We start from the raw sequence: 288358 nt of genomic DNA on the forward strand, positions 1-288358 counted from the left end.
AGAGTTTTTTCGAAAAAAAGTTGACTTTTTTCTAAAAAACTTCACCTGCATCTAGACTGCCACCGCGTTCTTTCGAAATTAAATTGAAAGAACGCAGTGATTTTTTTCAAGAACGATAAACCTTTTTTTATGAGGAATAACGCCTTTTTCAAAAGAAATCTTTCAAAAAAAAGTTGTGTGTGCATGCAGGGGAGCCTTTTTTTTTTTCAAAAGATCTCATACTTCTAAAGTACTTGCACCTCTGTTGTTCCTGTGTGAAGCCATGTTTTCAAGGCACAGGCAGCCAGGAGAAGCATTGTGGCAGGAAGCCATATTCCAGCAGGACCCTGACCACAAGGCTCTCCCTGATAGGCCAACAGAGAGCCATGTCATAGGCACAAGCCCTCAGACATCCCCCCTGGCCCTTCCAGGGACACATCCCATGAGCAAGCAAGGGGCACCAAATGCTAGGCACTATCTTGGTCTGGCCCAGAGATAAAGATCCTCTTGGAGCTGTGGACTGAGGAGGAGTCTCTTCAGGCCCTGCAGTGCAGGGGGAGGAATGCGGACATTTATGGCCAAATGGCCGATGGTGCAGGGTGCGGGGGTGATGGCCTTTCTTTGCAAGGCCACATCAGAGCCAAGGTCAAGGAACTGCAGCAGGAGTAAGTGAGGACCCGTAAGCGCAGCTCTCGCTCTGGGGAAGCACCACAGTACTATGCACACTATCAGGAGCTGGACAGAATCCTGTGGGGTGGGGAACCCCTGTCTCAGGAGAAAGTTGTGGAGTCTGGGATGGAGAGATCTGTTCAGAAGCGCTCGCAGCTCCAGGATGACAACCCTGATGACCAGCAGCTCCTGGACGAGGAGGCGGATGCCAGGAGCATGGTGACCCTCACCCAGGAGCCGGTCCCCCAGACGCAGGAGGCCTCCCAGACATCTTCAGACACTGGGGAGGAAACATCAGTTGAGTGCTGTGAGGTCGCAACACACACAGGTCAAGGGAGGCAGGAGCACAGGGGATAGGGTGCTACCGTGATGCGTCATGCTGATCACAGCCTGGGAGGCCCCACATATGTCTGACCCCAGGGAAGGCCATCTTACCCTCGCATGGGTGCAAGGCATCACCTACTCCTGCAGACAGTGCTACCAGGTGCAGGCATATGGGTTGGGGGCCCTGGGAAGGCCAGGGTGCTCCAGGCCTCTCTGCAACCCGTAGGAACCAACAGTGGCCAGACACATTTCTGTGCTGCTTGACCATGGTGTGTGGGGAGGGGAGGGGCAGGATGGGGCCTGTACACCTCTGGGCTCCAGTGAGACTGTGGCTGCTGGCCAGGCTACACTAGGGCTTCCTGTGAGAACATCAGCATCCTGTCCCTAGAACAGGTACTCACTGCTCTCAAGAAGGGCATGCCCTCAAGGGCAGTGTGAGCATGCATGACTGACTACTTCTCCCTCTTGTCCTCCACAGCCAGACCAGCTGTCCAGGAGGGGCGAGCCACACCTGTCCCACCACCCATCCGTCGGCATAGAAAAAGCCGGCAGTGTCACACATATCATGACCTTATGCACCAGCACATCTGGGTCCTCCAAAGAATGCAGGACACATTGGCAGAGAGGATGCAAACAGAGGCAGGGTGGTACAACCGTTTGCTGAACGAGTTTGTCCAGCAGTGCACCACTGCTTATGCTGCTGTCCCAGGCCCTGTCTCTGTTGCCACTCCTCCTACTCAGCCTGCCCTTCCACTCCCTGCCCCCCTCACTCTCTGCCCCCCCCCCCCCCACTCCCTGCCATCACAGACACTGGAGCAGCCCCACCTCCTGCCCAGCCCCTTACTGTCCCAGGCCACGTGCAAGGCCATCTCCGACTAGGCCCCATACCTGAGGTGACAGGAGCTATTCATCCAGGCAGCACCCTCAGCCCTGTGCCTCCCTCCTCCTCTCTTCCAGGTTTAAAGCCTCCTCCTCCCTTCCAGGTTTATAGCCCCCTTCCCACCAGCGAGTGAAGCACTTTATTTTGTAATACAAAGTTTATTTTTCATTTAAAAAGAGTGTTAATGATTAGTACACGCAACTTTGCATTACACTGTAAGCATTTTGTAAACCACACCTGGTGTCTCTCTGTGAATGTCCACAAAGTGGGGCAGGGATGGGTTTGGGAGGGAAGGTATTGGGGCCCAGGAGCAAGTCCCCATTGGGAAGGCCCTGGGGAGAGTTATTGGCATCCTTGGGAGAATCTAGCAGATGGCAGCTGTCTGAGGCTACTCAAACTGCCTCCCCTCCACATCAGTCTGTGTCCCCCACCCTGGGAGGAAGGCTCCCCTTTCCTCTCCAGCAGGTTGTGGAGCACACAACAGGTGGCAACCACCTCGGGAATGTTGTGTTCCCCCATGTCGAGGTTAGTGAGCAGGCACCTAAACCTCCCCTGCAGATGCCCGAAGGCGCATTCCACCTGCAAGCAAGCCTGGTTCAGGTGCAAGTTAAATTGTTCTCTGCTCAAATCCAGATGGCCAGTGTAGGGCTTCATGAGCCAGGGTATAAGGGGGTAGGTCGCATTGGCCACAATGCACATAGGCATCTGCACATCCCCGACCGCAAAGTTGCGCTGCAGAAAGAATGTCCCAGCCAGGGCCAGCGCGAGGCATTCTGGCGCCCCGGGCACGGGCGTGCGTCACCGCCCCCGGGCACATGGCGCATGCGTAGGCCTGCCTGTGGGGAGCAGGCTCGTCCCCCTAGGGTGCGCAGGCCCGCCCCTGGGGCGCACGGCGCAATCGCGGCCCAGTCTGGCCCGGCCGTCGCTGCTGGCGCATGCGCTGGGCCATTTAGGGCACCGTGGCCGTGGGGGGAAGGGCGCTGCTGGACGGCACCGCAGGGATGCGGGCAGGCCAGTGCTGTGGGAGCCGGGTGTGCGGTGCCAGATGGCAGCTGTAAGGGACGCTGCGTGCCCCTTACTGCTGCCGTCAGGTGCCCCCCATCAGTTGGCGCCCTGGTCCCAGCCCTGGTCCCAGCCTGCAGCCTGTGGTACAGGTAGGAGTTCTGGAAGACGGGGGCATCATGTGCCTGGCCTGACCACCCAACACAATGTCCGTAAACTGTCCCTGGTGGTCGACCAGGGCCTGCAGCACCATGGAAAAGTAGTCCTTTCTGTTTATGTACTGGGCTGCTCGAAGTGGTGGCACGTGGATTGGGATGTGAGTCCCATCAAGCACCCCACCATATTTCGAGAATCCCAGCCCCACAAATCCAGCCACGATGGTAACCAGGTCTCCGAGGCAGACAGTCCTGTGCAGCAGCTCTGAATTGATGGCACTCACCACTGCAGAAAGGGACAATTAGAAATACATAAAACAGGAAATTAGAGGGGGTGCCTGAGCCCTTGAGAGGTGCTGCCCCACCCCTCCCCTCCAAGACTCCAAGAGCCCCCCCTCATGCGGCCTCCCCAGCAGCAGGACAGGGTGAGGCCAGGAGGGCTCCTGCTACTCCCACCCCATCCCCCATTCCCTCTGCCCTTTCCTGATGGTCCCCCTTTTCTGTCCCCCCTGAACTGTCCCCCAAGAGTGACTTACCTCCATCAAGATGGCCCCAACAAGAGACCTCCCCATGTCAAACTGATGTGTAGATGCTCACATTGTTTTATTTTGGAATAACAGCCATTATTCAAAAAAACCCAAACGCTGCTATATAGACACATCCTACCAGATTTATTGGGCATAAGCTTTCATGGGTAAAAAGCACTTCATACATGCATCTGACAAAATGGTTTTTACCCATGAAAGCTTATACGCATAGGACTCCTCATTGTTTCTGCAGATACAGACTGACCTGGCTACTCCTCTATGATTAAACTCAAAAAAACAACAAATAATCTAGGGCACAACAAAAGCTCATGATACCATCTACATGTTTTGTTAGTCTTGAAAGTGCTGCTAGACTATTCATTGTTCTTTAAGTTTTTCCTGTTACAGACTAACTCAGCTACCCCTCTGAAATCTCTATGATTATTTAGTTATCAGGATTTTGCTTTGTTTTCTATGCATGTTTTGAAGCCCTTAGTCTCAGTACATTTATGAAGCAGATTTTAAGAAATATGCCTAAATCTTCAATGATAAGTAAAAAGTTATCTCATTATCTAGATATTTTTTGTGGGATTTCATCTATCAAAAGTGCTAATGGAGAAAAAATTCTTACTTTTTTTTCCTGAGAGCAAACTTAATCTTGGACATGTAGCTCTTCTGAGTACATCAACACCTGCAATACAATAAAAAGAGGGTTTCTGCATTCAGCGCTGCCTTCCAATAATTTGTAATAATTTGTGATTTTGAGCAATGTTTTAAATTATGAAAAGGTCAATGAAGTATATTGTAGCAAAGCTGAGTGAAATGTTTCTATAACGCACACATAGATTTCACATATTTATCGTATGATTATGATTTCTTGTTATTCATGAGCCCTGTGATTCATTTTCAACAAATACCTGATTGACGCCAACTGATTTGTAAAAACTGTTCACAAAACTCTGATCTCATTCCCATCAAAATTTGTAGGAAAATTCCATTAATGTTACTAGTACTGGATCAAGCCCTAAAAGCAAACATTTCATAAACTCAGCTTGTGAAAATGAATTTTCATTCCAATAGTCACTCTGGAAATGGTCCCATGCACATTTCGAAAATTCTTTCCTGATGCGATGAGTAAAAGAGGAAGGAATTTTGGATGGAGGTGAGAGAGGAAGTGTCAGGAAAATAAAAGGAATTCATTGAACTAATAAGGGCTTGTAAAATGCACCCATTTGGAAATGGCATTGGTGAACCACTACCAAACTACTGCTGACTTCAGCTGACTATAGTAAAGAAACAATAAGGCAGTAGAAAATGTAGAAAACATGTAGTAAAACATGGTAAAGCAACAGATGCAAGAAATGTAAAGGTTAAAATGGTAAAATATATGTCTAGTGAAATGCCTTGTGCCACTGAGGAATGTTCCTGAGGCCCTTGGTCAGAGAATTGCCACGTACAGTTAAAGCCAGATTTGCGAAGGTGTATTTAAGTGACTAAAGATGTATATGGAAAGATAATGGATCAAATAATTAAGTAATCAAGTTGCAGACACATCAGTATGGATTTGTCAAGAACAAATTCTGTCAAATCAACCTCACAGCTTTCTTTAACAGGGAAACAAATGTGGATAGAGGAAAGTGTCAGTTCTGGTATATTTTGCCGTTTGATACGTTCTCTCATGCCTTTCTTGTAAATGAGCTAGGGAACTACAAGCTAGCTAGAGTTACTATAAAATGGGTTTATAATTGGTAGGAAAACCATTCAGAGAGAGAAGTTATCAATGATTCACAGTCGAATTGGAAGGGCATATCAAGTGGGGTCCCAAAAGGATCAATTCTGGATCTGGTTCTTTTCAATATCATTATCAATGATTTAGATAATGGCATAGAGCAGGGCTTCCCAATATGTGGCCCGTGGGCCACATGCCCAAACCCATTTGTTTGAGGCCCGCAGTGCAGTTTGGGTTTACGAGGGCTCAACACGTGGCCCGCGGGTGGGATGCTTTGAACATGGTCTCCACTGGGAACACGCTCCACAATGGCGAGGTGTCTCCCTGGTGGGGTGAGCATTGAAAGATGCAAGTGGCTGGGTGGCTGGAACAGACGGGTACATGGTGTTGGGATTTCTAGCCTCCAGTGAGGAGGTGCCGGAAGCACCAGGGCATTGTTGAAAGTGCTTTGTATTCACACCTGTCAGTTGGAAAGAAGCTATTTATTTGCATATCTATTAGCATGTATATGCAACCACACTTAAATTGAGGCCCTCGGCATGTGGTGATGTAATCTTGGAAGGGCTAGACTTCACTGCCTTTCTCCAGTGTCTAAAGAAACCCCTACTTCCACTGCAGTACTGGAGACCCAGAGTTTAGTCTGTTAGGAATTTCAGCAAGGATTGTCCAGTGTCAGCCTCCCTACATTCAAAATAAACTAAAATAATAAATTTAATTAAATAACTTTATAACATTTTATGAAGAAACAAATTGTCTAATTCTTACAACAGAACACAATTATTTCATAACCCACAAATAATGTCTATAATTACACTAAACATGAGTAAAGAGAAAACTAAAAGTGAAATGTGAACAGTTCAGTCCACACAAACATAGTAAGAAAAGACTGAGAGGTCCCAAGAGCTTAGATTTAGTTCACCAAAGTCTCAGTTTGTGCCTCTGATATCAACTCTGCACCCTGTGCTGAGTCTGAAATCTCTCTCTCCACTTGCTTGTAGGGAATCCTCAGCTGGAGTCCAGGCAGATTCTTCCTCTGTTATGGTCACTGCTCGGCAGCCAGCTCACTGATTAACTAGTCAGTTAGCTCACAAGTGAACAGACTTAAAGAAAACCTATTATGAGAAAATACAAAAAAAATGAGAACAACAAAATAGAAATGACTCTTTTCCCCATTGCTACATTTACAGAGGAGCTGAAGAATCACACGGACTGAGAAAGTGAACTAGAACAGTGTGATTAAAATCAAAACAGCATTTAAAGCAAACAATTAACACAGAAGTTATTTCCTCTCCCAGGTTCCCCTAGTTCTAAGTAGCATTGCTCGTGATCCCGGTTGAGGGTTAACAACATCACTTCCTGCTGCAAAGTGCTGCAGAGTGATAACAGCAGCCAGTTCTCTGGTCCTGGCTTAGCTTCCTCCAGCTCACACAGGCCTTAAAAAATCATCTGCCCTGCCTGTTTACTCATGAAGTCTGAGCCCAAACTACTAAATCCAACTCCAGAAGCTTGTGGGTGGAGTGCTGAATCTGCCCAGCAACAGTAACACTTAACTCACTCCTACTTCCCCATGAGAAGTCTTTTAAAGAGATAGCTCCCTATTAAGTGCATGGGTTACACTTAAGTGCATAGTGTAACCCTATTAAGTGCATGGGTTACACTAAGAGTATCATTGTGGCCCCTACTTGAAAGTAGGAATAAGGGATCCTCCGGAAAAGGGTTTATTTTCCGGAAAATCGCATCTAGACTGGCGCTTTTCTCCGGCAAAAACCCCGAGCCGGAAAAAAGCGGCAGCCATGTAAATGCAAGTGCCGCGGGGGATATTTAAATCCCCCGCGGATTTGCAATTCCGACTTGTCTCATTAGCATCCCTTTTCCAGAAAGGGATGCCAATGTAGGCACAGCCATACAGAATGGGAAATGACTGCCTAAGCTGCACTGTGGAAAGGGATGTGGGGCTCTTAGTGGATCACAATCTAAGTACATACCTCTTTCGAAAGAGGGATGTAAATTAGACATATCGAAATTGCAAATGAAGCCGGGATTTGAATTTCCCATGATTCATTTGCATAATCTCGTCACGGTGTTTTTTTGAAAAATGCTATTTTGAAAGTGAAACCGTGGTCTAGGCATGGTTCTTTCGAAAAGAAAAGCCTTTTTCGAAAGATCCTGTACTCCTCAAAAAATGAGGTTTATTTATAATATTTTTATTTCCCTCAATGCTTAAGATTATCTGGCAAAGAAAGCTGCTTGCTGGTGCTTTTTTCCAAGGAATTAATGTATATATTAATAACTCCACTCACTGTTGAAAGACTGTTGCAAGACTCTTAGGAAAACCAGTCAAGAAATAATAATGGGAAAATTATATGGAAATGTTCAGAGGAAAAAAATTATTCACATATTTATTTCTTACAACTTTTCATTTTGTTTAATAGCATGGATGGCAACAGTTACTGCTTAAGTAAAATGACTGCTAATCTTGCAAAGATTTCTGCATGTGCTTAATGTTACATATTGTGGGCCTGATTCATACTAAGGACTTTTTCAATCTTTCTGGTGTGAAAAGAGGTCTTAAAAAGAGTGCAAATGTACTACCTACTTTAATACCAATTTATGTTGGCAGAGCACAATAATATTGCCATAGAGTAAATGAGAAATAGCCCTTATGAGTAGAGCCATTGATTTCGAAGGGGACAGGCACAGTGTATAAAGTTAAACATGCATGTAAATCTTTACAGAGCTCAATGGAAACAATCGAGTCTCTAACATACAACTTTTCCTGGCAAAGACTGGAAGAGAACTCTTGGTAAATATATCCTCTCAGTCTTCCTGGCCAATATCACATACTGAGTTATTGCTCCCCTTCTTTAACTATTAGGGATTGTATTGACCCTGGATCATTGCCTGTTAAAGAGGTTACTTTTGATTTTAAAGTGTGTTACATATGGGCTAAAGTTATTATCTTTAATATGAAAAGCTTTGTCAGTTTGCTATCGAGTATGGATTACCTCTATCATTGCCTAGCTAGCTGCACATGTTGGAGGTAATTCTCCCCATCTGTGACCCTTTACGATACATTAAACACACCTTTTTCATCTGCATTTCCATTACAGTTAATCACATTGTGGAACAGATTACACTGAATGTATATCAAGACCCAAACATTAACCAAATGTCACTCAGATTTATCAGTGGACAATGGGCTGAATCCAATGACACATGTTTTTAAAAGACTTTGAGCTTTCCCGTCAATAGTAGTTCTGCCTGCTTCACCCAGCAACACAGGCAAGTGCTGTCGATCTAAACACAGCTTAGATGGAGCAGCTCAATATTTTTATGTGATCAGTATTGTAATTATCTGAATTTGAATATTAATTTTTAAGGTAGCCTTTCTGGGTTTGTGCTCCATCTGGCAGTGTTTCATGTAGCATAGCTTTATTTTATCTATGGTCTAATGATGACTAAAGGGTGTGTTTACATATATTGAAAAAATAACTTAATAGATTGTGATGTTATATTTCAGAATTATTGACGCAGACTGCCAGATATGTAACTGTTAATCTATTAATTTCATTATTTAATTCAGTAATTCCTACTTTTTGAAATACAGTTTAAAAAGATATAGGTCAGGAAAGCTACCTAAATGTATGTCACATGCAGCTCTTTGAAAGGTGGCATAGATCAGATGCATATTTTTAAATTACAATTTCCTCCTGTGTAGTTTAAATAAAATATTGCATATGTGATTTTTAATTAGATGAAATTCAGTGTGTAGGTAATGGACTTTGGGAGTAACAGTCTGAACTAATCATAAATTGATGAGTTCTCAATTAACTGGAACCACTCGGAAAAAAAATCTAAATGTCACTGAGGACAGTTCGTGTTGGGAACAGCTGCTCAAGCACAGCAGTAGTAAAAAAGCAAACAGACAAGACACTCCAGGTCAGCACTCCCCTCCCAGTATCTCCTTAAAGTTGTGAGGTAGCAATCTGACTGCTTTCAGTGAGACATTAGCCCAGCTAATTACTGCACAATTTTTCTATAGTCACTTCAAGCATTTTTGGACAGAGATATTTTGGCTGGCAGGATCCCAAGTAGCTGCAACAGCTTAAATGTGTGTCCTCTACTTTTACAAGACGGAAACTGTGTTTCTGAGGCTCTTCCTCTTTTTCTCTTGGAAAAGGGTAGCTCTTTTTGTAAACAAGAAGGAGCAAGAATAATCTTCCATGATCAATTTTATTCATCTGAATCCTTCCAGTGTGTGAAGCTCCCTTCTACTTAAGCGTCGACCACCACTTTCCCTCTTCCCTCATCCTCTCAAAAACCCCTCCTATGCACAGAGGAAATGTGGTTCACTACTATTTACACAAGTTTCACACAGCTCACAATGGATCTCATTGCCATGGGATGTTGTGATGGCCAAAAGTATAACCGGTTTCAAAAATAAATAGATAAGTTCATGTAGGCAAGGTACCTCAATGGCTTTTAGCTAAGATGGTCAGGGATGCAATCCAATGCTCAGAGGAATGCTAACCCACTAACCACTAGAAGCTGGGAGCAGACCACAGGGTGGCTCATTCCAACAGCCTTGTTCCGTACTTTCCTCTGAAGCTGCAGTAGTGGCAAAGACAGGATACTGGGCTAGATGGATGGTTGGTCTGACCCAGGATGACCGTGCTTATGTTTATTTCTGAGAGCGATGAGAATATTCCTATTTTATGATCTGATTCTGCGAGTCCCCTGTCATTATTTACAAATGCTTCATATAATATAAAAAACTGTAAATAGAAAGGCATCAATTGGCATTAACAGTGGATGAGTGGGAGTAGTGCCTATAACACAGGGCCACTGATGGGGTGGGAAAAGCTGACAGTTACCCTTGGGCCTGATGATTTAAAAGGGCCCAGAGCTCTCAGATGCAACCACCACTACTACAGCATCAGTGCCAGCTGGAACCCAGGACCCTGGTGCAATTTAAGCGGTTCTGAGGGATAGCTGCCCCTAGCTCCCCCCCCCCCCCTTCCACCTGAGGCCCGGTCCCTTCTGGAGCCAAGCCCACCCTCCCTTCCCCTTCCCCTCCCCCACATTACTCAGGACCTGGTAAAGTCTGTAGCAAGCCCTGCTCTCACAAATTCACAGGCATTCTCATGAGCTATAATCCCAACTATGCATACAATATGATGTGAACTAAATTATCTGTTACCACTCAAGAGAGAGATCTTGGAGTCATTGTGGATAGTTCTCTGAAAACATCCACTCAGTGTGCAGCAGCAGTCAAAAAACTAAACAGAATGTTAAGAATCATTAAGAAAGGGATAGAGAATAAGACAGAGAATACCTTAATGCCTATATAAATCCATCCTTATATCCTGCATACAGATGTTAAGTACATAAGAACCACCATACTAGGTCAGACCAAAGGTTCATCTAGCCAATAGCTGACAGTAGCCAATACCAAATGCCCCAGATGGAGATAACGCAACAGGCAATCCTCACGTGATCCCTCACTTGCCACCCATTTCCAGACAAATGGAAATGGGTGGTTGCCTCATCTCAGAAAATATATCTTGGCGTTAGAAAAAGTTCAGAACGGGGCAACAAAAATGTGTTGGGGTATGGAATGGCTGACATCTGAGGATTTATAAGACTGGGACTTTTCAGGATGGAAAAGAGACTTCTAAGGGGAGATGTGATAGAGATCTATAAAATCATGACTGGTGTGGAAAAAGTGAATAAAAAACATTATTTATTCCATCCCATAACAGAAGAGGGGTCACCAAATGAAATTAATAAGCCACAGGTTTAGCAAAACACAAAATGAAGTATTTCTGTGGAACAACTTGCCAGAGGATGTTGTGAAGTCCAAGACTATAATAGGGTTCAAAAAGAGCTAGATAAATTCATGGTCCATAAATGGCTATTACCCAGAATGGGCAGGAATGCTGTCCCTACCCTCTGTTTGTCAGAAGCTGGGAACGGGCAACATAAGATGGATCACTTGAGGATTACCTGTTCTGTGACTCCATCTGGGGTACCTGGCAGACAGGATACTGAACTAGCTGGGTCTTTGGTCTGACCCAGTATTGCTGTTCTTATGCCCTTATATTCTTATGAATTATTAGCTCCCCTTATGAAATTATTTTCTTCAGTAAAGATCTGATGCAAGGCCAGTGAAGTCAGGGGAAATCTTTCCACCTATCTCAACGGTCTCTAGATTAGGCTCTATGAGACAATCTGCAGTTTATTCATCCCCAAGTGCAAACTTAATTGCCCATTATCTGGAAGGGCCTGCACAATCCCTTAAGGTAATTTCCTTAAATAATTGGAAATGTAAAAAATGGACATACCTCATATTTTGTACAAGAAATAAACACAAATAAGATTTACATGCTGCCTTTCCAATGCCTCATTGGCAAAGTGAACTTTTGTTCTGCAGCTTATACAGTCCTAGGCTGTGTCTAGACTGCAGGTTTTTTTTAAAAAAAAAGTAGCCTTTCGAAAAAACTTCACCTGCGCCTAGACTCCAGCCGTGTTCTTTCAAAATTAAATCGAAAGAACGCGGCTTTTCTTTTGACGGCGGAACTCCTCATTTCACGAGGAAGAACGCCTTTTTTCGAAAGTGCACTTTTGAAAAAAGGCGTTCTTGAATGCAAACAGGGCTTTTTCGAAAGAGAGCATCCAGATTGCTTGGGTGCTCTCTTTCGAAAAAGCGGCTCACTTTTTTGAAAGAAGAGGTTGCAGTCTAGATGCTCTTTTTCGAAAGAAGCTTTGTCAAAAGTATCTTTCGAAAAAGCCTCTTTCGAAAGAGGCTTGCAGTCTAGACGTAGCCTTAGTGAAAAGGAAAAGGGCTAATGGGCAAAGATAGCAAGATTATTTTTTAAAAGTAAACATTGACTATCTTCAGCACAGAACAAACATAATTTGAAGCAAAACTTTTCTTTATTTTAGTTCAAAGATATAATACACAAATAGAACAATAGGTACATTGTGTTTATCTTTAAGCCTTACACAAATAAAGCCAGTGTTCTGCCAATATTGATAGAGCCAGAATTTCCATACAAAAGAATCAGCCCATTTGTTCTAGTTAAGCTGTAAAAATAACTATTACATAGTACAGAGGTTACCATTGTTCTTCCACCTAGTAACAGCTAGCTTGTTGTTTAAAGCATCACATTGGCCTATTTACAGGACTGATAAATATATAACTTGACAAATTCTGAGCAGGTGTTTTCAAACATCAGGGGATGGATGCAAATAAAAATGCGAATTTCAAGAAGTCATAACTTCTACCATCCCCTAACAAAGCAGTAGCAGATTGTACATTTGCATATATTTTCATATATTTGCACAAACCATTAAAAGCACCTGCCTTGAACACTTACAGTTATCATGTAACAAAAACAACATCTCAAAGAAGGAAGACAAGTGAATGCTTTTATGGGCCACCTAATGCGTTTATGATACATGACATAAAATTAGGTAAAGATACGGGGGAGGGATTTCAATGCCATGTTTCCAGTATAGTTCTGATCATCTTTTGCATATTGACAGTCCCTAAGCATGCAGAGTGAGGAGAACCTGCCAGTACTAATTTAATGCCAAAAGAATACAGAAAAATCTAACTATATCATATGAGGGCCCAAGAAAGACAGTCCCACGTTTTTCTTGAAAGGAATTTACTCTTTGCTCCAAGAAAAAAAAACCTAATCATATCTGAATGAGTGCCAGAAGGTTCTCTTGGCAAATTTAAAATCAAAGCAAGATTAAATGGAAAATCTAAGACTTCACTTAGAATTATGTCTCATGAGAGATCATGAAGCAATCTGGATTAAGATAACCTTGAAGTAAAGGAAACAGAGGATTACTTCTAAATAATTCCAGTGTCTGGCTATTTCTCAAATTATTCTGTCAGTGAAGCAGAATAAACACCCTCACCCCCATCCTCTACAGAAGAAGCTGGGGATTCAGACCCAGCAACCTAGTGCAGTGTTAAAATTAAGCTCTTTTTAAAAAGCCAATATTGGAATATATCGTGGATTTAAATATTTAATATTGTAGATAGCTTTTTATTTCCTTCCAAATTTTCTTATATTTTCCACAGCAGTGCTCTTAACATCATCATCCTTTTACCATTAGCACAACCAAGAAGTACTTGAAAGATCTAAGTCCAGGTCTACACTAGACCCAGAAGCTCAGCTTAAGGTATTCGACTCCAGCTATGTAGAATATGTAGCCAACACTGGATGTGGAGGAGCGAGGTACATTCTTCTTTCAGGGCATGTCTGTAATTGTGTGTGCATTAAGACGGTAGCATACTCCAGTCTGTGTCATCCACACCTCAGGAATGTCACACTTGAATTTGTGCTTATTTTCTAACCAGAAGACATTGATTGTTGGATTGAGGAAGTTAATAATGCTAACCTTGGCTTTGTATGTGACCACAATTTTAATATTATGTCTCATATATTACTTTTCATGCTCAAACAACAAAAACTTTTGGTCTCCTAATACAAAGCAGAACTGGTCACAAAACGGTATACGTGCAAGTTGATGTTATTTTGGAGAAAGAGTGCTGTTAGAGAAAAGAAACTGCCCCCCAGTAAAAAAGTTTCGCCAGGCCGCTCTTGACTCCTTGAGAGAAACCGGCCGCACCCTTCCTGCATACCATTGCCTTTAGAAAAGGGGAAGGTGTGAAAAGGGGAAAATAGCCTGTCTCTCCCACCCGTCACCTTGGCGTGAGAACTGCGGGGCTTACCTGGTCGCATGAAACCTGCACGGTTTTGGCCCAACCCCTGGGACACACCCTACTTGGTGACCATTGGGCCATATATGGTAATATGCAAGCGCAGGAAAGCGATGTGCAGATTTGGGGATAAATACCCATGGCACAGTTCGCTCTAGGAGGTCTTCGCAACACACGTACCACCATGTGTGTGCCTTCCCGTATGCTTCAAAGCGCTGCCGGCCTGATCAATGGACCACACCTCCCCCGACTCTCGGGCGTAACCAAGGCCTTCGCAACCGAACCGATATCTGTGAAATGTTCCATGTGCTGTATAAGTTGGTATGTATGATTTGATTTTTTCCTGTTGTATAAGCTTAGTGTTGTAGTTGTTTGTGAGTAGTACATAAGAGTTTGTAGTTATCACTATTATTTTATTACTGTAGCTGGATATTTTAAGATTAGAGACTATTCCCCTTGCCATTCCCATCCCTATATCTCTGACACGTTTTACTAGAAACCATAGAATAAATATAATAAATACTGTAAATTCATTATTAACACGGTCTATTAAAAATCTTAAAATAAATACTATAAATTCACCACTGTCATAAATAAATAATTTTTATTTGCTAAAACTGTCCACCTGGTTCTGTCCTTCCCCCCTTGGGTATTCATCATCGGACCTGTGATTCTCGCGACAAGTGCTTTATCCAATCATTCATTTGAGAAGTGTAGTATCCATTATTCATTACTTGTCATTTGCATTCTTTCAGTTAAACAGCTTTAGATATCCAGTCAGGAACCAAAACAATACCACATGGGTGAGATGACAAATTCCACATCATGAATAACCACAGGAAAATGTCTACAATATGAACAAATTGAGTAGTTCACAAACATCGCATAGGTTGAAATTCCCACACAAACTATTTGGCAAATAATTATTTACGGTTGTATTTATTGAGATCAACTTGCTAATCATTTGCAAACTGAAGAAAAGAGATGATTTATGTTGGATAATTGATTTGCATTGAAGAATTTCATTAGCTCTATACATCAGAGATATGGGTTAATGTATCATTTTAAATTATGGAAATATTTTGCATCTACTGACACAAAATATTTTGCAAGTTTAAAAGTAAAAATGATGTAAAATCACTGTTTTCACTTAGTGAAGTACCAAGAGTTGAAAAGCAAAGCAAATTCACCTAAGAAGAGCATAACATATTTTTCTAAACTATTTCTATGATATTTATTTAAATAATGCTCCGTTCATTATCACTCCTCTTCTAAGTTCTTACAGAACCCTCACTGCTCATGGAAAAGAGAAATCAGGTAGTGTGCCAAAGAAAAGCGCCAGTCTAGATGGAATAAGGAATCAGGAATAAGGAATAAGGGATCTTCCGGAAAAGGCTTTATTTTCTGAAAGATCCCGTCTAGACTGGCGCTTTTCTCCGGCAAAGCCCCGAGCCGAAAAAAGCGGCAGCCATGTTCATACAAATGCCGCGGTGGATATTTAAATCTCCTGCAGCATTTGCAATTCCGACTTGTCTCATTAGCATCCCTTTTCCGGAAAAGGGTGCCAATGTAGACACAGCCCCATAGTCTGGCATGATTTTAGTTAGCTGGATGTCCACTTTTCATGGGTGTGGCCAAGTTTCCTGCAGTCGCACATAGTTTGTTTACAGCCGCCCAGTCCTTGCTCTCAGTGTTCTGTGCTGTTATTTAGCTCTAATTTACCCCTAAATGTCCTCTAATAGCCCAGTAAGCAGTGGAAGTGTTGATAATGTTGCTAGACAGCATTGACATCCCATGATCTGGAAAATTCTCTTGTTCGGAACCAGTCAAGTCCAGAGAGTGATAGATTAGAGCAGTTCAACCTGTCCAAAAAAAAGAGCAGCAATTTAATTGTACATAGTAACATTTCAAAACTGTAGTAAACCACTGTTCAGTTGAAAAACTTTTGAAAGAACCACAATATGAATTTGTTCAGAGTTACAAACATTTCAGAATTATGAACAAATTCCATTCCTAAGCTATCTGTAACTCTGAAGTTCTACTGTACTGCAATTAAAGGCTAGTCTCAGCATTTCACAACCTGGAAGTACTAAAATCTTCATAGGAAAGTGTGCCTTCTAGACTTCTCTAGTCCCAGATTTAGGAGATAGAAATACATTTATAAAAATTAATTGACTTTGGATGTTTATCCAAACTGAATCTGAAAATTCCTTATGGTTATGGAAACCATGTTATGTTACCTTCTGAAAACTCCTTTGATACTCTCTGAGAATTGGTGGACTTTATTTTTTAATGGTCTGAATTCCATCCACGCTGAAGTGATACTAGATGTACTAGCTGTATTAAAATGATAAAATAGCACTTTACATTCTCAGTGGTGATCTTGGTCCTGCTTACTGGGTAAGTGTTTCTGTAGGAGAAGTATGTGACTAGAGTCTAGCAGAAGCAGTCAGTCAGAATTCAAAGAGTCAGACTAAAGCAAGATGGGATAAGTTGTGTCTCTCTGCCTTACAGATCAGCCTGCTTCTCTCTCTCTTTCTCACTCTCTCTCTCTTTGGTTTTGGTTCTTATGTATTAAGCAGTGGCGTAGTGAGGGAGACTGGGAGGGGGCAATTGCCCCGAGGTGCTACGCTATGGGGGCACCAATTTAGTCCCCCTTTGCTCCCCTTGTCATTCCTCGGCTCACCTGCTCCTCCTCTGCTTGCCGCCAGTGGCTGGAGCCTCTTTCCTGCCTCTCTGCCCCCAGCCTGGCCCTCCTCCATCTCTGCCGGTGGGTTAGTGAATGTGGGGACCCAACCCCAAACGGGAGGAGTTGGGGAAAGATGCAGTACAAGCTCCCCCTCAGAGTTGGGCTCAGCCGGGCACCAGGTTCGGGGCCTCGCCACATGGCGGTGGTGGCGGGGGGCTCAAATTTTGCCTCTGCCCCTGGGCATATCACACCCTCGCTACGCATCTGCAATAAAAGTCCAGATTTTTAAAAAATAAAGTTGTGTCTCACTGAACTTTCCCACAAAAGGGCTTTATGTTTTTTATCTAATTGCACTGTGTGTATGCCATGAAACTAACTGTCCCTACAACCTCTGTCTTCCATCTCCCCCTCATACCTGAGTGCCTGCATGCTGGCGCTTTAAGAAAGTAATATGATTAACGTACCTGCATGGGTCTGAAAGTGATATCTAACAATAGAAAATGGTAGTGTGTCAGAGACCAGATAGACAAATGCACCATACGGTTACAAAGGATCTAATTGTATTTCTGGCACAGCCCTGCAATAGCAGATATTGCGGTGAGGAGTTCTACCATTGGTGGTGGTAACACTGGGAGGCACTTCAGCTCTGTGCTTCCTGGAGCATCTCAGCATGCAGGTGGAATGCATCTGCTGCCTGCTACTATAATTCTCCTCCATACCCTGCCTCCTTTTTTGGGATAGCTTGTGTCTCATGGGAATCTAGTTCCCTGCACTCAGAAGAGTGCCAGAAGTAACTAAATTATACCTGAAGCAAAATGCAGGACAATGTAGCACTTTAAAGACTAACAAGATGGTTTATTAGATGATGAGCTTTCGTGGGCCAGACCCACTTCCTCAGATCAAATAGTGGAAGAAAGTAGTCACAACCATATATACCAAAGGATACAATTTAAAAAAATGAACAAATATGAAAAGGACAAATCACATTGCAGAACAGAAGGGGGATGCGGGGGGGTGGGAAGGGGGAGGAAGGAAGGTAAGTGTCTGTGAATTGCTGATATTAAAGGTAGGGAGAGTGGGATGTTTGTGAGTTAATGGTATTACAGGTGATAATTGGGGAAACTGTCTTGGTAATGGGTGAGAAAGTTCAAAGACTTGTTAAGTCCTCGTTGGTAAGTGTCGAATTTTAACATGAATGACAGTTCAGAGGATTCCCTTTCAAGTGCAGATGTAAAAGGTCTTTGTAGCAGAATGCAGGTGGCTAAGTCATTTAGAGAGTGTCCTTTCTGGTTAAAGTGGCAAGAAACTGTTTTCTCTTTGTGATCTTGTCTGATATCTGTTTTGTGGGCATTAATCCTTTGGCGAAGTGTCTGAGATGTTTGTCCAATGTACATAGCAGACGGACACTTTCGGCACATGATAGCGTAGATTATATTTCTGGATGCGCAGGAATATGTGTTCTTGATCTTATAACTCACTTGGTTAGGTCCAATAATGGTATCAGCAGAATGAATATGTGGACAAAGCTGGCAACGGGGTTTGTTGCAAGGGAAGGTACCAGGGTTGGTATTAGTGTGGTATGTCCTGTGGTGGTTGGTAAGAATCATCTTGAGGTTAGGTGGTTGTCTATAGGAGACTATGGGTCTGTCTCCCAGAGCCTCTTTGAGTATGGTATCCTGTTCCAATATAGGCTGTAGTTTATTGATAATGTGTTGGACAGGTTTAAGTTGGGGGTTGTAGGTGATGACAAGTGGTGTTCTATTGTTGGTTTTCTTGGGTCTGTCTTGAAGTAGATGGTTTCTAGGTATTCGTCTGGCTCTTTCAATTTGCTTTTTTGTTTCTCTGGGTGGGTAGTTGAGATTTATAAATGCTTGGTAGAGATCCTGAAGCTTCTGGTCTCTGTCAGTGGGGTTAGAGCAGATGCGGTTGTATCGAAGGGCTTGGCTATAGACGATGGATCGTGTGGTGTGTTCTGGATGGGAGCTGGATGCATGTAGGTAACTGTATGAGTCAGTGGGTTTTCTGTAGAGAGTGGTGTCTAATTTTCCATTGTTGATTTGTACGGTGGTGTCCAGGAAGTGGATCTCTCGTGTAGAATGGTCCAGGCTGAGGTTGATGGTGGGGTGTAGGTTGTTGAAATCTCTGTGGAATATCTCCAGTGTTTCTTGGCCATGTGTCCAGATCATGAAGATGTCATCGATGTACCGTAGGTAGAGGAGAGGTGAAAGGGGACGGGAGTTGAGGAAACGTTGTTCTAGGTCAGCCATAAAGATGTTAGCATACTGTGGGGCCATGCGTGTACCCATGGCTGTGCCGCTGATCTGGAGGTATAAGTTGTTCTCAAACCGGAAATAATTGTGGGTGAGAACAAAGTTACATAGGTCTGCTATCAGGTTGGCAGTAGTGTCCTCTGGGATAGTGTTTCTAATTGCTTGTAATCCGTCTTCATGTGGGATGTTGGTATATAGAGCTTCTACATCCATGGTGGCAAGGATGGTATTATTGGGGAGGTTATCGATGTTTTGTAGTTTCCTTAGGAAGTCAGTAGTGTCTCGGAGATAGCTGGGGGTATTGGTTACGAAGGGTTTGAGAAGAGTGTCTACATAGCTGGATAGACCAGTAGTGAGCGTGCCAATACCAGAGATGATGGGACGTCCGGGGTGCCCAGGTTTATGGATCTTGGGAAGTAGATAGAACAATCCTGGTCGGGGGTCAGAAGGTGATTCTGTGAGGATTTGTTCCCGAGTAGCTGTGGGGAGGCTTTTAAGGAGACAGTGTAGTTTCTTTTGGTAGTCCAAGGTGGGATCAGAGGGGAGAGGTTTGTAAAATGTGGTGTTCGAGAGTTGTCTGGTTGCCTCCTGGTTATAGTCGGCCTTATTCATAATGACCACAGCACCCCCTTTGTCAGCTGGTTTGATTACAATGTCCAGGTTGTTTTTGAGACTCTGGATGGCATGGTGTTCAGCGCGGCTAAGATTGTGTGTCGCTTGTTGTCGTTTGCGAATAATGTCAGTCTGTGCGTTGTTGCGGAAGCTGTGTATATAGAAATCCAGATTGTAATTCCGACCGTCAGGGGGAGTCCATATAGAATTATTTTTCCTTTGGTGTTGGTAGGGGGGATCTGGTAGGTCAGATTGATGTTCAGTGGTGGTTTGGAAATATTCTCGGAGACGGAGGCGGCGAAAAAAAGCCTCAAGGTCACCACAAAATTGTATCCAGTTTGTGGGGGACGTGGGGCAGAAAGAGAGACCCCGGGACAAGACAGACTCTTCTGCTGGATTGAGTTTGTAGCTGGAGAGGTTAACAATATTATCCGGTGGGTTGAGGCAGTTGCTGTTGTAGCCAGTGGTATGGAGCAGGTTAGAAAATTTATTGTCTTTTCTCTGTTGCAGGGAACAGAAGTGTGTATAGTAGATTTCTTGTCTGGTGGAACAAAAGTCTTGCAAGGTGTCAGTCGGTGTGGATGTTTGTCTTGAGATGAGACGATCTAAGTTAGAAATGTCATTCTTGATGGTTTTCTGTTTCTTGTATAAAATACTTATCAGGTGGTTTCTTAATTTCTTGGATAGTGTGAGGCAGAGTCTTTCACTGTAGTCAGTGAAGTATGTTGATCTTAGTGGATTGTTCACTTTCAGTCCTTTGGGTACGATGTCCATTTTCTTGCACTTGGATAGAAAGATGATGTCTGTCTGTATCTGTGCGAGTTTCTTCATATGGTTGATGGATTTCCATTCCAAACGGCTAAATGTAGTGCCTTGCATGTAGAATAGTGATAGAAATGTAGCCGTGTTAGTCTGGGGTAGTTGAAGCAAAATGCAGGACAATGTAGCACTTTAAAGACTAACAAGATGGTTTATTAGATGATGAGCTTTCGTGGGCCAGACCCACTTCCTCAGATCAAATAGTGGAAGAAAGTAGTCACAACCATATATACCAAAGGATACAATTTAAAAAAATGAACAAATATGAAAAGGACAAATCACATTGCAGAACAGAAGGGGGATGCGGGGGGGTGGGAAGGGGGAGGAAGGAAGGTAAGTGTCTGTGAATTGCTGATATTAAAGGTAGGGAGAGTGGGATGTTTGTGAGTTAATGGTATTACAGGTGATAATTGGGGAAACTGTCTTGGTAATGGGTGAGAAAGTTCAAAGACTTGTTAAGTCCTCGTTGGTAAGTGTCGAATTTTAACATGAATGACATGAAGACGGATTACAAGCAATTAGAAACACTATCCCAGAGGACACTACTGCCAACCTGATAGCAGACCTATGTAACTTTGTTCTCACCCACAATTATTTCCGGTTTGAGAACAACTTATACCTCCAGATCAGCGGCACAGCCATGGGTACACGCATGGCCCCACAGTATGCTAACATCTTTATGGCTGACCTAGAACAACGTTTCCTCAACTCCCGTCCCCTTTCACCTCTCCTCTACCTACGGTACATCGATGACATCTTCATGATCTGGACACATGGCCAAGAAACACTGGAGATATTCCACAGAGATTTCAACAACCTACACCCCACCATCAACCTCAGCCTGGACCATTCTACACGAGAGATCCACTTCCTGGACACCACCGTACAAATCAACAATGGAAAATTAGACACCACTCTCTACAGAAAACCCACTGACTCATACAGTTACCTACATGCATCCAGCTCCCATCCAGAACACACCACACGATCCATCGTCTATAGCCAAGCCCTTCGATACAACCGCATCTGCTCTAACCCCACTGACAGAGACCAGAAGCTTCAGGATCTCTACCAAGCATTTATAAATCTCAACTACCCACCCAGAGAAACAAAAAAGCAAATTGAAAGAGCCAGACGAATACCTAGAAACCATCTACTTCAAGACAGACCCAAGAAAACCAACAATAGAACACCACTTGTCATCACCTACAACCCCCAACTTAAACCTGTCCAACACATTATCAATAAACTACAGCCTATATTGGAACAGGATACCATACTCAAAGAGGCTCTGGGAGACAGACCCATAGTCTCCTATAGACAACCACCTAACCTCAAGATGATTCTTACCAACCACCACAGGACATACCACACTAATACCAACCCTGGTACCTTCCCTTGCAACAAACCCCGTTGCCAGCTTTGTCCACATATTCATTCTGCTGATACCATTATTGGACCTAACCAAGTGAGTTATAAGATCAAGAACACATATTCCTGCGCATCCAGAAATATAATCTACGCTATCATGTGCCGAAAGTGTCCGTCTGCTATGTACATTGGACAAACATCTCAGACACTTCGCCAAAGGATTAATGCCCACAAAACAGATATCAGACAAGATCACAAAGAGAAAACAGTTTCTTGCCACTTTAACCAGAAAGGACACTCTCTAAATGACTTAGCCACCTGCATTCTGCTACAAAGACCTTTTACATCTGCACTTGAAAGGGAATCCTCTGAACTGTCATTCATGTTAAAATTCGACACTTACCAACGAGGACTTAACAAGTCTTTGAACTTTCTCACCCATTACCAAGACAGTTTCCCCAATTATCACCTGTAATACCATTAACTCACAAACATCCCACTCTCCCTACCTTTAATATCAGCAATTCACAGACACTTACCTTCCTTCCTCCCCCTTCCCACCCCCCCGCATCCCCCTTCTGTTCTGCAATGTGATTTGTCCTTTTCATATTTGTTCATTTTTTTAAATTGTATCCTTTGGTATATATGGTTGTGACTACTTTCTTCCACTATTTGATCTGAGGAAGTGGGTCTGGCCCACGAAAGCTCATCATCTAATAAACCATCTTGTTAGTCTTTAAAGTGCTACATTGTCCTGCATTTTGCTTCAACTACCCCAGACTAACACGGCTACATTTCTATCACTAAATTATACCTGTCCTTCACACAGAAGAGGGAACACACCTTCTGCCCACTTCAGCCCACTTGCATATCCACACTAGGCTATCCACAGTGTGGCCAAGAGCTTACCAACAACTAAGACAGATTTGTGCACACATTTAACTTATTTGCACCGCACAATGCTTTTGTGGAATTAAAATGCAGTGTTATACCTGCATAAATTTGGCTGTCATTTCAACTTAAGAATACAGAAGTAAAAAAAAAACAATAAGGAATAGTTTTTTAAATAATTACCGATTAGATCTGAAAACATTCCATATATTTTTCAAAAAATTTCCAGGTCGATTTCAGATCCATTAGTCTCATAGAAATACAAGAGACTTACATGAATGTGTCTGTCTCTGTAACGTCTACCTTATCTTCCCCATTTTACTGTTCAGATTAATTAGTTGTAGAAATGATAATCTAATATGGTAGAGATCAGCAGGATTCTTAATGATTCAGAAGGCTTTTGATCAGCACTCATATACTAAAATCTTTACTATATACACCAAGGGCCAACATTTTTAAATGTACTACAATTATTGTACCTATTCAAAATGAAAGCTATTTGTTTCCCAAAACCAAAGGGAGATTTTTGAGTCCTAAATGGTGGCTATATCAAGTCTATTTTTAATTGTGTTTTGAATTCAACAATTGTTTATGGGAAAAATGAAGTTAGGCCTCATTAAAATGCACTTTTCTTTTTTTAATATGTTCAAACTACCCACTTGCAAATTTGCCAAGCACAAATACACAATTCTAGGGGGTAGCATATACCTCCTATCCAGCTAATGATAATTTTGACATATTTTCCTGGCACAAGTAACATAAAACCTAGGGAAGACTCAATTTTTTATATACAAAATAAGAACAATAATATTTGTCTCTGTATGTATTGATTCATGACATGAAATAGTAGCTATAAAAGGTAACAGAAATATTCAACTAAGAATTCTTTTCTGTTACTAAGCAATAACCAAAACTTCAGGATAGCAAACCTTATGTCTTGAAACACAATTAAGTTAATATCACAGTCAGAGAGGAATATGTTCCAACTTCCTATTGTATTCCATTAAAATAATTATGCCAGTTTGACAAGCCCATAAGAATTGTAGATTTCCATTTTTGCAAGAAATCTTTTTTTTATCCAAATTCAAAGTGCTCTTAACTTTATGCTTTTCTAATGTTTAAAAGCATCTGTTATAGTATCCTTATGAAAAGCACAAATACTAATGCTTCTCAAGAGAAATCAGTACTATTATGTAAATGCTATCTGTCATCCCTGAATGTAAAATATATTAAAAATATTATAAAGGTTGCAAAGTCAAACATTCAAGATTTAAGAAATGCCAGAATTAAGGTTGCCTGTTCAAATTTAATTTCCCACTTCACCATACATATGTACATATTATGAGACAGACACCCACAAAGCACCTAATTCCCACCACACTCTTTAGTCATCTAAACTCATTTGGCACCAAAGGGTTTTCAGTAAAATGTTTCCTAAGTGCCTGTGTTTCTGCCTCTGTATATGCACAGTGCTACTTCCCTCTGGGTGTCCGACCACCTAATCCTCAGGTAAGCCCCAAGAGATATACAAACTAGGGAAAGATAGGCATTCATTTGCCTAACTTTTGTGCAAGGATCCATCTGATAGGCATACTCAGAGGCTACCTATTGGATAAAGCCACTATGGGGAAATATATATAAAGTGGCCAGGGGCCAGGGTGCGGGAGATAGGGTTCTCACTTATAACTTCTAGCCCAGTGTTAGGGTATTTGCCTGGGAGACCCCTAATTCAAGACCTCCCTTCACATGATAAGGAGAAATCTAAATATGGATCTACCACTTATCAGGTGAGGGCTCTAACCCATGGAATATTTTGATGTGGAACTCCATCAATCTATCCTACTGAAGCTGTTCAAGAATCATTGGGGGTATAGAAAGAGAGCATGAATGACTCCATAGTGCAGTAATTAGAGCATTGTCATTCTTGCTGTCTCTCTCTGGCCCCATGACTCTTTAATTATTTAATCCAAAGGAGAATATCTCCAACAAAATAGACTTAGGGTGTGTCTTCAGAGCACTCTAAACTCAAAATAAGATATAAGTATCCTGAAATTGCCCTGCTGTGTAAACATACCCTAAGGGTATATTTTTTGTTGAGCTTTTGCTGTGTAGATGCTCTCTTCTAAAAAAGTTTTTCCAGAAGATCTCTTCCTGAAAAGCTTCTTCTGAAAGAAGCTTTCAGTCTAGACGTAGCCTTAGAGAGCCCCACATCAAAGTATCCCATTGCCTGTTAGTGAGCACTCACTTGTGAAGTGGCAGAAGTTCAAATCCATTTCTTAGCAGGCAGAGACTATGTCTAGACTGCAAGCTTCTTTCGAAAGAGAGCGTCTACACAGCAAAAGCGCAATGAAAAAGCGATCTGCTTTTTTGAAAGATAGTGTCCACATTTATTGGGTGCTATCTCGCATTTCAGTTGTGATTACTGTGGAGGGAGGGGCCACCAGAGCAACTATGCTTTTTCCTGGAGGCCTCTTCTTTGGAAAAAAACACTCTCTTCCATGTCCACACACGCCTTTTTCCAAAAGAGCTCTTTCGGAAAAGGCATTCTTCCTCACAGAAAGAGGGTTTACTGCTGATGGAAAGTCCCCTCCGTTCTTTCGACTTTTTGTCACTGGCACTCTTGGAACATAGGAAGGACAAGGGGGGCTTTGAACATAGGAAGGTTGGGGGGCTCCTCCAGTGGCACAGTGGAGCAGGTATGTGCTTCCAAGCCAGAGGTTGAATACTCAAGCCCACCCACCCTGGGTGCAACCACCCCAAGAGATGGAGCTAGCACCCCCAGAAGCTGGCAGTGGTGGCTGGGGAAGCTAGTGGTGACTTTTTGTCTCAACACAATTGCAGTGTGGACATAAGTGAAGTTTTTCCAGAAAAAACATTTTCTAGAAAAACATTTTTCCAAATGTAAAGACATATCCAGATATAGAAAGTCTAAAATATCTGAGGGAGGTCATCTGCCTCCACCCAGGCAAAAATACCTTTGACTTGTAATTCCTGTTTTGCTAGCAAAGATAAGCACCTCTCTGCCACCTGGACTTTGGTGCCTATGTCTGTGAGAGGCAAAGCTTAGCATACCCCTGTCATCAGCCTCCCCTATTGCATAGATGCCTTTTGTAGCTCACATTCATGGGCAACTCTCTCCTTATTTATATGATAGGGAGTCTAAGCACCTTACTCAGGCTTTGTGCATTTCATCTAGTTCCTCAGACTTTCTAGGCACCTATGTACCTTTGTGAATCTAGGCTAGTCTTTCATTACATGATAACACACTATGGGTATGTCTACACTACAGCGCTAATTCGAACTAACTTAGTTCGAATTAGTTAATTCGAACTAAGCTAATTCGAGCTAACGGATTCAGAAGAAAAAACTAGTTCGAATTAGCGTTTTGCTAATTCGAACTAGCATGTCCACATTAAGTGGACCTTGAACCAGGGTTAAGGATGGCCGGAAACAGTGCTGGCAGGGCATCAGATGAGGACTTAGAGCGTGGAGCTGCTGCCTCAGGCTAGCCAAGGGCTGTGCTTAAAGGGACCCGACCCCCATCCCGGACAGACAGTTCTCAGGGGTGCCCCACTTGCAAAGCAGTCCTGGCCTGGAGTGCCCTGAGTGCCCACACTGGGCACATCACAGCACTCGGCCATCAGACCGGCTACACTTGCTGCAGGCTGCCATCTGGGGAGAGGGGGCAATTGGGGGGCTGCAGGACAGCTTCCACCCCCAGAAGCCCGCAGAGCCAGCCCAGTCCTCCCCATTGGGGGCTCGTACCCCATTACTCCCTCACCTCCTTCCACTTACCCTTCCCTAGCCCCTCTTCGTGATGTACAAAATAAAGAAAACGTGTGGTCAAAAATAGAATCTCTCTTTATTGAACAAAACTCGGGGAGACTGGGAAAAGGAGGTGGGAGAGGGGAAGAGAGAGGGTGGGAGAGGGAAGGGCAACTAAAATGATCAGAGGTTTGGAACAGGTCCCATATGAAGAGAGGCTAAAGAGACTGGGACTTTTCAGTTTAGAAAAGAGGAGACTGAGGGGGGATAGGATAGAGTTCTATAAAAGCATGAGTGGGGTGGAGAGGGTGCATCAAGAAAAGTTCTTCATTAGCTCCCATAATATAAGGACTAGAGGACACCAAAGGAAAGGAATGGGTAGCAGGCTTCAAACTAGTAACAGAAAGTTGTTCTTCACAAAGCAAAGAGTCAAACTGTGGAACTCCTTGCTGCAGGAGGCTGTGAAGGCTGGAACTAGAACAGAGTTTAAAGAGAAGTGAGATCAAGTCATGGAGGTTGGGTCCATGGAGTGGTATTAGCCAGGGGGAAGGAGTGGTGTCCCTGCCCAAAGTTTGTGGAAGGCTGGAGAGGGATGGCACGAGACAAATGGCTTGGTCACTGTCTTCGGTCCATCCCCTCCAGGGTCCCTAGGGTTGGCCACTGTCGGCAGACAGGCTACTGGGCTAGATGGACCTTTGGTCTGACCCAGGACGGCCATTGTAAGCTCAGGGCTCAGGGTCGGGGGTCTCAGTGGACCACCTTGATTTTCATGCACACTTGCTCCTGAGTGGCCAGGCTGGCAGCTCTCCTGCCTTAGACGGCCACTTTCCTGTGCCTAGTGTGGAGATCGTGGACAAGGTCCACGATGTCCGCACTAGACCAGGCGGGTGCCCGCCTATTGCGGTCCTGGGCAAGCTCCCGGGAGCTGCCAGCCTGGTCCCGGGAAGAGGGAGAGGGCTGGGAGGCATCGGGTGGCTGGCTCGAGCCGTGCTAGGTGCAGGGTCTGCTAGCTGGGTGCTGGCAGGCTTGCACCTGGCACAGGCACCGTAGCCAGCCCGTGCCCCTTTAAGGGGTCTGGGGCCGGGAGGAGGGCAATAGAGTTTCCCTGGTGTTGGCCAGAGTGGCCACCAGGGAAACCTGGGGAGGGCTAGCCTCCCACTAGTTCAAACTAAGGGGCTGCACACCCCTTAATTCGAACTAGTAAGTTCGAACTAGGCTTAGTCCTCGTACAATGAGGTTTACCTAGTTTGAACTAAGCACTCCACTAGTTCGAATTAAGTTCGAACTAGCGGAGCGCTAGTGTAGCGCCTATCAAAGTTAATTCGAACTAACATCCGTTAGTTCGAATTAACTTTGTAGTGTAGACATACCCTAAGACTCCTGTCTCATTGAGTGCAAACATTAGACTGAACGCATTTAATGAGGTGCTAGTCAATGTTTGTTTGTTTTTTCTTCTTGTTCAAGTTGTGGCTTTGGGCCTGCTTTACTGTACTATTCAAACCCTGCTCTGAAGACGGTATTGGTAATTTCTTCATGGGTTTTTATATAGTGCTCATCTGTGATCACTGTACTTTCTGTGCCTCATAGGATGCTTCACAAATGTTACTCAATTAATTTTCACAATTCCCCTGGGAGATGAGAGGTTAATATCATCCCCCAGTTTCAGATGAAGCATAGAGATTAAGGTCAGAAGTGCCCAGTAATTCAGGGTGCCCAATTTGAATAATCTAGGATCTGATTTTTTAGACTACTTAGGTATGTTAGATATTGATTAATTCAGTAATCATGTAACAGCACAAAATCTTAACAGTTACATGAAGTTGGTTTAGTAAAAGATATTATCTCACACAGCTTTGCTCAAATATCATTTATGCGTAATATCATCCTTATAGAAGTCTTGTTTGCCTAATCCACCTATGACGATGTTGGATACCTGTATGTGTCCATTGAGCTATATTATGTACACTGCATTTTTTTTATCCTCTTTATGTAAAGTGAAAGAAAACTCGTTCAGCTTGTTTTTGTTCACTTTCCATAAAGAGGATAAAGAAAATGCAGTGTACACAATATAGCTCAACGAAGTCATACAGGTACCATTACTGTGAGCAGTGTGCTCCTGGCCCCACTCCCAGGGAGCCCCCTGCCACCCTAAGATGCTATCTCTCTATGGGTATGTCTACACTACCCCCCTAGTCCCCACCCTGCTGTCTTCCCTCTCATGGCAGCCCGGCCTCAAAGGCTGCAGCTTCTAGGATCAGTGGGAGGGGCTGATGCAGCACAACAGCCATGGTTGGCACCCTCGGCACTCCTTGGGACATCTATTTCCAGCCTGTTTGTCAAGGGCTGGAAATGGATGACAGGAGAGGGATCATGTGATGATTATCTGTTCTGTTCACTTCCTCTGGGGCATCTGGCATTGGCCACTGTCGGAAGACAGGCTACTAGTCTAGATGGCCTTTTAGTCTAACCCACTATGGCCATTCCTGCCAGCAAGGGAGACTGTAGGGAAGCCTGATCACTGCTTCTGTGCTGCACGAGGCCACGTGCTCAGGGAATGAGGCTTGGGGAACAGTAGTAAACAGCCCCCTACCTCAGCCTGCCAGAACTGCCAGGCTGGATTGCACAATTGCTATCCCCAGGAATGCCCCAGGAGCTGGGAATCTGAGACCCTTGCTTTATGTGGACTAACAGCAGCCAGGAGTGAGAGATGCAATTTGTCAGTAGATTTCACAGACATTTTCTAACAGGAGAGGAATGGGGAGGCTTAGAAATCATGGATTCCATTCAGGCTATGGAGCAGAGTACACATTACTAGTTACAGATCCTTCTCCCTGTTTTCAATTTCTCCTTTTCCATCTCTTTCATCTAGTCCCAGACTGACCCTGTTCCCTGTCTCTAGTCCTTCAGCCCAGCCAGTTCTCTTTCTTCTGGATCCTGGCCTGATCCAAGTCCCTGATCCCCAACTTCTTTCCCCCTGCTCCAGGGTTGCCCATTGTCAGTCTTCTTCTCAGTCAATTCAAGTCATGCATGTCAGTTTTCCATGTGATTTCAGCCTCTCCCCTCCACTAGCTCCAAACCTGCCATTTCCCTCACCAGATCCCAGTCTCCTTGCCTAGACCTTTCCTTCCTCCTCTGAGATCAAACTAGATGATACATTGGTCCCTTCTGGCATTAAAAAGAAATCTATGTGTCCTTCCTCCATCCAGTTTCCAGTCCCTGTGTCCTAGCCCAGCCAGCCCTAATTTCCCCTCTCTACTCACAGTCCTAGTTGCCTTGTCCAGCCAGCCCTCATCTACTCCTTGTCCCATCTTTTCACTGTTCCTCCTTCCCCACTGGTCAATGTTCAGGGTTAGTTGTATCACTCCATTTCTCACCGGGTTCCTTATTCTAGTCGATTCCCCTGACCAAAGGGTGGCTTTTGTCCCCTCTGCCTTTGAATCAGATGGCTTCCTCCTCCATGGTGCTTGGGCGGCATCAGAGGGATCACTGAGAGAGACAGGCCGATTGCTTTCTGCTCTAGTGCCCAGCCCCAGCATCTTCCACAAAAGCCCAGAGCTGCAATTGCAGGGAATGTCTTGCATCATCTCAGACAGAAGCATTCCCAGCACAGATAGAATGTTTGGCTGTAAATGTCTCGCAAGACTCTACTAAGCATGTGGATAATGCAATTTTTCAACCAGTGTTCCCTGTAAGCTGGGCACTTGTGCAGCTGCTAAGGAGAAATTCAAATGTCACCCAGCTGATGAGCAGAGCACCCACAGCTAGGCTTTTGTTTCTCCTAGTGGTGTACATTTCCACACATGAATGGAAAAGATTAGAGGAAACATTTGTGATAGCATGGCCTGATTTGGGAGGATTTTCATGGGTATAGTAAAAGGCACGTCCTCGTCACAAAGCTTCTCTTTCCCCTGCCACATTTCAAGTTCCTTCTCCTGAACCTGGAAGTGCTAAAGCTTCTCAAATAAAAGCTCCCCAATATTTTCTAACATGGGGAAACCACATATTTTTTACTGGCCTCATTTTCAGAAATGACTGCACTTCTGAAAAATTCAGAGTGAGGCAGACACCAGGCATGGAAATTTCAGTTCCGACAGTTCAAGTTTGGCAAAATTATAAGTACTTGAAAATGGGGTCCTATAATGAGAAGTAATCAGGCAACCTTAATAATAGGTGGTGCTACCTGCCTTGCTTATAATATAGATAGCAAAGCGTGCAGACACAATGGCAATGGGGCCATATAAGCAGATGGCATGTTAATACACATAGTGTCAAACTATGTACACTGCTATGGTCCCCGTGTTCCATACCCATGCCAGCTGTGTACAGGAGCTGTACAGGGGACATAACAAAAGGGCAGCATAAACACAGTTCCACTCACTGTTCCCAAAGTAGAGGCTCTCCGGAAGGTAAGCCCAGCAGCAGAAGAGGGGAGGCTTCTCCATGTTCACTATTCTGCAGAGCACCTTCTCTATGGGTATGTCTACACAGCAGGGCTAAAGTCTATGTAACTTCAGTGATTAAGCTATGTAACTTCAATTACGTAGCTGAAAAAATAGTTTAACTCAGCTTTTGGCGCTGTCTACACTGCAGGAAGTCAAAGGAAGAGCATTCTTCCGTCGACTTCCCTTACGCCTCCTGAAATGAGGGTTACAGGAGTAAGAAGTCCTTCAGCTCAACATTATGTCTAATAGACTAGGGCAAGGAACCTGGTGAAAAACGGAGGGACACAATTGAGCTGTGTAGATGCACAGTATGTTATTTCGGAATAACGCCAGTAGACGTACTCTATGTGCTGCTATGACTTCAAACCTCCTTTGTCCCTCCTCCCTTTCCTCAACCTGGGCCACAATGCACTTTCCATCACTCTGAGCACAGCGACAGGCCACTGTGTATTCTGCAGACTCTAAGCCCTGTCTGTCACATATTCAAATTGAACTTTAATGCATGCCATTGACAAGGAAACAGCCATCCAGAAATTCCCATTTGGCGCCTGAATAGTCTAATGTAGAAAAATTCAGAAACATAAAAGGATGATTCTGATGTATGAGGCAGCAGGAAAATAGCACAGTAGCTTCTGAGCAACCCTCTGCTCACTTAAGGATTTTATTTTATGTATATATAGTAAAACTGCAATACTGAATCAGGGCCTGAGGATAATTTCTAAGTTCTAGCCTCAGCACATTGGGTTAATATTACAAAGCCAATATTTTATTTTGTAAAAAAAAAGTTCTTGTGGAGACTTGAAATATATTCAAGCAAATGTTATTTATCTGCACTTAAATTATGTTCACCTTCATCTGTGCAGTGAAAAGCAGTACTTCAGGCACATGTCTGCACTTTCTGTTTTTCAAAAGGATGGGATTGTGTTATGGTATAGCAGATGTTTCACAGGGTTGAGTAGTGAAGCTTCTGCCTCTGCTTCAAAAAAAACAAAACCCAATAACAACAACAAAATCTCTTAGGACCACTCTGTGTTTGTTTCAGTAGTTGGGGAGCTGCCAAGTACAAAGAAGCCCTTGGTAATTAAGATCAAGTAGATCTCTTGCTGCTACTTTAAATTACAGTATCTTGGTTGGGTATTTATTTCCTTTGATCAGTTACATGTTGTTGTCTTCTAATATTCTCCTTGATGAGCTTTCTTCATTGCTTCCTCAGAATTTGGCACACTGGTTCCTTTTAAAATTTCAGTATCTAGGACATTCCAAGAATTCAATGGCAACATCTGTATTTACACCTTCCAAAAATCCAATCAAAAGGAATTTTCCATGGTGCTAGCTTAAAGCTGAACAAGATGTTTTCTTTTATAAGAATGTTATGGCTTTATATACATATTGTCTCCTTTCTACTTCTTTGGGATGAGTCCTCTGAGTCAAGCTGGATTTATCATTCCCTGTTGAAAGAACTGGGAATGTGACCCAAAAAATGCTGATTTGTCAACACTGAAATATTTGCAGGCACGTACTAGGTTTGATAAAAACTTTTGTTGGGAAGGTTTTTACAGGCTAGGCTGCAGGGGGAAGAAAGAAGGTGGATGCGCATGTGCAATAGCTTGCTGATTACAGCATTCATAATAGATGTGGCAACTCTAGGTTCAAGTTTCCCTTGCTCTGTTTTCCCCCCCAGGGCAAATATTCAAAAGATCTTCTTTCCACGGGATGAAATGGGAACAGTTTTCAAAACTGTGAAAATGTCCATGGGATGGGAAAACAATTTCCTTCTCAACTCTATTCCCAGATATACAATTTGCATTGTTAAGCTTTCCATCTTCTTCGGGCTAGGAAATGGTTTTACACCAAATCCGAGAAAATGAATGATTAAGCAGCAAATCCAGTGTGGCCAACTCTACCAATTTTACCATAAGTGTCATGATATTTGATGGCTTTCTTAAAGGCCAAGCTCTGGAAGTCTTTGTGGAGGGTAGCCCCACCACCCCCAGAAACCGCCGCGGTCCTGTGGCAACCCGGGGGCAGAGCCGGAGCTGTACCAGGGCAGGAGGCCCCGGCCGAGCCAGGACGGGCGATAGCGGCATCCGGACGCGAGGACGCCGGGGGGAGTGGGCGCCCACTCGGGACTGCGCCGGGGGTGACGTCACCAGCGCGCCCCGGGTGGAGGATGCAGGCCGATGACGCGAGGTGGCCTGTCATCTCCCCGCGCCCAGCAGGGGATTTAAAAATGGACTCCGGGTCAAGAGAAGGGGAAGGCCTGAGGAGGGGAGGAGCGGCACCGGCGGAGACGGACAGGACCCGGTACTGGCGGCCCTGGGTGCAGTTTAACCCGGGGGGTCAGGACTAGAGGTAGACTCTGGCTGGGGGGGAAGAAGCGGCCCAGGGCGGGGCCGCGGAACCCGTGAGCGGGGGAGTTTAGGGTTCCCAGACCCCCTCCCCCGTTTTGAGTGAGGACAGTCGTCCTGACTCTAGGGCCCTGGGTCGGGGTCCGGAGCGAGCGCGGGCCCGGACCCCCTTCCCCCCCAACCAGCCGGATAGGCTGTTGCGTGGCCTGGGCCTTGAGAGGCGCAACGATACCAGGCATAATCGACGTTGTAGTGGGACGAGAGGGGCAACCAGGGAGGAGGGTTATCAAGGGGAGGGGGTCCTACCCCCCCTCCGCTGGGACGCCTTACAGTCTTGCAAATATAAGACACATCGGGATCATAAAGTCATCAAGTTGGAAGTCAAAGAACAAGAATACCAAATGTGTCCCTTATTTTTATTTTAATATCATGATTTTTAAAGACAATCTCATTATTATTTGGGGGATGATTCATGCTTCTGGAAGGCTTGGATTCAGCAATACTGGGAATCCTGACTATGAACCTCTCCCTTTGTTCTCAAGGCCACAATGTTTCCCTGTTCTTTTGGTCATTTATGCTAAGCAGTTCTCCCATTTCCAAATTTAAATCGGTACCAATTGTACAGTAATTATGTCCATATTATACAGACTCATCAGTTTTATTAATCATCAGTGAGCAAGACATGAGAAGTCATTCTTCCACTCTACTCTCTGCTCATTAGGCCTCAGTTGGAGTATTGTGTCCAGTTCTGGGCACCACGTTTCAAGAAAGATGTGGAGAAATTGGAGAAGGTCCAGATTAGAGCAACAAAAATGATTAAAGGTCTAGAAAAAATGAGCTATGAAGGACGACTGAAAAAATTGGACTTGTTTAGTTTAGAAAAGACTAAAGACTAAGAGGAGCCATGATAGTAGTTTTAAAGTAACTAAAAGGATGCTACAAGGAGGAAGAAGAAAATGTGTTCTCTTTGGCCACTGATGATAAGACAAGAAGCAATGGACTTAAATTCCAACAAGGGAAGTTTAGGTTGGCCATTAAGAAAAACTTCCTACGTATCAGGGTGGTTAAACACTGGAATAAATTGTCTAGGGAGGTTGTGGAATCTCTATCACTGGAGATATTTAAGAGCAGGTTAGACAGACATCTATCAGGGATGAACTAGACAGCGCTTGGTTCTGCCCTTCCAGTTCTAGTATTCTATGATTCTATGGTTAGTTTTGTTTCTTCTTGGCTTTTGTGGCTATAATTTCCTGGTTACTTTTATTTGTTGATTGTACAGTTAATGAAAGTTTATGAAGCCATGAAACTATTCAGTACGAGCACTTTAATATTATACACCAATCATAACAATACCTAACATAATTAAAATATGCAAGAGTAGTAGAAATTGCAAAGTAAACAAACATCTGCCACTAAATACAATACATTTATTTTTGAATGAGTGTAGGTTTTAAGTATTTCTGCTTTAAATACCATATATTTGTGCTTTGTGATCATGAGATTCATTTGGGGGCCTCCTCTTTGCTAAGTAAATATCAATAGAAAGGATAATTTCAGCATAATTAGTGTTTTTGTCAACTATAAATAACATATTGCTATTACGGCATGCTTATTTAATTGACAGAGGACTATAGGCAAGCATGGACAAATGGTGAAGATCAGCAATTAAATGACACTGATTTCTCAGTATTAACTAGAACATGCACCCAGCATTGCTTGAGCCCTTAACGCAAATAAGTTTTGTTTTTCTTTATTTAAATCATTGTTCTGAGGAGAGGATGGGGATGAGGGGTTCAGTATGCAGGCTGCCCCAGGGAGAGAAGGCAACCCCAGGCCTCTCTCACCGCAGCAGCTTGAGTACAAGTGGGAAGCATCTGTCCAAGGCCTTTGCAGCTACAATGGACAAAGCCAGGGGACACTACTGGGGGCTAGATGGGCATATAAACAAACAGACACACAAACAGACACAGTCTCTGAACTATATAGTAGATAGCTGTCCCTTTCTTTGCCTCTGCCCCCTGCTGGCCCAATGAGGTTATAACTGTCCCAGTCCCCATCTCTGGCCTCCTGTTGCCTCCTATGGTTATTCTGCAGTATAACTGTTCCTTCTGCCAGACTCCTCCCTTTCCATTTTATGAGAAACAATCACATTTCAGGAACATCCCATTGTCCTGGCACAACCACACCTTGACCTTGCTTTTTAAAGATATAAGAGGAAGCTGCATACCAAATTCGGTGTGCCTAGCTCTTACCATTTAGAAGGAGTTCCTGAACAAATGGACTCACCAACAGATGGACAGACAAGCAGATATATGTACATTTCTAAAATTTATAGTAAAACTAAATTGGCCCTACTGTGTGATTTTTATTTTTTCTCTTTAAATGTGCCTATCCTCCTTCTATCTTCCATGCATAGTTATAGCATCTATTCCTTCTTTTTGGAGTACAAGTTGAATAGCTATAAAGAAAGGTTTGGTTTGGGCTTGGCTTTCTCAAACATTATATTTCCCCACCTTGGGCTCAAACCAACATGCTATTGGTAGCATGTAAATAATGTATATACCTCTGAAGTTCTGGACCTTTCCATCTTTCATCTTAGGACTTCTGATGAGCATGAATATCCCAATGTGTAACTTTATTTTGCTTACATATGCCATTTAAAAGTACAACCTCATCTGGTGTGAATTGTCCTAGCTTCATTGAACCCAGTGGAGCTGCAGCAATTTGTATTGACTGAGAAACATTTACCTGGCCTCTGGTAGGTAGCTCTATCCTCACACTTGTTTCTGTGGTAGTTGTAACATCACCTAGGGTATGTCTACCCTAGTTCCATTTCATGAGGAGTAACGGTAGTTCGAACTGGGAAGCCTAGTTCGAACTACCTAGTTCGTGCCCCGTGTAGCCGCGCTGCACGGGGTTCGAACCAGCGGGGTTTTAAAAATGGCGGCTCCCCGCTTATGCAAATGAAGCCCGGGAAATTCAAATCCCGGGCTTCATTTGCAAGTGCGGTATGCCTACATTACCCCGCTAGTTCGAACTAGCGGGGTAGTGTAGACATACCCATAGATAGTTCACATCAGGGTGCTTTATGAAGCACAAAGAAGGGAAACCCACTCAGAGAAATCCAATATTATTTAAAGAAATGAAAAGTTTTGGGAATCTAGAAAATCACCATGTAACTGATTCATTTAAGTAATACAATACTGCCCTTTCAATACTTAGCTTTGAAATTACTCTTCCTTGGATTGGATTCTGCACAATTGTATTTTGTCAGTTATAATTTTGAATAAGTGTGATAAATCCAGTTATTGAAATAGGCTTTAAACTAGACAATACTGTAATCTAAATTATTTTATTTATGAATAATAGGGGTATATAATCCGTTTCCATTAAAAATAATATTAATAAACCCAGAGGCTTAACTGACTGAAAACCTAGAATATAAATCTTATTTAAAATCATGCATTTTGAGTGTTGCTGGCCTATTTGCTGATCCAAAGAGTTATTCTCAAGAGAATACTTTATTTTTCATATAAGGACTGAGCAATTACAGAAAATAATATTTAGAACAACCTCTTGCACAGTATGGCAAGAAGCTGACTTTAACTCAGAAATACTTTAAGTCAGCCCTGCTGCTTCTGTTGCTTGCATATAAAGGAGGAGGGTCACACTGAAGTCACTAGTCCTCCTCTGAACTTTTGTGTTCAGAAGGCCCTTAGAACCTTCTAGGTTTCTTTGGGAACTATTTTTGGATTCCTAATTTAGTTTATTTATTAGCACCAAAACCATAAGGGTTACAGTGTGGCTCTGCTGAGACCACTGCCTATCATGCTGATCTCATTGTTGCTTTGTGCACCTATCTGTATACACTTGCTGTCCCTTTTCTTAAGATATGTGTACCTGACAAGCACTGCAGCCGCACACTGACAGAACTGCAGCTACACTGCTTGTAGCACCGTAGTTTTTCAGGGGCTATTCCATTGCTGTAGTAAATCCATCCCACCTACAGATGGAAGAATTTTTCCATCAACCTAGCTACATCTATCATGGAAGGTGAGGTCACCCTAACTATTTCACACATGCCGTGAAATGTTTTGTGGCCTTGACTGATGTTGCTAGGTCATCTGAAGTTTAAGGTGTATCCCAGGCCTTGTCCATGGACTGTATGCTTCTTGGTGCAATGACCGCCATTTTGTTCTGTATTTGTACAGCTCCTAGTTGGTGACCAGGGCGCCTAGGCCTGGCAATAATACAAATCATCATGTGTCATAATTCATAGGCACGGCTGGGCAGTAGAACTCTACTGAAAGAAGGCTGAGAATTGAAATAGCAAATTCTAATGATATGTTTCTGGTTTTTATATAACGTCTCATGGTCTCCTGCTATCTGGCAGCATCAAAAACTTTTGTGTCTACTTAAAATGGTCACCATGTCTCCCTGTTCTCCAGAAGACTGAAGCCAAACTTCCCTCAGTTATGATACTTGCCATTTACATGTAGCCTGTGCCAATGAAAATCAGGTCTCTATTTACATAGTTACTGTGGGACGAAAACCACTGTGTTCTCAAGAAAGACAGTCACTCTCATGTTTCTCTGGCTTTAAAGCTGGACAGGAAACTGTAAGAAGATAAGGAACCCCTGGACTGTGAGAGTAAAGCATGAAGGTTGAAGAGAATCAACAGAATGTGGGAAAGTAGGGCAGGAATGAGCTCAGCTAATCCAGGGAGAAGAAGAATACAGGATGGATGGAACTGAGGACTTGTTTAGTGCAAGCTGGGTGTAAATTTATCCTGCATTAGCCTGCTGCACTCTAAGGCAGGGGTGGGCAAAAAAACCAAGTCGGCACAAAGGGTTAGTCCCTGACGGGCTGCTATGTTTACCTGCACCTCTGCAAGTATTGGAGGATCGCAGCTCTGGTAGGCTGTGAATCGCCATTCATGGACAATGCGAGCAGTGGGAAGCTTTGCAGACCAGGATGCGATTCGCCGTCAACGAGAGCTGTGATCCTCTGATACCTGTGAGGTGCAGGTAAACATGGAGGTGGGAGCTTGCCAGGGACTAACCCAGCAGACCAGATCTGGCCCATGTGCTGGAATTTGCCCACCACTGTTCTAAATTACATAGCTGGAGTCGACATATCTTACATTGTGTTTCCATGTTGTCCACACAGCAAGAGACCAAAGGAAGCAAACTCTCCCATCAGCTTCCCTTATTCCTCGTGAGGAGCAGGAGTACTGGTGCCAACAGGGGTGCCCTGGGTTTCTATCAAAGGGGTCTATACCAGTTAAATTGAACACCGGAAGATTGACCATGGCAGTGGCTGTATGGACCCTACAAACATTCACTGAAAGTTCCTAGTGCACTTTGATCTCCTGCTGTTGGAAATGGGAGTACATGAAAGCATACTAGAGTGCTGTTAGTGTATGATAGGAGGGTCCACATGGCTCCTTACTGTGCAGTGGGTTAGACCAAGGTAGATTTACATCCCAGCTTGCCACAAACTACATGTTCATGCAGACAAGCCCTGAAACACATTCATAAACAAAGCCATGTCAGGAAAACCAATGGCATTGTCAAACTAAATTTGATGGAGAAAATTGAGTGATGCCCCGACAAATGACAATCAATGTAAATTATTCATTTTCTGGGTTTTGTACAATTCTAAAATCACAGGCAATTTCTCACCTACAAGTAAATAGGTTCTTGCTTTAGGAAAATGTTATCCTATTTACAAAAAAAACAAAAACAACCCAACAACCGCTTTTCACGTGTTTACTGAAGATGCAAGCATAGTAAATTGTCCGATTCACATGTAATTCATTATGCATGAAGATGTTGGTATGAACTGATTATAAAGTCTAGTGGACAGAGGAGCTAAATCAGGATAGGAAGTACACATCTAGATAAGGCTGTGCTTTGTTCCCATTTATTTCTTCCCTATCAATTTACTCTTTACACTGTTCTCAGATACAGGAAAATTCTAAAAAGCTGATGACGAGCATTTCCTAAGCAAAAAAAGCCAGAGTACAAAAAAGAATGGCTCAGCCAAACAAAGATGTGATATCAAGTTTATTAACAATATTCATTTGGAAAAAAAATCCCATAGAATCACTGCATAGAATGTATAATACCATTGCTTAGGAGCTACATTTTTCTCTGTGCTTATGGGATTCTCAGAACCATGAGTAGCTGAGCACTTCATTGCATTTTGTCCTCAGAGCATACCTGTGCAGCCAGGAAGTATGATCTCCATTTTACAGATGAAAGCTGAGGCACACGGTAGGTAGGTTAGGTGATTTGCCCAAATTCACATGGAAAATCTGTAACTGAGCCAAAGATCAAAGCTAGATCTCTACAGTGAGACATTCAGGAAAATTAATCCAAATTAACTAAAGTGTGTATTTAAAATGGCTTAGTTAAACCACATTCACTTCTAAAGTGAAATAAACTTCATTGAATCAATTTTGAACAGTAGCATCCAAGCCAACATGTGTAATTAATTTGGGTTAATTTTCTTGAGTGTGCCTGTGTAGGGGATCCCCATCCATAACTTGAGCATGTAAGCAGCAATGTTTTCTAATGCAACTGGCTTTGTATTTATCATGTCTTTCTATCACGAAATTTCATTTTTTTTCTAATTTTATTTTAAATGCTCCTCTTGCTCCCCCAAAGAAACACCCACAAGGGATCTGAAAAGAATATACTTAAAATATACATTGTCCATTTTTGTAAATCTCACATACACATCTATTCATTGAGTAGAATCAGTGTCATGTATTTTTTACTTGTGCCACATGCACTAGAGATATTTTAAATACTTCTACTATCAATTCTATTGATATTTTAAAAAACCCTCACACAGCAATATTAGAGAACTTAAGACTCATTCAGCTGTGTTTGCTGTAGCTGAATAATGACTGAACTTTTGCACCATTGCACCAGTGTTTGCCTTCAGTATTGAAATGCTGTTTTCAAGTGATTGTTTTTCTGTACAGAGTGAATAAAAAAAATAAAACAACATTCAGTGCATTGTACCTCCCTAATTTAACCACATATGTTAGCAACCATGCCACAATTTAATGAGAAAATGAACACTTGGACTTAGCCATGGATCATCTCAAGCAAATATGCTTTTATTTATTTCTTGTCTAACTGAAACAGATTCGCTGACAGCTACCACAGCAGGGTCCCTTCTCTTTGTTCAGCTTTCCCATATAACACAAAATAGATGTCACTCCAAATAGGCTGGTGTATCATGCCAACAGCACCTACATACTCTGTGAGTTTTAAAATATATTCTTGTTCATTACACTTCCAAGAAAGTAGAGCATTTTCCTGCTACATATTTATTTGTTTAAATCCACCACATACCCTTCTCCCTTTTCTCCTCAGTTAGTTTTACCGGACAACTGAAAAGTATAGTTCTAGATTCCCATTTTGTTGTTTTTAAACAAAATCCATTTTAAACTGTTCTACAAGTTTTTAAAATTAATAGGGATTAAAAAAAATAATGAATCATATCTTGCTTTTTAAGTATCACTGCTCAAAAGCATTAGGCAACTCTTTTGGTTTCATGTCATAATGAATGATTCCCCAGAGACCAAACATAAGCTATCAATCCAGTTTCTAGCTTTCCCAGTCTGATTCTGTAGAAATGGCGCTGTTGATTTTAACTGTAAGCAAACATGGTGGGGATAATAATGTTTTGGAAATTCTCAGCTGTCCTGCACAAACCCTGCATTTGTGGCTCAAAGTAAATATGTGGGTTCTCTGATTTTAAAACTATTACAGGGCCAGTGCATCCTTTGGTAACGCCACTGAAATAAATGTCCCACTAGGACCATCGTGTTGATTTCATTGAAGTCAGTGGGAGAAAGCACTAAGTCTCTTTGTATATTGATTTTGACCATTTTCCTAAAATACACATGACTTTGAAAAACAACATCTTGTTTTTTTAATAAGGTAGATCTTTTTTTTAAAACTAATGCAATGCTCTTTACCATAAATTAGTCGAAAATCTTATTTGCAGCTAGTTACCACTGACACATGTCGCTTGTAGCTACCTTTTCTGTTGTTCAACAGATATGTGCTAAGCCATAACCCATATTATTCTTAGCCTGAAAAAGGAAACAAAACAAAAGCTTGAAAACCACTAGGCAGATGATTACCCTCACTTCTTAAGAAAAGCCATCTAGTTCACAGCAGCCACAGGGCGCAGTCTGTATAAAAAGGGACAATCAAGTGTATTTTTGCCAATTCTATTTAAAATAGTCATTAAAAAACCCCTACTATTTCCTAACTTTGTTTCTCTGCTATTTATTTTAGTCCTGGTGACATTCATATATTAAACTGTTGTTATAACCCAGGTTAGTATTTCTTTTCTGAATTGTTCAGACTGGGTATCTATAGTTGGCTTACAAGGTCCCTATAATGTGGAGCTTGTTTTGTTTCAATCTCTTTATTTATCTCTTACCACTTTATCTCTCTGCAGAATGAAAGATGTTCGATACGTACAAAGCTAACTGTTTCACAGCAAATAAATACTGTATTAATGCTAGACACCATTGAAAACTAACAAATTCCAGAGCTACCTACAATTTCAATTTAAAAAGAATCAGTAGCCCGTAGCATTATAGCTCAGCATAAGAAGTGTTTTTGTATGACTGGTGAAGATTGTTAGTAGGAAATGCCCTATGACATTGAGGATAGTACTGAAAAAATAAAACAATTGATATAGATTTTTCAGATTAAAATCAACTGTGTTGTAGGACAGTAAGGGTGTGTCTAGACTACTGAGTTTTGTCGACAAAAGTGGACTTTTGTCGACAAAACTATACCTGCGTCTACACTACCGCTGAGTTCTGTCGACATAACGTTGACAGAACTCAGCAGTTTTGTCGACGCTGGTAAACCTCATTTTACGAGGCATAACACCTTCTGTCGACAGAGTTCTGTCGACAGAAGGTGTTATTGCCTGTAGGGTTGCGTCTAGACTACAGGGTTTTGTCGACAAAGCAGCTTGCTTTGTCGACAGAACTGAATGTGTCTAGACGCTCTATGTCAACAGAAGTTTTGTCGACAGTATCTGTCGACAAAACTTCCGTCGACAAAACCCTGTAGTCTAGACATACCCTAAGTGAGAAGAAATGGAACTAGCAAGAGATAGGTGAATCTCCACCTGTATTTGCTCCTATTTCTCCCATTCTTGTGTGTGTATCTTTTTGTACTGCAAACATTCAGGGACAGGGGTTGTATTTTCCTATAATTTTGTATGATTACAGGTATAATGCTAATAGAGTCTTTGGTCTTAATTATAATATAAATGAACAGTATTTGACGGATACAATGGCTACACATAGGACTTCAAATCCACTTTCCCTCTTAGGCTGTGTCTAGACTACATCCCTCTTTCGATGGAGGGATGTAAATTAGACACTGTGAAAGTGCATATGAAGCAGGGATTTAAATATCCCGTGCTTCATTTGCATAATCACATCATGGTGCTCTTTCGAACAAGCACCATTTTGAAAGTAAAACCACAGTCTAGACACGGTTCTTTTGAAAATGGCAGGCTTTTTCGAAAGATCTTGTACTCCTCACTTGTTCGAAAGAGAGCATGATACTATTATGCAAATGAAGCATGGGATATTTAAATCCCCGCTTCATTTGCACTTTTGAAGTGCCTCATTTATATCACTCTGCCTACAGAGGTTTGTAGTCTAGATGTTAGTATAGTAACTCAATATCACCTTAAGGGTAAAGTATATATTTCCCACAGCTATGCATCAACTTCGCTGCATCAATATATTTTGAAACTCAAACTGAGCAAGAAAAGTCACTGAAGTATTTCTAAAAGTATAATTCACATGAAGTGGCACGGTGGCAGCATATTAACTCATATTTAACTAATATTCCCATGGATTCTTTTTCATGGCCTACACCCACCTTTTCGGAAAAGGGATGTAAATTAGACGTATCGCAATTGCTAATGAAGTGGGGATTTAAATCTCCCGCGCTTCATTAGCATAAAAATGGCTGCCGCTTTTTTCCTACACGGAGCTTTGTCGGAGAAAAGTGCCAGTCTAGACGCTGATCTTTCGAAAAATAAAGCCTTTTCTGAAAGATCCCTTATCCCTTATTTCATGAGGGATAAGGGATCTTTCAGAAAAGGCTTTATTTTTTGAAAGATCAGCATCTAGACTGGCACTTTTCTCCGACAAAGCTCCGTGCCGAAAAAAAGCGGATAAGGGATCTTTCTGAAAAGGCTTTATTTTTCAAAAGATCAGTGTCTAGACTGGCGCTTTTCTCCGACAAAGCTCCATGCTGGAAAAAAGCGGCAGCCATTTTTATGCTAATGAAGAGCGGGAGATTTAAATCCCTGCTTCATTAGCAATTGCGATACTTCTAATTTACATCCCTTTTCCGAAAAAGGGATGTAGTCTAGACGTAGCCCTGGAGTAGCAAGTGTTTAATCAAGAAATGACAATGACAAAAAAAAAGGCTCTGACACGATCAAAGTGAACAGAGTCAACTATAAAATGTCTGGCACCACAAATAATATTAGATTATGCAGTTGAGACAAGCAAGAGAGGGTTTAATCAGGGATTTTTTTCATAAAGTGTTAAGAACATCACTTCAAAGAAAAGAATGCCACTAAAAAGCCTGACCTTGTCTCATTGTATGAGCACTGCAGGCAGAGGGCTTATTAATAACATTGGTATACAAGTTTGGTAAGCAGGAGGCAAGAAATTTGCCCCACTAGTGCTAAATACTTAGACAATTTTTACTTGGGCTGGTTGAAAAATTTGACAGAACAGTTTTCTGTTGAAAAAGTGCTATTTATATCAAAATCAAAATGTTTTACAGAAACATGTCAATTTTGACAAATTTTGAAAATTCTGCTGGAAAATTTTCAAATTGAAATAGCACGATTATTAATAAAAATGAAATGGCAAGCTAAACTGAAACATGATATTTCACATCAATTCTGGCACTGTTTTTTAGTTAAACATGAGGGGGAAATTGCTTCAATACTGTACTGCATATGTCTGATTGGTCAGGTTTGTCACATGTTCTGGGGGGGTTGTTAGATAAGTGCATCCATTAACGTTGCGAGGAAGTGGGATTCATTCAGTTTACCTACTTGTGATGTCATGGCTATGAAGCTAGAGCTTGATTTAAAGTACAGTTGATACTCAATAGCAGTTCGCACATTAAATTTAGGAGAAGCCACATACAATTCTACAGTGAAAAAATTAACTCCTTGCACTCACATGTATGCCCAACTATTTTAGTTAATTACCAGATCTCTGACACAACTAACACTTGGAAGTTGGCTGTGAACTCTCTTTATTGCTCTGCATGCATGAATAACTGTTCCAACTGATAGCAATTTCACAAGTAATGTGTACATGTATGGATGTATAACTCTTTTTTCTGCACATTGTGCAAGCTAAAATATGCAGAGATGGACCCAAACCAAACCCCTGATCCAGAATTCATACACCCTGACAGAACAATATTTTCATATCTCTGTACTCGCAACCTGGAAAATTTTAAATAAAAATCTAAACTATCTCAATGTGTGAGATGTTTGGATTTAGGAAATTATAGTGGGAAGGTAGAGCTGAGCAACTAATTGATTTTTCAATTTAGTGGCCAGATCAAAGGATAAATCTGTTTAGAAGCTGATTTCTATTTCTTGCTAACAAAGAAAATTGGGAAAAAAGATCTCTTTGAGCGAATGAAACACTTCCAATGTCATTTTGATTTAACAATTTCTAAACAGAATATTGATTCAAACAGAATGTCAAAATTGTTAATTCTGAAAATGTCAAAACAAAGTAGTTCGATATTTCTGGAAATAAATGCCAAATTTGCAAATTGTTTTGGTGCCCCTGAAAAATACATATTTTAGCCAATTTACTGTTTACAAAAAATGGCTCAACTCTAGGAAAAGCTTTAAACAAGGAAAAAAGCACCAGATATGTCATTTTCATTGAGTCCCATCTTTATTAGTAACATCACAGAAGCTTTTTTCCCTACACAAACACTTTTAAAAGCCAGGTCACTTTAGCATGTATTGGTTTGTTCATTTCTTTTGAGATAAATTATTGTGCCTGCCCACTATTTATTTTTCAACACATTTTACCAAGACTTTGAACAATGCTGATGTAATAATGGTAAAATCACAATACCATGGAAATGAGCAAGTCTCACTGCTTAATAGTACTGTTACTTGCCCTATGCAAAGGCTGAAATTTAAACTGACAGGAATAAGAAAATCCAGTTTTGAAAGTGACAGTTGGGCCAAGTATACCTTTCATTAGTAAGTGGAGTAGTTCCACTACAATTTGTTTGTATTTAACTCAAATAATTGTACACAGCAAGTATATAATAGTCTGCAAATAAAAGCAACTAATAAAGCGTTTAAACTATTTGCTCACCGACTTACAGTAGACCAAAGGAAGAATGATGGTCTAACCTAAATTTTTGTCTAATGTGTAAACTACACATTCCACTTAAACTTTTTTCACTTTGAAGAATTTAAGCAATATATAAAAACAATGGTTCCTCAGGAACCACAACAGTTTTTTCTCTCAATGGATTGTGATGGTGATTATGTATTATAGATAATGTCAAAATTAGCACACCTACAAGTATGCAAAATTGTTGCAAAAATACATTGTTGCAAAAATACAATACTAATGATAAATATTAGTTAACTGAAAGACCACACATTTGGTTTTTCACTTAACTAATATTCTTCAAAATACTGTTAGAATTCAAAACAACCACTAGATATGTTTTGCAACTATTTAATAAATATGGTGTGTGCATTATAAAAATGAGTGGGTTTACTTTAATATAAATATAATACCATCTTTTTAACTCCTACGAAATCTCCATAATACTTCAGTACAAACAAAAACCATGGGTATCCTGTTATAATTAGAGTTAAATAACATTGTGGCATAAATCAACAAAAGCCAGAAAAATTAGTTGAAAGGGGACATGGCTTTTAACTACAGAATTTCCTGACTTGTTTGTTTCCATCTCATCCTTAATGTTATCTGAATGTTGTTTCAGTCTGGGAATTGAATTTTCTTTTAATTTCAGCAGATCATATATTCATTTGTGGGCTCTCTATCTTCATCAGTTAATGTATTATATCAGGCAGCTTCCTCTCCGTGCAAAAGATAGCCCTGGATTATGTCATGGTTCAATTCCCCATTGCCCCACCAAGATAATGAGTTTGCTCATCAGAAGGATCGTTTACAAAAATGAGTGGAGTGCTATTATATCACTTCCATCTGTCCTAGGATGATTCCATTTGCAGAATTCAATCCCCTGCAAGAGGATTTCACAGCTACTGTGTGTGCTGGAGAGGTATTTCCGAGGGGGGGAGGGAGGATGTATTTTCTGACAGGATTAAATAAAGGGGGGGGGGGGAGGATGCTGCCTCTGAAAAGCCAAGATTTTTTTTCTTATTCCTATTTTTGACCCCTAAACTGGAAAGATGAACTAGAGCTGAACAAAAGGTCTTCACTCCACACACTGGGCTGAAGGAAACCTCAGGCCTAATAGCTGTGGAAGAGCAAAAGCACCCATGTAGTTATGCCACTGCTAGCTACCGATGGGTCTGTGTAGTATGTCATAGTGGAGTGGTATCCTGTTCCCCTTCTCCAGTACATGGAGTGTAGGACCTACTGATTTGTGCTGTGCATTAACCCACTGGCATGCCTTGAGCTGCGAGCACCATACAGATGCACATTGCTCTATCTACATCTCATGCAGTGTATGACCTTGTATGACTGTGGGGGATGATTGCACAATCCTTGCATAGTCCCCATCCAGGCAAACAGTGCCATTTACATCAGTGGGACTACATGCTGAGAGGGGCTTGGCTTAGTATGAACATGTCCAGCAGAGACGCAAGAGTTATATAGGTGGGTTAGCCCTAGTCATGATCTTTGCTAGAAAAAGACTAAAGAGGAGCCAAAGACTTGACACAGGGACCAATATGCATGATAGTCATGTGTACACGCATGGGTTTTGGAAAAAAACGAGTATAAAAGTCACCAGTCTCAGGTAGGGAAGTGGTGCAGAAGGAGAAAGAGGAGGAAAATGACTACTCATGTGCATGAGGACTACTCACCAGTGTGTAAGGTATTGCAGGATCACACCGCTGTTGTTGAAATCAGAGGAGGGTGCATTGGGGCTGCAGATTTCCCAAGTATGGGTTGCTGACCACTTTGGTTCCATTGCTGTAGACAACAATGGCCAGATTTTCAGATGTGCTCAGCATCCAAAGCTGAGAACAGATTTTTCAAAAGAGCACAGATCCCTATCTCAAGCTTGATAATGTAGCCACATTTTTGGAAGTGATTGACACTTAGCAGCTCTCATGGTGGAAAATCTGCTCACTTATTTAGATGCCTAAATGGGATGTTATTATGTATAGGAATTGGGTAATATCTCTTTAAATAGTTTGGGAGCCTGCTAGTGTGCCTCCGTCTTCTGTTTCTGTAGCCACCAGAATACTGACACAGCAGCAGTGTACATATGCACTTAAGTGTGAGTATAGTTGGCAAACAAGGTTACTTGGAACCCAACCATGTCCGTGTTGTTTCCACATAGTCTTGATGTAATGTAGATAGGAAAGACTTGCTGAGCTCATTTGACCATCTGGCTCTTATTAATTATGGAGTTAGAGCTTTATATACCCACAAACATTACCTCAGGACACAAACATTACCTCAGGATATAACCTACTGTTACATCATCATATTTTCTGCCTTGCTTCCGTGTGGACTCTGTATTCAGGGCAGTGACAATTGTTTTGCCTACAGAAATGTATTAAACTAATCTTCAAAGAATAATAAATGTCTGTTTAATGCAAATCAGTAATTACTGTCAACATTTTGGCTTGGATATTTTGACAATCAATTATGGGAAAATACTTTGCTTTTGTTTTTTCAACATCTATTTTAACTGTCACATTTCATTACTCTACTTGGTATACATAGTATCACACTGTGATCTCATCGAAAGTCATGAAATGCGACAAAATGTGACCTGATGCAGCTTGACAAGAAGCGTGAAAAAACAATCATGTTGATTACTAGCCAATACACATTGGCCCTAGTGGCTCTGGCACTACCATCATTAAATTGATTACTATCTCATGATAGCCATACACTGATCACAAAGATATCTCAAATCACAAAGCAGGGACTAATATGGATATTAGTAGAAAATATTTTCCTGAAGTGTTCAGATAAAAAATTGCTCAAAAATATCCTATAAACATGCTCTTAATCCTCTTCCATTCTGTGTTGCACTTTTTATTTTATTTTCTGACTGTTTTAGCAAATTACAAATTACAGCAAAATGCAAATTCAGTCAAATAAGCTTTTTTAAAAAAAGTTTAGGATTCAATCAAAATAAAATGCTAACATTGAATTATAGCAAACATCTTTGCTCATAAATCTTAAGATAAAGTTATCATTTCTTTTTTTCTCTTTAATCAATGTTTTTACTAGTTAAATTTGCACCTGAGACCACTATATTTTATATCAAGTGAAAATGGACAACAAATTAAAGTGATGGACCCTCATTAAACATACAATTACTCAACAAGAACCCTAAATCAATTAATCATAATTTAATATGACTTAAGTTTTCTGATATCCCAACATCAAGTCAGCTTCTGCATCATTTTTCATTTTAGTAAACATGACTAGTATTGTTTAGAATTCATTAAATAAATAATTGTAGTCACATTAATTACTTGCTTCTCTGTGAGCATTCAATTACAAAACTACAGCTGTTAAAATGGAATATCACATAAAGCCCATTTATTCGTCAATCTTTTTTCCCTTTTAAGAAAATATGAAACAAAGGAGATAGATACAGATTTACACTGCATACTGCTAGTAGTAAAGTAACACAATAATATTTCTATTATAATCACCATACACTGCAGGAGATGTTGATAGGGTGAATATGTCTCTCTTAAAGGGCCCAATGGAAAACTCATTTTAACCAATGTGTGTCTATACAGAAGGGCTTAACTCAAAATATGCTACACAAATTAAGCTGTCAATTGTGTAGCTTATTTCAAAATACCGTATATTCCGGCGTACAAGACGACCTCTGAAGTTAAAAAACATCCCCCAAAAATCGGGGGTTGTCTTGTACGCCGGATGCCCCGCCGCCGGAGCCCCTCCGCGGCTTTGAAAGCCTCGGGGGAAGCCGGCGGCGGGGCATCCCAGGCGCGCATGGGCTGCCCGCCCGCCGGAGCCCCTCCGCGGCTTTGAAAGCCTCGGGGGAAGCCGGCGGGGGGGGCATCCCAGGCGCGCATGGGCTGCCCCCCCGCCGGAGCCCCTCCGCGGCTTTGAAAGCCTCGGGGGAAGCCGGCGGCGGGGCATCCCAGGCGCGCATGGGCTGCCCCCCCCTCCGGAGCCCCTCCGCGCCGCCACGGAGGGGCTCCGGAGGGGGGGCAGCCCATGCGCGTCTGGGATGCCCCGCCGCCAGCTTCCCCCGAGGCTTTCAAAGCCGCGGAGGGGCTCCGGTGGGGGGGGCAGCCCATGCGCACCTGGGATGCCCCCCCCCCGCCGGCTTCCCCTGAGGCTTTCAAAGCCGCGGAGGGGCTCCGGCGGGGGAGGAGGAGTGAAGCCCAGGCGCTCCTGGCGGCTTTGCTCCCGGTGCCTCTGGTCTGCTGGGGACCATCTCCAGCAGACCAGGGACACCGGGAGCAAAGGAGGCGGAGGGGCGCTGGGGTATAAGATGAAACCCTATCTTTTAATTAAAAAGATAGGGGGTCGTCTTATACGCCCAGTCGCCCTATACGCCGGAAAATACGGTAGCTTATTTCACAATTGGGAGTGTCTACACAGCACTCATTTCGAAATAGAGCACTCTTCCTCCAGCTTCCCTTACTCCTCATACAATGAGGGTTACAGGAGTCGGAGTGAGAAGTCCTCCGGCTTGAGAGTATTTCAACATTATTTTGAAATAACTGCCTGCTGTGAAGATGTGTACTAAGTTATTTCGAAGTAATGGTCTGGTTTATCATTCAAACAAACAGGTGGGATTTCTCCTTTTATACATTCATCTAGCCAAGGAACTAATCACATCACTTGGGTTGCTCAAAGTGTGTATGCCAAAGAAAGTATTTTTGAAGAAACTCCCTGGTTTGGCACCCTCACAACCTGACCCGTCCCAGACAAGGTAGTAGTTGGCTGGACCAGGGAAGGTTTGGGGTGGGGGGAAGCTAGCCTCTCTTCTCCCCACCTTTGGCACCTCTCTGGCTGTGGCAGCCCTATAGGCTCCACAGCCCTACGAGCTTCCATGGCCTCACCAGATTTGCCAGCCCCAGCAGCCCTGCCAGCCTTGTGGCCCTGGGAGCTCCAGCAGCCCTGCCAGCCTCACAGGACTCTGCTGTCCCACCTGCTCCAGCAGCCCCAAAAGCTTCCCTGCCCCAAAGGCTGCAAGCTCTGGTGCCAGACAGACTCCGTTCCCCACTGACCCCCTTCCCGGACGTCTCTACTCCCAGCCATCAGCAACCTCTAATACTGGGGCTCTCTAATCCAGCTACATCCGTGGTCTGACTGGACCATGAATGCTGCCAGTCCAGAGAGTCCTGAACCATGGGGGTTCAACTTGTAATATGAAGTTTTCAATAAAAATATAGTTTTATTTATTATTAAATTTGAAACCTAAAAAGTGAAGAAAGGGAAGGTGAACTCCCCCCCCCCTCCCACACACACATACACCACCACCACTAAAAAAATTTAAAATCCATCTTGTGGAAAATATTTTCTGTTTTTTCAACAGCACTAGTTATGACATTTGTTCTAAGAAGCTGAATGCATAGATGAGTCCCAATCTCCACATTATCATATTTGAAATACACTTTGCTAAGGCAGAAAACTTAGGACTCAGGTCTGACTTGTCTGACTCAAGCTTCACTCTATAATAGACAAAAGGTGCCACCCCTGTAGCTCCATTGCCTGGGAACTGCAATCAATGGGACCTGCAGAAGCAGTGCCTGAAGACAGCACATGAAGCATCCCTGGCCACCCACCATGTTCCTCGAGGCCGCAGGAACTTGGCAACCGCTTCTCATATATATATAGAACACTAGAACTGGAAGAGATTGCAAGAGGTCATCAAATCCAGTCCTCTGCCCCCATGGCAGGACCAAGCATCATCTAGATCATACCTGATAGATGTCTATCTAATCTGCTCTTAAATATCTCCAGTGATGCAGATTCAACAATCTCCCTAGGCAATTTATTCCAGTGTTTAACCACCCTGACAGAAAGTTTTTCCTAATGTCCAGTCTAAACCCCCCTTGCTGCAATTTAAGCCCACTGCTCAAGGAGAATAATTTTTCTCTCTCCTCACCCTTTTACATACCTGAAAGTTGCTATTACGTCCCCTCTCTGTTTTATCTTTTCAAGCCTAAACAAACCCAATTATTTCAATCTGTCCTCAAATGTCAAGTTTTCTAGACCTTTAATCATTTTTGTTGCTCTTCTCTGGATCTTCTCCAGTTTCTCCACATCTTCCTTGAAAGGTGATGTCCAGAACTGGACACAATACTCCAGTAGAGGCCTAATCAATGCCGAAGAGCAGAAGAATTATATCTTTTGTCTTGCTCACAACACTCCTGTTAATGCATCCCAAAATTATGTATGTTTGGAGGCATTTTTTTGCAACATTGTCACTCTATTAACTCACTCTATTTGTCCACTATGACCCTTAGACTGCTTTCTGCAGTACTCCTGCCTAGACAGTCACTTCTCATTCTGTATGTGTGAAATGGATTGTTCCTTCCTAAGTGGAGCACTTTGCATTTGTCCTTATTAACCTTCATCTTATTTACCTGAGGCCATTTCTCCAGTTTGTCCAGATCATTTTGAATTATGACCCTATCCTCCAAAGCTGTTGCAATCCCTCCCAGCTTGGTATCACCTGAAAGTTTTATAAGTCTATGACATCTAAATTGTTGATGAAGATATTGAACAGAACCATTTTCAAAACTTATTCCTGTGGAACCCCAATTGTTAAGACATAACAGCATGACTGTGAACCATTGATAACTACTCTCTGAGAATTTTATATAACCAGTTATGCATGCGCCTTATAATAGCCTCTTCTAGGTTGTATCTCTCTAGTCTATTTATAAGAAGGTCATGCAAGACTATCAAAAATGTTACTAACGTCTATATATAACACGTCTACCACGAGGCTTGTTCTCCTATCAAAGAAAGCTAGCATGTTGGTTTTACATGATTTGTTCTTTACAAATCTATGCTGACTGTTATTTCCAGATGTTTGCAAATGGATTCCTTAATTACATGCTCCATTATCTTTCTTGGGAACTACAGATAAATGCTGCTTGGTCTCTGGATCCCCAACCCACTGTCCCAGTCTGGATTTCCCTATCACACCCAAACTCCCTCCTGGAGCACACACACACACACAGAGAGACTCCCCTAACCCATTCCTGAGCCCCCCGGAGTACCCTGAGTTTTTCATCCCTGGCCCAATCCCAGAGTCTGCTCCTCCTACCAGAGTCTGCACCCTCTTCTACACTCTGAACCCCTTTTGCCCAGCCAGAAGCGCCCACCTGCATCCCAAAGCCTCATCTCCAGCCACACCCCAGCACTCATACCCCAGTACAGAATCCTTACCCCCTGCACTGCAACCCTCTGTTCCAGCCTAAAGCTCTCTTCTGCACCCCCAACCCCAGACACTGCATCCTCAGCCAGAGCCCTCACTTACTCAACCCCTTGCCCCAGCCAGATGAAAGCAAGCAAGGATGGAGGAAAGCAAGCACCAGAGGGAGGAAGGATGGAACAAGTGAGGGAAGGGGGGGGGAGGGACAGTGGTGTTTGGATTTATGCAATTAGGAAGTTGGCAACCCTAACTAGACGGCATCTTGTTTTTAGATTCACTCCCTCCTCTGCCTGAAAACACACTCACTATTTGTTAGACAAATTATAAAATTACTTAAATTTAGAGAAACACTGAATTTTATGCTTCACTCTTTGAAACTACTACTATGGAAAAGTATTTTCACACTATGGGTGTGTCTAGACTATATGGCAGCCATGTAGATGAGTGTACTCGGCAAAGGGAAATGAAGCAGTGATTTAAATAATAGCCGCTTCATTACATCAAAATGGTTGCCTCGTTGTGCTGATCAGCTGATTGTTGGCCCAGTGGGGTAGTCTAGACGGGGATCAGGTGACCTCAGATCCCTTTGCCGTCAGATCCTGTAAGCCTCATTTCACAAGGCATAAAGGATCTGACGACAAAGGGATCTGAGGTTGGCTGATCCCTGTCTAGACTACTGTGCTGTGCTGACAATCAGCTGATCGGCACAGTGCAGTGGCCATTTTGATGTAAATGAAGTGGCGATTATTTAAATTGCCACTTCATTTCCCTTTGCTGAGTACACTCATCTACATGGCTCCATCAACAGAGCCATGTAGTCTAGACACACCCTATGGCTACGTCTACATTGGCATCCCTTTCCGGAAAAGGGATGCTAATGAGACGAGTTGGAATTGCAAATCCGCGGGGGATTTAAATATCCCCCGCGGTATTTGCATTTACATGGCTGCCACTTTTTTCTGGCTTGGGGATAAGCCGGAGAAAAGCGCCAGTCTAGACGCGATTCTCCAGAAAATAAGCCCTTTTCCGGAGGATTTCTTATTCCTACTTGAATATAGGCAAATAAAATATTTACAACAGATGTCTCTCCTTGTCAAATATGAAATAATCACATACATGGTTTTATGTATTTATCTACATAGTAAATCTCAATCTAGGCAAATATGGGCATTATCTTTCTCTTAGTAGAGATGCCATCAAGAAATTGAAATTGTCGTAGGTACCATTTTCTGTGTAATTGTTCAAAATATGGGACTACTCTTAAAAATCAGAATTAATCCAGATCCACAGTTGTCCATTCTGAGGTTTTACTGCAGGAAACTGAATTCTACAGAGTCATTTGCATGTAAATTCATACATTACTTACTGGCCCACGGACACTCCCACAGGAAGATGGGGAATTACATCTGAGCCAAAACATATGAAACAGAACACAAGAGGATGCACAATATGTAGTAGATTAATGAGCAACTCATTCACAATGAGAGGTATTTAAATAACAAGCCAAACTCCTATGAACAAACAAAAGGAAAAACTATGTAGCACTTTAAAGATTAACTAGATGGTTTATTAGATGATGAGCTTTTGTGGGCCAGACCCACTTCCTCAGATCATATTCTGAAAGAGAATTGATCTGAGGAAGTGGGTCTGGCCCACAAAAGCTCATCACCTATTAAACCATCTTGTTAGTCTTTAATGTGCTACATATTTTTTCCTTTTGTTTTAGCAAGAGCAGACTAACACGGCTACCTCTCTACTCCAATGAACAAAGAATTCTTCGAGTACTTGCTCATGTCCATTCAACGTAGGTGTGTGTGCTTGTCACATGCACTGGTTCCAGATCTTCCTCAGCTGTATCCATAGGAGACCTGCTCCAGCACCCCTTGGAATGGTGTGCACAGGCTGCCTTTTATAGGGTGCTGCTGGGCCCCCTCCTCCTTCCATTCCTTCTTGATGCTGGTGGGTGCTTGGAATTGTGTGCTCCAGCTTCACCTGTAGTTTCTAGTTTTAGAGCTCCCTTTGTTTCCCTTTAGTTGTTAACTGCAGATTAGGGACTTAGCCCTGGGACAGGGTATGCCCCAGTCCCCTGGCTTTAAAGCCTGTGCTACCTGTCACAGGACTATGCTGGTCAAGGTACATCTACACTGCAACACTATTTTGGGATACCAGAGTGTCTATCCCACATCTTCACAGCAAGCCCATTATCTCAAGCTTGCTATTCCGACATCCCTATAAACCTCATTCTTCGAGGAGTAAGGGACGTTTTGGAATATTGCTTTATTTATTTATGATGAAATAAGCTATTTCAAAATAGATATGAAATAAGATACATAATTTGCCTAGCTCAAATTGTGAATCGTAGTTTGAATTACAGTGCAGTGTAGATGTACCCAGTGACCTACATGGTGATTGCCTTCGCTGCATTAGTGAAGCCCACACTTCTGACAAGTGGACAAGAAAAGGTAAGGTCATCCAGCTAAAGGCCCTACTCATGGAGTCTGTCCTTGCTCCCCAGGACCAGCATTTGGACTCAGCACTGAACACCAGTGCCTCAGTGCAGAGTGCTCCCCCAGTGCCGTCAAGCTGGCTCGTAGCATCTTTGGTAGGTCCAGCCAAGAAGGCCAAGAGATCTGCCAAAGATAAGTCTCCCACTCCATGCAAAGAGAAGGCAAAGAAAGGGGACGTCTCAGGGGACAAGGCATCAGACAAGACATCAGCATAGACCAAGCAGGGGCAGCCCTTCTCATTCCCTATTGCCTACCCTGACCTGCTCTGGTAGAGCAGGTTTCCATGGAGCACAGCCAGAGACTGCCTCTGCATTCTAGGCCACATGGCAGTATACGCCTACATAGTGCACCTGGTCAGGCTCAAAATGCACCCTTTGCAGCTGTAGCTGGCCTTGGTGTACTCACCAGCCAGACACTGACTGGCCCAGGTGGTTACCATTCTGCCACAGGTCCTCCAAGCCCTGGCATGGGGGACTGCAAGAGAGCATCATGTTGGGTGTTGCCTTTCAGCAGGTTCTGCATTCCAGAGAACTGGTATCTGATGCCTCAGACAGGGGATAGGTGCTCACTTGGGCACACTCTGAACACAGGGAGATGAACCTGCATATAAATATATAAGAGCTCAGGCTTGTTCAGAAGGCATGTGAGGTGTTCTAACCCAACTTGGTCTGGATCCAAATATAGCCACTATGTTCTACATAAACAGGCAAGGAGGAGCCCACTCTTCACCCCTCTGTCAAGAGGCAATTTGACTCTGGAACTTCTGTGTTCCTGAAGGCATCTCATTGGAGGCTCGGCACCACCTGGGAGCCATGAAGGCCATTACTGACCACCCAAGCATGCAGATATTGCTACACAAGACACCTCTCTCTTTCAAATGCTGACATTGTCAGATGTTTAAACTATGTCCATTCTCAGCTCCCTGTGCCTCATTTCCAATCTATTTTTGTCATCCCTTTCTAGATCAGACTTTTTGCTTTGGGTGTTTGCGATGCAATGTGGCCTAATGGGGAAAGCACCAGAGTGGGATTCAAAGACCTTGGTTTCATTCCTGCCTCTTTCCCTGTTTTGCTGGGTGACCTCCTCCATAAAGCACTTTGAGTTCTATTGATGGAAAGCGCCATATAAAAGCTAGGTGTTATTTTGTTTTGAAGTAGCACATAGAATTGCCATGTAATAGTGCCCTCACACAGTACAAGATACCAAGTCATCTGGGACAGTTACTCCAGACACAAAGGTAAAATTCATTTCTTGAATTATGCAGTTATAAGAACCTCCATCATTTTGAATGCCTCTGACTCCTTTCATCTTCCCTTTCTAGTGCTTTTCACCTGGGACAAGAAAGTGCATATAATTCTTCCATGGATTACCTTTTCAACTGAAAAGAATATACCACCATTATAAAACCTTGCTTCTGAGTCAAGATCATAACATTATGCATCTACATTTTAAGAGATAGTGGCCAGGACAATTGATCTGTGGGGAGTTACAGAGTATTTTATGCCTGTAAGATTCAGGAACTGATATGTTACAATTTCCCAAATAACCACAGATTCAGTAAGGCTCTTTCTTATGTTCCTACTTGTTCAAAACCATCTGAAGGACACTTGTGGGGACAAATTGTTCATAATTTTCATGCTAAAGACAACACATGCAGAGCAACTGCTATTGTTGTTATGTAAAGATGTGGGGGAGGCCACAGAGGCCAAAGATCACGATCAGTTTAGGGAGGCAGGAATATGAACTGAGGAGTAAGGATGTTAGGTATCGGGTAATTGACTAATTGAATAGCTGAAGCGTTTTGCATCCACTATTCGATTAGTCAATAGGGCGCCTCCCCTACGGCTGTTGTTACACTTCAAAGGCAAAAGCGCCTTGTGGAGCCCGGGTCAGTAGGGGAGTCCCCAGCTGATCCCAGGCTCCACTCGGTGCTGCTGCTTTGAAATGCCATTTACTGCCTTGGAACACCCCAGCTGGCCCCAGGCTGCACATAGCTTTTCAAAGTGACAGCACCACATGGAGCCTGGGGCCTGGCCCCAGGCTTAAAGTGGCACTGCCACTTTGAAGGATCCCCTCTTCTTCCCCCCTCCCCACCCACCCACCTTGCTGCCTCTATCTGATAGAGGTAGCAAAGGGGGTGGGAGAAGCGACTAGTCAACTATCCTGTCGACTATCTCAGGGGTTCCCAAACTTTTGACACGGGGACCAGTAAATCCATTCATGAGCTTTTGGAGGACCGGTAACATTCATTTGCATATTTGCATATTCATTAAGCAAATGATGTATATGCAAATAAGTTGTTTCTGGTGCTCCCAAAGACCCCAGTGCCAGCTTTAGCAAAGCTTTTGATACGGTCACCCACAATTTAAGGAAAGTTAAGTTACGGGAATATGAATTGGATAAATGGACTATAAGATGGATAGAAAGCTGGCTAGACCAGGGTTTCCCAAACTTTTTACTTTAGTTGGAACCCTTTTTTTTCAGCACTGTTTTTTGCAGCCCCAAAATATAAATGCATATTTAAAAAAAAAGAATGAAAAATGAATAAATGTTCACTGTTTCACCCGGTTGCATCCTCCACCCAGCCTGGGCCAGGGCTTGCGGGACACAGAGCCACACAGGCACTCTGGGAGGGGGGAGCAGCAGCAGATTGGGGGTAGGGTATCTGGGTAGGCGGGAGGGTGAAAGGAGGGGATTTGGGTAGGAGTTGGACCTCCCTGGTCTGGCACCCTCTGGACCTGACTGGTCCCAGAAGAGGGAATTTTTTTGGACCAGAGGAGGTCATTTTAGGGCTCCTGGTTTCCCCCTCCCCACTAGGCTTCTTTGTACCTCCCTCCCCTGCAACCCAGCTGACCTGCCCACCCCCACTGGTTCCCTACACCTCCCCCAAAACCATCTCCCACAATCCAAGGGAGTGCAGCACAGTTTTTTGCAGCCCCTCATAGCCCAGCTGCGTTGCCCTTCTGTTCCCTATGCCTTCCCTCATTTACCTCAGCCCAGCTGAGCCCTGCACTGGTTCCCTGCATGCATCCCCCACAGCACAGCTGAGCCCCATTTCCCTGCCCCTCCTGCCAAGCCCTGCAGAACTGCTGAGCCAAGCTCTGATTTCCTGCCCCTCCCTCCCCTTGAGACTAGCCCCACAGCCCATCCCAGCTTAGCCCAGCACCCCTCACCTCCCCACTCCTGCAGCTCAGCCTAGCACCCCGCACCTCTTCACTCTTGCAGCTCAGCTCAGCCCAGCACCCCGCACCTCTTCACTCTTGCAGCTCAGCTCAGCCCAGCACCCTGCACCTCTTCTCTCTCGCAGCCCAGCTGAGCTCCATTTCTCTGCACCTCCACCCAAACCGCGCAGGCATGTTGAGCCCAGTGCTGATTCCCTGCCCCTTCCTCCCTCCCCTTGAGTCCAGCGCTGGGTTCCCAGCACCTCTCTCCTCCTGCAGCCCAGGTGAGCCCAGCACCCTGCACCTCCCCCCCACCTCAGCCCATCCCAGCCCAGCACCCCCGCCCTCCCACTGCTCCCCCCTCACTATGCCTCTGCCGGGAGCCTGGAACACCTGGATGCATCCTCCACCCAGCCCGGCCCAGGGCTTGGGGGATCCGGCGCCATTCGGGCACTCCGGGAGCCCGGAACACCCCAGCAGCCATGCTGACGCCCGGCGCTTTTTTCCCACGGACTGGTACCGGGCCACGGCACATAGTTTGGGAAACGCTGGACTATCTGATAAGCAGGGCTCGACAAATAATGAAATCTACTCGCCAATGGCAAGTAGATTGCAACACGGAAGAGCTGGGTATGGGCGATCTGTGCATACACAGAACGATCTGCGCATGCAGCTTGCTGAACAGTGCGGCTGGTGAGCAGGGCTCGCCACGGTTCAGCGAGCCCTGCTGATAAGCATTTGCTTATCAGATAGTCCACTAGTTGACTAGTCCTTCACATCCCTACTACTGAGGGAAGACCAGAAAGAAGTAGGCTGTAGCTTACTGCAGGCTTTCATTGTTGTGTTATTAAATGTTTAAATCAAAATAAGATAATTAAAAACTAATAACCCTGGCTCCAGTGAAATCTTTATTGCTATTTTAACCAGAGTTAAGACCACACCTTTTTTACCAATGTAGATATACCCCTGTAAGGACTCAGAGTGCTATTTGGGGCTGAAAAAGACACCATATCCGTGAGACGATCTATTTATCTTGAAGTCAACAGGAGTTTTGTCATTGACTTCAACAAGGACAGGATTTCACCTGTGCTATTTGTAGGTTGTGAAGTATATGCTTACACTACAAAAAAAGGTTTGGCCTTCACTCCCACAGTGGTAGCATAAATTCAGCCCCAGGTTTCCCTATAAGCTTTACTCATGCTGCTATCTCAGTTCTAAACTTGGGTAAGCAACTTGAGTAAAGCCTGTAGGGGAGTCTGGGTAGAACTCAAGCTAAAGGTTAGACCTCCCTGGTCCAACTCCACTGGGACCTGATGGTCCTGAATGAAAGACTTTGCTGGACTAGGGAAGGACGCATGCCACCAGCCCCCAAGCCCATTGCCTACTGCCAGCAGGCTGCCCCCGCAGGCACCCTGCCTATTCCCCCATGCTGCAACCTGGCCTGGATGCTCACCCAGCTGCTGCCGGCTCCCTGGTAGGCACAGGCTCTGACTCCTGATGTGGGGCTCTGGCCCTGGCCCCACACTCCTAGAGGCTGCTGCAGGCCTCAGCCCTGCACTCCAGGAGCCTCTTGGGGGACTCCAGTTCTCCTGCCCCAGTCCCGCGCTGCTCCCAGCCGAGCTGCCAGCCCTGTTGCCCCTGGCCATGTCTGGCCCTCCTGTCCTTAGGCTCCTGGGCTCTCTGGGCCAGGGGCATCCATAGTCCTGCCAGACCACAGATGTTGCTGGACCAGAGAGTGCCGGGGTTTGGATATACAGCCTGTAGCCTGAGTTAGGAACACACCTTTTGTGTACTGAAGACACACATGCAGTGAGGCAGGAAGAGCTTGTGTAACAAAACATGACTTGGTTGAAATATGAACACCAAGTGGACACTAGAATGCATATGTGTTAGTAATCATCACTGAAAAATATCGCGGTCCATGAAACTTGGATTTCAAACAACAAATAAAGCAAAGCTGTGCAGCTCACATGACCTTTAAGCTGCCCTTTAATTTTTGATGTCCATAAACGATTATGATGCTTTTTTATTCCAGGAATGGTCTGCTGTTATTTTGTGTCCTTCCATGGTGTCTATTTATGTGTTGTGAAATCATCATGATGACTGGGTTGTCTTCCCATAAAGCCACTGGCCCAGGGACAAGTTTGAGCTGGTAAACACTAACACATGTGAATGATTTTATTCATGGGACTAGTCCCATTGATTTAAGATCACTCACATGTGTAAGTGGTTGCAGGATCAGGCCCTGAATGTTTTGACCTTAAAGTGATTTGCAGATTGAAGCTCACATTCATATTGCAATAGAATGTTCAGAGCAGTAAACATCAGCATAAAATAGAAATATTCCCCAAATCATTAAAGTTTAAATATGGGATTTGTATTTATTTGTTTTCCTTGTTCAGAGGAAATAGATTAGAGATTCACTCGCCAGTAAGAACAATGCTGAAACTGGACTAGAATCAGAGGTTTGTAAGAGTGTGTGTGAGTGAGGTTTTTGTTTTCTATTTTGGCCTATTATTGACAATAAGTGTATAGAACCTTATGTACTCTACTGCTTTCCTCACATGGCAAAGAACTATGAAATTATTTACTATTAAAGTTATTATAGACTACAATACAACATACTGTATAGCACTGTGTAATTTATATTGAGTAGTGATCATTACCATCCGGAAATAAACATAGAAAACAAGACATTCCTGTCATCACAATGACTATTAAAACTGAAGCTTTCCATGACAGATACTGTTCTACTTTTAAGTGGCTACTTCTCTGGAAATGCCTCCACAGTTCCTGAGTGAAGGAAAAGGAATCACAATGCTCTGTATAAAGAGAAGAATACATTAACCCCCCAAATACAGGACTATGTGGCACTTTAAAGACTAACAAGATGGTTTATTAGATGATGAGCTTTCGTGGACCAGACCCACTTCCTCAGATCAAATAGTGGAAGAAAATAGTCACAACCATATATACCAATATATTGACTATTTTCTTCCACTATTTGATCTGAGGAAGTGGGTCTGGCCCACATAAGCTCATCATCTAATAAACCTTCTTGTTAGTCTTTAAAGTGCTACATAGTCCTGTATTTTGTTTCAGCTACACCAGACTAACACGGCTACATTTCTATCACTATTAACCCCCCAAACACTCAGGAATAAGCAACTTGCTTAAAAAGGGAACAAGCTAGTTGTCTAGTGATGTTGCTTGAATTATTTTTAAAGGGCTTTATGAATATAGTAATTCAAATAATCCATCTTTTCATGTTACCTGCACAGATTCAAGATATGTAAGGATGCAAGTCTAGTTAAAATATGTTTTTAAAAAACCCATTGGCAACATATTTCAGGTGACAGGCTTCATGTTTCTATCAGAGTATATTCAAGAACTTGCTATAAAGTTCCATTCTCTTGGTGTATGTATGTTACCCCTAAAATTGGGGTGATGATTTCTACAATTATAAGTGTGTCAGAAGACTTTGGAACCTGATAGAAAGCTGATCAACATCAGTGGGAGTCTTTTCCCATTCATTACAATGGGCTGTGGATCAGACTCTTGATTTCTGTAGAACAAATATGGGTTTTTCTTTATTTTATCTTTCTAAATTGTCCTTCTTCAAACAAATTACTGAATTAATATAATAAAACTATAGAAGAGCCACAGTTTAGATGTCATAACTATCTTGAATGTAAAAAAGCCCCACTTCTTTCATTAAAACAAAGTAACGTGTGTCCGTCCAGTGATGTATAATGTCATTTAAGGCATTTCATCATTCCCTGCTTGAGCACTTCTCTCTAATCTGATGAGGTGCCCAGGGAAGAGACAATGATATCACAGGCATTAAAATGTAATCAAGATATGCAAATTCATATCTAAATGTGATTTGCTTGGAAAAATAAATTAATCTAGTGATGGCCAAATAAACACTGTGTAATATAGATAATTAATCACCAAATTAGCAGCTATAGTCCCATGAGAAAATTATGTAAATGAAAAGCCCCCCCCCCCTCACCTACAGGCACAATTAAACCACTTAATACCAAACTCTAAACAAAACACAACTTCTGGGAACATCATAAAACAAGCAATCCCATCAACCCTAGTGGGTTATACTCCAAATTCTGCAGTAACATGTTTGTACAGTACTTCGCTAACTTAAGTGGATGGAGACTGATCTATTTGCTAACAAAGATCTATGGTTTGTTGTTCAGGGTGAAGACCATGAAATGCCACCAATCTTGCTTCAGCATCAGATCACACAATTCATTCATATAATATGGAGACTTGAATACAAAGAGTGAAACAGAGACAGGGATTAACAAATAAATCTTCAAACCTCAATGCCTAGTCTGAGTAGCAGGCCCCAAATCATATCTCCTCTACCCATGTACAAGTAGAATGTCCCAGCTGCAGTTGTTGCTTTGAGCCAACATGCCAGTAGAGAGGGTTAGGAATTTTCTGTTGACTTTTCTGGGAGTAGGGAGGTCACAGAAGATGGAATTTTTTACAAAACTGACATTTTCTATGGGAAAATGTTGATTTCTGCTGAAAATGTTCAGTCTTCCATCCAGAAGAGATTCTAATGGAAACATGTAGTTTTGCATTAATCTGTATCTGCCTGAATCCCTGAAGTTACTCACTGGAGTTGTAGTTCAGATGCCTCCGCTTCCTATATTTTTCAATGGGCTGGGGTCTCAAGCTGGCTTACATGTCTCAGGATATACTATTTTCTCCCCTCTGGCTGCGTTTTGGGAGTCTGGCCAGAGAGCTCAGTCCATGCAGAAAAACAGGCACAAAACTACAGCTATAACTCCCATCAAGCACTACAACGGCTCAGGAAGACATGGATGAATGTTGATCTGATCCAGAATGAAATGTTTTGACTGTTTTTGTTTCATTACAAGTTGACATTTCAACTTTTTGTCCTAATTTGACATGAAAACCAATGCTGAAATATTGGAATTTCCCATGGGACCAAATAAGTCTAGCATAATCCCCATTTGTAACTGAGAGCAGATTTTAGTCCATAGATGAATTAGTACTGAAAAGAACATCAGTAAACCTAACTGGAATTATTATCTTTATATAACTGATTGTTATGGTTCAGCAAAATGTAATTCTAAATGAAATAAAAAACCTGTGATAAAATCACCAGGGAAACGGTTTTCTGTAGTGATGACAATAAATTACCTGGTAAGACAACTGTATTGACATTATTTTGTTTAATTATTATTATGAAGATGATAACATATGAACAGCATGTTGAAGGAAAATTAATCCCTCCAGGGAAATATTTTAATTAAGATAAAATTGTTAGATTTCTCTATGATTCTCCGATTGGCATCTTTTGCAACATTATTTTTTTCCTGACAATACAATAAAGTGCAATGATTAACCCTTCACTGAAGGACCAAAACTATTTTGCCAAGAGTGCACGAGTACTCATTGCCTATTTATGTATCATAAATGTCACCCGGGATGGAAACATGTCACGATCAGTGCTTTTTCCAAATTGTTTTTTTTTCTAAACAGAGCCCTTATCTGATTACTAATACACACTGAGCATTTTATTCTTCCAATGCTCCCATTTTGTAATCACAAAACATCAGTGCTGTTTGGAAAAGATTAGGCCTGATGTCCTATCTGGAAACTAATTTAGTGGGAAATTGCACAGTGACCAAATAATGATCATTTTAAAGGCAGACGCCTCATTAGTTATGATTTATTGAGATGACCTTCCCAGACTGATGATATTCTCCCTCATCCCCAAATACTCAAGAGAGAACAGAAGTAAATGTTGCCCATTTATGGCTTCATCCTCTAAATCTCTATGACATAAGATGACCCATTGACTTCAGCAGTAGAAGTCATGTGAGTAAAGGATAGCAGTTACATGTGATGCTTATTTGCAGGTATCTTGAAGAGAATGAAGGGCAAAAAATCTGGTCTTTTCATTTTCTCATCACTATACATGTTGATGAAAAAATCCAAAAAGAATCATCCACACCACAACCACCAACAGAAAGAACAGCTTCTAATCCAAACAGTGTCAATCTTTAAAATGCACTTTGTTCTATATCCTTGAACACATTTCCCATATAATCCTTTATTCAATTGGGTGTATGAATCATATTATACATGCAAACTGTTATGGGACAAACAAAAGCAACTTTAATAGTGAGACTCTTTTAGATTCATAATACTGCTTCACTTAAGGGCCTGATTCCACTTGTTCCACCCGTAGAGTTACTATTGATTTAAAAGAAATATTCATAAGCATGACACTTATCAGTCATAGGATTTGTTCAGATTTTTTTTTACATGCTTAGCAACCCAAAGTATTTTTACAGCCTCCCTTGGGCAACACCGTATTTGACCGAATTCCTTGAAACCAAAGTGATAGGAAATGTAGCTCCTTCTCTATTGGTTGCAGAATTAGGCAGTGCTAATAATTTGCAAATGACAGAATACATAGTAGTTGTTATTCTTAGGTGACCTCCTATGTAAGGAGACAACTCTAAGGTAGCTTCAATTCTGTTCTATTTTTATTAGGCCATCTCCTTTACACACTTTACACACCTGATTTTTGCCAGTTTCTTGGAGCATCACTTGAGACAGGCTAAAACAAAAACAACCATCACCTTTTTCGAGATTCGAAAACATTAAGGCCAAAGCCACTGCCTCCTCTGAAGTGATGGCCCCTCAAACAATACAACTAGTGTGGCTCCTCTCCATTAGGAGGGGGTTGGATGTGAAGCAACACACAAGGAATACCCTTGCCCCAGGATAGAACCCAGCTCCACTGTCTCCCCTTGCATTCCTGCACAGAGTCAGCAGGAGGAGGTGGGGCTTGTCTACAGAAGGGACACTCATGGAGCTTGAGAATTTGCAATGGCAATGTTCTACTCCATTGTCTGCCCTATTTGGGGACTTAGTCTCTGAGTCATCCTTTGACTGGTCTAATTTAACTTGGGAGTCAGTTTGGTCTTAAAACAGAGGGTGTGTCTAGACTACGCCTTTCTGTTGACAGATAGATGTAGATTAGGCACATCAAAATTGCTAATGAATCAGGGATTTAAATATCCCACACTTCATTAGCATAAACATAGCCACCTCTTTTTTTTAAAGGAATATTTTCAAAAAAATCCGGCAGTCTAGACACAGATCTGTCAAAAATAAACCCTTATTTGACAGATCCTGTAAACCTCATTTTTTGAGGACTACAGTATCTGTTGAAAAAGGCTTTATTTTCGACAGATCTGAGTCTAGACTGCCAGGAGGGAGGGGGTCAAAAAAACTCAGTTTAAAAAAAAACGGCAGCCATGTTTATCTGTATGCTAATGAAGTGTGGGATATTTAAATCCCTGCTTCATTAGCAATTTCGATGTGCTTGATTTGCATCCCTCTGTCAACAGAGGGATGAAGTCTAGACATAGTCTAAGAGAAATGGAAAGGTAGTTTATAGCCACTGGTAGAGCTCCTTGAGAAGAGGAGTGTCCCCTCCCCAAAGTTCAACAGGAACTTGCAACTTTGTAAAAAAAAAATTAAAAGGCTGAAAACCCTTTTCTGCTGAAAATTGTTGGTGTTTGGATATTCGGTTTTCTAATAGAAAAATAGTTTCAAGGAAGCAGACACTGCCAAGTAGAAAAACATCCAATAATTGTAAAAACAGTCATGCCTATGGTTACATGCCAAGACCTGAGGTCCATATTCCAGTTTTCCCTGAAACCATTAATGATAGCATCACTTCATTCTATAAGAGCGCAGGGAACTTTCTCAGGGTGCGTCTGTATGTTAAATAGTTTAATTAAGAAAGTATTTTCCTTTGGGGATTGCCTAAAGCACAGGTTTTAGGTGGTTCCAGCTCCATTAGGAATAACTCCTCTTCTTGCCTTTGCCAGTCTACTCTGCTGGCAGCACAGTTAGTATGGTTCAGTGAAAAGAAAGGAGCTGGGTTTGAGGTGGGTTTTACTTTCTGAGCAGCACAGAAACCCATTTTGCAGGGCTTCCTTACCCAGCAATACATGGAAAATAAAGCCAGAGGATCTGTGACAAGCCTTTCTCCCATGGAAATGTGTACTAAAGCCACTGAGTTCTCTTCCAGCCATTGGAATTCCATAGGCCCTATACAGCAGCACAACTTCAGAGCAAGGTTTCCTGCTCTGGGTGAAGATGTCTAGCCCAGTTACTCAGGATAAGCATTTCAGAGAAGATTTAGGCCACATTATTTAAAAAAAAAAGCTGTTCTTTAATAAATCCCATTGTGGGAATATGGCCCTCTGTAAGCAGAAATCAGTGTACCCAGTCCATGCAGTAGCAATGATTCTAGTGATATTTCACTAAAATGCATTATTTAGAACCCACATCATAGGACAAATAGATTATCATATAAGGAATTTTTTTCCTCAAAGTACTCAAGTTGAGAACAGCTTACTAGCTGGAGCAAATGTGAGTCTGCTTCTGAATGACAATTCATCACACTAGTCGATCAAGTTCTGAGGGTATTGTCTGGAGGTGAAGAAGTCAAAAGTTAATTATATTCTCCCATTCTCTGTCATTCTAGATAATAAGAATAATGTAAAAGTAAAGACCAAAAAATGAAAAAGATTCCTGATTATAGCAGCACTAGTTAATGAAACCTTCTTAAAAATCAGTATAATGAGAAACCAATCATGCAATACTTGAAAACAAAATTGGTCTGCAGAGTTTGTTGAATACTGGAATATTAAATACAGCTTTTGGGGGTGACAGGTGGAACAACTTGTTAAATAAACAACTTTTTAAAATAAATCACAAAAGCATTAGAAAACTGCCAAATGTACTCTCCATTTAGCTCCTTCTCTATTAGTTACTGAATTAACAACAAATAGTCTAGCATGGGGGAGGGCAATAATTTTTTGCCAGGCCACACCAGAAGGGGCAGAGCCTCAAACGGATGGGGTGGAGCCAGAATACTTCTGGGCTTCCCCACCCACAGAACATGATTGGTCAGGGGGAGCCCCTTTGTCTCCCCACAGGTTCTCCCTAAGCACCCATGGCCCTGGCGGTGAGAGGAGACTTTCTGTGCTCTCCCATCCCCAGGCCAATTAGAGCCTGGAGGGAGGGGGGGGAGCACGTGAAGTCTCCTCCAACCCTGTCCGGAGCATAGACTCATAGAATACTAGGACTGGAAGGGACTGCAAGAGGTCATCAAGTCCAGTCCCCTGCCCTTCTGGCAGGACCAAATACTGTCTAGACCATCCCTGATAGACATTTATCTAACCTACTCTTAAATATCTCCAGAGGTGGGGATTCCACAACCTCCCTGGGCAATTTATTCCAGTGTTTAACCACCCTGACATTTAGGAACTTTTTCCTAATGTCCAACCTAAACCTCCCTTGCTGCAGTTTAAGCCCATTGCTTCTTGTTCTATCCTCAGAGGCCAAGATGAACAAGTTTTGTCCCTCCTCCTTATGACACCCTTTTAGATATCTGAAAACTGCTATCATGTCCCCCCTCAATCTTCTCTTTTCTAAACTAAACAAACCCAATTCGTTCAGCCTTCCCTCAGAGGTCATGTTCTCTAGACCTTTAATCATTCTCGTTGCTCTTCTCTGGACCCTCTCCAATTTCTCCACATATTTCTTGAAATGCAGTACCCAGAACTGGACACAATACTCCAAGGCTGTGTCTAGACTGCATCCCTTTTCCTTAAAAGGGATGCAAATTAGACACATCGCAATTGCAAATGAAGCGGGGATTTAAATCCCCCCCGTTTCATTTGCATAAAAATTGCTGCCGCTTTTTTCCGACTCGGAGCTTTGCCGGAAAAAAGCACCAGTCTAGACGCGGATCTTTCGGAAAATAAAGCCTTTTCCGAAAGATCTCTTATCCCTTCTTTTAAGAGGGTTAAGGGATCTTTCGGAAAAGGCTTTATTTTCTGAAAGATCCGCGTCTAGACTGGTGCTTTTTTCCGGCAAAGCTCCGAGTCGGAAAAAAGCAGCAGCAATTTTTATGCAAATTAAGCTGGGGGGATTTAAATCCCCGCTTCATTTGCAATTGTGATGTGTCTAATTTGCATCCCTTTTATGGAAAAGGGATGCAGTCTAGACACAGCCCAATTGAGGCCTAACCAGTGCAGAGTAGAGCGGAAGAAGGACTTCTCGTGTCTTGCTCACAATGCACCTGTTAATACATCCCAGAATCATGTTTGCTTTCTTTGCAACAGCATCACATGCTGACTCATATTTAACTGACAGGGTGGAGGAAACTTCATGTGCTTCCCCCCATCCCCAGGTCCTAATTGGCCTGAGGGTAGAGGAGTGGCAGGGCCTCCGCAGGCCATATCAACCCACTTAGCAGGCTGGATCCAGCCCAAGGAGGCCCTTTAGCCCACCTCTAGTCTAGCAGAACCTTAAAGCCTAACAAAACATGTAGATGGGATCATAGAATCGTAGAATACTAGGACTGGAAGGGACCTCGAGAGGTCATCGAGTCCAGTCCCCTGCCCTCAATATTGCCCATGAAAGCTCATGATACCATCTACATATTTTGTTAGTCTTTAAGGTGCTGCTAGCCTATTCATTGTTTTTTAAGTTTTTCCAGTTACAGACTAACTTGGCTACCCCTCTGAAATTACTGAATTAGGCAGTGCTAATAATTTGCTAAAGACAGAATACCTAGTAGACTTTAGATATGACAGAATTTTGGAAATCCCTGGAATATTGGGGAAACAGGAATTGGAGGCACTAATGTTGGTTTCATCTCTGAAAACTCTATGGCTGTGTCTAGACTGGCAAGTTTTTCCGCTTTGCGCAAAAACTTGCCAGCTGTCTACACTGGCCGCTTGATTTTGCACAAAAGCACTGATGTTCTACTGTCTGAAATCAGTGCTTCTTGTGCAAATGCTTTGACATTCCCATTCGGGCAAAAGCCCTTTTCCGGAAATGTTTTTGCGCAAGAGGGCCAGTGTAGACAGCTAAAAACTGTTTTGCGCAAAAAAGCCTCGATGGCGAAAAGTGCTATTGCAGAAAAGCGTCCGTGCCAATCTAGACGCTCTTTTCCGCAAATGCTTTTAATGGAAAACCTTTTCCGTTAAAAGCATTTGTGGAAAATCATGCCAGTCTAGACATAGCCTATGGCTTTGTGTAACTTGAATAATTGCAAGAGTTGACAAGTTTCACCTACACAAATCTTTTGCATGATCTGCTGCATCTGTGATCAATTAAAGCCTTGAAAGCACAATACTGAACATCAACTTTTCTTCCATTCTCACTCTATATAATTTTTTTACATGAATGGATCTACATGCAGTGTAATATAATTTCAAGGAATGTGAAGGTGACACAATATAGTCAGAAATAGCCCAAAACCCACACTACAGTTTCTTCTTATATAGTCAACCCATTCCAAATCTCTTTCCATTTTGGAAACTAACGCATTTGTGCAAAATGCTCTGCCTTGACATTGCTTATTATATTTATGTATTTTGAAAGTCTCTTCTGTATCTTATTCATCTCTCTCTCTCCCCTCCTCCCTTCTGAAGGCCTGGCTGTGTTATTACATTTGCTTATCATACATTTATCAGCCAATTCTTCTTACCCAGTCATCTGGTAGGATTTTTAAAGCTCAATTTTCTAAATTAAAAACAACAATTACCCCCTCTCCTCCCTCAAAACTACCATCCTTGAACAGAACATATTTCTCTACAGCCAGAAACCAACATTCAAAATGAGTCTTAGATGGTGCGGAATAATGAAAGCCAGGCCTCCGACTTTCTGATGCTAAAATTCATTCTTCTGGTTATTTAACAGTCATATAACAGTAGCGCCCAGAAGCCACAATCAGGATTAGGTTCCTGTTGTGCTGTGTGATGCACAAACAGATTCAGAGACAGTCCTGAGGAGCTTCTACTCTTTATTCTTTGTTCTTTTATACAGAAACTCATTCACTCTAATATTACAGAGCTAAAATTTTTAACAGATGGTCCATTAGCAAAGAAACATATAGCCAAATTACTGGAGAAAGTTGCTGTTTGGATATACATTTTCAGAAGCAGCGACACACAGGAAATTCAGTCTAGTTTGCATGAGACTGAATGTGAGCAAAAGCCCTCATCAGTAGAAAGACTCCTATGACTTCAGTGGGCTTTGGATCATGTTTATTGTGCTTGAGCATCAAGACTATATTAAGAAAAGATCTTTAGGGCTGCATCCCAGGGTCCCAGAAAGCCACTGTGTTCCAGCTCAGCCCTTTCTGGAAGGGGGCAGGTGGATCCATGTACTTCAATTCATCCCCAGGCTGTAGCGGTGTTGCCACGAGGTAAGGAAGTTATGACCCCATGCTACCCTCACCTGGAAATTCCAACCCGCAGCTCCCATTGGGTGGGAATAGCCCTCTCCTTCACTCTGAACCTTTCTTTTGGCCTTATCCCAGAGCCTGGGGGCTCCACAAAATCTAATAACCCCAGGTCCTGAGAAGAGTTAATCTGGCTCTGTTGAGCATATGGAATTAGTGTGAACCAAAAAGCGTTGTTTTCACTCTCTAGCTCATATAAATTGTTGCTGTACCTGCCAGTGACTTCTTCATTCCTTTTATGGAATGAAACAGCCAGCAACCCCCTCAAACACCAAATATCAGAAGAAAGAAAAAGAAGATTGAGGTACTCTGACTCAGTTTGGGTTAGAGGATGTACAGCAGACCAGGAGAGGGGCAGCAGCAATGTACAGGCTTCAGAATGATCATTCGAGTAGAAAACATGGTTTTGATGTGGATTTCTGAATGAGAGGAAGGTGACCAACCAAATATCAATAACTGAAGCTTCAAATCCCAATACTGGCAGCTTACTGGTGCATTGGGATGATTAATAAGCTTCTCTTTGCTAATATTGTGGATTCATTAGAAGAATGGCCAACTAACAGAGTTTTGTGGGGAAAAATATTTGCAAGGTTCTCTGGGTCAGGAAGCAGGGTTTTGCCCTGTGAAGAGACTGTGGGGACAGCGTGTAGATTCCATGCAAATCTCAGGGATCTGGAGGATCAGCAGGAGGCCAGAAGCAGAAGTCCGAGAAACCTCCTACCTTCATTTCCATATTAATACAGTTCCACTTTAGGAGTACCCTCAAGGCTGCTGCAGCTGGCAGCTTCCCTGAGGATTCCCATTGCAGTGGAGAGCCTGCCTGGAAGATAATGCATCTGTAAGGCCCTACTTACTTCACGATACTGCAGAAATTGCAGAGCCCACAATATTAGACTTCTACTGCAATTTTGATGCTAAATTCAGGTGTATGTAAGTTACATTTTAATAATCAGCCCCATGCACAGCAGGGCTCCCTCTGTCAGCCGTGGGCAGCTAGCTTTTCCAAATTAGCAGAACTAATAAAGGTCTACTGTTACTTTTCTGCAATTTTCCATGTCTCGTCTGCAATTCCACAGCAATTATTTGACAATCACCATATATTTTGTATAGGGCCTTATACTTGTGGTTGTTTTTCTGGCCTGACCTGCACAGTGTTGGTGCGGGGATAATGTACATGAAAGACTCTCATTAACATCAGCGGAATTAGGACCAAGTACTTGGACACGTTCTTTTAAATTAAATTGCTTAGCTACTGTATCATTCAGATCCTCCTGTCAGATACTGAAGTTTTTGGGCATTTGGCACTGTTTCTATATCTTTTTCTGTAAATAAGTGAAATCTGTGTTCTAGCTGAGATGTTTCTATGATTTCATCTTCTTGTGACTGAGGAAGAATCATGCTGTGTGTCTGGAAGAAGAAAGAATATTTTGTTTAATATTATGCTTATTCCTATTTGACCAAATGGACAAATAGGCCAGGTCCTATGATGCTAGACACATATGGGCTTCCTTTCCACCACATTTTTGTAACGCTTTGCTTCCAGATGACAAATCAAGGCTAGTTTGTAATGCCACTACCTTCCTGAGCAAGGGTCAGTACACTTATATACGACCTCAGGAACATATCAGAGAGGGAACTGTGGCTCTTGATCATTGTGATGGGGTATGGTCACAGAAGTCCTCTGGGGATTGTTCCCTAATATGCAAATCATGCCACTGCCACCTGCCTTCTTGCTTTCTGGGGTTCATGTAACTAACAGAAAAGTGCTGAATATGTATTTCTCTGAATCAATGTGAATTTAAGGTGAGAGTAGCTTACTGCCATTAGTCTTAAACATTCATCCCCCTACAATATAATTTTTAAAAATGCAAAAGTATCAGCACAGTCAGATTCAAGTGATATAAGTGAAAAAGACAATAATAATACTTAGCACTTATTCAGTGTTTCTCAACTTCAAAATAAGTGTCAAAGATACAGTTTTAATTCAGAGCAACAGACATGCTGGAAAAGAGTTGTTTCACTTGAGTTGTAGTGGGACATTAAGGGTACGTCTAAACTACATGGCTCCGTCGATGGAGCCATGTAGATTTGTTTTTTTGACAAAGGCAAATGAAGCCACGATTTAAATGATCACGGCTTCATTTAAATGTACATGGCTGCCGCGCTGAGCCGACAAACAGCTGATCAGCTGTTTGTCGGCTCAGCGCGCTAGTCTGGACGCTCCCCTGCCGACATCAAAGCCCTTTGTCGGCAGCCCCGGTAAACCTCATCCCACAAGGCATAATGGGGCTGCCGACAAAGGGTTTTGATGTCGGCGCGGGAGCGTCCAGACTAGCATGCTGAGCCGGCAAACAGCTGATCAGCTGTTTGTCGGCTCAGCGCGGTAGCCATGTAAATTTAAATGAAGCCGCAATCATTTAAATACCTCAGAAATAGTAGGGGTCATTTTTTAAAATGTTTATCTTTAACCTGTCAGTCCTTCAGCCACTCCACCTGTCAAATGATAATAACAATACAGACGCAGCCTTGCATAGCATTTTGTCAACAATAGATGAAAAGTGCTGTGGAAAGGCTAACAAAGGCCCCATTCTTACAGCTGACAACTTATGGGGACACAGAAGGCACTCCATTGATTTCTGTGGGAATTTGCATGAGTACAGCAGTCCTTTATCGTTCTGTCAATCATGGCACTGGACCATAACTATGATTATCCTTTAAAATGACCTTGTTAGTAGTTAACTAGGTGTTCCAATTGCTTAGCATGTTTTTCACTGGGTAACCCTCCATTACTATCTGAATATAATTCTAATGAAACTCCCATTGAACTAATTGGAAGAATGTGAATGAAAACATTTTCATAATCTTCAATATGAGTGAAATCTAATGATTAAAACAGTGATCAAAGCACATAAAGACCATATAAAATTCTAGGAGAAACTCTAAAGAGCCTGTAAATGACAGATCAGTTATGCAAGGCTTCCTTTCCTATAGTGTACCCAAGTAAAGCAGCAACATACCACAAGTGCTTACCACATGAGGGCATTAATGAAGTATAATTCTTTCAGGAAATAAGGTAGCTGGATCAGCATTTATTATATAGTTCATCCATCATCTGTTATTTATTTAGGTATTTTTGTACTAGTTGCATTAGAGATGTCTAAAGTAATATTGTCAAGGTATAAATATATATTTGCTGAACATTTTACTCGGTATAAGAAAATTGACTAAGGGAGTAGCAAAGACTGATAAAGAGGTACAAAGGAATACACTGTTCTACAGAGAAACTTTAAATTAAAAAACAACATACAAATACAGAACCAACTTTTACTGGCTTCCCAGAAATTGTGTTTGTGTACGTAACTAAGGAAAATATTTGGCAATAAAAATCTAACTTACTTCTCCTCATTTATGTTCTTTGTATTTCCACTTCAGTCACCCAAAATAGTGAAATTAGAATGCACTTGCCAAGAGCAAAAGCAGGAAGAGATGGACTTCAAAAAGGGTTACGCGAAAATGTGCAGGCACTTTTCTGCTTATACAAGGTTAGAGTATGCAAACTATACTGCATGCCTGCAACACTTTGTATGTATATTCAAACGCTCATACACTTGCCTGTGTGAACAAGTGCAACACAGGTGCGCACAAGGAAGTATACATGCATTACTACAAATCTAGTGCACATCCACATGCTCATACATTATAAAGCACCTTCCTTGTTCTAGGCAGTCTACAGAAAGTTAAAATACTTGGCATAATATTCCTTTAAACAAAATGGGATATTTTTGTAACTGCAAATATTACATGCACAGGAGAAGAACAAACACACATTTCCAACAGCAGGTTGCAAGGTACCGATTCTTAATTGTGTCCCTATTCCAAGACTGAATATTCTCTATCTAGCACCTCAGACAATATATTTTAAAATGATGATCATTTGAAATTGCTTCACTATTCAATGTATTCCCTGCAGAAATAGATTAGTGGGAAAAGCGCAGGTGAGGTGATCAAAGGTACATGATAATTTCTCCATGGATTTTAACCATCACATACTGTATGCGGTATAAAATATACATGGATAGAAACTGTATGTCACATGTACACAACCACCATTTTATGATGAAACCATCTAATTTAATTAAGTAGCATAGGTCGCCTATCATTATTTCAGTACAAACAATAAGATCACTCATTATTTTGCAAGCATCCAAAATACTGGTACAATGTAATTACTAAAAATAAAGAAATCAAGCATTAGAAATTCACAGTTCAATTCAAAAGACACTAGCAAGTATGAAAATTCAGTTTAGGCACCCCATTCAACCAATGCTAGGTCTGTTCCTGTAATGACATTCTAAGAAAGGAAGAAACCCAAATCAACATGACAGACTATCCAAACACTTTTATCTCATTTGTAATTACAAATGCTGAAGTTTTTTACTCTGAATCATACAGAGGTTCAACAAACTCTGACTTTTGTACAGCCATGCCCAGTTTATAGAAAAAGACTTATTTTATAAAGCCCTAATTAAGGAGTGGATTCCCCAATCCATACTTGTGCTGACTAATAGCTTCTTGCCACAAGTAATGTGATTTAAATCAGTGAAGAAGCTATTGGCAAAGTAAGGTGCCAATAATCATTGTGGGTAAAGGATGATAGAATTTGGTTCTGACCAAGTAGCCACAGGAAATCAATCATCCCACACCCTTCTATTTGACATTAACTAAGCAGCATTGCTGCCAGTTCCCTTAGGTGCAGAGAGATGTCAGCTATTCCTTTCCTTGAATGTCTATAGTTCCAGCCCAATCCTGTTTCGTTTGTGAGCTGTGAAAGGATCACAGCACAAAATGATAGACATGTAGTATAATTCCTATTGCTGTTTTTGAAGAACATGAAAGTAACGTTTGTCATCAGTAACGCTGCCTAGAAAATTTGGAAAGCTTTTGTTCTGTTCTTGGCAGCATGTTATCTGTTAAAGTATTTTTGGAGGCAAACATGGGAAATTATGCCACTCACAAAAGAATGACAAATGCGTGAGCACACGAACGACCCTGATATTGGTACTGCAAGCATTTTATTTTGTAGACTGTATATTTCAATCACAACAAATGAAGCAAAAAGAGAGGTGCGCCCGTATTTGTAAAAATATATATGTAAATATATTCGATACAGTCTGCAATATTTAGTAACAAAGAGTGGAAAAAGCATCTGCTGAACACATTAAGAGGAATTACTTTTGATCTGAAAGATAAATGGCCAGACTGTGACCCAGATTCTTACATAGACTTCTGGAAATATTTACATGGGGTATATTGTAACCCCTTCCTTATTAGTAATTTTAAGATGTGGCAGCCAACTCATTCAGCTTTGAGTAAAATCACTGTGGAACAGGTTCTCAGCTAATGTAAACGGATGTATTTTCAATGGAACTACATAGATTTACATCATATTAGAATCTGACCCACTGTTAATATCTATTTTTGTGGCCCATAAATGCACTTTACAAACTTCACATACATTACAAATCACAGAATAAGACCTAAAGCCAAGATCGGTTCTTATTTATAATGTGTAAATGTGTAATGTGTAACAGAGTTACAGCAATGAAATAAGAACAGAATTTGGCCCTAATATTTGCTTCCCTAGTACATATGCCAGTGTAGATAAGATAAAACACAGGACAATAGTTCATGCATGGGAGGATGTGAAGACATCACTGCTTAACAAGGTAGGAAAACTTCTCTGGAGAAATTAAATTTAAGGGGGATTTGAATAAGACAGTGACCATTTAGAGGACAAGACTTGTGAGGACATTTCAGAGCAGAGAACATTTTGTAAACAGAGATGAGAAATGACCTCTTGATCTCATTTTTTTCAATAATACACAAGGGATCTTAGCTTTGCAAATGTCTTTTAAAAAACAGCTTAGAAGCCTCCATTATCTCTTCCTTCCTTTCTTCTGCCAGCTGGAAGATGAATTTCAGTGATGAATTTTAGAGACTAGTTTGCGCCTTAGACATTATGGTCTCTTGAAATAAAATATACAAGCATACAGATTTGCTTCCTCCATTTATGCTCTGGTAATCATTCTGTGACTATGAAACTAAGCCAAAGTCAACTTCATCTACAAAGAGCAGCTAAAAGCTGAAAACGTTTACTATGCTTCGTTGCTTAGGTTATAAAAAGGGACAAGTTTGTAGCTCAATGGATTTGTTTTTCTTCTTCCCACAAGTGCTTCCCTGATCAGCTTAGGAAGCATCTTCTGTTCTGTGCCAGCTCCCTGAGTTCTATTGCTGAATTACTCACATATAAAGTTAAATATGGTTTTGACCTGATGTCCCAGTTGCTTCTTAGAAGAGGAAAGTCAGCGGCCCACACTTCCCAGGAAATACACTTTTTTTTTCAAAGCTGTTGAATTTCCTAATATTCCTATATTTTATAAAGAACAGAAGAATTTCCTTCAGACTATCTTACAAAATGGAGTACTATGGCCATGGTGTTAGCAGGTGCTTTGAAGCCTTTCACAGAGACTAGGAAAAGTACCTGTAGTTTCTTTTTGCCCACTTGTTCTTATTGGGGTGTGCATTTGTTGTTGAGAAAAAAAGTCAGACTGACACTCCTAAAGATCTTCGTTTACCCACAAAGGGACACAACAAGGACAAGATTGTTTCAATTTCCTCCATTTTCTCTTACCAATGTACTCCTACTCAATTCAAGAGAAATTGCCTCTACTAACTTTCTGAAGACAATAAGACTTTTCCTTCCATTCCAAGATTAGATCTGACTGCAGCTCTTATTTTAGAAGGAGTTGTATACTACTGCACATATATCTGAAAGACTCAATTATTCCATGACACTTTTTGAACCACCTGAGAGGATGGATGGCTGTGGAGTGAGACTTAGCATGAAATGACCAAAACAACTTTCCTGTCTTAGCATCTATCTATTTACTTTGATCTGCTTAGGTTTACGTACCCATTCTCCAGATATTTAATGATGCTCTGTCTCACACTCCCTTCCTTTTTTTCTTTTTTTCTTTTTCTCCCCCTCTCCTTCCCCTCTTCTATTTATTTTGACTTTTCATATCCCCTATTCATAACTCCGGTCATCTGAAGAAGTGGGCTGTGCCCACGAAAGCTCATGATACCATCTACATGTTTTGTTATTCTATGAAGTGCTACTAAACCATTTGTTGGGTTTTTTACTGATGAAAGAGCACATGAAATAACATCACATGGCTCTTTAAAGGTATTGGACCTGATCCTCAGCTGTTGTAAATAGTTTCAGTGGCGTAAATAAAGTTCTCCAGTTTGTGCCAGCTGAAGTATTAGCACTGTATTTGTAAAAGAACAAAAGTTAGCTTTCCAAAAGATCAAGATGTATAACAAGAAAAGCATCTCTGTGACATTAAGCCATGTCTGCACTGCAGATAAGATTGAAGCAGTCACAGTCGATCTTCTGGAGGTTTGAATTAGAGGGTCTAGTGAAGACACACTAATTTGAACTGAGTGAGTGCTCCCATCAATGGCCATAGTCCTGCTTCAAGAGGAAAAAGGGAAGTCAAAGGGAGAGTGGGCTCCCTTCAACTTCCCACAGTGTGGAAGACACCAAAATTCGAATTAAGCTATTTCGACTTAAGCTAAGCAATTAATGTAGCTGAAGTTGCGTATCTTAATGTGAACGTAGACCAGAGGTTAGAAACACTGAAACTAGTTTCTAATCTGGATGGATGGGTGTTTGGTTTGAAAGAGTGGTCAGGCATAAAATTCAGATTTGTATTCAGACTTTATTAGGCTTTGGAGGGCATTCATATCTCAGATATGCAAGCCCCGCACCCCCATCCATTCTCTCTCATTCTTTATATAACACATATGTTAGCCTGTGTACAGGACATACTTATTGTTGCATTTCTATCTTTCTCTTGATTGGATTTATAGCAACTCACTATTTATGTGGGAGGAAGTAAAAATGTAAGTACGTCATACAATGAAATTAAATTACTCGTTTAACACATTTTCCTCTTAAAAACAGTGGTGTAAATTCTCTGGGAGGAAAAAATGTAAATTCTTAACTGTTCTATTTCTAGATTGAGTTCATATTGATTTACTCTCAGGAAGGTGTACAGTTCATCAGCATTCAGAATTGATTTGGTTTGTTTGGTCATGGGTTTACCATTATTTTATGTTGGAGAGAGGTTGTGGGCTACAATCAGCTCTAATCAGCTTTCTAAAACATAAGATTGCTTTTTTAAAGAAAAAAGAAACAGTGCTAAGAATAAATACTGATCATATGGATTTTCAAACCTCCCACATCTCAGTCTTTTCTGGATTAAAGGAAGTAACAGAAAGCTCAGTGTATTAGATTCACAAAGGAATTTAGGCGTGGTGATGCTCATGCACCCAGAAAATCACTGTCATTCTGAATGCCTTCAGTGCTCAGGTGCCCTATACAATTTGTGGGGAGAGAGAGATTTGCCCCACACTCCACAGTAAGATTACAGTTATTTTAGTATCCAGTCCCAGCACGATCCTCCTCTGCTGTTGTTTTGTGTTCCAATAAAATATACAGGCTCAAACCACTGAGACACAGTTTCCATCTGTGTTTTTTCTGCACTGTAACATTAAAAAAGGGCCTTGAATGCCTAACTAAATCCCAGAATCTGCTGCTGCCAAACTTTAACTCATGCAATGGCATTTTTCCTCTTCATAAAAATTCTCTGGGAAACCTGTATTTCTGCATCTGAGCGTATGCACCCGAGAAACGCCCCAGTAGCCGCATAACAATTTGTGAACTGGAGGAAGGTAGGCATTTCTCCATGTAACTCACTTATAGTGTCTAACCCGATAAGCATGCTCTAAGCTTGCTTATTGGAACAGGACCCAGGAGGGGCTTTACGCAAATCAGCAGCAATCTCTCTTTCAGGAGTTGCTCTACTCCGGTTAAGTAATTTTTCATCATTGGCCAGAGAGACACCACAAGCATGTCCTGTAGCCTGGTGGTTAGAGCACTCATTGTAGAAGAGTGTCAGATCCAGAGCCCTACCCTAATGACATGCAAATGTATTGAGCCGCAATGTTGAACAGCTTCAGTGGGAGAGATGGAAGGAACTTGACAGCAGAATCTCCCATAGCCCAGCTATTAGAGCACTTTCACTGAGATACCAGAGCCTTGTCAAATCCCTTCTCCCTCAGACACAGGATCTGAAGCAAGGATCTCCCATATCCTAGGTGAGCAGCCCACCCCTGGCCTTTAAGTTGTGGAGGAGGGTCTGCCCCATTTTGGCACTGTTTTCTGCCATTTCAGATGCAGAATCCAATCCAGTAGGTGAGTTCTGAGCATACTAACAAGATTGGCCCCTCCCAGTTAGGCACAGGAATGCTTATCTTCTCTAATTTGCTTTTCACTGTACTGCATAGGCATTTGCATGCCTAGAGTGGGGCTGTACTGAGCATGCTCAGAAGTAGAAACACAGATGCATAGAAAATGTTTTACTGTAAAAAGTTAGGTGCCAAGCAAACTTAGGTACCTACCTGCATTGGTAGCAGCTGAGCGGGGGTTTTATGAATCTAGTGGAGCTTGATTCTGGGATTAAGGTACCTAAAATTGAAGTTAGGTGCCTAAGTCCCTTTGTGATTCCAGACCTGTGTTTCTTACTTTGCACAAATTGCAAAACTTTGATTGACTTAAATGGGGTCAGAACTACACTTGTAAATGTTAGGAAACCAAAGGCCAGCCCTGAAATTACTTGATATTATACACATACTTTTTGTTATGAAAATAAATACTTTAATATCTGCATAGTGGGTGAGTTAAAAATTATAAAGGGGATTGTTGCATGAACAGGAATTTTCACTATTTGATAATCCAGTTTAGAACAAGCCAAAAGGCTGATTTAAGTGAGTTTATTATATAGAGTGTATGATCAGATTCCACATTCCCAAAGTGAACAATTTGTTCTCTTAAAATGGTCCTTGAGTAATAGCAAACAATAGGTCAATAGTAAAAAAACCAAGTCTGTTCATGAATAGCCAAAAGAGGAATGGAAAAAAGAACCAGATAAGTGTTCAAGGAATCATTTAAACCTGTTTTCCAAGGATTTGAGTTGGGCTGTTGCTCAAATTATTTATAGTTGTATCACACCTGAAAAAAACCAGTGGGGATATTTTCTATGTTGCTGGTTTTCAGTAAAAGTATGGTTTTATATTTGTATAGATGGACTCAAGGCTTAGGCATTTTAATAAATAAATGAAAGGAATACAAAAGGAAAGAGCTCACATCACAGTTTGTGGTTGGCTCTCTCAGACGGTTTTGTTTTCCCTTTTTTTTCCTTTGTGTGTGTGTCTGTGTTCTCTCTGAACATTATGTGGGTTACTAAAATAACCTTAAAGTAAGCTGGCTAATAGTAGTTTTCATCTGTTGCTATAAATATACCATTCTGGGAACTATATCAATTTGATTTACCACCACTGTGAAATATGTGATCTTATGAAATCTCTGTCCACTTCTCCTTGTATGGTTAAAATAGCCCTTCTACGGATTCTTTGCAGTGTCCATATAATCTGGGAACAAAACTGGTTTTACAATCACACCCCAGACTACATTTCCCAGCACATGGTCTACCAATATTTTCTTTGTTGATCTGCAGTAAAACTTGAAGCCCCTCTGATATATAACATTTTCTTTTGTATTTTATACAACTGATTTTGTATTTGTAATGGAATGCACAAAAGGTATTTTTCATCACAAATATGAAACGGTGTAGATTTATTTTTTGGTGTGGGGAGCAGGGATGGTTTCTGGCTGGCAGCTCAGCAGTAGATTAAGATTCTGAATCATTACAGCCCTGACACTTCTCTAAGTACTGACTTGAATTCATGCCATCAAGTTTAAGGTGCAGTAGGGAGCAGAGTTTTAAAATGCTTCATCCACTTCCTGTCTTACCTTGACTATATCTGTGTTTGGGGGTCAGAGAAATGCAGTTCTTCAACTAATGCAAAATCATCTCCGTGTCACCAAGTTGTTAATAAAATAAAGGTAGACAAGATGGACAGAGATAAAATGATCCACTTTGAAATTCAGATAATGATTTATAAAAATGTTTCAGGAAATAATCTGTACTTCCACAAATTTCTGAACACCTATGAAAGCCCTCAAAACTCTAGTTTAATAAACAAAGTAGCTGCCATTAAAAACACAAATGACATCATTATAAAGCACAAAGGCAGAGATGTGATCATTAGGAGATGTAACATTAACTCTTGACATTTCATTGATTTTTGTGGCAAATTTAGCGCATATTATTTTTATTCCCAGGTTCATTATTTTAGAGCTTTGCCATTTTATTATTAACCAGAATAAAAAAAGTCTTGGTTTCAACTAATTGTACTAATAGTTTCCAAACTCTGGGATACCGTGATAAGAAAATGTGGGTTTTGGCAAGAAATTAAATGATAATAAACATGGCTGGGACTCAGTAGGGAGTGATATTATTAATGTCGGTGGTGAGTGAAACTGCCTTCCAAATAACTGAGGCTTTATAGGTCTGTTCTCCTGAAATTAATTTTTCTTTCTCAAAGACCATTATCTTAAATTGCATGTTATATAACCAGTGCCGCCTCCTTCCAGCCCACATCCCCATTTCTAAAGCAACCTGATGCTGCATATTGTGGAAAGCATTCTTTCCTGGGCTCAGCATCAAGGAGATTACAATCTCCAGCCATAATGGGAATGGATTCGATTTTATACTGTTTCCCATTCTCTCTCAAATCATTCTCATGTGGATGGATTCCTTCTGATGGGCCAATTTCTGTTCATTTCTCCCCCTCTCCTTTCTCACAACGGTGACACCTTAAGAGTTTTAATGTTGCAAGTGGTAAAAGAGAACACTGGCCTAGTTTAACTGTGATATTCTGTATTTTGACCAGGTAATGTCTGTGTAGGAGAACACTGAAGCTATAAGAAGGGACACTCTGGCTAACCAAACAAATTAGAGAATATTAAAATTCAGCCCTCTCTATTTGTGTGGTACAGATTGTAAGTGAGTGAGGGGGGAGAAAAGAAAAGTCACAGCATGAATCCATTGTCCATCTTTGAGACACTAAGTCTAACAAGAAAAGCAAATGGTCCAAAGGTCACCTGATCTCAATATAGTGGACAATCTTAAGATTCTACACTCATAGCCTCTTAAGCAATGCTGTTCCAGCAGCGGGAGATTACAAAGCTTCCATACCTGCTTTACATTCTCTGTTGTTGGCAGGTTTACTTAAGAAGTCAAGATCATAGAACAGGAAATCATGCATGCCAGTAAATACAACACCTACTGCATTACAGTCACCAAATATCTACACAGCAATGTTATTATTTAGAATAACTGACATTATTCCTCAATAACATAGTCCGCATCTACACTACAAGCAGTTATTCAACATAATGTCGAAATAATGTTGAGCTGGAGGACTTACTACTCTGACTCCTGTAACCCTCATTTTACAAGGAGTAAGGGAAGTCAAAGGAAGAATGTTCTTCCTCGGACTTCCTGCTCTATAGACAGAGCCAAACGCTGAAATAAGCTATTCCGATTTAAGGTACTCAGTTGACGTATCTGAAGTTGCATAGCTTATTTCAGCTTTAGCTCTGCTGTGTAGATGTGTCCCAAGAGAAAAGGGAGAAAGGGAAAACATGTCTTAATTAAAACTAAGAAACATTATCTTCTGAATTTGTAATTGTTATTCCATGTCTTTGGCACTGTCCGGTAGTGATTCCAGATCGAATCCCACCCTTACTTGAAGTCAATAGCAAAATTCCCATTGACTTTAATTTGGTCGGGATTTCATTCTCAGTACTGGACACCACCATTGGTACTAGAATTGTAAATAGCGTGTTTTCCTTTTATTCGCATGTTTACAAAACTGCAAACATTTCCTCTGAAAGATAATCAATAAACAAATTAGTTTAAAAACATCTATAACAAAAATGGATTCACAGCTTTATGGACTCAGACCTCAAAGAGCACCTTAGCATTAGATTTCAAGCTGTAATTTGCTGTCAGTATCATTAAGCTTCTGTTGGAATGAAACACATATCCCTCAAGTAGTCCAGTTTACTGGGCTAGACTCCCATCAGCATCAGTCTGACAAGTACACTTTGTACCATGTGAATGAACTTAAACTGTCCAGAGGTTTGTGCTGCAGATGGTCTAGAAGAGAATCTCTGCCAGACTACACCTCCTACACAGCTGCCTCCTATCCCAGTACCTTCACGCCCCACACACCCCTATTGCTGGAAGGGGGAGGATGAGAGTATGCTGGGAGTGAGCGAGAGGGGAACATGGGGCAGAAGTGTATGCGTTGGGGAGCTGAATTCCTTTAAACTTAATCTCTTGCTGGCATTAGCAGCAGAAGTTAGAACAGGTCCCCTGCTGCTCTAATTTCCTTTGGGATGGAGCAACTGGTTTCCTGAAGTTGCCACTCTCCACTAGTTCTGAAAACTGGGGCTCAGTAGCTCAATTCAACAAATATTTTACCTTGTAAATAATAACCGATATAGTGCTTGTATTGCTTATGGAGAAAATAGCTGAAAGTACTTTGAAAACAACAGAGCAATATGTATAAGTCACTTAGATCTAAAATAACTCTTCTGAATTTGATTCACAACTGAGTCTGGAATTTTTGGTTCACAGGCTACTGAGTTGCCAGAGCTTTGCATTTAATCTGGGGTCAATTTTTATTGTGAACCCATTGGCAAAGTTCAGATTTAATAAGTTATTGCCTGTTCACATAAGTTCACATCAGCGTCTGATGTACTGACCCATAACTGAGTAGGAGCCTTTGCTCTGTGCCAACTAAACTCTGGTCTCAGAGAAACAAGGTTCCACCTCTGAAACTGGGCTGTAATAAGGTCAGCCAAATCATGAGAGTTCCCGGCAGTTGGGTGAACTGTATAAGTTAATAATGCACTAGATCACTGCCAGCCAGAGTCCAACTGACACAGGAGAAAGGAGAAAATCAAATTCTGACTTTTCCATCTTGCGCAGAAAGAGTTCAGCTAAATCGTAGCCTGTATTTCTCTCTGGGAGGAGAAGAAAAGTGCAAAAATACTGCTTAGCCCCAAGGGAGGGTGGAGCATTGAGTAAAATTTCCATGAAGCCAGCGGAGTATGGAAAAAATTGGTGGTTAAAATTAAACTGGATTGCAGCTTAAAAAAGGATTTGGTCTTTGAAATCAATGTGTTGAAGTTTGTGGATAACTATTTTTTTAGTAAAAACTTTAAAAAACAACAAATAGTCTGGTAGCACTTTATAGACTAATAAAATATGTAGATGGTATCATGAGCTTTCATGGGCAGAGCCCACTTCTTCAGATGACTGGAGTTTAGTGTGGAACAGTAGCATTTTCTTGTGGTTTCAACTTATATCTGTATTAGCTAAAAATGTAAGAAAATATAATTGTTGATGGGGGAGGGGACACATAAATTCTGTATGTCTATATCTATATGTTCCTCCTCCACTCCCATTGAAGTAGAGGGGGACTTTGAAACACCCAGTGCCATTTTACACCATAAAAAAATTGTCTGCTTCTTTCTTGACTATGGATCACGTGACAACTCAAATTTATTAATCCATCTAAATCAAATTTCTGCTTATTGCTGTACTATTTGACATGTAGTATATTTTTCAAGAAAAAGTCACAGTCTCTTCATCAAACACACTTATGATAAGCCTAAGGAAGAAGATAATGGCAGCAGTTACAAGAAAAACTTTCTATTTTAACGGGCAAGCAAAAGCATAGATACTGCTGAATAAGGGGACCATACATCCCACTTTGGCCCAGGACAGTCCCATTTTTATGGCTTGACTGAGCTGCCCTGACTTTTTTGGCAAAGCTGTGCATTTCTCCTATTTGCTCTTGCTGATTGAGCATCAGTCAGCAAGAGCAGAGCAAATGAGAAAATGCCCAGTTTTGCCAACAAAGGGGAGTGCAACCCTTTGCAGGGCATGGAGAGGTGGGGGGACAAATAGCAATATCAGCCTTCCACAGGAGGAAGGGCTCAGGAGAGCAGCTGGAGACAGGCAGGAATCAGCGGCAGTGCATCTTGGGCCAGCCCTGCACAGGCTGACAGCAGAGGGGAGGGGAGGGGCTTGGGCTGGCCCCATGAAGAGAGTGTCCTGTTTTCCTTTAGGGAAAATATTGTCACCCTGCCCTGCCACTCAACCCTCCTGTCTATGGGTATGTCTACACTAGCCCACTAGTTTGAACTAGGGAGGCTAATGTAGGCATTTGAAGTTGCAAATGAAGCCCGGGATTTAAATATCCCAGGCTTCATTTGCATCTTCCCAGGCGCCGCCATTTTTAAATCCCTCTTAGTCCGCACTCCGTGCCTGCGGAGTTCCATGAGGAGTAACGGTAGTTCAAATTAGAGATCCTAATTCTAACTACCTACTCCGTGCCGCGTGTAGCCGCGGGCATGGAGTTTGGACTAAGGGGGATTTTAAAATGTCGGCGCCCGGGAAGATGCAAATGAAGTCTGGGATATTTAAATCCCGGGCTTCATTTGCAACTTCGAATGCCTACATTAGCCTCCCTAGTTCAAACTAGGGGGCTAGTGCAGACATACCCTATGAGGTTAAACAATGGAATAAGTTGTCTAGAGAGGTTGTGGAATCTCTATCACTGGAGATAATTAAGAGCAGGTTGGATAAACATCTATCAGGGATGATCTAAATAGTGCTTGGTCCTGCCATGAGGACAGGGGACCGGACTTGATGACCTCTTGAGGTCCCTTCCAGTTCTAGTATTCAATGATTCTGTGAGCTCATGTACATGGGGTTTATCACAGACTAAGGGCCAACATTTTTGAATGAGTTATTAAAATATTGGCAGCACATCTATAATGGACAGGAGGAGTGCTGACCAGCACTCGGTGACTAAGGGGTTAAACTCAGGTAGCTACAAAGATATTGCCCAGGGGGGCCAGGAGAACCAATCAAGATAGAGGGATGAAATGTGAATCATATAAGATCCCTTGCCTGCTTTCTTTGTGTGGGAGAGAAAAACCAGGAGTTGAAAGACACAGAATGATTTAAACCCAGACAGAACTACTATGTCTCCAAGGAATTTGGGGCCTGGGAGTGGACTGAACAAAGAGAAAATTGGAAGTAAGTAAAGGGAAAAATGAATCCAGTCATGTTCAGGGTAATTTTTCTTTATTTTGCGATTTGGTTTGAACTTCTCTATATGATTCTATGTCTCCCCTCCCCATTTACCATCTAGCACTGTGCCCAGAGACTTTTCTCTGTGTTTTAATTTGTTTTCCTTAGTTGCTCTGTAACATCTAGCAACCAAGTATGCTTTATCAAGTTTATCTTTTGTTTTGTAATTAAAAAATTACTTTTTTAAGGCGATGATTTGATTCTTGTGTCTTGGAAGGTCTGTCTGTCGTCTGTATCTGCATGCCTCTGACTGAAGGGTCAGCTGCCAGAGACAGCAGTTTGTTTTTCTCTTTTCTTTTTTCAAGCTTTTTTGCAGCAAAAAAGCTTGGTGTACCTCTGGGGGTGGGTTCAAGTGTTCACCCCTGATTTTTTAGGGACAATCATTTGATAGAGATCCTCCAAAATCAGTGTATTGTGATTCTTGGGGGAAGTTTTTGTTACTAGTGTCTGGCGAGGCAAAGGTTGTTTTTTGGTTTTTGGTTTTTCTTTTTGAACTTTGCAGGACCTCACCTCCTGCACTCGTTGTGCCAGATTAGGGAACAGCCCTGACAACATCACTGTTGCTCTCTAGTGCAAGAAACAAATCCTTGAGCACTGGTAAATGATCAGTACTGAGCTGTGTATATTTTCCATCAATCTCCACTGACCTGTCCTTTTTTTTCAGATATTTTCCCGATGAGATTTTTTTAATTATGAATTTCTCATCATTTTAATTTTAAGACAAGCTGTACTTCTATATCAATTAGCATCTTCTTTTCTTAGAGGACCAGGCTCCCCAGGATCCAATCACATTTTCACATCAGTTAGATTATGCCAATTAGTTTTAGTTCATATCTGAATTCTGGTTGCACAGTTAGTTTTAAATTGAAGACTTTTTCAGCAGCCTTGATATCACTATTTTACCTTTAACCATCTAAATATGTCTACAAACAATATGCACTATTCAGTGTGGGTTACATTTCTATAACAAAGAAAGGATTGGTGATTGTCTGTATCATATCTATTAACTTGATGAGAAAACAGACAGATGTAATATACTCATTCAAAGATGGTTCAGGGCCCTGTTTATTACAAAAATTTTATCTTAAATATAAATTGACTAGAAGATTTGTAGACTATCCCAAGGGGTGGTTAATCATAAAGTTTGAGATGAATTCTCTTAAGAGTTCGGTAAAACAAACATGATACTTTTTTTATTTGAAGAAGACCTAAGTCACACAGAGGGTCCCTCAACCTGCAATAGGGGACAGAAAATAAGGCAACAATAGTTGCAAACTGAAGTTCATAGGCCTTCATTGGACTGGGAGAGAATTACAGATGAGTGGTAAAATAGACGCTACAGAGAAGAGACCTTTACTAGGGAATTGGGAGACTCTGAAGCAGAGAAAAGATTTATACACTATTTCAATCATGAACTCTTTGGGGCAAGGATTCTCTATTTTGTCTGTGTTTGTACAGGGCCTAGCACAATGGGGTCCTGATCCATAATTAAGTTGCTTAGACATTACGGAAATGCAAGGTATATAATTTCAGGAAACAGATAGTCTGTGGTGTCAGCTGAGGGTGGAGCACCAAGTGTTGATCACAGAGTTGGGCTCTATTACCAAAGATATTGGCTGTCCCTCAAGGACATCATTTACAAAGATTGGGAAATAATAATACTATATCGTACCATATTTGTCATCTATTCCCAGCAGTATTGCTGCCTAAAACTAGAGATGGGTTATGTGTTTCGTTAAGATTTCCCCTGAAGGAAGGTATTTGTCCTGTTTTATTTATCATTTAGTATTACAATTAAATTTGGGATCAACACTCTTAGGGTACATCTACACTACATGGAAAATTGATGCTGCTGTGCTCGATCTTCTGGGTTTCGATTTAAAGGGTCTAGTATGGACCTGCTAAATTGAACTCAGAGGGTGCTCCTGTAAGTGTTGGTATGCTCCTCACACGGAGAAAGAGAATCTGATGGAAGTGTTTGTTCCAGCTGGCCTCCTACAATGTTGACAGTGCGGAAATAGGATTTAAGATACATCAAATCCAGCTACGTAATTTATGTAGCTGGAGTTGCATGTCTTACTTCAACCTTCTACTGTTGTGTAGACCAGGCCTTAGAGTCTTAAAGTCTTACAGAAATTCAAATAGATGAAACCAGTAATATTCTCTAGAAATTTAATATCTTTAGACTGATAATCTTTCCCTAGTTCTAAATTAACCTGTAGAATATTATAGTAACATAGAATTTTAATTGCATTCAATGAAAAAAGTGCCAAAACTTATAGAAAAGTTATTTTTTCTATTAAGTTCTATAATGCTTTTCTACAAGAAAGGGATTATTTTACTCATTTTCCAAATTGCAGACCCCACACTAATTTGTCTTTTCAAAAATACACCATAGTGTGACTGACTATTCTAAAAGCACAGATACTAAGAATGAGCATTTAGAATCTCATATTTTTGCACAACTATTTTTGTATGAAAGCAACTTTCACAATAACTTGACCTTTTGGATAGACATCCAACGCTTTGTGGGCCAGTTGGAACTGATAATCAAATATCAAAGAACCTTACTCCTTTGGTAAGTGAATCATCAGAAAACAAGACAAAAACATCAAATAATGAAATTCAGTAAGTCTTCTTAATAAATTATATCACCAACATAATTACCAAAATCTCAACAAATACACACATTTACATTCCCTTTCCTTAAATAAATGTTAGTGCTTGGCTGTACTCTACGATTTTATCTTTAAAGATTTTTTTTAATCAATGCTGTTTTAAATAAAAGTGCTATTTGTAACAGGCAATGCATGACAATAATTAATATTCAAAGGGGGGGAAATCCTGTTAGTAGCTATATTTTTGAACTGGAGAAAATAGGGAGAAGCTTTTATTTCTGCCTTAGAGTATTTGTTTCACAAACAGACATGCATGTACAGAACAACACTCAGACCTCCTCTAGGTAGTAGCAAGCATCAGTTAAATCCTTTCATCAGTTAACCTTAATGGATATAATCCTAGACTTGCTGACGTTATTGGTGAAATTCCCATTGATTTCAGCTCCAAAATCTGACTTCCTAAAAATTTAAGGTACAGTTTTAAGAGTCCAAGACACACTGGTTTTGCTTCTTTGTACCTTTCCCACAAAAGTGTACCTCATGTATACAGGAACAAAGACTCTTTCCCCCTCTTTTTAAAAGAATGCATCCTCATTCTATGTGTCATCAAAAGCCCACTAAGTAATGAAGAACCTTTCCACTAATGTTAATGAGTTTGGTTTTAAGCTGATGGTGAGATACCGCTAATACAATCTGAAGGGTTTTTCCAGATGTAACTCAGAGGCACTGAGACCACTGAGAAAAGAAAGTTAAGTTTTCTCTACAGTCTTAGCTGTGAGCCAGTTGGCAATATAGCTCATGCACTACAGACACATGGCTTTAGCCTCTAAGATCCCAGGTTTAATCCCACTGGCTGACAGCACAGGGTCCATCGGCTTTACACTGGCATGAACTAATGAAGTGAGACAATGAATTTGAAGTGGGTGCAAAAAGTACTCGTAAAAGGTTAGATTATACCACAGTTACTCACACTAATCTGAAATCTACTCCATGAGTAGATTTACTCATTTTAATGGGATCACCTAAGATGTGTACTATTCAGTGTCAATAAAGGCAGTAGAATTAGCCATAACTTTTATCTTGCAAACAAAAGATGCATTTTTGCTTTAATGTCATTAACATTCCATAACATGCATTAAAAAAATGTAAAAAACAACATATAGACTAGTAGGACCTTAAAGACTAACAAAATATGTAGACGGTATCATGAGCTTTCATGGGCGCAACCCACTTGTTCAGATGACAGGAGTATTAGACATCCAGATCCAAGAATAATGTGAGTGACAGTTTGTTTTCCAGGATGTCTGCAGAAAGTCTCTCAACTACAGGAAACCCTCACCATTTGCGGTGATGCATTCCCGCATCCACTCGGAATGGCAAAATTCATGAATACTGGGAGCCATGGCTCCAAATTCCCACAGTGAGTTTCTCATGCCTTCCAGCAGCTACGGTGAGTTCCCCACAGCTCTGTGCAATGGTGGAGAACTCACTGTGGGGGACAGGCGCTGTGGTGAGTTCTCACTCCTTTCCCTCCCAACCAGGACATGAGACCCGCACATATGCAGAACCATGAGGAGTGATTCTGCGAATAACGAGGGTCTCCTGTACCCAGGTGACTGCATTATCATATGTTTTGCAATGGAAGAAGCCACACAGCTATCTTGAAAGCTCTTTGGCTGCATTTAGATTGGCATGATTTTCCGGAAATGCTTTTAACGGAAAAGTTTTCCATTAAAAGCATTTTCGGAAAAGAGCGTCTAGATTGGCACGGACGCTTTTCCACAAAAGCACTTTTTGCGGAAAAGCGTCCATGACAATCTAGATGTGCTTTTCTGCAAAAAAGCCCCGATTTCCATTTTCGTGATCGGGGCTTTTTTGCGGAAAACAAATCTGAGCTGTCTACACTGGCCCTTTTGTGCAAAAGCTTTGCACAAAAGGGACTTTTGCCTGAATGGGAGCAGAATAGTATTTCTGCAAGAAGCACTGATTTCTTACAGTAGGAAGTCAGTGCTTTTGCGGAAATTCAAGCAGCCAGTGTAGACAGCTGGCAAGTTTTTCCGGAAAAGCGGCTGATTTTCCAGAAAAACTGGCCAGGCTAGACACAGCCTTTGAGTTTAGTATTCAGAAAGGGGAAGGAAAGAAGCAGTTGGTTCTATAAAATCTGGAATTTCTATATGGGAAAATAACTTCTATTAAAAGAGAATATGTGCATTTTTATCTTGAAATTTGATAACCTTTTTCAGACTATGCTAAGGAAGTCCTGTGACAGAGAGAGAAGCCAACCTCACTTGCCCCATATTGGCCAATTTACAATTCATTTTCCCAATCGCAAAGTATTTTCTCTTATATATAACATTGACAATTATAGGACTTTTCTTTGAACCAGGATGATTATGGCAAACTAGAAAGGAAGCACAGCTTATTTATTTATTTTCACTTCAAGTAAAGACTGCTACTATATAGAGACAAAATGTTTTACCTAAACTGCTATTGGTGGGTCATTTCTTGGCCTATGATTCACCATCTAGTCTTGTGGTGGCTCTTTGGTTAGTTGTTTATTATTCTTTAAAGCTGTCATGTTTGGGTTTTTTTCTAATACATATGATTAAATCTCTGTGGTCTCTATTTGTAAAAATCTATTTCCTCATTTTATGCATGTTTCTTGTTTTTTCCTTATCGCAACCTAAAAAAATATTATATCAAACAGAAAAAGGGGTTTATCTTCCTTTACTGAGTTTTGTACAAATGAAACCAGTAGTTAGATATACTGTACTCCCAAGGTCCCAAGTTATAATATGGGCTAAGGGTTGATAACATCTGATCTCAGAATATTAAATCACACTGAAATTTGTTTAAAGCACTAACATTTGTGATATGTCTGTGAAATATGAGCCTGCATGGTAGGCAAGAAGGATTAGAATAGTTGTTGAAACAAATAAATGTGTACACTGTATTTTAGGGTTGGGAAACTCATTTTGCCAAATTTAGAAGCCACTTAAAAGTCTCAGTTTGCGGTTTTAGAATAGAAACCAAACCTTCTAAGTTTTGTGTTCCATTTGTCTTGGCAAAACGACATCCTGGTCTGCATCTTATTTCTTTAACTTTATATCCTGTCTTAATCCTAGAAGCAAAGACAAGAATTATGCTGAGGAGTATCTGTATTGTTCTCATATCCATTTACATAAAATACGTAATTTTGTTAAATGTCATATATAAAGTATATTGTCTATATGGGCACAATAATATTATATTTAATCTGAAAAGTTTTGCAAATCCTAAAGTTCTAGAGAATATGTAAAAGCTCAGGACATCAATGATTTTCCTTGTATATTGATACACACAGAGAGTAAGTTATGTGTACGTACACACACACACACAGAAGAAAGTAATATGTGAACTTTTATTTAAGCAGTTGGACTTACTTAGTAAGAAATAGTATGCAAACATCACTGGGCTGTCTTTAAAATACATTAACTAAATTGTCCATGTCACCCCATACTAGGGTCTATATGCAAACAACCAACTGTTTGTTTTGTGACTAGAAAACCTTATTTGCGGATGAATAAGATAGCTACTAAGCAAATCTCATTATTTGTCTGACACCTTCTGCCATGCCAATAGCACTTAGCAAACAACATATTCTGATGTGAAATATGCAGCATGTGTGTGTGTGTCTGTGTGTGTGGACTACTTGTTCTGCATGTTGATTACTCTCTGTGTCATTTGAAAAGCTTTCTATTCCCACAGCTTTATGCAATATATCAGAGGTAATGGATTCATAATCATTATGAAGCTTGATAGAGTCTTGACTACTGTGACAGATGTCTTCTCAGTGTTCCTATCTTATACTTTCTTTTCCCTTTGGAACACTGCTTACATAAAATCTAGTATTCGTATTACTTTTGTTGTTTTTTATGAGATTTTGACTGCAGCAATCACTCTTTTAATCCAAATGAATAGATAATTACTACCGAGGTGCCAAATGTATTGGCACAAATTAAGCTACTCTCTAGCAAACAGTACTAATCAAAATTATTGTCATCAGGTAACGTGGGATTTTATTACAGTTTTGTGCATCTGAATATTGTTTCTATTGACAACTATCATACCTAGTTACTGTGTCCTGGCAAAAGGCAGACTATGATATTATACTGGTTCAATTTTATACCCATCAAGAAAATAGATTAGGTGACTGTGCAAATTCACTACTTCAACGACTATTTACCTTTAAAAAATATCTGGACAGGGAAAGAGACTGAATGCTGCTTTAAATCCTTCCAAGCAAAACCAAACAAGTTTATAAAATCTTCCTCCTGGAAATTATTTTTTCTGTGCCTCAAGCAGCACTTATTTAAATGTCTTGGGCTGACAATCAATTATAGAGTTTCCAAGCATACTTTGCGAGGAAATTATTTTATTGTGCTTAAAGACAGTTCTTGGGATTCCTTCCATGATATTCTCCAGTTCACAGTAGGCTCAGTCCTGAGAGTTACTGGTGTTTAACTCTTCCATGGGGTTGTCCATAGCAACAGAATTCAGTAAGGGCTGAGGGCATGCAGCACCTCTCAGAGCTCCTCTACTTGAAGGGAGCATCCAGATGAACAGTGTATGTTTTGTTCAACATCTTCTGCACTTCATTGTGTTCATTGTGTTGGGCTTGTAGGTTTTTCTTTTGGGGGGGGGGGGATTTAATGTTGGCCCTGTCTAAACTAAAAAATGAAGTCAAATTACGTTCACGTACAGCCACAATAATTAAAGGGTTCACATGCACCCTATTTTCTTTCTGTCAGCAGCAGGTATCCCAGAAATGCTTCCCCTGGCTGAAGTGAGCCACCAAGGGGTACATACATCTGGAGGCCCCTCCCGACCATGGTGAGCCTTCCCACTCTGAGCCCCATGCCAGGCCGACAGACAGCAGGCAATATAAGTAACGCAGCCACTGCAGCACCCTAATTACATTTAACTTAAGTGCTATACCTCCCGCAGAGGGGAACTTATTAAATTGAGGTATGAGGCACTTACATTAGTGGGAGCACAGTTATGGACTGAAGTGTATGTAAGCTCCTTTACATCGACCTAAATCTATAGCATAGACTGGGATTTAGTCTTGACTGTCCCTTACCCCTTCATTTGCAACTGCTCTAAGTCTCTATCCTTGTGCTTCTAACAGCTTTCCACTTAGACTCATAGACTCATAGACTTCAAGGTCAGAAGGGACCATTATGATCATCTAGTCTGACCCCCTGCACAGTGCAGGCCACAGAATCTCACCCACCCCTCCCAGAATAATCCTCTCACTTATATCTCAGATATTGAAGCCTTCAAATACTTTGAAGACCCCAAGATGCAGAGAATCCTCTAGCTGTGATCTGTACCCCATGCTACAGAGGAAGGCGAAAAACCTCCAGGGCCTCTGCCAATCTACCCTGGAGGAAAATTCCTTCCCGACCCCAAATAAAGTGTTATCTGCAGCATGAACTTTTCCGTTCTTAATAGGCTCTCTTATTGCAGCACAGAAGGTCTCATATCCTTGGAAAGAAATGTTCTCTTATACTCTTGGTCTCTTTGCGATTGACATAAAGGTAATGTGAAAATAGAGGCCTGTGGGCTCCACCTGCAGAAGAAAGCCTACAGATTGCTTTACACACATTTCAGCTATTTGCAATTAACACTTTTCTCTGTACACCCATGTTTTCCTGCTACTCTAACTGGTATGTACATTGAAATACATTGCATGTAATACAGAGGATGGTTAAGAGTCTGCTGATCTGATGGAAGGAACGCCCATTAGTAAAACTAGTCACAACATAAAGTTTTTTTCCCCTGAGGAAAATTTCAGCTTTTGGGCGTGGGAGGGGGAATATCAAGCCCTGAAAATTATATGCTGCAAAGCCAAAACTTGTCTTTGGAAATACCACCAGAGTGCTTCCTGGGAATTCCAGGTCAGGTGCTGCATGCCCCCATTCTGCGTGCTCAGTCGCCCGGTCTCCCTGCTTGCTGAGCTACTGCAGGTCATCATGGGATTCCTATGGAAGTGGTTCATCATGGGAGATAAAGTCCAGCTGGAGTGCATGTCACACAAAATTGGGTCCTGCAGCACCTGAACTACAACTCCCATGAAGCATCCTAATGGGCATTTTCAATGTTATATTCAGTTGTTGACCTAAGGTGCAAAGTTGAAATTTTCTGCCAGAGGGGACACTACTCTCTCACCCACACAACAATAAAACAAATTCTGTAAATAAATAAAAATTAAACCAACAAGAAAAAAATTTTGATTAGCTCTACCCATCAGCCTTCAGCGGGCAATATTTTGTGTTAGTTGGGACCAGTTCAGGACTCACAAAAGTCTCCGGATATACTTTGATCCTAGCATTTCTTTAGAGCAAAACACGTAAATAGATTCCCCAAGCCTCTTCACAGGAACCAGGCACATGGCAGTCCTAGCTCTTGATTGGCCCTGGTTCCCCTGCTCTAATCAGCACTGGCTGAGCAGGTACCATGCAGAAGGAATGACAACAAGAGAAATCACGAACATATTCAAATTGAGACTGGTGATATAAACAACACCTCTGTGTCTAGCATTTCCTATAGTTTCAGTTGGGACAGTGATTTACTTCAAAGACTTGTTTCATGACCAGTATATAATTAAAACTAATGGAGAATTCTTTTTTCTGCAACAAATGCATCCAGTTTAACTGGAAAGCCTAGTGAATTCACCGGGTATTAAAACTTAAGTCATTAAGTCATTAAGGTCCTCACATTATAATCATGAAAGCATCTGACAAGAGATTAATAATAACATTTTCCAGTAATGTTTCTAAGTTGTGCCATACAACATGCGGTTTTGAAATTAGATAAATGCTAGATTTTTGAGTTGAGTCCTACATATTGATGTAATATTCTGTAATGTGCCATGTTTTAAGAGCAGTTTCCAAGTACCGGGTTTCCCAGGATTCATGTAAGATGAGTCTATGAGTTTTTGAACTGTGGTGGACTTTTGCTTTTCCATTCCCCAGTGACAATTCAGTAGGTCAGCATATTACTGACTTTGGAAAATGACACGTAGAAAAATGGGATCGATAAATTAGATTATATGCTAAATGCTCTTACACCATTTTGATAACTCTATACAAATAACATTTTCTTACTCTTTATGTTTTGAAGTTTTATAATATTTCATTTATAGCCCAAGGCAATTAGAGGTTTCTTGAGACATCACCTAACTGGTATAGGTTGTAAATGTGGCTTTCTGAGATAATAGGTAGGTGTGATTATTATGTTGCTTAATCACAGTTTACATTGCAGTTTATTTCACTTGGACATTATCTCAGATTCATCGTTATAATTGCCATATGTTCAGAATTATTAAATTGGCATTCCATTAAACACTCAGGATAAGGTGTGAAACATTTTTTCTCATCTATCATTCTAAAATTCAAATTACTGAACACAATCTTACCCAATGAGGCTATAAAACATATTACAAAACAAAATCATTACCTATTTCTCCTCAGAAAGACAAAACCAAACTATCCCCCACTCCGCAACCCCAATACAAAACAAGGGTCAGGGTATTAAGTCTATCAAATACCCAATAGTGCCTGCTTATAACATACATTAGACTAGTGCAATAGAACACAAAATGCTGTAAAGTCCAATACAATCTGAATTTAGGCTAAAATTTAGTTAGAAATCAGGGAGTTGGCATTGCATAATGATTTTGAGAGCACTGACAGCATTTGCTTGTGCTAATGAATACAATAGCACATTAAAGCTATTTAAATCTAGGGTGGTGTATGTTTAAGTTTGAAAAGGAAGGCTGTAGTACAAAAAGTTATGATCTTTACCATAACATAAGAATCTGGTCAATATTTTCAAACCAGAGTCCTGATCCTCCAAGGCACCTAATTTCTATTTAAATCAATAGGAGTTAGATGTCTGAACTCCTATTGATTTAATAGAAGTTAAGTGCCAAAATATCCTTTGAGGATCTGGCCTAGGGGAGGTTTAACAGTAGGCACCTCAATTCCTACTCGGGTACCCAACTGAAGACCTAATTCTGTACCACTGATAGTCACTGAGGGTATGTCTACACTACAAAGTTAATTTGAACTAACAGCCATTAGTTCGAATTAACTTTGATAGGCGCTACACAGGCAAACCGCTAGTTCAAACTTAATTCGAACTAGTGGAGTGCTTAATTCTAGGTAAACCTCATTCTACGAGGACTAACGCCTAGTTCGAATTAAGTAGTTCGAATTAAGGGCTGTGGACATGCCAGTTCAAATTAGCAAAATGGTAATTCAAACTAGTTTTTATGTCTAGATGGACTAGTTCAAATTAGCTTAGTTCTAATTAACTAATTCAAATTAAGTTAGTTCGAATTAGTGCTGTAGTGTAGACATACCCTGAGAGCTGCTAGGTACTCAGTACTTATTCTGCTCATTAAGGCTATGTCTACACTACAGCCTTTTGTCAGCAGAGACAATTCAAATGAAGAGCTCATTAGCATTTGTCTCTCCATCAAAGGTGCAGGTAAATAAAGTGGTGTCTGGCCCACCTGCCGGTTATTGCCCACTGCTGCTCTAGGCCCTCAGCCTCCAATAATATTGGTGTGGAAAGACGCCTATAGAAGTCAGCAGAATTCCACAATGGCACTGTAGCTTCCCTCACAGAGCTCTGGATCAGGCTGGTGTTTTGGAGGACTCACGTCAGCATCCTCAAAAGATATTTAGGAGGCAGTTAGGTACCTAAATACTTTTGTGATTCTAAGGGCAAGTCTCACAGGCATCTTCATGGAATATCAGACTTTGCTACCACTTGTACATGACCATTTATTATTTTCAAAATTTACTCCCTTTCTTTGAAAGAACTAAAAGCAAAATGTTTTACAGCAAACCATCTCTACCTAGAAAAGCACTTTAACACACACACACCCCTTTAACCACATACTCAAGTTCCATTGATTTCCACAGTTAAAATCATCCTAAGTGTTTGCTGAATTTGGGTCTAAGAGGTGTTACAATGGGAGCTAAACAAAAAGCTTTTCTATTGGGTAACTTAGGGTCAAGTATTTCAACCAAAATTTCCTGAAACAATTTTAGCACTATATTGTACATGATTATCTCCCTATGCACTCTCTTTCAAACACTATTACTCACAGGTTGAAGTCAGCTTCTTTCCCAGAGCCTCTAGCCTGCACTGTGATACAGCATTCTCGTGCTAATGAGCTCAATAGCATATTAAAGCTATTTAAATGCAGATTAGTTTTATCTTGATCCTTAATTATAGCCTTTCAATTCCCCACCTCATCCCCTTAGCAATTCTATGGAAGTTTCCAACTTTGTAGATCTTCTGACAAAAGATATCAAAATGAAGTCCATTCTCATGCTAAAATTTATAAAATGTCTTGATTCTCTGGCACAACTGAGACTACATCTAGACTGCAGGCTTCTTTCAGAAGAAGCTTTTCTAGAAGATATCTTCCAGAAGACCTTTTTTTTGAAAGAGAGCGTCTATACAGCAAAAGCACAAAGAAAAAGCGATCTGCTTTTTCGAAAAAGTGTCCACGTTGATTGGATGCTATCTCGCACATAAGGCCACCTGGAACCAGTTCAGGCAGGGCATTAGGTCAGCAAAGTGCTGTTGCCTAAGGCTAGCTAAGAAGTTTGCTTAAAGGGACCTCCTAGACAGCTGTTTCTCTGCTTCTGCTGGGTGCTTGCCTACCTCTCCAAGAGACAGAAAGCTTTAGCAGTGGATGCTCTGGTTGCCCAGCTTTTGGATGTCACAGCATACTCCTAGCCATAGAGCCAAAGCTGCCTCTGGGCATGCAATGGCCCCACACTGCCATGCTGCAGTTTGTGCAGCAGTTTGTGCAGGCTGCCTTCATAGCCCTGCAGGAGCTCAACACGGAACTCATCATTGAGACCCTCTCCCTATGTGCGGGAGCAAGGCCCTTGAATCACAGGGGAGAGATGATTTTGGAGGCAGGACATCAGTTCCAACTGCTGGGACCAGCTGGTTATGGAGCAGAGGGATGACCAGCAGTGGTTCCAAAACTTCTGCATATGGAAGGCCACTTTCATGGAGCTGTGTGCCTGGCTTGCTCCTGCCCTCTGTTGATGGGACACCCACCTGCTGCCCGCCATCCCCCTGAAGAAGCAGTTCGCAATCATCCTCTGGAAGCTCGCCATCCCAGACAGTTACTACTCAGTGAGCAACCAGTTCGGCATGGGAAAGTCCACTGTTGGGGCTCTCCTCATTGAGGTAAGGCTAGGGCTGCAGTCCCTGTGTGTGGGGAGGGAGTTCTGGAAAGGGGGATCCTAGGGAAAAGGGGGTGGGAGGATGCGGGGGTGGGCTGGAGTGGGGGAGAAGCCCCATCCCCGGGGTGTTGTGCCATCCAACCCTCACACAGCCCTGCTACTGTGGGGCGACCTCATAGGGGGTGGCTCCTGGGGTGTTTGGGGGTGGAGGAAGAGAAGGGTGTGGGCACCTCCCAGGGGCTCAGGCATTCCCTCTCATTCTCTGTTTGTCTCCCTCTGCAGGTTGGGAGGGCCATCAACTCCATCCTGCTGTGCAGGGTCATCCGCCTGGGAGACCTGGACCCGATCATCGCAGGATTTGCCACCCTGGAGTTCCCCAACTGCGGGGGAGTGATTGATGGAACCTACATCCCAATCTGCGCACCACATCAAGCTGCCCAATACAGCAACAGGAAGGGCTATTTCTCCACGATGCTGCAGGCCTTGGTAAACGCCATGGACAGTTCACGAACATTTTTGTCGGGTGGCTGGGCAGGGGACATGACGCCTGCATATTTAGAAACTCCAGCCTCTACCACAGGCTAGCACATTCTCACCTCAGCGTGACTTTGGGGTTGGGGATGTGCAGATGCCACTGTGCATCGTGGGGGACATGACCAACCACCTTATGCCATGGCTGATGAAGCCATACACCAGCCACCTGACCCCCACAGGGACCAATTCAATGCTGACATCGGTCAGGCCCACATGCAGGCAGAATGTGCCTTCGGGCACCTGAAGGAGCAGTTCAGGTGTCGCCTGACCCACCTTGATGTGGGGAAGCACAACATCCCTGAGGTAGTCTCCACGTGTTGTGTCCTCCACAACATTGTGGAGAGCAAGGAGGAGGCCTTCCTACCAGGGAGGGGAGCAGAGGTCAGCCATGAAGGGAGGGCCTTCAAACAGCCACAGACAGCTGCCACCCGCCAGGCCAATCAGTTGGGGGTATGCATCTGGGAGGCCTTGAGGGAGAGTTTCTCTCAAGGACCCCAGTAACGCTCCCCAGGGCCTCCCCACTAAGCCTCCACTATACCTTTCCCACCACAACTCCTTCTTTCCCCCCTTCCCTGAACTCTGAATAAACACACCTGCTTTGATGTGAACAAAACAAACTTTGTAATTTTTTATAATAAAATAAACTGGAGAGGAGGGAGACTGAGAACCTGGATGGGGGGTGAAGAGAGGGGCTCATGGCTGGGAGTGGTGTGTGGGGTGGCTGGAAGTGCCACCTCGGATCCGGGGTCGTTGGTGAACTTGGGCTTGGGTGGGACCTGGGACAATAGGGAGATGGGCAGGAGAGGGGGTGGAATGGGGTCAGGGATGGCAGAGGGAGGAGCATAGTCATAGCAGGGGGAGGGGGCAGAGGCATTGCTTGGGGAACAGTGGGTGGGGGAATGGGCATAGCAAGGGGGCAGGAGGATGGGAGGCAGGAGCAGGGACAGCAGCTGGGTGAGCCATCATTTCCCACATGATGGCACACATGTTGTTGCCCTGCCACACAAGTTGGTCCTACATGTGGCTCCGCCACTCAGCTTTCTCCCAGACCTTCAGGGCCAGGATTTGCTGCATGTCGCACAGGACGCCCACATGCTGCCTTGTGAGTACCTCCTGGTCCCTCTTGTGCTTGCGGATTCTCCGGGTCAGGCGGCTGCCTCAACTGGCATGGATTGCCCCATAGTCATGTCTGGTCTGGCTCTGGAGAATAAAGAGGTAGAGATGGTCAGTCATCTATGCACCCACTGTCCATGGGCCAGAGGAAGGGGATGTCCTGGGAGCAAGGCCATATGTGGCCTGCACAGCAGGCTATGCCTCACAGGGGCCCCGAGGTGCTCAGGGGATCACGCTTCCACCCCACTCTCCTCTGTCCCATGTACAAGCAGACAAAAGGAAGTGTCCAGCCGCAGTGGGATCCCATGGGCGGGAGAGGGGCCTGGAGTAGCCTCGCCTTCCATACCACCGCCCCTCCACACACACAGCTGCACCTGGCTGTGCTGTCTGCGGGAGCAGGTGGTGCCTCATGTGGGCAGGCATACCCATGTGCTGTGTGCGGCACTCCTCGGTCTGTATGGAGTCAAGAGTGCGCCCTTGTGCCCAGCTTGCTTCCAGTGGTGGCTGGTGGTGGGAGGGCATCCCCACCTCCAGGGGTCAGACATGGGTGTGGCCTCCCCTGTGCCTGTAAGCAGGATCCCGGGGGTGCTCTGGGGCTGCCTCCTGAGGCTACTTGGTGCAGACTGGTGCTACAAGTGGTTCCATGTGCATGGACTGCAGCACGATGTCCAGCCCAAGCAGGCAGAGCGATGTTCGCACCCCATCTCCTCTGCACCCGCTGCCCTATGTGTGTGTAAAACTGAGAGCACTCACCTGATGATTCCCGCCATCAGAGGATACCTGGAAGAGCTCCAGGGCCTGGGTTACTGGCTCGAGGGTGAGGGTGACAGTGCTGGCTGTGTTCTCTTCCTCCTGCAGCTGCTGTTCTTCTTCCTCCACCTCCTCGGCAGGAAGCTCTGGACACGCAAAGGGCTTCCTATACCCCAGCATCTGGTGAAGTTCCTGGAAGTACAGGCAGGAGAGGGGTTCTGCCCCAGAGCAAAAGCTGCGCTCCCTGGTCTTGGCAGAGCCCAGGCGGAGCTCTATTACCTTACTGCTGACTTGCTCAAGAGTCCTGGGGGGGGGTTCCCTCTCCGCCAGGGCCTCAGCAATCCTTCCATAGATGTCAGCGTTTCTTCACTAGGAGCAGAGATCCTGCAAGGTCTCCTCCTCCCCCCATAGCTCGAGGAGGGACAGGATCTCTGCCCCAGATCAGGAGGACACACACCGTTTGGTGCCCCTGGCTGGGTCTTGGGAGCTCTGGTGTTGCTCCCTGTAAGGGCGAGGGAAGTATCGGGGGCCTTGAGGCTGGGCCGTTGCTTAACAGTTGTATTGCAGTCCGAGCTGCATGGTGAGGTGCAGTTTCCAGGCCCGGCTTCCTGCCACAGGGCTTGTCCTGGGTGCCTGCAGCTTTAAGAGCCAGCAGGAGACCGGAACTATAGAGTTCTGATTACTTTGGATGGAATGGCCACCAGGGCACCTGTGCTATTTCCTGGAGGCCTCTTCTTTCGAAAAAACACCCTCTTCTGCATCCAGACACGCCTTTTTCTGAAAAAGCTTTTTCAGAAAAAGGCTTCTTCCTCATAGAAGAAAAAGGCTTCTTCTACTGTCGGAGAAACCCCTCCATTCTTTCAACTTTCTATCAAAAGAACTCAATAGCAGTGTGGACATAAATACTGATTTTCCACAAAAATGGCTGTTTTTCCGAAAAAATGCTGCAGTGTAGACATAGCCTGAGTTGTGTTCCTCAGATCTAGGGCTAATTTAAGGCCAGATTAATTTGGGGGATTACTTAGAAAAGCCTTCAGAAGTGATTTGGGATCAGGTTTAAATAGCACTGAGTTGCTTCTGAGCTCCAGGGGCCATTTCAGTAGCTGGTATTTCTGCAGTCCAGCATCATTGTGCATTTCGACATGTTCACTTTTCCAAGTAGCAGAGAGGTAAAAGGTGGCATAGCCTTCATACTGACTCTCCACCACCCCAAATTTCCCCTCATGAAAGAAGAATTCTCAGGAGACAATCAAGCCAAGTTATAGTCCCTTTTTGCTTGAATGGGACAAGTGTGAGCTCAAGGATTTAGCCCACAGAATCTGGGAGCTGATGGCTGCTGTCACCCATTGCACCATGTCATTCCCCCCTGTCCTCCCCCTTAAAAATTAAAAGGCTCTTGGGCTTGACTTCTGTTTCACTGGGAGTGAGGACATATTTCCACTAACCCAGCCACTTGTGACTACATTACAGCTTGGTGTGCTAACCCATGATGACATTGCTTCTTTTGAGGTGGATTCAGTATGTATGAGCAGACATGTAAACAGTTGTTTGCTGCTTCACCCCCTCGATATTTGGGAATATTTCTTATTCTCACAACTGTTTTGGACACATAATTACTTTAGTTTTTCCTGAGAGGCCAAGCTCTGTTGCAGACATTTCTCCCCTCCCCAATTTGATCCTGCTTCCACGACTATATTGAAAAAATGAACGATGTCCTAAAACAGTGATCTCCTGTCAGCCTTGGATTTCAGTCCCAGAGAATAGGCAATATGTGAATAAGCCGAAATATGGCTTACACATGTCTTGCCTGGAAATATACATTTTTATTTTGTTTGTCCTCCCTCTTAATAATGCATATATTTGTGGCATTAGCAAAATCAGAAAGATAAGCTACTCAAGGCCTCATGCAACTCTGAAAGTATCTTTTTACGAAGGAATTGGGAACCAGCAAAATTAGAGAAGAAAGCGTTGTCAAATCTATTTGAAATGGAATATGAACACAATTAGTATTTGTCTCATTTTTTCGGCCTTGCTAATCAGACATATTGTTCTATCTGAAGTTCAGATTAAAGCATTGGAATAATGGCTTTCCCAATTACCCAAATAGATATATATATAACATTAAGCATATGGCATGTAGCTATAAGTGTACCATTTGGATATACTTATATTCAACTAAATAACTACATCCCTTGCCAAAAACACCAGTCCAGGATGCAATGTTTTCAAGTTGGAAACCTGTTTTCTTTCATTCCTGATGGGAGACAGGAAACTTCAGGGAGCAAACCTTTTATACCTTGCCTTTCACCTGGTATTTGAATCAACATCAGAAGTGCAAGCTCCTCTGATAAGCCTTCTGTTAAATTTGCACTGTAAACAGGATTGTAAATCAAGAGAGACTTTGGGTGGCTCATAAGTTAGGTAGGTGTAAGTCAGTTCAATTTACAGTGAAGTGTCAAAGCTCAGGCCTTTTTTACCAGCTTTGTTGAAAATCTGTGTGATGGGATGCACAGAGGAGGGACCAAAAACTTCAGAGCCAGATCTACAGTTTCACTGATTTGCACTTGTTGAGGATCTTGCCCTTAGTTTTTTTTAACGTGCACTGCCATGTGAATGCATCCTAAGTAGTGGCAAATGCTCGTGATGTTTATGTTTCAATATAAATATCAGCTTTGTTCCAGTCTTTATTGTTTTTGTTTATCCATCCTTTCCTCCAAAAAAATATTATTTTTTTATATTCTTTGATCATTCTTGCTAACATCTCCTCTGAACAGTGATCATCAAGCCTTCTTGGTGTCATTTGTCTACCCACCAAATTCTAAGTTACGGAAAGTTATCCAGAGAAAGACTAGTTTCATAAAAAATAAAAAACCATGTTCTCAGCTGTGCTCAGAGGTTTTCTGGGAGCAGCAAGGGACAGAGTGCAAAAAAACAAAACAAAAAAACCCCATTTGCAGCTCGCTGATCCTCAGGGCAGTGTCTTTGCTGGTACTGTCTACAGAGTAGTTTTGAGTAATCTCAAGGCAGGGGCTCCACTTCACCTTGCAATCCCCTTGTGTCAATGGAATCCTCAGCTGGCCGTCTAGCAAAGCACGATTTATTGGCATTTTGTGCCATTCAAACATCTTGGAGGATTAATTAATATAAAATTTTTGCGATATGCACTCAACTTATTAGCCACCCTGATAATTTGTGAATTTGAGTTGTTATCCTCTAAATAGTGACACTGACGTAGTCTAACGCAATAATTTCCAGATCACATGCTACTCTTACAGGGCTATACCATGTAAGGTAGTGTACTCATCACCCATAACACCCATAGCATAGTCTGTCCATGTTTTCAGCATCTCCTGCTGACCATCTGCCTCTTGCCACATTTTGTGAGATTCGCTCCTTCAGCCCAGTCACAGAAAGCTAAAATGATCCAAGTAAAAGTTCGCAAAAACACTCAACACAAAAAACTACTCAGCCGCCTTTTGGGCTGCTGCTCAGCCTGGCCTTTGGGGTCAGTCTCCAAGCTCACCCTGACTCAACATTCCTTCTGTTGGCAGGGGAGCCTACAGTCACACCAGGCTCTGGGGCAAGGTGAGGGGGGACCGGCTCTATGATCCCTGAAGGGGCAGGACCTCAGGCAGAAAGTGTGGGGCTGGGGCAGTTGGCCCTCAGCACTTCCCAGACTGTAAAGCATTGCCCCCCCCTCCCCCTCCCGCCCAGCCCTTAAAGCTGTTGGGAATGCACTGTGAAGCACTCCGGTGATGACTACAGGGCCCAGAGCAGCAATGGCTGCTGGAGCTCCGGGCCTTTTAGAATCACTGGAGCCCAGAGAAATTGCTCCTTTTTCCCAGATCCCTGTCTGTGGGCCTGTGTGTTGGGCTTCATCAGGCACTGCTAGTAGAACCCAGATCCATCCTCCACCTTGGGTTGGGCTCATGGGCATAGGCGTGTGCAGCACATTTCATTAGGGTGTGCACCCAAAGAATTTTTTTAAAATGCACTTTGACCCCCCCCCCATTAGCCACACCCCTGACCCCTGTTAACCACGCCCCTGGTCCCCATTAGCCACGCCCCTGGAGGTAACCCTCTCTGGGTAAGATGGGCACATGACCAAAAGTAAAAAGTGTTACGTGACCCCTGACCCAAGGACTTTTCCCACCATCCTCCTACCAATAGGGATTAGTTTGGCCCCCACCAACACCCCCTCCCCGCAACTATCTTGCAATTGCATTAATCCAATGTGTGTAACATTAATGCAGGGGTGGAGAAGCTGGAGGGGGGGAAGTGTTCCCTCTAAGAGTTTCCTCCCATGAGCAGAATGTATTTTGTGTTGTGCACCAGTACTGAGTTCATGTGGCTTGTTTGGATGTGCCATGTGGCACCTATGTTATTAATACATATGTTATAAATCTCTACCTTTTCCCTCTGCTGCCATGTCTCCTCCACTTGCTCCATCAACTCCCCTGGTGCCCGTTGCCCCCCAGCCACTAACTCTCCTCTGCTGTCCTGACTCCTGCCCTTCTCACTGCCCTCAGCCTTCCTGAGACCTTCCCCCCTCCACCAGCCCTTCTCTCCCCCATGTGCCTACTCCTCCAGTAGCCCCACTCTGATCATGTGAGCTACCCCTCCTCATCCCTTCATCTAACACCTCCCTCGCCTCTCTCCTCTGGTGCTGGTCCCTCCCCTGCAGGTGTCTGCCCTTCTGCTTCACCCCCAGAATTCCCTGGCACCTACACTTTCCCTTACTCCTGCACCCTCCTGGTGCCTCCCCCTTCCCTCACTGCCCCTGCCCCCTTTGTCCTTTTTTCCCTAATGCCCATCCCCTCACCACCCTCTGCCCCCATTCCCCTCATGCCCCTGTGCCCTCACACATGACTTGCTCCAACCCCACATTCCTCATGCCTACCCCTTCTGTCAAGCCTTCTCTCAGCACCTCCCCCTCCAATCCCCAATGCCCTTACCCTCTCCTCTTCCAGCATCACCCTGTCCCCCCTCCCACTGACACCTCCCCTCCTGCCCTTTTCCTCATTGTCTCCACTTCCCCCTAGCATTTGTGTCTCCTCTATCCTGGCCCTTTGGTGCCTTCCCCTTTCTTCCCCCTCTCCCCTTCTCTGCCGTACAAGCCTCTTCCACCCCTTCCCCTTTCTTCCTCCTCCACCCTCCCCCACTGCAAAAGCCCCTTCCTCTCCCACCCCTTCCTCTTATTCCCCCCCCCCCTTCCTTACCTTCAGCTTCTTCAGCTTCTGCCTTATAGCTTGCAGGGCTGGAGTCAGAGCCAGCCCAAGCTGCAGGGCCAGGGAGGGGCACCTCCGGCGCGCCGTATGGTGTTGTAGGGCGGGGTGGGGATGCCCCCAGGGCACCCCACTGTGCTGCAGGGCCAGGCGCCGTGTGGTGCTACCGGGCCAGGTGGGGGCACTCCCGGGCACCTCAAGGGCACTCTACCGTGCTGCCGGGCATGCCCCCGGGTGCCTCAACAGCATCGCGCCATGCGCGCCGTACTGCCGGGCCGGGCAGGGGCACTCCCGGGTGCCTCAAGGGCGCCACACCGTACTGCTGTTCTGGGTGGGGGCACTCCCAGGTGCCTCAGGGGTGCCATGCGGTGCTGTTGTGCTGGGCGGGGGCATTCCCGGGCGCCTCAGGGGCACCGCGCCATGCTGCTGGGCCGCGTGGTGCTGCTGGGCTGGGTGGGGCCCAGGGCAAAAAAATGGCTCGGGTTAGCTGGCCCGAGACATTAGAGTGTGCCTGGGCACACCCGGCACACACGCCTATGCTCATGGGTCCTGTATTAACCGTTAGCTGCACATCTGAAGAAGCAGGTCTGTTTCCACTTCCTTCACCCAATCCCCCTCACTCATGCTGCTTTCTCACAGTCTGTGCTTCACAGAAATTCCTTTGTTTCTCTACCCTCTGGCTTCTTCCTTTCCCTGATCTTCTGCCCTTCTCAGATTCCCCTAAAGTGCTTTTACTGGCTCCTGTCTCAGGATTTACTCACAGACACCTTACACATACCCTGTGGATTATCTTACCTGCCTTCCCATCTGTTTAAGGCCTTTTGTACAGTTTCCCCCACACCTTGCTCTTTGTGGGTATCACTCCATAGACAAGTCCTGTGTTCTCTACAGTCTCCTCTTCTAGGGTATGTCTACACTAGCCCCCTAGTTTGAACTAGGGAGCTAATGTAGGCATTCGAAGTAGCAAATGAAGCCCGGGATTTAAACATGGTGCCATTTTTAAATCCCCCTAGTACGAACTAACTGCCCGCGGCTACATGCGTCAGTCAAATGTTAACTTGAACTAAGTCCTTCGTGGAATGAGGTGTAACAGTTAGAGGTTACATTTATATTTCTCCTTTACCATTTTCCCAACCAAAACAAAAAACCCAACTCCTTTGTTTTAGCATGCAGAATGTACCTGCAGACTCTGAGGCAAACTTAGGCCTAGGTGCACATTGAGCATTCATTGCTTCAAAGGGAGATGTTCCCACACATGCCAGGACAGACTCTGACTGCAAAACTTCAAAATGAATGTGAAAGGCCATTTAAGTAACAGTAATTGTAGTCTCAGGATAGCCCAAGAAAAAAAAGATACAAGGAGACAGTGACTGTTACAGTGAAACTTTGCTTCATCAGAGAATCAGTAGAAATGCTGAACATAATTTGACATGACTATTTGAAATGAGTTGAGTTTTTCTGAGTGGAAGCAGTTTTACCCCTCTTGCTTTTGACTCAATAAAGTGTTGATCTTTACTACTGTCATTATTACTGTATGTTCCTTATGTTTCCCAGAAAAAGGAGGGAACGATTTATGCATGTTTTCTTTTCTCTCCAGCTTTGTGGACTAAAATAATTCTGATATATAAGAAAACAAGACGAGATTTGGTCCAGAAAAACCAAGGTAGGCATATAGTTTCAAACATTTATTTTGAATACCACTATATGGTTCATGGTTGAGATACAATAAAGAACAGTAACTTTCACAATGCTGAGCACTCAGTAACTTATGTAGTACCCTTAGAGGTAATGTAGATTGACCACTAAAAAAAATCTGTAAGTAAATTCTCCAAATAGAAAAGGCTAATTGATTGAAGCTCATAATATGCATGTTGAGAAAATGCTTGTTATTCACTAAATGGTTGAAAATATACCTCGTAAATTTTTAGAGTTGTTTGTTTTTTCCAGGATGGTGGGCTTTTCCCCTGTCTTCATTTAAGTCTTTAAGAATGGATATGGGAATAACAAATACAATAAATGTAATGCCCCATAAATCCCACAATAATGTTAGCAGATCACTTAATTTGGGTCCCATTATTTTGTGGCTCTGCCCAAACACAAGGAACTGTCTGAATAGAAGATTTTGCAGAATCGGGGCACAAATATATTTAACCCCGATGAAGTACATATGTTTTGGGGGACAAAATTACAGTGCATTGCATTAAATGTTTTTAGTAAGGGCAATAACATCAAACTGTGCAAAGTGCTAAACACACAATAATAGGTTTAGTGGGAAAACACATTCATGGGAAGTGGGAAAAAACAAAGGATTTTATTGTGGTGGTATCAGACAGAGGAAACAATCTTACACCTCTCAAGCTGAGAAAAGCTGCATGTGTTACACAAAATTAGAGGTGAGAAAACTGTCACTATAGTTCTAAAATCCAATTCCCCTCAGATCTTGAAATTCCTGGTGCTTGCAATTTGATTGGCAAATCTGCACTAAAATAATGTAACAAAAGTTTAATGGAAAACCTGGGGCTTTTGCACCATGGGGCAAATTAATCATTGATATAACTGGTCAGTGGAATCACACAAAGAATCAATCCAGCTTCATGTTTCAAAACTGAAGACTAACATGGAGAAAATGTAAGGGAATCAATTTCTATCAGTGCACTGTGTGTTAGGGAAAGAATTGAGCTCAACAGTACTGAAAACCTTTCCGTTCCTGATAGTCAAAGAAGATATTGTCTTATAATGGAATAAAATAGGATAATGGAACAATACTGAAATATAGAAACCTTAGGATAATTGGGATTTGTGAAAAATTGGATCCATCCAAAACTCACTGAATCAATAGACTCTTTCCGTTGATTTGGATCAGGCCTGAAATGAAAATTGTTAAGTCTCAGAGAAGTAGCCATGTTAGTATGTAACTGAAAAAACATATAAAATGATGAACAGTTCTGCAGCACCTTAGAGATTAACAAAAAAATGTAGATGGTATCATGAACTTTGGGTTGTGTCTACAAAATCTCACGATACCATGAAAATTGGAAGGTAGCTGAGGTTTGGGATTTAACTGAACTTCTATTTGAGACTAAATTTGATCCATTATTAAAAGGTGTATACTGTGTATTGTATCCTAAACAAGTGCTGTGATATCTTGGGGGGAGGGGGGAACAAGGTCAAACTCTATAAAGGTACCAAGAAAACAATTATTTTCCTTTTCTGTACCCTCTCTAGCAACTGGTATAAAGTACACTTTAAAATAATTTCCTTGGTCTGAGGAAAACGGATGGTCTCCTTGAAAGAACTGCTCTTCAAAAGCTCTTATGTGACAGATTTATTTTCTCTCTCCATATATAAAAAAGTTTTTCCTGTTGGGTGACAGAATGATATCATGTCATCAGTGTCATAAGCATCAACAGGCTCTCAATGAAACGAAAGCAGCAAGAGAGAGCGAGGTAGTCAAATGTAGCAAGCAGAGGGCACATCCCCCTAGTTCTTATTAATGGTAAATTAGGCTGCAGAATTCTCTCTTTTTTTCTTATTAGGCTTACATGAATTTTGTACAGCTCCAATTTAATTAGAAATACAATCTTCTGTGAAGATTCATAATATCTCAAGTGTTTTGTTAGGGCAACAACATTGTGGCTACGTCTACACTGGCCCCTTTTCCGGAAGGGGCATGTAAATTTCACCAGTCGTCGTAGGGAAATCCGCGGGGGATTTAAATATCCCCCGCGGCATTTAAATAAAAATGTCCGCCGCTTTTTTCCGGCTTTTAAAAAAGCCGGAAAAGAGCGTCTACACTGGCCCCGATCCTCCGGAAAAAGTGCCCTTTTCCGGAGGCTCTTATTCCTACTTTGAAGTATTGAAGTAGGAATAAGACCCTCCGGAAAAGGGCACTTTTTCCGGAGGATCGGGGCCAGTGTAGACGCTCTTTTCCGGCTTTTTTAAAAGCCGGAAAAAAGCGGTGGACATTTTTATTTAAATGCCGCGGGGGATATTTAAATCCCCCGCGGATTTCCCTACGACGACTGGTGAAATTTACATGCCCCTTCCGGAAAAGGGGCCAGTGTAGACGTACCCTGTGTGTGGGGGGGGTTGTTGGTTTTGTTTGTTTTTGCTTTGAGCAATACTTGTGAAGTTTTTTTGTTTGTTTGTTTTTAATAATAAAACACTAGACTCTTAATTGTATCCAGGACAGAGTAATGGTCTCCCTCTCCTGATAACAAAAGAATTGCAGAATATTGCAATTTCTGGTGTTTTTCTATTTTGTTTTTTCCTCTTCTTCCATTTGTGCAGCAAAATGCCATTATGTGATGTCTTTTCCCTTTTGAGGATTTTGGTGAAAGAATACCCATAAGGAACAAGAAATTTTTTTAGAAAAGCAAGCTCCTGGACAGAAAACTGTATCATAGGACCTGATCCCAAAATCCATTAGAAATATTGGAAAAGACTCAAAGGCTTTGGGGTCAGAACTGTAATCCTCTATCACATAAATGAAATAAATGAGGAAGCGATGAAGTTTGCCAAACAATTCTTGCTGGATCATTTTGATATTCAGAATGTTTCAGAAGTACCATCCCACTAGAACATGAATGAAGGGCCCTGAGGTTCTACTCACACCCGTGGTTTTTAAGAGGACACCGCCCTTTCCAGTTATTAATATTGCATGTAAGATGCTGATTAAGAACCAGACTGTGATATTTAGCAACATGCCTAAACTGGGAGCTGTACAATCCCAGAAGCAGCTCCCGGAAAGACTGCAGCTTAGGAGGATCTAGCCTTCCCCTGGTTCTGAGTACACAGGACAGGTTTCAAACTCCACAGGAGGATTGTATTTTCTTGTCTATACTACAAATGCTTTGCTGGACTCAAGAACTCAAATTTAACACAGCGTACACCACTACCAGCATAATACCACCTCCCTCAGCGTTAGCTTTGGTCAACAGAAGCACTTTGGCAGCATAGCTATGTTATCTGTGGGGTATCTAACACAGTTATGTCAACAAAACGTTGAATACAGAACCAGCCTTCATGATACACAAATAACAGCAAGCTTTATAGTTGGTCAACAGTATTCATTTCTAACCCTAGTGTTCTAAATAAGACAGTAGCTAATCCATTTTATATTTCACATACAAAACTAATGCAGGCCCTGTACATTCTAAACAGAATGTTTTCATTTTCCCTTACATGATTGTTTTCGGAAAAGCACTTAAGCATGTGAGCAATCTGTTTGAAGTCAGAAGGTCTACCCCTATGCTTATAAATGCTTCTTTGGATCAAGGGTTTATGGATAGCTATGGGAAACAAATATTTTTGCTTCATGTGAAGGAAGTAGAATTGTACCGTGTCATGAAACCTCATCCCTCGGGCTCTCTGCATTCTTTTGAATTAACAATGCCTTATAATTATCAAAACCACCTGTGTGAGCTTTCTGATGCTGTATAGTTAAGACTCAGCATTTAATATCTCTCATAAGACATTATTTGAAAGAGCCTCTGGGTTTTTTGTAGTCTGTCAGGAACATGCCATCATTTCCACCCCCTAACAAGCACATATTTTTTTCCTCCTTTGCTATAGAGTTTTTTCTTGGTTTGCTCAGCTGGTAACACAAAGGTTTGTACCTCCTAGGGCAAATGGACAAATCATGGTCATAAGCATGTTTAATAATTTAGAGGGACTGCATACAAAAAGGGGCAGATCCCCAAGTAAATCAGAGCACCTACGAGGCTGGGGCTGGCCACAGACGCTGATGGTGGACAGGGGGCTGTGAACAAGGAGACAGAAGAGGGGACATGGAAATGGAGCCAAAGTGGGCAAGAGGAAGAGGGGAATGATGAGAAATGAGAGAAGGATTGTGGTATGTGGAGTCAGTGTGAGAAGATAGGGACTGGGGCAAGAGCAGACTGGAGGAGCCAAAGGAAGCATGGGCTATAACCATTAGAGACCATTCCCCTCACAAGCTGGAATAGAAGTCTCAGCTTTCTTCTGCTGTTAGCCTGTGAATCCCACTGAAAAACATGTTCACCTCTTCTCCTACTAGTTGCTAGCCCATATAGAGGATGACAACCTAGTGTGTTAGCTCAAGTGATAAATCTTTGTGCATTGGATCAAAACCTTCTAAACAAAGTTTCTGACCTCTTTGAGAGAACATATGAAGGGTTTTCTCTTTTTCCCCTTGTTTGCTTTTTCAAAAAGTTGGAAATCTTTTAATGTGTGAGAGAAAGTTAAGGTTGCAAACTCAAGTACTCAAATGTTAGTGCCATGTAACCTTAATTCACCTACCTTGTGAGTATGCACCACAATACAGTTTAATTACATAATCATGCTCTTTTCCCCATGAGACCTCTGCCCCATTCAGTGCACAGGATAGACAATATTCAAGGTTGATCAGGATTGTGTAATCAGTAAAGTTGTAGCCCCACTATCTCATTTATTTCAGGTGTGGGAACATATGTAGTGACTGAGACAGGGAAAAGGTAACCTTATGATCAAGACAGTTGAGTGTCCCACTAGAGAACTGGATTATTTTCCTCCTCCTATCACATAATTCCTATATGATGCTGGCAAAATATTTAATCCAAACTTTTTCCAGATGGTCACTTAATTATGAGAGTCTCATTTTCTGCATGCCCAGACCCTGAGGGTCCAATTTGCAGAAGAATTTATGACCCAGAAATCTCTTGATATCAATAGGGAGATAGTACAGGAATAAGGGTTATAGAAATCCCATGGCTCTAAATCTACATACTAGTCCAACAAAAAAAAAGCCAGGTAACGTCTCTAATGAAAGCTTGCATCACACTGGACAGAACTTAGTGTGAGACATAGATACAGAAAAAATGTGAAGATTACACACACAAACTCTAGGGCTGTGTCTACATTGGCACCCCTTTCCGGAAAAGGGATGCTAATGAGACCAGTCGGAATTGCAAATGGTGCGGGAGATTTAAATATCCCCCGCGGCATTTGCATGAACATGGCTGCCGCTTTTTTCCGGCTCGGAAAATCAAGTAGGAATAAGGGATCTTCTGGAAAAGGGCTTATTTTCCGCAAGATCCCGTCAAGACTGGCGCTTTTCTCCGGCAAAACCCCGAGTCAGAAAAAAGCGGCAGTCATGTTCATGCAAATGCCGCGGGGGATATTTAAATCCCCCGCAGCATTTGCAATTCCGACTGGTCTCATTAACATCCCTTTTACGGTAAAGGTGCCAGTGTAGACACAGCCTAGGTGTATGAATTAAGACAGATCACATACTCCTGGCAAGCAGAAGGGAAGAGACATTTCTCTTACTCTGGCTGGTCATGTGCAAACTGAGCATCGTATTGTTCACTATGATTGCCCATTTACAGTCAGAAACAAATCCCAAGTGATAGATTATGGGGGATAGAGAAAAAGAACAGGAAGAGCAGGTGTTATCCCATTTTGGGGTAAGACAATGAACTTTGACAACTCTATCTGGAGTTCACAATGAACCCCCCAGTTAATCCTTCAATGTGTGAGGACCAGCAACCAGGAAGCTTGATCCAGGGGGTGACAAGGTTAAAAGTAGTACTTGGGATAAGCTATCTAGGGGCATGTCTACACAGCAGCGTTATTTCAAAATAACAAGATGAGCACCTACACAGCAAGCCCGTTATTTCAAAATAATTTTGAAATAACATGCTTCTTATTCTGAGTTCTGTAACCCTCATTTCAGGAGGAATAACACCTATTTCAAAATAACTATTTCAAAACAGAGCGTGTGTAGACAGGGCAGTTGTGGTTATTTCAAAATAAGGGCGGGTCTACACTACAGCACTAATTCGAACTAACTTAATTTGAATTAGTTAATTCAAACTAAGCTAATTCGAACTAGTGCATCTAGACCTAAAAAGTAGTTCGAATTAGCATTTTGCTAATTTGTTACTCCTCATTCCACGAGGAGTAACGGTAGTTCGAACTAGGAAGCCTAGTTTGAACTACCTAGTTCGTGCCGCGTGTAGCCGCGCGGCACGGGGTTCGAACGAGTGGGGATTTAAAAATGGCGGCGCCCCGCTTATGCAAATGAAGCCCGGGAAATTCAAATCCCGGGCTTCATTTGCATTTGCGGTATGCCTACATTACCCCGCTAGTTCGAACTAGCGGGGTAGTGTAGACATACCCTTAGAGCGTGGAGCTGCTGTCTCAGGCTAGCCGAGTGCTGTGCTTAAAGGAACCCAACCCCCACCCTGGATAGACAGTTCTCAGGGTTCCCCGCTTGCTTGTCTACCTCGATGAGGGACAGCAAAGCAGTCCTGTCTTGGAGTGCCCTGAGTGCCCCCACACGGCACATCACAGCACTCGGCCATCAGCCTGGCTGCACTTGCCACAGGCTACCATCTGGGGAGGTCAATCGGGGGGCTGCAGGAGAGCTTCCACCCCGAGGAGCCCGCAGAGCCACCCCAGTCCTCCCCTTTGGGGGCTTGTACCCCATTCCTCCCTCACCTCCTTCCACTTACCCCTCCCTAGCCCCCTTCCTGATGTACAAAATAAAGGACACGTGTGTTCAAAAATAGAAACTCTCTTTATTGAACAAAACTTGGGGAGACTGGGAAAAGGAGCTGGAAGAGGGGAAAAGAGAAGGTGGGAGAGGGGAGGAGGAAACCTGGGAGGAGGGAGCTGGAAGGGGGAAACCAGGGAAGAAGGAGGAGGGGAAGTATCAAACTATGGTACGCCATATCTTCAGTACTATGTACAGATGTGATCTCCTCACCCCAGAAAAGATATTTTGGCCTTGGAAAAGGTTCAGAAAAGGGCAACTGAAATGATCAGGGGTTTGGAACAGGTCCCATATGAAGAGAGGCTAAAGAGACTGGGACTTTTCAGCTTAGAAAAGAGGAGACTGAGGGGGAATATGATAGAGGTCTATAAAAGCATGAGTAGTGTGGAGAGGGTGCATAAAGAAAAGTTCTTCATTAGTTCCCATAATAGAAGGACTAGAGGACACCAAATGAAATGAATGGGTAGCAGCTTCAAACTAATAACAGAAAGTTGTTCTTCACAAAGCAAGTCAAGTAGTCAACCTGTGGAACTCCTTGCTGCAGGAGGCTGTGAAGGCTAGAACTAGAACAGAGTTTAAAGAGAAATTAGATAAATTCATGGAGGTTGGGTCCATGGAGTGGTATTAACCCCAGGGTAGAAATGGTGTCCCTGGTCTCTGTTTGTGGAAGGCTGGAGATGGATGGCATGAGACAAATGGCTTGGTCATTGTCTTCGGTCCATCCCCTCCAGGGTACCTAGTGTTGGCCGCTGTCAGCAGACAGGCTACTGGGCTACATGGACCTTTGGTCTGACCCAATACGGCCATTCTTATGTTCTTATGTTCTAAGCTCAGGGCTCAGGGTTGGGGTCTCACTTGACCACCTTGATTTTCATGCAAACCGGCTCCTGGGTGGACAGGCTGGCAGCTATCCTGCCCTAGACGGCCACTTTCCTGTGCCTAGTGCGGAGGTTGTGGACGTTGGAGGCTTCCCGCCAAACCTCGATGAGGTCCACGTTGTCTGCACTAGACCAGGCGGGCGCCCACCTCTTGCAGCCCCGGGCAGGCTCCTGGGAGCCACCAGCCTGGTCCCGGGAAGAGGTGGAGGGCTGGGTGGCAGTGGAGGGCTGGGTAGCTGGCTCGTGCCTTGCCAGGTGCAGGGTCTGCTGGCTGTGTGCTGGCAGGCTTGCACCTGGCACGGGCACCGTAGCCAGCCCGTGACCCTTTAAGGGCCCAGAGTGTCCACCAGGGCAAGCTGGGGAGGGCTAGCCTCCCACTAGTTCGAATTACGTTGCTACACAGCCCTTAATTGGAACTACTTAATTCAAACTAGGCATTAGTCCTCGTAGAATGAGGTTTACCTAGTTCGAATTAAGCGCTCCGCTAGTTCGAATTAAGTTTGAACTAGCGGTTTGCCTGTGTAGCGCCTATCAAAGTTAATTCGAACTAACGTCCGTTAGTTCGAATTAACTTTGTAGTGTAGACATACCCTAAGTGGCCTTCAGGGCTTCCCACAGCTGTCCTGGTGGCCACTCTGTCCACACTCATCAGAACTCTACAGTTCCCCTTCCCCTGCAGCCCTTAAAGCTGCAGCCACAGGTGACGGGGCTTGTGGCATAAAGCAGGTCTGGCCATCCCTGTGCCACATACCAGTGGCCATCACTACTTTCCCTGCTGCTATGGCACAGCTGCTATGACACAGCTCCATGCAGCCATGTGGAGATCCTGGACCTGATCAAGATCTGGTGGGATTAGTCCAGTCTCCAGGATCTCCACACCAGATGGTGAACTGCTAATGTATATGGCTGGATGGCTGAGAGCTGTACTCTGGACCAGGTTAAAATGAAGATCAAGTTGCTCTGCCAGGCCTACACCAAGCCCAGGGAAAGAAGTTCCCAATCGGGAGCAGCACCCCAGACCTGCCACTTCTATGCCCAGCTGGATGGCATCCTAGGGTGGGGGAGAGGTCGCCTCCCCTTCCCCCGTCATTGACTCTGGTCAGGACCCAGAGTCTGGTCCATCGTCAGCCTTCACAAGGGTGGGGCTGTGGAGAAGTACAATGACGATGACAAGGGAGGAGGAGAAGGAGCCCAGCACTGACACCATACCTGCCAGCCAGGAGGTCTGCCTGTCCCTGGAGCCAGTAACCTCCCCTTCTCCGGATGTCACCCAAGGGTCAGATTAGACCAGGGAAGGCCCATCAGTTGAGTAGCATTAATTTCCCTAGACACACGCTGTGGGAGGTTCTGGGTAGCACGGGGCTGTGCTCTGCTCACTTGGCCTTTTTGTCCTGGGCATTGCAGAGCTGCCTGTGCACGTGGGTGCACATGGGGCACCAGTCCAGAGCAAAAAGCCACAATGAGGCTGCCACACAGGAACCCTGCGCTCCTGTTCACGGAGTTCCTGCACAGGCCTACCTTACTCCCGACCCTGTGGTGGGATGCCTTCCCACCACAAGCCACTATGGAAGCACCATTGACTTTTGGGGCAGCATCTGCTCCTGGGGAAGCACGGCCAGGTGAAGGACAGAGCCCCTAGTAGCACCCTCTCTGGCAAGCAGCGTCTGCTGTTCACACACACCTCCCCTCAACAACCTGCCCCACTCTATCCTCCGTGGACAAGGATACAAGTCCTCTCCCTGTGGGATGTGGCCACTGCTAGACTTGGTGTGTGCACACAGCTGTAGAAATCCTGGAGCCCCTGCTGGTCTTCCCATTGCTCCATGACGATGTGGTCCCACCAGTCCGAACTGGTGTTGTGGAGCCAGGAGCAGCAGGGCATGGTGTGCAGGGAAGGGGGGCAGGGCTGTGCTGTATGAGTAGCACATGGAGAGAAGAGAGGAGGTGCCCTGTAGGGAACAGCGGGTCCTGTTCCTGTAAAGCCACAAGGGCAACCTTCAGTAACTGCACCAGGAGGTGTGGCAGCAGGTCTAAGAGCTAGCAACTGCTTTCCAGCAGGTCCTACGGTCCGACTCAATGGCAACTGCTTTCCAGCAGGTCTGATGGTCCGACTCCTCAAGGAGGTAGGTAGGCAATGGAGAAGAGCATGAGACACTAGAGACTGTACAAGGGGGTCCCTTTAAGCACGAGCCTCAGCTAGCCTCAGGAAGCAGCTCCAGGAGGTGAATGTTGTCCTGATGCCTTGCCCAGAATGCTTCTAGTGGGGCCTTACATGTGATTCAAGCTCCAATCAGTGTGGATGCTCTATTTCAAAGTAGCTCAGTGCTATTTAAATGGGCATTTGTAGTGTAGACACGCTACTTTGAAATAAGCTGTTTTGGAGTTTTTATTCCAAAATTGCTTATTTCAAAATAAGCGTGTAGTGTAGACATGCCCTAGGGACCTAGGAGAATGCTTTGTGAGTTAAGGTTAGGTTCTAGAAAGCAAATCATGATTTTGTTTTATAAGCAGCAATTTGTTTCCAACCTGCATACTTTCTATATATCTTTGATAATAGAAATATTCTTGTTTTCACTATATATATGCATACCTTCCTGTGTTGTGCATTAAGCAGAGTGGTGATCATTAGCTGAATCTTGCAAACTGAGGTGTACTATTCTTTGGGGAGTAGCACATCTAAGAGCTCTGTGAATTTTCATTGGATCTAAAGGTTGGGCACTCCAGAGGCAGGGTTAGAGGAGGATGCCTATTGCTAACTAGTACAGATCAAAGCCTGCAGAGGCCTGGAAGTGCATGTGTTACCAGAGGCTTCTTGCTTCAGGGCACAGATCAATAGGAGGATCAGACAAAAACTTCCTCTTGCCAAGAGCAGGTGGTGATGAACTGCCTTGCAACTATGGGTATTCCAAGGAAGTATCACAGTTCTCCAAAAAACTATTCTGGGAACATCTCAGATTGGACACCCCAAATTAGTGGGCACATTTGACAATGGGTCTGTGCCTCAGATGTAAAAGGGAAATAACATCATTTCACTTCCAGGGTGCTATGAAGATGAATTAATGTCAGTGAAGCACTCAATGCTATCGGCATTACTGACACAGAAAAGCCAAGGAAGATATTAAGAATTCTGCCTTCAGATGAGTGTGTAGTAAATCAGGCTTTCTGAATAATAAGGATAAAACAAAAGAGTGAATCCATTAGGTGAGCACTGTCCATTCTGTCCATTGAATGAGACAGTCTTATCGGGGGGGAGGGAGGAAGAAAGATAAGTCTGTGGAACAATATATACGGATAAAAGGGACAAATTAAGATTGCAACTGAAACATTAAATCTGGTGTTTACTAATTTATAGGTATTTAAGTTTGCAACCTTACACCTTTATTGTAGTTCCTTATATGTAATATATTTATAAAACATTTTGGGAGAAGAATACAGAAGAGGTCTGGAACTAAATTATCTCTTTACTACTGACCCAAAAAGGAGGGACTATTTATGTTGGAAAGCCCACTAAAAATTGTTAAATGCCTTAGCATAATGGATGTTCTTTCAGACATATATGGGATTTATTTTAAATGCCCATTACATTCCATTGAGTTGCACAGCGTAGCACTTCTTTACAAAGAGAAAAAAAAAGGAGAAAAAATATTGTAAAGATAAATCATCCCTGTCTTAGGTAAGTGTTCTGACACAAATTTATGTTTGCCTCTGGCAGGAATTCATGTTTCTGTTTCTTAAAATAAAGCAACTCCATTTTCCTCTTTGATACTTGAGTCTTCCAAAATACTGCAGAGACCACAGCAAAGCAAGTAATGGCTTGTGAACCAGTTCTGTAGAAATGTAAAACCACAAGGCTATGTCTACATTGGTGCGATCTTGCGCAAAAGCGGATACACAAAGAACAAGTTAAAGATCACTTAGGAAAGTTAGATGTCAGCAAGTCACCAGGTCCTGATGAAATGCATCCCAGGATACTCAAGGAGCTGATAGAGGAGGTATCTGAGCCTTTAGCTATCATCTTTGAAAAATCATGGAAGACAGGGGAGATTCCAGAAGACTGGAAAAGGGCAAATATTGTGCCCATCTATAAAAAGGGGAATAAGAACAACTCAGGAAACTACAGACCGGTCAGTTTAACGTCTGTTCCAGGGAAGATAATGGAGCAGGTAATTAAGGAAATCATATGCAAACACTTGGAAGGTAATAAAGTGATAGGGAATAGCCAGCATGGGTTTGTGAAGAACAAGTCATGCCAAACTAATCTGATAGCTTTCTTTGATAGGATAACGAGCCTTGTGGATAAGGGAGAAGCGGTGGATGTCATATACCTAGACTTTAGTAAGGCATTTGATACGGTCTCGCATGATATTCTTATTGATAAACTAGGCAAATATAACTTAGATAGGGCGACGATAAGGTGGGTGCATAATTGGCTGGATAACTGTAGTCAGAGAGTTGTTGTTAACGGTGCTAAATCCTGCTGGAAAGGGATAACAAGTGGAGTTCCGCAAGGGTTTGTTTTGGGACACATACTGTTCAATATCTTCATCAATTATGTAGATATTGGGACAGAGAGTACGCTTATTAAGCTTGCAGATGATACCAAACTGGGTGGGGTTGCAACTTCTTTGGAGGATAGGGACATAATCCAAAATGACCTTAGCAAGTTAGAGAAATGGTCAGAGGTAAACAGGATGAAGTTTAATAAAGAGAAATGCAAAGTGCTCCACTTAGGAAGGAACAATCAGTTCCATACATACAAGATGGGAAGCGACTGTCTAGGAAGGAGCATGGCGGAAAGGGATCTAGGGGTCATAGTGGACCACAAGTTGAATATGAGTCAACAGTGTGATGCTGTTGCAAAAAAAGAAAATATGATTCTAGGTTGTATCAACAGGTGTGTTGTAAGCAAAACTCGTGAAGTCATTCTGCCGCTCTACTCTGCACTAGTTAGGCCTCAGCTGGAGTACTGTGTCCAGTTCTGGGCACCACATTTCAAGAAAGATGTGGAGAAATTGGAAAGGGTACAGAGAAGAGCGACAAGAATGATTAAAGGTCTAGAGAACATGACCTATGAAGCCAGGCTTCATGAACTGGGCTTGTTTAGTTTGGAAAAAAGAAGATTAAGGGGGGACATGATAGCGGTTTTCAAATATCTAAAAGGGTGTCACAAGGAGGAAGGAGAAAATTTGTTCCTCTTGGTTTCTGAGGAGAGGACAAGGAGTAATGGGCTTAAAGTGCAGCAAGGGAGGTTTAGATTGGACATTAGGAAAAAATTCCTAACTGTCAGGGTGGTCAAATATTGGAATAAATTGCCAAGGGAGGTGGTGGAATCTCCCTCTCTGGAGATATTCAAGAACAGGTTAGATAGACATCTGTCAGGGATCGTGTAGACTGAGCTTGGTCCTGCCTTGAGGGCGGGGGGCTGGACTTGATGACCTCTCAAGGTCCCTTCCAATCCTATGATTCTATGATTCTATGAAAACTTGCTGCCTGTTTACACTGGCTGCGAGTTCTTGTGCAAGAACACTGACGTTCTACTGTATGAAATCAGTGCTTCTTGCACAAGAACTATGATGCTCCCACTCAGGAATAAGCCCTCTTGCGCAACTGTTCTTGCGCAAGAGGCCAGTGTAGACAGGCAACATGAATTACTTGTGCAAGAAAGCCCTATGATTAAAATGGCCATCAGAGCTTTCTTGCGCAAGAGAGCGTCTACACTGGCATAGATGCTCTTGCGCAAAAGCACATGCCAGTGTAGACGCTCTCTTCTGGAAGAGTTTTTGCACAAGAACTCTTCTGCAAATGAGTTTTTGTGCAAGATCATGCCAGTGTAGATGTAGCCCAAGTGTTTCAGAAAGCTGTGTCATGAGATACAAACTTGGATGCTACCATAATATAAACATTCTGGCAAAGTAAGAGTTCAGGAGAGCTTAAAGAGGGCTGATGAGGGACTGAATATGTTTAAAATAAAGGAAGGGGGAGTGATCCCTGGAAGAGATGCAGCAATGATCAAAATACGAATTTTTCTGTCCTGCCAGACAATATGGCATGAATGATAAGGGATGAAAAGCTAGGACAGTAATGTTCAGGACAGAATGTTTGGTAACCTTGTACTCATCAAGTACACCAATGTAGAGGTGCTTAGTGTTTATGGATTTTCAAGTTGCACAAATGAATGACTTCTCAAAAGTTGAAGTGCTAAAATGTTTGGACTTTGCTTTAATTGCAACACATTGCAAGAATTCAGATTTGTAGTGCCCTGGCCTGAGCATCTGCAAAAGCAAAGTCTTGGAAAAGAAAGGCAAGATGTGAATCTGCATCATTCATAAATTATCCAACATACAGTCTTAGTCTTGGACTATCAGTACGATGAACTTCCCAGTGGAGCAAAACTGAGGCATTGACTAGAATTCAGTAAATGTTCACAAAGCAAAACCAAATAGAAATGGGAGTTTCAAGAACATACATAATACTCAGCATTTATTAATCCTTCCTGATGAGATTTTATTTTCAGTTATTGGACCAAAGAAGGAAGTAATGTGCATTATGCAAAAGTCACACAGTACAATTTGAGATGGATACCAGAAATGTGTTTTTCCCCTCTTCTGTTCCCATGGATTTCTCTGTGGATTGATTAAAAACATAAGACCTTGTTCTTTTACTTAAACTGAAGTAAATGAGGAGTAATTCCATTTGAGTCAATGTACTGTAATTACACCAGTGTAAATACTAGAGGGAGATCAGAATTAGACATTCTTATTTTTCCTTAAAGCTTTTGTTCATGCACTCAAGAACAAAATCCTTTCCCCTGCACACACTTTCCAAGTCTGAATCAGTGGAAGATCCTAAAATAATTTTCCCCTCTTAAAATATTTGTAGCATAGAGAAGGAGGGAGTGAAAACTCAGAGTTTTCTCCTCTAGAAATCATAAAGAAAAAAAACAGTTATGTGTGTCTCAGATCTTCACCTTGTGGAAAAATCATTTTCTGTATAACAATCTGTTTCCATGTATTAGTTCTGATACCAGTTTTCCCCTAGTTGTATTTCTTCTTCTTTTTTGTTGTTGTTGTAATGAGTTATTTATAAGTTGGGATCTCTCACTCCACCCCAACGCTCTATGAAAAATGTCCATTCTCAGTAGAGGTAGTTGGTCTTTTCAGGAAAGATAAAAGAGCTCTCCAAGATATGTTGAAGGTGACAATCTTATAAATGGCAGGGGCAGCATATATATAGGGTTGGCCTGGAGTCTCAAGGAATTAAAGATTAATTTTTTATTAAAGAATGTCATGTGATTAAATCTCCAGGAATACCGCTAAACAAATTGGCAACCCTACATCTGTATGAACAAAATATATGAATATGCCTTTTTCAGTTTTTAATTTTTAATGATGTGTCTATGATCAATATGAAAATGAGAGTCTACTTCTAAGTTTTCTATGCTTGGCTTTAACTGTTCTCTAGATTCAGTCTAAACATACTTATTTAGTCATCTTTACAAATAAAATGTGCACTAATACTACATGTCTGCAGACCTTTCCTCCTTTGATTGTGATATTAAATGAGTGAAGCAACAAAGATAGTAGCATCTTGAATTTGGCCTCTAGTTGCTATTACAATATATAATAGATTATAAAGATTTATGCCAATGTAACAGAGCATGTTCTGGCTTAAAACAGATGCCTCTCCTATTTGTACACAAAGGCGGGTGGAGGGGGGTGGGGCGGGATCATCTCTTTGCTTAAGGTGACTGGTGGTCTTTTTACAATGAAGTACAGTAATCCTGGTATGTAAAGTAATTGTGATATTTTATCCCTCTCTCTCTGTTTAGTCAACGATTGTGCTAAAATTCATTTCAAGTTAAATCAAAGTTTCCTTGTAGAAAAATATTAGTTTAATATTAACACCAGCCCAGCCCAGAATACAAAGTGTTCCAACTTGTGAAACCATACTACTAAATAGAGCAGGGTTTTCCAGCCTATGGGTCAGGACCCAAATATGAGTCGCCATTACATTTCAAAAGAGTCTCCAAGTGTCTCCCCAGGTGGCTCTGCCTCCTCTACTCCCCCCCGTTTTTTAATTGCCTTGGGTCACCAAGTCTTCCTGAATTGTCAAAATGGGTCTCCATCTGGAAAAGGTTGGGAACTGCTGAAATAGAGTGAGAATTATTTGTTATTGTATACTTTGTTCAAAAGGCTCTCATATAGTGCCATAGCATGAAGGGTTTATTAAAGACTGCAATTAGAACACATTGCAACTTAAGCATTTTTATACCTAAGACTTAAAACTTTCATTTATGTTTTTACTTGCCACAACCCCAATGAGCCTGCACTGTTAGTGCCTGAAGAAATGAGGTTTCAGAGGTGATTATAACTTTTGCGCCACATACAACTGTTATGATTTGGAAGGCAGATGCTAAAACTGAGTCAGATAAAGGTGTATACTGGGCACTCGCAAGGTCTCAAAGTGCCCTTTGCTGTGTTCCAATATTTTAGTTTCTGGCAACACGCAGTGGGAATTACAAAATCAGAATATATAGGTCATAGTTATGAATAGATGCACATTTTAGAAAAACTGCAAACTATCACATTTGCATTTAGGCAATTAAAAAGTGCAGCACACAAAAATCTGAGACCTACATTAGCACATGAGGCTGGTCAATGTAAAGCTTGAAGCTATGCACTTTATTACTAGGATTTTATATGCAACTCTGTTACCATGGCTGCCAATAATTGCACGCCCTCCCCCCCCAACCAGTCCCTCCCATAGTGACTGTGACAAGGCCTCTATCATACTGCAGTCCAAGATTGATGAGAACAGTGACCTGCCTTTGTATGCAAACCTCTTCAACCACCCACCAGCTCTCCTGACTTCTGGACACCCTTTATGGTCATTTATGACACCAAATGACATGACAGTGGAATCTGCTTGGAGCAGTCACGATGAGAGTTGTTAGTCACCTCTCTCATCACTAACCCCACCATCTGTTCACCAGGTTTTGATTCACCACTGAGGCACCTGTGGACATAGCTGAACTGGTTTTCAACAGGACATGGCAACTATGAAACTAATCTCTTTAAAAGTTTTTTTTTCTAATGATCCACAATGCAGCTGTGATCAACCCCAAACTATGTCACATATCCTGAGTAAGTGCCCTCTGACTTAAGTGTAATGAGGAGTTACTGGCTCTCCACCTGGTTGGGCACATTGCAAATATGCTAAGAGAGATTGTTAAATTTTATTCTGTGGCCATATTCTAAAATTATCTTACATGGACTAAGTCTAAATTAATTATCTCAGGCCCAACACCTAAGCTTAACTTATCCTAAACATTAAGAACAGTAAAAACAGAGCTATTTTAAAAAATTAGTTCAATTGCATTCCTTTGACATTTATCAATATAGAATGTATCTGCTCTGTTTTAAGCCTAGATCCATTGATCCTGACCATTAGGAGAAGAAAATAATTATGATTAAGCTATTCTCATTTATAATAAGGCTAATTGGTCTTGTAGAAACTCCATTGTTGGTGATGCACAAGATGGAAGAACTCAGTTTGACTGCAAGAGCCCAGAGTGAATTTGCTTTCCATAAGTATTGTGTTTCTTGCAAACTGAGCAAGTATGGTAAAGAAATAAGACAGTGAATATGGAAACCCTCAATCTCACTTCTCAGGACAAAATTTTTTTTAAAAATCAAACAAAATGAAACTCCACAGTCCACAAACAATCACTTTTGTAGAGTAAAAGTTCATTAACTATAGTTGGCAATACCAGCTGCTATAAAACAGTCATATTCATGATCAAATGTTTTCCCCAGCCTACACTAATTTTAAGTGTCTAGCTGATGAACTGTCAGGACATGCAGTACTAACAAAAAAAATTGATAAGTAAAATATGCGCGTTCTGAACTGCTTCACTTTTGGAATGTCAGCACAAAGAAAAATACATTAAAAGAACTTTAAAAAGTTGGGAAATGGCAGAATTAAGGTTCTCCATGAAACTTTAATTGAGCTCCCTTGTGTGTATGCATTATGGTATAGGTCATTGAACATCCTGTTTAAGTTACATATGAATATTTTACGGGTCAGTTAACTTGAGCTGAGCATATACTGCAAAAAGAAAGTAATAGTAATTTGGTTTTTTAAGAGAATTTGTTTCAATGCTGTTTGTTTTCCACATTTTTTTAGGTAAGGTCTCTTACACAGATGTTCTATAAAAAACAAGATTTTAAGCAAATATTGCAGTATATTACATTATTGCTCAATTGTTGACATAAAAACACTTCATTTTATCTGGTTTTGCCCACAAATGCTAATGATTCTATATTTTGGTTAGTCTCTAAGGGTACGTCTAAACTACATGGCTCCGTTGACGGAGCCGTGTAGATTTGTTGTTTTGGCAAAGGCAAATGAAGCCGCGATTTAAATGATCGCGGCTTCATTTAAATTTACATGGCTGCCACGCTGAGCCGACAAACAGCTGATCAGCTGTTTGTCCGCTCAGCGCACTAGTCTGGACGCTCCCCTGCCGACATCAAAGCCCTTTGTCGGCAGCCCCGGTAAACCTCATCCCACGGGGAATAATGGGGCTGCCGACAAAGGGCTTTAATGTCGGCAGGGGAGCGTACAGACTAGCGCGCTGAGCGGACAAACAGCTGATCAGCTGATTGTCGGCTCAGCGCGGCAGCCATGTAAATTTAAATGAAGCCACGATCATTTAAATCGCGGCTTCATTTGCCTTTGCCAATGTGTCTAATCTACATGCCTTTGACGAAAGAGGCATGTAGTCTAGACACAGTCTAAGATGCCGTATGACTCCTTGCTGTTCTTAAAGTTACATTCTAACATGTTTACCCCTCTGAGAATTAAAAAAAAAAATCTGAAAGACAAGCTTATCTACTCAAGGAACAGAAAAATACTATGCAATCCACATAAACAGTAAAAACAGTTGGTCTTTCACATGCTCAAAAAACCTGCTCTTTAAAAAGCTATACCCCAAGAATTACTTGCATAAATTTAATGAATTTCAAATACAAATTAATCCTCATCTGTTCAGAAAATTCACAAAGTAATGCTCATTAAATACATTATCTCTAACTATTCACTCGTCTTTACACTTAGGCTGTGTCTACACTGCACACCTTTTCCGGAAAAGGGATGCAGATTAGACACTTCGGAATTGCAAATCCGTGGGGGAGTTAAATATCCCCCGCGGCATTTGCATTTACATGGCTGCCACTTTTTTCCAGCTTGGGGATAAGCCGGAGAAAAGCGCCAGTCTAGACGCGATTCTCCGGAAAATAAGCCCTTTTCCGGAGGATTTCTTATTCCTACTTTCTTATTCCTTATTTCAAGTAGGAATAAGAAATCCTCCGGAAAAGGGCTTATTTTCCGGAGAATCATGTCTAGACTGGTGCTTTTCTCCTGCTTATCCCCAAGCGGAAAAAAGCGGCAGCCATGTAAATGCAAATGCCACGGGGGATATTTAAATCCCCCGCAGATTTGCAATTCTGACTCGTCTCATTAGCATCCCTTTTCCGGAAAGGGATGCCAATCTAGACGTAGCCAGAGTCTTCTTTAAAATTATAAAATAAGCACTTTCTAAATTACTTTTAAATATATTTTCATGTATATCTATACAGCATGTTATTATGCCATTGGGGGAAAATCCCACCCTGTGCACAGAGACAAGATAAACTTACTGTGTGTTCATTTCACGATACTGGTGAAAAGAGTTTCTTGTGAGTTCCACAGTTCCTCCTGCAACCCGGAGTAATCCCTGCATCCCCACACTGTTGGAGAGGGATGGCGCATAGACTGATGTCACAGCAGCAGCCTGAACCCTCCTTTGAGCTATTTTCCAACCATCCATCTTACTCCCTACACCAGTAAGCCTTTGGCTGGGATTTTTGCTCAAGACATTATTTACAGATTGTTTATTTCCAAAGTTGTTTAATTTTTTGGCCCACAAAGAAAGTGATACCCTGACCAAATGTAGTTCATAAAGATCCACAATGCAGCTTGTAAATAACATTGATCAGGGCTGGCAGGTTTGTATAATTTGTGGTGATGGCAAAATGTAATTCAAGTCTCCTCCCACCCTCAACAGCTGCTCTGGGAGGGAGTTTGGAGTATTGGCTCTGGGCTGGGGCAAAGGGTTGAAGTGCAGGCTCTAGGTTAGGGTGTGGGCGTGGGACTGGACTAGAGGTGAGTTTGGGGTGCAGCAGGCAGGCTGCCCCAGGATTGGAGTGGGCAGCCAGAGAAGTGGACTTTCCCCAGCCCTCTTCCCACCAGCAATGGTGAGCTCCAGGAATAGTGCTCCCCTCCCATCTCCCTCCTTTCCCTCTCTCCCCTAGCAGGACACTCATCCATGCCCGCTCCCCCCAGGCTGCACTTACAACAGCATAACTGAGAACAGTCCTGTGTTAAAATGTGCATGGTTTTAAAGTTGACCATATGCTTCAGTGCTTCACTGGGTCAGGGCCTGAATCAGGAGTGGGCTGTACACGATTTACCAGGGTTAACCCCTGAAGTGCTGCCAGATGCTCTATTTACCTGTGCGTCTGCAGGTACGGCCACTCACAGCTCTTATTGGCTGTGGTTCGCTGTTCCCTGCCAGTGAGAACCGAGGGAAGCCATGGCCGAGCCTGCAGTACTTCCCACAGCTTCCACTGGCCGAGAACAATGAACTATAGCCAATAGGAGTTGCGAGCAGACATACCTGTGGACACACAGGAAAATAAAGCAGCCGGTGGCTCACCAGGGGCTAATCCAGGCGAACCACATCTAGCCTGCAGACTGCTTATTGCTTACCCCAGGCCTAAATGAAGAAGGAACTAAAAGCCTGTTGATCCCAATGCATGGTGTGTTCTCTTGTGCAGAAACTCAGATGTGAAGAATGATTTGGGAGAGGGGTCCAGCTCCAGTAAGGCAATGGAAAATCATATGGTGACGGTGGGCATGTTGAAGTACGCCACGGAATAGGGGGCCACAGTGGCAAGACAGATCCCAACCCATGTCTTAGAGATGGGAATAAATACAGGAGGAGCCAATTGCTGACTGACACTCAGATATTTCACAAGGCAGCAACTGACAGCTGCTGGGGCACATTTCACAGCAATCACAGCCCACAGGACAAGCAATTCTGCCAGTGAGGTGTAGACATTAGGAGGAGGAGTGGAAGACAAAAGTAGATTATGAGTGACTGAGATTAACGGACAACAAGCCAAGAAAGCAGCACAAAACTCACAGGGGCTACAGTCCATACAAACCACAGTGCACTAAAAATAGCAGTCAGCTGATAATTATGTAGGAGACAGCCACATACGGGACACAGTCAGACATCAGCTGTAAGACATCCCAACAAGCACCAGTATAACACCCCTCTTCTTCACTGCAGGCAAATGGTTTCCAGTCAAGAAAGTGCAGGCTGTTAATTCACAGTTCCTTCTTATTCCAGTTACCTCGACTGAGCATTAGCATACTTTTGTGTAGTGTATGATCTGCAGATTCACCCACTTTTGACCCTGCTCTTAATTGATTCAGCGGCACTGTGCATGGAAATAAAACAGAGCAAATGCATAATATTTCCAGGATCCAGGATTTATTTGGGACAGTTTAAAACCAAGCTTGTTCTGCTGACAAAAGGTTTAACAGGTATGGCTTTGTCTACACTACACAGCATTTAGTGCAGTGTTACTAAAAGCTGGGCTGTGTGAATGTTGTTTCTCGGCATTTTTGCCAGCAAAATACTTCCACCCTAACCCTTCTCATCCTTCTCAACCCAGGACTCAGCCCAGGAGATTAGTTGGAGGCCTGGCACCAGCAGCAGAGGTTGGGCCCACCTACGCGCTCATTGGCGGCAGCAGGAACTGGGGTGACCTGGTCCCAGCCTGCTTCACTCCAGTGGCTCCCAGCATCACTTAAAGGAAGGAGCTTGGTGGAAGGAGTGGAACCGCCCCTCACACTCACCAGTGACAGCAGGAAGCAAAGTGATGGAGCTGGGAGCCGATGGAGTAGGGTGGGCTGGGGCTGGGTCACTCCACTTCCCGCCAACAGTGAGCGCAGAGGAGGTCCAACCCCATCTGTCAGTGCCAGGCCCCCTACTAATCCCCAAGGCCATCTTGCCCGGGAGTTGAGGGAAGGGGTGGAATGGGGCATGGTGAAGATGGGGCCTGGAATAAGGGGATTGTCCCGGACTCCGCACTCCCTTATGGATGTCCCCGCACCCACTCCCCCACAGTAGAGTTTGTGTTGTTGTTGACAGAAGAACACTCCTGCCAACAACGAGCCATTTACACTGCCACTTGCCTGAAAGACAAAAAGTTTTGCTGCAGCCAGAGGGCTTTTTTAAGCACCTGTAAATGACAAAAGTTTTGTCATTCAGTTGGCAGTGCAGACAAAGCCGGAGTCTTCATTTCTCCTAAATCCATTTGATATGGTTCATTATTAAACATTTTTCACCTTTGGCTAGACATCTTAAGACCCTCCCATGTTATTCCAGCTAATGTTATCAGTGTTGTATGGAGTTAGCTCAAGTGCTTCCTATTTCAGATGGTAGCATGCAAAGTTCTCCAGGTTTTGACATAGCCCACTTGCTCTAGGTCCGTGGTCACCAACCAGTAGATCGCGAGCTACCAGTAGATCTCAGGGGCTCTAAGAGTAGCTCTTGAGCCCTCTCTGAACTACGCATCTGCACAGTACGTTTACATTAGATTTCCTCATGTAATGTAGGCGGGGCTTCAAGGAAGGGGTAGGGCAGTAGATCTTCGTCTGTTCTGAGACTTAAAAAGTGATCTTGGGTGTAAAAAGGTTGGAGACCACTGCACTAGGTCAAACTACACCCTTTTCTGTGGATACACTTTCAAATGTGAACATGACAAATGAACCAGAGAATGTGCAAGCATTGAAAAATCATGAGCCAAGCTCTGGAATATCATTAGGTTAGTTTTTTTTAATTATACATTTGGGGTCTGTTTCTTTGCATTTTGTTTTTTTAGTATCCAGGGTACATTTGGGTCATATTTCAAGCTTTTCTATGCCACTTGGAGAGTGGGCAGAATGAAAGTTGAGATTTTCATGTAGCCAATTGTCTCCAGGAATTGGGGCTTTACGCATATAATCAAATATGGCAAGAGTTGTGATAAAATAGCGAAAGTTGGCAACATTGCTTTTTGCCTGTACCAGGGCAGGGATGAATCTAGGTAATAACAACATATAAAGTGCAATTTTATAGCACTAGCACTGTAGTTTGAATGGCTATCAGTGAATAGGACAGCATTGGGCAAGAGAGTATATAGCTGCAAATTACAAGGGAAAGCTAGGACCCAGCTCTGTTCCCATTTAATTAAACAGAAGCATTAGAGCTCTGTCCAATGCCAAATGAAACCCTTTATTTTAATAGGTTCTGAATTATTCTTAGTGAACACTAAATAGTTTCAAGAAACTTGAGAAGCTCTCGGGGCATGCAGATGACAGTTGCTCCCTTCCATGGTATTACTGCTTTTTCTGTAACACTGTCGCCAACTACTTTTGGTGTGAAACTAAAGGAAGGCTTCTAAAAAGCTGCTGATATGTACAAAATGCAACATGCAGCAAGATTGCACCTCTCAGTGTGATTTACATCTTGTTTTGCCTTACAATGCATTATTTCCCCGCAGATTGCACCTGAAGTATTGTTTCAAGGAAAGCTGTGAGAATGACAGAAGTGTTTACTTAAGCCAGGATCCAACAACCCCCTTTGTCTGAGTAAAGTCCATTAAAGACAATTTCATCAAAAGCAATTGTCTGCTTCTTTGTGCTCATATGCAGATAATAGAAATACAGGCAGACTCATAATTAATTTTTTAGTGCACTTAATACACCAGGAGTCTGAGTCTGCATGCCTTAAACACTTAAATCTCCCACTGAAGTGAATGGACTTCTAGGAGGAATAAGGGAGCAGGATTAGTTCCAAGTTTCTATGTATCTGTAAAACCAGAGCAATTTTTAGCAGTTAGTGGATTTTATCTCTCACTGTGAAGAAGTGCTGTACTTGGATGGTGCCTCCTATTGCTTGTGAGATCACTGCCCCTTCCCAAGGCTGGGCACCATCTCTCTGCCTCATGGGTCTGGAGCCCCTCTCCTGCTCTACAAGCTGTTGTTGTCTATTCGGGTATGTCTACACTGCCCCCCTAGTTCAAACTAGGGTGGCAGTGTAGACATACCCTTCATGACTTGGCTCTCTGACCGGGTTCTTCTGGATGTTTTCCCCTTCCCGGGTACCAAAGGGTTTCAAAACCTCATACCACACTAGTAGCTTCAGGGATTTTTTTCCATTCACTGCCCCATAGTGCTACCATCTCAAGAACCTGGACCAGCTCCAGCTCAGGTATCTTTCAGCCAGCTGTCAAAATGTGTTTCCTTTTAGACTATACAGCCTTCATAGCACCAACCCAGCCCATGCCACCTAATCTGGGCTCCTTCACTCAGACAAGGGATTACTTGGCCACCTGATTCCTCACAGCTGTGGCCTGGTGGGTTAATTAGTCCTCTTCTTTGCCTGCATTAATCCTAGGTGGGGGGGGGGGGAGGAGATGACACCCCATCACACTCCACCCATTCCAGCCAAAGAGGAAGAAAATTAGTCAAGTTTCCATGCTGCATAAACCCATATCTGAGTCCACAGACTTTCCAGGGATGATGTATCATGAAAGCTTAAACTATTCCGCAGCCTTAGAGTAATTAATTTCAAAATCTAGACAGGCAAAAATGAAAAATGTTACAATACACACATGCCATAATTTGCTTTTCAGTTCATTCTGAATTATCTTAGCTCAGCCCAGTAATTCATCAGTGCATAAACCATGCAGGGACTGAATGTGTGAATTATGCATGAAGCATTATTTAGCACTGATGTTCTGAAATACTGCTGCATGTTTGTGCAGTGTATCCTGAAAAGTAGCAGTAAGAGCCACGTGAATATTGGTACTTTGTCTTTGGGCTATATATACACAGCTTTGCACTTTTTGGTCAATTGTAATACAAAGCTGGTAAAAAATGCATCAACAGCTTAAATAAATTATGGCTTTAAAATATGAATCATGGCATAAATAAATGATCCCTCCCCCACCCCATCTGTCTTCGGATAAAAAATAAAATCAGTTAACTGAGTGTGTTATTCACTCTGCACAGACTGCCTGACCAAACAAGTTTATTTGCTTCCACGATGTAGACAGATGCACCAAAGAATGCAAACTTGACATGCAACCCATAATAAATGTGTGGATGACATAATTTATCTGTTTTGTTCTGGCATGTTTCAAATTTGAATAGAGTTCCTTAGGGGTTTAAAAAATTACTAAATGGACCTTTGAAGAAGGAAGCTAAGTTAATTATAGTAACTAAAATAATAAAGGAAGAGTCATTTCTGATACATTATATCATAATCCTGCAAAAAACATTGTTAAAATGAGTTTAAGGCTGCAAGTATATATTACTGATAAGTGTACATTGCCTTAGAAGAATACTTCACTTACTGTATTTCTATTTTTATTTTCAAAATGATCGAGTTAAGTCTCATTTCTCAAACAAGTTGCTTCAATAGTAATAATTGTAGCTGGTTGAAAAGTGGTAAAGAGATTATGATACATCTTTAAAATTTCAAAATTCCTTTTCTAAAGGAAATTTATTATTTGTTTGAAATTTGTAGGGCATTTTTGGTTTACAATATTTTCATTTTTTGTCCCTCCACACCCTTTTTCCATTATGCCACTGAGGAAAGAAAGGAGGAGTAAGGAAAGCTGAGTAAATTATTTCCCCCAGATTTTAAAGAGAAATTAAACAAATATTTCTGCAAAAAGAAAACCAAATAAAAAAACCCCAAAACTGACACTCTTATGTAATGCAGACCTGGTAACAACAGGTTGATGACATCAGAAACTATTCTTGTGTTATCCATTATATATGAATTCAGGAACTGCTTGTCCAATTTATACCACATTTAGCAGGGGGGGAAATCTACTGTGGCTCTAGATTTAACACACCAGTTTTGAGGCTGATATGACTTATGTGAATTCTGAAAGACAGAAGAAAGTTGGGAGCATCATGAAAGCTTTAACTTTTAAGCTGCTGATGCTGACCTATTATTTATAACAGTAGTTTCACCTATTCTGAACTGTTATATGTCTACAGTTATATCTTTCATATATTGTATAGTAAATTTTTTCAAAAAACGAATAATTATATCAAAGCATAGCTGACTTTCCTCTGTGATTTCCCTCCCCTGTGCTTTACTATATTAAATTGCAAACCCACGGTACAGAAGTATGTAGGATTGGCAGTAGGGTTATTTCAATCTTTACTGAAGTGAAAACATATTTGTAAGAGCAAAAGTGATCCTTGATATTCGTAAATAAAGAAATGCAAGTTTCCCAGGCCAAACCGTGCTGAGTTCTCTGCCAGCGGTTAGATTAGTTTTTGAAGAACTATTTTACTGAAAAATAGCTAGATCACAAACCAACAGCAATCCTTGCTCCTCCCACCCCCAAAACTACACAGTAGAGGAAAAGTCATATTGGATGACTACCAGATTGTGATTACAACCACCACAGAGAAGTTGCTCACTCCCTGTTCACTAGCCACAAAAACTTGGGCCTTTCGTCAAGGCATGGTAGCTGGCCAAATTCAGCAGGGCAAGGCCTCACTTTGTGCCTCACTGCTGGCAGTCCAGCCCTAGGAAGTTTCCTCCAGAGTAAGGAAAATCTTCCAGGGGCACAGTTTTGGAATGGAGGTTTTTACACCAACCCAATTGTCCTTGCTGAAAGTGAAGGGATGTGGCTAGAGTAAAGCAGACATGCCCATGATACACAGACCCCGTCCTACTCCCCACATTGCAGCAATCGCTAGCTGTGCTTCTGGATCCTTGATTGGGCTTCAAAGAGCTTTACGTCACATCAGCCTCATCTGTTTTGCATGCAGATTAATGAACCCTGGTATCTGTCTCAATCATTAGTAATGATGGCCTAATAGGACCACCGATGTTGCTGGACCAGAGAGCCCCAGCTCAGGTAGCAGAGTTCTGGCACCCCGGGGCAGCCTTGGGGCAAAGTGCCAGCGGCCCTGGAGCTAGCCACAGAGCCCCTGTGGCCATGGAACAGCGTAGCCCCGGCGATTCTGGGACTGACTTTTCTCCTTTGTCTGACAGGGCCTCAATATGTTAGCCTTGATGGCATGTGGCAAGCCTCATCATGTTTCAGGTGGACTGGGCTCAGGGCATTAAGCAAGTTTATTAAGCAAGCTTTTGTTTCTTGTTTGTAGAGGGGTTGTAAGCTTTGTTTGGCGCTGTAAATATTGTAGTGCTACAGTTCTGGTGGCATAAGGGATCTGTGATAGGTGCTGTTTTGGCTTTGCTTCTTGTCTAGACAGATATTTCTGAACAAAATCTGAAATAAATACATTAGATTAAGTTAACTCTGCTGGCAGGAGACGGGGAAAGGGGACTGTTGCCTCAAGGCCTGACAATTTAAAAGGGCCCAGGACTCTGGCTGCTGTAGTAATGGAAACATCAGACAGAGCCCCGGACCCTTAGAATCACCACTGGAGTGCTGCACAGCACACCCCAGAGCCCCGCACGGTGTGCTCTGGCTGGCTGTACAGACTGGCATGAGGGTAAAGGGGAATGCTGCAGCATCTGAGTAGCACTGGGGGCTGGCTGCCCCAGTCCTGCCCCTGTCACCTAAAGCCCCACCCCTTCCAGAAGCACAGAGCCGACCCCATGCCCCATATTGCCCAGGGTCCTGGCAATCCAGTTGGCTCTCCTGTCTGCTGGTTTACAACTCAATAGATCTAGGTATTCACAATCTGCTTTGTGGACAACTTAGGATCTGATTTTCAAAAGAACTCAGCAACTAGCAGCTCCCCTTCATTTCAAAAGGTGCTAAGGGTTAATCATTCAAAGCCATGTTAGTGGCAGTTCTGGAAAAAATCCATTTGGGGTAAACGGCATCATTTTCTGAAATGATCAGCTAATTAAAAACATGGAAAAATGTTATTTGAGCCCAAAGGAACTATCTTGGCTATTTACAAAGAGAGAAAAGGAAATGAAGGGCTAGAGTCACAAAAGCTGAAGCGGAGGAGCAGCAGCCCATCTTATAGCCAATAGCTTGCACACTCATGTGGCACAGAGAGAACTGGATTGAAGTTCCTGCTCCAGATCAAGGATTCAAAAGTAGGTCTCCTCCCTCCCAGTTGAATGCCCTAACCCAGGGCCACCGAAGGGGGAAAAGGAAAAGGGGCAACTGCCTCAGGCCCAGCAATACAAAAGGACTTGAAGCTCCTGGCTGCTTCCACTGCTACTGGGTAACACTGAGGGATGCTTGGGGGAGGCATCGTGTTCTCTAGGCAGTGCCAAGTGCTGTCTAGTCCCAGCCCCGCCCTTCCACCTGATGTCTGGCCCCATCCAGGACACAGAGCAGCATCCCCTTCCCCACCTTGATGAGAAGCCTAATGAATGTGCCAGTCCCGCTGCCCTAACCACTAGGCTACTCAGGGTATGTCTACACTACCATCCTAGTTCAAACTAGGGTGGTTAATGTAGGCAACCGGAGTTGCAAATGAAGCCCAGGATTTGAATTTCCCAGGCTTCATTTGCATATTGCCGGGCGCCGCCATTTTTAAATGTCCGCTAGTTCGGACTCCGTGCCCGCGGCTAAACGCGGCACGAACTAGGTAGTTCAGATTAGGCTTCCTATTCTGAACTACCGTTACTCCTTGTGGAACGAGGTGTACCAGTAGTTCGGAATAGGAAGCCTAATCCGAACTACCTAGTTCGTGCCGCGTGTAGCCATGGGCACGGAGTCCGAACTAGCGGACATTTAAAAATGGCGGCACCCGGCAATATGCAAATGAAGCCCGGGAAATTCATATCCCGGGCTTCATTTGCAACTCCGGTTGCCTACATTAACCACCCTAGTTCGAACTAGGGTGGTAGTGTAGACATACCCAATGTTATTCTCAGGCCCAGTGACTATTCAGTTCCCCCAGTACACCACAGTACTCAAAACGCCATAATCTAGATTTTATAATTCAGGTGCTCTTTTGCAATGAATTTCAATAGGAATATGCTGGCATTTATCAAATATCAGAACAGATAAAATGAAACAAACTGCAAAACAATTACTGGATGTCTTTTGCAGTTTATTAAATGAAAGCAATCTCATGTTAGCCAGTGACAGCATTCTCATTAAAACAAAGATGTTAAGTATCAGTTAATTTACTAGTCAAGTAGTCAAAGGAATTTTAATCAACTACAGAACTAGTCGATAGGCACTTCCACATTCCTCCTCTGAAATGTACAAGAGCCTCCATCGCAGCCCAGGGCCAGAGAGAAGTCCCATTGACTCGGGGCTGTAGGCAGGCGTGCCAGCTTTGAAATGTACAAGAGCGGAGGTTCTTGTGCATTTCAAAGTGGAAGTGCCCTCGTAGAGCTTGGGGTCAGTGGGGGACACAGAGTCCCTCGCTGACCCCGGGCTCCATGTTGTGCTGCCGATTTGAAATGCCACGCAGAGCCCAGGATCAGCTGGGGAGTCCCCAACTGAACCCAGGCTCCACGTGGCAGCTGCCACTTTGAAACGCCAAGGTGGCATTCAAAGGGGTAGCGCCACATTGCTAAGCCCAGGATCAGTGCCGCAAAGCTGAGCTGGGGATCAGCTATGAGGTACTGCCGCTTTGAACGCAACCTTAGCATTTCAAAGGGGCAGCGTCCCACAGCTGATCCCAGGCTTTGAAGTACCCCCTCTTTCTTCCCCTTTGCTGCCTCTGATAGAGGCAGCAAGGGGGGTGGGAAATTGATTAGTTGACTCACTATCCGATAAGCATTTGTTTATCGAATAGTCATCTAGTCCTTCACATCCTTACTTTAAAACAGCTTGCTCCTTCTTACAAGTGGATTGTACTGAAACATTTCAGTTTTGCTATAAATACTTCAGCTTGCATCCCATATCAGATGCCATCTGGATTGTTGTTTCCTTATTAATTAAATAGTAGTGCTCTATTAATACATTTGTAGATTTAATTTACCTGCTAGGCTTTGATAATTCTCAGCACCTCTGATTGCATTCCAAAGAACAGGATCCATTGTGGTTTATCAATTTATTTCTACCAGCTGAGGATCTGTGCCCCAGTACTGTGTTAGGGAGAACTAGAGGAGAAAACTAGTTGGTTAATACCAGTATTTTCTGTAAAGCATTCTCAAAACAGTTTTTTCTTTAGTACTACACTGACCTCGGGCATTATTAACAGAGTTTCATGGAACAGATGTTCTTCAATTTGCATAATGACAGACAGACTGCCTTTTCTTTATTAAAGGTCACTGAAAAACAATGCTTCTGTTAGGCAGCCCAGCCTTCATGAAGAGATTTCGGGACAAAAACTGCTTTGTCTTCATTTACAGCTTTGGTGATCACCACTTTACATACTTTATCAGATTGCTTTGCCTCCAGAGTATTTGCCTATTTCATCCCATATATGCCCTCTTTCCTTATCGTGGTTAATTTCTACTAATAAAGCACAGTTTTTATTTGAAAGTTCAAATCTCTGAGCATACACCTAGATCTTCATGTTCTACAGACTGTGTTAGGTCCTCTGATGTCAGTGGAGCTACGCCAATCTAACCCCATTTACATCATAGAGGGATCTGGCCCTTAGATGCCTCTTTCCCCCACCTCTACCCAGCCCAAGTATAGTAGTTCTCCGACCATTTAAATTCACATTGATTTGTCACATGGGCAAAATTCAGTTGACATTAAGTTTGTACTTACAACTAATGGTCCTTCAGAACTTTAGAGACTAACAATAATGTAGATGGCATCATGAGCTTTCATGGGCACAACCCGCTTTTTTTGTGTTAGTCTCTAAGGTGCTGCTAGACCATTCATTGTTTTAAGTTTTTTCAGTTACAGACTAACAAAGCTACTCCCCTGAGACTTACAACTAGTGAACATATTCATTATTAATTTTATTTAGCCTAATTTATTATAGCAAATTGTTCACAAACATCCTTATTGTCTTCAGATGGACTCATTAGTTGTATGCCAAGTCAAGTAGCTGAACAAATTATTTTCAGTTTATGTGTTCTTTGCTAATACCTGACTCTGGCTATTTATTCAGTGTCATTGTCATATGGAATTGTTTCTTTTCTCAGACTGGATGACAAACACCTAAAGCAGAAGAGCACACAATGAATAATACTAAACACTGAATAAATACACATATAGTAAGTTTTTACAGATGAATGATCATTTGTGCTAAAATTCATGAAATGTTGCAGTGGCACATGGAAGACAAGGATGTGATTCTTTGCACAGCAGATCTCCTATGAGCTACAAAAGCGACATGTTTAATTTCCAGTGGTGTGTTGTAATCGGTGACACCTCACTTTTTAGTGCCAGCGAAATTCCATAACTAATGTCCCAGATAAAAAAAATATTTGCCTTTAGGATAAAAGATAAGTCTTGCGTTCTCAGCCACACATACCTATTCAGTTATGAAGAAATTGGATTAGGGAGAGGGAAAGAGTAGAAACACTCCATCTGTACTACCCAGTTGCATCAAGGGGGATAGAGAGAAAGATATGCTCAGATGCCTGGCAGAAAGAGAGGAAACCTATCACAAAAATAGAAAGTAAAAATAAATACAAAATTTCAGGCTTTAAAAAAAAATCACTCAAATGACCAAGAAATGGAAGATGTATCAGCAGGGTAAATTATATATTTTCTGCGTGACATATTTTCAATTTTCAGTTAGTGGAAAATTGCAAAGCCATGTGGTATTTATCACTGAATCACATACCAGCATTTGCTGTTACATGACAATGAACTGTATGATGATGCTAAAATCATCTATTTACCCATATTTCAGATTGATTCAATATGACTAAGAACAGTCATAGTGCCAGACTTACACATGGGCAATGGGATACTCTGCTGCACAGAACAAAAAATTCAGGCTATGTTGACACTACAGTGATCGGGAAAAGGTATGCAAATTGCACTCCACTGACTCCAAAAATTGTATACCTTTTTCCAATGATTTTTCGGAAGAGGCTTTTCCGAAATTTGGCCTGTCTACACTGGGCCAAATTTCGAAAAAACCTCCTCTTTTGGAAGAGCCCTTCTTCCTTGTGGGAGGAGGAAGACAGGGCCTCCAAAAAAGCGCATCAGCTCTTCCACAAAAAGAAAAAAAAAAGGAAGAACAGATGCATTCCCTGGAGGTATCCTGGAAAAACCCCATAGACTACACATAGCCTGAGTGTTGCTTCCGAATTATGCATAGCATTTTGCCTCTCTTGCAAGGAAGAAGAGGGTGCAGAAGTCCTTCCTACCAACTCTCCGTCTTCTTCCGGGCAGTGGCCAAGTACAACTCTTTTCTTTCCACTTCTGGACAACAAGTTTGGGAGATTTTAACATTGGCAGCCAGCAGCAGAGAACCTACTTAAAGACAGGGAAAAATGGAATGAAGTTCCAGCCGCCTTCACACTGGCCAGAACAGCATGGCCAAAGTGAGAGAAGTGGAATATGCTGCATCCTGCTGAGGGCAGATCATACCGTTTGAACGAAGCCAAGCACGGGGGGGGGGGGGGGGGGGGGGGGGCGGGGGCGCATATAGAGCCACCCTGGCTTAAGGGATTACCAGAAGAAATTGAGTCTCAGAAGAATTTCCTCAAAGAGATTCTCCCATATTATTTGGTGTGTGTATGTGTGGAGAGGTGATGTTTACCTCTGGAAAAGGATGTGGGACCTACCCTCAGGCATGTCAGGAGACTAACGCCATCTGTGTTTAGACTATCTACTCTGCAACAGCTCTGATAAACAGTTTCCCCAGGCTGTAGCAGCCCCCAGTCCTGCTAGGAGTGACTAAACAGAGACTGCAATACAGTCTGGATCTTACTGCTTTTCCTACATATTTTCCATTGGCTTAAGAGTTAAGTAGGGGGAGTGATGACGTGCCTATCACCTGAATCCTTTTCCTGCCTCTTGCTCCATCCACTTTACACTGCTTCACTCAGTGTGGTGCCCAAAATACATGGGAAGGGCTCTGCTGTCCAACACTTGCAGGTCCAAGCATTTTTGGGAACAGTGCTAGAAAGGTAGCTAAGTCTCCAGTAATGTGGAAAGGGCAATCAGTACATGGAGATCCCCCTGTATGCAAATCTCAGTGAGAGGGGACAGGGACAATCTGGCCATTGTTATATTTTCTGAGCCTGTGCCCAGATCCTGGTATGACCATTTGTTCTAGTGACAGAATTTGAATGCTGCATGTAGCTTGTTAGCAGTTAGGTTTTAATTTTTTTCCTGAGCTCCAGTTTTCATTTCCTCCTGCCATCACTCTCCATTTAAATGGAATTCTGATATCCCTTCCAGCTGGTGTTTAAATTGCTGGTGTTGATGAAAGCCCTGAATGGTTTGGAATTTGACTGACAGAAGAATCCCCCACCCACCCACACCTGATGCCATTACAGGTACCATCAAATGAGCTAATATCACCCAGAATTATTTATACAGGAAGGGGCTGGTAGCTAGGGGTACGTCTAGACTACAGCCAGTTCTGTCGACAAAGCAAGCCGCTTTTTCGAAAGAGAGTCTAGACGCTTTCTTTTGAAAAAGCACAGTGTGGATGCAATAGTACCACATAACTCTGTCGAAAAAAGGCGTTATTCCTCATAGAATGAGGATTACTGCCGTCAACAAAACTGCTGCATTCTGTTGACTTACTATAGACAGAACTCGGCGGTAGTGTAAACGCAGGTACAGTTTTGTCAACAAAAGTCCATTTTTGACAACAAAACCCTGTAGTCTAGACACACCCTAGCTGTGAAATTTGTTCCAAGTTCCCGTACTATAGAGGTTGGACAAAGCTTACTAAATTTAGTGTCTGATGCATTAAAATCAGGAATAAGGGATCTTCCGGAAAAGGCTTTATTTTCCGAAAGATCCCATCTAGACTGGCGCTTTTCTCCGGCAAAGCCTCGAGCCGGAAAAAAGCAGCAGCCATGTTCATGCAAATGCCGCGGGGCATTTAAATCCCCCGCGGCATTTGCAATTCTGACTTGTCTCATTAGCATCCCTTTTCTGGAAAAGGGTGCCAATGTAGACACAGTCATTGTGTATAAACTAAATTAATTCTTTGAATTACTTTTCATGGCTAAGGGCATAGAAGAGATTCCCAAACTTGAGTCATTCTTTTTAGGAGGCAAATCTGAGGAATTGTCACAGATTGAGGTGTCATTAGAAGAGGTTTTGAAACAAACTGATAAACCAAACAGTAATGAGTCATGAGGAGCAGATGGCATTCTCCCAAGAGTTCAAAAGTAACTCATATACGAGATTGTGGAATTACTAGCTGTAGTTTGTAACCTATCCTTTAAATCAGCTTCTGTATCAAATGGCTGGAGGTGAATAATGTGATGCCAATTTTTAAAAAGGGCTTCAGAGGTAATCTTGACAATTGCAGGCCAGTAAGCCTGTCTTCACTACTGGGGAAACTTGCTGAAACTATAGTAAAGAACAAAATTATCAGACACGTAGATGAATATAATTTGTTGGTGAAGAGTCAACATGGAACTCTTTCTAAATGAAAACCATGCTTCTCCAATCTACTAGAATTCTTGAGGATGTGGACAAGCGGGACAAGCATATGAACAGGGAGATTCGGTGGATGTAGTGTACTTAGATTTCCAAAAAAAAACTTTGACAAGATCCCTTACCAAAGGTTCTTAAGCAAAGTTGCCATAGGGTGATGGAAGATCTTTGTTTGGATTGATAGCTGGCTAAAAAAAGAGGAAACAAAGAGAAGGAAAAAATGGTCAGATTTCAGAATGACAAGAGGTGACTAGTGCTGTCCCACAGGGGATCTGTACTGGGACCAATTCTATTCAACATATTCATAAATGATCTGGAGAAAGGGGGTGAACAGTAAGGTGGCAAATTTTCCAGACGATACAAAACTTGTCAAGATAATTAAGTCCCAAGTAGATTACAAAGAGTTACAACAGTTCCTCACAAAACTGGATAACTTGGCAAATAAATGGCAGATAAAATTTAATGTTGATAAAAGCAAAATAATGTACATTGGAAAACATAATCCCAGCCACCCATATAAAATGATAGGGTCTAAATTTGCTGTTACCATTCAAGAAAAAGATCTGGAAGTCATTGCCAATTCTCTGAAAACATCCTTTCAATGTGCAGCATCGGCCAAAAAAGCAAACAGAATGTTGGGAATCATTAAGGAAGGGATACATAAGATAGAAAATATCATATTGCTTCTATATAAATCACAGTTTGCCTACATCTTACTGCACACAGATGTGGTCACCCTATCTCAGGGCTGGGCAAAATATGGCCTGTGGATTGGATCCATACTGCCAAGTCTCTGGATCTGGCCCACAGACACAGCGGGGAGCCTCACGCAGGCTCCCTGCTTGCCCCTTTCTGCCCCCTCCCTTGGATGCCACTCAGAAAAGTGGCTGCAACGGCCATTTCTCTTTAACAGCTATGAGGCCGGGGCAGGAGGGAGAGGGTTTATGCACTGCCCCCACCCCCAGCACAATCCTATTGGCCAGTTTCTAGCCAATGGGAGCTGCCTGTTTGAAGAACTACTCCCTCCTCCCCTCAGGCTCTTATTCATAACACACATGGCCCCTGTGGTCAGTGTGGGGGCGGGGCAGGCAGGTAGCCTGCCCGAGAAACATGCTGGGCTGCTTTCTGGGAGTCACCCTGATAAGTCTCCCAGCCAGAGACTGCCTCTGGCACCCCAGTCATTCCCCCCCCAACCCTCTGCCTCTCACTCCTGTCCCACTACCCCACATACCCAAACCCTCTGACCCTCCCAGATCCTGCCCACCAATGCCCTGCCCAAGATCACAACCCCCACCTGCCACAGGTCACAACCCAAAGCCCTGTACTCCCTCCTGTACCTTAGTCCAGTGCCCCAGGTCACAACTCCCTCTGGGTATGTCTACACTACCCCCCTAGTTCGAACTGGCCGGGGTCCGACCTAGCCGGCATTTAAAAATGGCTCCGGCCGGCTTTATGCAAATGAAGCCCGGGAAATTCAAATCCCGGGCTTCATTTGCAACTCCATATGACTACATTACCCCCCCTATTTCGAACTAGGGGGGTAGTGTAGACATACCCTCTTTCACGCAAACTCCCTCCCAGACCTCACACTCCCTCCTGCAACTCCATTCCCTTACGCCAAGCTCCTTTCTGCACCCAACCTCCACCCCAGACCCAACTCTATTAATATCATTGAAGAGTTTGGCCCTTGACCACTTTCCAAAATCCTGTTCAAAATTATCTAAAAAAAAGTATATTGGAATTGGAAAAAGTTCATAAAAGGGCAACAAAATGTTTGGGGTGTGGTTCATGATTCATGAAGAGAGATTAAATAAGACTCGTACTTTAAAGCTTAAAAAAGAGATGATGAAAGGAGGCATATGATACAGATATATAAAATCATGACTTGTGTAGGGAAAGTAAATAAGGAAGTGTTATTTTCTCTTTTTCATAACACAAGAACTAGGACTCACTATATGAAATTAACAGGCAGCGGGTTTAATCAAACAAATGGAAGTATTTTCCCCACAATATAGAGTCAACCTGTGGAACTCTTTGCTAGAGGATAGTGTGAAGGCTAAGACTATAGCAGGGTTCTAAAAAGAGCTAAATAAGTTAATAGAAGATTGACCTACCAATGGCTGTTAACCAAGATGTGCAGGGATACTGTTCCTAGTCTCTTGTTTGCCAGAAGCTGGGAATTGGTCAACAGGGGATGTATCTCTTGATGATTACCTGTTCTGTTCATTCTCTCTGGGACAACTGTTTTTGGCTGCTGTCACAAGACAGGATACTGAGCTAAATGGACCTTTGATCTTATCCAGTATGGCCAGTCTTATGTTCTGATGCTGAAGGAGAATGACAGGGCTTAACCTGTTAGAAGAAAAGTGAAGGGAAAAAATCGGTCAGTGAAAGGATTCCACAAGAATCATATACAGGAAATTATTGAAATATACCATTTTGTATCTAAAATGACAGGGTAGATTCAGGAAAGATGTGAGTGGCTACATTTAGGCCATTAAATTACAACAGAATAGGTAAAACCACAACTTATTTTTCAAGGCTCATTGAATTAAGTGCCAGCAATGGCTTTTTCTATTTCAGACATAATTTGAAAGAACTCAGAAGTTTGTGGGGATACGGTAATATACATTTATTATCATTTTAGCCTAAGAACATTTAGATCAGCTTTTTAAAATGTATATTCTCTATATTATTTGGCGGGGTTTAGTTTTATTTTGACATTGGGGCAATGACAAAAAGGCAGAAGGACATATTTTTCCATGTTTGTTAAATATCTAAAACAATGGTGGGCAACATGTGGCATGCAGACCACACACGGCTTGTCAGGATAAACTGCTGGCAGGCTGCCAGACAGGCTGTTTATTTTGCATCCATGGGTATGGCCACCTGCATTTCCCATTGTCTGTGGTTCATTGTTCCTGACCAATGGGAACTTTGGGAAGCGGTGCAGGCTGTAGGTAGCTTACCTAACCAGCCACATACAGTTCACGGGCCACAGGTTGCCCACCACTGGTCTAAGACAGTGAGGTCCTGGCAGATGACTGCAGATTTTGGGTACAACAATACTACAATACGAATTTACTGAGCTACTAAGGCTTCAGATTTGTCACAGAATGTTTTTAAAAGACAAAAATCATGCAACAGGTACAGAAAAAGTCAACAAGTTTTATTATTTAATTTTAAAAAGTCACAATAAATGAGAAGGCTGCATCTCAGGGCATGGGTGCTTGGACTCCCCAAGGGGATTAAGACTGGATAATTTCCTGGAAAACAAAAACATAGGAGGATTTTTCTGGGAAGGAATATTTAAATAACTAATCTGACTACTGCATGTGGGTGTCTGAGTATAAAACTAGTAACCAAAAACACATGGTGAAGAAATACATGAAGCTAAGTATATAGTACTGCTTTATAGCATTAGAAACACACACAAAAGGAAATATATAATCTATTTCCCAACTTTCTGGAGAGCATCACTCCACACTATGTGATACTTCAGCAAGACTCATACACTGTCTTTATGCAATTTTGAGCATAAATTCAAAAAGAGCAAGTTCCTTGTCATTTGTGTAAACTTAGTGACACAAATAGCAAAGAAACAATCATGTGCTTTAATTAATAACGAATTAAAAATTCAATGATATTTGAAATGTGACAATGTTCATGGCATGTTCTGAGTATTTCATCCTCAACAACAGATATTTCTAGCAGTTAATGCAAAACAAAAAAGACTGATAACTTTTGTGCATTTAAACTCATCAATTCTCCACTACACTTATCTTCATGCCTCCAGCTCCCATCCCAGACATATTTTTCAATCTATTGTATACAGCCAAGCCCTAAGATACAACTGGATTTGCTCCGATCCCACAGACAGAGACAAACACCTACCCGATCTTTGCAGAGCATTCCTAAAACTGAAATACCCACCTGGAGAAGTGAAAAAACAAATTGACAGAACCAAAAAAGTACCCGGACACGAACTACTCCAAGACAGACTCAAAAGTGAAAACAACAGAATTCTACCTGTCATCACCCATAGTCCACAACTCAAACCTCTCCAACACATTATCCACAATCTACAACCTATCTTGGAAAATGATCCCTCACTGTCAGAGGCCTTGGGAGAAAGGCCTATGCTCGCTTACAGACAACCGCCCAACCTGAAACATATTCTTTCCAATAACCATGCTACACAGCTACATCATAAACATCCAGGAACCCATCCCTGCAATCAAACACCGTGCCAACTCTGCCCACATATCTATACAAGTGAACTCATTACTGGAGTCAACCACATAAGCCACCAAATCAGAGGCTCATTCAATTGCACATCCAGTAATTTAATCTATGCTATCAAATGCCAGCTATGCCTCACTGCAGTATATATTGGACAAACTGGACAGTCCCTACTTGAAAGAATTAATGGATACAAATCAGATATCCATAAAAGGAACATACACAAGCCTGTGGGGGCACACTTTAATCTCCCTGGGCAAGCATTAACAGATCTTCAAGTGGCTGTTTTGTTACAAACCAATAGTTCACCTTATGTTATGAGGTGTGGTTCAGAGGAGGAGGATGGGAGAAAATGTGGGTCCTGTGACATTGATGGTTCAGAACCAGAAGTTTCATCCTCTTCCTCTTCCTCGTCTGACTCAAGTGAGAATGGTTCTGGTGCATCAGGAACCGGCAGTCCTTCTCCGTGGGGTACTGGATGTATAGCTGATGGAATGTTTGGATAATGCACAGTCCACTTTTTCTTCTTTGACACACCTTTCCCCACTGGAGGCATCATGCAGAAGTAACAATGGTGGTATGATCTGTTGGCTCTCTCCAAATCATTGGCACTGCAAAAGGCATAGATTTCCTTTTCCTGTTCAACCACCGGCGAAGATTTGTTGCACAAGTGTTGCAGCATATGTGTGGGGCCCACCTCTTGTCCTGATCTCCAATTTTGCAGCCAAAATAAAGGTGATAGGCTTTCTTAACCATAGTGGTTATACTGCGCTTTTGTGATGCAAAAGTCACTTCACCACAAACATAGCAGAAGTTATCTGCACTGTTCACACAAGTTCGAGGCATCTCTGCTCACTTTGGCTAAACAGAAATGTGTCCCTTTGCAAAATCAAACACTGACAAATAAGAGAACACGACACTGTATGATTTCTAGAGCTGATATAGGGCAATTTGTTCAGCAGAGTGATATAAGCTTTGTTATGATTGCATCATCCATGACTTCTAGGAATAACATGATGCAATTCATATCATGTATGGTGCTTCAGACTGCATCATTCATTGTTTTGCCTAAAAAGCGAGTACTGTCCAAACCCAGTCATAGATTTATTCATAGATCCAGTCAAAGATGTATTTTAGTCATTTCTGGTTTAAATTGAGATCCCTTCCCTTTATAACTCACTTATCCTCCACCATTCGCAAGTCAAGGGTCGTATATACTGACCCAATAGCATATCTTGAAAACTAGAGCCAATCAACAATTGTAAGCATCATTTTTGTTCTCAGTGACCCAGAATTAGTAAAGTTTGACTACATTTATTTCAGAAGCATTTTGGCTGTAGAGCAGTGTTACAGGAGTCAAATACACAGAGGACTGGAGCTTCAGCTCATTGGCAAGTTCAATTCTCACACCTCTGGATTAAACAAAGATACTGGATGGTTAGGTCATTACCTACCTATCAAACAATGAGGGTGACAGTGGTTCTTTAGTAATAGAAATGTAGCCGTGTTAGTCCTTTTCATATGTGTTCATTTTTTTAATTGTATCCTTTGGTATATATGGTTGTGACTATTTTCTTCCACTATTTGATCTGAGGAAGTGGGTCTGGCCCACGAAAGCTCATCATCTAATAAAACATCTTGTTAGTCTTTAAAGTGCTACATAGTCCTGCACAGTGGTTCTTTGACTTTGAAGAATCTCACGATACCATCTAGATGTTTCATCAGTCTTTAAGTGTTTCCTGACTCTTTGTTATTTGCTAATTAATGGTTCTTATCTTCCCCCTTTGACTATCTAGTCTTTAGGTGCTTATAGATTCGGCTTTCCCTTGATATATTTTTTGCCCACTGCCTTGTCTTCTCCCCCCCCCCCCCGCTCCCATTTTTCCCTTCTTCCACCCTCCCCCCATTCTCATCTCCTCTGTTTATTTTGGTCCTAGACATCTAACACTCCGATCATCTGAAGAAGTGGGTTGTGTTCACGAAAGCTCATGATACCATCTACATATTTTGTTAGTCTATAAAGTGCTACCAGACCATTTGCTGTTTTTTCAGTTTTCCTGTACAGACTAATTCAGCAACCCCCTGAAGATTCTCAAGGAGTTAACTGTACTAAATTTTATTAATTAAATATTTATTTTAAAAGTCTTAGACCAAACTAGGAAAATTTTAAGCTAAAAATAGAGATTAGTTCAAACAAAGCCCATGTTCAGAACACAGGAATTGTTTGAAATCCAAACAGATCCAGATTTAAATGCTAAACACTAGATACTCAAGCAATACTCTTTGGAGAGAGATGCTGTCTCATTTTTAAATATATTATGAATCAGATAGATGCTTTATCTCTTTGGAATGCCCCAAATTGCAAGAACTAAAAATAAATACATACAAAGTATCACCAACACTTTATTAACCACCCCTCTGTCTAAAATTACTTCCTATCTTGATAGCTGCTTAAAATCTTCTGCCCAGGCTCTGAGGACCTTTTCCTATGGCCTTTGTGACTAATACATCCAACCCAAACCAGAAATGGCAAAATGCAATGCAAAAAAAATGTAGTACAGGTTGAACCTCTCTGATTCAGGACTCTGTGGTCTGGCAGGACCATAGATGTTGCTGGACCAGAAAATTCCTGGACCAAGCAGCTGAGCTCTGGCTGTGGGCAGCTAGTGATAAAATGACAGACCCCAAAAGAGCCCAGAGTCTGTCAGCAGAGGGGCCAGCCTTCCATGGTCCAGCAAACTCCCTCCTTCGGGACCAATCAGATCCCAAGGGTGCTGGACCAGGGAGCTCCAACCTATATTCTACCAGGGAGCTCCAACCTATATTCTGCCTGACAATGCTAAACAGGAATCATAACACTTTAACTCTATTTTCACTCACAGTTCTTGTAAGTGTTCTCCTTTTGGGCTGACATTTTCCATATCTGGTCACTCTCTGAGAGATGATTATTTCTTTGCTTCTTTCAAAGTCTGAAGAAAGCCTTTTTCCATTGCTTTCGGTTTTTGGGGGTAGGAGGGAAATTGCAGTTTGTAGATGTAGGTAAAACAACCGTGCAGATGAAAATAGGGTATTGAAAAACATTAATGTGAGGTCCAAGTGAGTGAGGATCCTATGCCAATTCCTTAGGGCAGAGTCCCACACAGAAAGGCAACTATTATGCTCTCTCACTAACGTGGCTTTGAATTATTAATCCTGCCCATCTACTTGTGTGCAGTTTGAACATGCATTTAGTGAAGAGGAATATGGTGTTAGCTCACACAGTGTTTCATAAAACACTAAAGTAGAGAGGAAATGATTTCCCTTAATACCAAACTACTATCACCAGACTGTAACAAGTAATTAAATTTAACAAATATAGGGCAAAAAAGGTGGTCTATTAAAAGCGTGCTTTCCCATCATTGCTTATCAGAATTCTGGTATATCAGAAACCCTCTCATTCCATGGCACAGAATGCGTTCTTTCATTCATGCTGTATAAAAGAGTAGAGTTTACAACAATTTACTTTCATAGTCAGTTCCACACATGGTGGAATCCAAATATATACAGTATGTTTTAATCCTCATAACTGGGAAGAGTGTAGTTGTATAGGATACAGAGGCTCAGTCAGCATCCCCAGGGTGGGTCTAATCTAGCCACTAGCTGAGAGAAAACTGCCCATAATCAGCAACTTGCAGGAGGAGGACTAGTTTTATGCTGTGAGAGAAGATTAAATGTGTCTCTTTTCCTGCATAGTATGATTACAAATTTTTCTCTTGCTTGAATTTTAATATAATGAAGGAAGAACTCAAAGTTAGAGAAGAAAAGACTATGCTTCATATTTAGTAGCATCTTCTTTGCTCATCTAAGGTATTTCTCTGTAAGAGCAGGGTGTTACACTTGCTGTCTTGGCCCAACGTCTCACTTTGGCAATATGTAGCCAAATTCATCCTGTCATTTCAATTGAGTACAATACTCATCACTCGCCTTCTTAAACGGCTGCAGAATTAAGGCTGTTAAACAACTTCTGCCTTTCAACAAAGAAGCTGCATGTAGGATGTTTCTCAGTTATATGTGAAGAGGACTCAGTCAAGGTTCCCTCTAATTTTTTCCGTCCGTGTGCTGGATAAATTTTGTTATGTGCATCAAGGCATGTACACCACCCATAGAAACATGGGTTGCTGGTTGTGGGAGGCTGTGGGCTCTCTGCTAATCAGCTGAGCAGCATCTGAATCTCTCCTGGGCAGCTGCCCACGCACTCAGCTTACAGGGAACACTGGATTCAGTGTAAATTCTGTAAACAAACTGATGTATTTATATAGTATAAACTTTTTGGATGAAATCCACTGTAATATAAAGCCATCTTGCTTCAATAAGCCACAGATTAATTCAATGTCTTTAAATATAACTCCCCTTATTATTGTTAATCAAAACAGCTATTGGTAGATTGAGTACTATACTTTAATATTGTGCTAAAAGGTATAATAATTTTCCTTTGAAATAAAATAAAGCTCATCATATAAATCTGTGTCTTTGCCAATGTTAATTACTAGGCATTTTATGAAATCACCACCACAGAATAAAGGCCAGTGAACAACAGAGTGGTTATTAATTCACACCTGCATCATTACTAAGCATACATGGTTTGAATTCTCATTCACTCTGATTCCTGCAAGCACTCACAAGGAATCATTTCTTTGCAGTCATTTTTAGTCATTGAAATTAAAATTCACTCCAAGTTGTTGAGTGCTCAGAAGAAATTAATCAGTTCCATAGCTACTGGGATTAATTCAGACTGTACAAGGGTGGGTGGCCAGCTTTCTACTTGAAAAAACAAACACCCTCACCCATCCCACCCCTGCTCTGATCCCTCTCCTTCCACCCCGCACCCCAATCACAAGATCTCCCTCCTCATCCTCACTCACTCATTTTCACTAGGCTGGCTCAGAGGCCTGAGGTGGTGGAGGGAGTGAGGCCTCCGATGGGGGTTGGGCTCAGGGATGGAGCTGAGGGCTTTGGGGTACAGGAGGGTGCTGCAGGCTGAGACTGTGGGGGTTTGGGAGATGGGAGGAAGATCAGGACTGAGGCAGGGAGTTAAGGTGCAGGAAATGTGAGGACTTTGGGTGAGGTTGCAGGCTCTGGGGTGGGGTTGGGGATGAGGGGTTTGGGGAACAGGAGGATGGTCTTGGGTGGGACTGAGGGATTCAGAGGACATGAGGGGGATCAGGGCTGTAGCAAGAGGTTAGGATGTGGGGGAAGGGTTAGGGCTCCTGCTGGGGGTGCAGTTGTAACCTTGGGTGGGCTTTTGATACGGTCTCCCACAATATTCTTGCTAGCAAGTTAAGGAAGTATGGATTGGATAAATGGACTGTAAGATGGATAGAAAGCTGGCTAGATTGTCAGGCCCAACCAGTAGTGATCAATGGCTCAATGTCTGGTTGGTGGTCGGTTTCAAGTGGCGTGTCCCAAGGATCGGTTCTAGGGTTGGTTTTATTCAACATCTTCATTAATGACCCAGATGTGGAGCTGCATTGCCCTCTCAGCAAGTTTTCGGATGACACTAAGTTAGGGGGAGAAGTAGATACATTGGAGGACAGGGATCGGGTTCAGAGTGACCCAGACAGATTAGAGGATTGGGACAAAAGAAATCTGATGAGGTTCAACAAGGACAAGTGTAGAGTCCCGCACTTGGGACAGAAGAATCTCAAGCATTGTTACAGGCTGAGGACCGAATGGCTAGATAGCAGTTCAGCAGAAAAGGAACTGGAGGTTACAGTGGATGAGAAGCTGGATATAAGTCAACAGTGTGCCTTCATATCCAAGAAGGCTAATGGCATATTAGGGTGCATTAGGAGGAGCATTGCCAGCAGATCCAGAGAAGTGATTACTCCCCTTTATTCAGCACTAGTGAGGCCACATCTGGAATATTGCATCCAATTCTGAGCCCTCCACTACAGAAAGGATATGGACGCAGTGGAGAGGGTCCAGTGGAGGGCAACCAAAATGATTAGGGGGCTGGAGCACTTGACCTATAAGGAGAGGCTGTGGGATCTGGTCTTATTTAGTCTGCAGAAGAGAAGAGTGAGGGGGGATTTGATAGCAGCCTTCAACTTCCTGAAGGGAGGTTCCAAAGAGTCTGGAGAGAGGCTGTTCTCAGTAGTGACAGACGGCAGAACAAGGAGCAATGGTCTCAAGTTACAGTGGGGGAGGTCTAGGTTGGATATTAAGAAAAACTATTTCACTAGGAGGACGGTGAAGCACTGGAATGGGTTACCTAGGGAGGTGGTGGAATCTCCATCCCTAGAGGTTTTTAAGTCTTGGCTTGACAACCCCCTGGCTGGGATGACTTAGTTGGGATTGGTCCTTCTTTGGGCAGGGGGATGGACTCGATGACCTCCTGAGGTCTCTTCCAGCCCTAGGATTCTAAGATTCTTGACTTCACTGCCCTTCTCCAGTATCTAAAAAAAAACCCCACTCTCATAGAAGTACTGGAAACCCAGAGTTCAGTCTGTTAGGAATTTCAGCAAGGATTTCCCAGTGTCAGCCTCCCTACATTCAAGTCCCAAAAGAAACTAAAGAAATGAATGTAATTAAATAACTTTATAAAATCTTATGAAGAAACAAATAATCTAATTCTTGCAACATAACACAGCTATTTTATAACCCACAGAAAATGTCCACAGCTACAAGAAACGTAAGTAAAGAGAAAACTAAAAGTAAAATTTGAACAGTTCAGTCCACACAAACACAGTAAGAAAAAAACTGAGAGATCCCAAAAGCTTAGATTTAGTTCAGCAAAGTCTCAGTTTGTGCTTCTGATCATAAAATCTGCACCATATGCTGAGTCTGAATCATCTCTCAACTTGCTTGTAGGAAATCCTCAGTTGGGGCACATCTAGACTACGTTCTATTTTCAAAAGAGGATATGCAAATTCCCGCCGAAAAAAAATTCTTTTTCAAAAAAACCACTCTTGCTAAGAAAAAGGAGGCTTACACAGTTTTTCAAAAAAGGGGTTTTTTTCCAAAAAAAACATGTCCAGACTACTTTCACTTTTGGAAGACTCGCTTTCAAAAAAGCGATCCCACGGAATTTGCATATCCTCTTTTGAAAATAGAATGTAGTCTAGACATGCCCTTGGAGTCCAGGCAGACTCTTCCTCTGCAGTGGATCACTGCTAGGCAGCCAGCTTACTGATTAACAGGTCAGTTAACTCACAAGTGAACAGACTCTGTTACAAGAAAATACAAAAACAAAGAATAATGAAGTAGAAAGGACTCTTTCCCCATTGCCACATTTTCAGAGGAACTGAAGAATCCCTTTGACTGAGAAAGTGAACTAAAACAGTTTGGCTAAAATCAAAACATCATTTAAAGCAGACAATTAACACAGAAGAAGGGATTTTTCCTCCCAGGTTCTCCTACCTCTAAGTAGCATTGCCCATGATCCCTAGTAGAGGGTTAACAACATCTCTACCTACTGCAGAATGAGAGACAACAATCTGCTCTCTGCTCCTTGCTCAGCTTCTCCCAGCTCACACAGGTGTTAGAAAAGCATCTATCCTGCCTGCTTTCTCATGAAGTCTGACCCCAAACTACCACACCCAACTCCAGAAACTTCTGGGTGTGGAGTGCTAAATGCCCCCAGCAACAGTACCACTCAACTCACTTCTACCTCCCCCGCAGGGGTCTCTTAAAGAGATAACTCCCTATTAGGTGCATGGGTTACATGGTCTCAGGTAGAGCTAGAACCCAAGGGATTTACAGAACAGGAAGGAAATCAGGGTGGAGCATAAGTTTGGGTCCATGCCGGGGGATAAGGCTCATGTGTGGCATGCAGGCTCTGGGGTGGGCTGGTGTTGCGAGGCTTGGGGTACAGGAGGGTGCTTTGGGCTGGGACTGAGAGGTTCAGGGAGCAGGAGAGGGATCAGGGCTGTGGCAGGAAGTTGGAGGCCAGGAATAGGGTTAGGGCTCTGAACAGCACTGACCTCAAGCAACTCCCAGGAAGCAGCCGGCATCTTCCCTCCTACTCCTACCTAGAGGCACACTCAGATTGATCTATGGGTATGTCTGGACTGCATCCCCCTGTCAGCAGAGGGATGCAGATTAGGCAGGTCAACATTGCAAATGAGGCAGGGATTTAAATATCGTGTACCTAATTTGCATAAAAATGGCCGCCGCGTTTTGCCGACTCAGCAGTTTGTCGGCAAAAAGTGGCAGTCTAGAGGGGGATCTGTTGAGAAAGAAAGCCTTTTTCGACAGATCCCGTAAACCTCCTTGCAGGAGGCATAAGGGATCTGTCGAAAAAAGCTTCCTTTCTCAACAGATCCCCCTTTAGACTGCCACTGTTTGCCAACAAAGTGCTGAGTCGGCAAATCATAGTGGCCATTTTTATGCAAATTAGGCATGGGATATTTAAATCCCTGCCTCATTTGCAATTTAGACCTGCCTAATCTGCATCCCTCTGCTGACAGGGGGATGCAGTCTAGTCATACTCTATGTGAGGTCTCATCCACAGACATTGCCCCTTCCACCTCCTATTGGCTGCAGTTCCTAGCTAATGAGAATGACGGGGTGGTTCTTCAGTCAGGGGCAGTATGTGGAGTCCACTGGCTCCCCCTACACATAGAAGCCAGAAGGGGAATGCTCCCTGCTTTCCGGGATCCATGTAGCTTGGCGGCTAGCAGGGAACCTGCCATCCCCGCGTGTGGCACCACCAACCAGAGAGTCAATGGCCTGATCAGTGGTGCTGAACGTAGACACCAGAATCCCTTTTCAAGTGGGTGTTCTGGTTGAAAACCAGATACCTGGTCACACTAGAATGTAGCTGCTCAGTGTTTTGCCATGTTGTACATGTACAAACTTTTGTAACCAAGGGCTTCAGAAAATGACTTGCAGGCATGATTTGGAATTAGGTAATTCTTCAGCAGACAGAGCAAGAAAGAAAGCCACTGCCAATCATAGAGTGAATGGACATGCATATTCATTCACAATTTATTGCAGAAGAATTCTGTAACAATGTCTAAAAAATGGCCTGAAGGTAAAAGAATCAAAGACCAAGTAGGAACTGGAAAAATAAAAGTAGAAAGATGGAGAAGAGTGCATGCACTGTGTAAAATACATAAACATTGGCTAACTGCAGATATTAATTCAGAGCCAGGCAAAATATGGCCCATCAAGCCACTGGATATAGCCTGCAGGCTCTCTGCCTGCCCTGCCCCCACATGCCACTGAGAAAAGCCAACTGTGGAGCCCTGTTTGTCTGTGAACACCTGTGAGACCAGGGAAGGGAGGGAGGCAGAGGCTTTATGCACTGCACTTTCCCCCAGCACAATCTTTCAGCTCCTATTAGCCAGTTGAAAAACAGGCAGTACACAAAGTACCCCTCCCCTTGGGCTCACAGCTGTTCACAGATGCATATGGTCCCGCACAGCAGCCGGCTGCTCTGAGTGTCCTGCTGGGATATGGAAGGCAAGGAACCTGCTGAGCTGCTGCCTAAAGGTCACCCAGATAAGTGTCTCCCAGCCTCTGGCACCTCAGACTCTCCCTCCCCACAAGCCTCTGCCCTTCACTCCTTCCCCCCTACTCTACATAACCTAATCCCTCTGCTGCACCCATGTTTCCTCCCAGGTCCTGCATCCCAATCCTCTGCCCTATATCCCTTCCTGAACTCCAGTCACCTGTCCAAGGTCACATCCACCTCCTTCAGCCAAACCTCCTCCCAGATCCCATACTTCTTCCTGCACCCCAATTCCTTACCCTAAGCTCCCTTGTGCACCCAACCTCCATCCCAGACCCTGCACCTCCTCCATTAATATCATGGTAGAGTGCAGCCCTTGACCACTTACAAAAGTCTTAGAGTGACCCCCTATCAAAAGATATTGCCCATCCCAGTACTGATTCGTGCCACAAATTCCTGAATTTACTGTGGTTAGTGCTGCTGTAAATTATCTGAGCCATCTCTAATGCTGTACATCAGTAGATCCCTTTGGACATAGTATAACTTACTGTCACGCAGTATTCCTACTTCTCCTTAACGACTTAATCTGTAAGAAGGCCAATGCCTCCCCAAAGTAAATGTGACAAAATCAATAGCAGCATGAGGTTCTCTGGCAGTCTAGGTAGATGCAGAAGAAATGGTAGGTAAAAAGGTGACTTTTAGGGAAAGATGTCATATAACATTTTCATCCGTAGTATTTGGTTTCTACCAAACCACTTTTTCAAGGCAACCATCAAAAATAGAAAGAACAGACACATTATTAATTAAAAATAAGATTAGCCCTGATCTTTGTATAGACTCAAAAATCTTAGGTCCAACTACCATAGGCTTCATTGTCACCTGTGGATTTTTCTGTCCTTTAAACCAGATCCAGCAGGTGCCTAGCTCCACTGAATCAGTTTACCCCAGCTGAGAATCCGGTCCTTCAACTTTGAAAACAGAAGCAATATCTCCTAAACACTCAGAAAAACAGATTTAATTTATAGTTATCCAGAAAATATTTTAAATTGTCAAATAACCTGCATATACCATAATCTAAAACTATGTTCTACAATAAAAAGCATTCTGCTACGTAAAAACAAAAACACACATACTGTGCCCTTTTTTGATCTGCAAGTATAGTTTATGCAGATATGAATGTCAGCAAATGTAGGCTATTTCCAAAGAAAATATAATCACCTTACATCTGTGAATTCACAGGCTGTGTTTGAAAATGATAGTTTTTTCACCTTGTGAAGTGGGTTTCTCACTTTAAGAAAATTCATACTGTGATGTATGAAATATAAATAGGTTATAATAGTGCCTAGAGACTAACTTTGACAGTCATTGCAACCTTGAGCGATAGAAGCCTATCACTATATTCTTTGTAAACTGGAACTTATATGTCTGCTGACCTTCCCGAGGAAAGCACTTGCCTTGGAGTTTCATCATTTGGAAATTTGGCAAGGTAATCAAAATGCAGTTTGCTTTCGTAGTACTTTATCTGAAAAGATAAACCTGAAATATTAGGACATTTCCTGGTTGGTAGGGCACAGTCCTTAAGTTGTTGAGAACCCTCAATGAGGAGAACAGAATCCTTATTTCCCATTGGCTTTTGGTACTTTGCCCAGACTTTGCAACTCAAGGAATTTGAAAGAGTGTAAGCTATGGAAAATTACTACAAAGTGAATTCAATTTTTAAATTCAGCATTTGATTAAATTCTCATTACACCTGTTTGTGAAATTTACTGACCCAGGTAGGAATCAGACCTAGGGTTGCCAGTTCTCCTGACTAGACAAACTGGATGACATTCATTGCAATGGGGTCCAGTTCATCCAGTCCAGGAGCGTCTGCAACCTAACTACAGCTGAAGTTGATTACAGAGCCTGGGCCGGCAGCAGGATCCCGAGCAGCAGCGCAGACTCCAGGGCTGGTGGCCTGGATTCTGGGGATGGCAGGCTTTGGAACCCAAAGGAGCTGCCCAGAGGCCAGGACCCATGGCAGGAGAAGCCACTGGCAGAGCCAGCCCCTGGGAGTGGGGAAGCTTGATGGGAAACCTGGGGGTGCTGCAGCACCCCCCTGGCACTCCTACTTCCAGCAAGGGAACACAAATGTGTTAAACAAAACTTTGGGCAAATTGAACAATAACCATATAACCCGTGTTTTTAATAGCCTTAATATCTAAAGTGAATTGTAATAGCTACTCTACAAAGGATTGAATGAGCTATATTGATTGCCGAGCCCCTTCAGGAAACCTGATAGCAGCCCATGGCTTTAGGTTAGCGAGGTCTAGCAAGAGGTTTTGGGAAGATACAGGATGTATTTAAAAACAGAAGGAGAAATTAAAAACTCACCTTCTTTTCCTAACTGGAGAGCTCAGACAAGACAGTATTGCTACACTGGGAGACATATGGGATTTCAGACGAGAACCCGACCTGCACTATGACTGCACCGCCCGAGTAGCAAAAGGGGTCATGAATGCCAAGGGCAGGATAGAAGTAGGAATGTTTGATCTGACCACACTGCTAAACTGAGAGGAGAATATATGGATGGGGCAATAATGGGAGAGCAATCCCTACAACTGCAGTGCAGGGAGATGCAGAATAGCAGTAAGAAGCTGTATGCTGAGATGTGAATTTGGGTAATCAGGCAAACTGAACCAAAACTGAGACCTTTGAAAAGGTGTCAGTCCTGCCTTCTTTATATCCATGCAGAGAACTGCACCTGCAACAGTAAGTTGAACTTTAGTAGCTTTATGCAGGAAACTAAGACCCTCTTATAATGTGCCTTGGCTATTGTGAGACTATTATCAGAGCCTAGTTCTAGGGGCCTCTAGGACTCTACACTCCGCTTCTCCCCACCCCATTGATCTCACAATGTAACCCACAATCTAATACCCCGAATGTCTAAAATGAATTGTTAAAAGTTACCTTACAGAAGACTGAATGAGCTGCTGATTGTGGAGCCCCTGCAGGAAACCTGATATACTAGGCACCCTGTACATGGTACCTCCCCTCGTCACTCTAATCTACGCAATTTCAGCTACACAAATAGCGTAGCTGAAATCGGTGTACTTACCAAGGTGTCTTCTACACGGTAAAGTCAGCAGGGGCTGCTTTCCCATCAACTCTGGCTACTCTTCTCATCCTAGTGGAGTATTCTGAGGCCAGAAAGGACTACTGTGACCAGCCAGTCAAATCCTTCCCTATCATCTCACCCCTCCCCCCCCCCCCCCCCCCGCCAAAAAAAAAATACAGGCCTTAGTTTTGGTGCTTCCCTGAATGAAATCCCATTTGAATTAGAGCATCTCTCTTTTTAAAAGACATCCAGTAGGACGTAAAAGTCTTCAGTCATGGAAACGCCATCACAGCTCTTGGTGAGTTGTTCCAACAGTTAATTATCCTAGCTGGTAAATTTTGCATTTATTTCTAGTTTGAATTTGCCTCACTTCAAATTTCCAGCCTATTGGATTTTTTTCTTTTTTGGCCACAGTTTCATATGGGAAATTCATATTTGGCTGGTTATTCACCATGACCCTGAAGTCTTTTTCAAAGTAACTGTTCCCAGGATGCCCCATTATGTAAGTATGCCCTACATTCTTTGTGCCTAGAGGTGTATAACTGTATGCTTGTCTATATTGAAATGCATATTGTTTGCATGTACCCAGTTTCCCAACTGATCCAGAGTTCTCGGTATCACTGACCTCTCCTCTTCAGGATCATTACTCCAATTTTCCAATTTTTGTGTCATCCACAAGCTTACTCAGTAATATAGAATAGAATAAGATCAGGCACCATTGTAGTAGGTAAAATTCAAATACATTGTAAGCTTTTCAGGTCAGGCATTAAATTTTAATAAACTAGACAGACCAAAGGTGTAAGGGAAATAGATGTACAGAAAAGTGAAGTGACTTGCCTAAGGTCATACATCAGGTCAGTGGCAGACTTTCTGACTCCAATCCAGTGCCCTAGACTTCTTTGGGTAGATTCCAAGCAGGGTGACTAGGTGTCTGGTTTTTGATTGAAACTCCCAGTCAAAAAAAGGATGCTGGAAGCTCCAACCAGCATTGCTGATCAGGCTTTTGACTGTCCAGTTGGCGTTGCCATGCCACAGGGCTGGCAGGTCCCCTGCTAGTCTCTGCACCACATGACTCCCTAGATGCAGGCAGCATGTCCCTACACTGACTCATGCACAGGGGCAACCAAGCAGCTCTGCACGCTGCCTCCACCCCAAGCACCACCTTGCCATTTCCATTGGCTATGAACCCCGGCCAGTTGGAGTTGCAGGACCAGGGCCTTGGACAAAGATGTCCACAGATCCATGTGGCCATGTGTTCATGAAGGAGCCAGAGGGGGGGATTCCAGCTGCTTCTGGGAGCTGCTTTAAGTAAGCACCATTGGGAGCCTGCATCCCTGAGTCCCCCTCTATGACACAATTCCCCTGCCCCAGCTCTGATCTCCCTCCTGCCCACCAGACCCTTTGATCCCAGACCAAGCACCCTCCTGCATGCCAAAACTCCTCATCCTCAGCCTCACCACAGAACTCGCTCCCTCAGCTGGAGCCCTGACACCACAAGCCCTCAGTCCCAGCCTGGAGCCCCCTCCTGCACTGCAAAATTGTCAGTGCTTAAGAATTCACCACAATACCTGCTAAATTGTCCTAATGCTGAGTTACCTTGTTTTCTGTCTAAATTGTCCTTGCTTCATCTTTTAGCCATTGGATTGCATTATACCTTTTATTGCTAGACTGAAGAGCCCATTACTAAATATTTGTTCCCGGTGTTAAGATAAATAGATTGAGCTTCCTGACTCTATCACTGTGACAAGTTTTCTAATGCTATAATCATTCTCGTAACTCTTCTCTGAACCCTTTCAAATTTATCAACCTCCGTTTTGAATTGTGGTCCCCAGAACTAGATACCAGTTCCAGTAACATTTGCATCAGTGCTGAATACAAAGGCAAAAAAACCCTCTCCCTTCCTACTTGAGATACCCCTGCTTATACAGGAATTCCTTCAGTCCTATCCTGGCAAATGAGGTGGAACTAAGTCCAATTACTCATATCACACTAAGATAGAGTAAGGCCTAATTGCTTGGGATACAGGATTAGGGAGGAAAATGGATCAGCTGACTGGAAATAGAATGTCTGTACAAACTCAGATAATGGGGGAACCAGCCAGTGAACTATTCACAATGGTCAACATAATAATGGATAAGATAAGCAAGGAATATATAAGATAGGTAGAGTAAGTCACACATGGCCAGTACATGCCGTATAGTGATTGTTTCTTACGAAGTGACTGAGCTAATCTCAAAATGTCACATAATGCATTGTATAGTAAATGCATATTAAGGAAGGGGTTTGCTGTGTAACTTTGGATGTGTGGTACATCTTATACCTACCAGCTATGACTTTGATGTTTGCCAGATAAAGGAACTTGAGTAACAAGACTAGAGTCAAACTCAACTCTTGGAGAACTGGGTGGAGATTGTCTCTGGAGAGCAACAAGAGTAGTGAAATAGCAGCCTGGCCAGTCCATTGTCATTAGTTGTTCACCATGGCTATATGGGATTTTTAATTTAGTGTTTTATACATATTTCCAACAGGTAGCCCCAATTATATTGCTATCAATAGCTCAGGCTCTAGACAAGATTCTAAGTCATTCCTTAGCTAGATTACGACCAATGATGACCACCAATGTTTTGATCCTAAAATTAGCTATAATGAGTGAATAATTTACAGTGACTAATTTGACATACAGTTTCTTTTTTCTTCTTGTGCAATATCTATAGATAGATCTCAACCTCCTTGATTTCTGGGTCCAATCTAAAGCTCAATGTATGTAATAAAATTATTTCCATTGACTTCAATGGAGTTTGGATTGATTGTTACTCAAAAAAAATCCCTTCATATTTATTATGAGTAAATTATGAATATTCGAAAATTCTACTGTGTTGCTTAATTGTGATTAGTCAGGTAGGTCACAGGGACAAAAGGACAATATTTTCAGTAACGGGTCCCTGAAATTAGATTCATAAATAAGTGATCTAATTCTCAGAAGGGCTAAGTATCCAGCTGCCCCCGCTGATGTGTTCAAACAATAACATTTGCAGATGACAACATTAGATAGCTTAGTCTAATGCAGAAAAAGCTCTGAGGAATTTCAGAGGGGCTTAAAGATGATGCTTGGCCAACAAGATGGCAGATATAATGTTGACAAATAAAAGGTAATACCTACTGAAAGGAATAATTTGTTTAATGCACATTACTGTGCCCTAATATAACTGTTCTCTCAGGGTACGTCTACACAGCAACATTATTTTGAAGTAACTAGCATTATTCCACAGTAACTTAGTCCGCAACTACACAGCAGGAAGTTATTTCAAAATAATGTCAGAATACTATCAAGCAGGAGGACTTCTTACTCTGACTCCTGTGCAAGGAGTGAGGGAAGTAGGAGGAAGAGCGCTCTATTTCGAAATTAGTGCTGTAGAGACGCTCCCAATTTTGAAATAAGCTTTTTCACAATAACAATTAACAATTGACGTAGCTCAATTTGCATAGCTTATTTTGAGTTAAGCCGTGCTGTGTAGATGTACCCTCAGGAAAGTCCTGGGCATCAGTGTGGATACTTGAAATAATGCTGCTGTGTAGGCATGCCCTCAGTAAAGTAATGTTTAGCTATACAAAAAAAAAGGGATAGAAAAAAGCATTCTGTAAATAAACTAGTTTCTCTTATTTTAAATAAGCTCTAACAGAAAGATGGGGATCAAAGAGGATCAACAAATAGGATCTGAAGCATGGAGACACTTTCCTGTAAGGAGAGGAGATGAATGACATCAAGAAAGATAAAGGCATATAAAATAATGAACCCTAAACAGAAGCTATACCAAAGAGGACATTTAAATGTGTTGCCTTTCAATCTAAAGCAGACAGAGAAAGGACCATCTTATATAATTTTATTTAAGTAATGAAAATACCTGCAGTTAAGTCAGAAAATGAGAGAATCAATCATATTTTAGGGACTGGGACAATCAGTAACGGTTAGGGATTAGAAAGACATTTCATAATTTTGTGCATTGCAGGGTTTTCTGTAGCCAGCACCACAGCTGGTACAGGCTATTGTTCAATAGCCAACAGATGGAACAGTGATTTGATGCAGTATATTTCTTATGTTCCTATGTTTATTTTATATGAGACTGAGTAACTAATTTGAAAACAGGCCATAATGCATGTAGATGGAATAGTGATGGGTGAATTAGAGTGGCAACCCTTTAAAGGAGAAATAAATCATTTCCACTATATTCAGTTCTGGTTTAAAATGTCTGGTTTGCATTTACAACAGAATACAATAATTTACTTGATCTAAACTTTGATTAGTAATGGTGGCAAGTTTAAATACTTGGGATCTAAAAAATGTAAGTGTTCATTACCTACATCATTCAGCCTTGGATTTTTGCTTACAAGATGTGGACAGCACAACTCTACCAGAGAAATCAATTATAGGGCTTCAGTGTCCCCTCCATGAACAACCTGTGTCTCACTTTTTGTTTTTATTTTCTCATTCCCAGAAGTCAGTCAATGTGGAGACTTTGATCTAAATAAGTAACTAGTTGTGGTTGTACTATGGCAGTTAGCCTGGTACTGCTTCTCTAAATCATAAAACCGCTATGAGCTCTTAGAAGACCACTCATCATTGCTTCTTGAGATCTCCTCTACTCTTGCACATGATCTACTACAGACACAGAACTTTGTTAGCATTTTTTTTTCTGTGCAACTCTGGTACATTCACCGCATGAAAATGACAGCAGTATCTAGACAGAAACTGAAGTCCCTAAAAATCCTCCACCACCATTGTCTAGCTGTCCACAGTTACCCCTGGTTTTCCTTTCTTGCCTACCTTCTTCTATATCACTGCCCATGATCACCCAATGCCAACCTCTGCTTTGCTAGTATGGAGTTTATCACATTATTCTGTATTCCTTTAACTACTGCTTGCCCATGCCACCATATGGTACCTGCTCAGCCTGTTGTTAAAATGCTCCATACTGCTGTCTAAGTGCCCCATGTATGGTTTCATAAGCCAGGGCTGCAAAGGATATGCTGGCTCTCTCAGGATCATAAGGAGCATTTCCACATCTCCCACTGTAATCTTGTGGTTTGGACAAAAAATCCTATCTGCAGCTTTCTGTACAGGCCAGTGTTTCTAAAGATGTGTGTGTCAGGCACCTTTCCAGACTACCCTAGCTTGATGTATTTGAAACACCCACAAGTGTCCACAAGTGTCTGAAGCACCACTGAGAAGTATCCCTTTCTGTTGATGTACTTGGGGGCTAGGTGGGCTAGCAGTGAAATCAGAATATGTGTGCCATCTATTCCTCCTCTCCCCATTTGTTACATGCTTCTCAACTGGGAGGGCAGCTCTCATGCTGGTGTCCTTGCACCACACATCAGGAGCCAGCTCGGCACATAGCTGCGGGAAGATTGCTTTGCACATCCTAAAGTTCTGTAGCCACAGGTCTTCATCCCACACCTGCATGACACTGCAATCCCACCACTCAGAGCTGTTTTCCCATGACCCAAAGTGTTGTTTTACCCTGTACAGCTGCTCTGTGACTGCCAAATGCAATTAGTTTGCTGTAGTCCATATCATGCATGCTGTCAGGCTCCTCTGAATCTTCTGCCTCTGTCCGTAATTTCAAGATGATCTCCACTGCCATGCACGAGGTCCTCACAATAGTTCACAGAGCATGCAAGAGAACTGCATGAACCAGACTGTCTCTTTGCAGATTCTAGAATACACAGCAGAGAAATGGCCGTTGGGAAAAAAGCGTGAAAGGAGGCTGGACGCTCCAGAACAAAGATCTCCAGTACTCTGTTCCACAGTACCTATAAATAGATGGGGTTGCTAGGCTCCCTGGGATACATACCCACAGTGCATTGTTCCCGTTGTTGACAGGGGAGCTTAGATGTGGACACAATCTGTCGACCCAGACAAGAAGTGTGAACATGCTTTGGTGACTTTCTCTGTGTGTCAACATTAGATTCCTTGACTAAACTTGATAGTATAGACTCTAGAACTGAGGTCAGAGTACTAAATGAGCTAGGGTCACTAACGAGCCCTTATAATTCAGTGAGGCTGCTAAGTTTTTTGCAAGGCTGAACCCAGCTTGTCTCAAAGGGTGAGGCTGCCAGCCCATCCAAATCAGAAAGAAGCATTTTAATTGCCTCAGAATGATTGGCGGGGCGGGGAAGGTGGGGCGAGAGGTAGGGATTCCAGTTCATGGAGATATTTTTTTAATTGGTTTCATTCCAGAATGGAAGAAGTTATGCATTCACTAAATTACACACACACACACACACACACACACACACACACACGCACACTGAAGAATCCAGTATCCACACAGTTCTATGCCAAAGCTATTCTTTTATTTCAATGATTGGGTATTTTGTAGTGATTTAAAGTGGAAGTGACCAGGACAACGATTCTGTTTTGTGGCATGTTTTGAGACTGTGTCATTTTTTTCCTTTCTGCATTAAAAAAACAAAAGCTTTTGAATATTTGTGTGAGCATGGACTTGGACAGTGGAGACATGGGTCAGTAGTTGTAGTAGTAGTAGTAGTCAGGGTATCCCAAGTCCCTGCTCTGCCTGATTTAGAGCAGTGTTTCTCAACCTTTCTTTTATAAAGTACCCCTTTAAAAAAAAACAAAAAAAAGAAGTACCCCCAGTACCTACAATTTTCAGACACACAATTTTTTTCTACCATTGCCACACATTTGTTTAAACAACTGAATAGTAGCTGGGTGTGCAATGACATTTTTGGGTGTAAAAAGTACAAAAATAATAAAGCGCCGTAAAACTTAAACCAAAAATTCATTTTTCTCCAAATTTCAGTTGTGTTGACATACCCCCCAGACTTCTCTAAAGTACCCCTGAGGGTACTCATACCACTGGTTTAGAACCACTCACTTAGAGCAGTTCTTCATTGGAAATTAGTTAGAGTGGGGCTAGAACTCTGGGTCTCCAACAACCCAGGCTGGTATCCTAACCATACAATTACACACACTTTTCTGATTAACATTTTCTCAAAGTGTTTCAGTGTTGGTGAAATAGCATACTTCATAGAAATGAAAATGTTCCAGCCAGCTTTACTTTAAAGGCTAGTTTAGCTGGCAGAATGATAACTCCTTAAGGATTATTTTTATTTCACGTTTAATATCTTTCTTTGAAAGAACATTTTTGTGCTGATGTGGCTCTCTCAGAACTTGGAAACCCCAAAAGAGTTAAAAGAAAACTATAATAAGAAAGTTATTTAGAATTTATGTAAATATGAAGGAAGAGGGAAAGGTAAATACAGTACAGTACTGAGCTTTTCTGATAACATAGCTTTTAAGTCTACATGACTCCATGAGGAATTGCAGTGAAATCCGTGCACTTATGCTCATTTGAGTGGCCTGCTGGTTGCTTAATTTTTTTAAAAAGCTTAGCGGTAGACAGCCAGGGGCTCTTTCTTTTCTTCTGCCCCACTTTTTTTTTGTTAAACACGCTAGCTAGTTTTCTTTTGTACTGAAGAATTTATAGAAAATTGGCTTTCCAACAAAGAGGGAGAGCATTCAGCTACAACTGCTGTGACAGTACGCTTTCAAAATGTTAATGGCAAAATACCTGGCTTCAGACTCTGCTTTCTCAACAAAAAATTTTGGTTAAGCCTGATCTTAATCGGGGGAAATGCCATGCTTGATAGCCTGACAGTTTCACAGGGCTCACACCCGGTCATTAATGAGCCATTTCAAACTTTGCCTGTCCTAAGCTAATAACAGGGTTTGCTAGTAACATGTAAGTTGCCATAATCATGTGGCAACTTTAGGGAGAGCAAATCAAAACTTCAAACTATTCGTGTAATGGCTCACTACCAAAAAGAACTGTGATGAAATTATACATTTAGCTGTGGTGTACTATGCGCTTTACAATGTGCTGAGAGAGAAAGCTGTGGTTTGTTCTTCTGAACTTCTTCATATGCAAAAACAGCAACTCCCCTAAAAGAACCTAGGCATTACACTAACAAGAGCTAGAGCTGCTACATGAATTCAATGGAAGATGGTGCTTGGTCCTGCCATGAAGGCAGGTGACTGGACTTGATGACCTCTCAAGGTCCCTTCCAGTTCTGTGAGATAGGTATATCTTCATATATGCAGGTGGAAGGATCGCTCAGTGGTTTGCCCAATGGCTTGTTAAACCCAGGGTTATGAATGCAATCCTTGAGGGGGCCATTTAGGAATCTGGGACAAATCTGTCAGGAATGGTACTTGGTCCTACTGTGAAGGCAGGGGACTCAATGACCTTTCAAGGTCCCTTCTAGCTCTATGAGATAGGTATATCTCCAAGATAATGTGGCTGTATACCCCACGTTCATTGGTGATTTTATTGATATAATATTTATGCTCCCAAGGGAATGTTTTGAGAAATGTTGTATATGGAGATTGCTCCTAGGGCCACAAATGTCACTCAAGCTTACTACAGCAATTCGTCTGCCTGCAAAATCTGGAGTCAGAGATGAGCTCAAATTCCCTTCAACCTCACCCCCACCCCCAAAAACACATGTCCAAAATTTAGGGGTATTTGGTTCTGGACAAGAGATTGGATTCATATCTATCTCTAATGCTGAACAACTACTTGTACATATATTTAATTTCTTTTGTGTTCTTTTATCTGGCACATTTGCCACTACTTTTTTCTTTGACCTGTTTCGAAGTTGTTATCGCAATTTGATTCTGGCTGACTGAGCATTTTCCAAAGAAAAGCTAGATACAATTTTCCATGCTGTGGATTATCACATTTTGAACTTTGGCTCACATGGGTAAAACTAAACAGACTTTCAAAGAGCAACGTTATATAAATAGACTAAAGTTTATATATTTATGCTCTGTGTCATGTACAGCTAGGCAAACCATTCTCTTTCAGATGTCAGAAATCTATGGCATTGGGCTTTATAGCCCAAGTCAAAATTCTCTCATGTCGTAATATGATAAATACTTACGTTTAAAGGTAACTTCTAATGACCAGGATCTGAAGTGAATGGGACGCCTCATGGGCACAGAAGTCCACCAGCTTGGCTGCCCTTGCTGCATGATGGACTAAAATAGGATTTGTGCCTCACTCAGGCACAGGTTACTTCAAAGTTAGGGAAGCAGTTAACTTAGTGGCTAAGGCATTGACCTGGAACTCAGAAGAGTACGCTTCCATGCCTAGCTCAGCCAATGACCTTGTAAGCAAACTAGGAAAATATGGTCCAGCTAAAATTACTGTTGTGGTTGCACAACTGATTGAAAGATAGTACTCAAAGTACTTTCTGACTTGTTTATTGTCAAACAAGGAGGGTGTTTCTAGTACAGTCCTGCAGGAACCTGTCCTGGTTTCAGTACTACTCAAAATATTTAGAGCCCTGGGCCAGTAGAAAATATATATACACAGATGAGGAAATCCATGGAACTGCAAGGCTCTACCAGGAACTGCAACAACAAAAGCAGCAGCATGCTGGGCCATTTTTTGCAAGATCCAATGGCAAGCCCAAGCAGCTTCTCCTGTGTGGTTGTACCTCCCTCAGGCACTGGGCTCATTGACTCATGTTAGTGTGTACAAGAGGTTCGTCTGCACCCAGACAAAAGATACAAACTGCTGCATGGAAGGGAGGCCTGTCCAGGAACATGCAACCCATTTGTACACCCTAGTATGACAAGGGACAGCTGCTGGTGAGCCAGGTACCCATGCGACTGGAATCTCCATCACTGGAGCTTTTTAAAATCTGGTTGGACAATACTTGTCAGGGATGGTCTAGGGTTATTTGGTCATGCCATCAGGTGAAAACTGCACCTGGTGACTTCTCAAGTCCTCTTCCAGCCCAAATGTCTATGATTCTGTGATTCTATGATGTACCATTAACTTGAAGCTTAGCTGTGTTTTTTGAAATGCCTGATGAAGCAGCTTTAAAAAACATTTCCATCCCCTTCCTATTGATACTTAATGCATATATCAATATATCTGTATGTCATGTACCTCCTACAAGAGTTTGAGTTCTATCTCAAACTTTTAACCAGACAGCACCACTTAGAAAACATTTGTGACCCATACTTCAAATTCTACCACCAGAATAGAAATTAAACTTTTCTCCCAACAGAGTGCAGGACATCCTTGTTTTTCCCTTTGGGTATATTTAAATAACAAACTTACATAAGAACTCTGACTATCATTAAAGATACCTTTGTCCAACTCTTTATGGTGTGCTTACTAAAATTATAGGAAATTCATTTTTTGAGGAGTAACGTTAGTTTGAACAAAGGGGTTTGGTTCGAACTAACGCATCCCGGTGCGCACTTTCACTTTTGAAACAGCTATTGATCTGAGTAATGCACCAGCGAAATCATGCTAATGAAGCACAGGATATTTAAATCCCCGCTTCATTGACTATTTCGAATGCCTACATTTGCATCCCTAGTTCAAACTAGGGTGCAAGTATAGACATACCCTTAGTCTATAAGGTGTCACAGGACTTCTGGTTATTAAAATGTGGTGTTCTTCAAAAGGAATTCTGTTTCAATGGAGCATTAAAATGTACCAGATTTCTAAAGCTATATACAGTATCTCTGATATGTCGATTAGCTTAGTTTATTAAGAGATGTTGGACTCTTAACTCAGACTGTATTTGGATTAACAGGAACTATCCTTTGATAGAAAATTGGAAGAAGCTGAAGAAAGAGTTTTCTAAATACACTAACCTTATCTTCAAATCCTCCAAACTCACCTCTTCCATACTACTTACAGTAAACAGCAAATTGACAGCAAGTGGGTAGATGGGGAATTTTGTTCACTGCTCCTGATGAAGAATTACACACATCCAATTTTTTTTTGTTATTCCATCTTCCCTATCTTCACCCTGAGCTGCAGTTTTCTCATCTGCCCATAATATTTTGTCTTTTAAATGCCAGATAGAAGTACTCTTGGAGCTAGAGATGATTCCCAGATTGCACTACTGCACCAAAAATACTCATGCAGCCGGGATAGCACAGGCTGTGGCAAGTGGCAGCACAGCCTAGCATCCTTGAGTACAAACCCTCACACATCCTGTGGAAATGTACTTGGCATGGCTGGCCCACTTCATCATTTGCCACTGCCAAGACCTTAGAAGTTGGGCCCCCATTTTCTAAGTATCTCTACCGCTCTTAGAATGCCCCTCCCTCCAGCTCACTGAGGCATCTAGGTGCTACTGACTATAAATAGTTTGGTAATAATTTCTTTATTATTATTATTATTATTTATTAAACTGTTATCTACACAGTTCCAAAACTTACCATTTACTGCACTGCTGTACTATCAAATGTTTCCATTTCTTTGGCTTTAATAATGCTAGTTTTAGTACCAAAGGCAAACATGAATGCAGAATGCCAGCGAAAGAGGACCTGTATTCTTGTTGTAAGCACAGATCATATTTATGTGGTGACTTTCAATCTGAATTTTTAATAATATCTTTAATTAGTAATGTCTCTTCTAAAAGCCTATGGAAATTGTCAACCATTTTATTTATAATTTATTCCTCTTGAGAAGCCAGGAAACTAACCACAGGCAAGATTCTGGCAGACTGGGAAATTTTGCTCCACTGGCAAATGTTAATTTCTATTTCTCCTCACTCCATAGTAAAAGCTTTTAGAAGTCTTGAGTAGGCCAACATGTTTAGACATCACTCTCCTATGTTCCCTTAAAGGGCACTGATGCTGTTGAGTGTTGTTAGTGGCTCCCTGGTACTCAGAGTTAAATGCCATCTGAGAAAGGGAGTGGGGCCGGTATATGCACATGTCAAAATTAATACTCAGCTCTTGGCTGTGGTGTTGGAGTCAGCAGCACAGAGCTGTGGCCAGATGTGAATATTAAGAAGATGGGTCCAGTCCAGAAGAATGAGAATTTAAGCAAATCTGGCGGGAAGTATATTTTGTAATTGCTAAAATACTGTATTTTCACTAAAGCCTTTAACTCCCGGCTCAGTGAAGTGAACTTGGATTCAAGTGGAAAGAAATATGAGCTTCCCAGGAATGTGAAAATGGCAACATTGGCACGAGTTCCAGGGGAAGACAGTTATGAAAGTGAATGAAACCAAGAAGAGACCCTAAACAAATATTTTACATCATCCCCCTATGAGGTACTGTGATGAACTATGCTGCATTTTTCCTGTTCCTATCAAACCTAATGCTGCTGGTGATCACCAAGTTCAATAAAAGCACTTTACTCACTTCCTTTTGTGACATCTTTAAACGTAGATGGTTTTCAGGGTAATCATGATAGTATCTTATAAATTGTGGGGAAAGTCAGTGGTATCCTTGCAGCTGCCATCCCATAAAGACTTCTATATGATGCCCAACCTCAGCAGGACCAAACAATGATTGGAAATGTGGTGCAGCACCTCAAGTGTCCCTAGTCGAGTGCTGGCTTTCCCTTTTTCCTAATTGTCTTCTGTCTCTCTTTATACCCTCACAGTCTGTGAGCCTGTACAGCACAGGAGTCCCCTTCTTCAATTAATGTTTGTGCTGATTCTCATTTTTTGCGTCGTGGAAGTAGCTAGTGACTCCAGTCAGCACTAGGGCTTTAAGAACTACACAAACACAGAATGGAAGGACAATCCCTGCACCAAAGAGATCAGAGTCCAAGAGAGGATGTTACATTGACTCTGACCAGAGTGGGATGGAAGACAGGAAAGACAAGGAAATCAGCATTAAGAATATTGCCTGGCTATGTGCCCAACAAATGAACTTGAATGACAGATTACTTAAATTTCAAGGTCTTTGGTTCAGGGTTCATCTTTTTGTTACATGTAACTAGCATAATTGAATCCTGGTTCTTGACTGGGGTCTCGAGGTGCTACAACACCGCAAATTAATTATAACAGATGAATTAGATAAACATCAGAAGCTCTTACTGTCCAAGACTCTGCAACTTGTATATATTGCAGCAAACCTGGATCTTGATAAGGGATCTGAAGGAGGCCTTATGAGGCTGTTCTTTTTTTCTTCAAATCACAAGCTAACACGCCAAGTTAGCTATTGAATGAAATCATTAACACAAAGCAGCAAGTCATCCCTCCGATTTCAAACTTAATTACAAACTAACAGGAAACCATCTTTAAACTCACCATGGGTGTGTCTAGACTGCATCTTAGGGCTGTCCTACACTAATGTTTAAAGCAGTCTAACTCACATCTCTCATGGGTGTGAAAAAGCCACCACCCTGATCAATGCAAGTGTTAGCAACCTAAGCACTGTCCATACCTGTGCTACCTTGACAGGACATGATCTCCCACCAGTAGAGAAATACACAGTAGACACAAGAATATAGACTGTAATGGCAGAGACAGAAAGTTTCTGAGACTCACCACTGTTCTTGCACTTTTTGTGTCCATAGCAAGGACAAAAGACAGTTTTGAGTATAAGGCTAGGAACTAGCTGGCCTGGATTCCATTCGTAGCTCTGCCTTTCAACAATAGGGTTTGCCCAGGAATTGACGAATTTTATAATGTGTTTTCTTCTGGAATTGGAAGTCACAATGAACACCAAGAACAAATTTTGCTTCTCAGTTACAGAGTCTGGCAATTTATATTGTTCTCCATGTTGTGAGATCTCGAGCAAAGGGGACAGAATACAGAATTGTGATTTGTCTAAGACTGAGGCTAATGGAAATATTCTGGTGTTAGCCCCCCAATGTAAATTGCAAAGCTTGAGTATGTAGTCTGCTCTTTAGGCTAGCAGACAAAGACATAACAAGATCTGATGGTGGCCAGAAGAGGAAACATGGTACAGTAAAACTCCAATAGTCCGGCATCCAATAGTCCGGCACTCCTTATAGTCCGGCATCAAAATGGTAAGAGCCTAGTGAGTGAGCTTCAGCAAAAAATGAGTCACAAGGTAACAGCGGCAGCAACTGAACTGAGCAAAAAGAGTAAAAAAGGTTTAAAAAACTAAAACATTACAGTATACTGTATACAGTATGTACAATAAAAAGGGTTAAGAACACTTTATATACAGTATATAATGTATACAGTATATATATAACCAGGTTTATAGTACCTCCTGATAGTCCGGCATATTTGATAATCCGGCACCACCTAGGTCCCATAGGTTCTGGATTATCGGAAGTCTACTGTAAATTGAGACTAGAGATGCATTTTTACCAGTGAGAGTGATTAACCATTGGAACAATTTACCTGGAAAGCTGATAGACCATCCATCACTTGCCCTCTGTAAATTAAGCATGGATGTCCTTCTAAAATGTATTTTCAAGCTCAGCTAGAAATTAAGGACTTGGTGCAGTAATTGCTGGGTGAAATTCTACATGCTGTGTTACACAGGAAGGTCAGACTAGGCAATCATAATGGTTCCTTCTGGCCTTACTACAGTAAAACTCCATTAGTCCGGCATCCAATGCTCCGGGACTCCTGATGGTCTGGCACCATCAGGAACCCGGAAGTGCTGGGGCAGCCGGACAGGCTTCCCCCATTCAGCTGCTGCTGAAACTGACCAGCAGCTAAATCGGGGAAGCCAGGAGCAGAGCAGCTGGGGTGCTGCTGGGTTGGTCTGGTAGCACTGCCCCTCGGGGCTGCGGCACCAACCCAGCAGCACTCCAGCTGCTCTTGGGGAAGCCTGGGGCAGAGCAGCTGGAGTGCTGCCAGGTTGGTCCCACAGCGCCAAAGGACAGCGATGCGGGACCAACCCGGCAGGACCCCAGCTGCTCTGCCCCAGGGGTCCTGGAATCAGCCGCTGATCTGTTTCAGCAGTGGCTGACTTGGGGACCCCTGGGGCAAAGCAGCTGGGGTGCTGCCGGGTTGGTCCCGCAGCACCGAGGGGCGGCACTATGGGACCAACCCAGCAGCACCCCAGCTGCTCTGCCCCGGGCTTCCTGGAATCAGCCGCTGATCTGTTTCAGCAGCGGCTGAATCGGGGACCCCTGGGGCAGAGCAGCTGGGGTCCTGCCGGGTTGGTCCCACAGTGCCGTCCTTTGGCGCTGCGGGACCAACCTGGCAGCACTCCAGCTGCTCTGCCCCAGGCGTCCCCAAGAGCAGCTGGAGTGCTGCTGGGTTGGTGCCGTAGCTCCGCCCCTCGGTGCTGTGGGACCAACCCGGCAGCACCACAGCTGCTCTATTGCAGGCACCCCCGATTCAGCTGCTGCTGAAACTGACCAGCAGTGGCTGAATCAGGGACTCCTGGGGCAGAGTCTGACTATCGTAAGGGGGGGCTATGAGGGATCTGGGGTTAGGCATCCCCTCCAACCCCACTCCAGACCCCTGATAGCCCCCCCCTTCTGATAGTCCGGAATATCTGATAATCCGGCACCCCCTGAGTCCTAAAGGTGCCGGATTATCGGAAGTTTACTGTACTTACAAAATCTATAAATCTCCAGTAAGTAGCTTGGTGAATTTTTACCTTTAACCACTGCAAACCATCAAATACTTTATGGCTAATGGGGTATGTCTACACTACAGCACTAATTCAAACTAACTTAATTCGAATTAGTTAATTCGAACTAAGCTAATTCGAACTAGTGCATCTAGACCTAAAAACTAGTTCGAATTAGCATTTTGCTAATTCGAACTAGCATGTCCACACAGAGTGGACCCTGAACAGAGGTTAAGGATGGCCAGAAGCAGTGCCGGCAGGGCATCAGATTAGGATTTAGAGCATGGAGCTGCTGTCTCAGGCTAGCCGAGGGTTGTGCTTAAAGGGACCCGACCCCTACCCAGGACAGACAGTTCTCAGGGGTTTCCCGCTTGCAAAGCAATCCTGGCTTGGAGTGCCCTGAGTGACCACACTCAGCACATCACAGCACTTGGCCATCAGCCCGGCTGCACTTGCCGCAGGCTGCCATCCGGGGAGGGGGGGTGTTCAATCAGGGGGCTGCAGGAGAGTTTCCACCCCAAGGAGCCCGCAGAGCCAGCCCAGTCCTCCCCATTGGGGGCTCGTACCCCATTCCTCCCTCACCTCCTTCCACTTACCCCTCCCTAGCCCCCCTTCCTGATGTACAAAATAAGGGACATGTGTGTTCAAAAATAGAAACTCTTTTTATTGAACAAAACTCGGGGAGACTGGGAAAAGGAGGTGGGAGAGGGGAAGAGAGAGGGTGGAAGAGGGGAGGGCAACTAAAGTGATCAGGGGTTTGGAACAGGTCCCATATGAAGAGAGGCTAAAGAGACTGGAACTTTTCTGCGTAGAAAAGAGGAGACAGAGGGGCGATATGATAGGGGTCTATAAAAGCATGAGTGGTGTGGAGAGGGTGAATAAAGAAAAGTTCTTCATTAGTTCCCATAATAGAAGGACTAGAGGACACCAAATGAAATGAATGGGTAGCAGGCTTCAACTAATAAAAGAAAGTTGTTCTTCACAAAGCAAATAGTCAACTTGTGGAACTCCTTGCTGCAGGAGGCTGTGAAGGCTAGAACTAGAACAGAGCTTAAAGAGAATTTAGATAAATTCATGGAGGCTGAGTCCATGGAGTGCTATTAGCTAGTGGTTAGAAATGGTGTCCTTGGCCTCTGTTTGTGGAAGGCTGGAGATGGATGGCACGAGACAAATGGCTTGGTCACTGTCTTCGGTCCATCCCCTCCAGGGTCCCTAGTGTTGGCCGCTGTCAGCAGACAGGCTACTAGGCTAGATGGACCTTTGGTCTGACCCAGTACGGCCATTGTAAGCTCAGGGCTCAGGGTCGGGGGTCTCACTGGACCACCCTGATTTTCATGCACACCTGCTCCTGGGTGGCCAGGCTGGCAGCTCTCCTGCCCTAGACGGCCACTTTCCTGTGCCTAGTGCAGAGATCGTGGATGAACGATGTCCACACTAGACCAGGTGGGCACCTGCCTCTTGCGGACCTGGGTAGGCTCCCGGGAGCCGCCAACCTGGTTCCGGGAAGAAGCGGAGGGCTGCGTGGCAGCGGGTGCCTGGCTCGAGCTGTGCCAGGTGCAGGGTCTGCTGGCTGGGTGCTGGCAGGCTTGCACCTGGCATGGGCACCGTTGCCAGACCGTGCCCCTTTAAGGGCTCCGGGGCCGGGAGGGGGGCAGAAGAGTTTCCCTGGTGGTGCCCAGAGTGGCCACCAGGGAAAGCTGGGAAGGGCTAGCCTCCCACTAGTTCGAATTAAGTGGCTACACAGCCCTTAATTCGAACTACTTAATTCGAACTAGTCCTTGTAGAATGAGGTTTACCTAGTTCGAATTAAGTTCGAACTAGCGGTTTGTATGTGTAGCGCCTATTAAAGTTAATTCGAACTAACGTCTGTTAGTTCGAATTAACTTTTGTAGTGTAGACATACCCATGGAGTGTAACGGAAGAGGAAGAAATGAATCAATCTTGCCACTTAATCTAGAAACCCCAAATGCTGTTGAAGTAGCATTCATAAGAAAAGAGGCACGTTCTGAGTTGTGAATCACTCTTTCATGAGTACTGAATGGTGATTCATCTGAGATGGCCCTGGAATAATACGGATGTGTAGACAGTAAAATACTTGGTACCTTTACGACATCTGCCAACAAGAGGAAACTCTGTCATTCATCGCTTTGAGTCAGCAGGAGACAGAACTGCTGGAACAGATTCCAGCAGTAACAGATTAGGGGTTGTATGATATGATGCTTCTGAAAGTACCCAGGACTGTGAGTCTCCTTATTACTACCTGCTCCCAGTGTCTTGCCTAGACTAGATAGATGTTAAGCTCCCCAATGCAATGAGCCTGTCTGCCACACACGCACTCTCCTCTGGGCTACACCAGTCCTGTCTTTGCCTTACAGATTACACACCATTCAAAGTGTTTTCCTCTTGTATGTTGCTCCCAATCACTGGCTATCCCTAGAAATCCCAGGTCCCCTGTTGGAATAGAAACAACGTACTGCAGTTTACCAGTTTTACCGTAGGTCATCTGTTGCAAAGAGCACATGAGTTCAGTTATAAAACAAAAGGAAATGTATTTTAAAAAGACTAGGGTTCCTAATAGAAATCAGAGTGAGAGAGGGGAACCTATAAAACAACAGCATAACAAACATTCTAAAGCATAAACATACCCGATACGTTACCTGTCCAAAGAAACCTCACCCAAAGTTCTCTCCGGAGTTTTCAGCCATGCCTGTCTGAGATCCCATTTTCAAGAAGGAAACTTGCTATTTACTTCCAATGTGAAGGATGTGACGGTGTGTGTCTTTGCACCCTCAGTCTGCCAGAACAGAAGTGTGATGTTCACTGCGAGAGAGGGTTCCCCACTTCCCACCACTTACCTCTTCCTGTTCGCTTCCTTCCCCACTCTCCACCAGCTCTTCATTAGCATTTGACTCAGAACTCAACAGACTCCTATTGTATGACAACATAAAAGTTTAAGATTTTGTCATGATTATTTTTAGTAAAAGTCAGGGTTGTTTAGCAATAAACAAAAATTCAGGGAAGCCTCTAACATATCCTTGACTTTTACTAAAAATAACTACGGCAAAATGGGGCTGATGGGGAGATGAGAGGCCAAACATTGCTGTGTGAGGAAGATCCAGCACCAGCCACTGCTGTGGCTGACAGTTCTGGGGGTTCCCCACCTCCCATGGTGGGTTAGAGATCTGGGACTGGCAGTTGAGAACTGCAGGTTCTCCTATTACCCAAAAGCTGTGAAGGCCCTTACCAGCCACAGAAGCTCAGAGTGGGGGTCCTCCTCCCCCACTGCTTGGCATCTGGGAGCTCCAAAGCACTCTCCTGGCTGATCACTCCTTCCCTCACAAGCAGGGGCTGATGTGGAAAATGTCATGGAAGTCACAGAATCAGTGACTTCTGTGACATAATCTTAGCCCTAACAATACGGAGTGGCCTAAGCAATATGTGTCTTCCATCTCCTGTCTAGAGAGGCTTGTCTGAAGACATGCTAGCTTTGAGTGACCTGTTTTCAACTATAGACCTAGAGAACATTCTTTTTAGAATAACAACTCACATATTCTCTGAATATACATCTTGCAATGGTTATGACGACCTATGTGACAAATTTTCATTAGAGACTTTACATGAGATTCTGTTTGTGGTCTCTGGAGATCTCTGTACCCTGATATATCAGACTGCATCTAGATTGCAAGCCTCTTTCGAAAAAGAGCGTCTAGACTACAATCAGTACTTTCGAAAAAGCAAGCCGCTTTTTCGAAAGAGAGCACCCAAGCAGTCTGGATGCTCTCTTTCGAAAAAGCACAGTTAGCATTACATAGCACCTTTTTTCAAAAGAGCACTTTCAAAAAAAGGCATTCTTCCTCATAAAACGAGGTTTTCCACGGTTGAAAAAACCTCCACGTTCTTTTGATTTACTTTTGAAAGAACGTGGCAGCAGTCTAGATGCAGGGGAAGATTTTTCGAAAAAAGGCCACTTTTTTTCCAATAAATCCCTGTAGTCTAAACACACCCTCAGTGTCTTCTGCCAGTTGGCATCAAGAGGTTCCTGGGTCACACATGGACTATGCCATGCCCGTGTTTCTGATGAAGGTAGCTCAGATCAGCACTAGAAATGAACATTAATATCTTTGGGTATGTCTACACTGCCACCTTAGTTCGAACTAGGGTGGCTAATGTAGGCATTCGAACTTGCAAATGAAGTCTGGGATTTAAATATCCCGGGCTTCATTTGCATGTTCCCGGGTGCTGCCATTTTTAAATGCCCCGTAGTTCGAACTACCCACCCACGGCTACATGTGGCACGGACTAGGTAGTTCAAATTAAAGCTCCTAATTTGAACTACGGTTACATCTCCTGCAAGAAAGTTATATTTAAATCCCGGGCATAATTTGCAAGTTCTAATGCCTACATTAGCCACCCTAGTTTGAACTAGGGTGGCAGTGTAGACATACCCTTTTAGTCTTCTGATGTTTTCTTTTCATTCCTGTTCAATATTACCCAAATGTCCAGAGCTCTCCCAAAAATTTGCCCCAGTTTTCTATTGTTTTTTAATAAATGCATGTTTAAAAATAGGATCTACATTTTCTTAGATTTTACTATTTAAAAGCATTCATTTTGTGTTATCCTTTCTTTCTAAAATGTCCAAGTACCTGCTTTTACTGAGCTTAACAGAAATGGAAGCCCAAGATTCTAAAATCTTGGAAAATGATTCTTACGACCTACAAAATATATGCAAATTATTTTGGTTTTTCTGTGAAACAATGTGTTTTTCCAGTCAAATATGAATCTTTTGACCCAACTGAGACTTCACTCTGTATAATAATTTTGTTGAAATGCAAAATCATGTAGATTTCTATATTCTCTGGAGCTTGTCCTTTTGCATTGCCATGTTATCCCATGAGCTAGCTGGGTGAAAGGAAGCAGAGCATGAACCTCAGAGATTTTCTTATTCAAATTCTGAATGAATTGCTACAAATGAAGAAAGAAGCAGGCTCTAGAGCAGGTAGAAATATACCATGAAAGACAGGAGCACAGAACAAGTAATTGTATATAAGTAGAAACTTTTGCTGTAGCTCAACTCAGAACAAAAAAGACATATACACATTGCATATATTTGCAATAATTAGATGGATGAAAACATTATTCTTACAAAAAATCTGTTAGAAAGAGATGCTTCTGTTATTGAATGTGATTACCCCTCAGTGCATCAAAGCATTATCATATTCAAACACTCACACAAAAGCAAACTATAAACCCCAAACAACAAAACCAGTGTTAAAGATCCACATTCAATAGCAGCTATTAGATGTATTATTAGACATCACTCTAAATGTATAACAATTTTCCCTATGGAGAACTTAACTATATGATTGCTAAAACATTATCTATCTGCTAGATTGCTGGGTACAGTGAATACATATTCAGTTATCAGTGAAATGTCTGCATTTTTTCAGCACTCCTTGTTTTCTTTGTCTTCAATATATGCAGCTAGTTTTTATCTTTTGCGTTTCAACCTGCTTACTGATTTTACTTACTATTTGAAGGTGTTGATCTAACATAGTTGTGAATCTCTCAGGCTACGTCTACACTGGCATGATTTTGCGGAAATACTTTTAACGGAAAAGTTTTTCCATTAAAAATATTTCCGCAAAAGCTCATCTAGATTGGCAAGGATGCTTTTGCACAAAATGTGCTTTTGCGCAAAAGCATCCGTGGCCAGTCTAGACGCAATTTTGCGCAAGAAAGCCCTGATCGCCATTTTAGCCATCAGGGCTTTTTTGCACAAAACAGTTCTTCCCTGTCTACACTGGCCCTCTTTGCGCAAGTATTCTTGCGCAAGAGGGCTTTTTCCCAAGCGGGAGCCTGAAAGTATTTGCGCAAGAAGCACTGATTTTGTACATTACAAAGTCAGTGCTCTTGCGCAAATTCAAGTGGCCAGTGAAGACAGCTGGCAAGCTTTTGCGCAAAATCTTGCCAGTCTAGACGCACCCCCTCAAGGTCTCTTGATCCTCAAGGTCTCTTGATTTGGATATTAAAATCATTTTTCCTCTGCATTAGAAGTTACAATATGTGTTATAAAAGTTTTTCATTGATTCATTTATTGACACTCAGAGACATACAATTCTTGTGGTGGGGCTTTATTGGAAGATCTAGATTTTACTTTATGATTCTTTCACTATCTTTTTAGATGGATCATTTTAGATGATGAAGTTGCCAGGACATGCTCGGCATAGCTCATTCAATGGACCTGCATTTTGCAATTACCTTGGAAATCAAGGGGACTGTTTCCAACAAGGGGAGCCTTGCACCCAAATACATAGTACAATTGTCAAGATCAGCACTGTAACACAATGACCAGATGCAAAGCTCACTGAACTCAGTGCTGCTCTAACTGAAAATTTGAATTCTTTACATGAGCCCAAAGCTATATTCTTCTGCTCTCAGGTTTTGTATAAAAACTTTTATTTCATCCAGACTTTGTTCCAATTTTCTCTTTACACAGAATTTGTCCTCTTCTTTATGCCTGTCCTCCTTTTTTACTCCACCATGATAGACTGTAAAATATGGTATATTCTTATTAAGGCATTAATAGAACCATGCATTTTTTACTTAACTGTTTAATGTGTTAGGCCTTATGAGAAAGGGTCATATTGTTGCTGCATGTATCAGTTAATTAAGTCTCTTTATAAGTATTGAAATTCCCTTTCAGCTCTTTCTTATGCATGTACAGTTCACCTGGACACATTCTAAATCAGTTAGATTTTTCCATAAAACATTGTAAGTCTAACTTAATGGGAATATGTTGTGTGCTGGCAGCATGCTGGTATTAAAAAAAATTGAATTACCTTGACCTCCCCCATTCATTTGACCAAAAAAAGTTTATTTTATAGACCGAATCTTTGCCAACTTTTAAAAAAAGTATGTATTTGATGTGAATTTGTATAAAGTCAGCCCAAAATAAAACTTTACAATCCTGTACATTTCTTTATTTGTATGATATATTCATATAATTTAAGCATGGCCAAACTGATTTTTTATTAAGTTAAATAATGCTAAATTTGGACAGAGATCTGCTATTTCATGTTTTGGCTTGGAACATATTTTTACAGCTCAAAAGTCAGTTTGTAATTAATACTGAACAAACCCTCAGCTCTGCTAGCCAAGAGCTGTTTATAATGCCAGAAAAGAAAATGATGGTGAAGTATATCTAGAAGCACAGTATTGCTTTTGAAGAAAGAATAAGCTACCAAAATCTGTTTTGATTTCTAAATAAGTAATGTTGTATTTGAACATTTGGGCTCAGAATACAAACAATCAATGGGTCAAACATCCTTTTGATTAGAGTCTCTCTCTTTAAAAGGGAATATAACTACTGATCTCTTGGATGTCCATCTTGTGCCTTTCAGATTACTTTGAATAAAATTGGATTAGCATACTAGATTCACAGGAATAATGCCAGGCTCTACTATAGATCTACAGCTGGTTGGAAAATGATAGTTTTTCCTCACAAAAACTGACACAAAAATGTTTTGGTCTTAGTTTTCATCATGCATTCCCCCCTTCCCCCCTCCCCCCCCCCCCCCCCCCCACTTTATGAAAATTCTTGTGAACAAGAGGGATGACAGGACTTGCCATCCCAGCTTTGTTAATATTTTCCTTTGAAGATTTTCTGGGGCTTTTTTTTTGGGGGGGGGGGGGAGGGTCAAAGCCTGAAAACAAGAATTTGTCTGTTTTCATTTTTATGTATTTTGTTCCACACAAGCAAAAGGTTTTGGTTGCCCATAAATAACTCTAAAAAAAGCTGAAAACTATTTTTATCCAAAATGGAATTGTTTAAAAAATCCTTGTGTTTCAAAAAGACCATTTTCTGTCAAAAAAATTGAGATGGAATTGGTTTTGACCAGCTCTGGGGGGAACTCATGGGTTATATTCTAGCTCCCCATTCCATCAGCTTTTGTACTTGTGACAGTGCAAAGTATTTGAAAAGCCAATGTACCTTTCTGTTTGTGGAATCCTTGGTACCAGGTAGTGTGGGAGCAGCTATGCTGACTCTATGCCACACTCTCTGCTGTAGGAGTCATCAGGGAATTGACGGGAAAAGGTGGACACTGCACTCTGTGGATAGCTGGTGGGCAGAATAGCCCTTTGGCAAACATCAGTCAGCACAATATTTTTCACGTTGCGTCATAGTTGTTCCCCTTTTCCTTTCACCCTCTCCTCTGCCTTTCTACCCTAAACTCAATCACAGACACTGAAAATGTAGGGAAAAGAGTACATCCTCAGCATGTTGCTTACAACGGGGATGAATGAGTAACCCTTTCCAAAGATAACCTCTATGGACAGTCTGGAAACAGATGTTCAAATCAATTACAGTAGCTCTTCTGGCCTGACATCTCTCCTGTGATTAGCATACTCCCTTGCAACAAACAGCTATTGTTCAGGCAGAATCTGGAAGGAGTCTCATAAATATTTGGAAAAGTTCTTTGCTTTTTGTTTTTTTTCAAAACAGGTATTCTTTATCATTTTGCAGTAAACGCCATTCTTGCTATAGCTACCCACAAGCCAAAACTGAATTTGTTTTTGAGGTGTGGTTGAAACATTCTGTCCAAATCCAACAACCCTATCAATGCTGTTCCTTTCCTTTCTCCGGCCACCTTTTGTTTCACAAAATATTAAAGCCATAGCAACGTAGAGATACGATATTTTATCTGGCTTGGTTAGTTTCCTCTTCATCCTTTTTTGTAGCCAATATTAAAACCTTATCAGCCTGATAAACACAAAGGCAAAAAATGTACATGGTTGTACAACTAGGATTTCTCGTATGAACTTCCTTTCAAAGAGCTGCTACTTGTATGGCATTATGTGAGCCAAAGGGGAAAGCACCAGTGTGTGAAAATGCCAACTATAGAAAAATGATAGTAACTTCCTCCCAGAACCTTGTCATGATCCATGACAGAAAGCTTTAGCGCACACGTACTGTACATACAGATTGGCAAAAGCACTTTATCAAAAGTCAAGAACTCATTACATAAAAAGCGTAAGGAATAAGTACCAAAGGCGAATTGCAGTGCTCAAATGAAAATTGAGTTAAAGCCAGAAATATTTGCTCATTGCCCCTAATAGGAGTGGGGAAGGGCATGCAGCAAAGGAATATAATTGCAGTAGCTTTTTAAAAAACTAGTTTATAAGAGCAAATTTCAATTTAATCTTAGCTAGGCAGAGATATGCCTTATCTTGCTCTACTTTGTCTAACTAAATGGCCAAGCTTAGCTTCCCATCTATATAAAATATATGCCAACATTTTTAGCAATCATTTATACCTATTACAGAACTGGTCATAAACCAGGCTGGATTGTTGTCTCTGCCAAAATGTATTCTGCTGTGACTTTTACTGTTCAGTTCACCAGGTGGCATGCATCATAATCTGTGCAAGTGTAATGTAAATATAAAGCAATTGAGCTAGCAGTCCAGTGAAACAGGAGCTCAACAATCATGGCATCAAAAATCATGAGATTGACTTTAAAATCATGATATCTTTAAAACATAAAATGCATTTTGGGCTTGTTTTATTTTCCTTCTGGTTTCTGAGCATTTAGCATACACTGGAGTCATGCTTTCAAGCTTGTCCCAGTGAGTAGGTCCAGTAACCCTACCAGTAATTGAAAATAGGTTTGAAAATGCCTGTTCGGTCTGAGAGAGACCACAGAGAACTAAAGTTACAACTCATAAAAACCAAACAAACAAACAGCTTTAAATGGAAGTTTGCCTGATCAAGAACTGAGGGGCAGATTGTAAAACCCTTGTTTGGGCTAAGTAATTGCTTACTCTGAGTACTTGAAATTAGTAATGGATTCAGGTACTACTTGCTGCGAGTAAGGGTGGCAGAATCTGGCCCTGCATAAGGATCTAAGGATTTGACCTAGAATAGGCCAGAATCTTGAGCAAGAAGTGGGGCACAAACAGTAACACGTCCCCTTAAGTAGCTCCTGGCATCATGGACACACGGAAACCCTTGTCATGCAATTCCTCCCCTGCTTCCCCATTACTTTTTGGTGGGACAACATGAGGGTAGTAATTAGCTGGTGGCTGCCTATAACAATAGCAAATTACCACACACCTCATGCAACCATGGCTGTCCTGGCTAATGCATAGGAAGAGTGGAGATAGGCCAAGGTTCTCCCATTTTCCACCCTTCACTGCTGCTGGCCCCTTGGAGGGATGAATAAGGGAGCACACAGCATCCATGTACCACTGCACATCCCAACCCAGTGTCACAATAATCTTCATGGCCCCCCTGCACAGGGCACAAAGACATGTTACTCTATAGCTCGCAGCTGGCTGGCCTTGAGAGGCCTTGCTCTCACTCAACAGCATCTCTCTGTCTGTGACATGATAATGCTAGAAACCCAAATCTGGGCACTTACAAGATTTCAGGAAATGATCTAGGAAGCAATGGGCAGAACCCTGGTGATTTTGATGAAAAGCCGCTGAGAGTTAAGTGGCTGGTAACCATTCCACACATTCAGTTTTTGTGTTTCTCTCTCACAGGTCTCCTCTTCTTCAACAGCTGCCTTGGGAGCTCAGAGTTCATTTAATTCATTTACTCCCTCCTCTTTCACTCTTTTCATTTGCCTCTTCAAAGAGATCCCAGGAAGATGCCTCCCCCCCTTTTGGAAACCAGTGCTGCTTGAACTTTTCAAGTAATGAAATTTCAATCTATCACACAATCGCAGATGCATCCTCTTCTGCTCTCCTGCTGGAGGAAGAATAGCAACTGCCCAGCATGAACAACAGAACTGCTTTCCAGGTCTCAATGATTGGCTGTCACTGAACAGCAGTGCATAAAAATAATCCATGGTGATCCCAAATGTGACATTTCTTATCAGCACTGCCACAACGCCAGAAGTTGATAAGACAGACAGGAGATAATTGCCGCTATCAAGCTGTCTAAGTCGTTTATTATTGTTTCATTGTCATCATATATTTATGGAAAAGTCGCTTTTTAATATAATAACAATCACAGAATAAAGTTTCCCCTCTCACTCTTCTTAACTGTGGTGGCTCACAGAGTAGGCTTCATGTTTAATATTAAAGTAATAGATAAATATCCCTACATATGTTTTAAGCAAGCCCAAATTTCTTCTGATCATTTCACAAACTAAAAAAATCAAATATATTCTTTGAAAACATCATGTGCCCTAAAAAAAAAAAAAAAAAGTCTTTCATGGCCATCATGTCCTTCTGGTTCTACGTGTTTGCAAGGAGTCATATACATAATTCTGATAATTATTTTCAGGCTTAATAGTAATTACTGTACTGAAACAGACTGATGGTCTGTCTAGTCCAGTATTGTCTCTCATACAGTGTTTTATAGCAGATGTTTCAGAGGAAGGAATAATATTTCCATAATGAACTTGGCAATTGTATAACATTATCCCCTGGGGGGAAATTTAATCCTTTCCCCAGCTGGCTATCAGCCGATACCCTGAGAATAGGTAATTGTTATCCTAACTACTATAACTGCAAATGATATTCTTATTCATGAGTACTTCTTTTCAAGTCTCACTAATCTATTTCTCTTCATGAGATCAAGTGGCAATGAGTTCCACAAACTAATTCTTCTTTGAACCTTCTTTTATTTTATCTGACTTACGTGTGTGCTTCATTGACTTTCCCCTTGCATTTTACTATATAATGGGATTAAAAGGAGCTTCTTACCCACTTTCTTAGTCTGTATTTTATAAAGCTATATATAGAGCCCTGCATGGATACAAAATTTGTTTTGCATCTGCATCTGCAAAAATGAGCCACAGATATCTGCGTCGACAACTGAGGATGCAGACATCCATGGATATAAAGCAGATAGCTGCAAATTTGCAGGGTTCTAGTGTAAAATTTGTATCCATATCTGTGTCCGTACCTGCAGATATGAACTGTGGATATCTGCATCCATATCCACCGAAGCAGATACCCATGGATATAAAGCAAATATCTGTAGATTTGCTGAGCTATAGCTATATTATATTTCCTCTCTTTTCCAAAAAAAAAATAGCCTTGTTTTGAAAAAACTTTCCCCATGTGGAAGTCACACCCTATTTCTCCTCTTCCTACACACACAGAGTCCATGTGAATCTCATTGTTCTTCATGGCTAAGGTTGATCATAGCATGCCAGGTGAAGTTTATATTAAGTACAATTTAGGATCAGATTCCACAATTTCTAAACATGTTGAATGGCACAGTTATGCTGAGTAATCTCCTTCCAGAGAACAGAATAACTTGTGTGAGTAAATGCTACCTGCTTAAGGATGCAGATATTTGCGCTCATATTCATCAGCATTAAAATAAAATCCATTGTACATCAAATCACCAAATGTGTCCCTTTTCTGATCAGCTCTAGCAAACTGAGAGCTTGCTACATGGTAGCATGCTCACCATTCTTTTCTTTGCTCTAGGAGTACGTCTACCCTGCATGGCTATTTTGGAACACTGGAGGTATCCCAAAATTGCTACCCCGCATCTATACAAGCCACCCATTATTTTGAAATATTTTTCAAAATAATGGGCATGCTATTTTGCCATCCCGGTAAGCCTCATTTAATGAGGGTTAAGGGATAGCTCGAACTACCGTGTTATTTGGAAATTTGGTGCTGTGTAGATGCACCAAATTTCAAAATAAGCTATTTTGAAATAGATTCGAGATAAGATACGCAATTTGTGTAGCTCAGATTGCATAACTTATTTTGAGTTTAGGGTGCGGTGTAGATGCACCCATAGGTTCTGTCTAGACTACACCTCTCTGTCGACAGAGAGATGTAGATTAGGCACGTTGAAATTGCTAATGAAGCAGGGATTTAAATATCCTGCACTTCATTTGCATAAACATGGCCACCGCTTTTTTTTGACACAGAGCTTTTTAAAAAAAAAATGCCCGTCAAGACAGGGAACTGTCAAAAAATAAACCCTTTTTCAACAGATCCTGTATTCCTCCAAAAATGAGGTTTTCAGGATTTGTCAAAAAAGGATTTATTTTTCAACAGATCCCCATCTAGACTGCCAGGTTGTTGTTTTTTTTCAAAAAAGCTCCGTGTTGAAAAAAAGTGGCGGTCATGTTTATGCTAATGAAACGTGGGATATTTAAATCCCTGCTTTATTAGCAATTTCAGCATGCCTAATCTATATCTCTCTGTCGACAGAGAGGTGTAGTCTAGACACAGCCTAAGAGAAAAAGCAGTAACAACTGTTTCTTATTTTCCCCAATTTGAAAAAAAAATATATCTCAATTAAAAAATAGGACAATTAACTCTTTATGTTTTCATGATATAGAGGGTAATGAAATATATATGGCAGTACAAAGGCAGGAGACATAATGAAGCTGTATAGGGAATGGAAATGAGTGGAGGACACTGACAGTTCCTTTCAGAGTGTAGCCAACAGGGTTAATGTCTGGCCCACTGATAAAATTCTGGCAGCTGTTGCTGAAAGCACAATGGGCATTGTTGTCATTGAGAAAATGCCTTTGTTTTTCCTGGCATGAGTTACTGTTTGGAAGCAGTCTGAAAATAGAAAAAAAAAAAAAGGTCAGCCAGATAACTTAAAAATAAAAAGTTGGTACTTTGCTATATTCCTAGGAAAAATTACCATTTCATTGTTCTTCAAAAGCTACTTATATACCTGAAATGAAATTACCTTCAAAATTCATTGCATACTTAAATGCAGCTTCTGTGAGAAATATCAGCCACCACACTTGTCCCATGGCCCATGTATTTGCATATGAAATGCAGTTACATTCTATTTTAGTCACTTCTCAAATATTAAGTGGCTCCCACTTCTTTGTGGGTGTTTCCCCAATAAGTAAAATGATGGTGCAAGTACATGTCTATTACAGGGGGCAATGTCACATACCTCGTATCTTCCTGCAATATCAAAATGTTTTACTGGCCAGATTCTGTCGTCCAGACGTGATATCAGATCAGATCCTCAGCGCACGCTAATTTACACTGGCCCAGTGAGTATGACAGTAAGTTTTTTGTTTGTTCTACTGATCTTTATTTCTATTCTCTGTTATAACTTGCCATTAGATGGGCATTAACAACATTAATAAGAAGGAGAAAGATAAGATTGATCATTGTAAAAACTTGCATTTGAAGTTGATGGCTCCTCTGTCCTGTTAGTTCAGAAATGATAAGCAAAGCTACAAATACAGACTACAGCAGATACTATACATATCCGTGTACTATGTTTCTTGCCTCATGGGAATGGAAAGAGACTTGAGGGATGCTGAAATTGTTAGGTACTGTTAGGGTAAATATCTGTTTTGTTATGGTTTCCCCATTCGCCATCTTGAATTTGTATAAATAACAATGAGGTCTCCCTCCCGGACACCTTCTTTCATGGTGAGTTTTGTACTCTTTTCGCCTTTTTCAAATTAGAGCAGGAAAAAGGTAAATTGTGGGACAGCTCAGTCTGCTCAGCAACTGCAGTTTATTTCAGGGTGTGGTAACCATTACTCTGGGCTGTCCAACAGAGTGCCAGTCATGAGCAGTCAAGAGCTAGAACCCAGACAAACCAGGACTTGTTAGTGATTTCGGGTTACATGTAGCTTCCAGCTTCAAGACTTTATCTACATGCAACCATTACACCTCTAAGAAAGGTGTCTGCATACCACACGCAGACGAAGTGAAGAAGAAAGAAGAAATAATGTCCATGTACCTAAGCGATTGCCTGTTCCAGTGTTTCTGTGTTCCAGCTTCTGTTCCTATGTTCCAGTTCCAATCAAGATACCCAAGGTACATCTAGACTACAGGGTTTTGTCGACAAAAGTGGACTTTTGTCAACAAAACTATACCTGCATCTACACTACCGCCGAGTTGCGTCGACAAAACGTCGACAGAACTCAGTAGTTTTGTCGACGGCGGTAAACCTCATTCTACGAGGAATAACGCCTTTTGTCAACAGAGTTCTGTCAACAGAAGGCATTATTGCATCTACCCTGTCCTTTGCGTCTACACTGTCATGTCAACAAAGCGGTTTGCTTTGTCGACAGAACTGGATGTAGTCTAGATGCTCTTTGTCGACAGAAGCTTTGTCGACAATATCTGTCGACAAAGCCTCTGTCGATAAAGCCTCTGTCGATAAAAGCCTGTCTAGATGTACCCCCAGTCATCATTATCTTTGTTGTTACCGGGTTCTCCTTTGGGTCAGCAAGAGAGATGGTACTGTGATTGCCTTTCAGTTTCCTCTGTTGTGTATGGGTTTGGGAGATCTGGCCTTCACATTCACAACATTATTGTTAATGACCAAAACATTAATAACTATAGTCTATAATCATTTTAAACCTGTTATGTTTGTATCTTATCCTTCTTAAGTCTTTAATCACAGATTATAACCAATGATAGATACAGATAGGGGGTAGAACTTGCAAGACTAGCTCATCTTCTATGAAGTTAGAGAAGTAAAATTAATTTAAATTTGTCTCAGGCTAACAGTGTTTGCTAACTTGAAATTAAGCCACTATTTTTTTCTTTACAATTATTTCAAACAAAGCCTGTACCCTGAACAAATCTATGAGATTCAGATGTTCCAAAAATAGTGCACAGAAATTGTGTGCATTGCCCATTAGACATAGATTGAACCAGCTGACTGATGTTTCTTTTACTCCTATGAAGTCAATGGACTAGCAGTTGTATAAAGAAGATCAGAATCATATTTAGTGGAGAAGATTCTCTGGCCTTCTCTGACACCTTTGAGCCATTCTGGCAGCACAAAGCAGCCAAAACTGGTTATATTTCTTCAAGCTGAGACTCCCTTAGGGTGAGGTATCATCCAATGAAAGAGGAAGCTCCTGAAATAACCAAAAAGCTGTGGTGCTAAGTCTAATCTACGCTGAGAGTGTTTGTGAGACCTTTACCAGCTGGCATAAATTAGGGCAGCCGCCAATCTGCTCTCAACTACTCCAGAGCCAAGGCAAGCATAGAGATTTACAGAGAACCAGGGGTCTACAAATAACTTCTTTGTACAATCATGTCTCATGCTTTGTACACCAGAGAATTGATGCAACAAAGAATCTGTACTAGGGTCATTTTAAACCAGGGGTCTCCAACCTTTTTAAGCATGCGATCACTTTTTGAATTTAAGCACAATCCAAGATCTACCTCAAATCCAAACAACTTTGCCCCTTCTCCAAGACCCCACCCACTGCTCACTCCATCCTCCTTCCTCCTCCTTCCCTTTCACTAGGCATTGGGTCACAGGCTCTGGTCATGGGTTAAGGGATCTGGAGTGTGAGGGGGGCTCTGAGCTGAGCCTGAGGCAGGCAGTTGGGGTGCCAGAGGAGGTTCTAGGTGCAGGCTCTAGGAGGGAGTTTGGATACACAGGTGCTTAGGACTAGGGCAGGGGTTTGGTGTGTAAGAGGGGGTTGATGACTGGGGTAGGGTTTCAGGATGTGGGCTCCAGCTGGGCACTGCTTACCTCAGGTGGCTCCTGGTTGGTGGTGCAGGGGGCAAAGGGAGGCTCACCCTTGCCCTTGCCCTGTACCACTCCCTAAAGCAGCCAACAAACTCCATCCCGAGTATTGTTGTGCCCACTGCTTTGTGGAAATGGGCTACAGAGTGGGAAAGGGGGCATGTTGGTATGAGCACCCCTAACCCTCTCCTGTCCTGTACAGAAAGCCGGAGGCTTCTGAGGGGACAGCTCCAAGGCAAAGAGCAGGAGACACACAGCAGTCTGGGGGAGAAGCTGAAGTGCCAGCTCTTGATAGCCACTTGGCCAAACCAGTCAGGATCCCCTGTCAGAGGCTCTAAGATCTACCAGTAACTCCCAATTGACTGGTTGGTGACCACTGTTTTAAACTGATTGGCTGTGTCTACACTGCACCCCTTTTCCGGAAAAGGGATGCAGATTAGACACTTCGGAATTGCAAATCCACGGGGGATTTAAATATCCCCCACGGCATTTGCATTTACATGGCTGCCGCTTTTTTCCGGCTTGGGGATAAGCCGGAGAAAAGCGCCAGTCTAGACGCGATTCTCCGGAAAATAAGCCCTTTTCCGGAGGATTTCTTACTCCTACTTTCCAAGCCAGAAAAAAGCGGCAGCCATGTAAATGCAAATGCCGCAGGGGATATTTAAATGCCCCGCGGATTTGCAATTCTGAAGTGTCTAATCTGCATCCCTTTTCCGGAAAAGAGGTGCAGTGTAGACACAGCCATTTAGTATTGTAGCTGAGCTTGGCATCAGCTGGTCCCTAATATGGTGCAGAGCAATCACACTACAAATCTGTTTTTTTTTTAAATGGTAATACCACAGCTACACAAAGCACAAACTCCTACTATTGCTGTGTCCATGAATTCTAAGAATCCAGCGTCATCTGTACCACAATTCCCAATCCAACCTCTGGGCCAAAGTGTGTTTAACACAGTGTTTCCCAAATGGTGTTCCACAGAACCCCGAAGTGAAAATAAGGGTTCTGCAAGGAAATTCCATTACAGTAACATTTTATGATTTAAAAAATAATTAACATTATGTGATTTTTCTTTTTAAATATGTGCAATTAAACTAAATGTTGATCTTATGACCTTGTTTAGCATTTGTTTGTTATTATCCTTACTTATTTGTGGTCTACTTTTTCAGCTCCATATATTAGACTGTTATTAGGGTTTCCGCAAAATTCTTTCGAGTTTAAAAGGGTTCCGTGGCCAAATAAAATTGGGAAACACTGGTTTAACATGACAGAGGTGGGAGCAGCTAACCTAAAGCAAAATTGCAGAGTCTATCTCATTTTCACATAATACAAGATTTTTCCAAGAGGCAAGAGGTTTTTCACAGGAGTAATAAGTGCAATGCTAATGTTTGTGGTTTTCTGTTTAAAGAATAAAGGCAACAAAATATTTTGAGAAAATTCTTGTAAAGAAAAGAAATCCAGTTTTTAGCAGACAATATATTTATTTTTAACCATATACTATCAGAGATATACTGTACATAATATTTTCCAGTTTGGTAGGACCATAGCTCATATTCCAGGCAAAGAATTTCACTTAACTGCAGTTAAATGTTGCAATACAGATAAGTAATTTAAGGATTAAATTCCTAGATCAAACTGGTCTAGTTATACAAAAACAACCTTTAGAAAGGTAGGGAATTTAGAGTCAAGGTTAAATATAAAGGAAATCCAGTCCCTGCCTCATTCCTCAACCACCAATTTACAAGTTACGCAAGAACTGAGCCAATAGGTCAGTCATATTATTGTCCTAAGCATTCAGTGATACTATTGAAATTAAAGCATTTTAACAGGTGATAAGAGATTTTGATCTTATATTTGTAGAGTAATAGTGCACTGACAGCTAAAAACACATTGCATTGTTTGGAACAGTTTCCAGATTTCCACCCTCAAACCCAACAACATGCCACTGGAAACCTGGAATTTACAGTTTGTAATCCACACACCCCATAATCTATTCAGCAAAAACTGTCACTCTCTCCTCATGTCTCAGCAAAGAGATACTAGTAGAGAGCTGTTAATCTCATACTCCTGGTTTCCTTCATTTTATAAACTCCTGTGTATGTAGTAGAGAGCATTTACTGGTAAACCATGAAGTATTTTAGGCACAGTAGGGATTAGTTAATATTATTAAAATATTTTAAACTAACTAAATTACTCTTTCAAATTATAAGCACAGCTCCAGCCACAAAGGGTCAGATTGAGTACTATGCACTCTGTCCCCTTCTCATCACACACTCACAACATGCCCTTGGTGTACCTCTCCCTGTCCCCAAAATATCACCCAACACACCACTTACTCACAAGAGAGAAGTGGGTAGCATAAAACTGACTCCTAATTTTTGTCCCACTTGGATTATGCCCAGGGGAATCCCCTGTTTACCCTAAAGGGTGGATTCTGGTAACTGAAAAAATACAAATCACTCAGAAGAGGGGCAGAGGATCAAGGCCTCGGTCACTGGGAATGGGTCTCCCAGCAGAACCTCCCTGAATTAACAAGGTTCTGTTGTACTTGAAGCCCCTAGTGCTTTTAAAGATAAAGGATGAAAGTTCCTTGATCAAAGTAGTTATTTGATCCTTTGCATAAATCGCAACAAACTGTCAATCCGATTCTTCAGTTTGGTTTATGTAACAAGCAAATAGTGGGTGCATTATAATAGTTCAATATTCATCAAATGTGAAATATGCTCATGTAATAAACTAGCTGATTTTTCTCTAAGTGTAATCATGCCCAGTCTCAGAGTTTATTAGAAGCTGTGAATGAAAGGGGCTAATGAAGGACTTTCACACTCCTCTCATAGAGGTATTTGAGGCGTGGGTGTGACAGGAATTCTCTCAAATGCCTCCTTGACATGAATGTGAATGTTTTCCATCCGCCTCACACTGTCCAGCCTCTCCTTATATTGCTAACCAGCACAATTACCTGCTGTCCCTTGCCCAGAGCTTTGTGGCAAAGCAATGCTAGTCTTTATGGAGTATATAGGTTCTGTGTTGAATTTTAGGATGAATTTCACCCTACGTGAACACAGGAACCGGTAAACCAGTTTACTGTGCTCATCTAAACAGATCAGCAGCAACAAACTAATGAAAAAGCATAGTTAGGGCAACATACTGTCCATTTCATACATGTGTCCCACTTCTTTTAATGTCTGCAACAAAAGGATTCCAAATAATGTAGTTCCCTTTAGTCTCTTGGCTTGCTTCTCCACTGTCCAGTAGGGTTACGTCTACACTGCACACTTATGTCGAAATAAGCTATTCCAGAATGAATACTCCGAAATAGCTTATTTTGAAATACTAGTATTCTATATTACAGGGGAGCCTCAAAATTAGTCCCAGGCAGGCTTCCCTAACGTGGGCGTGCTACCTCGATTTAGAGCTCCAGGAGGCACTGGGGAGTAATTAATTTGAATGGCCCTGGGGAGGAGCTATTTAGAAATAGCAGCAATGGAGCATCCATACTACAGCTATTTCAAAATAGCTATTTCAGAATAGACATTATTCCTCGTGGAAGGAGGTTTACAGAAGTCGGAATAAGCCTTCTGTTATTTCAAATTTATTTATTTTATTTGGAATTGCTGTGTAGACGATAGCATGGTTATTTCAAAATAACTGTCCGGTGTAGACACACCTTAGCTGTGTCAAAAAAGCAAGATGCATTATGGGAGAAGGATGCTGCCACAAAGACCTCTTCCTTTCTCTATGTTGTCTTGAAAATAGTGGAGCGCTTTGTTCATATGTTCAGGTTCTTTCTTAATTAGTGTAGCTGCTTTTCCTATTCTTATTTGGGTTAATTTCCATGTTTTCCCATGAACTCATTGGTCCATATTTATATGGATACGTGGGAGAGGGACTACAAGACTCTAAGTACATAAAACTCCGATAGTCCGGCATCCAACTGTTCAGCACTCCCGATACTCTGGCATCAAAATGCCAAGCGCTCCTGACCAGCTGATTAAAAAGCCTGCTGCTCAGCACACGTGCTGGCTGTAACCAGACAGAGCATAAGGTTGGGGGGGGGAGAGTGGGATCGTGTTACAGTATGGAGAAGAGCGGTTTCGCTTCAGCGAAGGGGAAAGGGGAAAGGAGGGGGAGGAGGATCAGGTTACAGCACAGAAGAGACTTGAAGAGGAAAGGAGAGGGAGGGAGATTGTGTCCAGGCCAGCTGTTAAGTCGTGCAGCTGTACCGGACATCCCCGATTCTCCGGCAAATCTGATAATCCAGCACCACCTAGGTCCAAAAGGTGCCGGATTGTCAGAAGTCTACTGTATGTTCCAAACAGTCTAGGTTTTTAAATGTTAGTTCAAAATAAGAAGCTAGTTTTGTGCTCTGTGGTCCAACCACTCATTTTCTCAGAGGCAGACTGTGGCTACACCCATGGTTTCCTTCTCACAGTCCCCATTCTCTTTCCTCACCAAAACCAAGGGAGAAGGAAGATTGTCACACCTTGATCATCATACAGAAGTTCCCTCTGCATGTCGTTCTCACTCTTTCTGCATAGAGAAAGAGGTTTTAAACCTCCATGACACAATCTCACCTGCAGATCAGATTTCCTCTCCCCAAAAATCCCTTGTCTTGCCCACATAGGGCTGTGCATATAGAAAGTAGCCACCAAGGCTAGGTTGGAGACATATGTATCAATTTACCCCACCACCTAAAGTTGGTTGGCAAAAAATATGAAAGAACAACTTAACCCGCTGGGTACCGAGTTAATCTCTCTCTCTGGCCCAGCTTACATTCAATTACACAAAGTGAAATTTCTCTAATGCAGTGGTTCTCAAAGTGTGGCCCATGGACCACTTGTGATCCACGACCATCTTGCAGGTGGGCTGTGGGCTCGGGTTCCCTCCTCCCTGCAGCGGAGAGCCTATTCTGGTGCTCCAGCCCCACACATTCCCCATGCTAGATTAGCTTCCCACTATGGGGTGGGGGCAAGTTCCAAGCCTTGCAGGCTGGATCCAGCTCATGGGGGGGAAGCGGATCTCTGCTTTGCCATTCCCCGCCACTCCCTGTCTGTGGAAACGGCAGTGCAGGAAACTGCTCACTCAGAAGCTTTCCCCACTACTCGCACTGACTGGAATCCCAACTAGATCCCCACCCCCAGCCCAGACCTGCACCTACCTCCTGGCTACACCCCCATCCCAAATCCATCCTGCACCTATTTTGTCATTATGTCTGGTGGTCTGTGGAAAGTCTTGTGTGGAGGAAGGTGGGCTGTGGGCCAAAAAGTTTAAGAACCACTGCTCTAATGGAACAGTCCAGCTCCACCCCTCCAAATCAGGTAGAGCAGGGTCTTGATAGAGTTGTCTTGCACCTCACATTCCTCCCTGCTCCAAGAGTTCCCTAGCCTCTGTGGTATTAGCTATTTTAGGGGGCAGGGTTGTGTGCTGGCTCTCTCTCTTTCTTTGCCTCTCTTATTTTTTCACCAAAACTTTCAAAAGGTTTCATTTTTGGCCCATACTGAAACAAAAATAAATTCCAGACTCTTGACATTTTTCATTAATTAGAAATGTTTTTGGGGGAAATGCTAATTAAAAATATATAGCCAGAACCTGTATTCACTTTTTTAAAGTCCTTCCTCTATGTTGGGAACCCCCTTGAAGTTGAACTCTGAGAATGTGGATTTAATTTCCATTTCCTGGGACAAAATCTACAAGGAACTGTGCAATCAGGCCCCTCATTTTTAGAGTTTCTATGACTATACAGATGGCTGGGGCACAATTTTAGATGTTTCTTTTGATTTGATTTGATTTTCCATTATCATCCCTTTTCCTTTTTTTTTTTATCTGGCCCCCCTTGTTATGACAAGCAAAACTGCTGAACATAAAGTTTAGCTTCAAATCAAGAGCCCAGGATTTACATTTTTTATTTTCTGCTCCTTGGAGATATAATTTTCCATCTTTCCTAAAGAAAAATTTCTGAAATTATTCAACACACAATTGATGAATTAGTTGGCTTATGAAAGTGAAGAAAAAAGTAATGCTTTTTGGAGGGGGGGATGTGAATTTGATCTTATCTAACGCATTTCATGCTTGATACATTTTACTTCATCATGTGAAGAGTTAGACATGTACTCAGCAACAGCACTTAGCATTCCCTGGAGTAGTTGCATTATTGGAAGAGGGAATGTTGGGCCAGACACTACAGCTGTGCCTTATTTTAGCCTCACAGAATGGTGATAAAATAATTCAACTCAGGCATACAATCTGCTCGTCTGCCCATATTCAGGGATGAAGATAATGAGATCTTTTTCTCACCCTCCTCCTCAAAAATTGTATGCTTTGGGTGAGTGTTCAGCTAGAACTTTGAATACCTATCATATGCTTTTCAAAGAGGGATCTGGGATCAGTAGATTGTACTAGACAACTGGCATTAGGATCTTATTTTATACCTCCTCTATATAATAGCACCTGTGCCAGTGCATTATTGCTAATGATAGTGATGGATAAGAGCTCCTTGTGTGTTGGTAAATTAAATTCACCGTAACCTTCCTAACTACAAGCAATAAAGAGATGAAAAGCTTTGTAAGTGTTTTAAACAAAGGTGGCCCTTTTTTGCCTTTAAAATGTTTCCCTTTTATTGAATTTTTCCAGGAAAATTTTGCAAAATAGACTACATGCAATTTTAACAATTGAGTACATTATGACATAGCACACAGACATTTTGGGTCAGAGTCATCCCTGGTGTAATGTCACTGAAATAAATGGCATTATACCAGGCATCAACCTACAGAATAAAGTTTGTGTACTTTAAAGCATTACTAATGCTGCGCTTTAAAGTCTTCAACAAAACTACAAAATTTGCAGCTTAATGACATGTGGGTGGCAGAGATGAAACTAAGATAAAAGCAAATTGTATCTATGGTAATAATGTTGAATGTACTTCTCCTATTTGTAACTATTATAGTTTATCCCATCACTATCCAATCAAAATGCAAAAAAATGCCAAACTATTGTTACCCACAGAAATTGTATAGCTTGCTGAGTGCTTTCATCCTGACTGGCTAATGAAAACAGAACTGGATGGATGCAAGAAAGATCCATGATGTTGCTGTTTGCTTTTACAATATATTCATGTGTGTGCTTTGAGATAAACAGTTCATGAATCAAGAAAATGCCATTGCATATTGTTTAGAAGTTATTTGTGTGATACTTGATTTCTTAAATACTTCTCAAGGGGAAACAAATAATTACCTCTTATTTCTATAACATTATATCATCAAAGATAATGGAAGTACAGAACTGCAGCTTACTTGCCCACGCATGAAAGAAAATTATATATCATTGCCACATCCTGATTGGCTGATGATTACAAGAGACTGGTAGTTAGATGAATTTTCTTCCTCCTTTTTATTCTTAGGGGATTTGAATGTTCTGTTTCTTTAGTTTCTTTACTTTGTCCAGCCAAAGCCTGTAAGTCTGAATTCATACCATCTGTGACTATTGTTAGGAGAGGTTTCAAAGAATAATGGAGAATGTTCCCGGTTGTGATCTTCTGATGCAAGGGTAAAATGATGGCACTAAGCAAAAAAGGCAGCATTAAACATAATTTCTGGCATGTTCAAGTAAGTGAAATGAAGTTTAACTTCCTAGGAGGCAGCAATGAGCTTCATTATTTTTTACATTTTAATCACGCATAAGTAAGCAGCCATAAATCAATGCAAATTAGAACTAATATAGTAGTTTTTGCTTCACATCCTGCTTTTTCAGGCCTCAAATCACCTCTCCTGCCCCCCCCCCCTTTACATTTCATAGCATATATACTATAACCATGTTTTGTTTTTTTCCATAAGGTGTGAAGATAAACCATGCATGAATCAATATGTGAATGAATCTGTTCCTGATCTAGCTTATTGCTGTACTCATCCTTTGTGCCTTTGAATAATCTGCAGAAGCTGAAACTGTAGCTGGCTTATGCTTCAGCTGAAAGCAGCTTGATTGCACTGTCCAATGAGGTTTCATGTTGCAGAGGAGCTCATTTGTTAGGAATTGCAAAAGCAGGAAGAAAACACCCAAAGCTCCGTATTAGAGTAGAGGCTCCTCATGGAGACCTTTAGGACTCAGAGCACACTCACAGCCAGATTCTGGTGTGAGCAATATCATGGCCAGCCTCTTAGCTTTGCCACGTCTGACCTTACTTCATGAGATTTTTGGTGCTGACTTCAGTGAAACCAGTATTTGGACCGTGAGGTCAATGGGACTGGCATCACTTCGAAAGGAGCTGGTTTTCTGATGCAAATTCAATTGGAGCAGGACAGAGACTCCCTTGGCTCCAACTACTGCAGGGACTAACCAGAGAGGGGGATTCTCAGTGTTTGGCAGGGAGAAAATGAGGGAGCATAGAAAAAGTAACTCTGACCTAGGTTGGTGGGCCTCAGAGAAGGGGATGTAGGGAGGGTTCCAGCCAAATGCAGTTCTTGAGACTTAATTATTAATAATTATGTGAACAAACACAGAACAAAAATAGTCCCTGATCCTGCCCAGTGAGTTTCCAATCTATATACATTATAACCAAGTAGTTGATATGTATTTTCATTTGCTGTCCTCTTTTCTATCCCAGTGGCAACTGTTCTCCCTAACAATTCCCATCTCCAGACTGGCCTCCCAGTCCTCACCTCTCACCCTCTTTTCCAATATCTGTAAGCAGCTCTGAGTGCTGAGGCAATTTCTAGGCACATGGTGGTAAAAAGCAAGCCCGTGTTACAGCAGAGAAGCCAGCAAACACTGTAGTGAAGGGGAGAACCAGTTTGTTAGAGTCTAACTCCCTTCTTCAGTTGTTCTTAAGTTTACAAAAACCATGCCTCTAATGTTTGTTCTCAGACCAAAGACGACTGGGTTTTTTAAGCTGGCACAAAGCTGGTTGAACTATTTGTGTCCTATATTTGTAAGTGTTCGTTTGTGTTCTAACTATTCCATCTAGTAATCTGGTTCCTGAGGGCCCAATTCTGCCATTCATACACCTACTGAGTAGCACATTACCCAGTAAGTAGACTGGTTTATTTCAGTGGAACCACTCTAATGGTGTAACTCAGCATGAGCTGGGGGGACAGAATCTAGTCTTTAATGAATGGAAGGTTTCAATGCATTTACTGAGAAGCTGTTTGGACTAGTGACAGTACAATGCAGTTTCATGGATAGTGACTAAGAAATACAAACAAATGCTCTCTCTCTCTCTCTCTCTCTCTCTCTCTCTCTCATTTGCACTATAAGGAAAAATAATTGAACAGTAGTTCCCCCTCAGTTTTCTCTGTACGTGCTGCTGATATGGTTTCCATCATTCCTCCCTTGCCCAAAAATTATTTAGAGTGACATTCACCACATTGCAGAACTCGAAAAAAGATATGCACATGCATTGTAAGCCCTCAGAATAGGTCCTCTGTGACTCATTGACCTTGAACAGGAGCAAATTTCATTCCTTATTTCACATTTAGATGAAGGAGTATGGATTAAAAAGTCTTTGTGTGGCGTTTGGCAGGACATCAGAACCCATTTGAAATGGTTGTGTGGGAACAGAGCGATTGCCCGTGGCACATTTCACATTGGGTGGGAAGTAGGGGCCCCATATATAAAAACCTGCATTCACGTTTCACGTGATACATTTACATATTCAAAAAGAACAAATTAAATTGGTGGGAACATTATTACCAGTGCAGAGTTATTACCATACGCAGCATTAGATACCTTGTTTTAATTGCAGATTGAAGCTATACACTATTACCACTGCCTCAAGACTATTGCTCTCTGTGTATCTTGCTAGCTCATGCGGGTGACTCATTATTCAACAGATGTCACATGTAACAGCTCTCCTAGATAACAGTTGCCACACAGGCAAAGGTAGAAAGGTTATATGCCACAATTATGCTACCATTATATGCAACCATATCGATCCCAAGATATTAAAGAGACAAGGCAGGTAAGGTATTATCTTTTCTATGACCAACTTTTGCTGGTGAGAAACACAAGTTTCAAACTTAAACAGGACCTAAAGAAGAGCGAGGGGTAGCTAGAAAGCACATCTCTCTCCACAACAAAAATTGGTCCAATAAAAGATATTATCTTGCCCTCTTTATCTTTATAATGCAATTACATCAGTCCATGGTTTTGACTCTGTTATTGTTTAGTATGTTTGTTTATTTAATATGGAGACCAACTGTGTTCTGAAACAGTTTTGCAAGTATCTAACCAGAAGAGTCCGCGTACTCAGCTAGCTTGTGACTATTGCTAGTTGCAACTTATTCCACCTTTATTTGAATCGAAGACATTCAGGGTATTACACAAACAGATCCACATGTATAATTTGTGAGGAGGAGTAGGAAGGGAGTTCACATCACACAAGAAGAGGTTTGTAAACAAATAAAGGTGAGCCTACAAAAAAGCCCTCCTAGCTCAAAGCCAATTGTTTCTATCCATGAGATGTTGACAAGTGCACTTAACTTAGTAATCAGACAAACCTCTATGGTTGCTACCAGTCTGGATTGATTAAAGTATCTGCAGAGATGGAATATGAATACTTCATATTTTATTCAGCTTTGCCAGTTGTAACATTTGCATTTGTTTCTGTAACTTCATACTAATTTCAAAAGCAGAATTAAATAATAAAAAGAAACACATAAGGAAAACAGGCTGAAGCAGACTCAACACCTGGAATATCTCTGAGGTCTAAACCAGGGAAAACCCACTTTGTAAGGCCTTCTTTTTATATGATAAAGAAGAGTTGCAAAAAAGGGAGCACAAACTGATTTTTCTCCCGCCATAGCAAGCACTTTTAAAAATCCTATCCTGCTATCTCTATGCAGAGTTAACCTTCTCTGACAAGTAGGGCATTGTGTCTTCACAAGGAGAGCAGGCTCAGCCCCTAGGTGGGATATTTAGGATACGTCTACACTACAAAGAAAAGTCTGCTTTTGTCGGAAGAGGCTTTTCCGAAATTTGGCGTGTCTACATGGTGCAAAATTTTGGAAAAACCTGCCCTTTTGAGCCATCTCTTCTTCCTGGTAAAATGAGGTTTACAGGGATAGCGAAAGAATGAGTCTGCTTTTCCAAATTTTTTTTTTTTGTTTGAAAAGCAGACACGTTCCTTGGATAAGACAGTGCTTTTCTGGGATACCAGAGCTGCAGTCTAGACGTAGCCATAGACAATATAGCTAATTGTGTTCCTATATAAAATTTTAGACTAAAACAGCAACAGGTTTGCAAGGTAACCTGTGGAGTAGTTTTGTCTGTTTTTGTAAAAGGGTATATTTAGCTGTACCACAGGGGTGCCCTTCCTGTTTATGTAGAAATGCTCATGTTATACAGACGTGGATTGTGTTTGGTTTGGCCACATGCTGCTTTGTCTGGCCTGATTAATATTTGATTAACTTTTCATATAAGAAGCATATTTATGTATATATGGTTTTAAATAAGAATTCCTATGTTACCACATGTGGATATAAGCCAGCATAGTTGTGATGCCTGGCCTAGATAGAGTATATGATCATCTTTTATTTATAGGTACTTATGTGACCTAGAAATAGGATTCTTGTAAGATAATTGGCTATGACAGAAAAGCACTAAGACTGATGATTGATAAACAGACTATAAAAAGGAAATGTTTTATTTTAGAATACTGACAAGTGTCAAAAATAAATAAGTCCTTCAGTCTATTTAATTGAGAAATGTCCATGCCTTTCTTTTATTTAACAGTGTGCAAAATGTGGTTTATGATCCGTAATGATATGGATGTATATATTTCTAAAAACAAATATGTCATCATGTTAAAGCCTAATCCAGCAGAATAAATGGGAAAACAGCTAAATTCAGCTCTCAGGCTACATCTAGACTACAAGCCTCTTTCAAAAAAGAGCATCTAGATTACAACCAGTACTTTCAAAAAAGCAAGCTGCTTTTTCGAAAGAGAGTACCCAGGCAGTCTGGATGTTCTCTTTTGAAAAAGCACAGTTTGCATTACATAGTGCCTTTTTTTGAAAGCACAGTTTGCATTACATAGCGCCTATTCCTCATAAAACGAAGTTTTCTGCAGTCGAAAAAACTGCCACATTCTTTCGATTTACTTTCGAAAGAACGTGGCAGCAGTCTAGACACAGGTGAAGTTTTTTCGAAAAAAGGCTACTTTTTTCGAAAAAAACCCTGTAGTCTAGACAAACTCTCAGGGTGGATAAAAAGGTAGAATTTGATCCCTGGGGACCAAACCTATGCAAATGATGGTTTTGAAATTACTGTTGGCCAGATTCAAAGGCCATTGAAGTCAGTGGTAATCTTACTACTGATGTCTTTTGGTCTTTGGATCATGTCCTGTTTCCCAGATCTACAATTTTCAGTGTGATAGCATCTAAGAATGGAAATCTAAATAAACGTACCTGAGGCTTTTATCATCTTGTGCTCAAAGAACTGCAGAGTCACTACTCCGTCTATGCTTTCTTATCCACTTATTTTGGCTGCTTTGTGTTGACAATTAAACTGGGACATTGTTCTCTGAGAATGAAGGGAGACGCTATTCCCAGCAGTCACAATTCAGGATGGGAATTTATGACTGTAATTTCCTAATAGTGAAAAAATAAGGAAAGAAAAACATCTTACAGTGCAGCAACATCAGGCTTTGGATGTTGATTTCATGTACATGTTATAACATTGTGAAGTTAGAAGACCTAATCAGCTCTAGAGAAGTATAGATAGCATAACTCTAAGGCTATGTCTAGATTACATCCCTCTTTCAAAAGAGAGATGTGAATTAGACATATCCAAATTGCAAATGAAGCCGGAATTTGAATTTCCCGTACTTCATTTGCATAATCACGTCACGGTGGGTTTTTTTTCAAAAAACACTATTTCAAAAGTGAAACCATGGTCCAGGCGTGGTTATTTCAAAAAGAAAAGCCTTTTTTGAAAGATCCTCTACTCCTCAAAAAATGAGGTTTACAGGATCTTTCGAAAAAGGCATTTATTTTTCAAAGAACCACGTGTAGACCTTGGTTTCACTTTTGAAATAGCGTTTTTCAAAAAAATGCTGAGATGCGATTATGCAAATGAAGCACGGGAAATTCAAATCCTGGCTTCATTTGCAATTTCGATATGTCTAATTTACATCCCTCTTTCGAAAGAGGGATGCAGTTTAGACATACCCTAATAGCCCAGATCTACACTAGGGTTTTATTTCAAAATAACCTCCCTTAGGTCGAATTTATAAGTAGAGCATCCACACTACCAAGCCCATTATTTTGAAATAATGGGCCACTTATTTCAAAATCTGTACTCCTGCTTTCCTTGGGGAATACTGCTAACTTCAAAATAGTTATTTCGAAATAGTGTTAGTGTGGACGCTCCAGTGCCACTATCTCAAAATAATTACTCCCCAGAGTAGTTCAAAACTAATTACTCTCCAGTGCTTCCTGGGGTTCTAAGTTGAAGTAGCGCATCCACATTCAGGGAGCCTGCCTCGGACTAATTTCGAGGCTTCCCCATAGTGAGAACATGCTATTTTGATTTTGTAAAATGGGGAGTTAGTAAGTCAAATTTAGTTATTTAGCCTATGCTATGTTGCCTTTTTCTAGTACCTTAGCGATAAATAGGTTAATGCATATTTGCTTTTTGCTATTTTTTTTCTATTACGCTTCTTGTTATATGCAATTATACCCGCTTGCATCACAAGCTCCCAAAGTAAACAGGTGTTGGCCAATCGACCAAGATGCTACTGGATATTGTTTCCCAATATGAGACTTGCCCTCTTGGAGGTGGGAAGAGCCAGACTAATTCGGGAAAGGTGTGGTGCAGAGAACAGGATTACCGTTGGCCAGGAAAATTGCAGTTCCCACAAACATTACAAATGTGTGTGCAGAATCTGCAGGTGATGTGGCAGGTGGTTCCTTGAAAGTCACTTCCCCTCCCTTCCTTGCTCCCATTGGGAACCCTCTTGTAGCTGGGGAAGGGATTTGCTCGAAGACACAGGGCTGCAAACTCAGGCAGGAACCCACCAGCTCTGCTTCTCTGGCACTCAACTCCACTTACCCTGCTCTCTGCTTTCTCATCAGCATGAGGGAGTGGACACTCTGGTATCTGAAGAAGAGAGAGCTGAAGAGTCAAAATACAAGAATAAGATGATGGGGGGGGGGGGGGAATAAACCGAGAGGAGAGAAAGTAGAAAAGTGGCTACATGAGAGAAAACTGACAGAAAAGAGCAACTGTCTGAGGACATGGGGAAAAGGAACATGGGGGTTGTGCATCTGGTAGAGTATCCCAAGGGACTTCAAAAAAAAATAGGGCAGGAGAGCTAGCAAGGCAGCAGGTGGCACCCTTCCCTTTGAGTCAGTACTGAACCAGTGCCCAGCGTGGTACAGTAAAAGCAGTTATCCAGAATATTGGGAGAATGGAGCATGTCAAATACTCTGGTTGGCTAAGAATTCTACTTTACCAATGGAATACCAATTTCCAAAGAATTAGAATAAAGTATAAAACAGAATACAGGTACACACCTATCCAGTAGTAGTACCACGTGGGAAAGGGTTTCTTGAAGAACTTAGGTGTATGGTGGTAACGTTTTCTATGCAGTAGGTTATCTTATGACTCTACATATCAGTATGGACAGTGCATGGTATACATGCAGATCTCTAAAAATACACTATTTATCACTTACACTATACTGAACTTAATTTAATCTTTCTTTGATTCAGCAGGAACTTCAAGATCTTACAGTGCCTCAAGGTCATTATTATCAATATCAGGGATCACTGTAGATGTAGAAGTTGCAGGAGATTGGGCTGAATTTGTAATGACTCTAGGACATTCCCTGGAAGTTTCTTTTTTGAATAAATCCCTGATTTCAGCTTGCTTGTCTTCTGTCTCTTGTATAAAAGCAGAGTGCAGCATACGCAATTGCATGATGTATACTAGTCCCAGTTATTAGATTGAAGATTTGTACTGGGATATATCAGAAATGTCAGTTAACTGATCTGTCTGGTACACCGAGTGCCAGATAACACCAGTTTTTATTGTATTATGGGGAACTGTGCTGCCAGAGGTGCTGACTCTTTGGATTGAGACATGAAGCCAAGAACCATACTACTGTGCTCATTAAAGATCCGATGGTGCATTTAGTACAAAACAGGGAGTGAAGCCTAACGTCCTGATCAAATTTCAACCTGGGTCCTTCTACTTTGCCTGCCTACATTTCTCTGGGAGGGTCAGTAATCTTTTTCATTTATCGCACTATGCTGCAGAGCAGGGAATAGTGCAACACAGGTGGAAAGTGGAGTGCAACGCCCTTCCTCCTCTACATGGGCAGGGGCAGAGGTGGCCACATTTAGGAAAGTATGTGCATGTGTTTGTGCAACCTGGACACGTGCCCCATCATAGCAACCTTTAACAACAACTGACTGATCCACTGCACCCACTCAAAAGCCTGCCACTGCATCCATCATTGGGGGATAAATAATTTATGGCCCAGATACTAGCTGGTGTAAATCATCTTAGCTCCATCAACTTTGCTGCACTGCTTTTTGCTGGAGGAAGTTCTGGCACTGACGTATTTTGGCATTAGCCAGCATCACTGACATGATTAATAAGGGAAAGAATTTTTAAAACACAAAGGAGCATCCCACTCACTAATCTCTTTGTTACACAGCTGTACAGTATTTTCTTTTTTTAAATGATTGTACAGATGTCTATCTAAAGAGGGTCTCAGGATAGGACAGATAAGGACCATGGTGACATGGGTGAACTGCTTGTTTTAATATCTAGTCCAGTATCCCAAAGCCATGGGATAATGTATCAAAAGTAAAATGAAATATTTAAACCTTAACATGTAAAGTCCTATTTCATCCTTAATAATAAGCACCATACTCTGTTCATTTAATCAAAGAAAAATGGTTCAGATTTGGAGCAGTAAGACATTTTTCTATCCTGTAGTTAAGCATTTATCTATAAATACCCCAGGTTACTGAATTAACAAAGTGTGCCATGGGACTGGATGCTTCCAGACTGAACAAACTCTAGTCATCTTCTGTCTGAAATTTCTGTAAGCACATAACTCACACTATTGATATATGCCATATTGTACAGTCACCTGCTAAGTCTGGTAGACTTCCTGTCTACCTTTTGCATACACATGTTTCCAGACTATTTTCCATAGATGAAACAGCCAAGATCTTTGGACCCAACCAAATGGGATTTTCATCTGGACAAGGATTACTCACATGAGTAATGGTTGCTTACTGGACTCTATGGGCCTGACTGTCTATTCTGCCATACCAGTTTTACATGGGTATAACTCCCCTGAAGTTGATGGTGCTGCACTCCTGTATGTGGGCTGGTGAACCAGGCCTTATGATTTTAATTTGGAAGATATTAAGAGGGAAAGAATCATAAGCACCCCCAAAAAACAGCCATTGTAGGGTCTAACACTGTTTCAATTGAAGTAAAAGGGTATTTTGCCCTGAATTTTAGTGAGAGCAGAATCAAGTCCCTACATTGCAAAACGGCATTAAATGACTCACTAGATTCTGATTGTGGTGCTAGGAAAAGTGGGTATAGGCAGATATGTCTTTGAAAAGACATGTCATAAAATGTACAATATTATCATAAGAAAACATGTACTTGAAACCAGCTTTTCCCATGGGTTGCTTTTGTGTATTGCTCTCACTTCTTTCATAATGATGCTATTTGAATTTCTGTAGTTAATCCTGAGTCAATCTTTCCATTTCTAACCCTGGCATTAGTGTCTTTCCCCTCCCTTCCTGGCTTCTTTTGGTTCCCATTGGCTCAGACAGGTGGCAAAATGAAAGCAGCACCATGTCTATACTTCTGGGTTTTGCACCCGTTCTGTGATTCACTAATATTCTAATCATGCCCATACAAACTGGAAAATACAAACCCTCTATGCAAGGAGAACTCTCATAGTTAAAAGGCTTACATTTAAAAACAGCATAAAAATAGGTTGTGGAGAGTCTGCTTGTTCCTTATCCCACAAAGTAGAAAAGCAGTTTGCTCCTCAGATGGGCATCCCTTCAGAAACAAACTGAGCTGTTGACATAACAGCCACCATGCGGATTTGAACCTGGGACCTCTGGAGCTTAGTATAGGAGCCTCTACACTATGAGCTAAAAAGCAGCTGGCTGTCAGTCCATGCTGCAGAAGTCTCTTGGTCTTATTTGTTGCTGTGGTCTAGGTGCCACTCCATGGGACAGTGAACCACACTAAGGGTACATCTAGACTGCAGAGGGGGAGGGTGTTGGGATACTGCCACGTCCAGAGAACACATTTGCTCTTCCTCTTTTTTTTTTTTTGTGGAAGAGCAGACACGCTTTTTCCAAAGCCATTTTCCTTGTTCCACAGGGAAGAAGGGATCTTCCGAAAGAGGGCTTTTTTCAAAAATTAGGCCCAGTGTAGACGGGCCAAATTTTGGAAAAGCCTCTTCAAAAAAAAAGTGGAAAAAAGTACACAAATTGCAGAGCGCATTTTGCGTACGTTTTTCTGAAAAAAGGCATAGTGTAGACATAGCCACGGTGTGTGGGTTACACTGAGTTTCTTACAGAATCCATGTGCTGCAAGCACGCACAGTCACAATACAGTCACAATGCACACTTCCCACCTGCTGCCTTCGGCTCTTTGGCTTTCTCATGCTGCTAGGAAAATCCACATGTCACCAATGGCGAACTAGAATCCACAGGGCTTGGGTATTTATCACCCTGTAGCCTAGCCTCATTCTGAGAAGAGTCTTATGACGCAGCCATACGAATGCTTAAGCCTTGTCAATGCTGGCTCCACTATGCCATAGATGGAATTGCACCAGTGTTGAATTACACACAAGACCTAAATTTCCTAACATCAACAAGCTCTACGAGTCTTGTTCTTTGGCAAGTATCCAAGCTTTTTGGGGTGGGAATGGCCATTGATTTCATGCTTCCAGAGCACTCACTACAATAGGGCCCAACCTAATTGTGGCCTTTAACTCTATCACAGTCTAAATAAGTGTTGAATAATGAAAATAGATGGGAATGGAAGCACCAACCACATACTTAATATACTTTCCGTTAAGTGATCTTGTTTCAGTTGGTTATTTGTCAAATGTTACCTTTTCAGGCTGAAGTTTTTTCTGGCAGGTGCCTACTTACCTATTTTCTTACTTATTTCCAAGAATGAGATTAGTGAGAAATTTGTTGTTAAGGGAACATTAAATCTGTCCTATTCACATTTTGGAATGCTTGACTTTGAACTTTAATATTCTTAACATCGCTCTGCTGTGTAATGTAATAACATCGGCGAGAACAATTCTGGCCAGTTTCAAGAAAAGAGTATGCAGGAATATTGGAGGGACACCGTGACAAGCATCTGCAAACCAGACAAAACCAGCACCTGGCATTTGTTAGGAGCATGCTGCCCTGATGGTGTTTTTAAAATAGGCTCATATTGAGGTCTAACAGACTTGTTGGCAATATCTTTTTAAATTAGTATCAGTCCCAACAAATTTGAGACATTCCCCTGATTTTAGGTTATATGATTTGCCATTCCAATATTTCCAGGGATTGAAATAACCAAGCCTATTTTAGCAACCACTTTCTTCCAGATTGTTTGGCTCATTGCAATTTTTCACATTGCAAAGTATTTTTAATGAGAGTGAAGACTGTCTACGCTTTTGCATGTCCTTGAGTAGAATCTTAATTTTGGCCTTTAGAAAAATCATGTGGCAGGCTCATTTAGTTGGATGAAATGTTTTTTTTTTTATTATGTTATATCTGTGTTGACACAATGTTTGAAAATCTCACTGAATAAAAAACAATAAAGGGGGAAAAAACCCTTTCCATGAATGTTGCTGGGTTTTATGCTTATATCCTGGATCCTACAGCAAGCGGAACAGATGCACTATTTTTCTATTGGAAAATACAGATTCATCAAAAATTTCTACAGTAACATGTTGGTTTTGACAAAAAAAACGAAAAAGTAGAAATGAAATGTTTAATATATGGATGGAATGTTTTGATTTTTCATCTTGAAAAGGCATGGCTTTGTATATTTTATTGCATTGTACTCTATGTTATTAATCAATATAATATGACATGTATAAAACACGAAAAAGATCAAATTAAAATTGAAGTGAAACATTTTGATTCACCCAAAATAAAACTTTGTAGTGGGAGATTTTTTGGTCTAATCCGGAACTAAAATAAATTTTCAAGAGTCAGAATTTCCTGTGGAATGGAAATTCCAAGTTTTTAACCAGCTCTAATTGCAAGTTTACCCTTTACAACAATGGGCCAGAAGCTGGGCATAGATAGGGGAGAGCATGTTTGAGTTTTGTAGAAAAATGTAGACTAACATTTACTTTATTTAGAAATCACGAAGGACATTGAAGCTGACCTTCAGGTTTAGTAGCTGGAAGGTTTCTATCTCACAAGTTCTCATACTGCTGATGAACACAAGGTCATATGTGAACCAAATTTGGACAAGACACCTTGCCAGTATCACTGAGATTTGGCATAATGCCCCTTTTAGCCCTTGTCTAGGCCAGTTAATCTATTCACACAGCTTAGTACACCACATAAAAATAAGCCCTAACTTAAAACAAAGGAATGAGGGAGGAGATAGAAAAAGGGAAGATGCAGTCACAGTCTTGGTCCCTTCAAATGTAAGGTCAGAATTTCCCACATACATGTTTTGGAATGAATCTACAGGATCTAACAGACTAAAAAACAAACAGAACCTAGGATTCCTGGAGTTATACAAATCTCCAGATTAAGACACTGCCACCTCCCTAGGGGAACAAATGGGCCTAATGCCCAGCAAAGGGCAGGAATTCCCAAGGTTCGTCATTCTTGGTGACCTCACGTTCAGTCTAAACCAGTGATTCTCAAACTTATTTTTTGAGTGTGAACCACTTGAATATCGCTGAGGGTCTCAGCAGACCACTTCATGATCTTTCCAAAAATTGTTTGTTCTGTTAGCTAACTATTGTAAAGCTCTTAGGATAAAAGCACTATATTAAAACGTGTCTGGACAAGTGTATTCCATTAAGTTTTAGCAGTAGTTTGGGGACTTCTGTCTCTCACCCTCTGCAGCAGCTTCTAAGCTAGGACTGGGAAGGAGAGGGGTCTCTTTCCCCAGCCATGATATCTCCCGAGCTGGGGCTGGGAAGGAAGCCTCCCTTCCCTCCTCCTCCCCCAAACAGCTGCAGCTCTGGATCTGGAAATATTTGCCTCTTTCTCTGTCAGCGGCAGCCCTGTATGTCCCAAATTCTCACCCTACTGCCTCCACTTACCTCCTATTTTCCCACACCACTCCACTGCCCCTTCCCACCTATTGCCCTAAAGTCATCACCTCACCCTACATGTGCATTTCACCTAGGATCCAGGCACCTAATTATTGGAGCCATGCCTCCCTGGCTCCACTAATTAAGTAGGCAGCCTCCCAGGTGTGCAACTTAGAGGGAACTATCCATAGGTGACCTGAATGGAGCTCGTGGACCACTAGTGATCCACGGACCCACAGGTAGAGAATCTCTGGTTTAAACGATGCCAGAGCACCCCAGCATCTGATCTCAGGTTTTACTGAAAGCCACATTGAGACCATCTATAGACTCACACCTCAGCCAGACAGGAGTTAAACTTGACCTTCAGCCTAGCTACAGACAGCAGGAACATGACATATCTTTTCCTGTTCTTACCACCATTTTACATAAACAAATCTGACACGGTTAATTCTTTTTTAAGTCACCAAGAGTGAGGTTGGACCACCATTACATTTTATGTGGGAAAATTATTATTTTAATTGAAATTCTTTTAACAAGAATATTTTTTAATTGTGGGGAGAAATCCCATTCTCTCTCCCTTTTTTAAATTCTCTCTTCCCCCACTTTTTTCTCATTAGAATGGGGGGAGAAGGGAAGGTGATAGGGAGGAGAATGAAAATGTGAAGGGAAAATCTCCGACCAATGAAAAGTAGATAGTTGACCCACTCCTAAAAAAAAGCCATCTTGCTCCGACTGAAGACAATTGGAACAGCCCCTGTGAAAAATCATTCCATTCTTACATAAATATCTAATCTTAAAACACTCAAATTTGAAAATGTTAACTATTGGGCATAGCACAAGTCACTGCTCATATTCCAGATAATAATGAAGTATCCTCAGGGAGGTGCAAGCCATATGGAACTAGAAAACAACAGTGAACTTGTGGTACCTGTCTCTAGGCCCATTATGACATCAGTCCTTCCCATGAGGGTGTACACTTGTGTGAGGTTACTACAGGGGAAAACACACACACACACACACACATACAATATGGCTAGATGAGTGCAAAAAGGTCTTTACAAAGCTGATACCATGGTACAATAGGGCAGGACATTGCAAGTGTCATGGTGGGATATCATCCATTTAAAAGGTATGGTAACATGTGCTGCACCATTGTAGATCCTTTGCACACATTCTTTATCTAACTGGCTTAATTTAAGGCTACTTTCCACAACCAGGACTGCCTGCCTATCCATCATGTGACTGGAAAATTACCATTGCTCTACTTCCTCCCATATTTCACATCTGCATACCTTTCTGCTTTTGAAAGCAGTGTACACTTTGTTTAAATTCTCTGAGTACCTGACAGTCTGTGCAACTTTGTGTCTGGTTTATAAGTGCACAGGTGCTGAATTCAACCCAGAGTTCTTTTATATGCCTGTTGCGTAAATACAGCTTGAGAATAGAGCTGACATTTTTAAAACCTGATAAAATGAGCTTACAAAAATACAAGGCAATTGGTTAGCGCATACACACATACACACACACACACACAAAACCACGTGGTTTCTGAGAACGATGAAGAAGAGCATTTCTCTACAACAACAAAAATAAACCAAGCAAGGAGCAGCAAAACACATTTATTAAATATCAGCAAAATCATTCACTGTGAAAATCTGACAAGAGGTTATTGACCGCAGAGGAGTACGTGTGCATTCACCACATCACTGCCACAGAGGTACAGGATGTTATTAGTACAATATGACCCTTTACTCAGCTGTCACTAAACCACACTGTGCTTGCTGTCAATTTGTTTACAGAATTCTAACAGACATTTTGTGAAATTGACTGTTCTATTTTAGAAGGCCCAAGTTCTGTTATCCACCTTATACGATAATTAAATCATCTCTCCAGCTATCATAGTATTAAAGAAACAAATCAAATTTTTTTCCCCAGTTAAAATAAGGGTATCTGAAGTTGCACACTGATGACCTTCAAACACATATGCATGTGCTTAACTTTATTACCACAGGTACTCCCTAGCTTTTGTTAGTTCAGGAGAGTTTCACTGGATTGCGTGGAAGTCAACAGCAAGAGTTCCTGAGACTTCAGTGAGACTGCCCATGACAGTACATTTAAGCACATGTAGGCTTACAGAATTAGGCCATTGATCTTGCCCTCACTTAAGTCAGGGGGAATTTTGCCACTGACTTAATTGCATGTAGGACTGAACCCTCTGAACTGATAAAAATTGATGCATATTTCTCACCAAATAGCTTAATGCACTGGACCAGGATGGTTGTGACTATTTTCTTCCACTATTTGATCTGAGGAAGTGGGTCTGGCCCACGAAAGCTCATCATCTAATAAACCATCTTGTTAGTCTTTAAAGTACAACATAGTCCTGTATTTTGTTTCAGCTACACCAGACTAACACGGCTACATTTCTATCACTGGACCAGGATTGTGAAGCTGAAGCTGGATGCAGATATTCTGAGGATTATCTCATCTGCAAAAGAGTGGAATTTACCCAGGGCTGGATCATGAAAGATATTTAGGCACCTACTGCAATTGTCAAAAGTACGTGGGCACTTATAATCTATTGATTTCAATGACTGTTCTATCATTATGGAGATGGATAGGGCACGTGATGAGAAGGGAGGCAGACGCCATTGTAAAAATAGCACTTCACTGGATGCCTGAAGGATGACGCAAATATGGGAGGCCTAAGACAACATGGCAGCGTACTTCTGAGGCAGACATGAAGAGAATGAATTACAACTGGTACACAATGGAGAAAATGGCCAAAGACAGACAAAATGGAGAACCTTCGTTGCTGCCCTACATGCCAGTGGGTGTAATAGGCATTAACCAACTAACTAACTAATAGGTGCCTAAATACTTTGAAAGAATTGGCCCTTGTGCTAGGTCATGAAATGCTCATCTGACGGACTCTGTCAATAATAAAGTTTCATGACACACAACTGAGTTATAGGGAGCTGAAGTGACTTTTTCAGAGTTTCACAGTGACCAGCACTAGAAATGCAATTTAGGGTCCTGACTTTAATGCCTTTCCCTGATTAGTAGGACATACACCAAACAGAAGGAGAGACCATGATTAACAGAAACAAACAAGCATTAAGACACATGCAGAGGGGGAATTGCAGTGAATTTACAGAGATTGTTAACACACTTAATATGCTTAAGTGCAACTGGCATGCAATGTTCCACTCTCAGCTACATTACCAGACACATGTCTGTTCATGTACAAGGTACATAATGTGACAGCTTTTATTTGTCTTACTAAATAAAACAAAATACCTCTGATTTCAGGCTCCCATTATCAACCTTGCTCCCTTTTACCTCAAGTTCCTCTACAGCTACCTTTTTGCATAGTGAATTAATGGCACTATGGCAGTTTAAACCTTTGCTTTGTGTACTCTGGGTTCACTTCTGAGTCACGAGGATATTCTTTGTTCTCAAGCTCACAGTTTCAGGGCTGAAAAAATATGATTTCCTTCTTCCCCCACACCACACGCATAGACACAGCTCAGTGGCAGAAGAAAGATACAAACGTTACTATTCTCATTTCCTTTCTTAGCTTATTTGAAGAGATCCTCTCTACCCTAAAAGTAACAGGGTCTTGTTTTATTTATCTTTTTGCTCTGACACTGATGCAGGTACAGACAAGGCAGAATAACACATGTATCTGGGGCAGCAAAGTCTGGTGACTCATTTCACAAAACACAAATGTTTGTTCCAAAAACTGAAGTTCTGCCAATGGGAAATTCACAAGTCTCTTCACAGAATCTGAAGGGGAGATTAGCACTTGCAGTTGCATGCAATTTTTAAATTTCCTCAGGCAACATTTCTCACGCTGCACAGGCAGGGTTGCTGTTTTGATCACTCAATAAACATCTTATAGAAAGATTGCTAGATCACTATCAAAGCTACATTTGTTGGGTTAGTGATTATATGTGCCAATAATATCTACATCTGGCAAACAAGTATTCTGTGAGCTGGGATGAGGGTAGCAACAAGGGAAAGTGTGTGACCTCAAATCATTAGACAGATCCATAGCTTGAGCACTGTTAGAACATAAAAATAAGGAGCAGCTGCTCCCTTCATCTTGTCAGCCTAAAATTCTGACTTGGCCTAAATGTTCATGTGTGGCTAGTGAATTAGGGTAGCTACATTTTTGGGAATCCTGTATTACTCATCTGGAAAGGCTGACTTCCAGAAGTTGGGATCTGAGCACTTTCTGAAATTCAGGCTCCTTTCAGTAATCCCAAGTTGGGCACCCAAAGTCTGAGTCCTCCTGCCCCCCTATTCCCTCCAAAATCACTAGTTACTTTTGAAAAATTGGGCCCTGGGTATACTCAAATCACCATTCTCAAAAGAATTCCTTTTGAGGTACAAAGCCTGGTGCATATATGGAGGCACCTAACATCCTACTTTATAGTGCAGGTGCTGTAGCCTTACTGGACTGGAATTCAGAAAACCTCAGTTCTATTCTCGGCTTTGCCACCGCAGCTCCAGCAGGCACAATTGGCTGGGTGGTGGACGGGGAAGGGGTGCCTGTACCACAGCAGTGGAAGCAGCAGCTTTGGGGCAGCTCCAGACTGGGTGCTGTGGCTGGGAAAGAGGCACCCCTCTCCTGACCCCAGTTTGGAGCAGCCACAGCCAGGGGGAAGGGAGCTGCCATGGCTAGGGAAGCACCCCGGCCTGAGTACAGAGCTGCCACCCACCTGCACAGTTTACAGGGAACTTAGGTCTGGATCCCCAATTTGGGCATCACTGGTTGCCCCTGTGAAATGTGTATAGTATAGGGTCAAAGCACAGAAAAGACCAGATTTCATGGGGGGGAGCCAGATTTCATAATCCATGAGGCATTTTTCCATGGCTGTGAATGTGGTGGGGCCTTATTTATGAAGGTGAGGACCTTCCTCCTAGTCCACCCCGCAAGGAGAACAGTCTCTGGCCCTCTTTATTACCAGTTTTCCATTCTGAGTAATGTAGCCCCGATATATGTAATTCATAGATCTAAGTAAATGGCTGCTTATTGCTGACACGATGACTAAAAACTCTTGGAAACGATGTAAGATCTCTTTAATCTTGGAAAGGATAGAGAGAACCTACCCACATTTTATGACTCAGCCCTCAGGCTGCTAGGTAGTATAGAACAACTCAGGGAAAAAAATCTTCTTTATTTGTAACAACTTCCAAAGAAACAGCTAATAGCTTTGTACAGCTTGTTTTGTTACTGCAGACTGGACTCTGTCATGCAGAGACTGCTGGAAATTTTATATAGCCCTCACTTACTTTTTTTTAATAAACGTATCAAAGTACTTTTATGACCCACATCACCATAATAGCGGCATGTCTCACAATCATTAATGGATTTTATCCTCACAGCTCTGCTCTGAGGCAAGGAGTGTCTTTATACAGTTGGAAATTGAGGAACATGGTAAATCAAGAGACTCACCCATCATCACACAGGAAATTGCACCTAGCTCTCTCACTCCCTTGCAGTCTACTCACACACACATGCATGCGCATATCTAGACACACGTAAACACACACAGGTCATGACCCATTTTACTGAAATGACTGTATTTAAATTGGTAAGGACAAAAACTAAAGAGGAAATAAGCAGTATCACATTTCTCATTAGTGATGAAACTCAAGCTCAAAAAGGGGAATGAAGCCCAAAAGTTGCAAGATCCTTATAATTTACTTATAATTAACCCTTGTGCAGGCAGGCAGCCTTAAGGCCTATGCAACATTTAAGTCTCATGTAAGTAATCAAAATAGTGCTGTCACCCTAAGAAGCCCTTAGGGCCAACTGGCAAAGGGTTCACTGTACAGCAATAGCAACTATCAGGCCTGACAAACTCACTACACCTAACACACTGCTTTCTTAATATATACCCCAAAAGGGTTGTGTGAGGTGTCTAATGGAAGCTTACATCAGATGACCATCCTAATAAGCATATGATGCACATACAGGGGATATCTGAGAAACGGCCTGTATGTATTGAAAAATATGTTTAGAATTTGTGTTCTGGGCAGATTTTTGCCAGACAAAAGAATGTGGAACAGGGCTGGGGAAAATGCAGCCCGGGGGCTGGATCTGGCCCATCTAAAACTTGGATCTGGCCCACAGGCTGCATCTAGCCATTTTCTATTTATATCCTGCTGTCCATGACATCAAATTTCCATGCAATGGCTGAGGCAGCAGGATCCTATTTCAATGGCTCACAGCTCATGGTCGTGTTGGTACCCCAGCAGAGGCCAGAGCTGTGAGCCCTTTGCTGTGTCTTTAATTCAAAACACTAACCCCTACTGTCGACCTACTTTAGCTATGCAGATAGTTGAAGTTGATGTTCTTACTGCAGTGTTTTGTGTGTGGTATGGTTGGTGGGGGCTGCTCTCCTGTTGATGCCAGCTATTCTTCTTGTTCTGGTGGACTACTGTGGTTGACAGGAGAGCTCTCAGAGATTGATTTATCTCATCAAAGCAGGCATGATAAATTGATGGCAGATGTATGGATTGCTGCAGTGTCAATCCCTGGGCATGGTGGAGACAAGGCCATGTAATGCACTTTTCCATGAGGGGAGTAGCTAACAGCACCAGGGAGCAAGGCTGGTGCTGTAACTTGCTGTGCTCATGGTTTTTTTTTCACACCTCTGAGCCAGAAAATTGCAGCAGTGTAAAGTGGCAGTGTAGACTTAGCCCTAACCTGTACTTGAGAGGTAACTGGACAGTTCAGTCACATCCATGTGTAAGCAGGGTCTGAAACACTGCTTCCAAAGCAGCCAGCTGGAAGGGGAAAGATGTTCCTGGCGTTGTTATGCTCAGGGCTCGACAAACCGCTGAGTCTACTCGCCCGTGGCGAATAGATTTCAGCCAGTCGCTCCTAGTGCCCCATTCACCGGCGCTTTGTGCAGTGCCAGTCTGGCACATGTGCAGTACGGGGCTGGCGAGTGGCTCTCACCAGGGTTTGTCAAGCCCTGGTTATGCTCACTCAGTTGTTTAGTCCTACAAGATAATCAACTGTTGATATGTAAATACAGCTCATAATGGAATGGAAAAGAGATCCTAGGTATGGTCATATAAATCCAGTTCAGCCAGTGTGATAGGACTGACGGATGGTCAATTGCTGGAATGGAATATTATGTATTGTAACTAATTTGGCTGTTGTGGGATCACAAACCATGTTAACCCTAAATGTAGGAATTGTAAAATATGACCACCAGTGCTTGCAGGAGAGACCACTGTAATTGTAAAGAGTCTCGGATGCACAAGCCTCCCTCTTCCAAACTCAAGTGGACTGGATTGGGGTGAAGGAGCTTGAACCAACAGGCTACATGCCCTCCAGGTGTGCACCGTAAGACTGGTTCAACCTGTCTCTTCCCCCCTGTTCTAAAGATAGACTTAAAAGAGACTCCATACGGAGTCTTTTTATTATTTTGAAATATTATTCCAGTGGAAGCTGGAATCTTTTGGCCAGCCTAGGCGGAGACCAACAGCTGAAATCACTGAAATACTGACAAAGAACTGAAATCACTAGGTTTAGTCCAGAGCCAGACCCATCACGGAAGCAGCAGCAGGTGGCCAGTGGGGTGGCTGGCAGGAACAAGCGGCCAGCTGGCGGGAGTGGGCGGCTGGTGGGAGCAGTGGCAGGTGGCCAGCGGGGCAGCTGGCGGGAGCAGCATCAGGTGGCCAGAGGGGCAACTGGCATGAGTAGCCAGCGCACGGCCAGTAGGAGTGGTGGCAGGCAGCCAGCAGGGAGGCTGGCAGGAGCAGGTGGCCAGCAGGGCAGCTGGCAGGAGCAAGTGGTTAGCAGGTGGCCGACTGGTGGCCAGTGGAAGCAGCAGCGAGTGGCCAACGCAGTGGGTGAGATATCTCCTATCCCTGCCCCCCCAAGGCTGGCGGGTGAGCTCCAAAAATCACCTCTGAGCTCTGGTCTGCCCTGATCACGTGCAGCAACTGTGAGTGGGGTACGGAGAAAGGATGGACATGTGAATGGGACACTTACATTGCTGGACTTGTGAGCCTGAGGGGCAAAATACATTGCTCAACCCACTTGAGCTGGGATGTGTACTCATGGTTTGGTAATGAACTCTGTTTGTGGTGTTTTCCCAAGTTAATGCCATGCTACTTCTCTCCCTCTTTCATTAAAAGTTTATTTCCTACACTCAGACTCTGTGCTTGCAAGTGGGGAAGCATTGCCTCCCAGAGGCACCCAGGAGTGTGTGTGAATTTCCCAGACTACAGGGTGGGGGCTTGAGAAAAGTCTGTGTTGGATGGATGAAAAGGAACCCCTAGATATTGAACCCGACCCTAGCTGCTGCCGGGCACTACCTGGCAGAAGGGTTACACATGAAAACAAGTTCTCAACTGACTTGGACTGAAACATTGCAGAAAAGGTTTAGGTGAGATAAGACTGCTTTAGATAAGGATTATAGCCTGTTAATTTTTAGTCTCTAATAAAAGACGATATGTTTATTTGTAACCTGTTGTTCTTATTATCCTTGCTTACTATCTTTTAAACCTTAACCTTAGTTATCTGTTAGTTTTCACTATAAACAGATTATGGTACTGTGATATATTAGACCTGAGCTGATACTTAGTTCAGTGGTTTTCAAACTTGGTTGATTGCAACCCAGTTGAAGAACATTGTTGATGATCATGGGCCAGCATAATTATATCTTTTCAGTAGTGTGCAGGCTGCAGGGTAGGGCTACAGGGATGACCGGTTGAAAGTGTGGGGGGTAAAGGCTTTTCCCAAAGTGTGGGCTTGGGGGTTGGGCCAGAGATGAGAGCTTTGGGGTGCAAGCTGAGGAGGGGGCAGAGGGTTCAGTGTGTTAGTGGGGACTCTGGGTTGAGGCATGGGGGATGCATAGGGTACAGGCTATGGGGTGGGGCTGGGGATAAAGTATTTAGGATACAGGAGAGTTGTGGGGGGCTCAGGGCTGGGACAGGGGATTTTTGTGGCACAGGCTTATCTCTGGCGGCTCCTAGTCTGATGCCATGGGATGGTAAAGCAGGCTTCCTACCTGTCCTGGCACAGTGGACTGGACTGCACCCTGGAAGTGGCCAGCAGCAGGACCAACTCCACAGTCTTCCCCGTCCCAAGCTCTGGCTACACACTCCCATTGGCCAGTTCCTGATTTGTCTCCAGGCAATGACAAGCAAAAATGGACAGAGCTCATTTTAGGTCTGTTTTAAAATGGGTCGAGCTTCATTTTTTGGCTTGTTTTGCTTTTTTATCTTGTGAGAATTTGCTACTCGCCTCTACCTAGGATGGGGTGGGCAATAATTTTTTTTTTTGGGGGGGGGCACTCCAAGATTTTGGAAAATGGTTGAGGGCTACACTCCTCCATGATATTAATGGAGATGTGGGGTCTGGGATGGAGGTTGGGTGCAGAAGGGAGCTTGGGGTAAGGACTGGGCTGCAGGAGGGAGACTGGAGTCTGGGAGGGTATGTCTACACTGCCACCCTAGTTCGAACTAGGGTGGCTAATGTAGGCATTCGAAGTTGCAAATTGGAGTTCGCACTAAGGGGGATTTAAAAATGGCGGGGCCCGGCAAGATGCAAATGAAGCCTGGGATATTTAAATCCCGGGCTTCATTTGCAACTTCGAATGCCTACATTAGCCACCCTAGTTCGAACTAGGGTGGCAGTGTAGACATACCCGGAGAGAGTTGGGATGTAGCAAGTGGTTGTGACCTAGGGCAGGGGACTGGCGTGCAGAGGTTTGGGATGTGACCTAGGGTAGGAGGAGATTGTGATCTGGGGCAGGAGATTGGGGTGCCAGATCTGGGAGAGGGTATGGCTATAAGAGGGGGACAGAGTGTTTGGGTATGTTGAGTGCGGGGGCAGAGAGTTGGGGCAGGAAAGGGCTATGATGCCAGAAGCAGGCTGTGGCCAAGAGACTTAATTGTCAGCTGCCAAACTAGCCTCCCTGCCTGCAGAGCTTAAATTGTTTCCCAGCCTGCCAACTTGCTTGCCTGGCCACGTGCTTCATGAATAACTAAGCCCAGGAGAAGGTTAGGGGGCATGATTCTTCTTAGCTGTCTGTTATTCTAACAAGCAGCTCCCATTGGCCGGTTTCTGCCAGAAACTGGCCAATGGGAATGTGCTGGGGGCAGGGCATCTCCTAAAACTTCCCTCCTCCCCTCCAGTCAAAAAATAGAAACAGAGCCCTTCAGCCGTGTTTCTGCACAGCGCACAGGACTACAGGGCAAGCTGGGGAGCCTTCCTGGGGCTCCCCGCTGCCTCCGCAGGCTGGATCTGGTGGCTTGGTGGGCCGTATTTTGCCCAGGCCTGACCTAGAAGCTAGAACTGCTGCTGGCTGCTTCCAGGGAGCAGCATGATCCGCAGTGCCTGGACAGGCAGGAAGCTGGTCTTACCACCCCTGCTGGTCCCTACAGCAAGGCCACCCAGTGCGTGAATTTCCACAATCCAGCAGAGTCACAACCTCTTCAAGAGGGCTCAGGGACTGAGTGCATGTATTGTTAATCTGCACAGCACAGTAGGACTTGTAGGCTCCTGAGCAGAGTGCTTGCATAGTAGAAAGGGTGATGCTGTACAATCTGACGCTCAATTCTCACAAGAAAGATTTCTTTATACTGGAGGCAGGGGTGCAACAAGGTGATTCTGCCCCAGGCATATCAAGAAAGGGCTTAAGCAAGACTTAAAATTGTACATGGGTATCTGTTGGCTCTCGGAACAGGGATAAATTTCACCTTCAATGATCATACAACCAAATTCTCCCTTCAGGTGAATCCACACTGTTTCCATTGCCATTAATGAGAGAGTGACACTAGCACATACAAAAGGCAGAATTTGACCCAAAGTAGACAAGAACTCGGTTTGAGCACAAGTAGGTGCCATGCCTATTTCTTGACGTTTGTTTCTCACATTCATATAAAGAAATGACTATGAAATTGCTGGAAGAGCAGTCTCGATAGTGGTTGGCATGCGTATGATTCCACCCAGCGTCCCACTTCCATTCAGAAATCCCATGACCAAGGTTACATCTTCTAATCCTAGCCCTACATTTCCGTAAGGGACCTCAAGAAGTCATCAAATCCAGCCCTTTATGCTGTGGCAGGAATAAGTAAACCTAGGCTACGGCTACACTGCCGGTTTTGCCGGCAGTGAGTATGCAAATGAGGCATGGATTAGCATATTGTGTGACCTCATTTGCATAATTTATTCAACTTGTTTTTGTGGAAAAGAAGTAGTGTGGACAGGTTTTTTGTGGAAAGATCCCGTTTTCCGCAAGATCCTTATTCCTCTCTGAGGGGCATAAGAATCTTACAGAAAACGGGGTGGGGGGGGCTGCGCAAAAAACCCCGCACGCACTACTTTTTTTTCCTGCAAAAACCCTTTGCGCAAAAATGGCTTGCATAAATTATGCAAATGGTGCATGGCAATATGCTAATCCGCTACTCATTTGCATACGCACTGCTGGCAAAACCGGCAGCGTAGAGAAAGCCCTAGAGTATCCTTGACAGACATTTGACCTAATTGTTTCAATAATCTTTCAGTGGTGGGATTCCTCCTCCTCCCCTGGCAGCCTATTCCAGAGTTTAACTATCCTTGGGGTTAGCAAATGTTTCCTAATATCTAACCTAAGTCTCCGATACTGCAGATTAAGTCCATTACTTACAGTCCTACATTCAGTGCATATGGAGAACAATTGATCACCATCTTCTTTATAACAGCCTCCCCCCCCCCTTAACACACTGGAAATCTATTATCAGGTCTCCTCCCCTCAACCTTCTTTTCTCAGTACTAAACATGACCATTTTTTTTTCAGTCTTTCCAAGTTTTCTAAACTTTTTGTCATTTTTGTTGCTTTCTTCTGGAATGTCTCTAAGGTGTTAAATGCCTTTCCTAATGGGTGATACCCAGAACTGGGCACAGTACTCCACCTGAGGCCTCACCAGCGCCACATACAGTGAGGCAATTGCCTCCGAAGTTTTACCTACAACACTCTTGTTAATATACCCCAAGATTATATTAACCTTTTTTATAGTTGCATCACATTGTAGAGTCATATTCAATTTGTCATCCACTATTAACCCCCAGATCCTTTTCAGCAATACCACCACCAACCCAGTTATTTCCCAGTTTGTAGATGTACATTTGCTTTTTCTTTTCTATGTGAGTACTTCATACTTGTCCTTATAGAATTTCTTCTTATAAATTTCAGGCCAATTCTCCAATTTGTCAAGGGCATTTTGAATTCTAATTCCATTATCTAAGTCATTAATGAAAATATTGAATAATACCAGACCTAAGACTGACTTCTGTGGAACCACACTAGATACCCCAGCCAGTTTGATAGTGAACCCTTGGTAACTATTCTTTGAGTAGGTCTTACAACCAGTTGTGCACCTACCTCATAGTATTTTAATTTAGACCATGTTTCCCTAGTTTGCTTATCAGAATGTTATTTGGGACTGTGTCAAAATTCTTACAAAAACAAAGATATATAACATCTACTGATTTCTCCCCTAAGCAGAAGATCAGTAACCTGTTAAAAAAAGGAAATTTGGTTGGTTTAACCTGGCTTGTTCTTGAGAAATCCATGCTAGCTTTTGCTTTTACATTTATTATCTTTCAGGTGCTTACATATTTATAAATATTTTTTTGTTAGCTTTCCAGGTACCAAAAGTTAGAATGATCTGTCTATAGTTGCCCAGGTCCTCTTTGTTCCCTTTTTGAAAAACAGGGCATTTGCCCTTTTCCAGTCATCTAGGATCTCACCTGTCCACCAAGAGTTCTCAAAGATAACTGCTAATGATTCCAAGACTGCTTCAGCTATTTCCTTAAGTACCTTAGTATGAATTTCATCAGGCACTGATGACTTGCATACATTCTGCTTACCTAAATATTCCTTAAACCATTTTTCCCTATCTTGGCTTGCACTCCTTCCCTCTTGTCATTATAGGCTATTGGGCCTGTGACTTTACAAAGCAGAGTGGGATTATTTCTGTAATGACAAATTATTTTCCAGCCAACTCTGTGTTCATGAATGGTTCACGAAATAAAAAAGACCATCAACAATGTTTTGTCAGTAAAGTGGTGAAGCTGAAGGCAGATTAAGCTGAATAAAGTGAAATATTATTAAACTCTATAGATTTCTCTGTCCATATGGCTGTGTTGCTTCCAGCATAATTCCACCCACTTTCTGTTCATCTGGCATACCCTCAATAACAGTTCCTCCAGGGAACATGAGCCCTCTGACATCAGTTCCACTCAACATGAAACAAAGTAGATGTGCAACACATGAGAAAACTTTGGCAGTTTCTGTCAGTCATGGACATACTTTAGAGCAGTGTTTCTTAAACTGTGTTCTACGGCACACTGATGTGCCGCGAGGCAGTCAGAGGTGTGCTGCAGAGAACAACAGAATTCAAAATGGTCGCCCTTAAAGGGGCATGCAACTTTTTTCCCTCAATAACTTCCCACAATCCTTTTTTCCCCCTCAATAACTTCCCCCCGACCCTTCCGTCCGCCCAACTTTTTTTTTTTTTTTTTTTTAAACACAAAAAATCCTGGTGTTCCTTGTAAAAAAAATTATTGTTTGGTGTTCCTCTGTCTTAAAAAGTTTAAGAAACACTGCTTTAGAGTTCAATTTCTATTCTCTGTCAATTATGGCAAAAGAAGACACCAATATTCACTGCACCAGATATGATCCTGGGTGCATTATAGTGGAACTGCACCTTCTTACACCGGAGGTGAAGCTGGCTTATTATAGACAACTGTGGATTTCCCAAAGTCAGATACCTTAGATCAGAAATAGGATATTGAAATGGATTGTTTATCTATCGAATAGTTTTGTGAGAAGGTTTGTGGCTGTGGGCTTCTTGAGAGTGAAATCTAAGGCCGTGTCCAGACTCAGGGGTTTTTTCGGGAAAAGTAGCCTTTTCCCGAAAAAACTTCCCCTGCGTCCAGACTCAAGCCGCGTTCTTTCGAAATTATTTCAAAAGAACGCGGCTTTTCTTTCGATGGCGGTAAACCTCATTTCACGAGGAAGAACGCCTTCTTTCGAAAGCTCCTCTTTCGAAAGAAGGCGTTCTTCAATGTAAAGAGGCCGTCTTCGAAAGAGAGCATCCAGACTCGCTGGGTGCTCTCTTTCGAAAAAGCGGATTTCTCTTTCGAAAGATCCGCCTGCAGTCTAGACGCGATCTTTTGAAAGAGGCTCTTTCGAAAGATGCTTTCGAAAGAGCCTCTTTCGAAAGAAGCCTGCAGTCTAGACATAGCCTAAGAGAACTCAATGCAGTGCTAGAAATAGGAGGCCATGTGGCCCTTGTTTCCTTTTGATTATCACCAAACTCTTCCATTGACTGACCATGATTAATGGACAAATCCTTTTCCCATAGGACTTTCAATACTGACTCCACAAAGACCAAAATTTGCCCCTAAGTGCAATACCAGTTGTGTTTGACACGTCCTAAAAGGGATCACATATCCTTAGCACTTATCCGAACAGCTGCTCTAGAAAGAAATACCAGTGGTTACACCAAGCATTCATTCTCTATTTAGAGATTTTCAGTATGAGTCGAGACTTCCACTTTCTTGCAGTATAACTTGGAGGAAGAATAGACGTCTTGTGTGAACATGTGCTGTAGCTGAGCTCTTGTAGATTTAAATAGTAAATTTACTTTTGTAAGCTGAACACTCCTCTCCAACCACATGACTTTAAAACAAACACCAGTCACTAGAGAATGACCAGCTGTTCTGGTTAGAAAAGTGCATTCATCCTCCCCAGACCATAATTCCCCCACCTCCATGAATGTAGCAAACAGACTACAAAAATATAAATACATTTTCTGTCAGGCAGATTTATTTTATACACACACACAGAGAGAGAGAATAGGACAAAGGCACAGAAGTGTGACTGAATCAGATCACAAACTTTGCAGACACCAATCTTCCAATCTTTTTCTAAATATATAATCAATCCATAAATACATATGAAAAATAATCAAAGGCAGCCAGTGAGGTGTCTCTTATATGTTAAGCAATCCACTTAGAGTCCTTTACTCACAATGATGCAAGATCTTGGCAACAGAGCTTGCTCTGCAGCAATCACAGTTTCTTGGCCTTTTTATTATTATGAAGTTGGACAGGGTTGATATGGACAGTTAATCTCCCTGTTGATGTGAGCAAGAACAGAAGTGTTTTGCATGTAGTTTTTCACCAAATATAAAATGAACGGCAGTGCTGTTTACTCTGTTAATCTTTTCTCAAGGAAGCTAACGTGAAACCAGTTCTAGTGCAGAGTGCATTAACACAGACAGTAAATTATGAACCATTGACAAGGAATTTAGTGAAGGAAACACAACTCTGCATCAGTTTAGCCTTACAGAAAGATCCCTTAAAGGGGAATGAGGTTTGCATGATCTTTGTCACTTCAATCCAGGTAAATTATCCAAATTACCTGGGCTAATCTAGAACCATACAGTCTGCCCTAAGGGAAGAGGTACATCTGCACCACATCTGCAGAAAGACAATTCCTCCCCTGCTCCCCTCTTGATCTATGGGGAGGAGCTAACTACTTCTCCATTCTCCCCCACCCCAAAGAGCGCCTTCCCTACGTCCATCCAGCTACTTCGATGGACAAATGGGGTGGTAACAGGTCTCACCCCACTCTCTACTTGCCCATGTGTTCACAATGGGGACGTAGCAGGAGAGCAGCCACTGAACCATGCCTTGTGGTTGAAGTCACAATCGGAATAGGGAAGTAAAGCAAGAACCCTGCATTGCCAGGTGAGGGCTATGACATCCTAAGTCTTAATGCTTGACTGCAGTTGTGAGAAATTCAACAGTTGCAATTTGTACAGGTTGTAGGGGAAGTGGAGGATTCAATGGATCAGGAGCAAGATATACACACCTTCCATCAGAATGCCCTTCTAGCATGGGAATGGCAAAAGAAAGTATGTCATCATGAAAGAAAACACAATCTGCGTCACTATGAACCAGAATGGCAGCTGCCTTCCCTCAGCAGCAGGGCAGGTGAAGCATCCCCCTTTATAGGTGCAGTGGAGAGATAAGTTATCACAATAGAATCAAGCTATTTGCCCCACGCCAGGTGTTCTGTTTTCTTTTTAATGGGTTCATACCCATGAATTTCAGTTTGAATTTCACACTCAGACAAGCCCTAAAACTCAAAATGAAATTCAGATTAAGTCACTGTGATTTGCCTTTTTCCACCTGGGTGTTTCCATGCATTGCTCCCAGACACTAGTTTAGTGTAAAAGGTACGTGAGCTTTTCAGTGAATCTGGCGTGAGTTTCAGATTTATAATGAACCTGCCTGGTTTTAGATTTTGTTATGAATGCTGAGCATAGCTTTGTTTTAACCTTGTTCCTGGTCATGTCCACTTTCTGTGGCATTCTCATTCTAGGAAACATCCCTCAGAATCATAGAACACCCAGCACTAACCTTTTAATGAACTATAGGTAGCAAAAGTGGTTTGGCTCCAACATTTAAAATTGAGTGCACCTCAATCTATTTGTTAAAAGCCAGTGTGAAAAGATCATGTTTTGGTCAACAAAATTTCTTGTCTAAGGTCTTGAACTGCTCATGTGGGGTTGAAAACAAGTAGCACTGTACAAGCTTAGAAAGATTTCACTAGTGTGTTATTTGTATCAATGTTAATCACATACAAAATACTGTTCCTACTGTACCTTTGTATTAAGGTTTCAAAGTTAAGTACCCAAAAGAGGAACAAACCCAAAATCTCTCCTGCAACTAAGTTTGTATGTGGGTTCTATCTGAGGGAGCTAGTTAAAATTTCCTGACTCAAAGAGCCAGCCCCTGCTGAAAGGCTGTTCTAAGTAAGGCCACTGGTACAGGATACTTAATGGACTGTTTGCCATTGTAGATTATGCACGGCAGAGTTCTACACCACAATAATCTTCCCCATCCCAACACACCGCAAAGAGGGAGGTATGTGATACCAGAGCTAGTTACAGCAGTTTTCTGTCAGTATAAAATTTCCACTATGCCATTTTCAGACAGAATTCAGCCTCGTGGAGCTTCCTGAACAAAATACAGCCCAGCGACCCAGCCTGAAAGATCGCATCACCTGTGTTTTTAGCATGGCAATACAAATGGGTGTGACAAATGTGAAAAGGGGTGAGGATGGGGAAGGATGAGGGTTGCACAGCTGTGTGTGCATGTGGTTATTCAGTTTAAGTATGTGCCAATCATGGTGGTTTACTTGAGTTGTTATAACTAAGGAAGATTAAGAGATACAACTGGGTGCATTATTGAGGCACAGGGCATAGACATTATGAAAGAGATGCATTTTTCAGGAGAAGCTATAGTAGGAGTGAAATTGATTGGTGGACCAGACCAAGTAGAGCACTGTGTATCCATCCATCTTTTTTAAACCCTTGAACTACATTTTGAAAAATAAATTGTTTTGAGCCAAAAAGACGGAACTTTTTTTTGTTTTGAAGGGATGTCAAGAGAAAATTTTCCCCCCAACTTTTTCCAAAATGGGAAATTTATCACACTCAATCCTTGCCTATGAACAGCTTTGTTTTGGATGTATCATTGTTTTCTGACAAAAATTCCTGACCAGCTATAGTAAACAGGCAGCAGGAGGCTGACTGAAGCAAAGACTCCTGTCAGTTTCCTTTACTCCTCACAGGAGCAGGAGTACTGGCCGCAGACAGGGGTGCACTCTGATTTCTTATCTACCCCTGCTAAATTGAACTCCAGAAGACAGATTGCAGCAGTATCCATCTCCCATTCAGTGAAGACACAGCTGAATCCTGTCACTCTGTGTATGTTTACACTGCCATTAAACACACACATCTGGCCCATGTCCGCTGACACAAGCTACCTTCCCATCTCACAAGGTGCTAGAGCCCAGGCTCCAGCCTGAGCCCCAACATCTGTACCACAATGAAACAGCCTTACAGCCCGAGCCCCTTGACTCATCCGGCATAGGCCAGAGAGGTTTTTAATTGCAGCGTAGACACACGCTTCGTGCTGCCATCTCCCAGTTTGTACCGTTGCTGAGACAAAACTCAAAGTAGCTGAGGATCTGGTTCATGACTGGTGACTCTTATGTATTGCTTGTGTATTGCACGTTGACATGATTATGAAGCAGCTAATGGATAATTCTCCACACTTAATGGAATTTGTGAAGCAAGTGAATGTCACGATCCATACATTGTCACTGTCTTTCTCATGCCGAGGTAAGTGGGAGTTTTGCTGTTGATTTCAGTAGGGACAGAAAGGGGGCCAATGGAACTGAGACTATTCAGTGTTTCATGTCGTGTTTTTGTGACAACAGCATCGTTACACAAACATGTGACACAATTACAAGCTCATCTTCTACTGCAGGAGTCTAGGCCTAGATCTTAAAGGTCCTTAAATGCCCAGTGCTTAATCTGTTTCTGACAGCTGTCATAAAAACAAATAAATATTATTTATGTTATTAGATAATGAAATCCACCCATCCAACAGCAGCACAAATGAGTTTCGAGCCTTTTAAACCATAGTTATTGCTTCATCCTTGTTTACACTATTGTGTCAGTTAGGATGGGATTTTTAAAAGCAGAACTGAACATTTTTTATATAAACATTTGTGGTAAGCATTGAGCCATAACAGTGTCGCAACCAAAATACAGTTGCTCAACTGCACCTGTTAGTGCAATTACTTTGTCATAAAATATGTGTTCTTCGCTGTTCTCTACAGGGAAAACCAGCAGCAGCCTGTTAACCTCAGTTCCAGCTGGCAACAAACTGTGTTACCTTTTCTTGATCTTGCATAATGTTTTCATTTGCAACAACAGAATTCCAGTGGTAAAAGCTGGGGGGGTTTCCACTTATTATCAAATGCAAATAAAGACCAGTAACTAGATAACCTTGAGGACTGAGGTTCAACTGAACTATGTATTTACAGCCAAATACTTCCACAGGATGTGCCTTTATCAATTTCACTGGGAGCCAGGCATAAACTGAAAGCAACATTTTCCCTTTATGTTTAGCCACAGCTAAGTTTGTGCTAAAGAGAATCAAAGAAATGGAGGGGCAGGAAGGGATGTTGAGAAGTCATCAAATCCAGCCCTCTGCTCTGTGGCAGGAGCAAGTAAAACTAGACCAGCTCCAACAGCTGTTTGTCCAGCCTGTTCTTAAAAGCTTCCAGTGATGAGGATTTCACAATCTCCTTTGGAAGCCTGCTCCAGAACATAACTATCTTTATTATTAAAAAGTTTGTCCTAACATCTAACTTAAATCTTCCTCGCTGCAGATTAAGCTCATTACTTCTTGTCCTGCTTTCAATTATGGACAATAATTGATCACCAAAAGCCCTTAACATAATGGAAGACTTATCAGGTGTTGTCCTCCCCCAGACCCAGCCATTTTCTCAAAACTAAACATGGCTAGATTTTTATAATCTTTTCTTAAAGATCACATTTTCAAACCCTTTTTGTCACTCTCCTCTAACTCTTCCTATTTTGTCCATGTTTTCCTAAATTGTGGTGCCCAGATTTGGATACAGTATTCCAGCTGGGCCCTCACCAGCGGAGCAGGACAATTACCTCTGGCATCTCACATACAACATTCCTGTTAATATACCTCAGAATCATAATCAGTTTTTTTTTTCAGATGCATCATATTAAGGACTCGGGTTCACTTTGTGGTCCACTCTCCCCTCAGCCTTCACAGTAGTGCTGTCCCCTAGTGCTTCCCCCATTGTGTGGCTGATTTTATTCCTGAAGGACATCCTTTGGACTTGTCTTGACTGAGAAGAAAAGATAGTAGCCACTTGAAAGTTTTTTTGTCTTATTGAACCTAAAGGTTCTTCCACGGGACTAAATGTTCTTACACAGAGACTTGTAAATAGGGAAGAGGACACTTGTAAGAGCCAGATCACAAGCCGCTCTTGTGTGTATGCTAAAAAGTTATCTTCTATTTGAGCTGTAAAGGCATCTCAAGGTATCTCTTCTTCCCGCCCCCGCCCTCACATTGCTTCTGCTTAGGTCATCCTAAGCAGAGGACTGAACCCAGAATCGCTGGAAACACAGGCTTGACCACAGGTCCCTTAGCTCAGGCTCATTAAACTCTACACATGGGATAGCTACTGTCAAGGAGGTCATGTTAGCATGAGTTATACAGAAACTGCTTATTCCTGCTCTCTCCAGGAGGACTATACCTGACTGAACGACAGTCTCTCCAGATCTCCTCCTAGGGCAGTGGTCCCCAACACGGTGCCCACGGGCACCATGGCACCCACGGGGCCATTTGTGTGTGCCTGCCAAGTGCTTGGGGCTGGCCTGGCCCCGGGCACATGGTGCATGCGCTGTGCTGGAGCCTGCCCGGGCGCATGGTAAGCGCCGGCCCCGGGAGCGCCGCGAATTGGCCGCTCGCGCCCCGGGCGCGCGGCGCTTGGGGGGGAGCACCAGCCCCGGGCGCGCAGCGGTTGCAGGGGGGGGCCCGGCCCTGGGCGCGCGGCGGTTGCAGGGGGGGGCCCCCTAGCCCCGAGCACGCGGCTATGGGGGGGCCGCCCCTGGGCGTGCATGTGTCCCCGCCCTCTGGCACCCGGCAGGCGAATGGCCACGCCCCCTGGCGCCCGGCAGCCGCTAAAGGTTGGGGACCACTGTCCTAGGGTAATGCATCTCTGTGGTAGGCACTATATGGCACAAATGCCACAACATGGCTCATAATATTGATTGTTTCTACACTATCACAGAACATGTACAGTGTCTTATACAGACCATCTACATGGTCAACTCTAGAGTAAATGGCATAGGAATTAGACAGGAGGAAAAGTCGGGAAAAGAAGCAGATAGGGGGATACAAATTTTCTCAGTAAAGTGAGAGAGAAGGATGTTGAAGGTGAACTGAAAAGCCTGCCAAGAGTTTCTTTCAGGCTTAAAGTCCGGACACTGCAAGGGGCTGAGTGCCCACTGAAACCAATCAGAGTTAAGCATGCTCACAGTGTACTGGGCCCCACACGATAAGGCCCCTCCAGCAATTTATGGAGAGGACAGGAAAATCCTCTGCATCTAAGCAAGTTCACTGCATCAGCTGGTGAAATCTGAGATGCACCCAAGCCTTTCAGGCTATGGGACAAGATCTGGACAAGCAGGGCCTTCTAAAGGAATTTGAGGAGTGCAGTTTGGGTGCTCTGAAAGCAAAGAGGCAAAACTGAAATATATGAGATGTGTTCTGAGTCCATTTACAACAGTGAACAAGTAGCAGAGGAAACCAGAGAGCTTTAGTTATTTTTAAAAATTAATTTCACCTTTAAAATCAGAAAAATAAATCTCTGGGACACAGCAAAGGGTTCAGAAGAGTATACTTGAGGCTCTTCTTTAAAACTTGCACCATCAACATTGGATGATAACAAAAGGAATAAATGTCAGAGGAAAAAAACATTGTGTACAGTGCTAGCAAAAGGGTATTACTCAGAGTCTGATATAAACAGCCAGTAACTCCTACCTGGCAACAAAAGTCTTGGTAAAGGAAAATATTCTAAACCAGCTGCTGTTGATAATTGAGGTCTGTTTTGGGAAATACCTTCAGGATCCAACTGTGACTGCAGCAGAGGAAATGACATGCTTACATCCAAAATAGCTAAAAGTCCACCAATACTTGAGATGTTTCAGAACAGTAGATGCCTCCAGAACTGAGAAACAAACGTAATTGAATCTGTCACATGATATGCATAATCCAAATACATGTTTCTATCCAGCTGCCTGGGTCACAGTTGAGTATAGTAAAGGGGGCTCACTTGTACTCACCAATCTACCTCACCCACAAGTCGACTGGGCACATATGAGCAGCAAAATGTACTGGACTAAATGGGAAAAATGCAAACTGAAAATGAGGACTTACAGACAAGTCTAGAAGAGAGGCTCATTCATATAAGGCTCATGCCAAAGCCCACTGAAGTCAATGGGACTCATTCCACTGAGTTCAACGGGCCTTGGCTCAGTCCCATATTGCTAAATCCTTGCCCTGGCATGTTTACAGTGTGATTCACAACTGTACTGCCCAGTTAGACTCAAAGGCATGGTTCATATCCTTAAAAAATAGCTAATAGACAGAAAACCATGGCTCCAGTTCTGCAATTGTTTCTGCATAGGTGTTAGCCACATCAGTAGAAAACCAAACAACCACAAAGAAAGCCAGAGATCAATGCAAGGGCACTTAAAGGGGGGAAGGTGTTACTTATGGACACTGACATTTTGGGGCAAAATCAAAATGTTTGCAGTAAGATCAAGATCTTTAGAAAATATTCCAAGCAGAATTTTTAGTTTTGCTGCAGCTGGACTTGCCAACTTCATAAAGGAACTATATGAAATTGGAGCTGATACAGCAGAGAGCAACAAGAATGGTAAGGTACCTGTAAGGGTCTTCATGTTGAAAAAGACAGGAATTTAAGTATATATTTTGGGGGGAAAGATGGAGGAAGAAAAGGGGATGGAATACGGGTACAAAGAGCCTATTTCTGACAAGTCTATCTGGAATATGCAGATGAGATGATTTAAAGATACACGCATTGAAATTAGAGAGCCCATCCCTTGTAGACAGAATTTTTTATACACTCCACTTGCCACCTTTTGACAAGCCCATGGTCTCCACTCAAACTAACCATTTAAGCTGGGAATGGAAGATAGTGTTGGAGGGGAAGAAGGAATCACTCACAAATGTGTACTGATCCCGTCCTCCATTTTAAGGAAAAGCATCTGAATTATGCACAGACGTCTCTAGCATGCTATTTACTGGACTCACAAGCAGGAGAACGTACTCTGCACTGTGCAGCCTACACACATGTATTTTATTGGCCATTTGCTGGAACATGAACAATGACATAGAATGAATTTATAGTGTAGTAACTATCCTGGAGGAAAGGCAATTTCTCTGCAAGTTCCATAGGAGCACAATAGAGCCAGATTCTCTGATGTCCTGCCTCTTGCAAAGCCATTTGCCCCACTGCTAACTGGGTATAACATGCTACCTTTCCAATGAGGCAGCATTCTGTACTCCGCATTCTACATTCCCAATGGCTTCAATGGGGCCAGGATTCACAACCCTCCCAAGGGAAGGTTTTTTTTCCCCTTTAGACTTGAGCTTAGCATCGCTTTGCCCTCTCCCTCCTCCACCCCCACTGCAACTGTGTATTGTGAGAGCGGGGGAGGAAGGGGTCAGTGGGATTGAATCACGTTCACACATTTTGAATCTGATGAAGTAGCTTTTACCCATGAAAGTTTATGCCCTAATACATCTGTTAATCTCCAAGGTGCCACGGGACTCCTTGTTGTTTTTACTGTTTTCTTCCTTATCTTCCTTAGCTCCCCATGAAGGTTTCCACCACACTTTTATAAAGGCTTCCACACTGACCTAGAAAAACTCCTAGGGTATGTCTACACTAGCCCCCTAATTCGAACTAGGGAGGCTAATGTAGGCATTCGAAGTTGCAAATGAAGCCCGGGATTTAAATATCCCAGGCTTTATTTGCATCTTCCCATCCGGGTGCCATTTTTAAATCCCCTTAGTCCGAACTAACTGCCCGTGGACATCAACAAACTGCCCATGGCTACACGCGGCAGTCAAATGTTAACTCAAACTAAGTCCTGAGTTCAAGTTAACTGTTACACCTCATAGAATGAACTGGTTTCCTCAGCTGGCCTGTCGCCGGCTGCTGCGCAGGGCTTCCCCCGCCTTCCTGCAAAACGGCGGAGGGTTCACCCCTCGCTGCGCCATTCCCCGCCCACTCCCCGGACGCAGTGCGGGTCCCAGCAGACCTGTTACAGCCCCCCGCCAGAGTACATCCCGATACTCCGGCATATCCGATAATCTGTCACCACCTAGGTCCCAAAGGTGCTGGATTATTGGAAGTCTACTGTAATTTCGAAATAGTGGTTTGGCTGTGTAGACGCTAGTAAAGTTATTTAGAAATAACGGCTGTTATTTTGAACTAACTTTGCTGTGTAAACATACCCTAAATGTTTATAGGCTCATAGTTCTAGGTCTTCAAAGTAAACTATTTATTCAAATAAAAAGTTTTACTTGGAGATTAGATATATACCGTTTTCTTAAACTCAGAGGTGGCAGTATTTTTGCATTCTGTTATAATTCTGCAGCAAACCACACTGATGAACAGAATTCGAAGCATGAATACACTGAATACTTTTCCCTCCAATCTTTCTGTCAAGCAAAATAAACTCATATTCACCAAGAAAAAAAATCGTATTTTGTGAACTGCTTTTCTCTTATTAACACCAAAACATTTCTGAGAAAAATTAAATAAAAACTGAAAATGAAGGGCCCTACATATGGCACAAAGGTTCATTTGGAAATTGCATTTGGGAGACTACCCATTAATCATTGTGCCCCAGGGCTGCTGCTACCTAAGACCTCACTATTTGCACCAGACCTAGATGAGAGCATAATTTTATCATTCAGTATTCGAAAAAGGGGGGTTGGGCTTGGTTTCAGTACAGCCCTGCTACAAAGATAGTTTATTTTCACAAAATGAAAATGAAAACATCATTTTACCAGCTGGATTTAAGAACTGGGTCTTATCCCTCCCCTTCCCCTGTTATGGGGGAAAAAAGTGGTTTAATAGAAATATTTACTCTAGTTAACTGTAACCTATGTTTAGTAGCTTGGAGGCCAAGTTCTACAACTGAATCAACATACTCTGATCTCTTATTATGACTTTTATATCATTTTCTCTAACAAAAATAGTTAGGGGTTCATTCCAAATCTCTGCAGTTCCATTATAAACACTGCCCATTAACCATTCGCTGTAAGGTTCTCAGTTTATGTCTTGGTTTCCAATAACCTGACAGAAGTTGCATTGAATTTGCTCAGGAAGCAGGACAATGGCAGACTGTGCAGGTTTGCTTTCTCAAGCAACCTCAGACACATAAGAAATATACATATAAAAAGTTCAAACATAAAGTGGTCATACAAACGCACTATATGTACACAATCCTGTATCCGGACAGCAAAACTTTCAAAGAGCTTGTCAGGCAATGAAAGAAAAGAAAGGAATATGAAAACCTCTCTTTTCTTTTAAACGCTTTGTGATTCTTATTGTCAAATTAAATTGCTAGTTTGGAAAATAGTCAGCTACTCATTCTACTTGTTCCAATAAATGAAGTAATGAGTTGGGGGGGGGGGAATGTCTGCTCCTCAGTGTCTCAGCAAATATGAAGTTTGACACCAAATGTGGACATAATTATGACCATCCTTTTTGCACTATTGGACCATATCCCTGCCATACTAATACCATACACAAACAAAACCCCAGGTTCAAAGGATCTTCTTTGAGCTGCAAAGTCAATCACTTAAATGCTATGAAATTTGCCGGTGCAACCTTAATTCAGTCCCTTCTGAGTCTACATTTATACAGTCTGTAGCTACATGATTACAGACTAGCTTTTCCACAGGAATCTTGACTCATTCAGTGCACAGGAAACATAATGCTCCAGCAGGTATTCAATAGTGCACTTTATCCTCATTGTTCAAAGCCTTATGCCTTATTTACTTTATGGATCAGCCACTAGAGAACAATCTGACTCATACACTTTGCCAGTGGGTTTCATGGATGTATTTGCTCAGGGAAGAGGAATGGTGAGATGCAAAAATATTAGGGCTTATCTCCACTACTCTGGGGATTAATGCCACAGCAATTTGATCCACCGGCCATCAATTTATTGTGTCTGCTTAGACATGATAAATCCAGCTCCAAGTGTTCTCCCATCAACTCCAGTATTCCACCAGGATGAAAAGAGTCGTCGGCATCAACGGGAGAGCAAGCCCGCACCGATCTTATCGCATGCAGTCCCTGAGTCCTTCCTATCCCTATTGGTTCCTCATCCCTCCTTAACCAACCAGGCCAAGTCTGCGACTGTAGGCTCTCCATTTAGGTCCCAATCTTCCCTCCATTCTCCATCCATTTTGGCAACATAATGTGTGCTCCTCACCCTTACAAGTGTCGTTTCTTTAGAGAGCTTCATATTGCTGAAAGGACTTGAACATCGCAGGACCTGTGTACCAGAGGAAGGAGAATATCTTATCTCCCCACCACCCTTTATGCAACCACACAGGAACAATCACAATCTCACCCTAATAGTGTAAAGTCCAAATTAAGTTTCTTAGTATAAGGAAATAATAAAGAAAAAATCCAAGGGCAAGCATGGGTAGTAACTGGGCTCACCAAACTGATCATATTCAGAAGACAGCAGGATCAGTTAAGAAAACAGCTAATTCATCTTGTTGAAACAATGATAACAATATCAGCAGAAGAAACAAAAAGAACACAAACAGAATGAGACAAGTGATATCAACATGCCAGAACAGGAAGAAGCAGCATGTTGAATGGTATCCACACTGCAAGAAGAAAAAGCATCCTGAATCTTACTTTTAGAGAAAGTAGTGACCTAGCCATTATAGCTGGTCAAAATTTTAACCCTGATGAAAAATGCCTTTTCAGTCAAAATGAAAATGTTCATGGGAAAAAAACAAAAAATTCAAAAAACCAAAACAAACTGAAAACTTGGGAACTTGGGGGCACTGCTAAAAAAAATTAAACTAATTTTTTAAAATAAAAAACAAAACTTGTTAAATTACATATTTAATGGTACAGGCAGTCCCCGGGTTACATGGATCCGACTTACATCGGATCCCTACTTACAAACGGGGTGAGGCAACCTCGCACTAGCTGCTTCTCCCCAGCAGAACAGGAAGACGCGAAGCTAGCGCCCCCCCCCCACCCCCCCCCCCCCCCCCAGCAGACCAGGGAGACGCGGAGAGGCTTTTCTCAGCAAACACCTCAGCTTGAAAATAAAGGACTGAGGGAAGTGAGGTGTGGGAGAATAAAACTGAGCTCTGGAGAAATGTTTGGCTACAGTTTCCCCTACAATATGTACCAGTTCCGACTTACATACAAATTCAACTTAAGAACAAACCTACAGTCCCTATCTTGTACGTAACCCGGGGACTGCCTGTATTATATCTGAAATTCTGAGGACAAAAATCCTATTAAAAATCCTCATTTTTCAGCTAATTCTGAGTCATTCATTTCTACACATTCGCTGGGCATGAACCAGAGGGCTAGGAAGAGGGCATTTGTATAATCTATGCTAATATTTCAGGGCCTCCAAGGAAAAATAATGCAATTTAATTGAACATGAAATTATTGGACAAAATGAGCTAAAACTTTCCATACAGGTTATACTGGAAGAAACACTATCTGCATTCTGCAGTCAGCCTTTTAGTAGATTCCCATTCCTGAGAGAGAGAATTCTTAACTAACCTAGAAATCCACTTAGGTAAATACAATCAGGTCATAAGAGACCAATTTTACTCAGTCAATGTTATTAAACAAATTAGAAAGTAATGTAGAGTTAGCAGTAAAGGTACATGAGGCGAACAAGTCTGTAACCTCAACTATCCAATTCTTCATATAAAACAATTCCAAAGTTGCAGCATTGGCACCTGGAACTCAGCAAAATGGAACTTTGAATGAGATCAAGTTATCATCCAGAAATGGGAAACTGTTTTATGAAAAAACTCTGAAGAACAGTGTCACATAATTCCGAGTGGAGATTGTGACAGACTGGGTGTGTTGCCTCAGCAACCCAGGATGTCAAAAGAATCAATTACTGAATTAATAAAGTTACGGATTGAAGGTTGAGAGGACTGATAAAAATGCAAATTGAAATGGCCAAAAATCCACAAAGGACAAGAAATGGAGCTGAACCCAGAAAGCAGCTCAGCCAGGAGGTTAGCTAGTGAACCAGGAGAAGGATGAATAACAATGAATTGTTGAAAAAATGTGATGAAAATACTGATACAGAACTGCACACAAATGACATTAAAGCACCAGGCCAGGAACAAGTTAAAAAGCTAAAACCCGTCACTGCTATCCTACAGCTTAGAGGAATATAAAGCTGGTGATTATCTTTTCTCAACATGCTGGGGATGAAATGGCCATCTCCACCAATACGAACATAAGGCTGGCCAAAATAACAGAATAAACCTTAATAAAAAAATGAATGAGGTAAGTAGGACAATGCACCAAAATGCTCATTACTAAGGGGAATATAACCAACTACAATATGTTAATCAGCCTTCATAAAATGGCTGTGTAAAGAACATCTCCCCCCCCTCCCCCTGCCCCAGGACTACAGGAAACCTGTACTCTCTGCTGGGTAGCAGACATGGAGGCACTCTTAAAGGTAGCCCAGTTGCTGCAACCGTGGTGGTGTGCAAGGCTGCAACCCAGAACCCCTCCAATATTTTGAGAAACCCTAATGTAAGAATTTAGTATTTCAGAAGGTGACCTTCAGACTCTTCTTTTGGGTGGTGATTACTCAGGTGAAATGTGGAGGGAGCTGGTTTTTGAGATTTCATTTGGAGTTGCCATAAAAGTGCCCCTCCAGTTTTTTTTCAGATCTTCTATGAGAATATGTTCCACTTCAGTGAAATTGCTTGTTTGGGTGTCACATGCAAGACCATCTGCACGTCCAATTTCCACAACTGGGTCAATGACATGTCACTGATATAAATATTAAAGAATGATGATGCCTGGGTAGATCCCCGGGGAAGCCCATTGTTCAGTAGATAAATCTGCTAGTCTGTTCCATTAGATGTATCCAGAACTTGCAGTTCACGCGCATAATCGTCAATAGGCACAGAGTTGTTCTGCTGCATGCTATTTTCAACACTTTCAGCAAGAGGCCGTGCAGTCAATACATGTGGGATGCGGAGGACAGGTTCCCCAAGGCTGCTGCTGTTTTGAGCCTGTTTTGTTAGCTGGCTTTGATGTAGGTCATCAGTGTGATCACTTGGTCGCAGATGCTTTATCCTACTCTCAGCCCTGAGTGCTTTTTAGGGATGTCATCTCAAAGATGTGTGTAAGTCTCTGAACTGAAGGCAAAGTTCTGTTATTTGGCATGTTAGGGAATGAGGGGTGCCAATTAATTGCATACTCTGGTTTATTGAGAGTTGTACTTTATGAACAGGATGTCAATTTTGAAAGAATTAGAGTACAATGAAATGAATATAATATAAAACAGAATACAAGTACTCACCAATCCAGTGGTAGTACTGCCTTCAGAGTGGTTGGTTTCTTGAAGCACTTAAGTGAATACAGGTAAAGTTTTCTATACTGTAGGTTATCTTATGTCCCTATATGTCAGTATGGACAGTGAATGGTGTACAGTCAGATCACTTAAAATACTCTTAACCCTAAAATTGTACCAAATATAAATTAATCTTTATTTTAATCTTTCTTTGATATAGGATCTTGCAGTGCCTCAGGGTCATCATTATCGACATCAATTATCACTATAGATGTAGGTGTATGAGACTGGGCTGAACCTGTAATGATGCCATGACATGCCCTGGAAGCTGCATTTTTGAATAAATCCCTGATTTCAGCTTGCTTGCTTACTTGTCTTCTGCATCTTTTGCATGGAAGTAGGGTGCAGAATATGCAATTGCATAACGTGAATACTAGTCCTGGTTACTAGATTAAAGATTTGTATTGGGAAGTCTCAAAAATTCTGGTTAACTGAGTTTTCTGGCTAATTTAGTGCCAGATAACACAGTTGTTACTGTAGCTTCCTTTCCCAAGAACTTGTATGTTACACACAATAGTGATATTACCCAGGTGGTTTTATGGATCATCAGCTGCTTTCCCCAGTTGGAGGACAATAGTGACCTTTGCCTGTTGCCATACTTCAGGTATTTGGCCAAAGACATGCTTGTTGACAAAATGCATTAGCTAGTTTCAGGCACACTAACCTAGTTTTTACAGAATTTTTGGGAGGATGCCATCTGAGTTTGGTAATTTATCACCTTGTCTACTTCTCTAATGAATGTCTTTGACATATTCAATATTGCTGGGCAGTAAGAGTGAGAACAATGAAGGTCTTTCTTAACTTTCCTTTTATGGTATTATTTGGGCTTTGGAATTTGGGAAGCGATAATATTAACTGTGACCAAGGGTGCCATTTCAGGAGGGCTGGGGGAGGGGGGCACAGACACTTGCACCAGGATTCTGTTTGTTCTTCTTCCCCTTCCCCTGACTATCAGGGAGTGAGAGAAAAGTACACTGCTTGCATTTTTCTTCACTTTTTCTTCTGCCCCTTTCCCTCACCAGCTAGGAGTGAGAGGAATGCATGTAAGCTGTGTACTTTCCCCTCGTTCCCTGATAGTGAGGGGAAGGGAAGTAGAGCAAGCAGTGTCCTGGTAGCATCTCCCTCCCTCCCACTCCAGTCCTCCTGCAATGGAACCCTTGACTGTGACATATTGGCATTCTGCACTAGGAGGGTGTGATGGGATCCCCAGGATACAAGCTGAAAATATGGTACTGTGGTGCCCTTTTAATACTGTACCCTGGACTGGCTCTCATAAGGCTTTGCTAGTGACTAGCAACTCTCCCGGAGTTGTGATCATTTAGCATAATACAGCTTCTCTCCGACTTATGAACCAGTTATGGACCAAGCAATTGGTCGTAATTCAGTTTGTTCATAAGTCAGACCCCATAGAGTTACCTGCGACCACGCTGTTCGTAAGCGCGGATCGTGTTCCTAACTCTGGGTCCGCCATTTACAACAGCTTTGGTCGTAACTGCAAACGGTCATAAGTTGACCGTTTGCAACTCGGGGACCGGCTGTAGTATGTAGTGCCCACATCCAGCTAGACTGCACAAATTAACATAACATAAGCACATAAGAACAGCCAGACTGGTCCAAAGATCCATCTAGGCCAGTATCCTGTCTTCTGACAGTGGTCAGTGCGAGGAGTCCCCCAGGGAATGAACAGAACAGTTAATCATCAAGTGATCCATTCCCCGTCAGTCACTCCCAGTTTCTAGAAAACAGAGGACAGGGATCCTATCCCTGTCTATCCTCGCTAACAGCCATTGATGAACCTATCTTCTATGAATTTATCTAATTCTTTTTTTAACCCTGTTATAGTCTTGGCCTTCACAACATCCTCTGGCAAGGGGTACCACAGGTTGTGTGTTGTGTGAAGAAATACTTCCTTTTGTTTGTTTAAACCTGCTGCCTTTTAATTTCATTTGGTGATGCCTAGTTATTCTGTTTTTAAGAATAATTAGCACTTCCTTATTTACTTTCTCTATTCCAGTCATGATTTTACACACCTCTGGCATATACCCCACTTAGTAATCTCTTTTCCAGCAAAAAAATTCCCAGTCTTATTACTTACTCTCTCCTCATATGGAAGCCATTCCATGCCCCTAATCATTTTTGTTGCCATTTTCAGGACCTTTTCCAAGTCTATTAAAACTTTTTGAGGTGAGGGGAGCACATCTGCATGCATATTCAAGATGTGGGCATACCATGGATTTATATAGAGGCAATATGATAGTTTCTATTTTATTCTCTATTCCTTTTTAATGTTTCTCAACATTCTGTTTGCTTTTTTGATTGCTGCTGCACATTTTATGTTGAAGTTTTCAGAGAGCTATTCACAATGACTCCAAGATCTCTTTTTAAGTGGAAATAGCTAAATTAGACCCTATCATTTTATATGTGTAATTGGGATTATGTTTTCCAACATGCATTATGAAATTTCATATGCCATTTTCTTGCTCAGTCACCCAGTTTTGAGAGATCCTTTTGTACCTAGAACTTAACTATCTTGAGTAGTTTTGTATCATCTGCAAATTTTGTCATCTCACTGTTCACCCCTGTTTCCAGATCATTTATGAATATGTTGAAAAGGACTGGTACTAAAACAGGTCACGGCAGAATGCTACTAATTACCTCTCTCCATTCTGAAAACTGACTATTTATACTTAACCTTTGTTTTCTGTCTTTTAACAAGATACCAATCCATGAGAGGACTTCCCTTAATGCTCCCAAAGCACCTCACAAATCACACAGAGAAAGGTATCAGCCAATTTCCCCAGCTCCCCAGCCTTACACCCCAGAGCTGTACCATCTAGCTCTTATCAGAAGCCTGACCAGTGCAAATTTATTACCCTGTTCACCTCTTCCTCAATGTAGAGAAGACATGAATCACTGTAAATTAAACTGAAATTTCTCAAACACTCAAGCAAAATACACTGTTTTAGGTAAAACATAAAACTGATGTATTAACTTCAGAATAACAGATTGTAAGTGATAGTCAAAAGGTCAAGCATAGTAACCAAAGAAAATAAAGGAAACACAGAATCTAAATCTTAAACCTTATTACATTAGGGAGTAGTTAGATCAAGCAATTTTTTTCCGCCAGGGGATGTTACAGTTCATAATACAATGGTGTCACATAAACCTGGATCAATCTCCTCTGCTGAAGTTTTTATCTTCTTGGTGGTCTTGTTGCTTTCAGCATAGGTTGGGAGAGGGAGGGCAAAGACATGCTGCCAGGATTCCCTACCGTATATCCTTGGTCCATGTGCCTAGAAAACACTTGCCCAGACATGTCCTGGTGGGTTTTGCTGAGTCACTGGACTGGGCAATCCCTCTGAAGTGGTCTTGGCCAACTGAGTCATAAAATTGAGTGGTCCCCATTGTGTGGTGCTTGGACAGCTGCCATTGAATGATAAATCCATTGATTATGCCTTCTCTGCTGATTAATGGTTGTTGAACACCCTGCTGGATAGAGGCCCTTTGTATGTCACTAGCAAACTTACAACATATTTCAGTAACAACCATTTAACACAATCCGATAAGTTGATATATACTAATAATATACATATTTGGACAGAGCAATGAGTTTTGACAGAACATGAACTTCCATAATTTTATGACAGTGATGAATATGGGGTTTCCAGAGTACTGCTTCGAGGTACAGAGTGCCACAAAGGGGTAGCACCGCAAAGACTGAGTATAGTATGTGTGATTGAATGGGTGAAGTCTAGACTCTGCATCTCTTCTGCCCATTGTTTTTGACTGGTGGGAGTTCAGTGATTCTGAGAGAGACTGCTGCCAAGATAAAGGCAAAGAATAAAAACCACAAACTAGCCACGACTAGTTGTGAACCTGATGCTAACACTCTGCAGACAGCCACCTTGGCTCTCATCTTTTCAGCAACTGAATATTGTGCACCTATATGGGCATGTAGCCCGCATACAAAATTTGTTGACAAGCAATTGCACACTGCTATGAGAATTACCACAATGACATTCAGCAACAACAGTTTGATTCTCTGTCCTCACACATGATAGGAGTTACTATAGAGAACTTTCTGGGTGTCTGGCTGGTGAGTCTTGCCCACATGCTCAGGGTTTAGCTGATCGCCATATTTGGGGTTGGGAAGGAATTTTCCTCCAGGGTAGATTGGCAGAGGCTCTGGAGGTTTTTCGTCTTCCTCTGTAGCATGGGGTACAGATCACAGCTGGAGGATTCTCTGCATCTTGGGGTCTTCAAACTATTTGAAGGCTTCAATATCTGAGATATAGGTGAGAGGATTATTCTAGGAGTGGGTGGGTGAGATTCTGTGGCCTGCATTGTGCAGGGGGTCAGACTAGATGATCATAATGGTCCCTTCTAACCTTAAAGTCTATGAGTCTATCTCTTCAAAGGGATGGCAAAAATATAAGCAGCGATGATAATGAGAATATCACTGTGCAACCTTGGATCCCGACTTGCCCACCTCTGAGGATCTCCCCCAAGATGGTGCTGTACATCCAGAAAACATAGTTCTCAAAACCTCAGGACTTTTACCAAAAGAAAAGTGGCAGAGGCCGTGAGAAAACAGCAGAGTTAAGGTTCAACATCATGGAAAGGGCTGGTTTTGTCCCCCTGTCACCATGCTGTCTGTGGGGGGATCCCTTTGCCATCCTGTGGAGGCAGGGAGCTGCAGGAGTCCCCCCTGCAGCAAGACCTCTGCCCTGATGCAGTGACTCAGAGCTTGAGGGCCCTCCTGCCTCAGATGGTGAGGGGTCCCTCACAGTGCTCTGTCATTGTGGGAGGTGTGGGACCCTTCAACTCCCAGTCACTGGAACTGACATCACAGAGGTGCATGAAAGTCACAGAGTCTGTCACTTCCATGACCTTTGTGACAAAATCGTAGCCTTAATCATGGATCCTACAGACCAGTCATCTGTTTTCATCATGTCACGCAAGTTATGGATTAGAGCAAACTGCGTCAGAGCCTTAGACAGGCATTGCCATTGCCAACTACACAAATGGAAAAGGAAGGACAGTCCAGTATGTAACTATGGAGAAGTTATCCAGACCATAAAACATCTAGTGCCCACTCAGCTCTTTCTCGGGAGGGCAGCCTTGATTCATTACATGTCACGAGTAGGCAGAGTGGATGACAAACTGGAACAGTGACCTTTAATATTGCTTGTTAAGTTACCATAAGAAGCAAGAAGCAGCGATTGAGCCAATGAAACACAAGGGGCAATCACATACCCTGGCACCTATTAGGGTGGGGTGGGCAATAATTTTTTATGGGTATTGCTCCCAGAATTTGGTAAGGGGTCAAGGGTCACGTCCGTCTATGATATTAATGGATAAGGTGGGGGGGTCTGGGATGGAATTTGGGTGCAGAAAGGAGCTCAGGGTAGGTGATTAGGATGCAGGGGGGAGTATGGGGTTTTGTGATGGTGGGGGTTGTGACCTGGAACAGAGGATCAGAGTCCAGGTGAGGGTGCATGATCTAGGGAGGCAGGATCCAGGAGGAAATTGTGACCAGGGTCAGGAATGCAGGAGGGGGTTAGAAAGCTTGGGTTGTGATTTAGCTCAGAAGGCAGTTGTGAGTGACCTGGGGCAGAGAATTGAGGTGAAGGAGAGGGTGCAGAGTCTGGGTGGGGATATGGGTGCAGGAGAGGATGCTGACCTGTAGGAGGGATGTGGGAGGAGCTTTAGGGTCTGGGAGGGGATTGTGACCTGAGGCAAGGGTGCAGGAGGAGATGCAGAAGGTTTGGATGATGACTTGAGGCAGGGAGTTGGGGCAGGGGTGAAGATGCCAGATGCAGGCTATGTCTGGGAGGCGTTTATCCTAGGTAGCTCCTGGCCAGAAGCCTGGTGGAACCCTTGCACAGACTACCTGCCTGCCATGACTCTACATGCTGCAAAAGAGACTGGCTGCTGGGGCCATGTGTGTTTCTGTGTAGCACATGCTCCATGTGAGGAGGGGTCTCTGCACACTGCCCCCATCACCAGCAGCTGGTCCATGGGCGCTTCCTAAGAGCTTTTGGCACAGGCAAGGCAAAGAGGACCCCCCTCCAAAGGGATTGCTGCAGAGAGATGCACATGGCCCCAGCAGCCAGCCGCTTTGCTTGGAGTGTGGCAGCAGGGCAGGCAAGGGGCCTGTGTAAGGATTCCACTGAGCTGTGGCCTGGTAGTGGGCCAAATGCAAAGGTTTAGCAGGCCAGATCCAGCCCGCAAGCCGTATTTTGCCTGTCCTTGTTTTACGTGTATCTTTTCAAGTATATATTTCTATTGAAAAATAGCCACCAGTGACTGGCCCTTCCGTCCTCTTAGGGTATGTCTAGACTGCATCTCTCTGTGGGCAGAGGGATGCAGATTAGGCAGGTTGACATTGGAAATGAGGCAGGGATTTAAATATCCCATGCCTAATTTGCATAAAAATGGCCATCGCGTTTTGCTGACTCAGCACTTTGTCAGCAAAAAGCAGCAGTCTAGAGGGGGGTCTGTTGAGAAAGAAAGCCTTTTTCAACAGATCCCTTATTCCTCCTGCAAGAAGGTTTACTGCTACACAATCCCCATTTACATGTCCCCCTCGGTGCGCCAGAGGTCGGTCCTGGCATAAGTCACCAGGATTAGAGACCTCCTGGACTATGACCGGGGAGACTGGGTGGATCCTCCAGCACTCGCCCAGCACATGGGGCTCTCCTCCCTATGTACTCCATGGCGCTTACTTCAGGAGGTGAAGGACACTTTTCTGCCCACTGCTCGGGTTTACCTGCATGTGTTGCAGCTGGTCCCCTTTCGAACCAGGCCAAAGAGTCATCTGTACATGCTCGTGCTTCACACCCTCCTGTCCTGCCCAGATACCAAGTGGCAGGACCTTCTACCATCAATAGAGGGTGGAGAGCCCTGGTGGACCAGTCTCTATTCTGCCTTGGTTCCATGGCCCACCAGGGACATTAGCTGGAGAATCCTCCACGGCACTGTGAGCACGGGTGTGTACTTGGTGCAGTTCATCCCCATCCCCAACACTTGCCCCTTCTGTGGCATGAGGGAGACCCTGATGCACGTCTACCTCAGGTGCGCAAGGTTACAGCCCTTCTTTCGGCTCCTCCAGAACCTCTTGTTGAGGTTCTGGCTGCACTTCTCCTCTCACCTATTAATCTATGCACACCCCATCCATGGCCCCACAAAGTCACGGGCACTCCTGGTCAACCTTTTTCTGGCTATCGCCAAGATGGTAATTTATAAAACCAGGGAGCGGAGGTTGGCTGCAGGAGGGGCCTGGGACTGTGGGGCCTAATTCCTCTCTTGCATCTGTTCAAGCATCCAGGCAGAGTTCCACTGGGCAGCATCCACTGGCTCTCTCGAGACTTTCAAGGGGCAGTGGGCATTGTCCTGGGTTCTCTGCTCCATGTTCCCATCCAGTTCCCTCATTTCAGCCCTTTGACCCCCCCCCCCCCCCACCAATCCCTGTTTTTCTTTTTCCTTGTACCCCAGAATTAGTTGGTGGCTAGGGCTCTTTGGATCCTCCCTGTACTTTCCACCCCATCACCAGGATATAAAGGAAAAAGCAGGTTGCAGCAATCTGGAAACAAACAAACAAAAAATTTTAAATTTAGCAACAACAATAAATAAATATAAATAGTAGCTTCAATGCCAAAATCTAGAAATTAGTAGAATAACCACAGAGTCCATGTAATAAACAGCTTTAAGTCTTTGAAACAGTCCAGCAACCAACCAACCACTTTAGAAAAGGATGGTTTAGAAAACAAATAATATGAGAGACGTATTTGAATGAACTGACAATGGTAGCCATAGATACACTCTGGATAAAATTTGTTAGTAAGTGTCAATTTCATAAATGCAACTAAACATTTCTAGGACAATGGGTCATAGGGAAATGTAGCAAAATTTTGCTGCGCACACTCTCCCCTCATATGCTTGTCAGCAAAGTTTTGTTATTGCAGTGTTGTAATGAAGTCTCATCACTTTTATTTTGGAAAATATATCACAGAACTCCTATGGATACTATTAGACATTATTATAAGACAACTAACATTAAAATGCACTTGACATCTGAGGCTATGTCTACACTGTATGCTTATTTCAAAATAACTCATGTTATTTTAAAAAAAAAACAGAGTGCACGTCTACACAGCGAGCCCATTATTTCAAAAATGATTTAAAAATAACAGGCTTCTTACTCTGACTCCTGTAACCCTTATTTCATGAGGAGTAAGAAGTCAAAGGAAGTGTGTTCTTCCTTTGACTTCCTGCAGTGTAGACAGCACCAAAAGTCGAGTTGAGGTACTTCAATTTCAGCTACACAATCAATATAGCTGAAGTTTGGTATCTTAATTCGACTTTAGCCCACAGTATAGACATACCCTAAATGGTTAAAACACTCATTGTGATGTAGTATCTGTGGGTACGTCTAGACTACAGGCTTTTGTCGACAGAAGTTTTGTCGACAGATACTGTCGACAAAACTTCTGTCGACAAAGAGCGTCTACACTACATTCAGTTCTGTCAACAAAGCGAGCTGCTTTGTCGACATGGTAGTGTAGACGCAAAGGACAGTTTACATGCAATAACACCTTCTGTCGACAGAAACTCTGTCGACAGAAGGCGTTATGCCTTGTAAAATGAGGTTTACCAGCGTCGACAAAACTGAGTTCTGTCGACATAACGTCGACAGAACTCAGCGGTAGTGTAGACGCAGGTATAGTTTTGTCGACAAAAGTGAACTTTTGTCGACAAAACTCTGTAGTCTAGACACACCCTGTATGTTTGCTTGCTGCCTAGTTAGCAAAATTCTGCATTTTGCGATTAGTCACATAGTCATTCATGGGAATTAGCGAGGCTTTACTTTAAGAACAATTCTTAGGCAGTCAAAGGGCTTGTAAATCTTTGGGCTGAAGCTTCACAACACATCTACAGTGCATCTAAGCTGCATGTAACTTTGCTGGGAGAGCTAAGTTTACGTAGTGGATAATAGTGCAAGGTAGTGAACAGTAACATTATTGAACGAATCCAGCAAAGTCAAAAGCTTATAGTTACACCATAATATTTAAGGATTTGTTTCGGTTGTAAGAAACTGAACAAATAAACAAAAAGCAATTTCCACAAAGTAAAAAGAGTCAAAGTCTTCTCCTGCTTCACTCGCTCCTCCTCCCCCCACACACAATCAGGCTGTGTCTACACTGGCCACTTATTCCGGAAAATCAGCCGCTTTTCCGGAATAACTTGCCAGCTGTCTACACTGGCCCCTTGAATTTCCGGAAAAGCACTGACGATCTAATGTAAAATCATCAGTGCTTTTCTGGAAAAACTATGCTGTTCCCATTTGGGCAAAAGTCCTTTTCCGGAAAACTGTTCTGGAAAAGGGCCAGTGTAGACAGCACAGTAGTCTTTTCTGCAAAAAAGCCCCAATCGCGAAAATGACGATCGGGGCTTTTTTGCGGAAAAGCGCATCTACATTGGCACGGACGCTTTTCCGGAAAAAGTGCTTTTCCGGAAAAACATCCTGGCAATGTAGACACGCTTTTTCCGGAAATACTTATAACGGAAAACTGTTCCGTTTTAAGCATTTCCGGAAAATCATGCCAGTGTAGACGTAGCCTCAATGTTTTGCATGACATGAACTTTAATTACACCTCTTCACTGTTCTTTACTGTGATAGATATCCCTAATTGACATCCATCCTACATAAGTATGCTATCGTCTCATGCCCCAATCCTGCAAACACCATACACATGCTTAACCTCACACAGATAAGCATGTTAAGCTAAACCCCCATATTTTTAATGGAAATGTGTTTTTGAATATGAATATGCATAACTTGAATTTGCTCATTGCAAAACAGGGCAGGTAAACTGTGATTCAAGAGTTTGTAATCCCCTGTTTTGTAATGCACTCTATGTATCTGCATATTTCATTCTTGTACATGAAGTTAAAATTATGAAATATTAAGCATATTTATATGCCTAGATGTGCCAGTGAAGGCCTTTAGCAGTACACCAGGAAAATAATAGCCCGATACTCAGGACAGTGATTTGTGAATAGTCTTGTTTTTCCTGTGAACCTGGACACTGGTTGGTCCTACAAAGACATGTGAGCATGCCATTTGGTGGTGGAATCCATCTTGAATTTTGTACTTTTCCACTGGAGTGGGGGGAATGGAACAAAGACTTCCAGCCTATGGAAAATTCTATATAAGGAATGGGAAGCAAACAATGATTGTCTTCAGCTGGCTTCAGAGACTGCTCCCACCCTGAAAGGATACATGAAAACATCTGGAAACAAAAGAACATTAAGGATAGAGGTGGAGAGAAGCTGCTAGACATGGGCCAGGAAGAAAGATCAGCTCTGGCCCGAGAAGAACGTTACCTGAAATAAGAGCTAGGATGAGAAATGATTTGTAACAACTTCTCTTAGGGTACATATACACAGCACCCTAAACTCAAGTAAGATACACAATTTGCACTACACAATTTGTGTATCTTGTTTCAAATCTATTTAAAAATAGCTTGTTTTGAAATGTGGAGCGTCTACACAGCATCAAATTTCAAAATAACGTGCTATTTCTAGCCATCCCTTAAACCTTGTGCACCAGGTTTACCAGGGTGGTGAAATAGCATGCCCATTATTTTGAAAAATAATAACTCTGTGCACCAGAGTTCTGTGTCAAGTCTCAGCCATTTCAGAGCTGTGCTGCTGTAGATGTCTGTGTTACTCTGCTGTGAGCCGTTACCCCCAACTCTGTGTGTTTCCAGGATCATGGTCTAAATTATTAATATGTATCACGTTCATCATTTAACTGAGGATAGAAAAAATTATTTATGCTAAAGGAATACATCCCACATCATTGTAAACATCCAGAATGAATGGGGTTTATGTGTTTTGTGTGAGTGTTCTCGCATTTTGGACCTTTATTTCTCAGTGTGTCCCACATCTGCGTCTTGGCAGACTGCAAAGGAAGTCTGGACATATAATTTTGTTTCACAGAGACAGGCCACGAGCTAGTCAGAAGGAAACCAATGAAGATTACATGGCCAATGGGATTTCTGACAAATATATTTTTGTTTAAAAGTTTCTCTAAGTATGTTGGCTCTAACAGTTTTGCCCTCTTGCTTCATTTAGCCTTTCTAAGGCAGAATCTAAAACATGAACATGTTACAACTGTAAACTTGATGAATCCACTTTCCTTTTGCCTTGGGCACACCACTTGTATTCAGTGGAGAAAATAATACCCCACCTACAGCAGCTTGCCAGAAGCTGCACAGCAACAAGCCTCGGTTTCTTCCCTGTCTCTGTGAGACTGACATTGCCTTGGTGCTGAATAGTCTGGTGGGAAGAGTTCAATGCAGGGTTTGCACTTTCCCAGCCATTAGCCAGCTGCCACTGCATTTCATTATCTTAGGCAGGAGGGGTGCAGGTAAAGGGGGGGGGAGGGAGCATATGCATCAAAGGCCATTCCAAACAGCGTGATGGTGTGGAAGTAACTGAGCCTGGTGAACATTTATAAGTTGCAAGGTTTTGTTGGTTTTTTGGAGGAGGGGATGCACAGATATGATGCCATCTGGCCCAACTAACTGCACAAGCCAGCAGTGATAGAAAAAAAACAGCCTGTCCTACCTATTGATGTAACAGTTAATCCTGATAAATAAAAAGGCCTTGAAGTAACTGCCTGATCTTGTTGAGCATATCTATTGTTTTGCAGGAGAAGAACTATAAAGAGCTAGGGGAAAAAACAAAGGTAGGACACAGGATTTCATGTAAAACAAAGTAAATAGACCATGAAAAACAGCCTGTAGTTGGCTTTTTGTTTGCTTTGTTTCTTGGCTGGGACAAAAAGAAAGAGAGTTGAAAAAGTGTTCATCCTTCTAAAAAAGTTGCCTGCAAACCAAAATAGGTAGAGGGCTCTGCTACCATTTTGGACCATTGTTCATATGTTTCAAGATACTTCATCTTTTGTCCCACTCCTATAACAATAGCTAATTACAAAACCCATATGCTTTAGCAACTCTTATCTATGCTCCCAAAAGCACTGGGAGCCTGGTTTCCATTAACAGAAACGTCTAATTAATAATTTCATAAAACTCTGAGTTTTACATTAAGGAAAACTGAAAACCTCACTGAATGTCACAGAATATTAATGAATGTCTGAACTGGGATTATTAGAACTGAGCTCTCTTGTATTTCAAACTTGTTTACAGATCAAAGAAAAATCTCTAGCACATTTCTGAACTGCCCTAGCTAACTACTATAGTTTACTACCCCTTTCCCTTACTCAGTTAACTCAAGGCTTTTAAAAGCAAGAGTTATTTGAGCGTTATGAATAAGATGGGAAGGAGAATCACATGCCAAAGAACATGCTTTGAAAAATGTGCCAACTTGCAACAGCACCTAAAAAAATATGATGCACATATTTCAACTTTTTTAGTGAAATGTTCAAGTTTTTCAAAATTGCTTGCTACAGCGGTATATCTTTGGCACTGTGGGAACTAAATTATAAGGTACTGAACTTGCAAGCTGATCCATATGGACAAACGTCTGTACTCATGCAGATTCCAAAAGAGATCTGTCTCTGCAGATCTGTTTATAATATCAGGACCTCCGGGTCCAATTCTGAAGTTCTTAGGTAAGGTAAAATCTCCTCCGACTCATTTGAGATTTGTGAGAGTAAGGACTGCAGAAGCACTGGGCCTTTGAACTGTTTCTGTAATCTCCTGCTGTTTTGTACTTACTGTAACAACCTGTAGTTGCAATATATCTTGCGGTAAGCTAACAACTAGATTGCTATCTCAGAGACTTATTTAGAAATTGTGCTCAGGGAAATGAAGCTGCTGGCAGCCAACATTAAAAACAAATCCCTGACCTTGACTGTTCTCAGGACAATAGCTCTTTTCCTGCTGTTTTCTGAGCAGTAGTGGGAAGGAGGGGGCAAGAAGAGAGGGCAGAAAATAATAGGACAGATACATTCTCTAAAAATATTTTAAATATGTTTTATTACTATGCAAATTGTTAATCAAGTATGAAGACAGGAGGCTACTGTTGGAAAAATGGATGAGAACCTGATTTATATTCAATATAACCTCTTCCTTCTCCTGTATAGCATGGAATCAAGATAGCAGAGTTTTCTGAGCTTTTGCAATATTGCTGGAAAATATTTTTCCCTTACCCTCTCTATAAAAAACAAACAACCCTCCCCTGCAAAACACAAGTATTTGTGGCAGTAAGCTGTTACCTCCGCTTAAAATTAAATTGAATCTTACAAATCTCTCCTCTGCCTTCATTCTGGCTTTGTGTCTGCTTCAAATGGTGCTCTGTGGCTCTGTTTTGTCAAGTTGCATGCAAATTATATTCTTCTCCCTTTCCGAATATGGTGGGCACCCTTTGGTGGGTAGAAGTCAGAGTACCGAACTCCCAAGGAAAGGGTGGAGGAAGGAAAACAGTCTCATTCTATTTTGTTTATTTTAAGAAATCATGGACAATTAGGAATGTGCAGTGTATCCAAGCATCCACCAGGCAGATTTGTGCCAGACCCAGCGCTTCCTTAGCAGATCACAAATGCTGTAAGTAGACATGGCAGCATTAGCGTTCTGGGGGGCACATTTTTGCATGAACAACTTGTCTGGACAAACTGTTCAAGAGCAACGCGATGAATGCAAACCGGCTTTCCTTTAACATAAGGAAACTAGATAAATACACTGAAAAATCTCTCTTCAAAGAGCAATTTATTTCTGGGTGGCAAGGAAAATGTCACCATTTAGACTTCCCTCTGTTCTGCCAGAGCCTCAGCTGATGTAAGCCAGCCCAGTTCAGTCCACATCAGTGCTGCTATATAGCAATATTCACCAGCTGAGGACCCAGTTCAGTATAGCTCCATTTGGCTGCTATCAGCAGACCATAACACGCTTCATGGATAGCACACATCTGTATATTTTGCAGGATATCAGAGCAGAATACTAGGCAGTCAACATGCCTGTTCTGCTGTATAGAAGATTCACAAGGGAAAAGTATATTAATATTAAATCTCAGAGACCCCCCCCTTCATGGCTGCTATTGCACAGCATAGGGGAGGGAGCCATGAACAGCTTGATTCTAGAAGGTGGACATACTGCTCGGGTGGGGGAAGAGGAGAGCACTGTGAGCTACCTATGTAGAAGCACTGGATTTCGTGGGGGCAGTGAACCCCCTTCCAGTTTAAAAGCAGGTGGGAAAGGCAAATACCACTCTACATCAGGGAGGCATATGAGGCTACTCCACAAGTTAATAATATTCCAGGGCAGATACTCAGCTAGCATCAATAAAGCATCAATAAAGCCACGTCAGTAGTGCCATGTAGTGCCAGCTGAGGGTCTCTCCCTCAGGAGAGTTTTCAGTCAACCTGAGAGAGCATGGAACTGAATGATGGACAGGGGCATCATTTCAGATGGGGGGGGGCACCTTTGCATACCACAATAGTGAGGGGGGGCAGTGTGAGGGCATTGGGAGGAGGCAAAGTGAGGACAGTGGCTTCAGCAGTGTTACCTAGTATGCTCAGTACAAGCCAAGAAGCTAAATCAGGCCAATAAAGGTGGGGGAGGGAGGAAAATGCCCCTGTCCTCCCGCCCCTACACATCACTTCTTTCTAGGGCTATTAAGACACTTGAAAACTCTAGGCTTTTTGGCAGATAACTTAACAATTAGCTGACAGGAGCACTGTATCTAATTCCTATATAAAAGAAAGAAAATTAAATAAATATTAGACCCATTCAGTTCTAACACTAACATGTTCTGACATCTTGTGGCAAGTGATTTAAGGGACACTGGTTAGGGTAACATTTTTAATGTATATTCTCTCTCTGTTACAAACACTGTGGGGAGAGAGAGACACTGTCGGGATTCCTATCTCAGCTCTGGGAGGGAAGTGACATCTAGTAGGTTACAGTAGGGGGCAGATACATCTGGGTTCTATGAGAATGTGAGAATGGCCATACTGGGTCAAATCAATGATCGTTCTAGCCCAGTATCCTGTCTGCCAACAGTGGCCAATGCCAGGTGTGTCAGAAGGAATAAACAGAATCAGTATCATCAAGTGAGCCTTCTTCCTTTTGCTCATTTCCAGCTTCTGGCAAACGGAGGCTAGGGACACCATCCTGCCCCTCCTGGCCACTGATGAACCTATGCTTCTTGAATTTATTTCATTCTTATTAGAACCCTGTTATAGTTTGGGCCTTTCCACCATCCCCTGGCAAAAAGATCCACAGGTTGACTTTGAAAAAATCATTTTTTTGTTTGTTTTAAATCTGCCACCTATAAATTTAATTGAGTGACTTTCTTGTGTTATATTAGTGAAAGAGTAAATAACATTTCCTTATTCAATTTTTCCACATCATTCATAGTTTTCTAGTCCTCTAATATGTTCCCCAACCTTTAGTCATTTCTTTTACAACCTGAAAAGTAGCAGTCTTTTTAATATCTCCTCATATGGAAGCTGATCCTTATCCCTTATTCATTTCTGTTACCTTTTTCTAAATACAATATATCCTTTTTTAGATGGAGTGACCAGATCTGTCTGAAGTATTCAATATGCGGGCATACCATGACTTTATATAGAGGCAATATGATATTTTTTGTCTTATTATCTATTCCGTTCCTAATGATTCTCAGTATTGTGCAGTGGCAGTCTAAAAAGCCAACACTAAGCTGATGTTTTCAGTGAACTACCCATAATGATTCCAAGATCTCTTTTTTGAGTTGTAACAGCTAATTTAAACCCCATCATTTTGTATATATAGATGGGATTATATTTTCCCATGTGCATTTATCAACATTGAATTTGATCGGCCATTTTGTTGCTCAATCACTTACTTTTGTGAGATCCCTTTGTGACATTTGCAGTCAGCTTTGGACTCAACTCTTTTGAGTAATTTTGTGTAAATTTGCAAATGTTGCCACTTCACTGATTATCTCTTTTACAAGAGGATTTATGAATCAACTGAACAACACTGGTCTGGATCCAGACCCCTGGAGAGCACCAATATTTACTACTACCCTTTGTTTCCTATCTTTCAAGTGGTGTACCTGGTAATGTTTTCATGATCATGGAAGGATCCTTCAATTACTTGAATGACAAGCCTTTTATTTTCTTAATCACCCTGCCCCCCTTTGCTTATAAACAAACTCCCTGCCCCAAAGGCAAAGCTGGGAATATCACAAGCTCTGCTGCAGTTAAAAGCTGCCTCTGGGACTAGGGTGTGCACATTAAGCAGACCCTTGAAATACAGAGGTTCAGATATCAAAGGGGGGGCTACATACTCCCTAGAGCCCTCTCAATGGCACCACTGCTAGACCCTGAATGAGTGTTTTAGGAATACAAACAAGCTGGAAATGAGAAGTAACAGAATATTGTGGTAGGTTGGCCCTGGATGGTGGTATAGAGTGCTAGGGCTGTGGGTCCAATACTTCTTCCCTGCCAACAGCCAGCTAGGCAAGTTATAGATTCGGAGAAAGTAACCAGCATCCTTTTCAGAGCTGCAAATAAATTATTTCCCTCCACAAATGAAGAAGGGAGTTGGAAAGAAGTTGTGGCTATGGAGTCACTGGCTACCCTACTCAGGACCTCTTGCTCAAAACTAAGTCTTTAATTTATCCAAACCCTTCATTTGAAGCACACAGACAACAGAAAATCCATCCAACCCATCTCATTCACAAAGGAATAATAAAGCAACGTCCCACATGCAGGTACATCTCCAGCATGTCAGAATGCTGCAAAACACCAGGAGAGAGAGGACGAAGAAAAATAATGGCTCTTATGTTGTTTTGAATGGTGTCAAGGAAAAGTTGTTCTCCAGAACTTCCACCTTTCCATTTCACTAACTGTCACTTTAACTGTGAGTTTCTAACCTTTCCTGTAAACACCAAGATGTTTTCAGGCAATATCACCATTAGAAGAGTGCTCTTAACATCAGCAACTAATGAGTAATGACAACCAGGTTTGATGGCACAATTCAAGAAAACAAAAATAAAATGAAAGGATATGAATTCTATAGGGAACACACTGCATAGAATACATGGTGGGTGGAATGCTCCAATTTCCTCAAGCTATATAACAACTTCATAACTCTGCTACAAATTATTTCTTGCTAGGAGATTAGGGTACTAGTTTATATTCCCCCCTTCATGTTCTGTTCATACCAACCTTCAGTAGCATTAGATTTTTTTTTAAATGTTGAGGCTTTTTAACATACCAAACCCAGTCACTGAAAGAATGAAAATCATAATACGAAGTTACATTAACATAGTATTTCCAGGAACTGAAAATGTTTATTCCATCTTCAGCAATACAACAAATCATTAAGGATAAATCATAACAAGATTTTCTTAAACCAATTTAAGAATGTGTTAAAGTCTTTATCTTCTCATGAAGGTGCCTGCATTTCTCTTATTTTTAGTCATCCTCAGTCCTAGCCATCTATTTCTTTCTCTTTCATTTGTTCCAAAATTTGCACATATTTCATATGTAAAAAACACACCTACACCCCTGCTTAAAAAACACACCTACACCCCGCTAAACCAAACTAGCATATTAGGAACCACTGCTTTCTAGCATATGATGCACAGGCTGTAGCTGAAAATCATGTTGCATTGGTATATACAGCACCTACAGTACACTCTCATTTATCCAAATGGCCTGGAGGACAACCAAATATTTTGGATAAACAGGCATCAGATAAACAAAAATGCTACTTATTAACATAGGAGATACTGTGGATTCAGTTAACTAGGATTTTCAGATAAATGAAATTGGGATAAATAGAATTATGTTGTATTTGCAAGATGTCAGACTACTTTGGAATATAACATTGTGGATTATTACCCTGTTTAATGAGGACCATACATCTCCTTTCATTTAGGAATGAGAAATTCCTGCTTTTTAAAAAATTGTTTAAATGTTTTTTAATTTTCAGTTTCGCTAACAAAAATGTCTTACTTTTCATATTTTCTGAAATATCAGTAAGCTCCAGGTTTTCCAGGATATTATTTAAAGGATATCATTTTAAAGTGAATTCTGAACATAAAACACAGATTCTTCAGCCAAAATAAAAGAGCCTGGCCTTCCATGGAAGGACAAACATATTAATTATAAAATATTTCCAAGTCTGAGAGTCCTGTAGACAAAATGTGTTTTTTCTTTCCTTTCAAAAAGCACATACATTGAATCAAAATCCAAAGACAGTTAATCAGACTCAAAGATAGTTTCGTAAATTAGTGTTATGCAGTAGAAGATGTGTAGTAGCAAGCTAAATTTACTTTGACAATGTTAAACAGAAATGAATAGCTGCTACCCACAGGGAATACATACCTACGATTCAATTGATTGACCTCATGTGATTGCTGTGCCACATAACTACAGTTGACAGTACATTGATTTGGCAGTAAATAAGGTGGACCGTTAGGGAAGCTGACCGTGTTTGGCACATTCCAAGTCTCCAATCGTAATATTCATTATGTATGTACAAAGAAAAGAAAATAGTTCACTCATGAAAGATTCACATCTCTAAAGGGGAAAAAATACTAGCTACTGTTTAAAAGGACTAATTAATAGCATAATGTACAAATGACAGTATTACAGAGTTCTGATCACAATAATGACTCCCATTGTAGGGATTTCATATTTAAGAATGGAGGACAGATTATATTGTACACCTTGGTTTTGATTTCCTTCTAATCTTAACTTGCACCCAAACTTTCTCATGCTTGCATATTATAATCGATAGGTACCTAAGGTTACCATATAAAACACATCAGCTATAAAAATGAAGAGCAGAAACAAGATTACCCTTCAATTTACGCTACTCTCACAAAAACAGTTTTGCTTTGTTTTGTGCCAGCACATTTGCATCAACATTTTCATCATAAAGCCAAAGGGGTATGCCTAACTGTTTACTCAGCTCTATTGCACAAGAACCTATTTAAACATTTGCTCAAGTCACGCATGGCTTTAGTCACATACACAATAGCCTACAGACAAAAGGCACAAGAGACAAGGAGGGCTTTATTTATCAAACCGAAAACAGTATTTCCCTGTCCTAATACTAGGTAAACAACACAGAGCTGCAGGCTAGCACTTTAACCTGCTTTCTCTGAGAGCAGAGTAATTAATACTTAAAAGCTACTATCTGTGTCTGGAGGAAAATATACTGGTTTGTAGGTGAAAAAGGTTGTATAAGGAAAATCTCTATCCATATAGAATATTTTCCTGTCACATGGATTAATTTTAAATTGATCCATAATAGAATTGAAATAACGCATATTTATTCATTTTATTAGATATGACAGACAGACACTTAAGATATTGGAAAGAGTGGGTATAGCAAGACATCATTAAATATGTATTGGTAGAACAATTATGGGAGACATTTACCTAGGTGCTCTGGGCCCATATAAAGCCCTATGCACCACTTGCCAAAATCTTTTAAGGCTCATTGTATTAGGATCAACAACATTTCAATGTCACCCTAAGGATACGTCTACACAGCAGCATTATTTCGGAAAAACTAATGTTATTCCAAAATAAGAAAGAGTGTGTCTACACTACAAGCTTTTATTTCGAAATAATGTTGAGCTGGAGGACTTCTTACTCCAACTCATGGTAACCATCATTTCACAAGGAGTAAGAGAAGTCAAAAGAAGAGTGTTCTTCCTTTGACTTTCTGCTGTATAGACAGCGCTTATAGCCAAGTTAATCTATTTCACCTTAAGCTACGCAATTGATGTAGCTGAAGTTGCATAGCTTAATTTGACTTTAGCCCTGTTGTGTAGACGTACTCTACGTGATTAGATTAGACCAGTGGTCTCCAACCTTTTTAAGAACAAGATCACTTTTTGAATTTAAGTGCAATCTACCTCAACCCAAATACCCTTGCCTCGTCTCCTTCCTGCCCCTTCTCTGAGGCCCCATCCCTGCTCACTCCATCCTCCCTCCCTCCCTTTCAGCAGGCAGGAACAGAGGGTTGGGATGCAGGCTCTGATCTTGGGCTAAGGGACTTGAAGTGTGAGAGGAGCTCTGAGCTGAGCCTGGGGCAGGGGGTTGTGGTGCAGGAGGGGGTTCAGGGTACAGGCTCTGTAAGGGCATTTCGGTCCAGGGGGCTTAGGCCTAGGGCAGCAGCTTGGGGTGCAGGAGGGGATCCATGACTGGGGCAGGGGTTCGGAGCTGGCTCTAGCTGGGCACTGCTTACCTCAGGTGGCCCCTGGGTGTTGGTGCAGTGGGGCTAAAGCAGATTCACCCCTGCCCTGGCCCTGTGTGACGGCGCGTTGGGGGTCCCCCGTCTCCTGCACCCCGAAATGGCACAAACAGACTGCACCAGCCGGTGGAATAGAGGAAGTTTATTGCTTCTCCAGGATACAGCACAGCACAGATGTAATCTGGTCACAGAGCTGGGCTAGGATGCCTCAGGCCCCCTTGAGATGGGGGAGACTGGGCCCCTAAACTCCAGCCCCTTTCCCTAGGCTGTCTCCTCCATGCTCCCAGACAGCAACTAACCAACACTCTTCCAGCCCTGCCCCCCAGCCAGGGCCGCATTCCCCCTTCCTTTGTTCCTCTCCATGGGGAGTGACTGGTCAGACAGGTTGAGACCTTCTTTGCATAATGACTCATGGCCTGTCCTTCTGGGCCGCGGTACCAACTGCAGCCAGTGGGGGTTACCCCAGAGCCAGCAGCATAGAAACCAGCCAGGTACCCCCACTACGTCACACCCTGCACCACTCTCAAAAGCAACCAGCAAACTCCCTCCATCCCAAGCCCTGTTGTGCCCCTCCCCCCATTCTGTGGAGACAGAATACAGCAGTGGTCCCAACCTTTTGAGGTTGTCGGGCGCCAGGGGGCGTGGCCGTTCGCCCGCCGGGCGCCAGGGGGTGGGGACACTTGCGTGCCCAGGGGCGCCCCCCCCATAGCCGCATGCCCAGGGCGGCCCCCCCCCCCATAGCCACGCGCCCGGGGCCGCTGCTTCCCCCCCCCCCCCCCGCAAGCGCCCGGGGCCGGGGCCGGCGCTTCCCCCCGTCCCCTCCGCAAGCGCCGCGCGCCCGGGGCCGGCGCTTCCCCCTCTCCTCCCCCGCAAGCGCCGTGCGCCTGGGGCCGACGCTCCCGGCAAGCGCCGCACCATGTGCCCGGGGCCAGGCCAGCCCCGAGCTCCTGGCGGGCGCATGCAAATGCCCCCGCGGGCGCCATGGCGCCCGTGGGCACTGTGTTGGGGACCACGGGAATACAGGGTGGGAGAGGGGGCACCCTGACATCAGTGCCCCCTCCTCTCCCTTCCCTGCTCTGCACAGCAAGTGGCAGGCTCCTGGGAGCAGGGGCAATCTCTAAGGCAAAGAGCTGGAGATGCGCAGCAGTGGGGAGTGGGGCAGTTGAAGTGCCGGCACTTGATAGTCTCTTAGCCAAACCAGTCAGGATCACCTGTCAGGGGCCCCAAGATCTACTAGTAGATCCCGAACTTCTGGTTGGTGACCACTGGATTAGACCCGAAGCATGATGTAAATCAACAGAGCACCATTAAAATTGTCACAGCTCCATTGATTTATGGCAGCTGAAGCTATGGGCCATAGTGTCAAATAAGGGTTTTTTGTTTGTTTTTGTTGTTGTTGTTTTTTAACAAGTTTAACATTGGTAGCGAGACTAAAGGAGCGAGACAGTGGTTTAATAGTACTCTAGGCTGTCAATGAAATCTTTTCTAAACCTGTAAAGCAGATCCATGCCTACCCCACTAACAAATTCCTGTTTTGTAATAAGAGACCAGTTCTAGGATAAGCTATGTCATTTTCAGGATGGAAGAAAACACAGCAAATACTGCAGTTTGGACTGAGGTCTTGTTTACAGCAAAAGACAGCAACACTATCTTCCCCTTCTGAATATTGCTGGGTTTGGGCTCAACGTTTGAAGGATGCACACAAAGAACAATAACAATTGTTTGGAAACATTGACTCTTAGTATTTTTTAATTAGCAAAAATCTATCTTGCACGGAGTATAAAATATCGACAATATGTAACAACACTCTGCCATAATGCTTTTCAGCTGTAGATTTCTAAGAGTTTTACAAATGCAAGTAAGCATCATTACACACAATGGGACACTAAAGCACAGAGAAGCAAAGTGATTTGCCCAAAGCCACTCAGCAATGCAATGGCCACAGTGGATCTAGAAGACCTGTCTCTTAACTCACGGTGCTCTATCCACTATGCCATCTTGCCTCCCTTAACTGGAAGCCAGATACTCAGCTGGTATGAATCTGTATCATTATCTTGGTTTAAATGGAGTTACACATGGATTTATACCAGATAAGGATCTGTCCCACAACACTGAACCCTTCAACAACAAGAGTAAAGAGTTTTGGAGGTAACATGTCAATTATGTGATTTCTTTTGTTAACTACTGAGAATCTGGACTGACTTACTCCACAGACATGACAGATCAAATTAATGCAAAAAAAAAAAAGTAATAGCTGTTCTGAGGCCCCAGTCCAATAACTTGTGAGATGATGTTTGTGTTAATTAGATGTTGACACTTCCCTTGGCAGATTGCTTTTGCAGGACATATATCTAAGCATTACACACACATACATCCCATTCTAAGTGAATGTATCAAATATGTCAACTGTATATTTTTGCTATGTGTTATACAAATTGAGTTGTTAGAATTGTCACTAAGTTCACTGGGTTTAGTTGGAGTTCCCCCACTTTTGTAAGCAATAATATTTCCAAGATACTGATAAGATAACTTATCTTATTTTGCAACAGCGATACATCCACAATTGCAACATCAAGCATACAACCATTTAACAGGGCAGTGAAGTATTAGCAACAATACAGTCCTTGAGATATCAAGCATTGTACTCTGATACTTTTTGGGTTATTCCGATACAAGATGATAGAAAGTCCCTTTTTTATTTACTTTTGAATAACACTGAGCAGAAATGGCCTCATAGAAAGTAAACATCCACTCAGCCTTTAGGATACCTCACAGAGAATGAAAAACTTAAAAAATAACTAACAGTCTTGCAGCACCTTAAAGACTAACAAAACATATAGATGGTATCATGAGCTTTCACGGGCACAACCCACTTCTTGGAAAGCTCAGGATACCATCTACATGTTTTGTTAGTCTTTAAGGTGTTGCAAGACTATTCATTGTTTTTTAAGATTTTCCAGTTACAGACTAACTCGGCTACCTCACTGAAGAGAAAGAAAACACAGGCTCCTTGGATAACAATGACTAAACTCCCATTAATGTCAGTGGAACCAAGATTTCACCTTCCTTAAGCATTTTAAAGCAGTCCAAAAGATCTCTCCTGTTTGGTTACATTAACAGTCCTCATTTCCAGGAGGGCCTTAGGGGAAAACTATTGTTTGTGGAATGATGTTGGCTTTATGATTCTCCAATACTTGTGGTTATATCATAATGTCATTTGAAATAGCGACCCCATATTGGGGAAACTTGCAAAGCATTTACAAAGAAGGATGTGGCTCAGATTCTCTCTAGGGCATGTCTCTACCCAAAGTAGTCTTGAATCCTAAGTAATCAGTCACAGAAGGATTGTTCCAATGTAAAAGAGTCCTCTGGTGGAATGAAGCTGTGTAATGGCTCCAACACCACTGTATCAAGTGCCATCTTTGGGAGGAATGTAGTTCTGTGGTAGAACTACAAATATATATTTTAAGATCAAGATCAACAATAATGCAAAAGTTTTCAGACCCCAAACTTCTCGTCATCAAAGACCTCAATGTTTCTGTAACATAACATTTTAGAAAGTACCAGGTTATCCACATTCTTCACTCAAAGCCCAGTCCAGCTCTGTACATTATGTTTATGAAGTTGAGCTGCCTTTTTCTTCCAGTGTAACATCTACTGGAGTTCAGGTGGGTTGACAGAACCATTTTCTTTTTTTAATAATACCTACATACCATCTCCTTCTCTACACTGGAGATTTTATAAATAACTATTCTAAATACTGATAAGAACTGCTCATTGCATACAGTGACAAGTTTGTGGACATGTTATTTAAAGAAATGCTAGTCACCTCTATTTTAAAACTGTAGTTTTTCTGATAGGTACCTCATAGTACAGAAATAGCACTGGAAGCATTCCCACTTTAATGGATCATTGTAGAGTTGAGGGAGAATTTCTATGTGAACATACAAGATTTCTCCCTGCATGAGCCCATATATAGATGTCTGGAAGGTGGTGTGGGAAAGAATCATTCATGTGGTCACAAAATGAAAATACAACCAGAACTGACTAAGGGTGTGTCTAGACAGCACCCTTCTGTCAGAATAAGCTACACAAATTGCATAGCTTATTCCTAGTCAATGTTGAAAGAGGTTCTTTTGACGCTGTCTACACAGCACCAGATTTTGAAATAAGGCACCATTCTGACAAATTCCTTAACTGTTATAGGGACGCCGAAATAGCACGCCCACTATTTTGAAAAATAGTGGGAGCTTTTAAAGATGCAGCGTTGCTATTTTGGGATACTTCTGGTATCCCGAAAGAGAAACGTAGTCTAGACATACCCTAAGACACAGTACATCACAGCCTGTTAACACTCACAATACAGAAAGTGAGAACATATTTAAAGTACCGAAATATTATTGATTCACGGTCATCAATTCATAGAGTTTAAGCCCAGAAATGACCATCTAGTTTCATCTTCTGTATCTAACAAGCCATTAACCTTCATCTAGTTACTTCTGTATTGAGCCCAATAACTAGTGTTTGGCTAAAGCAGCTTTTCCAGAAATGTATCCAGACTTGATCTAAAGGCATCAGGAGATGCAGAATCCCCACTTTGCTTGGTGATTTGTTCCAATAGTTTATCACACTCACTACTAAGACTGTAAGCTAATGTTCTCAAGCTCCTGGCTCACGGGCAATTCCCAGCCACAGCAGTTGCACAATCCGGCCCCAGAGTGCCAGCAGACCAAACTCCACCCCTTCCCTCTACTGCCCATCTCTCACCCCTCATGACACCCAATCCCCTGAGGATGCAGCTTCTCTTCTGCAAACTAAATAAGCCCAGTTCCCTCCGCCTCTCCTCATTAGTCATGTGCCCCAGCCCCCTAATCATTTTCTTCTCCTACCAAAATAGTTTGGACACCACTTTAAGTTTATGTACATTATGTTGTTCAGGAGGAAGTTGTTTTCACACCCCTGAGTGATGTAAGTTACACTGATGTAAGTGAACGCATAGACAAGCCCTAAGTTTCTCACTACAATGCAGAATCATTTCTGTGGCTCTTCTTTGCACCCGCTCCAATTTTCAACAACCTATTGCAAATGAGGACGACAGAACTGTATGCAATATCACTCTTATCAACATTGCGTACAGAAGTAAAGTCACCTCCCTACTTCTACTCCCCAGTTTATACCTCCATGAATTACATTAGCCTCTTTTTGCCACAGGCACCACACTGCAAGCTTGTGTTGAGTTTTTTGTCCACTCTGGCTGCTAAGTCCTTTTCATCCTCTCTGCATTCCAGGATACATCAGGTGCCAGAACATTCTGAAGTGTTTCAGAGATCTGGAACAATGTTTAAATACTTCTGGCAAGGGTGCAACAAAGGAGAGGGGAGAGGGCACCTGAGATAGGAGATAAAGGGCAGGAACACCCATATCCTCACCAAACAATGAAAACTCAGAAAGGCAGACTGGCTGAGAAGGCTCAGACATTTCCCTCAGCTTCCTACAGCTGACAGGGGAGATGCAGTCCAGAAACTGGGGCTTTCCACGGGGAACGGTGACCTGCATTCCTTGTTTCTATATACACAGCTTTGCATTTCGCTGTGTTCAAAACCCATTTTGCTTGAATGGGCCCACATTACCAGGCAATGCAGACCACTTGTATGACTGCCCTGCCCTTCTCAGTCTTATTTGCCCCCTGCCAAAACTTGTGAGTGAAACAAAGATTATCAGCAGTGTTTTTTAATTTTCTTCTAGATCTTTGACTAGTGTTGAATTTAGTTGTTATCACTGCAGAACCCCAGTGAAACCCCCATTCAATGTTAATTTCTCATTGATCACTAACTTTAAAGATCAGTTAGGCAGTTTTTATCTAATTACTATGCCTGTTATTGATATTGTATTGTGCTTAACATAGGTTCCAGAAAACCTTTGTGTATTAGAGGGTTTACAGCCTCGTCCTACTCCATTGGAAATAAATGAGAGTTCTGCCATTAATTTCAATGACAGCAGGAGCAGCAAGGTGCTTACTAGTCTCTTTAAAAAAATGTAAGCTTGACTCTCTAATGCTGCCATTAACACAAGGAAATTTCATTTGCAGGAGTCAATAGCGATCATTCCCACTAATTTGAGAACACTTTGATCAATTTTACATAACAAAATCACAACTAATAAGATAAAGGCATTTACTGGATGTGGTTCAAATGCTGCACTAGTATTTAGAGGCAGAGAAATCAGACTAAAACTGAGTAGCAACTGATTCAGGCAGAAAATGGTTCTTTTAACATCTTCCAAAATATAGTTCAAGCCTTTACGCTGGATCGTTTCATTGAGTTTGAACTACAAATGTGAAGTTTGAATGGTAAACAAATTGTTTCCAATTAGTAACTAACAGAAGAATTTCACCCAGCTGGCAGCATTAATGTACCCCAGCATAGAGATATAATAGTACAATGTATTTTGTGCAGTTACTGTCTTGAATTATCTGGAGTTCAGATTCAAGTGAAGAGAGATACAGGTTGAACCTCTCTGATCCAGCACCCTCGGGCCTCGCTGGTGCAGAACCAGAGAATTTGCCAAACCACAGGAGATCTATATTGTCTAGCAGCATTACTAACACTTCCACTGTTTTGTAGGCTCTTAGAAGATATTTAGGAGTAAATTAGAACTAAACAACAGCACAAGATACTGAGCGCCAGGACTGGTGGCTGTAAGCAAACATTAAAGGACATGAGAAACTAGGCCACACCCATGATAAGTAGACATTCAACTAACTAAAATCATGCCAGACCACAGATGTTGCTGAACCAGAGAGTGCCGGATTAGAAAGATTTAACCTGTATTTAATATTTCATTTTCCACTTCTGATGCAATAAATATTGGAGGATAGGATGTACTGCAGACAAGCTAAAAAACATATTAAATAAACAAAGGAATGAGAAAAAAGCAATGTTGCTCAAATTAAATTTTTAGATGTGAAACAGTACTGATAAATGCCACATGTGAAAGTGTAAAGTTGAACTCAGCATTTTCCTGACACAGACTGACATGCCACCATCCCTGATCCTAAAGTTCTGCCCACCACTAAAGCAGATAAGCAGCAATAGGAAGAAGCTTCTATTTACAAGTGTCAGAGGGGTAGCCATGTTTGTTCTGTATCTGTAAAAATGAGAAAAATCCTGTGGCACCTTAAAGGATATCAGGCTTATGTGGGCACAAGCTTTTATGGGCAAAAAAGCCCACTTCATCAGCTGCACAAAGTGCTTCTATATATAGTATATTAATACTAATATAAGAGGGAATTTACCACATCTAAACGGACACATTTAATATTTTATCTATTACCACCAACCTCCCATTCTGGTGATTCTACCTAACCTCTGATACACTGAATCAGCATTTCTGCAGTTACATTAGAAAGTCCTGTTGCAGGAGATGCTAATTTAGCATGGCCAAGCATCCTGGATTAATAACACTGGAAAGAATTTAAACTTCATGGCTGCTGCAGCTCTAGTGGACACAACAATGGGAGGCGTGTATGTCCGTCTGATCCCTGCACTCCTTGGCCAGAGTGAGGAATGCAGCAAATTGTGCACTTTCCCCTCACCTCCCTGAGGAAGGGGAACAGCCTGCAGATTTGGGGGGAAGAGGATGCTTCAATCTTCCCTGCCCTCCCTAAAGGGCACCTGGGAGGTAGGAGACACAGAGCTAGGGCAGTCCCAGATGGGGATGGGAAGGTGCCCCCAACCAGCCCCTTTCACCTGCCTGGTGATTCTGTTTCTTTTCTGTATGGTTTTATGAGACACAATCCCATTCCAGGCATGTCCCATTTTTCTGGCACAACCAAACGCTTACCTTGTTTTAAGATATGATAAGAGGAAGGTGTATCCTGAATGTGGGGGGTCCTAGCTCTTGCTGTTTAGGAGTTTTTGAACAAACAGGCAGACGGACGGACGGACAAACTCTCTCAAGTAGATATATTCTGTGTACAGAAGAACATTATATTCTTCCTTTACTATAGGAGTTTGAAAAGTAAGAGTTTCAAAAGCTTCTGCAGCATTGAAATTACAGATGAGAAACAGTGTAACAAATACCTGAAATAAAGTGGGGTCCACATTTTTTCAGACTTTCCTTAGTACTCTTTCAACATCAGGTGCTTCTCACCTGGCCCCAAGTGGCTGCAATGAGAGAGGCCTGGGGTAGTCCTCTCTCCTGATGACAGCCTGCATACTGAACCTTTCATCCCCAGCCCCACCCCAAAACAATAATTTAAACAAAAAAAATTAATTGAATTAAGAACCTAAGCAATTCTGGGTAAATCTTTTAGTATAAAATAAAAGTCGAGATCTATAATATCACTTAACATTTAGAGAACCGTCTTCAGCAGCGTATCACAAAGTGCTTTATAACATATGAGTGAATATTATTTCCATTTTATAGCTAGGGAAACTAAGGTTACATGATTTACTGAAGACCACAGAGCATATCAGTGGCAGAGCTGGGATAGAATCCATGGTCATAATTCAGCAGGTTCTCCATGAGTCTACAGAACACTCTATACACGCCAGCTTTCCAGTAGGTTAATTTGTGATTCTGCTCTGAAAAGTGATTGGGTAAAAATGGCTGCTACTTACTCAACATGGCTGGCCTGTGTATGTATTCAGAATCATTGCCATTCATTTTAATGACTACATTTTAAGTGATTTTTTCCTCCTGAGGCCTGAAGGGCTAACTGAAAGCAGCAAAGATTGTTTCATCTACTGCATCATCAGCAGAATTGTTTACTAAGAGTCTATCAGCCACACCTGGGAAAGCCCCACTGAATGGTTGCCAAGCCTAACTTGTCTTGCAGAACATTTATTCCTAGTCATGATGATACATGAGATGGAGAGAGAGTCCATCTTGATATTCAAAGCCAAGGCAGCATTTTCAGATCTGGCAGTTAAACAAAACAATAACAAAACTCAATAAATTGAATATCTTTAATCCCATGCTTTTAACCATTTGCCCAGTCCCTTTTCAAAGTAAATCTGCACTTTAAAATGTTTAATTTTATGCTCACTGAGCCGCATTCTTCTAGTAAATAGACTGCTGTAAATCCAAAAATAATCCAGTGATGACTTCAGAGTCACTTCAGATTCACACTAAACAGCAGAATTTAATTCATTCTGTTTAGGTTGCTTTTATTTACATTATATTGACTATTTAAAAAAAAAAAACTTAAGAAAGCACAAATGATTGAAAGGAATGTTAATTTCCTTGCAACAACCATTTTATTGCCTGTAAAATTACAGAGTAGGTTTAAAATATTTCCAACCATAACTATTCCCATACATAGACTACACAAAGGCCTTGTATGCATTAACCTTCCCTGCCTCCATTGATCTACTCTATGCAACTTCAGCTATGCAAATAGTGAGCTGAAGTCAACATACTGTGATGTTTTCTGGCCACTCTTCTTGTCCTAGTGAAGTACCCAAGACAACAGGAGAGTACTCAAAGATCAATTTACCACATCTAAACAGACATAATAAATGGATCACTAGTGGATTGATCACTTCAGTATCAATCTATCACATAGTGGAAACAAGGCCTTGGTAATTAAGTCACCTCATGTCATTAAGTTTTCATTTTACCTTTTATAACTCCTGTGTCAACTAACACCTCCCTCTACCATCCAACCATGTTCATTTGCTTGCCAAATGGCAAGTGCTAATTTAAGAATCAGTGTTTTCATGCATAATCGGTATAGAGTGTTTTCAGCTGTTTCCTACCATTTTCCAATTACAGTAATTACTTGTTTAACACGTGCCTGCTTAACATGTTTTTGCAATAGCACAATTCTTTTTAGGGAATATTTTTCAAATAACACGACTATCCCCGAAATTACATGAAAATATTTAAGTGACGGACTACTTTGCACGGTAGTATAAGTTGGTGAAAACAGTGGTAATACGCATGAGTGGATGAATACACGTGGTCACAGCTCTCTTCACTCAGTCATGTGTTTATCTTTGTGTTTTAACAAACCATGGCAATTTGTATTGCTAGATATCTTGTGTTGCTAGATATCTCATGTTGATGTTGATGACACAGCACCAACAAAAAATTGACTTGGCCACCACCACCTGAAACACAACCCCCATCTTTTCCATTATTTTAAATGGGAAAATTGACCCCACATAGCACGTTTTTGCTTAGCACGAACATTTTATAATCTATAGTGATAAATGAGGAATTACTGTATCTTTGATGATGTCCAATGTTGGACATGCATCTGAATCAAAGCATAGAGGGCATTTTTAAAATTCTAAATAAGATATCTAATATTGTGAATATCTTGAAGGGTTGATTAGTATAAATTAGAACTTGTGGACAAATCATTCTTTCCCTGGTAAGTGTCCTTTCAGGTGGCCAGTAGGGGTAACCTACATATTTCATAGGGCATGACATTCCGTAGGGAATTCTACCGTTTTCCCTGAGAACGTGCACAGAAATAACCAACTATCCTGATGTCCACTGTGTTTTCTAGTCTCAGCCCACGCCCTTAAATTGGGGTTAACTCAGGAAACACATTGCTAGTAATTCCCCCTCCTGTAATTCCCCACCCACTGTATTTTCATAGGGTTGCATGTGGAGTACGCTAAGCCAGGCAAGCTGTTCCTCAGTTTCTTTTAAACATGTTACATCCCTCCAAACCCTCAAAGCCCCAGTGATAAAAAAATAAAATAAAGTTTTCACACTAAACAGCCTCCACAAGCTTCCTGGGAGAGGGAAAAAGGCAGAGATGGTATGCTTCCCTTCTTTAGTTTTTTTCACAACTTTTAAAATGAATGTTACATGAGAACAATTGCTTGATTCGGAATACTGAGACAAGGACATTTGGAAAAGTTTCTCAGAAATTGTAAACTGCTAAAATCCTTTCTCTTTTATGAACTGGTCAGTATTTTAAGTGGCCTGGAAGGTTTTGAAACTTTAGCACACTGGTAGATCAGCATGTTATTTAAAAGCACAATGAATTGCCCAGAATAATTTCTATTCAAGAGTGCTCTTTTGTTGAAATCATTAGCCAAGAGGCCCTTTGCTTCAAGTTTATATCAAAGCTCCCAAATGGAATTGCTACTCTGTAAATTAGTGCAATTCATCTCTTATTCTATATATTGACCTTGTGTCATCTGCAGCCCTACATTGGATCCATATTGTCTTTATCTGCTTCTGGACTGTGGAGAATCTAATCATTCGAGAACCTAAGGCCAACCAATCAGCACTGGGATTTCTTTCTGACTTGAATGACACATGGTAACAGTGGATGCAGTCAAACACATACCAAATTGAAGGGAGATAAAGTGGGATTAACCACTGAATTGCGAATGTGGAAAATCAGTTTCACAAACTACTGCTGATGTCCTATTTAACAATTATATAGGCTGAATATTGCAAATAGAGCTCCACACTCGTAGACGTAGTCTGGAGCAGAAATGTGAAGCTTGAAAGACTCCTACGGAATACATTCGGGCCAGTACGGGGGGGGGGAAGGGGATGTGAAGAGTGCGAATGCATCTCCCATTGTCCCCCAAATAATTGTGAGGCGGCTCTGTGGCTCTAGCTCAACCCTCTTCCTTCCTCCCCACAGTGGGGACCCCATGCTGGCGCTCCAGCCTCACCCTCCCTCATCCCACCCCGTCACAAGATTGGAGTGCCAGAATAGGCTTCCTGCTGCGGGGGGAGGGAAGAAAAGGCCTCGAGCCTCACTGTGCAATCTGACTCATGGGGAATAAGCGCTCCCCCCTCCTCCGGATGGGGGAACAACAGAATCTGGCCAATGGAAACAGTGGGAGGCTGTGCTTGAGACTGGCACGGGTTGCAAAGGCAAGTAAGTGCCCCCACCCCTTCATGCCCAGACCCCCACACTCCTGCACATCCATGCCCCCTGCTGAGACCCCGCACCCCCAGCCTGCTCTTGCACCCTCACCCCCTTGTGCGCTCTGTCTCCTGCCCAGATCCTGCACCCCCATTCTTCTTGCTGGTAGCCCTGTCCTATACACTGAACCCCCCATATGTGTCCCAACCCTAGAGCCTAGGAGGGTCCACAAAATCCACTAAAGAGTAAATTTGGGGTTGGTCCCGCTTTGGGCAGGGGGTTGGACTTGATGAATTTCTGAGGTCTCTTCCAATCCTATGATTCTATGGGAATCCTGAACTTCAGTCCTCCCTCCCCCTACCCCGGTGAGGCTGAAGCACCAGAGGAATGAAGTGTCTCAGTTGGGAGTCACCTGAGTGAGGGTTTTGGGAAGGTTTTTTTGTTGTTGGGGTTTTTTTTTGGTTTTTTTTGTTTCTTGCTTGTGTGTTCCCCAACTGACTTTTCTATGGGTCAGTAGCCCCCGACCCAAAATAGGTTCCCCATCCCTGCCATAAAGGAAGAAAACACAGGAACCTTTTGTGTTGGCCATAAATTAATATTTTACTTGACTTAAAATGAAGTTTGATAAACGAACATGAGAAAGTTAAAGCTCTTAGTTTGTTTAATAATTTAAATTAATATGTCCTTTCTTACTGGTTAAATTAAACCATTCTCCCTAGCTGCAGCACTAGCAAATCGGCCTGGATGTAATTATGTAATTAATGGTGCGTTTCCATTTGCAACTGGTGGTCCATGGAAAAGTTTGCATTGAGACAGGTGGGCAATGGGCCAAAAAAATTGAGAGCCACTGTGTTAGGGAGATGGGAGAGCGCTGTGTTGGGGAGATGGGGGAAGCGAGGCTGGTGGCAGTGCAGCAGGGCCTGGGGAACAGTACCCTCCACCTGTAAGGAGCAGCCCAGGACTGGCTCCGCTGGCCAGCTCTGTATGCACTCACCTGGCAGTGGCCTGGCTGAGCAGGCAGAGGCAGCTGAGGGAGTGGGGGGCCACCATGATTCCAGCAGATAATTTCTATAAAACCTTTACGACTATATAAAAAGTTTAGTGTTATAACAAAATCATCTTACTGATCACAGTTTTCACTCCAATTTTTCATTAACCTCTCTTATGCACACTCGCTGCATGACTATTTTGAACTCCTTTATATTTGAAAAAATTGGGTGCACATTTACGAAAAAAAAAGCACTCCTCACACAGAAATTCCTGCGTACAGGCCTGACACTGACGTCAAATCTGAAATTTGTCTGGCTCATTAGTTTAGGAACATGAGGCAACATGGCTAACAGCGGGGCGGCCACGCCCCGCGCTTCAAGAAGCCCCGCGCATGCGCCATGGCGCCATCGTGCATGCGCCGTGTCAAATGGGGAGGCCCCACAAAATTGTGCTGCCCTGGGCCCTGCAAAATTGTCATCTGCCCCGGCTAACAGTAAATAGAAACTGTCTAACAAACAAGAATGAGAGGGAGGCAATTCATGAGTTTTTCAAACTGTGGATTATGCCTTCTGGAAGGAGCCGGGAGGTGGGGGGGAGGGAGACAAGTTTATCAGGGGATGGGGTATGTCAGAAGAACATTCACACATCCCTGCTACTTTCTGTGGAGCTGGCCAAGGTAACACCTCTCAGCAGGCAGGAGTAGTGGCAGCAGCTGGTACACACTGGAAGGTGGCAGAGGGAGGGATTGGAGATGGTGCCCTCTCTTTGCCCATCCCTGCAGTGTTACTGCCCTGCCCTCTGCACCTCCCACTCTACTCCACACACAGGGTGACCTGATAGCAAGTGTGAAAAATTGGGATCTTTTTGTGGAAGAGGGGTAGTATTGTTGCCTCTATAAAATGAAGCCCCTAACATTGGGACAACTGGTCAACCTATGCACACGCCTTGGATGCTGAGCTGGTAGCAACAGGCAGTGGTGTAAGGTGTGGACAGTAGCAGTATGAAACAAGCAGCTGGAGCCAGCAAGCAGTCACCATGTGCAGACTGGTAAGGATTTCGGCCAGCTGAGGCGAGCTGTGAGACACTACAAGAGGGACAGAATTCTAGATGAGAGCAGTAGGGCTGGAGGGAGCTGAGAATGGAGTTCAGGGATAGGGCATGGGAGGAAATGGGAGAGGAGAAAGAGGGAGTCATGCCTGTGACAGGAATCTCCAAAGGTGGACACACTGTGAACGCATGCGCACACACACACACGGACCCTCTGCTCTCACTTACACTCAAAGCACAAAATAAGGCAGTATGGTATACTCTGTACCAGCACCCCCTGGAGTGTGTGACTGTGGCAGATGGTCAAACACTATACCAAGAACTAAACACAAAGAAACTGGTATTCATTAATAAGAGTTGCTTAATGCTCTCCTCTCTCTTACTAGCAGGATTATTTGTCTGGCCTTCACTCATTTCTCAAATCCCTCTGAGGTCAATTCCTGTAAACTTTTTTTCATGAGTTTCAGTATATTTGGTATTTTCCTTAGAGCCCCAGAGCTCTTGGGATCATGATGAATATCAGCTTGCATTTTGATAAAAGCAAACTAAAAAGTAAACTTCACAGTTGCAGAGAAAATACAGAGAACGTGACCCCTAAAGGCCTAAAAACACGGCTCTAAAATGTATAGGTTTTAAAACACTTTTTTTTCCACACAATTTCATATTTTGGGTTCTGGCTTGTGATTTTTGAACATTTGGAGTAGCAATACTGAAATTATCATGTTTAGAGTGAAATTATGATGCTGGGGTGTGCCTCATTCATTCTTTTCAGCACATTCAGTAACTCCAGAGAGTATAAGAACAAAGTTGGAAGTTTCTCCTTGGTTAATGGTAAGGATTATAGTGTTCACTAGTGTCCCTGTAAATAGAAAATACCTTCTTTGCCTCACTGAAAAGGCATTTCAGATACAGCCCCATTCTTGAACACTGAGGCATGTGTTATATTCTCACATGAATAGTACCATATGCTTCCATGGGACTCAAGTGAATAAAATTTAGCATGTACATACATATTTGTAGGACTGGAGCCTAAGATTTTAGAAAGTCCCTTAGAAGTCTGAAACACACCTATATTTCCTGTATTGCCTCTGTAAACAGATTATAAAAGGTAGCTCATATATGTTGGAATAGATATAAAAAAAGGATAAAGTTCTTTATATATGTTAGAACAGAGATTAAAAGGGGGATAAAGTTCACCATTAGTCTTGAAAAACCTGTCACAGGATTACATGGATTTGATAAGTTAGGAGAAATTTAGGATAGACAATGCCCATCATATTAGAATAAGGCATGCTAACCACAAGTAATAATCTATTCAGTTAGCTGAGCTCCCCTTTCTCTTCAAATTATCCAGTGAGTTTAACTAACACTGTTTGAAATTGTTTAGATAGAAATACACTTGCAAATACCATTAATCAATTATTCCAAGTATTTCTTACAACTGCTTTGAGTATTCAGTATTATTAGTATTTTGCTATTTACACAGTGTGAAGTCACCCCTCACATGATTGTTACTGTTCAGTGACTAAAACAAAGCTTTCAAAATGGCCACAGAAAAACCCTAGTGTGAACATTCATGCAACTACGTATTTGCCTGAAGTGTTCTGCAGGGTATTTACACAAGTATTTTTGACAGTTTCCCCAGACTTGAAAAGAAAAACCCATAGGTGCAAATAAATTGCATCAAAGTAAAATCCAAAATGAAACTAATTTCTGGTATTCTCACAGAGCAAGTTCCTTTAAAACTTGTCTCCTTCCCCCCCGATTTAGCATTCATCCTGACTTGTTTATAAATAACAATGCTGCCTTTACCACACAACCTTCTCCCCTGTTTTGAAGCCTAGTTACACAGTGGCCTTATAGTGATTACTGCCTGGAGAATAAGGTTGAAGAATGGAAATGCTAAAGAAAGGGAAAAGGTTATGTCTCCGGTTTAAAGGAAAAGTACTCTGTAGTGCAAATTACAACTGTAATTAGAAAAGTTAAATCATTTTGATAGCTTGATTTTGTGATGATCTAGGAAAGGTCTCACCACTGGAAAATTACTAAGTATAGGTGACTGTACTTGAAATTTAATAGACAATTAGTCTTGCAATATATCTACTCAGAGAATGAAGCCTGCCTCAACTCATGCTGACATTTTACTAATGATTCAGACAAGACTTCCTGCTGGAAAGCAGAAAGGTATTTTGCTGTGCGGCAAATAGGAAATAAGCTCTTCTGTCAGTAGAATATCTTAGTTTTATTTTCAATTTAATGTTACCTTAATATTAAAATAGTTTAAAACTTTAAGTGATACTAAAAATCTAACATGGCAAAACTACAATCTCCCTTAAAAGTTTTGATTAAATTTGTGTTGGGGTAGGGTATGAAGGAGCTGCCTAGTAACAAGACTAGCACCTATTCCCAGTTTATAATTCTTCTGTGAAGTTCACAAATGGGAAAAGAGATGGACTTTTAATTCTAATGAACAAAGAATTCATGGAAAGTGGGGGATGGAGTTTTTTGAGAGTGGTGTAGATTGAGGGTTCCCCCCCCCCTTGTCTTTTTATATTAAGAAACACATGACTTGCCCACCCTAGGAACCACTCTTGTGACTTAATAACCAGTGAAATAATGGCATCACCACGGCCTGAAAGCTAATCAGTGAACAGGGAAAGGATTCTAGTCAAATGCTTTAAAACATTTGGTTTTTGATAGATATTACAAACCTCTAGTTTCCAAAACTTGAAAGGATTGTTGCCTGTAAAAAATATTTACCCACTAACTTGTGAGAATGCTCCCTATACACATAGTAGGCAATTCCTAGAAAAAAATGTAAAAATAACCAAACGAACTTTCAAGCACAAAAATAATGCCCAAGCATTGCAGAACTAAGTATTAAGAGCACACTAAGAATTTCCCTAGTTCAGCTGTGAGTAGCTAATTGTTACCACTAGATGCCTATTTTTAAGTAACCTAAGGAGAATTCATCTTATCTTATCCCTACACCCTAAGCCACTGCTCCTTGCTGCAGTCTTGGAATCCAGTGGCAAAAGCAGTCCCTGCCAGCCACCCCAGTTGCCTGCCATTTTGGTAGATGCTACCACTCCTTGTGTGTGTATGTAAGACTGCTCCAAGAACATTAAAGATTATTTCCCTTTCCAAATGTAAATGTCCAGTGGTTTGAAATCTTTGCTTTTAGTAAGCAAATACAGTTACTAACAAAACAAATGTGCCCTAGATTCTAGCATTTTTCAGGACTGCAAGGCCAAACTAATATCCAAGAAGAGGAAATTTCAAATACAACCACCACATCAATTAAAGTGTAATTGTGATAAGCCATAATTAGGAATCAAGTGACTGATTGCTAGAACTTCATGATGGAACTATCATAACTTGGCTTTAAAATAAAATAAATATATATCCATATCCTGAAGTTTCCCCAACCTAGGACTTAGTCCCAACACTGCAATTTCGATTTCCCTTTCTCAAGGGTGTCATGAGGGAGTTCTGTCTGAAGTAAATTAAAAAGCGTCCATAAAAAAGTGGTAATTACTCTCCCTGTTATTGAATTTGAATGCTACCTCTGGCCCCATTTAGCCTCTTCTGCTGTGAAGTCACATATAGGATTATGACAGGATTACCATGACAAGACTGATGTCACAAATGCAGCAATATGACTTGTACACAGGCTTCAGTAGAACAAAAGCTGGGAGGCAGCAATGTTCTTGTTCAAACACATCTTCAGTAATTAGCAAATGTGACAACAGAAGGAAATAGCAAAAGGTACAGAAGGTTGTACTTTACAGTCTCACAGGTTTATGTTTCTTCTACTATGAACATGTCACTGTACTGAAAGAATTAATGTGTTAGACCAGAGTATTTCAGGTCTGTCCATGTATGGTAAGTCAGCCATTTTACTCTTGACCTACTTTACAGCAACAACACGTAGTTTGCCACAGCATATTCTCCAACTGCAGCCAAAAGAAATTGTGAAATTATACATTAAGGAAGTGCAGTGTCAAAGCAACTGATGTTAATTATACCCTACAATTCCTATGTAGAGGAAATTAAACACCATTACTGCTAACTTTTAATACAACATTTACTGTCTAAGTTTGACTTGCTTTTCCAGCCTTTGAAAGCCACTGAATTAACATCCTGCTTCCCAATGTTCACTTTATGCCACATTGGAATGTAAATGTAGAACACATGTAAAAATAACTTGTATTACCCCAAGAAATGATGTAAATAAACATTCCTTTTTAATCAAAATATTTATCTACAGTCTATACATATTCCACACATTAAAAACATCTTTAAAGTTCAGTCAAATGGCAGCTTTTGCCATATATGCAAAATCAATCAAGGTACATATGAAACTGCTTTGAAAAAAAGCCAGTGTGCCACTTTATTTATGAGTATTCAGCAGTAAATTCAACAAAGATGTGCAAAAATAGAAGCAGTATCACCTTGTGCAGAACAGCTTGTTATGCAATAAAACTAAGATGACCTCAGATTTTAAATACATACATACTCAAGGTGTAAAAAAAATAATACCTCAGTTCTATGTTCAGCACTATCTGCTTAATACAGCAGCAAATGTTTACTAACCATGTCAGGGAAACAATCAGCTCTAGGAGCAAACTTGCTTCTTTCCAGCTTGCAGATCAGCAGAGTAGCTTTAAGTTCCCTGAGCAGTACCCCCTTGCAGGTTCTCTGTCTCTAAATTATGGGTCAAGTTACACCTGCATAGTTTCACTGAAAATGAGGGCAGTTTTAAAACTACCATTTAACTTTTAAAATTGCTAGTGGTGATACATTACCCAAAACACAGCTTTTTTTTTTTTTAACATCCCAGAGGTATATGGTACTGGGAGTTAAAGATGCTTTTTTCTACTTGTTAAAGCAGCCAAACTGATATGTAATCATGGAGGTTAAGTGTGGAACCACACATAGTAACTTTTTGCTGTGAAACTGCACTGTAAGCAGGTTATTTACAAACTAGGTCAGGCTACATGAGAGAATGTGCCACTTCTGAAAAGAACCTTTAGCAAGTTGAGGCATATCAAAGCATCTAGGAAATTCCCTATAAAAATCAATATTTAAAAAGCAACAGATTTTTAAATTACTGCCTACCATTAAGGCCTATAATTCCCTCTTGAAGTTACTTAACTGTGAGTCTTATTCAAAGACCTCTAAGTCTTGGCTCAAATACTCAAGAGTATTCAGCTCTGTGATAAAAAGGAGACAGGAAAAGTAATTGTTTATTAGTATTCCTCTGGCCACTAAACTGCAGCACTGACAGGTGAAAAATACATAATGCAACTGTCTACAAAAAGATGGCTAGAAGGTAGAAACTGAAAAAAGGAGTGTGGAACTATACACAAGGTGGGGGAGGCAGGGTAGGAAGGAACAGAGGGTGCATAAAACTCAAACATTTATGTACCCTTGTAACACTAAGGCACTTTTGCAAGGATATGCAATAGAAATCTACCTTGATAGACCTAGTAGATTCTAAACCGTTGAAATATTAAAGCCATGCAAAATAGTTTAACATTTAAGCTTTTATGTACAGTGAAACTACTCAAATGAAAAACATTTTAATACTCAACATGCAGGGTCTAATAGGTTAGCTAATCATGCAAGCCAGCCTTGGGCAGGCTCTACTCACAGGTCTATTGGTATGTTTGTGTTACTGCAACTTAAGCCTGGACTGTTACAAAGGAATATGAAGGTGCCATTTTAAGAGGTAGTTAACCTGTAACATGTTATGTTTGCACATACATTTTAAACTTTTAATCATGGCCTCTTGTAACATAGGTTAACTCAAAGCCCTCCAATATTAAAGCTTCCTATACCATTACTACTGCTCGTGTAGATATTTTCAACACAGAAAAGGACAGTTGCTTTGGATGTAATATACTGAATTCCAGTGGGAGAAAAACATCAACTTCTCATAAAGTAAGACATGAATTACTAATTGTAGCTACAGCTCCATGTTATAAATGAAGCCACCCTGCCCAAAAAGGATTAAAATGTTTATCCATCTGAGGCAGTATTCTCATTCTAAGAAATGTCAGGTCAGCTTCACACAGCTGGAATACTTGTTTGCAAAGCTATGCTTAACTTACCACAGAGACAAAGATCATATCTACAGTCTGATCATGCCTGCATAATTTGCATAATTAATGTCATAAAGCAAGCTATGTAGCTTGCTTTTCCTCAGATCTTACTTGCTAGCTAATGAACAAAAGACTGTTTACAGAAGCATAAGTTCCATTTGCTTCTCTGTGGTGCAGAGAGTGTTTCAGACAAGTATTTTATTTTTTACCTTAAAAGTCACAGGAATCCATCTGCAACATTTATACTGCCTGGTCTATTCAGAGGTACTATTGCTATACACATAAGTGGAATATAAGTTTGTCAGTGAAATGAATAAGCATCTTTCCAAATTGCAAACATTCTTAAAATGAGTACAATTTGTGCATGTTTCAGGGATGTAAAATTAAAGATTAACAGCAGCATTTTAAAGCCTCTCTCCAACCTAGAAGCTGACACTTGCATCTAACAATGGCAGTTAAAATCTATTGCTTTGCCAATAACCTGGATTTTCCTCAATTAAGTTACAAGTAAAATCATGCTTGCACAGGATCAGTTAATCAAGTGTTAAAGGTACCAGTTCTGAAGCAGTAGCCACCATTGGGGGGTACTGCTATCGCAAACTAGCCACATCTCCAGCCAAATAGCCACATGTGGCTCATGGCTAGTGTTAGACACCACTGTTTTAAAGCAATTGTCAAGTTTTATCATCCAAACGTACATGCTGAGCGTCCAAGAGAGGAAAGAGTTGTGTTCTGCCTCACTACTGAGCAACAGTCTATTGAACCAGTTCTCCACTTACATCATCCAACAGGAAGGCCTAGATTTGGGCTGTTGGCCCTTCCTTGGAATTACTAAACTATGGCTAAAATATTGATTGAACTGATGACTACATGCAAATTAAAATCTCAGCTAATTAGCAAGTTTCCAATTAGTCTCAACCTTCTTTTGACAGCAAGTTATTTACATCAGACTACTATTCCGCCATGCACTTGTTTATCAGTTACAGCTTTAGGTAAGGAGTGTGACATTACTGGAAGAGACTTAAAGTTGTGTAGGCATTTTATTTAATGTTCATGAAATGTAATGCATGCATTAGATCATGGACCTGAAAATCATTTTAATCAATATCAGTAAAGTAGCATAAAATGTAAGTGTACCTAACCCTTGTAACTAATTTTTGCCTTTAGAGGGCTGCTACATTGAACTAGCTAGCCATCTGTTAACTTGGAATACACTTTTCAAAATGGGCATGTTAATTTAGTTTGTCATCTTTTTTAAAACTGGGAAAGAAAGTCACCACATACCTTTAGTTTGCTGATTCCCATCTTACTGGTTTATAAAGTCTTGCTTGCATCTGAAGTGAAAGGCAACCAACCTTTCTGCCAATTGGTTATAACCTGCTCTTAAGGCTATAGGACATCTGTCTCAGGAACAGCTAATAGAGCAGGGAATCCATCAGAAGGACTGAACTTTTTTCAAAGGAAGATCAATATGAATGCTTAAGTTTGCTATATCCTCACTTCATCAGGAAACCATGTAAACTTTAATCCTCTGGATTTATTCGAGTCATCTTTGGTGGATATTTTCCCCTTTTCCTCATATCCTGGAATTAGTGGCCCTCAAGTTATTTCCGTATTATGACTGATTTTAAAAAGCTATTAGTGACATGTTAAAACACTGTGTTTCCCTACACTTGCCAAATGTTTGTGCACAAGTAATCTTCATTATCCATGGCTGTATCAAATGTTTTCCAACAGTAGTGTGCCACTGATGTTCATATCCTTTAGAGTGCAGTACCTATTTGACTTCTACTGGCAGGATAAATAGTTTGCCTGATCCTATATAATCACGACAACCAAGATTAATTAAAATGCCAAGATAGGAAACAATTTATTATAGAGAGAAGAAAAATTTCTCATCCAAAATATAGAAATCTGTACAACTTTGCCACAATCAATATACATGAACTGTACAAATTTACACCAGTTCATAATTTATGAAATAAAAGATGACTAACAAAGTTCACAAAATAGATGGTGGTTTGTGGAAAGACTTTTACCCAATTACATACAAGGAAATTACAAACCAGACCTCCACTTTCTAAAAATAAGAAGTTTACTCAGTCTTAGAAAACTACAAGCTAGCAATGTACAGACAGCTGGCTGGTGCTAACACCACAGTTCAGACAGTGTCTTTATATGGTCTTTTTAAAGCCTGTTGCCATGGCAGATTCTGGTCACTTGTTTTTTCAAGGCCAATACACAATATGAAGATCTGACCATTTTCCCAGGTCATGCTTACCAGTTGTTTTATGTACATTTATACATACTGTAAGTGCTAGGTAAAAGTTTGAGAAAATTTCCAGTACTATCATGTTTATAACAAGTGTTATTCTTGAGCTGCCAAAAGTGTAACAATTTGTAAATGTAATAGTGCAAATTCTCTGCAAGACCAACTGCAGAGAGCAAGTTTATAAATAGAGATTTGGATTGAAATAATTTGTGTAAAATTAAGATGTCTGGGAGAAACTGAAACCTTCCTAGACTTCCTCACTCCCTAGCAAATGAAGTGATCATTCTGACACTCAGGCTATTAAATCACTGAAAAGGTACTGTCCAAACTACGGCACTGTCACTTGAAAGTTTACCATTACTGTGTGCCAGATCTTCACAGCTGTGACATGGTTTAAATTCCATAATCCATCCCCAGAGGAGCCCACCCAAAGTAAAAAACAATTTTATCCATCCATTTTAAGGTGATCCATCCATAGACTATATCTTAACCTGATACAGTCATCATAGTGTAGTTTTTGGAAGGGCTTGTTCTGCCCAAGAGAAGTTCCTCCTTACAGCTTATTCTGCTGTCTACCATTTGCATGTTGGTGTTATTTTGGCTACCTCCTGTTGGTGCAGCTTCATACAGCACACAGATTGAGCCATCCTCTCCGATGCGATAGGAGACTTCATACGGGTCAACCCACAGTGTGAGTTCACTTGGAAGAAGCCGGAACAGTTCCTGACTGCTCAGTCCAATCCGCTGTGCCGCTTGTCCAATCAGAGGATCCATTTTATGGTTGATCCGGATGCAACGGTAACCTGATCCCTTGCATGGCTTTTCTGGGAACCAGTGATGTTTATAATGTTCTACAGAATAAGAAAAAAGATTGTGCTGCTTAGCTCTAGACAGTGTCAGAAAGGTGTACTATGACTTCATATTCTCCAGGTTCTCCCCCTTCCCCATTTCACACTTAAAGTAAAAAGATTTGATTTTTTCAGCTCAATAAAGAACTAACATTGTCAAAACGTCTAACATTACTATAAAATGTCAAACCTGAAAGTGAAAAACCAAAATAAAATACTAAATAGACTGGGAGATAGTTTACACTACTAAGAGTTCATGGGGCAAGTATTTTTCATGGGTTAATGGCAAGTGAGTCATTGCTTTTGTACAACTTAAAAGTTATTCTAATACTCCATGTAATGTGCATCAATATTATAAGTACAAGTATTATATTGCAAAGACATATCAACTTGATTATATATAAAGCAATAAAGTTTTATGGGCTTCAGTTAGCTCAGATTTATTAACATTCTTAACTTTTGGAAGAAATATACATTTAAGTAGAAACTTGAAAAACATCAGCGTTTTTCCCCCCTTTGCAAGTACTGGGAAAAGCAGACTGGCCACATTTTATTGGCAATTTTTGTAAAAAATGAAATATGTCTGAATGTCCATCTTACTACATCCTCTCTATTTCTATATTGCTTAAAAGTTTACATTCTGATACCGCTACTCACCAACAAGTATCTGGGTAAGGCCACCAAAGTGTAACCAGGAGTATCAGAAATTGGCCCTTACACCAGAAGGGGGAAATCATCCTCATTTCCTTATGTTTGTGTACTAGGTGCTATACAAAGGATCGGCAAACTGACTCACGAGCCTTTGTATGGTACCACAGAAACCATTCTATGGTGCAGTTTGACAAATAAGTCTTGAAGGAACCTCTCATTTCTGTAATTTTTAGGGTATAAAAAAATGAAACACTTAACACTTGAAACTGGATGGGGTTTGGTGTTTTCAGCTCCTCACAAAATCCTAATTGCTTTGGGAGCATCTGTGTTTTTCTGTGTCCAAGCAGTTTTTCATAAACTGAAGATGCTTCATAGACTCTCAGACTTTAAGGTCAGAAGGGACCATTATGATCCTCTAGTCTGATCCCCTGCACAGTGCAGGCCACAAAATCTCACCCACCCCTCCTAGAATAATCAGTTTAACCACTCTTCCCCCTCCCACCACCACCTTTGTAAGCAGCCAGGGAAGGGCCGTGGCTTCCCTTACTTAAGAACTAGGTCACTGGATACACTACTAGCAACCCGAGCCCAGGACACGCGCGGTTCGTTGACTACGCCATCACAGGGCGGCTTTTTAAAAGCCATTCCCGTGTGGGACGGAGCCCCGCGTTGCAGGACAGTGCGGCGCTCCCGAGCGCTCGTTTCTTCCCGCAAGCCAGACACTCTCACTCGGCAGGGCCTTTGTCTCGCTACAGAGGTAGATTCAAGGCCCGGCTTTAGGAACCGGAAAGCGGCGGCGGGCAAGGGCGGGACGGGCGGCCGCGCTACCGTCCCGGGGGAAGAGGCAAGTCGAGCAACTGGGGCTTGTCAAACACTCGGGGGCAAACGGAGCTTGGTGGGTGGGGAATAAAGGGGATCCCGGGTCCCCTCTCCCCCCTCCCAACAGCTGAGGTGGGGGAAGGGACCCAGTGTGGGGCGCTCCCAAGGGACGCGCACTGCGCCCAGCAGCGGAGACCGGGCACCCCGCACGTCTATCATCTGGGGGAGGGGAGGGACGACTCCGCAGCGCCCGCTCGGGGCGGGGGGAGATGGCTCCCTGCGGGCCAGGGCAGCCGCGCGGCGCCGCCCCTCACCTGCCAGCAGCTCCTGCAGGCTCTGGCTGAAGGTCTGCAGCTGCCGCTCGTTCATCAGCCCCTTGGTCCGGAGGAACTTGGAGATGAAGGCCACGGCCGCGGCGATCTCGCGTATCATGCTGGCCCGGGTGTACAGGGCGGGATGCATGGGGGCGGCTGGCGCGGCGCTAAGGCGGGGACGAGAGAGCAGCGCGCCCCAGCTCACATCCCGGGAAGCGGCGGCGGCGGCGGCCTCCTCCTCCGACAAGGGGGCGGCAGCGGCACCAACAGTGACAGAAGGAAAACAGCGACCATCTCCCGCTGCAACAGACAAGAAACGCCGCCTCCGTGCGCCGCCTCTTATAGCCGTCCTGATACGGAAATGGCGTCGGAGATAGGCGGGGCCTGCAATCCGCAGCCGCCAATCCCGCGATCGCACCATTGTGACGCATAGTTCGCGAGGGCGGGGGCCGGGGAGGGGTGACGTCATCTGACTGTAAACAAATACAGCCTGGGAGCTGAGTGGCGCTGGGAGGCGGCAGCTGCCTGGGAACAGAGCGTCTGGCGCAGAGAGCAGGGGGAGGGGCAGGTCCAATAGACACACATCTATAAGCTACAGCTCAATAAAGGAGAGGCTTAGACACGTCAGGACTTGTACCTTGAGCTTAGGGATTGTGAAGAGCCCCTGCGTCTCAGCATGCACACTAGTGTCTTCTCTATACATGTATACAAAGTGAGAGCTATTCCCACAAACAGGACTACTATCTACAGGGAGGCTTGATGCTATCGAGTATCAATCTATTTACAAAAAAATCATCTACTGGATAATGTATTATTCATACACAGAGAGTTCAATATCTGTATATAGCTCTGTAGCTAGAGAAAAAAAATGATGTACCCACATATCAAGATAGATTTAGTGCCTGCATGCAGAAATATATCAGCACATATAGAAAATACATGTGTAGATAGAAACAATCTTATATACGCACACACGGAGATACACTTGCTAACACATATGCAATCTGTATATAGGTCTCAGTTATCACATTTACATTTAGCAATGGAAATACCTACCCAGACAATATAGATTCAATATATATGTACTCACAAAGATGTTTGCATGTATACAGATAATTTATATGTATGTAGAGAGAGAATTATCTATTTGCATAGAAGCATAAGCATATCTCAAGTTGCCAGGCATTCAGTTTTCTCACACACACACTCTCCCTCTCTCTCAAGTTGCCAACTTCCTGCTCCTGTCCAGAGCCTTCTCCCACACCCCAAATACCTCATACCGAGCTGTACCCCAGAGCCTGCACATCCAACCAGAGCACCCACCCCCTCCCACACTTCAACCCCCCCGCCTCAGCCCAGTGAAAGTGAGTGCGGGTGGCAGAAAGGGAGAGAGAGCACAGGACAAGGCCTGGGAGAAGGGCTGGGCCCTTGATAGAGAGGCAGAACAAGGGGGCAGATAGGAGAGTTCAGTTCTGAGTGAGTAGAAAATTGGCAGTCCTAATACACACAACACTCTTGAACTCTGGTCATGTTTATTGGTTGTCTGTTCCTGTGCTTTGATTCTTAGTAAAAGCAGGTGTGGCATTTATAATAAACATTGTGTGCACAAGTACT

The 288358-nt window shown here is 42.3% G+C and overlaps 1 protein-coding gene and 3 long non-coding RNA genes across 9 annotated transcripts; 1 reads left to right on the plus strand and 3 right to left on the minus strand.

The window, feature by feature from the left end:
• Positions 1 to 12184: 12184 nt before the first annotated feature.
• On the minus strand, positions 12185 to 171584 carry LOC142830142 (uncharacterized). Of its 4 annotated transcripts, XR_012905115.1 has the most exons (5): positions 169363 to 171584; positions 165917 to 166112; positions 160399 to 160480; positions 145741 to 146892; positions 12185 to 15867 (listed from the first exon to the last, which is right to left on the minus strand). It is a non-coding gene; the product is annotated as an uncharacterized LOC142830142 (long non-coding RNA). The 4 variants fall into 4 exon arrangements; XR_012905114.1 differs by lacking the exons at positions 145741 to 146892; positions 160399 to 160480 and adding an exon at positions 92770 to 92855; XR_012905117.1 differs by lacking the exons at positions 12185 to 15867; positions 145741 to 146892; positions 160399 to 160480 and adding exons at positions 70469 to 72318; positions 92770 to 92855.
• Positions 76578 to 182062, plus strand: LOC142830144 (uncharacterized). Of its 2 annotated transcripts, XR_012905119.1 has the most exons (4): positions 76595 to 76637; positions 109219 to 109284; positions 142409 to 142506; positions 181938 to 182050. It is a non-coding gene; the product is annotated as an uncharacterized LOC142830144 (long non-coding RNA). The 2 variants fall into 2 exon arrangements; XR_012905118.1 differs by lacking the exon at positions 142409 to 142506 and having other exon boundaries at positions 76578 to 76637; positions 181938 to 182062.
• Positions 182063 to 188909: 6847 nt separating this feature from the next.
• LOC142830145 (uncharacterized) lies at positions 188910 to 211235 on the minus strand. 2 transcript variants are annotated; one of them, XR_012905121.1, is made up of 3 exons: positions 206250 to 211235; positions 204605 to 204787; positions 188910 to 189304 (listed from the first exon to the last, which is right to left on the minus strand). It is a non-coding gene; the product is annotated as an uncharacterized LOC142830145 (long non-coding RNA). The 2 variants fall into 2 exon arrangements; XR_012905120.1 differs by lacking the exon at positions 188910 to 189304 and adding an exon at positions 192877 to 199765.
• Positions 211236 to 283685: 72450 nt separating this feature from the next.
• On the minus strand, positions 283686 to 287065 carry BTG1 (BTG anti-proliferation factor 1). Its single transcript, XM_075933117.1, has 2 exons — positions 286745 to 287065; positions 283686 to 284963 (listed from the first exon to the last, which is right to left on the minus strand). The coding sequence occupies exons 1-2, from the start codon at positions 286890 to 286892 to the stop codon at positions 284599 to 284601; spliced, it is 513 nt and encodes a 170-aa protein (XP_075789232.1). The 5' UTR covers positions 286893 to 287065; the 3' UTR covers positions 283686 to 284598.
• Between the last annotated feature and the right edge of the window lie 1293 nt (positions 287066 to 288358).

The sequence above is a fragment of the Pelodiscus sinensis genome, chromosome 1 (genome assembly GCF_049634645.1).
Source record: "Pelodiscus sinensis isolate JC-2024 chromosome 1, ASM4963464v1, whole genome shotgun sequence".
Taxonomy (NCBI): Eukaryota; Metazoa; Chordata; order Testudines; family Trionychidae; genus Pelodiscus; species Pelodiscus sinensis.

Excerpts from the sequence above, each read along its gene's own strand:
- BTG1 (XM_075933117.1), bottom strand. The coding sequence starts at position 286,892 with ATGCATCCCGCCCTGTACACCCGGGCCAGCATGATACGCGAGATCGCC. Across the intron at positions 284,964-286,744 it reads CCTGCAGGAGCTGCTGGCAG|AACATTATAAACATCACTGG; the intron begins GTGAGGGGCGGC and ends CTTATTCTGTAG.